At 32.9% G+C, this 279,504-nt stretch overlaps 34 protein-coding genes and 1 long non-coding RNA gene across 63 annotated transcripts in view; 20 read left to right on the top strand and 15 right to left on the bottom strand.

Moving 5' to 3' along the window:
* Window positions 1-1,648: 1,648 nt before the first annotated feature.
* LOC103503784 (uncharacterized) lies at window positions 1,649-11,354 on the top strand. 8 transcript variants are annotated; one of them, XM_051083651.1, is made up of 10 exons: window positions 1,649-1,829; window positions 2,731-2,782; window positions 3,375-3,533; window positions 6,408-7,398; window positions 7,492-7,608; window positions 7,703-7,750; window positions 8,776-8,897; window positions 9,352-9,741; window positions 10,403-10,640; window positions 10,931-11,354. In XM_051083651.1, exons 1-4 carry the CDS (start codon window positions 1,730-1,732, stop codon window positions 6,418-6,420), a joined length of 324 nt encoding a protein of 107 aa, XP_050939608.1. In that variant the 5' UTR covers window positions 1,649-1,729; the 3' UTR covers window positions 6,421-7,398; window positions 7,492-7,608; window positions 7,703-7,750; window positions 8,776-8,897; window positions 9,352-9,741; window positions 10,403-10,640; window positions 10,931-11,354. The 8 variants fall into 8 exon arrangements, with proteins under 8 accessions (XP_050939608.1, XP_050939609.1, XP_050939605.1 ...); XM_051083652.1 differs by lacking the exon at window positions 7,703-7,750; XM_051083648.1 differs by having other exon boundaries at window positions 7,492-7,750.
* On the bottom strand, window positions 3,062-10,546 carry LOC103503785 (potassium channel KAT3). Its single transcript, XM_008468129.3, has 13 exons — window positions 10,362-10,546; window positions 9,453-9,668; window positions 8,740-8,901; window positions 8,539-8,596; window positions 8,119-8,436; window positions 7,508-7,747; window positions 7,203-7,301; window positions 7,079-7,111; window positions 5,807-5,992; window positions 5,580-5,657; window positions 4,956-5,022; window positions 4,183-4,326; window positions 3,062-3,784 (listed from the first exon to the last, which is right to left on the bottom strand). The coding sequence occupies exons 1-13, from the start codon at window positions 10,544-10,546 to the stop codon at window positions 3,681-3,683; spliced, it is 1,890 nt and encodes a 629-aa protein (XP_008466351.2). The 3' UTR covers window positions 3,062-3,680.
* Window positions 11,355-15,535: 4,181 nt separating the features above from the next.
* Window positions 15,536-47,406, bottom strand: LOC103503783 (uncharacterized). 3 transcript variants are annotated; one of them, XM_008468125.3, is made up of 37 exons: window positions 46,228-47,406; window positions 45,882-46,026; window positions 45,467-45,745; window positions 45,185-45,352; window positions 44,869-45,084; window positions 44,485-44,579; window positions 44,095-44,266; window positions 43,374-43,798; window positions 40,858-40,981; window positions 40,247-40,342; window positions 40,036-40,107; window positions 39,019-39,156; window positions 37,694-37,847; window positions 37,233-37,597; window positions 36,316-36,776; window positions 35,886-36,230; window positions 28,534-28,758; window positions 28,103-28,193; window positions 27,906-27,983; window positions 27,485-27,775; window positions 27,178-27,375; window positions 26,510-27,001; window positions 25,616-25,777; window positions 25,116-25,445; window positions 24,951-25,033; window positions 24,693-24,797; window positions 22,811-23,039; window positions 21,399-21,764; window positions 20,809-20,910; window positions 19,810-19,956; window positions 19,218-19,306; window positions 18,531-18,613; window positions 18,315-18,430; window positions 18,149-18,234; window positions 16,885-16,984; window positions 16,118-16,179; window positions 15,536-16,009 (listed from the first exon to the last, which is right to left on the bottom strand). In XM_008468125.3, exons 1-37 carry the CDS (start codon window positions 47,160-47,162, stop codon window positions 15,997-15,999), a joined length of 7,638 nt encoding a protein of 2,545 aa, XP_008466347.2. In that variant the 5' UTR covers window positions 47,163-47,406; the 3' UTR covers window positions 15,536-15,996. The 3 variants fall into 3 exon arrangements, with proteins under 3 accessions (XP_008466347.2, XP_008466348.2, XP_016903544.2); XM_008468126.3 differs by having other exon boundaries at window positions 15,536-16,179; window positions 46,228-47,405; XM_017048055.2 differs by lacking the exon at window positions 46,228-47,406 and having other exon boundaries at window positions 45,815-45,963.
* A 2,905-nt stretch (window positions 47,407-50,311) lies between these two features.
* On the top strand, window positions 50,312-56,444 carry LOC103503782 (DDT domain-containing protein DDR4). Its single transcript, XM_017048024.2, has 12 exons — window positions 50,312-50,414; window positions 50,579-50,778; window positions 50,902-51,012; window positions 51,411-51,497; window positions 51,588-51,625; window positions 51,720-51,801; window positions 52,143-52,249; window positions 52,330-52,489; window positions 52,575-52,667; window positions 52,830-52,953; window positions 53,412-53,454; window positions 55,693-56,444. Exons 2-12 carry the CDS (start codon window positions 50,605-50,607, stop codon window positions 56,153-56,155), a joined length of 1,482 nt encoding a protein of 493 aa, XP_016903513.2. The 5' UTR covers window positions 50,312-50,414; window positions 50,579-50,604; the 3' UTR covers window positions 56,156-56,444.
* A 1,328-nt stretch (window positions 56,445-57,772) lies between these two features.
* Window positions 57,773-61,423, top strand: LOC103503781 (aspartate--tRNA ligase 2, cytoplasmic). The gene is made up of 9 exons (XM_008468123.3): window positions 57,773-58,686; window positions 58,880-58,993; window positions 59,637-59,927; window positions 60,013-60,123; window positions 60,310-60,363; window positions 60,475-60,554; window positions 60,649-60,764; window positions 60,908-61,022; window positions 61,136-61,423. The coding sequence occupies exons 1-9, from the start codon at window positions 58,057-58,059 to the stop codon at window positions 61,260-61,262; spliced, it is 1,638 nt and encodes a 545-aa protein (XP_008466345.1). The 5' UTR covers window positions 57,773-58,056; the 3' UTR covers window positions 61,263-61,423.
* A 1,553-nt stretch (window positions 61,424-62,976) lies between these two features.
* Window positions 62,977-72,890, bottom strand: LOC103503779 (DDB1- and CUL4-associated factor homolog 1). 2 transcript variants are annotated; one of them, XM_008468120.3, is made up of 14 exons: window positions 72,447-72,890; window positions 71,503-71,581; window positions 71,190-71,306; window positions 70,893-71,071; window positions 69,949-70,795; window positions 69,734-69,831; window positions 69,190-69,613; window positions 68,482-69,087; window positions 68,184-68,366; window positions 67,446-68,006; window positions 66,588-66,698; window positions 66,126-66,244; window positions 64,430-66,023; window positions 62,977-63,755 (listed from the first exon to the last, which is right to left on the bottom strand). In XM_008468120.3, exons 1-14 carry the CDS (start codon window positions 72,719-72,721, stop codon window positions 63,057-63,059), a joined length of 5,892 nt encoding a protein of 1,963 aa, XP_008466342.2. In that variant the 5' UTR covers window positions 72,722-72,890; the 3' UTR covers window positions 62,977-63,056. The 2 variants fall into 2 exon arrangements, with proteins under 2 accessions (XP_008466342.2, XP_008466344.2); XM_008468122.2 differs by lacking the exon at window positions 71,503-71,581 and having other exon boundaries at window positions 72,447-72,888.
* Window positions 72,891-77,619: 4,729 nt separating this feature from the next.
* On the top strand, window positions 77,620-80,449 carry LOC103503778 (uncharacterized). Its single transcript, XM_008468119.3, has 4 exons — window positions 77,620-77,895; window positions 78,478-78,591; window positions 79,169-79,383; window positions 80,000-80,449. The coding sequence occupies exons 2-4, from the start codon at window positions 78,502-78,504 to the stop codon at window positions 80,262-80,264; spliced, it is 570 nt and encodes a 189-aa protein (XP_008466341.1). The 5' UTR covers window positions 77,620-77,895; window positions 78,478-78,501; the 3' UTR covers window positions 80,265-80,449.
* A 912-nt stretch (window positions 80,450-81,361) lies between these two features.
* Window positions 81,362-84,682, top strand: LOC103503777 (uncharacterized). Its single transcript, XM_008468118.3, has 4 exons — window positions 81,362-81,504; window positions 82,317-82,435; window positions 83,284-83,498; window positions 84,199-84,682. Exons 2-4 carry the CDS (start codon window positions 82,346-82,348, stop codon window positions 84,461-84,463), a joined length of 570 nt encoding a protein of 189 aa, XP_008466340.1. The 5' UTR covers window positions 81,362-81,504; window positions 82,317-82,345; the 3' UTR covers window positions 84,464-84,682.
* A 1,407-nt stretch (window positions 84,683-86,089) lies between these two features.
* On the top strand, window positions 86,090-94,806 carry LOC103503776 (protein arginine N-methyltransferase 1.5). 4 transcript variants are annotated; one of them, XM_051083641.1, is made up of 23 exons: window positions 86,090-86,336; window positions 87,555-87,672; window positions 87,791-87,900; window positions 88,166-88,255; window positions 88,354-88,419; window positions 88,729-88,808; window positions 88,898-88,973; window positions 89,060-89,146; window positions 89,331-89,391; window positions 89,544-89,635; window positions 89,803-89,838; window positions 89,972-90,040; window positions 90,837-90,905; window positions 91,049-91,102; window positions 91,179-91,253; window positions 91,889-91,981; window positions 92,065-92,168; window positions 92,417-92,465; window positions 92,556-92,642; window positions 93,129-93,234; window positions 93,368-93,455; window positions 93,750-93,843; window positions 94,351-94,806. In XM_051083641.1, exons 1-23 carry the CDS (start codon window positions 86,199-86,201, stop codon window positions 94,432-94,434), a joined length of 1,926 nt encoding a protein of 641 aa, XP_050939598.1. In that variant the 5' UTR covers window positions 86,090-86,198; the 3' UTR covers window positions 94,435-94,806. The 4 variants fall into 4 exon arrangements, with proteins under 4 accessions (XP_050939598.1, XP_008466338.1, XP_050939600.1 ...); XM_008468116.3 differs by having other exon boundaries at window positions 86,091-86,336; window positions 89,331-89,415; XM_051083643.1 differs by lacking the exon at window positions 86,090-86,336 and having other exon boundaries at window positions 87,555-87,668; window positions 88,107-88,255; window positions 89,331-89,415.
* A 1,450-nt stretch (window positions 94,807-96,256) lies between these two features.
* LOC103503773 (uncharacterized) lies at window positions 96,257-105,721 on the bottom strand. 2 transcript variants are annotated; one of them, XM_051083640.1, is made up of 6 exons: window positions 105,576-105,721; window positions 100,478-101,093; window positions 99,736-99,972; window positions 99,282-99,350; window positions 98,177-98,369; window positions 96,257-96,849 (listed from the first exon to the last, which is right to left on the bottom strand). In XM_051083640.1, exons 2-6 carry the CDS (start codon window positions 100,913-100,915, stop codon window positions 96,455-96,457), a joined length of 1,332 nt encoding a protein of 443 aa, XP_050939597.1. In that variant the 5' UTR covers window positions 100,916-101,093; window positions 105,576-105,721; the 3' UTR covers window positions 96,257-96,454. The 2 variants fall into 2 exon arrangements, with proteins under 2 accessions (XP_050939597.1, XP_008466336.2); XM_008468114.3 differs by having other exon boundaries at window positions 100,478-101,017; window positions 105,576-105,719.
* Window positions 105,592-106,570, top strand: LOC103503775 (guanine nucleotide-binding protein subunit gamma 2-like). The gene is made up of 4 exons (XM_008468115.3): window positions 105,592-105,801; window positions 105,888-105,940; window positions 106,075-106,119; window positions 106,223-106,570. Exons 1-4 carry the CDS (start codon window positions 105,592-105,594, stop codon window positions 106,302-106,304), a joined length of 390 nt encoding a protein of 129 aa, XP_008466337.1. The 3' UTR covers window positions 106,305-106,570.
* A 3,430-nt stretch (window positions 106,571-110,000) lies between these two features.
* On the bottom strand, window positions 110,001-114,511 carry LOC103503772 (uncharacterized protein At2g24330). Of its 2 annotated transcripts, XM_008468112.3 has the most exons (6): window positions 114,158-114,511; window positions 113,627-113,894; window positions 113,255-113,399; window positions 111,776-111,885; window positions 110,766-111,192; window positions 110,001-110,591 (listed from the first exon to the last, which is right to left on the bottom strand). In XM_008468112.3, the coding sequence occupies exons 2-6, from the start codon at window positions 113,876-113,878 to the stop codon at window positions 110,320-110,322; spliced, it is 1,206 nt and encodes a 401-aa protein (XP_008466334.2). In that variant the 5' UTR covers window positions 113,879-113,894; window positions 114,158-114,511; the 3' UTR covers window positions 110,001-110,319. The 2 variants fall into 2 exon arrangements, with proteins under 2 accessions (XP_008466334.2, XP_050939596.1); XM_051083639.1 differs by having other exon boundaries at window positions 110,001-111,192; window positions 114,158-114,475.
* Window positions 114,512-119,316: 4,805 nt separating this feature from the next.
* LOC103503771 (cryptochrome DASH, chloroplastic/mitochondrial) lies at window positions 119,317-124,207 on the bottom strand. The gene is made up of 14 exons (XM_008468110.3): window positions 123,763-124,207; window positions 123,253-123,392; window positions 122,934-123,164; window positions 122,704-122,829; window positions 122,535-122,609; window positions 122,242-122,358; window positions 122,124-122,170; window positions 121,854-121,930; window positions 121,679-121,754; window positions 121,496-121,565; window positions 121,170-121,293; window positions 120,562-120,611; window positions 119,729-119,972; window positions 119,317-119,592 (listed from the first exon to the last, which is right to left on the bottom strand). The coding sequence occupies exons 1-13, from the start codon at window positions 124,190-124,192 to the stop codon at window positions 119,760-119,762; spliced, it is 1,776 nt and encodes a 591-aa protein (XP_008466332.2). The 5' UTR covers window positions 124,193-124,207; the 3' UTR covers window positions 119,317-119,592; window positions 119,729-119,759.
* An 899-nt stretch (window positions 124,208-125,106) lies between these two features.
* On the bottom strand, window positions 125,107-128,203 carry LOC103503770 (putative RNA methyltransferase At5g10620). The gene is made up of 7 exons (XM_008468108.3): window positions 128,104-128,203; window positions 127,983-128,014; window positions 127,687-127,829; window positions 127,517-127,583; window positions 127,055-127,132; window positions 126,027-126,172; window positions 125,107-125,638 (listed from the first exon to the last, which is right to left on the bottom strand). Exons 1-7 carry the CDS (start codon window positions 128,144-128,146, stop codon window positions 125,599-125,601), a joined length of 549 nt encoding a protein of 182 aa, XP_008466330.1. The 5' UTR covers window positions 128,147-128,203; the 3' UTR covers window positions 125,107-125,598.
* Window positions 128,204-131,788: 3,585 nt separating this feature from the next.
* On the top strand, window positions 131,789-134,072 carry LOC103503768 (uncharacterized). Of its 3 annotated transcripts, none has more exons than XM_008468106.3 (3): window positions 131,789-131,910; window positions 132,108-132,331; window positions 133,681-134,072. In XM_008468106.3, exons 2-3 carry the CDS (start codon window positions 132,157-132,159, stop codon window positions 133,932-133,934), a joined length of 429 nt encoding a protein of 142 aa, XP_008466328.1. In that variant the 5' UTR covers window positions 131,789-131,910; window positions 132,108-132,156; the 3' UTR covers window positions 133,935-134,072. The 3 variants fall into 3 exon arrangements, 1 of the variants encoding a protein (XP_008466328.1); XR_540880.3 differs by having other exon boundaries at window positions 131,796-131,910; window positions 133,673-134,072; XR_007820212.1 differs by having other exon boundaries at window positions 131,795-132,331; window positions 133,673-134,072.
* Window positions 134,073-135,761: 1,689 nt separating this feature from the next.
* On the top strand, window positions 135,762-137,057 carry LOC103503769 (fasciclin-like arabinogalactan protein 14). The gene has a single exon (XM_008468107.3). It carries the CDS (start codon window positions 136,048-136,050, stop codon window positions 136,882-136,884), a length of 837 nt encoding a protein of 278 aa, XP_008466329.1. The 5' UTR covers window positions 135,762-136,047; the 3' UTR covers window positions 136,885-137,057.
* Window positions 137,058-145,441: 8,384 nt separating this feature from the next.
* Window positions 145,442-146,060, top strand: LOC103503767 (flowering-promoting factor 1-like protein 2). Its single transcript, XM_008468105.3, has one exon. It carries the CDS (start codon window positions 145,642-145,644, stop codon window positions 146,029-146,031), a length of 390 nt encoding a protein of 129 aa, XP_008466327.1. The 5' UTR covers window positions 145,442-145,641; the 3' UTR covers window positions 146,032-146,060.
* Window positions 146,061-152,201: 6,141 nt separating this feature from the next.
* On the bottom strand, window positions 152,202-157,061 carry LOC103503766 (replication protein A 32 kDa subunit A-like). The gene is made up of 10 exons (XM_008468104.3): window positions 156,913-157,061; window positions 156,411-156,521; window positions 155,862-155,959; window positions 155,715-155,756; window positions 155,550-155,627; window positions 154,229-154,307; window positions 153,999-154,103; window positions 153,687-153,766; window positions 152,651-152,719; window positions 152,202-152,552 (listed from the first exon to the last, which is right to left on the bottom strand). Exons 1-10 carry the CDS (start codon window positions 156,985-156,987, stop codon window positions 152,474-152,476), a joined length of 816 nt encoding a protein of 271 aa, XP_008466326.2. The 5' UTR covers window positions 156,988-157,061; the 3' UTR covers window positions 152,202-152,473.
* Window positions 157,062-158,350: 1,289 nt separating this feature from the next.
* LOC103503765 (uncharacterized) lies at window positions 158,351-166,102 on the top strand. 8 transcript variants are annotated; one of them, XM_008468098.3, is made up of 12 exons: window positions 158,357-158,876; window positions 158,990-159,093; window positions 159,432-159,590; window positions 159,928-160,149; window positions 160,469-160,546; window positions 161,771-162,285; window positions 162,402-162,512; window positions 162,872-163,359; window positions 164,876-165,044; window positions 165,236-165,475; window positions 165,574-165,708; window positions 165,785-166,102. In XM_008468098.3, the coding sequence occupies exons 2-12, from the start codon at window positions 158,994-158,996 to the stop codon at window positions 165,914-165,916; spliced, it is 2,349 nt and encodes a 782-aa protein (XP_008466320.2). In that variant the 5' UTR covers window positions 158,357-158,876; window positions 158,990-158,993; the 3' UTR covers window positions 165,917-166,102. The 8 variants fall into 8 exon arrangements, with proteins under 8 accessions (XP_050939595.1, XP_008466320.2, XP_050939593.1 ...); XM_051083636.1 differs by having other exon boundaries at window positions 159,913-160,149; window positions 161,774-162,285; XM_051083635.1 differs by having other exon boundaries at window positions 159,913-160,149.
* Window positions 166,103-167,745: 1,643 nt separating this feature from the next.
* Window positions 167,746-170,761, bottom strand: LOC103503764 (cytoplasmic 60S subunit biogenesis factor REI1 homolog 1). Its single transcript, XM_008468096.3, has 5 exons — window positions 170,472-170,761; window positions 169,269-169,796; window positions 169,015-169,184; window positions 168,693-168,911; window positions 167,746-168,082 (listed from the first exon to the last, which is right to left on the bottom strand). Exons 1-5 carry the CDS (start codon window positions 170,574-170,576, stop codon window positions 167,923-167,925), a joined length of 1,182 nt encoding a protein of 393 aa, XP_008466318.2. The 5' UTR covers window positions 170,577-170,761; the 3' UTR covers window positions 167,746-167,922.
* Window positions 170,762-171,477: 716 nt separating this feature from the next.
* On the top strand, window positions 171,478-174,621 carry LOC103503763 (rust resistance kinase Lr10-like). Its single transcript, XM_008468095.3, has 3 exons — window positions 171,478-172,026; window positions 172,947-173,011; window positions 173,164-174,621. The coding sequence occupies exons 2-3, from the start codon at window positions 172,948-172,950 to the stop codon at window positions 174,456-174,458; spliced, it is 1,359 nt and encodes a 452-aa protein (XP_008466317.2). The 5' UTR covers window positions 171,478-172,026; window position 172,947; the 3' UTR covers window positions 174,459-174,621.
* Window positions 174,622-177,201: 2,580 nt separating this feature from the next.
* On the top strand, window positions 177,202-180,396 carry LOC103503762 (rust resistance kinase Lr10). Its single transcript, XM_008468094.3, has 3 exons — window positions 177,202-177,543; window positions 178,811-178,872; window positions 178,965-180,396. The coding sequence occupies exons 2-3, from the start codon at window positions 178,812-178,814 to the stop codon at window positions 180,215-180,217; spliced, it is 1,314 nt and encodes a 437-aa protein (XP_008466316.2). The 5' UTR covers window positions 177,202-177,543; window position 178,811; the 3' UTR covers window positions 180,218-180,396.
* A 1,121-nt stretch (window positions 180,397-181,517) lies between these two features.
* LOC103503761 (PR5-like receptor kinase) lies at window positions 181,518-183,554 on the top strand. Its single transcript, XM_008468093.3, has 3 exons — window positions 181,518-181,697; window positions 181,787-181,863; window positions 182,083-183,554. Exons 1-3 carry the CDS (start codon window positions 181,672-181,674, stop codon window positions 183,417-183,419), a joined length of 1,440 nt encoding a protein of 479 aa, XP_008466315.2. The 5' UTR covers window positions 181,518-181,671; the 3' UTR covers window positions 183,420-183,554.
* A 4,138-nt stretch (window positions 183,555-187,692) lies between these two features.
* On the top strand, window positions 187,693-189,507 carry LOC103503760 (rust resistance kinase Lr10-like). Its single transcript, XM_008468090.3, has 3 exons — window positions 187,693-187,811; window positions 188,004-188,068; window positions 188,160-189,507. Exons 1-3 carry the CDS (start codon window positions 187,759-187,761, stop codon window positions 189,395-189,397), a joined length of 1,356 nt encoding a protein of 451 aa, XP_008466312.2. The 5' UTR covers window positions 187,693-187,758; the 3' UTR covers window positions 189,398-189,507.
* Window positions 189,508-191,473: 1,966 nt separating this feature from the next.
* LOC103503759 (receptor-like protein 6) lies at window positions 191,474-194,804 on the bottom strand. The gene has a single exon (XM_008468089.3). The coding sequence runs from the start codon at window positions 194,608-194,610 to the stop codon at window positions 191,839-191,841; it is 2,772 nt and encodes a 923-aa protein (XP_008466311.2). The 5' UTR covers window positions 194,611-194,804; the 3' UTR covers window positions 191,474-191,838.
* A 5,730-nt stretch (window positions 194,805-200,534) lies between these two features.
* On the top strand, window positions 200,535-207,283 carry LOC103504017 (protein KAKU4). Its single transcript, XM_017048092.2, has 11 exons — window positions 200,535-200,846; window positions 202,502-202,569; window positions 202,960-203,066; window positions 203,607-203,722; window positions 203,876-204,018; window positions 204,875-205,057; window positions 205,375-205,648; window positions 205,724-205,803; window positions 206,223-206,256; window positions 206,500-206,584; window positions 206,667-207,283. The coding sequence occupies exons 1-11, from the start codon at window positions 200,591-200,593 to the stop codon at window positions 207,022-207,024; spliced, it is 1,704 nt and encodes a 567-aa protein (XP_016903581.2). The 5' UTR covers window positions 200,535-200,590; the 3' UTR covers window positions 207,025-207,283.
* A 1,386-nt stretch (window positions 207,284-208,669) lies between these two features.
* On the top strand, window positions 208,670-214,203 carry LOC103503758 (plasma membrane ATPase 4). Its single transcript, XM_008468087.3, has 16 exons — window positions 208,670-208,776; window positions 209,266-209,385; window positions 209,532-209,768; window positions 209,877-210,638; window positions 210,724-210,846; window positions 210,937-211,041; window positions 211,133-211,277; window positions 211,368-211,529; window positions 211,760-211,998; window positions 212,087-212,119; window positions 212,212-212,293; window positions 212,384-212,544; window positions 212,658-212,831; window positions 212,950-213,132; window positions 213,549-213,733; window positions 213,836-214,203. The coding sequence occupies exons 1-16, from the start codon at window positions 208,726-208,728 to the stop codon at window positions 213,930-213,932; spliced, it is 2,859 nt and encodes a 952-aa protein (XP_008466309.2). The 5' UTR covers window positions 208,670-208,725; the 3' UTR covers window positions 213,933-214,203.
* Window positions 214,204-215,165: 962 nt separating this feature from the next.
* LOC103504016 (peroxidase 45-like) lies at window positions 215,166-216,875 on the bottom strand. Its single transcript, XM_008468439.3, has 4 exons — window positions 216,599-216,875; window positions 216,297-216,494; window positions 215,973-216,138; window positions 215,166-215,883 (listed from the first exon to the last, which is right to left on the bottom strand). The coding sequence occupies exons 1-4, from the start codon at window positions 216,800-216,802 to the stop codon at window positions 215,477-215,479; spliced, it is 975 nt and encodes a 324-aa protein (XP_008466661.3). The 5' UTR covers window positions 216,803-216,875; the 3' UTR covers window positions 215,166-215,476.
* A 9,307-nt stretch (window positions 216,876-226,182) lies between these two features.
* LOC103503757 (uncharacterized) lies at window positions 226,183-228,937 on the top strand. Its single transcript, XM_017048108.2, has 2 exons — window positions 226,183-226,651; window positions 226,943-228,937. Exon 2 carries the CDS (start codon window positions 227,193-227,195, stop codon window positions 228,444-228,446), a length of 1,254 nt encoding a protein of 417 aa, XP_016903597.1. The 5' UTR covers window positions 226,183-226,651; window positions 226,943-227,192; the 3' UTR covers window positions 228,447-228,937.
* A 1,136-nt stretch (window positions 228,938-230,073) lies between these two features.
* Window positions 230,074-230,876, top strand: LOC127149019 (uncharacterized). Its single transcript, XR_007820211.1, has 2 exons — window positions 230,074-230,249; window positions 230,368-230,876. It is a non-coding gene; the product is annotated as an uncharacterized LOC127149019 (long non-coding RNA).
* Window positions 230,877-231,198: 322 nt separating this feature from the next.
* On the bottom strand, window positions 231,199-235,254 carry LOC103503755 (uncharacterized). Its single transcript, XM_017047995.2, has 8 exons — window positions 234,968-235,254; window positions 234,073-234,165; window positions 233,877-233,983; window positions 232,459-233,642; window positions 232,327-232,377; window positions 232,143-232,241; window positions 231,844-232,008; window positions 231,199-231,535 (listed from the first exon to the last, which is right to left on the bottom strand). The coding sequence occupies exons 4-8, from the start codon at window positions 233,611-233,613 to the stop codon at window positions 231,392-231,394; spliced, it is 1,614 nt and encodes a 537-aa protein (XP_016903484.2). The 5' UTR covers window positions 233,614-233,642; window positions 233,877-233,983; window positions 234,073-234,165; window positions 234,968-235,254; the 3' UTR covers window positions 231,199-231,391.
* A 2,981-nt stretch (window positions 235,255-238,235) lies between these two features.
* LOC103503754 (pentatricopeptide repeat-containing protein At5g10690) lies at window positions 238,236-244,848 on the bottom strand. 4 transcript variants are annotated; one of them, XM_008468080.3, is made up of 13 exons: window positions 244,562-244,848; window positions 244,018-244,200; window positions 243,754-243,886; window positions 243,039-243,136; window positions 242,767-242,928; window positions 242,592-242,660; window positions 242,115-242,250; window positions 241,792-242,045; window positions 241,342-241,365; window positions 240,695-240,772; window positions 239,975-240,043; window positions 239,054-239,230; window positions 238,236-238,552 (listed from the first exon to the last, which is right to left on the bottom strand). In XM_008468080.3, the coding sequence occupies exons 1-13, from the start codon at window positions 244,751-244,753 to the stop codon at window positions 238,301-238,303; spliced, it is 1,827 nt and encodes a 608-aa protein (XP_008466302.2). In that variant the 5' UTR covers window positions 244,754-244,848; the 3' UTR covers window positions 238,236-238,300. The 4 variants fall into 4 exon arrangements, with proteins under 4 accessions (XP_008466302.2, XP_008466303.2, XP_008466304.2 ...); XM_008468081.3 differs by having other exon boundaries at window positions 241,792-242,024; window positions 244,562-244,847; XM_008468082.3 differs by lacking the exon at window positions 241,342-241,365 and having other exon boundaries at window positions 244,562-244,847.
* Window positions 244,849-249,342: 4,494 nt separating this feature from the next.
* LOC103503753 (KID-containing protein 1-like) lies at window positions 249,343-250,669 on the bottom strand. The gene is made up of 2 exons (XM_008468079.3): window positions 250,108-250,669; window positions 249,343-249,975 (listed from the first exon to the last, which is right to left on the bottom strand). Exons 1-2 carry the CDS (start codon window positions 250,407-250,409, stop codon window positions 249,591-249,593), a joined length of 687 nt encoding a protein of 228 aa, XP_008466301.2. The 5' UTR covers window positions 250,410-250,669; the 3' UTR covers window positions 249,343-249,590.
* An 8,118-nt stretch (window positions 250,670-258,787) lies between these two features.
* On the bottom strand, window positions 258,788-260,911 carry LOC103503752 (probable WRKY transcription factor 11). The gene is made up of 3 exons (XM_008468078.3): window positions 260,060-260,911; window positions 259,508-259,633; window positions 258,788-259,393 (listed from the first exon to the last, which is right to left on the bottom strand). The coding sequence occupies exons 1-3, from the start codon at window positions 260,803-260,805 to the stop codon at window positions 259,213-259,215; spliced, it is 1,053 nt and encodes a 350-aa protein (XP_008466300.2). The 5' UTR covers window positions 260,806-260,911; the 3' UTR covers window positions 258,788-259,212.
* Window positions 260,912-272,710: 11,799 nt separating this feature from the next.
* The window catches only part of LOC103503751 (trans-Golgi network-localized SYP41-interacting protein 1), an 11,169-nt gene continuing 4,375 nt past the window's right edge, over window positions 272,711-279,504 (top strand). Inside the window, exons 1-4 of one of the 2 annotated variants that reach the window (XM_008468075.3) lie at window positions 272,711-272,937; window positions 273,259-273,393; window positions 273,893-274,481; window positions 274,615-279,504. The exon at window positions 274,615-279,504 is cut by the window's right edge and continues 608 nt beyond it. In XM_008468075.3, the coding sequence (XP_008466297.2) occupies window positions 273,343-273,393; window positions 273,893-274,481; window positions 274,615-279,504 (5,530 nt within the window). In that variant the 5' untranslated portion in view covers window positions 272,711-272,937; window positions 273,259-273,342. Of the gene's footprint in view, window positions 272,938-273,258; window positions 273,394-273,892; window positions 274,482-274,614 lie in introns of those variants that run through there. The other variant, XM_008468077.3, reaches the window with a different exon arrangement.

The raw sequence follows: 279,504 nt of genomic DNA, 5'->3' as shown, positions 1-279,504 counted from the left end.
ACAAGAGGAAGGTATAACAGTTGCAAGAGAAAGAGATAGATGGGGGGCGGGGGGCAGAAGAGTGATCATGGGAGAGAAAGATATGGTTAATCGGGGTTTAGACAACACTTCTATGAAAAGATTATAGCCCAAAATCCAACTCGATCAATACATGAGATAGGTCTAGTTGATCTGACCCAAATTCACCCTTATTTGCACCAATGTAATCTACATGTAGTCAACCTAATAGTTCAATAACATTGTTTCTTTTTTCTCATTTGACAACCTTTCTTTTATAAATGTTTTCTCTTCTAATATGATTGGAGAGAAGATACCATAAAAAAATGATGTCGTACATGTAGGTTGCACCAAGTGTTAATCGCTAGCTTAATATTTTAAGTCGACTTTGTAAATGTGTTAATTAGTCTATTTTATTTTTGAATATTTGAATTTCATGTATATAAACTTTATTAAATATTTTTAAACACATAATTTGTTTAACAAGATGCTCGTGCTAACAAAACATGATAAATGAAAAAAAGAAGTATCATTCACCTTCCTTAATTCTCTAGAAAGAGACAAATCTTCTTCTCATTTTTTTAATTTTCTTAATTTATTTTCATACGAACATTTTCCTTCACCATCTTTCATCGTTTTAACCTTCCAAAACTCTCTCTGTGTCGTTACTATTCATTTCCATCACTACAATTGTTATTAGTAGAGAACACGATTGGATTGATTTTTTTAAACATTTATAAGTGTGAAACATTTAAAAAATCAATCCAAAACGGATCTTAAAACTTAATCATAAGGTTTATAATTCAATAACCTCTTCGTTTTAAGTTCTTTTAGACACAATATTAATAAAATTCAATGATTTATTAAAAACAAATGACCCATAGGATATAAAATTGAAATTTTAAAAATATGGGGGCGTTTGGGGGAAGGGTTGGATTATGGGGGTTAGGGTTATGTAATCCAACCCTCGTTTGGGGGAAGGGTTATGTAACCCTAGTTTTAGCCTCTTAACCCTTCCTCAAACCCTTCTTCAACATTTCTTAACCCTTCTTCAACTTTTCCTTAACTCTTCTTCAACTCTTCCTTAATCTATCATAAACCTACCTATATAACCTTTCTCCTAAACACATCTTATCAAAACATTATCATAACACTTCCTTCGTAACCCTTCCCCCAAACACATTTTATCATAACACTTCCTCCATAACTCTTCCCTCAAACACATCTTATCATAATCTTAGGTTTATCATAACCCTAACCCTCCATAACCTAACCCTTCTCCCAAACGGCCCCTTAAAATTTGTAGGTTATAAATAGTTGTAAACAACATTGTTATAGTTTGGAGTCCATATGTGAAAGCGAGCTTTAACAACTCTAGTTGGTGTCCCGAGCGATTCATTACAATCTCGGTTCACCTAATTCTAGTACTTCATTGATGAAAATAAAAGTATTATTTTTAAATATAGCAAAACGAACTTAAATATTTACAAAATATAACAAAATATGTCTATCTATGATGATCGTAATAGGCTAAAGTATATATCTTGATATTTTGTTATATTTCTAGACAACTTTTATAATTTTTGTCCTTTAAAACGACTTCTTAAAATAAAATTGTATATTTTTTAAACCCATAAAATTGTAATTTAACCGAATATACTTGCGAGTTTACGACCCGCGCAAACGTAACGTAACTGGAACGCTTTCTTCATCTCGTTTCAACATCTCTCCGATGGCAACTTCCGAATCAAAACCAAATGATCAGCTGATTCCTTTGCCGGAACCTGAATCGTTGCCGGAACCTGAATCCCAGCTCTCAGCTCTCATTTTCGGTACGCTTCTCCGCTTCTCTATCCGCTCTCTAATGCACACATTCAAAAGGCACGCAAAGGCGCTAACTACTGCGCTTTCTCGCAATGAAATCTGCCTGCCTGCCTGACATTTCTATAGCGAGGTTGTTAGCTAGATTTTGTCGCACCTACTGTGAAAAATCGGCATTGTTAATCGTTTTCTGCTTATGCTTATATACTTAAAGAAGTAAGAAATGCTATAACATCAAACTCTAGGTAGCTGTTGAAATTTCGTCTCGATTGCATTCTTAAATGTTCGGCGTAGATTTGATTGGAAACACCGATTAGGTTAAGTTTCTTCGCTTCTGAATCTATGAAATCGAGTAGGACGAAATCCGAAATTGATAGAGGTTGTTTGTTTCAGACAAATTTTTGAACAAATCGGCATTGTTAATTAGCTGCAGTTCTTAAAACGAGGAATTTGTATTCTTAAACTTAGGACTCTAATTTCTCCAAATGGTGGTAATTTGTTCTTAACAACAATTGAATCTCAGTATTCATGTTTTTTTTTTATTCTACCTCCATTTATGTGTAATTCATCTTTTATTTGGTTGTCTTTCACTTATCCGTTATTTTTAAGTTGTGTAATTCTAGAAGGAATTTTATTAACCGTCTTGCGAGATGGTTCTACTCGGAGAAAGATTGTTTCTCTGCTAATTTATAGGCTTATAAATCATAGCCGAACACCTACGAAAACTTCAAAGCCTTGAAACAAGCAATATCGGTATTCAAACCTAGCCGTGCTTGCTTCTTTCACAATCATTTTTTCGTTTTTCATTTTCTTCTAAGCATGTTGGTGTTTATCACGCCCTGATCTTTTTGGATCGGTCTGTGCCATTCAATTAGATAACGCTGTTTTTTTTATATTTTTACATGCGCGCAGATATATCACAACAGGCTCAAGGGGCTATGGAGAACATGCTTAGAATGATCAGGTTGGTTAATTATGAACACTAAGTCGATTTTTTTTTATAAAAATAATATTTTAATTATAATTAGAGGGAAATGACCTTAAAGTGATAAGGGGCTAGCGGGGAGAGTGAAATTTTCGACTTGCGAACTTAATGCTTGATAAAATTGATTTGAAAAGCATGAACTCTTCAAAATAAATCATGGAGTTGAAGAAAAGCAAATTGTAAGATGACATGAGGATTGCTTCTATGCCTAAATTTCAAGTTTTCTGCTCTCAATAAATTCGATAAAATAAAAAAAGATTGTTCCAGCGAATGATGACTATTTTACATGCGGAGCCAATTTAAAGATATGTTTATAAAGTACTTATTTTATCTACTCTTTTTTTCTCTTCTTCACAACAGAGGGGATTACCCCAGTTGGCAAATATATACATATACTCTCATAAATTATCTGTTTTTGTCACCACCAACAATCTATATTCTCATTCCTCATCTTCGAGTCATTTTCTGAATCTTCTACTCCTAGTGATTCGAATTAATTCTATAAAACGTAATAATGGTACGTCTACGTCCTCATACTAACCTCAGTCTTCTCGTTTTCAACTGTTTGCAGTGAAATCGATCAAAACGCTGTTGGAATAGTGGAAGACATAGAAAAGTGCAGGGGTTCTGCTCTTGACAGAAAGGGAGTGTTGGAGGAAGAGAAACAACAATTTCAACAAGCTGCTTACACTGTTTTAGACATGCTCAACAACCGAGGAGGGGGAACGCTGTAAGATTTCTCTAAAAATTTCTGCACTTTCTTCCAATACCCTTGTCACTCATCTCTTGTTTTATAATAGTTGAAAACCATAAGTCACCAGTTTAGGCTTTGAAGGAGTAATGGGATACGTAAACCTATCAGATACGGATTTTGTCTTCAAACAAAGAATAAATGATCACCCTCTCTTAAAACATTCAAGTCTTCTACTTTAGAGCCATCAACCATGAGAATTAAGCTCCCTCTCTTGCCAAATCTTTTCTCTGCAACCCATTGTCAAGCAGTTATCTTCCAATTTAAAAGAATGTCATCTATATCGACATTGAAAAGGTACACAAGGAGTATAAAAAGCCAAGCCCTATATATTTTCTTAGAAGTAAATTTCCAAGTTTGATTTGTGCTATCTGATCCATTACTCTATTGCCTAACTTATATTCCAACCATGATAACATGATCATGGTTGAATTTAACTGTCTTCTTTATAAGGCATAAAATAAAAACCAAGTAATTGACTGTGGTTTTTATTTCACCATCTATTTCTCTCATATTAAATCTTATGATTAAGTCAACAAAATTTTGTCCTGTAATTTCTGAAATATTTCCCGGGATTGGTTAGAGTGTATGAGGCAAAATATATTGTACACAAATCTAGTTACAATACCTGCCAACCCAAAAAGTTCTTCAATTGACTCAGGCAGAAGTACCAGTTTTCCCTTACTGTTGCCATCTTTTGTACTTTCATCTGGATGGTGCTCATGAATTATCACCCTGATGCGAACTGTAGGTTTAGATGCTTCTGGTATTCCTATAACAAAATTGTGAGAATTGAGCTATTAAGTTCTAATTTATTGCACAATTCTTAATATGCTTATCCAAGCACAATTCCCCCTAGAAAACTTTTATAAAGTCAGTCATTGCAGATGGTCTCAAGCAACATTTGAAAATACATGATAACCAAGTTACTAGAATAAAACAAACTTGATTAAAATTAGAACATCTAGGAAGTGAGCTTTGTTCTGAGCCAAGTTGATAGCACGAACCACTGACTAAATTGGCCAAATATTTTTTGTTGAAAAAGTTCGATTTTATCTTCTCAGTTAAAGAAAAAGTTGTAAATGATTAACCGGAATTATTGAAAAATATTCAGCATGCTCTGTTTTTAAAGAGGCCAATGGAAATTCTTTTGATAAAACTCAATATAGTTTAATTGAAAAACCAAGTGACGACATATTTCTTGCACACATGACCATTATGTTTTGATGATTCTAGAATGTCCTTGCATGTAGTTACAACTTGCACCAAGATATATCCAGTGAAAAAAAAAAAAAACAAATTCCTAAGAGTTATGATTTATCCACTTTATGCATGTTTTCAAAGCTAAACTTATTAGAAAATGGTATCATAACTGTGAATGTCATTCCACAATTTACGTACCTTCTATTTTTCTATCTCCATGATAATTTGATACTCTCTGATTTTGTGTCTCATTGGGTTCTATTTGCTGCAAAACAACATGTGATGTTCATCGTCTATTTAAGGTTCTGTTTATCATTCTCAAAAGTGAGCCCTTTCTCTGGCAGGATACCATAAGGAACCAGTTTATTAGGTAACAAAATGGCAACTCAAATATATCCAGAATTTAGGGAAAGAAGAGAGAATATTAATGAATGTTTGGCATTGTACTGATAATTTGTTCAAAAACTAATTTGCACATGTATAGATGATACTTTTGGAAGCCTTAGATTTTCAAGGTTGAAAAATCTTAGCTCATGAGGATTTCAATATATTTTTAATAAAGCGAACTTGTATCCATTGGATAGTAGTTAACCTGGGTTAACTTGATCCTCAAAAATCATGATTTTGAGATTCATTTTGCTGTTAATTTTCCAGTATGTAATAAATACCTGCATCCATTCTCAGTAATTTCTCGGGTGTAATTCTCTAAGTTATATTCAAATGACAAGGGTTCTAATGTTTTGCATTGGATTTTCTAACAATCCTACAAGCTAAGTTTGTCCAAGTTGTAATCCACTCTATTGAATAGTAAAAGAAGAGTACCTCAGAATTTAGGTCTTCCAGCAAATCGGAAAAGTAGGGTATTTCATTTTGCTCCTCCTTTTTTAACTCCTTCAAGTGCTGTTAGTGCAGTGCAAAAGTCAGCATAAAAGGGAAAAAAAGGTGCATACAAGACACGAGAGGGTTTATTAGGATTATCTTCAATCACAAAGGCTTCTCACATAAAATTTGTTTATCTTATTAGGATTATCTTCCACCATTTTTCTAACCTGAGTGAAGTTGGAGAAAAGGATTTTTCCATCATCGTTGTTTGGTTGTACCAATTGCTTAAAATGATGATGACTGATCCTGACGACTTGGGAGAGTCTTCTAGTTCTCACTGTAAATGGCTGTGGGATATTCAACATCACAGCAATTTCCCCTGCCATTTTTGGAGATTCCAACTTTGACAAAATCTGAAAATCAATGATGCGAATATAATTATTATAGAAAAAAATGAAAAAAATCAGGTATATTGGATTTTCCTGTCTTTTTCTGGTTGAGGATGGAAAAGATCTCAGTGCATGAGTAATGCAGATGCAGTCACTCTTCCATCTAAATATCACTGTATAGTATCATTATTATTATACAAATTGTCTTACTTCCACTTGATTGTTTGAGAGCTAGCAGATAAATCTATCTTGTTTTGTTTTGAGTGCTTGGAAGACTAGGAAGATCGCTTAGGTTGGAATGGGGTTATTTGCTAATACTAGGATCTCATACCCTTTCCAATCTCCATGCTCGGAAAGACATTATATTATAATATGGATTTTCCCTTCCTGATGTCATTCATAACAGTGTTTTGTACATTTTGTCAATTTCTTATTGCAGGAAATTTTCTTGAGCTCGAAGAATCAACCCGTAAAGATAGTTGGGGGTTATGAATTATGAATGTATGGGATATTATCTTCTGTTGAATGGTGAATACAGTACGTTATTTTTACTTGGTCTATATCAGAACAAATCCTCATGTAATCCCTTCCTGTTGTCTTGCCTTCAGTTCTTGGTTCATTAAAATTCAGGATATGCATGCTTACACTCTGTCTGAATATCCTTCAATTGCCAATCACATTATCACTTCGAAGCAACATAAGTTTTCTTAAACATACTGACAGTCCAATTAGATATTTATTTTAAAAAAGTGGTAGTTTTGTGATTTAGTTTTTAAGGATGGTGATTGCTGAGACAAAGCTCTCTTCCTTCACTCTGGATCTTCTAACTATTTAAGTTCTTTTGCCACCAACCTTATTAGAGTCTGAAATCATTTTCAACTGCTTAGAATGACCTTATTTGAATAGGATAGGTTCTATAGTCTTGTATAACTGTGTCTTTGAGTTCATTTTGACAGCTTTGAATCTTATCTTAAATTTTTTATTGTCTGACTTCACCTCGTCGGAATATGTAATTTGGGCATGAATGGTTAAAATTTGTTGCAGCATACAATGTAATGCATAGAGATAGGCAATAAACTTTGAACTCGAATACGAACTTCTCTATATTACCTGTTCAGTTCCAGTCTTGTACGAGATCACGTCCTGCATTTTCATAAATTTAGTTCAGGTTTGATTCCAAGATAGCATGGAATGCAGAAAGAAAAGAAAAACACAAACAGAAGATATAACATACCACTGCTCCAGACACCAAAATGTAGAAATCTGTTGGTATCTCGTTTTGTATTATAATGTCAACTTTAGGTGGAAAATACTCTGCTTTCATCTCAGAGACCTGCACAAATATATACTAGGCCATCAGGATAACTGAGATAGCTATAAATTCTAATGGCTGGGATATTTTTCAGACATTCTTCCATTAAATAGTGAAGGTAAATGCTCCAAAGTTCTACTTTTTTACTTCATGCCGTATTACTTGGGAGTCTTCTTTAAAACTCTTCTCTGTGAAAATCATCTTTGAACAGGGAAAAAGTTCTTTACCAATTGAACAATAAGGTCTTCAGAGAGCCCCTTGAATAAATATGCATTCTCAACGGTATCACGGAAAAGGTGCTGGGCAATACTGGATCTGATTGCTTTAGGTAAATCCTCCAAGACCTGTTCTTGCTTCAACTCTGCTGTCTTGAACTTGAGTTGCATGTGCGCCAACATTTGATCTTTCAAGCCTTCTGGCAGTCTATTCTTGCTTCCATATCGCAATATCTCATTTATGGAATCCCTCTGGTAAGTGGTAATAAAGTTTGTTATTATACAGTTTAATGCTAAAAGAGATTAGAATGCGAAATGGAACTGATAAATGATTTTGTCTTCTGTGTAATTGTAAGAAAAGAACATCAATAGTAAAAGGAGTCAACCATTGGCTTATTGCTAGTAGCATATTAAAGAAGTACGGAATTCGCTCATATTAAACCTGGCTTCAGCCAGTACATCGAATGACTAATTTAATAGATTCAGTGCTTGCAGATTTAAATTATATTTTCTATTGATACTATGCTCTGTTTTCTGAACCATTGGTTATTACCAAAACTTAGACATATTAGACTGGTTCTATGTTACTGTAGATTGAGTGTGTAGAAAAAATGATAAATTACCATGATGAATGTTCGGATAGCGGCGTGAACGATGAGATTTGTCATGTTTCCTATCAAATAAGATGTGAGGCCAATGTTGCATAGCATGTAGCAGATGCTAAAAATCTTCTCCCCCAGATTAACTGCATGCAAGTCCCCATAACCAACCGTAGTAAGTGTGACAATGGACCAATATATCGAATAGGTGTACCCAAGCCAGATACTTCTACTCTGAAAATCTTCGACTTCAATTCCAATCCATGTATTTTCTGAATCTTTATGATGAACTGCTAACCAATAGTAGAAACAACCAGCCGTATGAACTGCCAACAGTGTAACCTGTAATTGGAAATCAACTCAAAGTTATTATACTTCAATTTAACAGTGGTCAGAGAGTAGAACGTTACAAGTAAGTTTGTTGTGCCAAGAAAGATGTCTTACACAAATTAGTTTGGCGAGTCTTGTATAAAAGTAACTAAAGCGTATGTCTTTCTCCAGCCTGTATTCGAGGCAGTTTGTCAGATTAGTTACAAGATGAGCTTGCCTAGTCCTTTTAATTTGTTTATAGCAGTATGCATTTTTTCTTTTAATTTTTTGTATACCAAATAATTAATTTTATTATAAATTGAAGTACAATGTTACCTTGTGAAAAGTTGACTAACACGCCTTAGTCGCCAGAACCGAAGTAAGTTGAGGAAGCCGAAGGCCTCACTACGATGCATCCTTCCAGTGAAAATTCTGTATATTACCTGAAATGGAAGAGTGGAGGCTACGTCCATGGGGAACCCCAGGCTTGTAAGGTAACTGTAGCAATACAAAATTTCATATTAATCAAATAGCTATTTTATAGTTTCAAAATTTGGCTTCAGTAATTCATTTCACACTGCAAATTGTTTGCAGTAACCACTAACTCAATCATATCGTATAGAACATTTTTTTACCCAGCACAATTTACAACCTATTAAATTCAATTTTTCAAATTCAATATTAAGGAATAAATCTTAGATCTGATCTCCCCCAAACTAAAAAAAACATGTTCAGTTTCACTTCTCTTTTTTGGTCAGAAAAGTAATCATATTATCGTAGTGTCCTCTATTTACGACTTTCTACATGTGTGTAGTTATCGTGTTGTGCTAATTCTCCTTTTTTGTGGTGCTGTCGTGTACATAATGACAAGAAAATTAATAAGTTACCACTAGACGTGACAATTATTGTTCCATTTTTATAACTGACTACTGTTTCCCCTTCCTTCAGCTCTTGAATTCACTTCAATTATCAAAACCACTCGATGAGAGAAGAAACCCCAAAATGAATTCAAACCAAAGCATTACATGGAATTGATGAAATGAACATACCGTAGAGCTATCTTCTTATGATCATCGACGAGGAGATATGTGCCTTTGTCCAAGTAAGCCACGAAGAAGGTCAACACAATATCAACGGCAAAGAATGCATCCACTACCAAATCAACAGGTAAAAGAGACCCAGTTGCCACTTTCTTGAAAGCAAGCTCAAAGGGTGATACCCACGCTGAGTAAACCACTAGTACTACCAGGAAAGTTTGCCACCACCTGCATTCCATCATCATTTAAATTCAAAATGCCCAACCAAAGTGGCCCGCTCATTTTCTCTCTCCAAAAGCAAGTAAGACAAAATTCCTTCCTTTTAGACTAGTTTTTCAAATTTTAATTATTAATATATCAATTTTCTCTCAAAAACACCTCCATAACATACTTCTAATAAACTATAAATCTTTTTTTTATTGCATATGTTCATTTACAACTACTGAAATCATCCTCACATATGACAAGTGAAAAAAAAAAAAAAAAAAGAAACAGTTCCAATACTAAACATCTCAACTCTGGTAGATTTGTATCTTTTCATAATTATGTGTACAAAAAGTTGGAATATCATGAAAGTGTTGGGTTCGTAATATATTAGCGGAACAAGCTAAGAGCTAATAGTATCATGCAATTATCACAATTAAGTTCTACTTGATGTTTAAGGTTTTCTCTATTATTTACTTTTCCGTTCTGTATTTATTTAGCATTATTCTCTCTTTTCATCTCATCAATGAAAAGTTCTATCTCCTGCTAAAAAAGAAGATTAGCTAAATAAGGGGCCGGCCGGGAGTCATTAATATTATCTTAAATTGGGATTTAAGAGAAAAAAAAAATACTGATGGTGTGTAAATTTAAATCCATGTTCTCTCCTATTTATGTAGCGGTATTGAATTGAAAAAGATGATGTTGAATTTAGCTTACCGATATCTTCTGTCATACGGAACTATTACGAACTTGTTCAGGTGTGTGTATCCATCGTTAACAACTGTTCCAAACGCCGGCAAGAGGCTGCTGGAAACCGACGTCAAGTTCTTTATTTCGCCACTTGAGTGCCGCCGGAACAGCAAAGGCATCGGCGACCTTGTTTCGGAGACTGACGTGGGCATTGTGTTTCACAACCTTCTGCAAATTTTATGATCCAGAAAAAAAGAGAGTCGTTTCTCATGCATGCCTCGAAGACTTTTTATACACACAGAAAAGGTAACTTTCACTCATACCCGTGAATTCAACTATATATATATATATATATATATATATATATATAATTAAAGGCAGATGGGGAGGCGGTAATGAGCTTTCCATTGAATTGGTGTTCTTTATGGAATAGATTAAAAAAAGATACGATTTTGTTTTAAAATTTTAGTTTATTTGGTGATACAAGTTGACTTGTATTATTCCATGAATGCATCCCATGCTCAAGAGATTGGCTTATAAAATTCTTAGCCATTAATAAATTTGATTTTTATATCTTATTTTTTTGTGTATTGTAGAGGAAGAGTTGACTCTTAATTTCAGGACTTCAACAGGGGGCAAGAAAAAGGAAGATGTTGGGTTTAGGATCTGGGAAAAATGGCAAATATCTTTTACCATATAATCCTACGGTAACTTTCTTTCTCTCTTCTTTGAATGGATATTATTCAAAATTCAGATTCTCCTATATATCAGAAATACCTTAGATTTACCCTGGGGAAACTGGAAGAAAAAAAGAAAAGGGAGAGAGAGAGAGAAAGAAGCTTACACATAGTAAGGAATGGGGAATCCGAGGTAAGAATATGATACCATTAAATAAAATCATTGTGAATGTGTGGATTTAGTCTTTAGATCTAATCATTTTATTCTTTGTTTTTTTCTATTTTGAATAGAAAAAAGAATGTTAAGGATGGTTTATTAATTGGTATTGGTTGTTTTTGTTTTTCTTTTGTTTTTTCTTTAATAGAAAAATATTTAGAGTTGGTTGAATATGGAAAGAATTTTTACTACTTTATGCTTCGATTTTTGATGCTGTGATCTATTTAGGCATCAGATGTTTTTGTTTTGTTTTCCATTTTTATCTTCTCCAGTGTCTTGCAACTAAGACTACTGACATTTTTGGTTTGGTAATTGCATTTTGGAAGAGCTACCTGGCTGTACCCTTTTTTTTGGGTACGTCTTGTGATTTGTGCTTAATGAGCTGGCTGCATTTTTTTAAAAAAAATATTTCTTCGTAGTTTAAAAGATATGAAAAGTTATCTTTGTGATTTTTGTCAATTTAGTAATTTTTAAAAATTTATATTTTTAATAAAAAATATTTACTGTTCAAACAAAATGAAAAAGTCACAAAATGAAAAAGTCCACAATTTTTTTAAATATTTCGAGTTTTTCTTTTTTTCTTCTCTTCCTTCGAATTCTTTCTTCTCTTTCTCTTCAGCTATTTCTTTTCAATTTTTTTTTCCTTTCTCCCTCGTTTTTTCCAAACTATTATTTGGTTCCATGTTTTTTTATTTTTTTAAAAAGATCGTGTATTAAATATAAAAAATCAAGTTATTTTATTTTTGATATATTTATTGTGGGCCTGTATTTTTTTTTTTGTTTTTGAAATTGTTCTTTAATGCAAATATTTTTGAAAAAACCCTTTTTAAAATTTGATTTCCGTAGGTTATATATTAGTTTAAAAATATATAATGGATGAAATCGGTATTGAAAACTACGGTTGATTGTATATTTTGAAACTAACTACTTTTCACAAAATTATCTTCTTCATGAATCTTTCATCTGTACACCTCATTGAAAGCATATAATTATGTTTTTTACTAAAAGAACAAATAATAATAATAATAATAATCTTCCAGGTTTATTTTACTACATTAAAAAAAATTCTTTTTCTTTCTTTTTAAGTATGACATTTTCAGATTTTTTATAATTTTTTTTGACATTTTTAAATAGTACAATATGAATCAAAATATTTATAGAATATAAGAAATTTCAGATCTATAATATATAATAGACTCTATAATGTGAAATTTTATTATATTTCGTAGATATTTTTATTATATATATATTTACCAGGAGAAAATTAAAACAATAAAAAAAAAAATTAAAAAAGCGTAGGAGATGAAGGAGAAGAAAAGAGGAAAAAGAAGGCTTGAAACATAGCACATAGGAGTGTGTCATGTTGCTGTGTTGTTTTACTTCCGTAATTTGTAAATAAGGTAAAGGTTCTTCACTTACGCGTTTTTTATAATGAATCTTTATATTCTTTTTTTTTTTTTTTTTTTTTTTTTTTTCTATTTCATAATTTAATATCAACCAAAGATTTATTATCCTGTCAAATCAAATAAGGTTAGGGTTTATTAATATTGGTCGTTTTTCCCCCTAAGCACAACTGTGATCGGTTATGATCTAATCATATTGTTGTTTGATGAATTGTTTTTAAATTTAGTTTTATGTCTTGAAATTAGAGTTTTTTCAAAAAAAAAAAAAAAAAAAAAAAAAAAACCGTAACGTGGTGACCCTCTTTTTGTTGAAATTAGAATCCCTTTTGCTTTCTTGAGGAAAAGTTATAAACTATGTTGAAATCTAAATATTTAACGTCAAGATATGCTTTCTTTTATTTCTCTAACTGTTTCAGCAAAATCACAAATCTCGTATTGTGATAGTCCATATATTCAATTATTTGTTGAGCTAAGTTCTCGTCTGTGGTCAATTTTTGTTTCTTTTTCATTTATATTCTCTTTTTATCTTAATTACTACAATTTTTCTTTTTATTATATATTTTTTAATTTTTGCAATTCAACAGTGGATTTAAAAAAAATAAAAAATACAAACTATTTATTTTTAGTGAAAAACTACTAAAAGATAAGAAGGCACCACACTTAATTTTGCGTAAGTATAAATATTTTGTCCATTTTACTATTTTTGACATTTCTTCAATAATTATAAATAATCAATAACTATTGTACAAGAGATTGTCAATCAAACTTCCCACCTCTAATGATGATCTTAATTACCATTAAATTTCGCTTTAACCATTTAAGTTTTTTTAATATAATATTTATAATTATAAAGATGAGATCGAATATTAAAATTGAACTACGTTGCTGCAATGGTAAGCTTAGAAGTGTACTTTACCTTTGTGTAAAAATATTAGAATCTTGGTTGCAATTCTTTGTCCTTTGTTATGTTAAATAAAAAAAATCAAGGTGTCTTTTCAAAAATAGAATAAAAGAAAAAAATCACTAATTGATAATTTATTATATTCCATTTTTGTACGAAATTTAAATATATTATTGATAATTTAAGTTTAAATATTTTGTCAAATTTTCTATTTTTGACAATTTTTCAAAAACTAAAAATAAATCTATAATTAAAATTTGTTCATAGAGAAAATCCAAACCAATCAAGTAAGAATTGGACTTGTACGACTAAAAACAATTAAGTTATTTTCAAGAAAATAGTGATCATAATAATAATAGCAATATAATAGAAATCGTTAAATTGCCTTGGCCCTAAATCTAACAAACCATAGATAATGAGTAGATGGACATTTTCTTTTTATTTTCTTTAATAATAAAAAAACATAACCTTTTTGTTCAATAGTATGGGTGAGAGATTAAATTATTCACCTTTAGATGATAATTGATATCTTATCGGCTATATTCATGAACATACAACTCATTCATTTGTTCAATTAAATGAATAAATCAAGATGGTATTGTGCATAGTACAATTTGTAAAATATGGTTTTTGGGAAAGGTATTGTTTTGACACTTGAAATACAAAATTTTCCCTGTTGGATATTAGAATGTGAATTTAAATTTTTTAATCTCTTAAGAAAATATGATTCTCATAATGAGTTTTAACTTATTGTTAATAACATTTAGACCTGCTTTCACCATGTGCTCATTCAAAGTTTTAAATTTTACAGTGAAATATTACTCAATTTTAGGACATTTATGAAATATTAGTTTTACGGTAAGGCTAACGTTACGAATCTTTCTTTTTATTAATCATGCTCAAATAACAAAGTCTTGTAAGAATATGGTCAGAACTATCATCAACCATGAGTGAATAGTAGACTATTTTTCTTTCATATTTGTTCTATTTTCTTTGAGTAGGATAGGAAACAATAAAAAAAGTATACATGGATAGCGAACTCAAAATTAAAATAAAACTAAATACATCCATATATTTAAAATGCTTGAAAATTAGGTACAAATTCATTTACTGCCAATCAATAATACAAGAAAATTTAGATGGATGCCCCAATGTGGGCGTTTATGACATCCATTAGCAACCATGCTTTTGCAATGTGCAACCCATTTATTTGTTTTTTAAATGCACCCTTTGACATTTACAAGGGAAGACTTCCTTATCTTAGACTTTTAAATTTGGTGATGAGGTGGGAAATTAAATTAAATTAAATACCATTATTATGTTGACATCTAATATGTTAATAAAACGTAAGCTTATTTTTATATATCTTATTATTGATTTGGATAATATTAATAAATGGATACACAAAAGTATGATTTAGTTTTAGAGGGACATTTACTTTGGTTACATCTACAAGTAATATGGTAATACAATATTACGCTTTAGAAAGTGCAAAAATTGAGAGTTTAATGAATTCTTTTAAATACATTTTTTTTAGAAATCAACGTAGAATTATAAACTTGAATGAAAAAACAACAAACTTCACTCAATCCAAAATTAAGAGTGTTCTAACAATTCATTCTTTATCTATTCATATATTTCAATTACAACAAAATTGGACATTTTTTTATTCAACATGTGAATGCAAAGAAATATTTAAACTAAATAGACAGTAAGTGGGCGTAATAATTGATACGAGGATACAATCTTTCACTCTAGACAAGAAGTCCAATTAGCCATAAACTAAATACATAAACACATTTTAACCTAATTTAATTAGATTGATGAATCAAAAGCTGACTTTGGAGTATACAATAAAAATATTTGCAAGTTGCATATACAAGGGATTTTTTTTTATTTAATTAAATTTCAACCAAACGAAATGGTCGGTTGGAGTCGAAATTAAATACAAGAAATAGACATTATGACTTAAGCAAAATGTAGAGCCAACCAATGTTTGAAGATGATGACAAGATAAGAAACGAATTTAATTCTCAAACACATTTCATTTACAAAGTGGATTGCCACATTCCTCTGCCTACTCTTGTCTCTCAAAGCTGTACTAAAAGGAGATTCAATATAACACACACACACACACAAAGACACATATATATATATCCTAAAAGAATTCTATTAACATTACCTACTTAGCTAACAAAAAAATGCTTTTGTTATATCTTCTCATTTATTTATTTAATTCAGGTTCAGCTTTGCGATCTTCTCTCCATACATCTTCCATTGCTGAAACAGAATAGCCTCTCAAGAGCACGAAAAAATGTCCGACAAATAAGATTACATGTACACAAAACATCGGAATAACTGTGAACTGCCAGAATGATTTAACCGGTATTCCCAATTGATTGAGTGAGTCAGCTTTTCTTCAGAATCGCCTCAAGCAGTATTCTAAGGAAAAAGAAGCTCTATCTTACTGGATGGACCTACCAAAGCAATTAATGTTGAACCGAGTAAACGATCGAAGGGAAGTTGCTAGAGACTACTATAAGTTGAAGACCAAAGGGCAAAATATGTTCGATTGAGCTGATTACATGTATTGAGCCAGCCATTGCTTACACATATCGAGCACCGGGAGGGCGTTGGCGTGCAATGCCTGAAAAAATGGGCAGCTCAACTTGAGTTATTGATTCTAAATCAAGCATCAAAAGGCTCAATAGTCTTCACATTGATTAACATCAAAATTAACTTCGTTAGGAAAACAAAAGGCAGGACGTTAATTTCATGTGGGTACAGACATCATTGCTACTAAGCCACATGGTCGATCAATTTACTTTACCATATGTATAAACTGAATCATCTCTCTTTTCCTTTGTCCCAAATCTATCTCATAAACATTACACACATTCAATGCATTTAAAGAACTCATGTTTAAATAATAATAATAATACAATCAAACAAGAATTATTGGGTTAGATGAATTAACCATTTCGAAATCCCATAATACATACACACAGACATATCATTTCATGCTTTATTGACAAGTAGTGTTTGGTTTAAATTTTAACTAGTGGTAAGAGGTGTTAAGAGTTAAGACGAATTACAAGCACTTTTAAAGATTTCCATGGTCGAAACTGGTTTGGGAAATTTTAAGAACAGATAAAAAGACGTACCTTTAGAGCAAGTATTAAACTAATTTTCTTTTGAAAGAGCTTAGATAATAAAAGTTTCTTCAACGTATATGAAGGGTAGGAAGGAAAGTGAGGTAAGAGAACTATGGGTAATCAGATACCTGGCCGAGATTAAACTAAAACTCAGTTCAAATTAGAATTCTATAATAGATGTGATCAAGATGTCTGACCTGATGAGCTACATACTCAACATCAGCAACACTTCCACTTCGAGAAGCAATTTGGAAAGCACTTTTGAGACGACCGCAGACCACACAAGCCAAAACTTTTCTGTATGCACAAGGTGAGTAGCATAAGGAATTGAAGCAATTGTATGGAAATTCAAAATAATACACGGTGAGAAACATAATAACTTCTTCAATGGTTCATATCAACAATCGTTCTTATAATTGAGGAGAATGAATTCTTGTCATCTCTTCTCCCAACATCGATGAACAAAATGAATGCAGGCAATTTAATAAAGTAATAGACAACATTTTATTATAGTGATTCTTGAGCCCTTTGTATGGGAAGAAAGTCTGTTAATATTGCGTGGTAATAGAAGATTGTTGAGTAAATACTTTACGAGCTCAATAAAACTTACACATTCAATTACCATATGACAACTGTACTCCTGCCATCTAGATTTTCATGGGAATCTAAATTACCGAAATGTACAGAGCAACCTCCCTCAAAATTCTGATAGTTGTTCCCTACTCCCACCCAATATACAAAAATGCCACTCTCCTTTCCACTGTCCCTAGTCAAGCTACTTCCTAACATGACCTATTTATAACTTACAGTTTACATGTATGATAAAAAGAACGCTCAGGTGCAAAAGGAATGTCTCTGTCATCTGTGGGTTAATAGGTCAGTCTTTGAAACATAAAGCCCACATTCCAACTCGTTGGTTTGCTTTTTACTTCCTTTGTTTAGCTTGTTATCTTGGTTTAGTTGTATTTGGGTCTGGTCCTTTTTGCTCCTTACTATCTTTTTGTATTTCAACTCATTTTTTCTACTTTGACCTTTAGTCTCACTCATTATATCAGTGACGTGGCTTGTTTCCATTTTTTTTTTAAAAAACATTCTAACGTGCAAAAACAAATCTTGTGCCAGAATCCAACAGAACCATTATTTGGTCAATATGGAATGAAAAAAATTGCAGAATTTGGGATGACAAGGAGAAGCTTTTTGATTTCCCTTTCTCTGATTCTCTGTTCTTACCAACATCCTTAGTGTAAAAACATTTCCCCTTTAACAATTATAGCAAGAGCTTTCTTCTTTCCAATTGAAGGAGTTTTTTGTTTCCGACATCCTTTGGATGGAGTTTTGTCCCCTTTTCTTTTTAATTCCATACTATAAATCAAATTCTCTTACAAACAGAATATAAATCCAAAACGTGGATAAGACAGTTCTTACACGGACACAAATCAGATTGAAGAGCAAAATGATTACCTGTGGCTGCTAGTCAACATATCTATGAGACGGTCTGGCCGCTCCTTGTGTTTGTTAGCATATACATTTATTGCAGCTCCCAAAACCTACCATTCCAAAAACAAGTATGGGTAAAACACACACATTCTCCAATGTTACACAATAGAAAAAAATGAAAATCCCTTACCTGGTCCCAATCACCATCTTCAATGGTGCCTTTGATATTTTTGAAGAACTCTGTCAACTGACCACCTTTCTTCCTCTCCGCAAGCGATGCAGCAACACCAGCATATATATCAACAGCTGGAGGTGGCAGTGGCAAGACAGTGTCAAATACGCTTGAACTGACAATCTTATTAATTAGAAAAGAAAAGTTGCCCAGCCTACACAATGCAATTACTACCTGGAAGACCAAATTGATATATAATCTGGAAGGCCAAATCAAAGTTTTTCTCCACAAGGGTCTCAGCGATCTTACATCTCCTCCTGAAAAACAAAACATCAATTAAATTTCTTCATTTGCTTCTAGTGGGCCATATGACTCCACAAATCATTTAAAAGCATATCGTCATTTTATCTTCTTGAAACACACTTTGCTAGAGTAAAATGATAGTAAAAAGGAACAAGGGTCTCAGCATGGGACTCTAGTCTTAATCTTTCTCTAAATAATATGATTCACACTTTGCAATAAGATCTCATTTTTTATTTAATTATTCATTATTTATTTTTAAAGGAAAAAGGAGCCATCCTTAATTTGGAAACATTACATTTCTGATGTACATGAAAAAATAAAGAGTCAAATAGCCGACCTTCTTCATGACAAGTCATTGAAAAGTAGTTCGAAACATCATATGTACCAAAAGTTAAAAAGCGTTCAGGATGTGATTAACAGGAACTCATGTAAGGTACTTTTAGTAAAAAAATGTGACTCGTTCATCTACTAATTTATACTTTAGGATATTTTTAATTAAAACGATTAAGAAAAAGAACCCTTGAGACATCATCTTCGCTAATAAATCAAATGGTTACTGGCTAACTGCATTTTAGTATGATTGATGAAAATACAATCATCTGATGAAAGTAATAGAACCTGAATGTTTCGGGATCATTTGGATTTCCAAAGAGTGAATGTTTCCATTGCGGTCCATCTGAATCATTGAATGACTTCACAACTTCCACCTAAGAATGTAAAAAATCCACAAGAAGATTTTGAGATTGGTAGTACAAATTACACCTCCACGGCTCCACCGATGACTTGGCACAGAGAACACATGTTATACCGCTGCTAAAACAATCTCCATGTGATTTCAACATTTAACTTCTATTCTAATGATGAAACATCCATCTGTATTAACTTTTATAGGAGACGGACAATTTCCACTTCAATAACAGCCAGATAATCTCATGATTTTTCGCATTAAGTAATAGTGAAAGAACTGTTGCTGATGAAGTTTTGATTTTTCCAGACTTGAACCCAAATATTGAGTGAGAAGTACAGAGTGAAGTTTTCCAATGAATCTTTTTTTTTATTTTAATTGTTAACCACTGACCAAACAAATTATTACATGTTAATTGGAAATTTTTATCAATTCATATTGCCCTAATTCTACACTTCAAATTATGCTTTAGCATTATATGATAAAAGAAAGACAGTAACATCCACTCTGGATGGCAGACATTACTTGGATAGAAATCCTGGCTGAAAACCTGACGAGTCCTTCTTCAGAGAGTTTCTCAGAGGCAGTTTTCACTCTAACTCCCTTTACCATAGGCTTGGTAGAATCTCCACCTTTTTTATGTCGTGCTGAGAGTGCCTCATCAAAGTGCATCTGTAGTTAAATGACAATTGAATAATAAACAAAGTTAGTTTTGGTGGTTTAGTTTCAGATGAATCTATCAAAATTCAAGTCATCAAACTTCTACCACCACCAAACCAGCACAAATACTTTCCATTTCCTATACTATAATAACTATCAATTTCTATACAGTAATTCTTAGTTTTCTTGAGATTTACAAACTTCGAATGCTGAACTTCCAAATAAGCTTTGTCATTCTAACCATCAACAGAACATTTACAGGTCAGTTTTACAGTATGGTTACCATATCTTTGACCGACACGTGTTCGATACTTGGACACTCCGCTAGTTGTTGGACACGTATCGGATACTTGTTACTTGTTAGTATAACAAATGTATTAGACAAGCATAGAACACTCAGCATAGAACACTTATTGAGTAGACTAAAAGGACACATATATGACAATAATAATAACTTTTTGAGTGTGAAATATACCAAATTAGCATATAAATGCACCAACCCATTTGAATTTTTTTATATATATTTTAAAAATGCATATTTTAGCAAACATGTCTTTGCCGTGTAGTGTCCTAGATTTATAGAATGTGGCGTGTCATATCCGTGTCTCACATCCATATCCACACATGTTAACATAGGCAAGATTACTTCAGCACTTGCTGCTGCATTAATATAGTTACATAGTTTACAAACGGAAATCAAATTATGCGTTCTTTCCCAATTTTATTTCGAAGTTGCTAAATATAAAAAGGACCCAAACACAATCAAGAGCCCCCTGACCCAACACCAAACGGGCAAAAAGAAAAAATCCTACAATAGAATAAGGTCAACAAGTACCGTGAGCTGAAATTAAAATTCAGATATACCTTTGCATGTTCTAAATGCTTGACTGCTTCCTCTGGTGAGTAAGAATTCATAAACAACTGTATACAGCAAAGCCCAGCAGCAACATGATCCTGTTTTAATACCTGTAACATAGAGGCAAACAATAAGAAATTTGAATAAAAGATGAAAGGACAAACAAAATGTTAAAAGACAAGCTCACTGATCGATTTATTTCTAGTTTTGTTGTTTTTGATGATGGCTGGTCAGTTTCTCCAAGGCAGAGCCAGATTAGAAAACACATGCAAAACTTATATCAATTTCAATTTTCGGGGCAACAGGTTTATGGTTATGAAGTATGATAACATAAGTCATTCTTCAGTCAACTCTTATCAAGATGGTAACTTCAATGTTCTTTTTGTTCTGCCACTACATGTGTACTATACTAGACAGTCCAGTAACATCAGCACAAAAAAAATTTCAAACTATGTTAGCCCCATTACAGACCGCTAGCTACCTATTTTTATACAACAGATAAGGCAGCACAAAGTAAATGAACAGAAGTATCTTGTTAGCACCACATTGACCAAACCCCTCAAAACTAAAGTCTTGCAGAGAGAAAAAAAAATAGTACCTGAAACACGTATAAATAATTAAAATGTTTGTGCGTTTCACAGAAGTTACAAATACGAGCAAGTGCTGTTGCCATATATTGGTTCATTGATCCATCCTGCAGTTTCGTAGATGATAACTTTGCTGAAATCACCTCCTCAAGAATAGGCATTGCACCATAACCAATACAAAGGTCACACAAATCATCGATGGTCCCATAATCGGTTGCTAATGGATCAGATCTTTGGGGTGAAGATGATGAGGTGACAGCCCCCACACTTGAGGGTTGAGGAGGCACAGGAACAGAATCTAGAGGAAAAAACAGCATGCAGGCTTCTCTGTAGTGTCCATGCCTAAACATAAAGCCGAGCAACATTTGACGTGCATACTGCAAAGAAAGAAAGTAGGTAACAATGATGAGTGACCCTATTGAATCACTGATTCACCCAAAAACTTATGTTTGTGAGTGAAGGTAAATTTAATTATATATCACCAACACTCCCCCTCACTTGTGAACTTGAAATATGTGAAAGACCCAACAAGTGGGAATCAATTGTAACTAAGGAGGAAATAAAATCATAGGGGCTTGAAGACAAGACCTCCTTGGAGTATCTATTCTCATACCATATTAAATCACCAAATGATCCAAAAGCTTAAGCTAATTGGTGAAGGTAAATTTAATTGTATATCACTAACCAGCCCCAACTTATTTCAAATAAATCTAATCGAAAACGATATATCATAAAAAAGTACAAATTTGAAATAAAAATGCAAAGAAGTGGTCATTCAACGAGACATTCTTAGTACAGACGCATTGGATAATCTTGATCATATTCTTTGGAGATGCCTCATGCCATTATTTAGCCAATTTGGGTTCATTTTTTGAAGTTCTTTGGGGTTTCTTTCCCTCATAATGAAGATTGTTGAACAATGATTGAGAAGGTTGGATTGTTCCATCCCTTGAGAGATAAGGACAAGATTCTTTAGCAAGCTTGATATACTGACCAAAAGAGAGCAAATCACAGCCAAAAAGCCCTTAGGAATGAGGGATACCTGAGCCTAATTACGGGAGGATTATAAAAGGAATGCCCCCCAACCATATACAAAAGAATGGAATGCTAATCAATAATCACATTAGGTCGTTCACTGCCAATATTGGAAGCTTTCTGTTCCTTCCAATATTATGCATGATAATTGGTACCGTGAAAACAGATATCCTAATGTCATATTTTTCCTCTTCAAACCATTGTTTAAAAATGAAAAGTCAGGAAGTGCTGACCCCATATAAGCTTATATGTTCCTCCGTATGATATACTCGATGATGGTGGCAGTAACAATTAGAAACAATATCAGGGGAAGAAGCATTGCACACACCAGTCATAGTGTCAAGCATTACAGACAAGCTAAAGCATATATGCAAAAGATTTGGCTTACTTCTTGCATGTAACTAAGACATTCAGTGAACCGAATGCTGTCCAAATTACTACGAGGTCCATCGTCAATCTCTAAACCATGAGGTGAACCATTGCTTGTAGACTCCATAAACCATCGGGATCTTTCTGACCGTGGAAAAGTTGATGGCAGATGTAGAACATTGAGATAAGAATCTGCAGAAAGTGAATCATCTAATATTGTTGGCGCACTTTTAGCCAAATGCTCGTACCTGAAATTTAACTTCTATCAGTTATTTCAATAACACATTTCAGATGTTTATGCTAAAAAAACTCAATTATACATCTATTGCATCAAAGCAACAAAGTCATGTAACCAATACAGGTTCCATTGCAATAATATATAGAATAGCATTGTTTTACATCAAACTCTACATGTGTCAAAACGAACAAGTTCTAGAACAAGAGAGCGTGGGGAAGAAGTGAAAGTGAAGACAGTAAAAATAAATGTACCAAAATTACAAGGAGAACCAAACCGAAGAAAACAAAAAGTAATAGGGGAAGAGGAAAATGGGAAATAAAAATGGAAGACTTGAAGGTTCTTTTTGTTGATCAAAGAAAGGTTTTACCAAAAGGAATCAAATTTCAATAGATCGCACAGCAGTACATCTAAAATCTAATATTGTATTCATAAAAATTCAGCTGAGGATCGTAATGATATCTCATCAACTAGCCTGACATTTTTGGCATCGAAGGAAACACTAATCAGCTACAGGAATCAATGGTCAAAGATGGCTGCCACTTGCACAAGCCACATTGATGTATACCAAATGAGAGAATTTTATCAATGTTTAAAAGTTGTGAATACAAGAAAACAAGTAACCCTATTTATAACTGAAAAGCAAACTAATCCTAAGCCCAATATTATAAAAGAAACTAATCTTAATCCTAATAAACCAAAGCAACTAAGCCTAATCCTAATAAATTAAGGATTCGACCATAACACCCTATTCCTACAACATCACAAATACATGAGAAGAATCGGAAAATACTATGAGTTGTGTGCAAACTGTTACCAATATAGTTGCATTTTTCCATATTTCCTTTCATTGAGTTATCACAAATGATTTTTTAAAACAAAATATAGTTTCAAAAGAAAAATTAAAAACTGTTGGCAGTGAATTCAGTTTGCATATTAATATTGTGGAATTATTCTAATTTGATTCTTCAGCCGTTTAATGTATTCCTCCTCGATGTTGGTCCAACTTCTGTCTTTATTGGATTTCCCTTCATGTGGGTGGTAAGTAAAGCCTTCACACCATGCTGAAATAGTGGAAGACTTTTCGAGCTTCCTCTGGATTCTAAATAATATGGTAAGGCAGCTTCGAGGCAGCCGGTTGCATCTTCTTGCAAGTTGTCAGTTTCAAATTAGTTCTTTATGAGAGAAATTTTTCATTATGCTTTGTATTTAGATTTCTACGGTTATGGTTCTGTTTAGCTTGACCTCTTCTGTTTGGAATTTGTTTTTTAGCTTTTGTTGTAGTTGAAGACTGAATTTTTCTCTTTTCTCTTGCTCTTAGTACAACACTCTTGTACTTTGAGATTAAGACTCTTTTATTAATAACAAATTAAGAGGCTTGTCTCCCTAAAAAAAAAAAAAAAACTAATCACTCTTCTACTAAAATTTTAAATTTTCCAATTCTTTTAAAAGAAATGTAATGTTTCTGGCAGTGTTCCAAACATCCACAACCCCTAGATGCAGAAGAACAGCATCCTGTTTATATTCTATTATAATCTTCTTCTCTTGTTAAAAAAAGAAATTACACTAGAATTGTCATTTATTTTCTTCTCCTAAAATTCTAGCAAAAGGGCCACGAAAGAAAAAGAAGAAGAAAAAGAACATCGTAAGTAAAATATTTTCTTACATTAATCGAACAGTAGCAACCTCCACAGGGGGGCCTCCTTCAATAGTATTGATAATCTCTTGTACAAAAGTCATGGAATCACCCTTGTACAACTGAAAAGCTTGTCTGAGAAGAATTGATGACAGATACAGAAATTAGGTTATTCGAAAACTGCTATGAACCAGATGAAAACAGATGGGGATAATAACTCAGAGAAGTTTTTAGATTACTTCACAATTCACATAACAGTAGGTTCTTTTAAAAGATAGAAGTAAATACTTGAATTTCACACGTGCTTGCACATAGTGCTCCATCCGTATCAAAGCGTGGCCCCATGCATTCCAAACAGGGAAAACATCAATCTGAGAGAAATAAAAATAGAAGTTAATTTTTCACATCATTGCAAAAGGTAATGGCTATGACACTATACCAAATTCATATTACCTTGCACTTTTTGCATGTATATACAGCCATGCTATATCTCTCATCTAGGATCAACCTATCACGGAGACGAGCAGATGACTCCATATCGGCAATATCATCAAGAGATGCCGCAATTCCTGACCCCAAGAGACTTTGAAGTAACTGAGCACGAACTAACCAAGTGTCAGCCTGAGAATGAGCATCAGAAAGCTCATCTGTTGATTGACTACCCAGACTGGAGCTGCCAGCATCTGAAGACGTGTCGTCAAGATCCCTACTTTTTTCAGAATTACTTGATAACTCAGTACCACCTACTAGCTTTCTCAACAAAGATTTAGCATAGAGTAGCCCCTGAACACAGAAAAGATTCTGTTAATTAATCACACCCATTAAATTATGATGTGATTTAAGGAAGAAAAGATCCAAAAATTGCAATTATTTTGAAGAGCTCTACCAAAAGCAAAAAATATGTTTAGAGAGCCACAATATCATAAGATCAACCTATCACAAAAAAAATACACCTGTACAATTGTCTCTGTAGCATGATATGCACGACCAATTATTTCCATTGATGCATTCTCAGGCAACCGCTGAGAGCTCAACACATTCTTCATCTGGCTAATACACAAGTCCATGGCACTTTTGGCGGATGTTAACTCATCAGAACAGAGAGAAAGCAACGCCTACAATTAAAGAATCAAAATATACTGAGATGTGCAGCAGAGGATGCACACAGGGAAATTTCAATTTCTGACACCAAAATTGTCACTGATGAGTTAAATCAGCACTGAAAATACCTAAGGAAAAAGGTCAACAACCGTACAATTCACTGAAGAATGTAAATACCAACGTTCTAATGACTATTTTGAGAAAACATTTTGTCATTGGCCTATTTTTAGTCTAATATTATTAGGTTTCTGCAGTTTTTTGGCTAATTTGACAAGAAATATGTAAAGGCAATTCTTTTTCAAATAAAGCTAAAGATGCTGAAGCTGCTGCTTGGATTCAAGTCGAATATTCTACCTATAGTTCCTTTAAGAATATCAAATGTTTAAATTTTTACTTTGTTTTCTATTGTTTTTGCTCATTCCCATCAAATGAAATTTCCTTCAGCAATCTAGTACCATTTTCAGGATGCATTATGCTCCTAATATTTTTATAGGAAAAATATAAACCTTTATTCATGACCTATTAATTTCAATAAAATATTTGTTTTTAGAGACGCATAAAAAAGTAAAAAGAAAAGAAAAAGGTGCTCCTTAACCACTCCCCCAATACAATCAAACCTCATAAGAAACAGCTTCAGGGTTGTACATGCATGGAAAACAAAGATTCTACCGACCCGATGATATTTGAGCAGTAACTTTTTTCTTCTATTATGAACCCAATTTTCCTTATCAAGCTCTCTGTCATACCTTGAAAAGAGTAAAGTCAGGGGCACTTTCATATCTATGAGATCCACGAATAGCTTCATCCTTTTCTGCATCTCCTGTTAGCATCCACTCCTCAGAAATCGAAACAGATGGTAGTCTTTCTTGACCATCCATGGGAAATGATGATACCCCATCCTCTTGAATTCCAGTCATTGCCTCCCAAGCAACTCTTTCAGATGGTGCGAGCCCAGAACTTTTCCTTTTTCTGTAAAGCTCTTTTGGAGCAGTCTTTTCCCCAGTATTATTTCGAGGAGCCCATGAAAATGCTCTACGAGCCTCTTTCTGAAAATTACTTAGGCTGGTAGTGAAAGATGACCTTGCAGACACTCCTGATCTTGGTTTCGGTTTAGGTCTTGTTCCTGAGATGGATACACGATGTTCTCTAGGTGGAGAGTTGATATTGATAATAATAGCTTTAGTGGCATAAGTAATGATGACATTGTTGTCTCTCAAGAAAGGAAATTCTTTTATAATCTGCACACGAATAGGATTAATCATCAGATTTTATCTCAGAGAAACATAAAAGAGGATATCTTTGAATGATGAATTGGGATGACATCAACTCAGCATTCCACCAGATACATACAATTTACAGCCACTAGAACGTTAGCAAAGAATCAAGAGGTACTAAAAGTCAAGAGTTTTAATACCAAAGAAGCAGATTGCAGTTGCTTCCTCATCAGCAAAACCTCCAGTATCAAATGAGGATGCTCGTGTAATGCTGAACATCTTTGCTGCCATGGCAGTGGCAAAGCAGCCAGCACACGCAGACCTAAGGCCCAGGAGTTAAGTCGAGATACCTCAACTTCAGACAGATTTCCTTCTCTACGCTTCAGGAAAAAGTGAACCTTTGGAGAAAATGGAAAGGAAATTATATTAAAGAAACAAAAATGGAAAAAAATTCGAATCATGAGGTCTAGCCAATCTTTAAATGTTAGATCAGGATACAATTATTACCAGAAGCTGCTTTGAGCGGAGATTGGGTAGTAATTGCATTGCGCCCATAGCCACAGGCAATGCATCATCTGAGTCACGTAGTGAGGAAAGAAAGCGTGAAGCTTCTGCTGGGCCTCCCCCATTGAGCGGGTCAGCAGTCAGAAGCTTCACAAGTTGTCTTCCCTGTAGTTCTCGGCGCAAATCTATAGATAGTCCAGCACTTTCAGCTACCTCTAAAGCAGCAAAAACAGCTCCTTTACCGGCTAATCTAAGAGCCAATCCCTCAGGATCCTCCTTACACTCCACTTCAACCTGATGTCCAAGATAACAGCATAATGGTGAATGAAAAGATTATTACTAGATACTAAATCCTCGAGAAAAAAATGAGTTTAGAACCCTTTCCCACTCAAAATGTAAATTTCTTTAAAAAAATATTTGTGACCTCTTGCCAGCTGCTAAAATGATCGTCAGCACTTAATATATGCCCATACTTCTGCAAAGCTTGTCTGATTTGCATGACCTACATGTTCCATTTGATAAATCCAAAAGCAGAAAGGAATCAGTTTTTTCTATCAGGGAGAGTAATCCACAAATAGCAAGCAACAAAGGCCAAAACAGAGTAAAATTTAAGAGTCGCACTTGATTTCTTAGAGGATCAGATTGAGGCAGGTGGCAGTTGCACATAGTAAGAACATTCAAAGCAGCATCCAGCTCCCACCTATGCATATACCTGGAAAGAAAATTCAGAATTAAAAATAATATTTCCTATCCCAAGACATTTAGAGCACGTCTAAATTTAAAAGGAGGGCTGAATAACATGCTGCACTACCATGAGCAGATTTCTTTTAATTAATATCTTGAAATATCTAATACCCAGAAAGAAGTCAAAAGTTCATGTTCTCATTGGGAAACTATAACAAAGAAAATAAGAATGAAGATATGAAACCATTCTCGTATCTACTTAACTTGAGAAATTTAACAAGCATGCAAGTTAAAGCATCAGATATATAATTCTAGAGATCAGCTACAGAGCATGACAAGAAGAGAACACTTTCTATGACATCACTTACTTAAGGGCTAGTCTAGCCGCTAATTGTTTATCCTTCAACCGTAGACAATACTGCCAGCTAGTACTCCAGACACCAGGATTTCCATGATGCTGAGATTGTCTAAAAATTGAATCTCTCTCTTCCTCACGTTCAATCAGTAGTTTAAGCAACGAATCAGAGGCTCCATTACGTAGAAATCGATCAGAAATAGCAAGAGCATCCATTAATTGGCCATCATCAATTAATCTGTTCTAAAAAAGAAGAAGAAAAACCCCCCACCACGTTGTTAGAATTTTTGTCTGACAAACAAACTTTGATTGTGATAAATAAACAAAAATTTTGTAACAAAATTGAATGATCAGAATAACAACATAAGTAGCATTCAACCAACCATACAACGACTGATTTCATAATTCAGTAAAGTTGAACAGAAAAATTCTTAGAAGCAAATTTCCAGACTAAATAACAAACCAAACGGTGTAAAACCAAAGTCTAATCTTTTGTTTGAATGAAATCTTATCTCTCAATGTGAGAGGAGATGTTTATTTATTGAGGAAAATGTAATACAAGTTAGTTATTTAGTAACTAACTAAGTAGTTGTAACAATTATAACAGTAAACTATAACAGAAAATAGTAAGACAGCAGGTTTAAGCTATTTGGATTACATCATTCCACCCCCTGAGCATCTAACTCTTACTCGAGTTGGGTATGCTATGTAAGCTGGAATCCATCAGGCACATTGTACTTTTTGAGGTCTGCAATGTTGAAAACTGGGCTGATGTTGATCCCTTCAGGCAGCGCAAGCTTGTAGGCATTTGGCTCATATTTAGCTATTATTCTACATGGATCAATCTGTCTATCTTTTAACTTTCCATAGGTTCCAGCCAGGAACCTCTTCTTCTTCAAGTGGGCCATTATAGGTCTCCAATTTGAAAATGGACTTCCCTTCTCTTCTTGTCTTTCTCTTCTTTGTAGGATTCTACAGTCTTAGATGTTCAATGACTTCTGTGCGAAGCTTTTGGATTCTTTCAAAAGTGAATTCGCCTGTAGATCTATTCTTCATGTTGTTAAAAGTGAATTCAGCTTAGACAAGAATGATATCCCATTGCTTAGGATGGGTTCCACTTAGGCATCGAATCAAATTCCCCAATGACCGGTTAGTTACTTCTGTCTGTCCATCTATTTGTGGATGAGCAGTGGTACTAAATTTCGGAGTGGTGTCAAATTTCTTCCATAAAGTCTTCCAAAAATGGCTAAGGAACTTGGTATATCTATTGGAGACTATGGTTTTAGGAATACCGTGTAGCCTTACTATCTCTATAAATAAGAGAGTGGCTATGTAAACCGCATCAGTCGTCTTCTTGCAAGCCAAAAAGTGTGACATCTTGTTGAATCTATCAACAACCACCATAACTAAGTCAAATCCTCTTTGAGTTTTAGGTAGACCTACTACATAATCAATCGATAAGTCTTTGCATATATTTTTTGGAATAGGTAGAGGAGTATAGAGGCCAGCATTCGTTGAAATCCCTTTTGCTCTTTGGCAAATAGCACATCTCTTCATGAGATTGTTGGTGTATCTTCTAACTTGCGGCCAATAGAACCTTTTATTAATAACATGGAAGGTCTTGTCTTGACCAAAGTGCCCTACTAACCCACCCGAGTGTGCTTTTATTAAGACCTCCTTAAGGAAGTATGAGGAATGCATAATTGGTCTCCTTTGAAGAGGAATCCTTCCATCAAGTGATAGTCTCCTTTTCGGATATGGTTAGGCCAATTGCTCCAAATCTCCCCAAAATTTTCATCGTTCTCGTATAGTTTTGGGAGATGGTTGAAGGCTATAATCTCTGCTGAAAGAACAGTCAATAAGGTCCCTTTTCTACTTAGAGCATCGACAACCCTATTTTCTTTCCCGACTTGATGTTTGATTGTAAAATCAAAACGCTGGATATAAGACACCCATCGATCATGCATCCTGTTGATGCTTTTTTGAGCTTATAGATACTTTAAAGAAAAATGGTTAATGAGTAGTATAAACTCCTTAGACAAAAGGTAGTGTTTCCACTGTTTTAAGGCTCTAACAAGAGCATATAGCTCTTGGCCATAAGTGCTCAAGCTTGTCTAGGAGAACTCAATTTTTCACCGAAAAACTCCACTGGATGTCCCCCTTGTGATAGGACCGCCCCAAATCTAGCTCCACTGGCATTACTACTACTTCAAAGGGACTATCAAATTCTGGGAGTTTAAGAACTGGCTGACTGCTAAGCTTCTTTTTAATTAAACCAAAGCTTTGTTGTTGGTTCTTTCCTCCAAGTAAGAGCTCCTTTCTTTAAACAATTAGTCACTAGGGCTGTTATGGAGCTGAAATTTCTGATGAATTTTTTGTAAAATGAAGCCAGCCCCGTGAAGGCTTGGATTTCCTTCTCTAAATTTGGAGTTGGCCAATTTGCCATAGCTTCAACTTTGCTCTCATCTATCCTCACTTGGTTTTCACAGTTAATAAACCCTAGGAATGGAACTTCCCCAGAATGTACACTTTTTCGAGTTAATATACAGTTCATTCTTTTCTAGGGCTTCAAAAACCAGCTTTAGATGCTGTAAATGGTCTTCCTCATTTATGTTGTACACCAAGATATCATCAAAATAGACAACCAGAAACTTGTTAAGGAAAGAAAGAAGCACTTGATGCATTAGTCACATGAAAGTGCATGGTGCATTGAACAAGCCGAAAGGCATTACTAGCCACTCAAATAGCCCCTCGTTTGTCTTAAAAGTCGTTTTCCATTCATCTCCCGACTTTATTTGGATTTGATGGTAGCCACTTTTTAAGTCTACCTGAGAAAAGATAAAGGGCTCCTCCAAGTTGATCAAGTAGATCATTGATTCGAGGGATAAGGAAATGATACTTGATAGTTATCTTGTTGATGGCACGGCTATCAACACACATTCTCTAGCTACCATCTTTCTTTGGAGTCAATAGGGCTGGGATTGCATAAGGGCTGATACTCAGCTGAATATGTCCCTTTTTTAGTAGCTCTTCTACATGTTGATGCAAGATTTCGTACTCCCTTGGACTCATCCTATAGTGAGGAAGGTTAGGAGGGGAAGAGCCTGATGCTTGGAAACTGCCGCAATAATTCTTGCACCTTTGATGGCACATGTTTGGAGCAATTTATGGAAGGATGGCCTGCAACAACAAGGCCTAAGATATCAGATTCTCTATCTTTAATAAACTTTTTACCACTTACAGTGACGAAGAGATGGTTGTTGGGCTTCTTTGAATTCACACCATTTTTCTTTCTAAGAGGCATTAAGACAATCATCTTATTCGTCCACTATAATTCATAGGTATTCCCCCTTCCTCTCTGGACTACTTGGACATCATACTGCCATGACCTTCCAAGCAAGATATAGCAAACATCCGTATCTAATACATCACAAACGATTTGGTCTTTATAACTTCCTCCAATTGACAAAGGCACTGAGCAAATCTCATTTATCTGTGTATCTCCACCTTTCTTGATCCATCCTATTTTGTAAGGATTGGAATGTGGTTCTGTTTTCAGTTTAAGGGCAGTAACTAGCTTCTTAGAAACAAAATTCTCACTGCTGATACTGTCAATAATCATGTTGCATACCTTACTTTGAATAGTGCAACGGGTCTTGAAAAGACTATGCCTTTGTTGGTGGGAGTTGTCATTTTTAGGTGCAATAAGTATACAAGAGAGTCTTTCTCCTTCATCAAGCTCAAGGATCTCTTCATCTTGATCAAAATTTCCTTCTTGCTCCTCAATGAGGTCTTTATCTTCCTCTAGAATGGCTAAGGTCTTCCTTTTAGGGCAAGAGTTGGAGAGGTAGCCAGTTTGTCCACAACGGAAGCATTTACTCAAATTAAGCCTTTGATACACGTTCTCTGTTTATCTCTTGGGAATTGCTTCAGTCTTCTTCCCATTTGGAGTCTTCGTCTTGCTCTTTAGTGGACTGAGTAAGAGAAGAGTTTGTTGCTGTAACCTTGTTGCTATTGGTGATATTCCACGGTCTTCTTCTTGTAGTCTTTCTTGAACTAAGTTCAATAATCTCCTCTACAAATTCTGCATAAGTGATGACACCAAAAAGGGTTAGGAAAGGTTAAAGTTTTACCTTTTCTTTTATATCAAACCTTAATCCTCCAATAAACCGAGCAATGAGGTGTTGTTCATTCTCCACCAGATTCGTTCTAGCCCCTAATCGGTGGAATTCTTCAATATAATCTGCTATAGTTCGAGTTCCTTGCCGGCAATTTTGATATTGGTTGTAAAGGATTTGTTCATAGTTGGGTGGAAGGAACCAAGCTTTCATCAACTTCTTCATTTTCTCACTAGAAGCAATAGGTCTTTTACCATGTCCTCCTATTGACTTCAATTTACTCCCACCAAGCTTAAGCTCCAGCTTTCAACTCCAAAGCAACTAAATGCACCTTCTTTCCCTCAAGAGTGTTCATATAATTAAAAGAAATATCAGCATTCTTCGAGCCAATTTAAGAAAATCTCTATATTTCTTTTACCATCGTAGTCAGGCAAGTCTATTTTCATTTTATGTTCGGTCGGCTCCCTTCTTCTTTCATTAAAACGTGGCCAGAACCTTCTATCTTGATCATATACTAAACTTTCTTGAGGTTCATCATCAGTAGAGCTCCATTCTTGAGGTTCTTGATAGTAATCTTGGATTCTTGGAGGGAGTTCTTGATAATCTTGAATCAGTCTTCTTCTTTCTTGAACTTCAAATCTTCTTTCTTGAAGATTTCGTCCACCTCTTTGAAGTCCAGCCCCTCGAATACCTCGTTGTCCCCATGCTTGAACAAATTCTTGTCGTTCTTCTTGTGCTATTTGAGAAGGACCTAGGTTTCAAGTCGTTTTAGGACTTCTTGAAGTGTTTGCTTGAATTCCCTCCACTGAAGCCTCCAACGACAGCAAACATCGCAAGATGGTTCTTGAGAGAGGACGGAAGTTATATCCGCCTCTTGGTTTTGAGCTGGTTGCTCTGCCGCTACCGGTTGGTTTCTCCGGCAGTCATAGGTCCCGAGAGCTTATGATGCTCTAATACCAATTGGTGTAAAACCAAAGTCTAATCTTTTGTTTGAATGAAATCTTATCTCTCAATGTGAGAGGAGATGTTTATTTATTGAAGGAAATGTAATACAAGTTAGTTATTTAGTAACTAAGTAGTTGTAACAATTATAAAGTAAACTATAACAAAAAATAGTAAGACAGTAGGTTTAAGCTATTTGGATTACATCACCAAACGTGGGTCATATCATGTGCAATTTCTTTTTTAAGAATATTACACCAAATATGGGGTAGAAGAATTTGAACCCACAACCTCCTAGTGAAAGCAACAATTTGAGCTACACCTAGGTTGGCACCATGTATTGTAGTAGGATTAGGAACGGTATCTTGGTCAAATCCTTAATTGATTAGGATTAGGATTAGTTTCCATGATTGATTAGAACTAAGATTAGTTTCCTTGGTTTATTAACATTAGGATTAGAATTAGTTTGTTTTTCCATTCTCTATAAATAGAGTAATTGGCTACATCACCATGTGTCTTTTAGCAGGAACATAGATATTTTGTTCCCTATATGAGGGAAGAGTTTGTCCGATTAGGAGCTAGAAATAATCTCCAGAAACAGATCAACAACAAATTTCCAGATTTGTTAATGGTCTTCGTAATACATGTAAAAAGCGAGGAAAATCTTCAACTAAGAAGCACAAAAAACTGAGAGAGAGAGTCGGAGTCCCCATAAGAATCTAAGAGAAACTGAACCAAAAAAACCATACCACACAAAAAGAAACATCAAATCAAAAAATTGACCTGATTACACCGTGAAAGACCAAAAACTCTGAAAACCCATACGAGTGAAATGAGATCCCTAAGCAAAGGGGAGTTTAAGAATCTATAATGGGAAAAAGAGGGGACAAAAAACCCCAAACAATCCATGAAATGCAAATAGCTCTAATCAAACAAGGTGAACACCATTAAGTTGTAACTCCCGGAGAACTAGAATGAATTACCTGCTGCTGAAGATCGCAAACCTTAACCAACGAGGAGAATTTATTCGAATCAAAGAAGACATTGGTGAATCTACAGAAAAAGGCTCTGAACAATGCCTTCACTTGCAAAAGAACGATCATAGGCTTTTGCAAATATGGCTGATAGCGACTTCTATTTCACTGGTTTCTCCAAAGGAACTTCTACTTCTGCACGGCTCACGCTGACCCATGATTCCTCTTCACCATTTGAAACGAGATAAAACTTCTATACGAGAAGGGGAGTTGAATATCCCTTTAATAAACTAAACATTTGATCCAATGAGAGACAATAGACTGCTTAAAGAACTTGTCGGACCCAAAGACATGCTATTTAGAAGTGACTGATAGAGAAATCAAAAGATGAGTAAAAGACTACTAATGCATCAGAATTTCTCTCTTCGCAATCTAAACCACTGGGAACTTCTTTCTTTCGAGAATAAGACAAAGGGAAGGGTTTCATGAGCCATAGTTTCACTCTGCTAGAACTTGCTGTAGGTTGAAGAGATAATGAATGAATGACTTCTTCTAGAAGCTCTTCTTGAAGTGAAAATTTTTCAATAGGAAAAAATGAGGATCAACTACCTTAGGACCATCGTCACCATCATTAGCCAAATTAAAAGCATCATCTTCCATTACCATTTTTATTTTGCTATATTTTGCAGAGAATTTTCATTCAATCAATGAAAAAGTTTCTTATCCAAAATAATGATGTTGATGATGATGATATTGTAGAAATTTGTGGGGGATATACGAGCACTATTGCATCCCCTCCATTTTTGTCCCAAAACCCTTTACTTTAAGGATTTCTCCAAGTAAACCCAATTCCCAATCTATTCTATCAAAGGCCTCAAGTAAACCCAATTCCCAATCTATTTTATCAAAGGCCTCTTCACATCAAGTTTTACCACGATTCCTTTCCTTTTCTTACAGTCCCATTCCTCAATAAGTTTGTTAGCCACAAGTGATTGACCTATCCAATCTTGGCAAAACTCAAAAGCCAATTGATTTTCTGGGGTAGCACCCTTTTCAACCAATGATAAAACCTAGCAACTACTTTGTACAGCCAAAGAATCAAGTTCAACATGTATTGGGTACATGATATGACACTTATGGTACAAAATCAAAGTAGATCCAATATTTGTTAAACGTGACACTTAATAAGTATACTAAATAGACACATATGGAAGTATAGACTTCCACCAAACACAAAATAATACAGACATCAATCTACTAGCATGTTGAACACATAGATTGCTGACAAAAGGAAAATCAAGATTACTAAGAAAAAGAATGATTTACAATACCGCTCCACAGCTTTCTGATAGGGTTCTTCATTTTCCCAATCAAACGAAAGGAAAGTTGTTGTATCAAGTTCATGAATTTCAGATTTTGCAAAATGGCCCCATCCATCTTGAAATGTTGCATCCTGAACATTTATACCGGGTAAAGGCACCGAAGTTTTACTGCTACTAACAATTTCATCAAACTCTGACTCAGTATCGCTGTCATGCTCAAGAAGTCTCTTCATTGAAGCTCTCGTGTCAGGCTTCAAACCAAAATCATCTGCATCCTGTTTTGCTGTTATAGCAAACTCTGAAACTCGATGAAGATTGGTTTGCAATTGTATCCACCGGTTTAAAGTTGGAAACCTACTTTAATGTTCAAAAAATAATAAACACAAATGGAAAAAAATGAAAGTAAAATTGGAAAGTAAATGATATAAGAAATAATAACCTCTCAGATTGATCAAGAGCAAACTCTAAAAAGAGCCTGTCAGCATCGGGCGCCTGCAGTAAGCCGTCATTTGAGGTGCTTGAGATAGGGTTGCTACCACTGTATAATATACTACTCCCAAAAACGCATGCCAAGATAGCCCTTACTGGAGATATCTTAACCAAATGCTTTACAATATCCAACTGTAAAGGATAAAGAGGAACTCCAGTCATTGCCAATGAACTTCTAGCACCGCTTAACTTTGCCTCCTTCGTTGACGGTGAGAGTAGTCTATTCTCAGAACTACCTTTTGAACCAGATGGAACAACTGGAATACATGCCCATCCGCAACCAGATCGTGGGGGATAAACAGGAGGCACACATGCTGAAATCACTTCATGAACAAAATCTGCACTCATTATTTCAGCAACTTTACCAGCTGCATCAGTGCTTCCTCGATCAAAAACAAGTCGAGTTATAAGCTGCATTGTACAAAGCAAGTACAAGAAAACAATTTTCATCCAAGATCATTAATCTATGCAAAAAATCTGAATCATTAAGCACAAAGCATGCCTTTCATAAGCCTCCTTCGGAATACAATGTATGTTTTCCTCAATGTCATAGCCTTAGAGCTAGTAAAATTTACAATTTGGAAGAATGATAACCTCTAGGATCCTATGTAACTTTCAGCAATTTTGCACCAAGGTTTCAAATAGAAAAGGAACTCTACTTCAAAATAAAGAAAATAATGAAACGTCTGATCCACTAAATTGTGCTATACCAAGTCTTCATTCTTGAACAAAAAAGAACTAGACAAATATGTCTGCCAAGTGATTCTACAATCATTCTGAGAACCATGTCATTCAGTAGCTAACTATAATGATGAAAAGATTGTGCCAAATAAGCATGCAAGAGGAAAGAAGAACAAGGATACTTACATCTTTTGGCCACTCGTACACAAGTGAGAAATAATTGAAATCATGAGTTGTATCAGTTCCATCCACAATGTCACCAACTGCAGCAATATGGAGAATGAATTGTGATAGATATGTTGAGGGCTTGGCACTTAACGGCCCAAATAGCATCTTCCCAGCTTCTTTCACATCATAACCAACTGCTTGCATGCTGCTATCTCCAGCTATAGAACTCAAATGTGTCTGACTTACAGCTCTAAGCCCAAGACCAAGAACCCCATCCTTGTTTAAATTAGTTACCTTCCGGTTTGCAGACTGGTTTTCCCCACTTCTAAGAAAATGGTGTTCTAGTTCATCAGTAACAGCTCTTGCCAAGTTATGAAGCTTACCTTAGGTTTCATAAGACAGGAATAGAGAATGAGATCACGGGTTTAGCTCAGGAAAAAGAAGAAAATTAACAATTTAATCAAAGAAGAAATACATACCACTCAGAAATTGTCGCTTTCCTTGGTGGGCATCTTCAATCATTTGATGTAGCATACCAAGAGCACGTTCCCTTTGCCCTTGACGTTGTGAGTCCTCTGCGGAAGAAATAATATTCTCACCGGACATAATAGACTGAAGGCATGGAGAACTTTCCTAGAAGATATCACAAAGGAGAGCGTATAAGTCTACAAGTGCAATTGTACTATGAAAATTGGAATGGGTAGCAAAAGAAGATAATAGGTATTTGTAAATCTTATCGAGCAATGATTATTCAAAATTTGCGAATATAGCTGTTAGAATTAGTTGGCTTAGCCCATTGGAGAGATTTACCCTAAATATTCTTTCTTTTTTTTATCTCTTTGTACTTTTCTATTTATTCCATCTTGTACCTATTGTATGATTATCATAAAATAATAAAACTAAAAACATCGTAGTTTTTCTCCTGGTTCTTGGTTTCCACGTAAGCCAGTTTCGTGTTTATTGCTTTCAATAATAGCAAAAAAATTAATTTTGATTTTTGCATTTTTTATTATTCTAATTTCACTCTCATTTATGTATCAGCGTGGATATCTGATATACTCTGCATTTGGTATACCAGTCAATTTAAAAACTTAATATTTGGTGTACAAGTCAACCGATATGCCAAATATAAAGTATATCGTTTAAACAACTAATACATCACAACTTTAATCGTGTTACGATGGATGTTGTTTGATTGTGGTGAATATTATATCATTTTTTAACAACAAACGAATCATTTAATTAATAAAATGAGATTGTGGTGAATATTATATCATTTTTTAACAACAAACGAATCATTTCATTAATAAAATGAAAACAGAGACTAATGCTCAAATGATACGAACTCCACAAGGGAGTGAATGAAAGCAGTAAAAGTAATAAATGAAAATTTACAAATGGAAAGATAAATGCATTCCAGTTATGGAATGAATCTTGTTCCCTAATTTCATTTTACCAATGAAATGTAACTCTTTAAAAATAAAATTGGATAAATCTACAATAGAGTAGATAGTAAAATGTTTAGAAAGAGAACATCTAGTAGAAATTTAAGACAAGATGAGCCAAAATGATCTAACCAAGTCAAAAGTTGTCTTTTTAGCATTCATTCCCATTATTTCACTTCAATTGGAGTTTTTATCTCTGACATTAGTCTCTTTCATATGTTAAAAAGTTTTGACTCTTGTCTTAAAGAAGAAGAAAAAGCACATCAACAAGTCAAATTCATGGAACAGAATATAACAGACTTGAGGGAATTGGCAATTTTTCCTACAGAACGCCAAATAAATTATACATAAATAATCACCTGTTCCACAAACTCATGTAAACGCTTGAGAATGCGCCTTGAAACAGAGATGATTCCCACTTCAAGGATCTGATCCCAATAATTGGACCCAGACTTTGGAGGTGCACCTGGATATATCTCAGATAGCATAATTTGAGCCTGCAAAAAATACAAAACAAAAGTAAGTCGTTTAACTGGTAGGGAGAAAAAAAAAACCTTACTTCATGAGAAATTTGAGAGGGAATGAACAAATAAACAAAACCTCTTGGTACATATTCTTCTACTATTCTACAGCTTAGATATTTAAGAAATCCCTTTCAGACATTTGCTTCTCATAGAAAAGGGAGAGAGGATTCACACCAGCAGTTTTTTAACCAAACTCTTTGCACTGCGGTAGTTGGCAGAATTTATTGGAAGTGCCTTTGGCTTGAAGTATCCTTTCCTCACCATCTTTTGTAATTGCTTCTTACTTTTTCTTTTTTTCCTTTTCAATAACGAACGGGAATAAATGTATTAGATAGGATTGCAAAAGGAGAGAGAGAGATCAACCCGAGGGCAGGCCTTCCGAATTAGGGATCCCTAAGCAAAAGGAGGAGGAATCAAATAGAATTCCTCCAATCTAAAGAGAGAGGATGACTTCCCTAGAAGGACAAGTATGCTATAAGATGGAAATCAACTAATATTTAGTGGAAGCATTTTCTCAGTATGAATCAGGAGGACTATCTACGGTTTATTTATGGAGTATAAAGAGGTTTTGAAGGCTATGAACTTATCCACCTAACAGCTCTCTTCCTCAGTTTCTTCTTCCTCTTCTTTTTCTGAAATATTCCTCTGCTTGCTGATAAGTGATCTCTACCTTCATGAATGGGGTTGATTTTTTAATTGGCACCTTAGCTCATTTCTGCCAGCTACCTTCTTTGTCCTCTATTGTTCTTAATAAAATTTCTGTTTTTCCTTTGTGTGTGCGCGCGTGCATGCAGCCAAGTAAACTACATATCAAACTCAATATATTGTGTTTAAAACGAGTAAGAGCAATGCCTGATCAAGAAGCTGCAAGGATATCTTCTTACTTCGTACAGAAGTTGTTGCAATGTCAATACATAGAAGAATCTGGCAAGGAAATCAAATATTAATGAGCTTATTAGTACATTGGGATGACACTGATAATAACTTTGAACCGCCTATCTTTTCTTTTCAATTAAACCAAAAGCCTTGGTGTGAAAAGGGAAAGGACAAAAGAAGCACATACTACAGGCAAGGGACCTAATTGGGAACATAATGAGGAAAAATCAATCTCTTGTACTGCAGAAATCCCATCAGCAGCACGGGACATGACATCTTCCATCTGGGGAAAAAAAGTTAAACATTTTTATATAGCCCAATCAAAAAAATGATAATACCGAATTAAGTGACATAAACGTCAATAAAATAAAAGATGGAATTTCTGTTGCTGGTTTTGGACATCTCCAGAAAATGGTTCAATACTAGTCTCAGTTCAGGTCCATGTTACATTTCTTTGTAGCCGGTTTTAATTTATTTAAAAGCAGCTAAAAGAATTGCTTCTTCAAATGTCTCTTAAATGATGAGGGCCATTCAAATTATAAAATAGAAATACTACAAACATTAAGCATGAAATAAGGTAGTATAAAATAAATGTATAACATATGCAACAGAAAATAAACACCACCCTAATGCACTATGAATAGCACTGGCCTAATAAAAGGAAATACATGAAAGCATGCAGAACAGAACCACATTTGCAGATTGCGGCATAGATTTGGTTAGTCTTTTACTAGCTAAAGCACATTTCTAGTTCAAAATGTAAAAACAGACATTATGCATTGACTAGGAGGTTCATACAGATACTCTTCTGATGGCATTATCAACCCACTCAGCTAGTTCAAGTGTGGCTTTGTCTTCTGCTGATAAAGAAAATCTATGAACTGCCTCCTCTCCTAGATCATATTTTGCTTTCTGCATACATCTGCAAATACAAGTAGTCCACATCTGTCAGAGATCCTTAATTTCTAGGCATCCCAATGGTGGATGAGCAAGAAAAATGGAATATCCTCAAAACAAGTAGAAGCATTCAGTGCGTAACATTATAAACCGTCTACCACTAGCCACATCTAACTTTGAAACTTTTCTTGTTTCTCACATGTGAAAATATTCTATAATGATGAGTTGCTCAAGAAGCCTTTCCACTAAAGAAAATAAAAGGTTCAAGCCACTTTGGCATTTGACCCAATCTTTAGAGGTTTTATTTTCTAATAAGGGACACCGACACACTTAAGGAATCTACTCCTTCCAAGGTCAAACATTCAAATCCTCACCCCCACATTTTTTACTAGAAGAGAGAGAGACAAGGAAATATGTTGAACAGGAAGCCTCCATAATTTCCTCTCAAATCCTCTCGAAAATATATTGAACAGAGAGCTATAGACCATCATAAGTGGCCCTATTGGTCAATAAGATTCGTTTGCTATTCCTGACTTTGAGCTTCAAGAATTCAATAAGCAAATCCTTGCCTTCAACAATGACTAACCATCATGGGTTGGCCTAATAGTAAAAAAGAAAACATGGTCTCAATAACTAATAAGAGGTCATGAGTTCAATCCATGGCGACCACCTAGTAGTGAGAATGATTGTTACAGAAATGTGAAAATTAGTAGGGAACCATGAGAAGGATGCACACCGTTGTGTCAGACTTTTTAGTTTGATCTAGATGTTCCACATCTTTTTGTTTGGATTCTATTGCCCTTTGGTTGGTAGGGAAGCAATGGATGTGGCACCGATTTTGTTTTTGCTCGAGGTGATTGTTTTCAGATAAAGGAGGGAGATTTTAGGGTATAGAGCTCGATCCTTTGAAGGGATTCTCCTGTAACTCGTAGCCTTATTGATCCTTCTTCCATAGGAGAGTTGGTCTTCCCTGCGCTTTGGAGGATTAAAATTCCTAGGAAAATTAAGTTCTTTTCTTGGTAGGCTTTGCATGGAAGGGTTCACACTTTATCACCTTGTGAAGAAGATGGCCTCATTAGTTGGTCTCTTTTGTTGTATTCTCCATCAAAAGGAGGAAAACTTTGATCCCATTCTCTGAAGATGCAAGTTTGCAAGAGGTGTGTGGAGCGAGTTCTTTCAAACTTTCGAGTTTTTTATAGCATGTCACAGGGAGTTTGGTGATTTGATCGGGGAGTTCCTCCTCCGATCACCCTTTTGTGAGAAAGGTCGATCTTTATGGCTATGCCATGTTAGCAAAAACCCAAAAGTTAGAAAGAACTCGCTCAACTCCGCTTTTGCGAACTTGCATTTCTAAAGAATGCAATCAAAGTTTTCCTCCTTCCAATAAAGAATACAACAAAACAGACCTTTCCTTCATGCTATTTAGTGAGATCTTTGGAGAGAGAGGAATAATTGTGTGTTTAGGGGATTTGAATCAAAGTGAGACCCTTGTTAGATTTCATGTTTCCCTCTAGGTTTCGATTTCAAAGAACCTCTGTATCCATCCCGTAGGTTCTCTTTTATATAGTTGGAGTCACTGTTTGTAGTTAGAATTTTTTTTGGGCGGGTTTTTTGTATGTTCATGTATTCTTTCATTTTTACCTCAATGAAAGTTGTGTTCCTTTATTAAAAACTATTTTTTTCCAAGTTCTGTCACCCAATTCTAGCCCCCAGCGCACAAGAAGTTCAGGAATAGCAATTAAATGATACTCCACACCTCTAAGAAAGCATAACTTCGCATAGAAATATAATTCCACGCTTGTTACAAAAAAAAACAGTTATTTAAGTATAAACCATACAATTGGAGGCAGCTGGTAAGAGACACAAACATAGAAAGAAATCTCTACGACCAGTCATGTCAAATCACAGTTTAAAAAATAAACATTCAGAAGTCAGGGAGAGGGAGGGGCTTACTTTGAATAATTTAGGTATGCAAGTTGTCCGGTGCCTAAAGAAGATGAGGAGAGAGAGAAGAATAGCCAGACAACTTTACTTTTTTACCGAAATATGAATCCTACTATTAGACAGTGGTCAAAACAACAGAAATACCAATAATCCAAACAAATGACTATTTCAAAACTCACGGGACCGGTAACTAGTAAATGTGGATTCTTATTACCAATAGCCACCATTCCCACTACTGACAGAATATAGCAGACAAACTAGTGGATGTGGGGTCAGGTCAAGCAACTTTTCAGTTTTCCCCTCAAGAATTAAACAACTGGAAAAAGAAGACAGCACGATTATTACAAAATGAAGAAAAACACGACCAAGCAAGTAAATCAAGTTACTCAATAGGAACCACAGCAAGACAAGTATAGCATAAACAAGAATATTATATCTTGGGAAGTTCGTGAAAAAAGGGATACAGAATTTACAGGTTAAGCAGTTTGGAAGGAGCTGCACGCAGAATAGTCAATGCTTCTTTCCATCTCCACTGCCGTTCAGACAATGGTAGCAGATGCTGCAAGATTGACAATCGCCATTCCCACTCTTCTATGAAACGTGTAGCAATGGAGACTCTCCACTCCAAAGCCTTTCTTCCCCCTATACCAGCGCCATAGTTGGATATCTCATCATCTTGAATCACAGCTGAAGGAAGAGTGCAACGCAATGTATCAAATAGCACTGTTATGAACGATATAACCATTCCATTACTCCCTTCAAATACTGTCAAATCAGGTTGTTCTGACGAATTGGAACAGGGTGATGAAGAAGGTCTCCCAGGTGCATTGCAATGTTTCATATTGAGGGACAGATCATTCATATGCAAAAGTGAGATAATGATGCTCACCATGAGTATCTACAACAACAACAAAAAAAGAAAAAAACCGAAAAAAACATTTATATGAGCACGGTCATTTAACTTCTATGGCCAACCCACAGGTGTTGAATTTAGAAGAATCTATCGTGAGCTAACTAACTATACGTAGTTCGAAAAGAATCAACTCAGATAAATTTCAGTATCTGAGGAATTACTGCAAATTGTACACTTAAATGTACTTAAAATTAGAAATTCAGAACAATATCAATGGTAGACTACCAATACAAATAGCTAATATGCAGTGTGTTGAAAAACGCAAACCATGAGGAAACAACCTTTCGTGCAATATTATCTATCGACTCCAAATGCTTGGAAAGATCGTTCAAATGACAGAATGCAACTTGATGATAATCTCTTTCAGCTGTCACGCCTTTTTCCATTGATCCTAGTGCAAGAACAGCTGATTCTAGGGCATAGCGCATGTGCATAAGTTCAATATCTTGGATCCTACCCAGAAAAAAAAAACAAAAAGCAGTTTGAAACGCAAAGAACATTAGGAAAGAAATATGACTTAATTTTCTCAAATCCAGAACCCTACAGCATCGAACACATACCTTACATGAAGACAAACTACAAAATTATAGCTTTTTTTAAGAAATATGTATGTTCAAAATTAAAAACTTAAGTTTACATCTTGGACCCACAAAGTAACCCCAGTATCCTACCTCCTTTCAGTAGCAATGCTAGAAGAAATTGGCTGCATTTCAATCAGCTCAACCGCATCCTCAAATCTGATGCCTGGAACAACATCAAATAACACCTGCATAAAAGATTCTTTAAACATGTAATGTCACAATCCAAAATAAAATATATAAAAAAAAAACTTCATGAAATGTTTGGTTAAGGTTTAAGAACTTCAAAGAGAAAACACCATTTGCTGCTGACAATTCTAAATTACCAAAAGCCTAATATTGCAGATAACAGATACACCAACTTGAGAAAATCATGCCCTTACTTATGCAATCAAATGAAATAAAGTTGATTTTTAGTCGGACCACAATAGTAAACTTCGGAACTGATATCTCAAGAGTCATGGGAGAAACACTCACCCGAAGAGGACTCTGAACAGATAGCCTTTCTAGTACAAAGTTCTCGACAAAGAGATCTGAATCAGTATCTACTCTGCTACAAACCAAATGCCCTTTTCCAGATTGCAATAATGAGAATTTTGAACTCCATGATCGACCAGAGTTGACACATGCAACAAATGCGGAAAGATCAAGATGGTAACATAAAGTGTCACAAAGATGTTCCACACAAGATATCTGCAAGAAACAGAGCATCATATGTCATCTATGGACATCTTTTATCATCATACATGACCCAGAAAGAGCATTATAAGAGCATTTTCATGTAAAAACTCACATCTTCCAACTGACATTTAACCTCGGAAGATGCATCCTGCAGTACTTCAGGTGGCTTGCTAATCCACAGTAGTTGCATCAACTCCCTCCGTTCTTTTAACTGACCCGACAATAAATCCCAACCCATTGCAGCTACCAAAGGCCGAAGGCGAGGAAACAATAAGAGTACCTAAGAAAGAAAAGTTCCATAAACCAAGTGAGATCCATAGACAATAAACAAAAGAAAGACAATAAAGTGGTGTGCTATTGAATTCCACTAGCAGCAAAACCGAGAGGCACAAACATTGTTGGCTTCTTGAAGTTCTGTCCTCTTCACTGCAGAGAGAGCAGCATCCATTATACATTCCAACACGTGTGATCCAGAAACACGAGCATAATGGTACAAGTCACTTGTGCAAAAAAAGGTTGCCTTTGTTAGGTATGCCGTCTTCTCGTCCACGCTAATTTCAGGCTTTAATTCCATGATATAACTTAGAAAGCGTTGTATTGGAAGTGGAATTTGATTGTTATCAAGCCCTCTGTGTATCTCAATCTCTTCAGCTAGCACCTGATCTTGAATAATCTGTGACAAAAAAACATTTATTCTACCTGTCACCTTAAGTGCATTGTCTAGCTAAAAACATTGCTGTACCATTTAGAGCTTTCCTGGTTGGGAAAGATAAAGGGCTCATATGCAAGTGAGTGCGCGCACAAATTACTTGTATCATTTCTACGATGTGTCGGGAATTTGATGAAAGTGCCGCTTCATATACTGAAAACAATCTTCCTCGCATAACCTCGTAGTCACTTTCAGATGCCTTCTTTTGCGCCAAAATAATCTTCAGGAGGTCTTGGAAAACCTCGCTGTATATGAGTTGAATAAATATGCAGATAAATACCCACAAGCAACAAGAGAAGCATGAGCAAACTATTTACATCAAAGGAAAAACAAAATGAAACAGAGAAAAATCCAAATGAAAATGAAATACCAGAAACCTGCCAATATGGTTTCTGGTCATCTCTTTCACTTTAGAAGTGTTAAGAATCGATCTTGATTCAACATACCGGTATTCGGCTTCGTCTACCCCAGGCTCAACATGAAGAAAACGAATGTGAGAAACTGCACCGTTTACATCCCCATTCTTCAAGCACTCTTTCAACTGGTTCAGATGTGTTTTCTGGACGCATCTTTGAATTGAAGCCAAACACTTGACGTCTTCCTCCTCGTTCAAAGCCGATGTCCCATCGTTGTTACTGCGCACTGTTATTGCCAAACTTGGGCCATAATACTCAGAACTCCCGACCTGTCTCTGTATATTTGAACACAATGCATCAAAAGCATCTGCGTGATCTCCAATTACTCTACTCAAACAAGTTAATTCTTCTTCGTCTACCAACCCGACCGTCGCCGGCCTAGCTTCACTTTGGTTGCCGTCAACTTCAGCAATGGCACCTTCTACCTTCAACCTCTTCACTCCCAATTCCAATACCTTATCCAGAACCTGCACACAATCACCGATTTCCACCGGAACATCCTTCGGCTCTCCCTCTTCAGCACCCAACAAATCACTCCGTTCCTCGACAGTCTCAATTGCGGTCGAAACTTCTTCTTCTTCCCCCTCTTTGTTCACTGTCTCCAATTCGAGCTTCTTCCTCGTACTTCCCACTATACGGTCGATCAAATTCTGGACTAATAACAAGAATTCCGCTCGTAACCGCAGCGTTTCGTGGTCAAAACCCCATATCGACGAAGCATTATCAAACTGAATCAACTCAAGGGTCGTTAAGTACGTTAACAAAGACGGCGACGAACAAGATGGCGACCAAGTGACATTGTCGAACCGCCCAGATTGAGAAACGATCGTCTGCAGTATAGAAAGAGCGAGTTCTGGATTCCTAACTCTAAGAGCAACGATTATGGCACGAAGAGGCTCGAACTGAGCAAGATAGAGATGGTTTGCAGCCAATCGTGAGAGAATTTCAGTTTCTTTGTCTTCCATAGCTTAAGTTCAGCAAAAACCCAGTTGCATAATGTTGAATCCGAGTGGAATTCGTTGAGAGAATTGGCTTGATGAATTGTGAAACATGAAGAGAAAACGGGAGATTGAATTGAATGAATATATATGTTGCGTGAGGAGGAAAATGGCTATGTCTACGGATGTGAAACTGTTTGATTCTCGGGAAAGTGAGGCGGAAGAATGAAGAGAGAAAAAGTTGCATCGGCTAAAATGGCTGTGGAGCAGTGGAAAAGGGTAAAAAGGGCAAAGCAGCGTTGGCTCTGCCATGGTCACCGATTACCTCGGCGCGCTAGTGGCTATGGCGCCTCACGTGGCGCGCTTTTGTTTGTTTTTTTCCGGTAAGAAAAACGTTGCCAAATATAACATAAACCAACCGACCTGCTGCAGTAAAATTTTAGTTTATATCGATAATAAATTTTTATCGATGCACTAATACAACTAAAAGCCTTTAAGTAGGTGTGTGACAATATTTTTAAAGAATTGTAAAATTAGTAAGGTCTATTATTTATATCTATTATATTTTTATCATTAATAGACTGTCGTGGTTTATAAACTAATATTTGTAATATAGTTTATCGAAACTTTTATCGTTAGTAAATTCCAATAAAAATTTAAACTCCAACAAAAATTTTGATGCTTATGCGAGAGTTGGGAGTCTTCTGGCTCACAGATAATTCTTTGAACTTCTCTAGACTTTTACGTACTAGCGGTTGGTCGGGTACATGGACTATACTCGTGAACTCTCATTTTGGTTATATTTAATTAATATTTAATTGAATCAAAATAATTAATTTTATATAATTGTCATAATAAAAACATGTGACATTATTAGAATTGTCATAATTCAATCTAATTGTCATAATAAACACATGTCGGTTTTCAGTTAATCACAAATACAATTATTTTAATAAATGACTTGTTAATTTGTAATTGGTTCCAAAATTTCTTATTAGCAATGACAACATTAATACAAAATATCTTATGAGAATTGATACGAGTTGATATGTTACAATTTATATATACATAGGCTTTTTTTTCTTAAGAAAGCTGTCAAATAAAAGATAAAGTGGATAAAATATTTAATTTGCATAAGTTAAAATAGGGTGCGTTATATTTTTGTATTTATAAATTTGTTGGCTTAAATAGCAAATAATTTGTTGTTTTATTGTTGCTAAAAAAATATTTGTTCTTTAATGATACATTTGTCATGTGAATGGAGATTTTAATTGTTTAATTAAGTCATCTTAAAACATAAATTTAAAAATATAGTTGTGTTTTTATTTCCAAATATGTGTTTCGTATTTTATATTTATAGATCATAAAACTAGTATTGCTTATCATGTAAGATCTACTTGACGATAAGCTATTGTTAATTTTTTTATGAATATAATTACATTTAAAAATTTTGTTCAGGTGCAATTTTAGTTTGTAACATTTGAAAAAAAGTTTGAGTTTAGCTTTAGCCTATACTTTGATAAAACCAATATTATATTTACGATCTGAAAACCCTTGTAAATATTGTTTTTTTTTTTAGTGGTTTTATCAAACCAAATGAAACTATATTTTAGTTATAGACAATAAAGATTGAATTATATTCATTTAAAATCATATGGATCAAATTTGTAATTTAACCTAATTAGTAGTTATTGAATTTCTTACATGGTTCCATATGAGAAACTTGGACGAATATAATCTATGTGTCCAATTGAACTATGAGCTAGAGGTCTTTTGATTTTGTATGGGCTACGACGACCAATACTTCTAAGAACATATATGGAGTGTTACTGAAAAATAAGATTTGTTGAAATATAGCCACATAAACCATGAAACCAAAAAGACACGAGACATTAGATTTAAGAGCATTATTATATAATTTTACACTGCATTACACAGTACATAATATTTTTTAAAAATAAATTGACTTTTCTTATAAAAAAAATTTGAGCTTATAATATGACATATTGTATATACAAGTGTTTTTTTTTTTTTTTTTACAATTAATATAATTTTTCTTTTAAAAGTATAAAATTCAAATTGCGGATACAATGAAAACATAAAATTGTTTTTAGAATTTGCATTATTTGAATCACAAAATTCGAAAATAATTTTTTATAAACAAAATTTCAGATTGTTTATCAAATTCATGCATGTTGAAGTCAATGAAGACAAAAATATAAAATATAATCAAAACTATTTACCAAACACATACGTATATATAATAATGTAACCGTGAACATCTTTAATGGAGAACTCAATTGTGGGGAGGGGATGAAATGGCCGATGGGTAGCAAGGATGGGGACAAGGGGAAGCCATCCCCACTCTATCCTTGGAGACATCACTACAACATGGCCAACCAACTTAACCGTCAACAATCGACTAATCATGATGTCGTTGTAAATTGACCATTGTAATTGTATTTAATTAATATACGAGTATAAGTGACAAGCAATTGTCGTAGACGAGTCACCTTTAAATATGAGTTGTTGTGTTGGCTGTTTTTACCTCTTTCCATCTCCCTCAGTTCATTTTTCTTCCATGAACTTTTCATTATTTTCCACTGCCCACAATTGGTAATGTCTACGCGTTTTTTCCAAATTTCTTCTTCCTCATCTCTCTTCCCCTCTTTTTCTAAAATGTTTGCACCAAAATAACAATAAGTTGACATTTTCATACTAAAGTTTGAAATATTGAAATGTTTGCGTCGATCCTGTTGCTTACGGGTCACCAATTGCAACATGATGCTCGTTGTGTTGTTGGATTTTACATTTTCAATTAAAAAAAACGTGCAATTTGATTTTTATTTGAGTTTTGAATATGATAGTTGGGGTGAATTTTTGCTATTTTTTAAGAAATTGATGTTACATTTTACATTTTATCAAATATATTTGTGTTGACTATTACTTCAATAAAAATAACCATAAAAGTTAGTTAGTTAAAAAAAAAAAGATAAATAAATAAAACATGGACTAATTTGGCAGTTAAACTTAAATTATTTACCAAGCTAAGCTGGCAAAGAGAGGAAGTTAAAAAATAAATAAATCAATATTATTATATTTTTTTACCGCATTGTGTATGCAATAAAGAAAAAAATTTAACCTAAATGGAAACAAGGTGGTAAAATTGGATAAGAAATTGGGACAAGGAAGATCTGGGTGAATTTTTCTGTTCCGCCGTAACTTCGCTGTCAATCATTCCTTCGCCATCACTTCCCGAGAATCAAACAGTTCCCAAAGGTAATTTTTTTTGGCGGGAAAAGTTCATCAAAAGATCAAATTTCTACACATTTCTGGCGGCATTTGATTTCTACATTTTTTTTTTCTTTTGGATCAGTAGAAGTAGAACTTACCAAGTTTCCTTTTTTTTGTTTTTTGTTTTTTTGTTTTGTGTCCGTAAAAAGTTTCTGTTTCTTTGAGAATCACTGTGATGGCTAATGCCCTTCCGTCGTGTCGATCATCACCGGCGGCTACGAAGGCCGACGGCGAGGAAGAGTGGTCGGCGAAAGAAGAGAATGTTGATGATTCAGAGGTAATTTTTGAAGCCGAAGTTTTGAAGTTACGAGATCAATGGGAGTTGGCATCGGTTCTGAACTTCTTGAATGTGAGTTTGTATACTGGATTGAAATTTCATATTTCGTAGGGAGAGAAAGAAAGTGTGGTAGATGTTTGTATTGATGATGGAATGAATATGTTTTTTTGATTTATTTGTTATTTTGACGTGGAGGTTTTCGAGCCGGTGATTGGGAAAAGCTTGAGGATATCGGCGGAAGAGATTGAAAAGGGTTTAATAAAGCCTGAAAGTTCATTAGCTGAACTCCACATTGCACTTTTGAAGGTGGAAGATTTTTTGTTTTTTCCTCTCTACATGCACAGCACTGCTCATCAATTTTAATTACGCAATGACTATTTGTGTGTGTATGTGTTTCTTTGTCTCGTCTCGAGGATGTTTTTATTATCCTGTTGATAATTGATGTCTATAGTTTCATTGTAAATTTGATATGGGGTGTTTTGTAACAATTTTCCTATCTTATTTGTCTTGCTTTTGTTGATCTCACTCTGTATTTGTTTTAAATAGAAGTTTTATTAACACTAATGAAAACAACATTTGTTTAGCTATTATTCAATGCCAAAGTCATCACTTAGAAGTGAAAATCCGTCGCCCGTAGTGCATTAGACAAGGTTTGTGTGAATTATGGAGTCTTTTATTCACTGATCTGCTGTTTATGTTAACAGGGCATACCACCTGTTAGTAAAATGTTAAATGGTTCTAATGCATGGGTGACTGTACTTTGTAAGAAGCTTGCCCCATGGTGGCCTTGGGTAAGTTACTCTTCATACAGACATGCTTGGTTTAGTCTTCCGGTTTCATCTGCGTCAGTAGCATGAGAAAAACTCGTGTATTCATTGCAGGTTGCTGAAGGGGAGATTCCACTGAAGGCTTTTAAAGGGTACACATAGTATTTCCGAACTACTTGAATGACATATCTGTATACTTTTGAAAATTGATTGATTCAATCTTCGTTCCATTTTTCTTGTATACAGAGAGGAGATATCAAACTACAAGAAACTTGATCCTACAAAACGCTTGCTGCTTTTAAAAGCTCTATGTGAAATTCGAGCAGATGTATTGTTTTTTATCTTTCTTCATTTCCGTTGCATACTTCATGACCCTTCATCCTGCTTATTACCACTACACTTCAGACCTTCGAGTAATAAATCTAATTTTATTTGGTCTATGATTCTTATTGAATGAATTTCGGTATGCATTTGGACGGTATGTGAACTATGTTGGATTTGGTTCCCCTGCCCTCTTTTCTTTTCCATTAAAAAATCTCGTTCCATGCATTTTTATGGCCCTTTCGTTTTTGTTTTTCTTTATCTGAAACTTATCATAATAGTTAATATCTCTGCATTATGGTCGTCAACTTGAATAGTTGATTTTATTATTACTATTTTCATTTGCAGCAAGATGATACAATATCATATATTAGCGACTGCTTGAAAGATAAAACTCAAATGTCTTGTTTCCAGAAAGATAGATTTGGAGGAGATGGGAATGGAATCTCTTATTGGTAATTTTAAGTTAGTTGTCTTCATCAAATTTCTGAAGTCTGATGATCTACTGTATTAGTAATTCTAACTGTGATTATAGGTATGATGGGAATCCATTTGTTGGTTATAGACTATACAGGGAAGTTATTAAATGTGATACAAAGACAAAAGGTAAACAGAAGGGAAGTGTGTCCCTTCCAATGTTTAGCACTCGATGGGAAACAATGGCCACAAATCTCGAGGAATTTCACAAAGTTAAAGTATGCCGAAAGTCCCTTTTGGTTTGGATTTGAATTCCGTTAAAGGGCTTAGAAATCATAACGACTTCTTTCCTGTTAATGGCAGGACAACTTTTTGTGCAGCAAATTCACCAGTGAAGTTTCTGTTGGAAGGAAAATTGAATCTGATGCCATTCCCGTTCTTGAGAAACTCCAGAAGGTTTGTTGCCAAATCATTATGTTTTGGGTTTTATTGTTATGCTTTGTATAGACAGACAATTTGCTAGTACTATGTAAAAGTCGTAGATTGATATTCTGATTGGAGATTAACTAGGCGTGTGTTTTCTTTGGTGGATAAAGCTTCTGTTTTTATATGCTGCAGAAGAAGGAGAAGTCCTTGAAACGTAAGCTTAGGGAGGACAAGCTCTTGAATGACTTTAACAAGGCTTGTATGGTCGGAGTTACACGCACTTGTCGCAACCGTACACCCGTGAGCTATACATTTGGTATAGACTAAAGTTCCCTTTACTTGGTTATTAAAACTATCTGCATTTGTAATTTTCAGACGTTTCTAGTATCCAATATTGTCATTTTCACTCTTCCGTCTTAGTTGCTGTAATGGTACAACTAACACACACAAAGGACTAAATGGTTTTTGATGTGGGGCAATTCCTGCTTCATATTTAGTGATTAGAATTAGAATTGGAAGAATGATTTTTTGTTACCCATATACTATGTCATGTGTAGGTCAAGTCGTCATTGACTGAGTTGGCTTTGAATTATACTCTCTAATCTCTCTTAATAATCGAACAACATTTTGGCCTTTGTTGATAGAATTTTCGGAACTGAATTTTTGCTGAAATTTATGTCATATTAGAAATTTGATCCATGTGCATATCTCATTGTTATATTCTTGAATATTGACCACTCCTAATAAAGTGTTGATTTGTGGAATGCTGTGCAGAGGAGTACAATCGAGCAATTGATAATGCCATTAGGCTATCTAGGTAAGCACTTTTCTTCTCTCTCACTCTTGTTTTTCTCATCAATTGAAGAAGAAAACATATTTCTTTTTTTGTAGATTTACTGCCTTTTACATTTCCTTTATGACCTGAGGATGTTCTGATTGATAGAGACGTCCAATTTTAAGTTATTTATTTACAGATGTTCATGCCACCATTAATGGCTTGATGGATTTAACTTTGTTCAAATTTGAGAAGTTTCTTGTAATTTTCTTTTGTGATTGAGATTTTCCATTTTTTTTGTTCATCAATGAAATCCATAGTAGAAGAAACAAGAAGTAAGACACTATTACAGTCGAAAGAAAAATAAAGAAAGAAAAAACACACTTTTTTAGGCGATTCTATAACAATTATTGTGAAGTTTCATAGCCATCTTTTCTGGTATAGCAGTGTAGTTTCGATAGTTTGAAAAAATAGATTCACAATTCCAAATAGCTGTCCATCGCTTTTGTTTGTACGGATGACTAGTACCTACGTTCATCTTAGTTAGTAATGGATGTTGATGACCTAGCCGCGTAAGAAGCTATTGAGAAGGGTTTACTTAACAGATTGCAACTCATTATATAATTAAAGTGCATTTGACATTTAGGACTATATTTCAACTCGATAGTGTTAAATGACCATCAAACTCGTAAGCTTAAATTTTTAAGTTGTTCTAAATTAATATTTTCATCTATACTTTAATACTTTCTTCACTTATGGATTTGAAAATTTGTAGAAGACCTAACTAGTGAAGTTCAACATTAATTAAGAAGAAACTACATTGTATGGGATCCAGCATGGTCTTTAGTATTATGTTAAATCATTACTAAACCCGAAAATTTAATTTTATGGACTGTAGTTAAATTTAATCTTTTTATAATACTTAAAACAACTTTTTTTTTTCCTTTTGGATAGACTAAACTCTGAAACATATGATTTCAAAGAGAAAGGATACTGAGATAATTCAGAATGATACATAGTTGATATCATATGGTATAAAAAACCGATCATATAACCATATTCCTTTCTTTGGGTAGTGGAAGTTGCCATATGTACTTGGCGGCATGGAAAGCCAGTTGTATTTATGCTGAGTTCACTGCTATTGTTGAGCTAGAATATCCATTATAATCCATTAAGTGCAGATACGTATTCTTAAAATAGCGCCGTTGACACTTAGGTCATATTACTCTTAAATTATGCATGCCCACAGGAATACAAATTTGGGTCTCAAGATTTGGATACCATTTTCCATTAATATAGGTGAGTTGTAGTGTTGCATTTTCTGGACATTTGGATGTTGGTTATTGCCTCTCATGTGGGAGGGAGGCTTGTTGCGCAACCGTTTTTTTGTTCATCAATTGCTTTCAACAGTAAGAACAATAGGGACCGATATCAAGCAATATGGTTGTAGGAACTCAATCTTGAAGTTTGTATCTTGGAATTGAAAGACATATTCTGGACAATATCTTTTTGTTCCTTTTAGGAACCACAAACCATTCTATTGTTGCATGAGAAAACCTTAATAGTAAAGATTTGAACCACAAATCTCTTGATTACTGGTATAAAAAGTACATCCACTCGATGATTGAGGACTTCTTCCTCCATCCACTTGTCAAAGAAAAATGGTAAATTTCATGGTTTGTGGAAGTGTGTGCCTTGTCGTGGAATTTTTGGAGGAGAGAAACAACATAGTGTTTAGAGGTGTAGATAGGGACCCTTGTGAGGTTTGATCAAGGTAAGGTTCCAACTTTTTGTAACTATTCCCTGAACAATATCTTAGTTGGAAACCGTTTCTCTAGGGGGCTTTTGTGAGCTTGGTTTTTTGTCTTGTATTCTTTCATTTTTATCCCCAGTAAAAGCAATTGCTTATTTAAAAAAATAGTATCTGCGTTTCAGCCTATAATTTCATAGGGGAGGAGAAAGTTCACTTCAAATTAAAGCAAGAAAAGGTGTAGATTCAATAAATTGGTGGATGCTTTGTTGCTGGAAAGTTCATACATTTTTTTTCCAACCATAAGTTGTTCTAATAGAAAGCACATCTAAATTTCTTCCATAGGATCTTCTTCTCCTTTTTGAACATATTGCCGACGTGGAACATGGTATTTTCTCTTTGCTTACTTTTTCGATTCTGTTGCGTAGATTTTACCTGTAAACTTTTTCTCAGCGTAACACACTGCATTCCGTATTTACATTCAAACTGCACCATAGTCATTCTATTTATACTTCCAAACTGCTGTTCAGGAACGTGAAAAGAACTGATGAAAAAGAGCAAGGGATGCATCACAAGCGCAGTAGAAAAGATGTTTCTACTAGTGGGAATTCTGACACAATGATGAAATCAGAGGATGCCTCTGGAAATAGCGGCAAGAGTAGCAACAATGACAGTGTAAGCAATACGAGCAAAGAAACTGACATTGACAGTGCTGATGATGCCGACAACAAGGATTATGAGGACAAAGACAACGGCGACGATTCAGATTCCGATTATTCCGATGCAGAAGAGAAGAATGAAACACTACATTCAGAACAAGAGACCAATGTCGAGAAGCCCGCAGAATTGTGCAGTAAGAGGCCGGATAGAAGCACGAACCATATGAGTAATAATGAAAATAGAAAGGTGAGTGCCAAAAGTAGGTTGAGACAAAGACCAGTTCTTAACTCTGCCCTTGATGGTGTTGTACCTGATTCAGATGATGAAAATTGATGAAAGACAAGCAGCAAACAAGATACTGCAGCTTAAAGATCATTGTGCCAATCACTAAAACAATTGGGTAATGGCTTTTGATTTATATGCTAACCAATGGAGATATTATTTTTCCTTCAATTTTTGTGTTAATAGGTATTTTGAATTACAATGGTTCATTGGTGATCTGGAAAATTTGTTGTTCCCAATGATCTTATTTAATGTCTTTGGAGATAGGAGGAAGGAATTTGTTCCTCCTAATTCTAAGCAATTTTTGTGAATGATCTAAATATTTGTAGTTTAACATAAATTGTAGTGTTCTCATCTTGGATGATTGATTATTCTTTTTTCTCTTCCCTCTAAATCAGATCTTATGATTCTATTTCTGATCATTTGGTTCTGACCAAATTCACAGCATAAAATGAGTTCTCGTGGGTGATGATGAATTTTAGTTGAGGAATCATTTTCTTAGAAGAAAAAACCAAGAAGTATATGATTTTTTCTTGGTAATTTTAAACATTTTATTTTCATTAAATCGGATCATAAATATAAGTTTGTAATTAAATTAGCAGATTTAATTAATTCATATTTATTTGTTCATCTTTTTAATCAGTCAGGGTTATGTTTGTAAGTTTATTTCAACTATACTTTTAGTTTATAAAATTGTTAGATTTTTATCTGTTTTCAGAGTAATTATGATGGATAGCAATTTTTAAAATAATTATTAAGTAATTATATTTAAAATAATGAAATATATAGCAACATTTTATAAAAAAATTGTAAATATGACAAAATCTATCAGAGTTCTAATAGACTTTTATGATTTATGAGTGATAGACCACATTTTTTACATGATTTTTATGGTTTATCAGTGATAGACTCCTATTATTGATAGATTTTGCTATATTTGCAATTTTTTAAAAATGTTGCTATATATTTCATTATTTTGAATATAATTGCTATATTTGCAACTATCTCTTTTTAAATCATGCAAAGTTTTTGAAGTTAAAAATTATTTTTTAAAAAAAGAATTTGAATAAAAATTTGAACATTATCTTAAGTAAAAAAAATGTTTTGAATAAAGTGGAAGAGAATCAACTTAATTTCAAAAATGAAAAAACTCAAAAAAATAGTCACAATTTAAAAACCTATTAAACATTTCAGATAAAATAGAATTATACTTTGAATGTAGTATATAATGAAAAATCAAAATTAAAAGGACAAATATTGAAGTTTAGGGATTTAATTAAAAGTATAGGGTTAACTAACAAAAATACTTAAAAATAAAAATGTAATATTTTGAAATATGATGATCAAACAAAAAGTAAATTAAAAACGTAAAAGCAAAAGAATAACCTTTTCTAAAAGGAAAAAAACATGAACATAGTCGAGCTGTATCCATCCCATCTACATCTAGTCAACATTATTTACATCACAGAATCACTTATCTTTAAACATTCCTTCTAGTCACTAACGTAAAATGACAAATAAAAATTTACTTCATTGCAAAAATTGATTAAACAATTCGATGGAACATATAATTTATTAAAAAAATAAAAACTAAATCCAACTGAAGTAACCTTAATATATACAATAACTAAACTAAACCCTTGATTCTCTACACTTCTTTCCTTTCAACGGTCACTCCCTCACTCTCGGGCCGCCGTCGCCAACAGTCATCTCCGGATGAATTTCCGGCGCCGGCCCGGATTGGTTCCTCTTATCCTAAACCCTTTACCCAACCGAGCGGTTCGGTTCATATATGACACGAACCGAATGAGCCGAGCCCCATGTTTAGACCATTGTATTCGTCCAGCCCATCTTATCAGTAGCCGCCTTCACTGACCGAGAGACGCCGTTTTCTCTCTTCCATTTTCCTTCAAAACCCTCAATCTCCCTTCTCATTTCCATATACTCCAACCATGTCCGCTTCATCCCAAACTCCGATCGACGAGCCGCTTTCTGCCGGCGATGAATCTTCCAAAGCCGTCAGCAAGAAAGCCGCCAAGAAGGAGGCTGCCAAGCTAGAAAAGCTCCGCCGGCGCCAAGAAGCAGCTGCAGAATCTGCTATTTCGTCTCTCAACGTCGAGGACGATCCGCTTTCCGCTAACTATGGCGATGTACCACTCTCCGATCTCCAATCAAAGGAGGTTAAGAGTATTGAAAACTGGACTCAGGTTGGCTCTTTGACGCCGGAGCTTAAAGACAAGTATGTGATTCTACGGGGTCGTATTCAGACGATTCGTGCTGTTGGGAAGAAGATGGCGTTTTTGGTGGTGAGAGAAAAGGGATTCACCGTGCAATGCGTTTTGTCGGAGCAGCCGGAGCTTGTTAGTCGCCAGATGGTGAAGTATGTTGATGGATTGAGCCGTGAGTCCATCGTTGACGTTGAAGGAGTTGTGTCTGTGCCCAATGTTGCCATTAAAGGTGCTTCCCAACAGGTGGAAATTCAAGTGAGGAAAGTATATTGCATCAGTAAGGCAATGCCGACTTTGCCTATAAATATCGAAGATGCTGCCCGTAGTGAAGCTGAAATTGAGAAGGCCTTGCAGGTATACTTTGTAATCGCTTTCTTTTAATGTGATCTTCGTGATTGTCTAATGTCTGTTGTGAGTTCTATACATGCACACACGCACATGCACACGCACACATATAATCTTGGTTTCACTCTGTAGTGCTTTTTAACCAAAAGCAAAGAGATTTGTGGACCTCCTGTTTAATGTTAATCTCATTTGTTGTCCGCAGGCTGGTGAGCAACTGGTACGTGTTAATCAGGATACGCGTTTGAACTACAGAGTCCTCGATATGCGGACTCCAGCTAATCAAGGGATTTTTCGCATCCAATGTCAAGTTTCAACGGTGAGTTCTCTTTGTTATTTTATATTTTTAAAGGTTCTTTGGTCTAAATCAATGGTTATATTACATGAAATTGGAGTATTCGGGATTTATTCAAAGTTGATTCTGGTAGATATAGCTATCATTGTCGTCCTGCTTGGTTAGGTTCTTGTTGCCTTGTTCATTGGCCATCTGTAGCTTGTAGGAAGAGTCGATTTGTTTTGTGGGGTTGGAGTTCTGGGGAGGATCTTTGGGCTTTGATTATATAATTTATATTAAAATCCTCTTTCTGGATGTATCTTAATAGTTTTGGTTATTATCAGCTTAGCCTTATTACTCTTTTGGATTGGGACCCCTTGTGTAATTGGATGTGAGGGTTTTTTTGTATCTGTGATTGTTTTTTTTTTTTTAATTGTATGCCCTTGTTTATTCTTTCAATATTTTCTATGAAAAGATTTGTTGTCTTTAAAAATCCTTTGGCTGCCATTAATCACTCCTTTTTCTCTCTTTGGTGTGAAAAGGAATTGGAATTCTTTCTTGTAACTCACTGTCGTTGTTGACAATAAGATTGTAAACAAGGAATTTGTAACGTTTAGCTATTTCCCCATGTAGTTTCACTTCTCATGTTAAAAGAAGCACGGTCGTTGATTATATTTTCATCATGCAGATGTTTAGACAATTTCTGTTGGATGAAGACTTTGTTGAAATCCACACTCCAAAATTGATTGGAGGTTCTAGTGAAGGCGGTGCTTCTGTTTTTAGGTTGGATTACAAAGGCCAACCCGCTTGCCTGGCTCAGTCACCTCAGTTACATAAGCAAATGGCGATCTGTGGTGACTTTGGGCGTGTATTTGAGATTGGTCCTGTTTTTAGAGCAGAAGACTCGTACACACACAGACATTTATGTGAATTTACAGGACTTGATGTTGAAATGGAGATCAAGACTCACTATTCTGAGGTAATGCTCTAAGTTGGCTTTTCATTTGTCTTGGGCATAGTTATTTGATATTGGATCCGACTTTTTTTCTTCTGTTTTAGTGCAGGTCATGGACATTGTGGACCGTTTGTTTGTTGCAATGTTTGATAGTTTGAATGAAAGATGTAAGAAAGCGCTTGAAGCAGTTGATAAACAGTATCCCTTTGAACCTTTGAAGGTGAACTTATTTATTGATTGCTTACTTTGTAAATATTTCATACGCTTTGAAGGTGAACTTATTTTTGGTTATGGATTTGTGCCAATAGAAGAGATGTACAAGTACAATGTGGATATATGACTTAGTATGAATAGTTGAATGATTTTCTCTCATTTCCATCTTTGATTCGATTTCATGAATATGCAGTATTTGCGAAAAACTCTACGACTTACATTTGAGGAAGGAATTCAGATGTTGAAGGTTAGTACTTAGTGGTCCCATCTCTTTTTCCCTTGCGAATCATCAAAAGATTCCAAGACCCAAATATCTTGACATTTTTTCCTTCCTTTGTTATTATGATTATCATCATAGGATGCTGGCGTTGAAATTGATCCTCTTGGGGATCTTAATACAGAGGCTGAGAGGAAATTGGGACAACTCGTCTTAGAGAAGTAATTAGGGGTTCTTGCTTATTTAGTTATGAACTTGTTGATTTTGTTCAATTATTATATCTTAAGATTCCTGATGAAATTTTCCTAACTATAGATATGGCACGGAATTCTACATTCTTCACCGCTATCCTTTGGCTGTTAGGCCATTCTACACTATGCCTTGCTACGATAACCCAACTTACAGTAACTCATTTGACGTCTTTATTCGAGGTATGCATTGCATATTACATCACTATAATTGTCTTACCAGTGCTCATTCTTCCTTAAAATTCGGGTTCATATTCATTCTACAGAACAAAATTTGACAATACATCCTTCATGGTAAGTAACTTAGAACATTGTTGTCCATGCAGGGGAAGAAATCATTTCTGGGGCCCAGCGTGTGCATGTGCCAGAATTTCTAGCTGAACGCGCACAAGCATGTGGCATTGACGTAAAAACAATAGAAACATATATTGATTCATTCAGGTAGTTTGCTCTTTGTTTTCTCCTTTACTCAAAGTTGGAATTTAACATGAGTAAGCTAGATCCAATTAGGTTCATCTCCGACATTTTTTATGACATGAATGCTTTCGTTGCAGATATGGTGCCCCTCCGCATGGTGGATTTGGAGTAGGTTTGGAGCGCGTGGTGATGCTGTTTTGCGGTTTGAATAACATTCGCAAAACATCGTTGTTCCCTCGTGATCCACAGAGGATTGCTCCTTAGGCATTTCACAAGTAACACTGCAATTCCAGTTTTTGAAATATACATTTTGTTGCCTTCTTTCTTTCTTTCTCCCTTCATAGGAAAGGAAAACAAACAAATTTCTGATCTACTGATTATTATGGTTTACTGAATAACAATTGTTTGTTTTTCATCGTTGCAAATTCCAAGTTTGTTTTGAACAATCGTTACTTCATGTAGATTTTTATTATAGTTTTTCTTTGTTTGAAATTGATAATTTGACAACTTCTCCAAGTCAAACCTTTGTTCTTTTTGGGTTAAAAATCGAAGAACTCTTCGATAATGATGATATTTTTCTCGTGATGCTTTGATTATGGAGATGAGACAATTTAGAAGAGACGTTAATGATTTCTTCAATCGAGCATTCGTAGGGAAAATGAGTACTTCATGTCTATTTAACGAGCGATTTTTTTAGAACTTTTTCAAATAGCATAATTTGCCAAGAGCTTTAAATCAATTGTTTATACACTAGTCCAATGTGCTAGTAAATTGGACTCATTCATCATTGAGATCGCAAAAGCACTCAGATATATATTCTTGGGGATTGATTTAAGAAAAGAATATTTAAAAGAAAACATATGTTTATTTAATTTTCTTAATAATTATTTAAAATACATTTAGAAAGTTCAAATACTTCCAACTCTTTTCAAAATTAGTTGTTTTTTTAAATCAAATACTTAATGTGTTTTGATTGGTAGGTTTTTGCATCGTTATTTACTCAATATGCAAGCGTACTGATAATAAAAGGTTGAGATTGATGTCAATAGCCCCAAAAGAGAACTTCTATATTGACCTTCATTAATTGAAAAATAAATTATAAATTTAGCTCATATAATTTTTTGTAAAATAATTTAGAATTTAGTTATTCATACCTTCTTCAAAAGTTGAGTTAAATTCGTTTTTATAGATTTAATAAAAACGTGGCATAAATGGTCTCAATTTAAGAAAACTGAAATTAAAAGCCATCTGACATAGTGAACTTCTACTTTAAGACTAGGTGGATACTACTCTGTGTCTGTTAAACACAAATTAGATCTTATTCAAACTAATGTTCAATAAATAACATAATTAAGGGATTAACTATTTAATTGTAATTTAAAACTTTGATTTTTTAAAAAAATTATATTTATAGGTTATTCTCCGCTACTTTGGGTTTCAAATTCAGTTTTTTATTTTTCGAATGAAATTATTTTCCGAAGATTAAAAGTTCGTAGGTAAGGATATATGTAGCCTTTCATTTGGTTCAATTTTAATATATTTTGTCAATGAAAACTAAAGGAACATGACACTTTTTGTGTTATCTAACTACAAACCATGAAAAGATGTCTATTTTTCTATTAAAAGAACTAAAAGAACTAAAAACCTAAACAAACTAAGATGTTCATTTTTATGAACATCTAGACTGTTTCGATTAAGTTTGATTTTTGATTGGACTCCTACATCACACACAGAAACAAACAAAAACAGAACAATTTTTTCCAAAAAAAAATAAACAAATAGAGAGAGAGGGAAACCCCAATCGGTTATGCTCAAGGAAGAACAAAAAAACAAGAAAATAATTAATCAATGAGGGGGAACAAAGCATAAAGGTCAGAGCTACTGGAAACAAAGAGATTGAAATGAGGTAGAAAATTTATCCCTTTTTTTTTCCTTTTTCATTTCTTTTTATCTAACTGAATTGTTAAAAATAAAGATATTTTTGACTAAAAAAGTTACTAAAAATAAAATAAATACATCCAGGTTGACCTGATTGTTTTGATTTATCCCTTCAATGTTCTAAAATCCATATCCGCTATTGACAAAATCCTCGTCGTCCTCACTACTAAAAGACTCCAGCAATTGACTATCATCATCTTCATCATCCTCTTCCGGCATTATGTCCAAAATTCCAGGCCCCCCCTCGAAATCAACATCGTCAATCACAAAATCAACGTCGTCGTCGTCAAGATCGCTCACGCTATCATCATCGTCGTCATTACTCATATCATCCGAATCACTCTCACCATCCCCATCGATATCAGGCCCCAAAATTGGATCTAAACTGTCGTCGTCGTCGTCTTCGTCTTCGTCTTCCTCACTCTCAGCATCGTCAGGATCAGAGTCATCGTCGGTCGGCCTTCTTCGACCAATTTCATAGACCCTTGCTGAAGAAAACATTTCATCTTGATCATCCATTGTGATCAAACCAACGAAGGAATCGGTTTTCTCTGTTGTGAAGTCTAGAACACAACGATCTAGAGGGATAGTAGCAATGTCTGAATAGTTCACTGCATCGATGGTCCGAAATGCAGCGAAGAGCGGATGTTTGACACGACGGGTATGAACAGCTGACATTACATCCTCGAGATTTCTCCTCAAGATTGCATAGATTACATCACCACTCGCGTTGAATGTTATTGCGGTTTGGTCGAGCGAAGGTACGCTGCGGAGAAGCCTAAACTTCCGAAGATCCCAAACCTCGGAATTAATAATAACCTACAACATAGCCAAAGATATCAAGAAGAAGAAAAGGAAAACTTGCATTTATACATGAAAGAGTTATATTAGAATCATGAAAGTAATGGATATCATACAGAGTGCAAAAATAACGCAGCTCAAGCAATTGAGATCTAAATTTTTTATATTTAATTTCTTATCAAAATTGTTTGAACAATAATTATACATTTCGAGTAAGAAAAGAGACTAGGCCAAGATATTTTCATAATTTATAAAAGATATGTTAAGAGAATAATTTTTTTAAAAATAAAATCAGCAAGGAGTAATTTTAAGATTTACTGAAGCGTTGAAACTAAAATCCGACATTTAGAAGTCTAAGGACCAAAAAGGTAGTTGTCAAGTCTTACACAAACATTTGAAAATGAGCGAAGATTCATAGAACACTAGAAACTACTACAAACGCCTTTTGAATCAACAAAAACTCAATTTGAATAATAAGAATATTCACTTTAAAATCAACTTTTTTTTATATAAAATATTAATGATGAATAATTTTTAAAAATCCCAAAATGCGCTCATAAATTGCTAGTTCATTTAAAATGAAAACTGAAGACAACGATTAGGCATAGCTATTCCAATGTTAATGTAAACTAGAGGTAGTCCAGGAAAAAATTAATAGCAAAACCAAAGAAGTGGGAAAGGGTTCAACTTACCTCATTGCCAGCTGGATGAAAACCGCCACCACCATAATCAGTAAACTGATCGAAACGATGAACAGGTCCCGGTCCCCGTCGATCCCATAAAACTCCATTCCAGAGCAACATTGTATCCGAAGGGCTAAAGTGTACATGAGAATAAGCATGCCCTCGACCAGCAGAGCTGACATTGGTGTCCGATAGTTTCAATTCCAGTTGGCAGGTTTGAATATCGTACAAGAGTATTTCTCTTCGAGCAGGCTCGGATGCCATTGCAGCAAAAATGTTCCCAGCATTGCTAAACCTTGCAGCCTTGCATCCTTCGAATGAATGCATGGGTCCACCAGAAATGGATGAAGCATCCCATAACCTTACGTCCAAGGAGCTAGATGAAAGCACAAGCTGAGTGTCGTCGGAAGTAAACGATTCCATTATGGTTAAAGGAGACTGATGGCTGGTGCAACTCTCTAATATGCTGCTGCTATTGGAATCGAAGATCTTGACCTCCCCTGAGTGGCTGCCCACAGCAATTCTCGAGTCCCCGAGGAAAGTAAGACAGGTCAAAAGAGCACTAGCATCATCCCGACAAGTACGCCAGGGCCTAAACCTGCTGTATACAAACTGGCGGTCCCTACGATTTCCATGAACACCACCATATATACTTCTAAATTCACGTGAGCCAAGGCGAGATGTTACATTCCATGGTGCATCAAGGCTTCGTTTTGGTTCAGGACAAACGTGAGGCTGCAAAAGAGACAATGGTGGAAGAGTAGTTATCGGTGTTGGACATTGGCGATGCTGGTGTTTTAGATACTGAACAACAAGAGAGTCCAGAGTTATCCTCTCACTATTGCTGGGTTGTGGGTCATTAAGATTCCCAGGATGCGATGGTGTAACCAAACCAATTTGGGTACTACCTTGGTTGTCATCCAAACAATCCGTCCAGAAACCCCCAGGTGCTGGTCGTCCAAGCTGATCTCTCATGTTAGTGGTGCTTGGGGTAGAAAACCCAACATCTGTAATTAGACTACTCTTGCGAGAGGAAATAGGAGTAGGACAAATAGGAGAACGGAGTCCAGACTCATTAGTGTGAAGTCGTTTCGAGGACAGTATAGTGCCAGTATCCTTCAACTCAGACAACTTCCGCTTCATTGGCAATATAATAGGTGTCTTACATTGAGACTCTGTATCAATGATTGGGGTTGTTTCGTTTGAGGATAAAAGTGCAGCAGATTGTTTCGAAGTACTAGAAACTTTTCTAACTGCCGAGGAAGAAGATTCCTGGGATTTAGGTAGAGACTTTGAATGCGTAAAAGGAGTGAAAACCAAGGGCTTTTTCCTGGGACAAGACATATTAAAATCGCATTTCATACTTGCATCTTCTTCTCGTGAAGACAGCTTAGGTTTATCAGTCAGAAATCCACATGGGGATCGACCACACGGCCACTGCAGTTGGGTTGACGGTGTCTCTAGCTTGGAGACTTGGTATGCAAGAGATGATGGAGCTGCTAAATGAGGCAAAGGTGTCAACTCAGCCTCTTTCAGCAGTGCATAGGCAGCTTTGCTTAATCCAGATGCCAGAAGATGCTCGTGAATTAAGAGAAGAAGTTCCCTAAAGCACGTGAGAAAGCCAAATTAATGAAATGCCAACACAATCACAGTTTTTTTATAACCCACAGCACAAAATCCACATTCCAAGTAAATCAGCAACTACCTGGAATGGTAAGTGATAGGAGTTGCAGCAGCTATGGCAGCTCTTTCTATCCGTCTCAAAGTTGGGGTAGCAGCATCACTAGCTGCCAGAGCACTGGCCCGCCCAGAATTTGTCACAATCTGTCCATTATAGAATGATATAATCAGTTCCTCACTTGGACACAATAAGAAAAACAACTTTTTAAACAAATAAAGAAACAATGATTATTAATTTGGTATGAAACATTCAGCGTATGAAGTTAAGTTGTATGCAAGCCCGATCTCTATTCAAAAGCTATGTTCATTAATATTTAGTCCTATAAATCAAACGCAAACAGAATGCATATAATGCACAACCTCAGTTTTACCTCATCACACAATACACCATAGAATTCAGTATGGAGAAATCCCTCTCAATGAAATGAAAAGTGAAATGAAAATAGAAGTCCAAATACTGGCATAGTGTGAAGATAAAGGTACTTACAGAAATCAGTTCAATTGCAACCTGGGAAAGCTCAGCTTGCCATCTACCTTGCTCATTTCCTGAAATCTGGCTCCCTGAATCTCGAATTAGTTCAGATAATTTTTTCCCCACCTGTAAACCATTGTGATACATCAAAGTTCAAAAAAGTAATACGAGACTTCAAAATATAGAATTGTAGAATTAGTTAAACTATGCACTTGCATAACAAGAAAAGTGAGGCCCAGTATTAACATTATGTATTTATTGAGGTGACAGAAAATGGGAGAATCATTTATTCATAAAACTATCCATATCAGAAAAGAAACTGGATCTAGCAGTCATTATTAAGAGTAAAAATATGTATAAACGAGACTAATAAAATGAAAAGACAATTTGGCAGATAATCTTTGTTGGTAGGCACAAAAATCCATCGATCTAATTTCTTCTTTCCTGCCTTAGCAAAGCCTTGATCTTCTTAACTCCACGGATTTTCTTTGCCCTGTTCTTCCTCCCTATATCTGTTATCTCAAATTTTCTACCTTATTGTTGAGTAAAGTCCCCATTAGCCTGTAGTTTTGGCTCATACTTCTTTGCATTGACAATAGAATCACAACCAAAACTCAAACAAAACCCAGTAAAATTCCCACCACCAAAGTGAAAAAAGAAAAACAATGGCATGTGATCCTTGCATATCATAGATTCTGGCCAACTCTTTGAAATGTTTCAGGGAATATTTTCCTTCGAAATCGAGATGTCAATTCTAATTGAAGTAATTTTTTCGTTGTTCTATCAGATGGGGTCAACTTTTGACTTGGATACTACCATGCAAAGGAAACACAAATATTACTAATAAATGGCTATAAGATGAACAAATTGTACCTGAAGTTTTGTCAATATGTGTGCTATTGTATCGTCTCTAGCTAAGCCAAGCAGGACCCGACATGCAAGAGCTCGGAGACAATCAAGAGCTGCAGGAGGCAGATAGATCCTTGGTTGGAGAAGATGCAAAAGAACCTTTATACCATTGTTAGCACGGACCGACTCCCTGGCTTGACGATAGCCTTGCTCCAATTGTGCAGCAAGACCAGCACAGCCAGCTCCTGCACCCAAAGATATTCGACGATCCCCAACCAATCCTGACGTCGTTGCAACAGGGTTCTGAGAATTATTGCTAGTAGCCTGACCAGTTACTGAAGTATTGCCTCGATCTACAATGCTAGATTCTCCATTGCGTTCTCTCTGATCTCCCTGACCAGTCGAGTAAGCAGCTCGATCTGAGACAATGCGTTCTGCATTTCTATCTCTACTCTCGACAACAGGAGTACTAGAGGTCTGGGAAGATGTAGCTTGCGATCCTTGCATGACCACAGGTGGTTTATTGCTGATTGATGGTGGAGGGCAAACAAGATTGATCAACACATTCAAAGCTGGCTGGATGATCTGCAAAGATTTTTAGGAAGCAATCTAAAACCATTAGATGACCAAGAAATAACCAAACCCCTATCTCAATTAAAGTTCGGTTTCCAGCCTTTGCAATGTAATCTTTTTAAAAGAAAGAAAGAAAAAGAAAAGGAGGAAACAGAAATGAGAGAGAGAGAGAGAGAGACTGGCCATCACCTCTGGGACAACAAAATTACTAGCAATACTTGCTGCATCCAAAATGACAGCTACACCGACACGATTGTTGCTCAATGTGGCATTCACAATCATTTTTCGGCTGTTAGGCACTAACGTTACAATATGAAGAACCCCCAACGCATATTGAAGTAAATCATGCAAGTAACGATCGACAGGAGGGGCCTACAAAGCCAAGACCAAAAAGTTAGGAAAAGTATGGAGAAAGATAAATACGTAAGAAAGGAGAATTTTTTTTAATTTTTTTTAGATAAGAAAGGAAAAATTTAGATGGCAGTACCTGACACAACTCCAACATGGTTATATGCCCATTACAGTTTAAGAACTTCTCAGCAGCAGGCCAACGGGTTCTTACAAATGCAGCACCAAGCTTCCGATCCTTCTGTAAAAGGAGAAGAACAGTATCCATAGCCTCATTGCTAATATCAAGTGGTTTGTATGCTGCCCTTGCACTGGAAGCATTTCGAGCCGCACTTCGACTACTTTTATTAGGACGAATAGATTCCACGAGCAAAAGGAGATGTGCTCTGAAATATTGACGTAAAGCCACACAGGTGTGGTAAGCTATTTGCTTTCTAGAAGATGTAAGTGCTTCAGTAGGTGACCGATCATTCCGCAACGATCCTGAATTAGATAGGCCTAGAGCCCCACCAGAATTCACTCCAGACCTCACAGATGCAGCATCATTCAAAAGCCCAAGTAATTTCTGCAGGCTATCTTGAGCGTCAAATGCATCAAGAACAGCTCTGAACACAAAAGCAGCAGCGAAGAATAAGGCTGCATTCTTAATTGCCTGATCTTGTTGGCACTCAAGAAGCTGGATAGCTAACTCAACCACCTGATAAACAACTTCTGGAGGAAGGGCACAGACCCGTTCCATTATTCCCTGCACAAAGGCAAGTCTTGCAAGTGAGATGAAATAATGGGCACAACATGAAAATTTAATACAGAAACGGATGCAAAAGAGAATGTTTAGCCTCAATACTACCTGCAGGGAACCAATTGTGAATAAACAGGAAGAAAGCCCAAAAAATGTATGAGTAACTCTGGGAACTGCTAGGAGTTTCTGCATGCCACCCCGATCAACAAAAAGTGCTGCAAACTTACGATGAGCAGCCAAAGCACATATTAATTTCATCACATCTGGCAATAGCATTTCAGTATTTGATGACTCGCTTTGCTTGGAACTCCTCTGAAGTAGTGTAAGACATACATCTACACCCTTTTCACGCAATACAGGCCCAAGAACCTCAACATATTCCCCAAGAATCTCAAGACATTGAATACAATATTTTTCTCTCAGTTGCGTGAGGGAGTCAAAACTAGGGATGAAAAAGTCTTCAGTTTGCTCATTCATTTCTTTTCCTGTGGTACCAGGATCGTCTGAACTAACATTTGCATCATTCTGGCTCCTGTACCAATTCATCCGCACAATTTTAGGCCACATAGTGTGAGACATTATAAAAGCGTGGGAAGCAAGAAAGTGCAATGTGTTCCTTTCCATATATCATGTGTAACAAAGAATCACAAACCTGGAAACCTCCACAGCATTGGCAGCATCAATCACAGTAGTCACAGCTTTAGAAGCAGCCAAAAATGCAGCCTCTTCATCATTTGAATTTTTAAATTCCTACATAATAAAGAAGCATATATGTTAGAAGTGAAAGGCAGGAGATTTTAAATTTTCCTGCATTGGCGTGAATAATGGAACTGGAGAGAGAAAGAGATAGATAAATAGAGTATATACCTCAAAAGCAGCACTCTTAACAACCTCAGCTGCAGAATCACCAGCTGCTTTTATGGCTTCTAAAGGCGCACCAACTGCTCTTGCTTCAGCTTCCGCGGCACAAACAGCTTTCTTTACTAGCTCAGAAATATCTTTTGATCCAACTCTGCAATCTTGGAAGCAATCATCAGTAACATCGCGTTCCACAGAAGAAATATCACAATTTGTCCTGCCAGATGTCCTACTAGCATCAGATACTTTTTTAACATCCAGATTTCTAAATGAACTCCTTTCTCTACCACTCCGCCCTCTATTACCAGAAATTGGTGAAGTGAGGGCATGATCAATCTCAAGAGCACCTTCATGTACTCTTCCTTTCCCTCTGGATCTGCTACGGCTCATTTTGCGTCTTGTAGAGTCATCTCTAGCATTGTCATCAATATCACCATGTTTAGTCCTCCCATCTCGATAATCTAAACCATGCCATCTTTCTTCACCTTCTACATCCACCTCATATCCATCAGCCCTAGGTGCCAATCCATCAGGTCCTTCTTCACCAACCCAACATTCTTCTGGTGCAGCCAGCCTACTTAGGCCTCTCTCATTATCCCTATCAAAAACTTGATCATCGTGTGATCTTTCATCTATCGTTCTTGAATCATCTAAATGAGATGTTTCCAAAACTTGTCGTACCCGCACTCGGCTTTCATCTCTAACTTTGACGCCACTAGCACTAGAAGCATTTTTCGCATCTAGTAAATGATTACCATCTTTTTGACTCACATCTCCAAGAACACGAATGCGAAGAAAACGCATAAGTTTTGCAGATAATCTAGCAGTGAAAACATCTTCCACCAATTGACTTCCACTGAGAAAATTAGAAAACAAACACTGACATATTATATCTTGCAAAATGAACGAGTGTATTAACGAGAATAGTGAACAGAGTTGCAGATACGCCATACCCAGCCAAGCATACAGCAAGGAGTCCGGTGGAATATGTCTTTAACATTTCAGAATCTGAAACATCCTTCCCTCCTACTTCAGGTTTCCAGTTGCGATCCTCAGCAGAAGATTTCCCGGCTTCCTCCATCACCCATTTTTTAATGTTTTCCAAAACATCATCCTCAAAAACATGAGGATACTGCAAACATGTAGAGGTATAATCACATTGAGTAAATTCAACAAACGACTAAAAGATAAGATTTTGTGCGTGTGCACATGCAAGTGTATGTCAGTGTGTGTTGTGAGAGAGAGTTTACCGTCCAAGTCAATGAACAACTTAAAAGAAGCCTTGCAGCAGCAGCCTGTATAGAGGATGAGTATCTAGCGTCCGAAAGAAACTTCGAGGAAATCAATTCAAAAAACTCATCGTTCTCCTACAGAGTGGCAGGAAAAGGTCAGAATAAGTAAAGTCAATGAACTAGGAATAACAACATAAACCTATCTTTTATACTCCCCACCAATCAACAAGAAAACCTCAAATATGGATAGAATTGAATGATTGCTCCCAAATCACCTAACAACATAAATAGATAAAAATGAAAAGTTGGATAACTTCAAATTTTTTGTTACCCGGAGCACATTTCCTAGCCTTCCAATACTATGAGATCCACGACCATTACTAGAAGAATGACCATTCTCTGCCATGTATCTGCATTATTGTGTGTGTAATAAAATTCATTTAGAACAGACGATATCATGCAACAGTCATAACATCTGTCGAAAGGATTAAACGATACATACAATCTAATGAGGTATTGCCAGCGATGAAGCCAACTAATGACTAATGAGAACTTAGAACAAAACAATTGCACCCAAAGACTCATCAAAGCGAACAATGGCTTTATACAAGGCCTCCCCATATTAAGTTTAGATTAAATTGATAAGAATGAGAAGAACTACAAACCATACACCATCGATAACACCCTGTCATTATCATCAACTTCTTCAAATTCTGAATTTCAAAATTCCTCCGACTTGTTGAATTAGAAACCAGGAACACTAGCAAACACTGGACTCCACCATTTGAAAATTTTTCCCAGTGATGTGGACCACTCTATTATGTCTTGATCTCCTCAATGCTTCGTTGATCCTTAACTCTCTCTTTCTACTCTAGTGATTAACTCTGGACTCCAGTAGAGAGAGATGGGGGAGAGAAAATCTACCCATGTAGGAGACCGAAGTTCGTCAATATCAACGTAGTAGTATCTATTAAGGCTTAGGGTAGCATAAGTTATGTAGTTATTACGCTACATAGGAACCTTGAGTTTTATATGATAGAAACAGCACTGCCTCATGGCGCGAAACTCCTCTCCCACCCCAAAAATCAACAACACATACACAAACTAAAAGGAAAAACAAACAAACAACCATAACACAACGAAGAAAACATCAAACGTTTCTCTTCCAAAGACCATTCCAATTCAAACTCCACACCATAAAGCGTTAAAACACCATATTCGAACTACCATAACGTTACAAATTCAAAACATATCAAAACAACAATAAACACAAACCTGGATTCTAGAGTCTCAAGAAGTGTCGCAAGGGCATGAAGAAAGGTAGGGTTAGGGTTATCAGACGAAGCAGTAATCCTTTCCATCAACTTATGAGCCCTGGCAATCAACTCATCGTCTTCATTCTTAACCTCCTCTTCATCCTCCTCCCCTCTTCCTTCTTGCGATTGAGTTTCCGCCGTTGCCGGCGGAGCCGGAGAAGGAGATGGAACCATAGGCTCGTCACCCGGACCTTCCGCGTCGTTCGATTGCTCGTCCATTGCCGGTGGTTCCATATTTGAAGATTAGGATCCGTGAACAGAATAAAAAACCCAGAGAAAATCAATCAATCAATCGATGTAGGGTTTATTGTTCATAGAATTGAATTCAGTTCATGTATGAATGTTGTTTGTTTCACATTTGAGTGAGCGAATGGTTTGTTTTTTCCTTTTGAAAGATACGTACAGTGGCTGCGTTTGTTTTGAGCCGCAGTGGGAAAGAAAATGGGAATTGCAAAAATTGCAAAAACAGAACCAAAAGGAAAAGAAGAAAGAAAGGAATTAGCTGTGGCTTTTTTGGTGTATTGTGATGGCGACAAAAAAAAAACTAAAAATGGATTTCGAATGTTCCGGAAAATGATTACCAAAACCCTCGGCCCGTTTTTAAAAGCCCGTTTTTACATTTGGGCCTACAAGTTTAGGCCCAGTAATGTTGTCTTCAGGCCCATTCGTACATCTACGAGAGGGAATTAAATGGAGAAGTTGGGTTTAGTAAAAAAAAAAAAATTGAAGAAAGATATATTTTCCCCCTAATTTTTGGGTTTATTTTCTATCATACATCGTAAAAAAAAAGAGGGATTGCATATGAAAAATGATTGGAAATGATAAAATTGCTGAAAATATTTATAAAATATAGCAAAATTTCAAATTCTATCAATGATATTTATTGGTATCTGTTAATGCATTAGTAGATGCTCGTAGAAATTTATCTATGTATATCTTTGATAAAATTTTGAAGTTTTAATATGTTCTATAAATATGTTAGTTCATTTTTTTTATATTTAAAATTTCTTATATATATATATAACCAATGAATTATTTATCGTTAAGGATATATATTTTTTAGTGAATTGCATTTTCAGTATATGAAGTATTAATTTATTCGATCATAAATCATCACTCGATTAAGATTGTATATGTTTTTTGAATGGAGTCGAGCTATTTATTTAGGTTTGATGTATTTATTCAAGTTGAAAATATATTGGTTCCAAACATTTATTATTGATAACGAATTCAATCCATCCATAAAATACTCGAGTTTGATTAGTTTTAATTGATGGATTAACTTGTTCATACTTGTGATAAAAACTATGATGGTGATTGGCAACTTACAAATCTTGTTGGGGTATTGGACCATATGGACATAGTTCTTTTGAGCTTGGAGGTCAACACACTCGATTCTTAAATTTAGTATAATGGATGTAGGTTACCCCTTAAGATGGAAGAATCAGACTATTTATAGAATCCATCCTCAAACGTTTGTTTAGGACAAGTGTAATACCAACGATATATGTGTTTAGGTGTAGTCCCCGAGGTTTTAGGTTTCTAGCCAATGAACTCGCCTCAATTATTTATCCTTTGGTAGATATCAAACTTAAGCACAAGCACTCGAGACTTTGACTTTTAATATTGGAACGTATACACCCATATATATACTCTCGAGATGTTTTGAATTCGAATAGCCCATGGGCTCACACAATCCTTAATAACAATATATTAAAAAACACGTTGGTTTATTTGTTAATTTTTGACATTGGATGAAGATTCACACAAAAGTTTTATTGTGTACGAGTTTGTAAACTTTGTTTCAAAAGCTGTTGATTAATGTATAAATACACACATATATGAAAGTTCAATCAATATTTAAATTATGTTACAGTGGGGTTAATCGTGTGATCGTAATAAAATGAATGGTTGTAGTTGGAAGCGGTTGCGCTTACAAAATAAATACAACGGTCTTGATTTTCGTGTCATCCTCTTTTCAATCAAATAATGTCAACAAAGCAAAGTTGGCATATCTTAAAGCGGCTTGATTGCCTCGTCTCTATAAAATCCTTCGAGTTAAGTATTTTAAAATTGGGATTTTTCTACATCCATGCATGTTTATGTCGTAACTCGTCTTATGCTTGAAGAAACATCCTACGGGGAAGGGATATGTTCAAACATGGTTTTCGAAGGAAACTTGGGGATGTTAAACTTACACACTTGGACTGTGGCCCTTGGATTCAAAAGGAATGGTTGTCGTACCTCTTTTTACGTTTATTGGTTTCAAAAAAGACATAACACGATGTGCATATGTTTGGAAGGTCGAATGATAAGTTGATCTGTCAATGTTTTTTACAATTTGATGCCCATGACATCCTTCAAAATATTCGTAGAGGCTAGTATGACAATGATACCATATGGAATGTAGATAAAACAAAAATAATATTTAATTTTAAATCAACTTAAGGACAATATTTGTTAAAGGTGTTTGAAAAATGTCTCTTTGCACTTTTTAAAGGTGTTTGAAAAACTTAAGGACAATACTTGTTGCTGAAAAATCAAAGCATTGTTCATAGTAAGGATAATCCGATAAGGAAAGGAAATCACTTCGGTCCTTTGTGTGTTTTGTACTGGACCCAGCAGAAACTTTATCCCACTTTACGTGGAAATGCAATGTTGTGAAGGATGTTTGGTCTTGATTTGTAAATATTACTACAGATTCTATTTGTGATCACAATGCGAATTGACTCAACTATGACTATTGTGTTGGATTATTTGTCGTGTCTTGTCTCAAAAGTTGGGGTTGGTGGTGATCATTGCATGGTAGATATGGGAGACCATAAACATTTTTTTGTCTAATGATTATGACTATCATTGTGTCTATTGATGCACCCCCAACAAGCAATTAATTTTCTTATTTAATGTATGTTAGTAAAAATGTTTGTGGAATTCTCTAAATCATTTTGCTGTCTATCTGATTGGTTGGTTTTCACCTTCGAGAAATCAATGGAAGCTGACACACGTTGCAACTTTAAACTCCAATCGTTGATCTAGCGACCTTGGTTGGGTGCTTCATAACCATTTAAGTCGTGTTCATCTTGTTGTTTGGATGTGGTTTCTATTTTGATCGATGCATCTATGGATTTTACAAATATATATATATATATATATATATATATATATATATATATATATATATATATATTATTTTTATCTTTGAGGCTAAGTCTCTTGCGCATAAATTGGGTGATGTTTCTTTCATCCATGTATGTCGTAGAAATAACTTTATGGCCCGCTCATTAGCTTCCAAGATGTTGGAAAAGCAGGCTTCTGCCTTGCTTGCTTCCTCCTTACTCCAATCAGTTTGGATCGGGTTTTTATTGATACTATCATTTAATTGTTTGGTTACCGTTTGCCTTTGGAAAAACAATCAAATAAATACTATGTATTTGAGCAATAGTAAGTTCTAAAAGCAAACACGTCAAAATAATTAAGGGATGAGAAGGTGAATATCTATGTTTGTAGAATGAAGAAAATATGCAAAATACAAATGACATAAAGAAAAAGGATACTGTATTTATGACATAATCAAAGAAAACACAATAATAAATAAGACCTCCACGAAAAGAAAGATACAAAAGAAAACTCGATAACCACATTGAAGACATGGTCAATATACAATACAAAAACTGTTGCATTTTTTTGAAAGATGTTAAAAATGCAATTGTCCAACACAAAAAAGATTCAAGAAAAAATCATGAGTTTGTGTACGTTAAAAGGGTTTAAAAATCACTAGTTTTTTCTACATTCAAAATGTTATGAAAGTCATAAAAAAGGAAGTTATGCATTTGGTTTTCAATTGTCTTATTAGTTAGAAACACCTTAATGCACATTTATTGTGTTAGCTTTAATTAAATTCCTTTTGTGTATTCTCTAGTTGGAAAGCGAGAAAAATGTACGAGCGACCAAAAGCTTTGAGATAATGTTTATGTAATTGGAGTCGGGAGAGAGGAAATTATTATTTTTCATTTTTGCAAATTTTCACACAATAGATTTCTTTATTGTTTGTGGATTTTCTCCAAGTTTGTGAGTTTTTTCTCGTTTTTATTGTTTTTCTTAACATCTATATTATTTTTATGCTTATTTCTTGCCGTAGAAGTGAGAGGTTTTTTCCAACAAAAACATGATTTTGGTTCAAGTGAAACGTAATTTTTCCAACAATTTAGACGATCTTCCAGTTCTTTTGAAGAAAACCATATAAACCGTTATTATAGTCTAAACTTCTAAGAACAACAAATTGATAGATTGATTAATCAAAATAAAGAGGCTCATTCCCACCCTTATAGTTCAAAATAAGTTGAGCCAACCATTTTGGAAGAGAGATTTACCAATTATAAGACATAGGTTGAGTTAAGCCAGTCAAATTATGAATCGATTTCTTATATTTTTATATATTATTATTATCCGGTGGGAACATTTTTAAATATAAAAAAACGAACTAAAACATTTACTAAACTTGACCAAAAAAATTCTATATTTCATAAAAAAATTATCCATTTTGTCATGTAAATTAATTTGTTATTCTTATTACGAGAGATATTTATTTAAATTTAAGTAAAATGTACTTTTCAAAAAGAAAAATTTGATTTAACTACAATCATACACAAAGGGGACAATTTAGGTACAAATTATCTAGAACTATAATAACCACATATTTATTATAGTAAATATAGTTTAAATATGTTAAATTAGCTACAGTAAACACTATTTCAAAACTCTCTATTTTTTTATGTTCATCGTTTTTTATTATTTGCTACAATATTTACTATTTCTTTATCAAACTAGAATAGTGTACATACCAAACACATACTATTATAACTTTGCATAGGTTGGAAGTATCCTTTTTTTAGGAAGGGAATCATTTGAGCACTCGTATACATATTTAGGATCATGACTCAAAACGGTGCGTTTGGTTGGTAGTTTCTCTCCGTTTTTTCCCCCCTCTTTTCCAGGCAAATGCTTTCGTGGCTATTAAATAGTATAGCTAAGAAATTAACCCCTCATTAAAGCAAATCCTAGCTGGCGCCAACTCAGACTTCCTTTTTTAAAATTTTGCCATTTCATCTCTTAATTATTTTTCCTTTCGAGATTCCCAAAATCGGCATAATTCCTAATTTTAGAAAAGGAAAAGTAAAAAAAGAGAAAACTGTTTAGTTTCAAAATTAAAGATTCTCAGTCCGATTTCCAAGATTAGGCAGATTCCATTATAAACATTGGGACTATAAATTTCCAACCCATTGACTCATCCTCCTCCTTCTCCTTCAGTCTTCACCTGAAATCAAGACCGGGAGAGTGGGAACGGGACCGAAATCCGATTTTTCCTTTTCGTTCTCCTCTTTCTTCCTTTCATTTCTTCAGTTCTTCAGGTTTGCTTCTAATTTCTCTTGAATTTGTTTGTTAAACCTTCTTCGTCACCCTCTGTTTCTGCCAGTTTTGGTTGACGGATTCTGTTTTGCAGTGGAAATTAGAGGAGAATTTCGTGTTTTAGGGTTTTTTTTTTAATTAAAAAAGTTACTTTATGTTTACTGGGATGGAATTGAATTCTTGTTACTGCTGTATTGTTTATTCCGTATTTATGTTGTTTAGAGGACATACAGGAGTAGAAACTCTTGTTTGGATTATTTGATTGTTTGGAACTTTTGTTGTTTGTTTGCTCTCCAAAATTTTTATTGTATTTGCCGTACGGAGCTCTTGGTTTACATGTGCTGTGGTTTGTTTTTCATCAATCTTCATACTATTTCATCATTGATCTTCTTTGGAGTGTTGGAATAGAAGAATATGTGATTTAGAGGGGAAGCAATTCGGGAGGGTGTATGTTTTCCATTTAGTATACTGTTCTTTTGCGTATTTGATCTGCATTATGAATTCTAGGAAAATTGTATCGTGTAAATAAGTGCAATCATACTTTCCCTAGTGTCGGTACTAAAAATTTGTTGTGTTCCCTATAGGTGGTGACATTTATCTGCAGAACAATGGCCGTGTCTGTCAAGCTGATGTCTCTTACTGTCGCAGCTTTGGGTGTAACGTCCTTTATATTTGGAGTCATTGCTGAGAACAAGAAGGTAAAAATTTGCAATCTTCTTAAACATGCATATGATCTTCATAATTGTTTGATTCTTACTGTAGATATTTGTGCATTTGAAACTGTCAACAGCAAGACTGATTGAATTGGCCGTCGTTGAATAGTTTATCTCCTGTTTATTCTAGATCTCTCTCATCTTCCTTGGACCTTGGATTGATTGACTTACTAAATTATTGTACCTTGAAACTTTGAAGTAATATATCAATGCATGTTTAGTATGTGTTCGTTGTATGTTGTATATTGCAATTTCATGGGTACGTTGGTGTTTAATTTTGTATGTAGTTGCCAATCTATATTCAGGAGAATAGTCAAACGCAACATGGTGTCGTGTCACCCTTCAGAATATGGTTTTAGGTTTGGCGATTTAACAGTCCATTGGTTGGAGTAGTCATAAATGCGATAGCTAGTTAGGTTTTACGTGTGAGATTATGACAACTTTCCCCATGCCATGTGAATAGTTTTTTTTTTTCCGTAGAAGTTACATACTCTTGTATCACGATAATTTTTTTTTATTAATAATGGTCACTGACTTTTCTGTTTTCTTAACTTGTGGACAGCCTGCATCTGGAACTCCCATCCCGGGCAAGGGCATCGTTATCTGTCAGTATCCAGGCGACCCAACCGTGGTCCTTGGATATCTTTCCGTTGCATTCCTTCTTGCTTCTTCAGTTGCAGGATACCTGTCTTTGTTCTATCCTTACCAAGGGAAATCCGTTCCTCGAGGTGCCATGTTTAAGAGCAGCAGTTTCTCCGCTTTCTTCAACATTGCCTTGTAAGTTCTCTATCCAAGTCGCTTCCTTTGACTGTCTTAAACTTACGAACTAGTATTTATTTGCATTGTGGATTCAATATTATAGTTTCTTGGAAATTCTTCTCCAACAGTTCTATTTAATTTATCATGTGGTTGATAATCTATATTGCGAAACAAAGATCTCTTGCATGTTTAGTAGCTGAAGAGAAGTATGTTGTTTCCCAACATATTTATTTAATTACTTGGAGTCTAGTTTCCATTTGCATTCCCATAAGTTATGGGACAATGAATGTTCGTGGACATGTTCTCTTTTTCCAAGAGTCATCAAGTTGATTTTATCATTGCGATAACATTCCGCTATATTTATCATCTTCGTCTTCATTCCCATTTTACTTTACGCCGTAACAAGACAAACAAGAAGTAAGAAATCATATATATATTCTCTTGTTTTTACAATTGATGGTATAAAATCAGGAAAAAGAAAATATAAAACGATAACGTTATCGAACAGTCCCCCGAATTTTCATCTCAACCGGCCTTCAAATACGAAGTTTTCTTAGCATAACCTTGTCATCACAACAAGGTCATATGATCTCACTCTTTTCCGAGGGTTTTGATGCACCCTCTCTGTTTGTAGGTTCACAACTGGACTTGCTATAACTTTGCTCGTGTGGCCAACAGTCACCGAGCAACTTCACTTGTCACGCAACGTCCATCACAACACCGAGACAGCTTGCCCAACCGCCAAGACCGGTCTTCTAGGGGGTGGTGCATTTCTATCTCTTGATTCTTCCCTCTTCTGGCTGGTTGCTCTGATGTTGGCTGGAAATGCTCGTGAGGACTACTTTGATGAAATAGCGGAAAAAGGAACCAATTCTGAATCTCTTAAAAGCAGCGCATGAAAAGCTCAATGTTTAATGGAAAGAATAATTCAATTTCAATTTACTTTGGATTTTAACTTGTTATATTAGAGGATTTTTATTTGTGAATATAATATGATATTCATATTCCTGCTTTTGTGGAGTACTAAATCTCCACTAAACCCAATTAATTATCAAATTAATAACATATTAATACTGTATTTTAATTTCTAGCCTTCTATTTTATATGTGTAATTCAAATTTATACTTCACAAACTCCTCTTTTTCTTTCTTAAAGAAAAGTACATGTTTGCACGATTGTGTTCTTAATCATTCAATACTGAATTTGTTGATAGTATTTTAAAATGTAATATTAAATCCTAAATTAATTTTGAGTGGTTCTTATAACTTTTTTTTTTTTTAATCTTTTTACTAATTAAATTTTGGAAAAAAAAAATATTAATTTTTATCCTTGATAAAGTTTTGTCGCTTTCATCTTCATCAAAATTTGACACTAGATTTTTCTATATCTAATTTGGCAGTAGGTGTATTGGGATCTAGAAATATTATGTGATGAACATACAGGAAAACCTCGCTTTGGTTTTGGGACATTTTATGTAATCTGTTTGTATGGTACGGAAATATGGGTATCCGATCCTTATGGATTAATCGGAAGGGTACAAGTCGTAAATCCTACGTGGGGTGTTGAAGGGTTTGATTCTTTTGTTCTGAGCATAATAGCCTCACATCATATTGCAACGGGTACACTTATTGGGCATATTAGCGGGCTTATTCCATCTTAGTGTTTGCCCGCCCCAACGTCTACACATGGGATTAAATTTTTAGAGATAGTTAGAAAAACATTTTTTTTATAACTCAACTATACTAATCTTTTTTTTTTTTTTCCTGCTCCAAACGGATTAGAAAAACACATTTGAAAATTTAGAGATAGTTAGAAAGTAAAACTAAAAAGGACCAAATTGCAGTATATATAAGTAGATGAACGAAGATGATATCTTTTAACTTTATTCAGTAACGTGTCATTTTCCTTATTGACCAACGATTACGCAATTAAAGAGCTGTCCTTTTCATTGTTGACTTGTAACATTCGCTCGTTTAAATAAATAAAAAGTCTTCTCCTTTCGAAAAACTGTTTAAATTTGTCCCTCTATATTTGGATTCCGTTAACGACTATATATAGCCAAGCACCGCACAATTTGACTCCACTCTTCACTTTCGCCTTAATTCCGGGACAAGTTCTTCCTTCAATTCCTCTCTTCAGGTTTCTACGCATTTCCTTTTTCCCCAATTAATTTATCTACGTATTCATTTGATTCTGCTTTGCCCTAGAGGAATCGATGGTATTAGTTTTTGTTTTAGGCTTTGTAAAGTTATTCTATGTTTGTTTGATCGATCCTGATTCATGTGCTGGAGTTGAATGGAGATTTTTACTGTTATACTGTTCTTTTTGTTGCGATGAGTGCGTATGGAGAAGTTTTCATTGGATTTTTCGACTGTTTGATTATGTTTGTTCATGAATTTCGATAACTTTTTGGTAAATTATGTGCATATCGTTGAATTTCTTTTTGGTTTAGCGACAAATTATGTTTTTCTTGGAACTGTGTTATTGGGGATTCGTGTAACAACGATTGGGTTGGAACGCTTTGATGTATTTTTTACACTGTTTATTAAATTCAGGCTTTTAGGAGAATTTTGGTTAAATTATATATATAAAAAGGTTGAATTGTGAATTTGGTCGGAAGGTTTGAATTTAGGCCATGTTTACCCAGTTCAGTTGGATCAATGGTAATTTAAAGAGTGAGGCCTTTATGCATCACATGTATTTTGGCTATTTTTTAAGGAGAATTTCATTTTATTTGCGTGATTCTGCGTTATGAATTTTGAAAATCTACATTTTGTAAAATAAGAAAAAATAAAAAGAAAACTATTAAATTTCTATTTGTTCTTCATTTTTCGATAATAAATCATTGTCATTCTAGTAGTTCTGCCTCCCTTGACAACTTTAACCTATTTGTGGTACAATATTTCATGGTTCGATCATCACTGTAAGATATCATTTCATTCCATGTACAGGTCACCTTGTTACACTTATCTAGAGAACTATGGCTGTTTCTGTTAAGTTGATGTCTCTTCTTGTTGGAACTTTGGGTGTCATATCCTTTGTATTTGGAGTTGTTGCCGAAAACAAGAAGGTAAGCATTTGTTATTTTTATAACCATTTAGTTTTTCGTTTTTTTTTTTTTAAAACTAAGCCTAAAAGCACGATTTCCATCTATTGAATTCTATGTTTTGTTGCCTACATTTTGTAAACCAGAAAAAATAGTTTTAAAAACATGTTTTTGTAATTTGACAAAGAATTCAAATGTTTTCTTAGAAAAATTTGAAAACCGTGATTAAGAAATTGTGTGAATTTCAGATTTTTAAAAAATCAAATTATTGCCAAATGAGGCCTTAACAATTGTTTGATTTTTACAGTAGATATTGATCATCCGAAATTCCTACAGCAAGAATGAAGATATTGATTGAATTGTTGATAAATAGTTTTGTTCTCCCTTTGTCTCATACATACACATTCCATATTCCTTGGGAGTGGCAAAAGTTGCTATCCTAATGATGTATGAATGATCTTTTGCTTCTAAAAATATAGGAGGGCAAGCTAGAGATAAGTTACAAATTCTTTTAGTAATTTATAAAAGTTTTGAAATAATCTTAACTGCCTGATTTGTCTAGAACGACAAATTATGTATTGATCTATCTCGAAAACTTTTAAATTTATTATAGTATGCAAAAGCTTTGCCCTGGTTGATACTTGACAATTATATGTTGTATGTGCGTATGGTTGCAAACTCATGGGTTACTCCTGTTTGATGTTATTTAGTGTGTAGTCTTTCTGTCTCTTTGTGGGAACAGTTATATGAAATCTACGTTGGCTGTGCATGTTGTTGTCAGTGGTATAGCATGTGAAATTACGAAACTTTTTCCATCTTTTTTCATTTATGGTAGCTGACTTCTTTTGTTGTTTTTACTTGGATTTGGACAGCCTGCTTCTGGAACTCCCATCCCAGGCAAAGGCCTTGTAGTCTGCAAATATCAGAGCGACCCGACGGTGGCGTTGGGATTTCTTTCCTTTCTGTTTCTTCTTGCTTCTTCATTTGCAGGATACCTCTCTCTGTTCTATCCTTACGAAGGAAAATCCGTTCCTCGAGGTGCCTTCTTTAAGAGCAGTAGTTTCTCTGCATTCTTCAACATTGCTCTGTAAGTTTTCCTTGCCAAACTCTGTTTATCAACTAATACTTTTTAACTTTGTAGTGTTTATTTGCATTGTAGTTTCAGAACAATTCTGCATTAGCTTTGATGAAATTTTCCTGAAGTATGATTTGAGTAATTTATGCACTTCAAAGCTTTACCTTTTTCAGAATAGTTTCTGGTGGATGGACATATTTCTGAAACAATGTTTATTGTATGCTTTTCTGTTGATAACTTTATGTTATACAATTTAAAGATCTTTTTGTTTTTATTTATTATTTTTAACTCAAAAATAAGAAATTAGGGGCATGCTTGGTAACGTTATTGTTTATCTTTTTTTTTCTTTGCGGTTGGTTTGTTCTTATTATTTTTGTTTTATTGAAAAGAGAATCGACTCGTTTGGTAATCATTTGTAGTTTATTGTTCTCTGAAATTTTGAATTAAAAACGTAGTGTTTATATTTCACATTCATTTTATATGACAACGATCGTAAAGTAAAATAAATATTGTGAACTTAGGCAAATACGAAATGAGAAACATCATATGCTTTTGAATACGAAACAATAAACATGAATGTTGGAAAGAAAACGACCGACTGAAAACCTACTAGTATTCTCAGTTAGCGAACATCTGTTAGCGTACTTAGTACAATCTGAATAACCCGAGTCACTACGTATAACATATTTTGATGCACCTTCTCCCTTTCCAGGTTCACAACTGGATTAGCTATAACCATGCTGGTATGGCCTACCGTGACAGAGCAACTTCACTTGACTCGCAATGTTCATTTCAATCTCAACACAGCGTGCCCGACTGCTAAGACCGGTCTTCTGGGTGGTGGTGCGTTTCTATCTCTTGATTCGTCCCTCTTATGGTTGGTTGCTCTGATGCTTGCTGGCAATGCACGAGAGGACTATTTCGATGAAATAGCGGAAAAAGGAACCAATGTTGAAGCTGTTAAGAGCAGTGCATGAAGTTTCTTTGTTTTGTTTAGTGAGAATATTAAGTCAGTTTCACATCACTGTCGATTTACTTGTTATTAAGTAAGGATTTCTTGCCTTTACGGAAAAAAGGAAGGGAAAAAAGAAGAAGTGAATATGGTACTCTTCTTTGTAATTTATTGTTGAGAGACTCCTTGTGGCTTCATCTAAATCGTCAAATGCATATAGGAAAATTTGTCTTTTATTAGTTAATGGTGCTTTGCAAATTTAGTCCTCTACTTTATCAACTTAATGATTCAAGTTTTACTTTCTTTTCGGAAATTTCAAACTTTTGATTTTTAGATGAATATATAATATTCGGACTAATTAAGCCACGTAAAAGGGAGGAGAAAAACAATTATATCGTTGTTAAAATCAAATGCGTTATTGTTTGATATTATGTGTTAACTGAAAGTGTTTAGGTGTTGTTTGACTTTTTTTTTTTCTGGTTAATGTTGGTATGAAAATTTGGTTAAATAAATTTAACATTACATTCATGGAAAAACATAATCCGAATATATTTTCACAAGTTGTATCAAAACTATTGATGTTGGGGTTGCAAGCTATGCATGAGATGCCAATTGTTTTAAATGGGAGATATTCTTGGTGAAAACAAAAACAATGCCGTGAGGTTTAGTGCTCAAAGTAGATAATACAACATACTGAAGTTGATGTATTTAGAGAGTTGTTGTCTACAACAAGTAGTACCGGAGTCATGTCATGTGACTATATCGATAGAAATCATTGAGTGTTGAATAAAAAAGTTGGAGCTCCAAAAGATGCAATCATTGTGGTATTTATACACGGTTAGACTTTTGGATGAGCTATGCACCCACAGAGTAAATGGAGAGGAACAACTATTTGAGGGGAGGTTCGATGGTCATTTTGTTTTTGTTTTAAATAACGATTGGTCATTTATTCAAATAGATAAATGTTCACAATGCAGTATAAGTTCCATACGAGAGGGTGATAATCAGTATACAACAAACCAACAACTACCTCTAATAATGTGAAATGAGACATTTGGGATGCAAAAAAAAAAAAAAAAAAAAAAGGAGCAACAACTGAAGTCACACTATTGTGAAACTTACCATTGACCAACAAGAGGTTGTTTTTAAGACATATTCGAAATAATCAACCTTTATTGTATGTACATGTGATCTAGTATTCAAACTTCCATTTCTATTTTTCTAATCAACTTGTCGTACTAGCTCAAATCATCAAAATACAATTCCATTATCGTTTGGCACGATAATGAATTGCTCAATTTATTATATAGAAAAATACTTAAATACATCTCAAATATCATTCCACAAAATTTTCTAATTAGAATGTCATATGGTAAATTTTATTTATGTTTTCTTTTAAAATATTTTAATACGAGCGATGGGAACCGATAAATAAAGATGAGTGATACACACGATGCACCCGAGTATTGGTATTACCCTATTATATATACCGATGCGAAAAAAGGATAAAGAATATTGGATCACTTTACATTGAGCAGTCGACATGTCGTTTCATGGGTTCCATGTATATTCAACCAATCAAATCTATTGGGCCTTTTATCACTCAAAACCCTAGCTTTTGTTGTTATTATTTATACGCTCTCACAAGTCTCGATTGAGTCAAACTTCCATTAAAAACCCTACCAAAAACCCTCTTTCTCTCTCTCTTTTCTCTCCCTGTTTCTGCTTCTTCATCCTCAGTACCTCACTGTTCCAAGCCAATGCCGCTCGGAGATAGGGCCGGTGACAAGAGCGAGTCTCGATATTGTGGCGTCGAGACCGAATTTGATGACGACGTGCCTCAGCTTCTTCTCTCGAATCTTTCTTCTGCTGGTTTTGATTTTGTTGTCGCTCCTCTGGTTTGTATTCTTCCATTTTTGTTCTATTTTTATTTCGATTTTTACTGCTGGAAATGACGTTCTTACCTTAACTACATGAGAAATGACGTTCGACGATTGTTTTTTTTTTTTTTTTTCCTTTTCGTGGCTAAGAAGAGTGCTATTTGTTGCTCTGTTTGCTTGAAAGAAACGGAGGACGATCGTTGAATTTCCGTCTTGTTGTTTTACATTTTTTCTTGTCACTCATCTGGTTTGTACTCTTCCATTTTTGTTATGTTTTTATATCGTTTTTTACTGCTGGAAATGATGTTCTTACATTAACTACCTGAGAAGTGATGTTCGACGATTGTTTTTTTTATCTCTTCGTGGCCAAGAAGAGCGCTGTTTGTCTGCTTCCTTGAAAGAGACGGAGAACGATTGTTGAATTTCCGTTTTGTTGTTTTGCATTGTTTATTGTTATTCTGGTGGCTAATTAGCCAGTCACACATCGGCTTAGTAGCTGTTTCTTCTGTGTGAATGGTCAGTAGGCTCACCTAAAGCAACGTTGTTTGACAGTCTTTATAGTGAAGGTAAATCGTGTAGCGTTTCACTTCAAGGCTGTCAAAGTACATGTCTCAAATCATGTTTAATTGTAGGGCTGAATGTATAGCAGTAATCATCTGCTTCAATAATATAAGAAGGATATTATATTTGATACGTTTCATAAGTGGATCACCTATCACCTATATTTGATATGTGTTTGATAACCGATGCCATTTCCTTGATTGTTCTTCTTTACCTCTATTTACTGCTATGACATAGAGGTTGAATTATCATGTAGCTGTGGAACAGTAAAATTTTCTGCATGCCAAACGTTAGGCTGTAGATATTTGGATTTATAGTTTTGTTATATTCATTAGAAAATGATCCATCCATCATTGTAGTTTGCTTGATACTCCTCACCTGTACTTTTGGTGGCCAATTAGCTAGTCACACATCAGCTCGTAGCTGACTTTTTTTGTGTGAATGGTCAGTAAGCTCACCTAAAACAATATTTATTAATGGTCCGTGCAGTGAACACAAACCATGCAGTTTTCACACTTGGGCTGTTAAATACATTTTGATGAGTGGTTTTTAACTAATTGTTGGGATGACTTCTCAAGTATATGGATTGTCAAATATGAAGCGTAGATATGGCTTGCGAGGATATTTAGTTTGCATAATTTCATAAAATAGGTTTTTGGTTAAATGTTGCATCAGATGGATCCATCCTATCGACCGAGTTTGATGCAGAAAGAGAATGGTGGTTCTGCTGTTCTCCCATTTGCTGGATCAGACTTGATTTTAAGCCCAGCTCAGTGGAGCAGCCACGTTGTTGGTATTCTCTTATGAAAAATTATTATTCATTTTCCTGGTTACATTCTGCTCTATTAACCTTATTTCTGCATAGTATAGATATATTCATAATGCTTTATTAATTTATTTTTTTATGTCAGGCAAAATCAGTTCTTGGATTGACTTAGATTCTGAAGATGAGACTCTACGAATTGATTCTGAGACAACTCTAAAGCAAGAGATTGCATGGGCTTCTCATCTCTCTTTGCAGGTGTATATTGTTCTACTCTGGCAGTCCAATTTAATTTCTTACAGAAGAGTTTGCTTCAAAATAAATTTATAGGGGTCACAGTCCTCATACTTCTGTTTTATCTTCATATGCCCAGTAGTGTCTTCGTCATATGCTTTTGTTTCTTTCTTAACTCTATCATCTTTAAAGCATTTAATGTCTGTTAGCTGTCTAATTTCTCAATGCAGGAGGTGCATTAAAAATCATTAAACATCCATCTAAACAGTTAAGAGCTGATTTACTGCAGGCATGCCTTCTTCCAGCACCTAAAGGAACATCATATGCTAATTATGCTCGGTGTGTTCATCAGATTTTACAGGGCCTTAATAATATGCAGGTAATACTCTTATTCTACATTGAACAAACAATACCTTTCTTACTTCTCTATGATTTTACCAAGGTTTTAAAATTGTTCTAATCTATATTTTTCTATAGTTGTGGCTCAGGATACCTCTGGTGAAGGTTGACGATGATTCTACAGATGTGAAGTCTGATCATTTGGTATGAGTGTTTGAATTATGCTTGCATCTTTCCTGGGATGCACTCTTGATGGGAAAGGGATTTGATTTCATACAAGATTAGGTTCTATGCTTGGGGATACGGGGTGGTGTTAAGCACAAACTAGTTTTTCTGCATTTTCTGACAAGTGATTGATTAAAGGGCAAAAATATAAGCGTTTATTTCCATTTTTCCATAAGAAAGTATCAGTGTATTCATGATTTCCTCAGGTGAGGAATTATTTTTTCTTTCATGCTTGTGTGTTTTTGATGTTCACGTAAACATTGCTAATATCTCAATCATTCGTGGCAGGTTGATTCTTGGGATTTGTGGAACTCATTTCGTCTGCTTTGTGAGCACCACAGTCAGTTATCAATTGCAATTGACGTTTTGTAGGTGCTCAAATTTGTGGTGGATTGTTTTGGATACTTGAGTTACTATTTTTCTTATGATGTTGAAATTGGCATTTTCTGACTGTTAGGAGTACGTTGCCTTCACCAAATGCGCTTGGAAGATGGTTTGGGGAGTCTGTCAGAGCGGCCATTTTTAGTACTGATGTAATTATATCGATTATTTTCTCAAGGTTAAACCAATACCTTAGATTTCCTGGATTGTGAAAAAGGCTCTTCATCTATTTTCTCAGTGTTTCTTGACAAATTCACGGGGTTACCCATGCCTGTCAAAGCGGCACCAGAAGTTGATTACTGGACTTTTCAATCATTCGATACAGGTATCTTCTGACTCTTCCATCATTACACTATCTGATTTCATTCCATTTAGTATTCCAAGAGCTTCACTGCACTTTGCTTTTCGTTAGTACCAATATAGCTTTGTAGAAGTATTTTTCTAGTACAGTATTTTTTACATTGGCTGCATAGTTTGTTAGTTAACATTGGTTTGTCTGTCCTCTTCAGGTAGTTTTATCTGGGAAACCATTGCACAACGTTTCAAAGGGATCTGCAGATTTGCCTTCTGGTTTGAACAAAAATTCTTCTGATGGTATACATGTCATTTTGTTCATGCTTTTACTTGCTTTACATTTATCTTTCACCTAGGCGAAGATGAATGCGTGTTGTTGTTCATGGTCCATATGGTCTGATTGTTTTTTTCTTTCTTCTAATGTCTAGGGGCACAATCTCATCCATTGAGGTGCTATTTAGATTATATTGCTTTTCTTTACCAGAGAATGGACCCACTTCCTGAGCAAGAACGAATTGAGGTAGCTTTTACTTGCTGTTCGTCTGTCTCTCTTTCTCTTAGACACAAACGAACATTCTTACTAATTTGTAAATTGGTTGCCCTCAAACAAAATCACATGGTAGTTCAGCTTGTTTTCACCTTCCAATTAGTTTATTTTCTTTGACACCCATTTCTCCCTCATTTCAGCTGGGATACAGAGACTTCTTACAGGCCCCTCTCCAAGTAAGGTTTGCTGGACTTCATAATATGTGCTGAATCACCAATCGTTGCTTGCTCCTGACATTTACAGTTTGTTGTTACATTTAATGTTAATGTTGTGATTAATTTGTTGCAAATCTTTCTGATTTTATTTCAGCCTCTTATGGATAACCTAGAGTCTCAAACGTATGAAACTTTTGAGAAAGATAGAGTCAAGTACATTCAGGTATTGATCTCAACTAATTTCCTTTCTCTTGTAACTAGTTTTTAATTTGTCAGATTGTCTGTTCATAGAATTCATAATTCTTCTATATGCTACTTAATTTCTTGTTTTCCTTTAGGGCATTGCAATCTTGTAATGAGTCATGACATGGCCAAATCAATTTATCTAATCCTTCATTTTATTACTATCATTAATTTTTACTTGTAATGATGATTGATTTTGGGTAATCAAGTTGCTTCATTTCATGGGGCTTTCCGTGAGACTATTTAATGCACATTTTATTCTGCAATTCATGTGAAACAAAGAAAACATCTACTACTTATAAACATGTTTAAATATATGCACAACCGTAGAATGCTTGTAGTTGCCATTATGGGTTGGCTTGCCATTATTGTCTCAACAAAGGGTCAAGAAGCCATGAGTTCAATCTATGGTGGTCACATACTTAGGAATTAATACCCTACGAGTTTCTTAACACCCAAATGTTGTAGTGTTAGGTGGGTTGTCCCTTGAGATAAGTTGAGGTGTGCATTAGTTGACTCAATAACTCATGGATATCAAAAGAAAAAGAAATTGTTGTCAAACCTTGATATGGTGATTGTTGAATTAACATTTTTTAAAATTAAATCTATCTTGAGTTCTAGTATACTATATGTTCATTAAGGTTATAGTTGGTACTTTTACATTTCTTCCCGTGGGTTGAGAATGGAGATGTGGTCAATGGCTAGGATTATAGATGCAGTGTTATTGTTTTTATTACTTTGTATTTTGTCTTAACTCTTTGCCTACATTATCTTAGTACCAACGTGCAATAGTTAAAGCTTTAAAAGACAGGGTGGCAGATGAGAATGCATCTTCAATAACGACAGTGAGTAGCCTCCAGCTTTTCTGTTTTCATAATTTGTAGAAAAGTAGAGTAATTTGATTTGGCCTTATCTTTTGGTTTTTTAATAAGAGTTGAGACTTGAAGGTTACTAATAGCCTTTAATATTTTTTATTTTTTGTGGAAAGGTATTGATGGTTGTAGGTGCAGGACGTGGACCTCTTGTTAGGGCTGCATTGCAGGTTCCTTTCCTCTCTTCGAGAACTAGTTTATCTTTAACTTTCTTGTTTCTTCTTCTAAACTGTGAATAATCTGTAGGCTGGAGAAGAAACGGGTCGCAAACTGAAAGTATATGCAGTGGAGAAAAATCCCAATGCAGTTGTCACTCTTCATGTGAGATTCTACGCTAATTCTGTTCTTTATTAGAGTAAATTGATAGTAAGCTATATGGATCCAGGATCAAATATCGACCTTGTTTTTAATAGAAAAATGCTATGTGTTTGGTGGTTTACAAACAAGCTTGCTCTTAATAAATGTTGGCAGTCTCCCCCCCTCTGGTGGAAGGGTAAACTTAAGCTTTCCGAGCAAAGAACATGTCACTTAATCAGAATCTTGTGGATATCTGCCTTTAATTATGTTTAGCTTATTATATAATATTTCGACCTCTTGGACTCTTGGAAGCTGCCAACTGATCATTCTAGCAAATCCTAATTAGACTTTGAGGAATTACGTCTAGAGTCCAAATACATTTCCCATATGAAGTCTGCTCATCTAGGAGGATATCCACTAGGCGATGGATTTGGCTCCCCTATTGGGTTGCTATCTCTAGGCCCACTGATCTTAAGGATGCTCTATAAAAAATGTTTTCCACCTTTAATTTGTTTCCATTTGATTTATGATGCTCTGGTTTATGATTATCATTATGCTTCATGCGTGCTTGGTTCATGGTTTTCTTTAACATAATCATCTCTCTTGTGGTCATGGGAATATGACTCTGTGTTTGATCTTTTTTTTTTCCTTCCCTTCAGAGTTTGGTGAAAATGGAAGGTTGGGAAAGGATTGTTACCATAATTTCTTGCGACATGCGTTACTGGGATGCTTCAGAGAAGGCTGACATTTTGGTACGTAAGTATCTTTTGTGATCAATCGTTTGTCTCCTGCGCTACACTTGTTAATATCTTCCTCACATCTTCTGTATTTTTAGGTCAGTGAGTTGCTGGGTTCTTTTGGTGACAACGAACTATCTCCCGAGTGTCTTGATGGGGCCCAAAGATTTTTAAAACAGGATGGCATTTCGATACCTTCTTCGTAAGTGATCTTTCTTTGTTTTGGTGTCTTTTCATGAAGGTCTTGAACTTAGTTGGCTACGCATTAATGCTTAAAACATCAGTTCAAGTTCGAACGTTTTCATAATAGCCTTCAGGTTTCTTTCATGGGTGGGTGGCTAATGGGCCATTATAATGAGTTTCACGTTTTAAAATTTAGTTTTCAATATATTTGGATGCTATTTGTGGCACCAACTTTTACTTACAGAGTTGGTTGGTGGAATGTGTCAGGTACACGAGTTTCATCCAGCCAATTACAGCCTCCAAGCTATACAATGATGTATGTGTTACCTTATAGGTTCAGCTGCCACAATTTAAATATAAATAGCGGAGATTATTAATTTTATGGTGATAATGGGTGGTCATGTAGGTTAAGGCACATAAAGATGTGTCCCACTTTGAAACTGCGTATGTTGTCAAACTGCACAATGTGGCAAGACTCTCGCCTCCTCAGCCCGTAAGTGCCTCCCACCCCAAACACTTCGTTTTTTTCCCAATTTGATTAATAGAAAGAGTCGGAACAACTAAATTTGCACGTGTAATGCCGTTGTATTATGTTAATCTGTTAAGCATTATGTGCTTTTATCAATATATATCTTTTAGTATTCAATTCCCAAGTATGATTATTAGGATAAAGTGGTACACAATTTGTATGATGATTTTTAAAAATACTAGTTTTAGTTATTCTACTATCAAATATTCAATATGCGAATATGTTTTTTTTATAATTTATAATGAAGATGCTAATAAATAATAAATGGTTTTTAGAAAATCATCAATAGCTATCGAGACCAAATTTTAGACTTATTGAAAGTACATGGAGTACGGGGATTGAAATTGTACAAGTCTTGAAGTATGGACCAAAATGATATTTATAGCATGTTTTATTAAAATGGTATGCTAGTTTGTGAAGCTCATGCTATTTACTCTTATTATTGTGTAGGTTTTTACCTTCACTCACCCCAATTGGACACCTGATGGAAGCAATCAGCGATATAAGAAGCTTGCTTTTGAGATACCTAACGATACCGGTGCTGCCTTAGTTCATGGTATGTTGCAGCTATATACTCTTTGTATTCTTCATTTAAAAAACAAATTTCATCATGGTAGTTTTTTGCTCATAGAGCCCCTTTCTTTTTTTTTATTTTCTGCTGATGTTTTTTTTGTCCTCTACTTGTTAAGGCTTTGCTGGTTATTTTGATGCGACGTTGTACGGTGACGTACATCTAGGCATCGAACCATCAACCGCAACACCAAATATGTTCAGTTGGTATGTGATCAATACTTATTTTTGATTCCATTTATTATGTTATTTTAGTCATTCTTAGTTTACATATATTTTTAGGGCCTATTTCGGTGAAAATCAAATTTCTCTGGGACATTCGCTTAATCCGTGCAAACCAATTTTGTTTTGATGATATTAAAACTAATATTAGATAAACTTTGAGTTACTTAGGACTGTTTTTGACTTGCTTCTAAATATTAAGGAAGTCATCACTCTCAAACATACATTATTATCCTCCGACTAAGCTTTTAATAAAATCTTGAATTATCGTATATTCAGGTTTGCTATATTTTTCCCGTTGAGAACGCCAATATGTGTCCGACCTGGTTCTCCGGTAGAAGTACATTTTTGGCGTTGTTGTAGTCCTCATAAGGTGAGTTCATTCATTTTCATTTCATGCCTCAATCTTATATTTTAGATAAACTAAAACAATATCTATTTTTAGCCCCATAAATTTTTAAATTTAGTGTCTTTCTATCTAATCAGATTGCACCTCTAACCTTTAATTTTAATGATCTGTCCCTCCAAATATTGTAATTCTTTTTTTTTTTTTATATATGCATTAATATGAAAAATCAAACAACAATTTGGAAACAAATGGCATTAGAGCTAATTGTTTTGTCGGAAGTGAAATCACGTTCTTACCCAACAAAACTCAATTGAAATTTTGTGAAACCCTTACTTTATTGAAAATTTTGAGTTAATGAAAGGGTTTTTTTTTTTTTTTTTTTTAAAAAAATTAATGATGCATTAGGCGAAGATTGATTTAAAAAAATTTCAACAGTTTAGTCAATGTGATGAAATGGAACCAAATTAATTTTTTTGTTGTCAAATTTCGTAGGCAAATATTTAATATAATTGGTTTGTAATGTACATACAGGTTTGGTACGAGTGGTGTGTAACATCTCCATCCCAATCTCCGCTACATAACTGTAACGGTCGTTCGTATTGGGTCGGCCTATAAAGAAACAGGAGAAAAGGCACCTCAAGGAAGAATTCAATGGTACGTGGCGTAGTGTTTGGTAATTTCTTCTCTCGAATTATACAATTCTATATGAACTGAACGCTTTGCTTTGCTTGGCCACAACTTCAAAATTGTAGGAATGTCATACATAGTTTTATTGTAGAATTAGTCTCGTATCCCGAATCTGTTGTAATTCACTGCCCTTTATAAGTCGAATTAGTTTAAGTTTTAGATTCTTTTATACCACCACCTACCTTCTACTTGGCTTTTCCACATCAATGTTCTTCGAATCGTACTATATTGAGGTAATTCGTTTTTGTTAGATGTACACTTTCTTGAAGATGTTCATATGAATTTGTCTGTTTTGGTGTATTATCTTTTCAAGGATTCTAACAATAACAGTCTCCTTCCTTAGAGTTAATCGTAGAAGAAGACGTTTGAACATGAATGACATTATTACGGTCATTGCCAGTACCCTTGCTATCTACTTCAACTTTTATTTCTATTATTTTTAGGGTTTTCTTCTTTTAAATATAATAAACGGATAGAAATTTACACATTGCATAGAACAATTTGAAAACAAAATAGTTCATAGGCCTATGGTGCAATATATTGAAATTATTTACATGATAAATAGACTACACGCACAATCGTGTAGAATGATCATGAAAATTTCGATTAAAGGAATTTTATCTTTATTTTACTCTATCAGTCTTAATGACATGAGTGAAAAGGATCCATCTTAATTTTATCTGATCTTTAACAAACGTTGTCTCAAAATATCCCACTGAGGTGACATGAGATTAATAAATTATAAAAGATATAAATTAAAATATTCCACATTAAGGAAATATATGTTCCATGATTTTTAACTTTTCTTAATTTGTTACACTGATTAAACATTTTTTTGATTTTGTTACATTTACCTAAATTAATTTATTTTTATATGTTGAATTAAAATTAGAAAAATTATAAAAATCAGAAACATTATAAAAATCGACCAAACATACAAATTCATAAAAAAATCAATGTAATAATTTTTCTATAATAAAGAAAATAATCCTTAAGATAATAAGAAAATTGCCGTTTGACAAAGAATAAGTTTTTTGTTTAGTAATTATTTTTGACATATAAATCCTTTGTATTTTTATTATTATCGAAAAGACACCTAATAATGACCCATTAAGGCAGAGTATAAAAAGAATTTTGCTTTCCGTGTTACTAAGAATTGAAAAATAGCTCTGAAATAAAATCTTATTAATTCGGTTGGTGTGGAATGGACAGGTTTCTATGATTACAAAACAATTCTTGTCTTTGCTGAAAAGTATTTTTATGTAAAATCTTTTCACACTTTCCCTAAAGTGAGAAAAAAAAAAAAAAAAACAACACCAAGAATACATTATTTACAATGTTAGTTTACTTTTAGTTTTTCAATTTTAATTTAATATGCAAAATATTGTTTTAAGTTTCTAGGTTTCTATTTTCTTCAAAAAAAAAAAAAAAAAAAAAAGAAAAAGAAAAAGTTAAAAGTATACTTGGATGACTATTAAACTTTTATTTTCTTTAACCTATAGAATGATTTGTAATGCTCTTGAAAAATTAGAATATCAAAGTTGAAAAACTTTATTCAACTTTTTTGGTACTTTTTTTTTTCAAAACTTGCTTTAGATTTGATGTTAAAAATCAATTAATTAGATTAATCTTTGATCAAACTATTCCTAAGGATAGTCTTAAGATCGAGAGTGACCATCATAGATTCTAGATTTGATCTAAGCAGTTTCCTTTTTTTAGTACTTGGGAATATTTCAAAAGGACCTCTAACTTACATCTAACAAAGTAGGTGCTTATCATTATAATCCTCTTCTAACATTGTTAGATAAATAAACAATTTTCTAAAGAACTGGTAAATAAAAATCCAAAAAAGATGGAGAAAAAGCTACAAATGAGAAAGAGTCTTTGGTATGTAGAAGTACTAACCTTCATATAGCAAAGAAGTCAGAATGCCAATTGGTTTTTTCCATCAGCAAAGAACAATATTCTTCTGAATTACTCTGAGCTTAGCACTCCTAGAACGTCGATTCAACCTCTCTTCCTCCTCCGATGGAGTTATAGGCCTTTTCGTGAGGACTCTGCCTTTGGAACCCTTGACAGTTTGCTTAATCCATTCTTCATTTTCTTCGATAACCTTTGCGACTTCATCTCCTTCTGTTTTGGGGTTAATGATGTCTAGAAATGTTTGCTTCACAACCCTATCCTCCAAACTGTGGAAGGAGATTACAGCAAGTCGACCGCCGGGAGCAAGGCAATCAAAACAGGTATACAGGGAGTTTTGTAATACATTGAGTTCATCATTAACAGCAATCCTAAGAGCTTGGAATACCCTGGTCGCTGTCTTTATCCACCCTTGTCTTCCTCCTGTTTCCATTATATATATATATTTCACACCCCATATTATTACTCAATATCAACTTAAAAATTACGTATTTTTTAACTTCTTTACACGTTGTCTTCCGGTAATTTAGCCTCGGTTGGTTTTTTTTTTTTGCCTTTTCATTTGACTTGATGGTTGTGAGGGTGAAAGCACAACCACTACACTACAACCATACTTTGGTTAAAGTAAAATATTATTTAATATATATTGTAATACGACACTTCAAAATTAATATTAAAATACAAAAACCAATCATGTGAGGAATCCGTTGGACCTACGTAAGCGCACTGGTGGTTTTTATGTTATGATTATATAAATTCAAAGCCTCATTTTGAAAAGTAAAAATCCCGTTTCGTAACTTTTTGGTATTTCAATTGTTAGTTTGTAAAAGTTTAGCCTAGAAAATACCATTTCCAACCCTACATTTGTTTTTACAAATGTTTTAGAAAATCACGCCAGAGCTTTCAAAACTAAAAAAACAATAAATAATAAAAGTTGTTTTTGAAAGTTTGTCTTATACCTAAGAAACATGCACGTCATCGAAAGAAAATGAAGAAAGAGATATCATTTTCAAAAAATATAAAACCAAATGATTAGAATAAAAAAATAAGAAACATGCACATCATCATAAGAAAAACTTGTTTCTGTTTCTTTTTTTTTTTTTTTTAAATTAGGCCAAAAAGTTTTAAAAGTTTACGTAAAAAATGTGAAACACAATGAACTAAATGACTACCGAGTAGAGGTTGAAGGATGCTTAGTCAATTAAATTGTAGGGAAGCAATTTCGATAAGTAAATAACATCATATATTTAGCAAGAAAAAAGAAACTAAAAAGTCCAACTTCATTTGATAACAATTTTACTTTTTGTTTTCAATTTCAGAAGTTTATGGTTGTTTCATCCCTATGACTGTCATCAAAATATCAAAGAAACACATGGATTACTACACATATTCTAAAAGCAAAAAAACTTTTCTTTTTTATTTAAAAAATTTGGCCTTGTTTTTGAAAATATTAATAGAAATTGGGTAACAAAATGTATAAACTTATAACTGAGAAAGTGTTTAGCAGCAAAATTTACAAAAACAAAAAATTAAAAGAACAAATAGATATTAAAAAACAAGGCCTGACGTTGATGTGATATATGAAATAACAAAAAGACAGGGTAAAAAGAAAGTGGCTATAATTGATAGGAGAGACAATCATAATGATATCGCAGGGAACATAATAAACAAAGATGAATGTGGTTCAGATCATAGGCAAAAGAAAATGATAAATAAAAATAAAGATTAATGAAATGGGGGAGTAGGTTACCTTTAAATCCTGGAGTAGATTTGCGGATAAGATCAAGTAATTGAGTGGTGGAATGCAATCCACCCTGTGATCGAGCTTTTACGATTTTATTCTGAAGAGAATACCAATTGCTTTCTTCTCCATAATCCCGCAAGATACGACCCACTTCTATTTCCGGCCAATTGTTCAATATGTCCTCTGCTTTTAGACTTGCCTGCCATAAACCTGTTTCAATCAGTAAGGAACCCACATAATTAAATAATTAACCCATAAAATTTATTTCTGCCTTAAATTCTTATGTATCTTTCAACTCGGCGAAGAAATTAAAATAATCCTAAAATATTAACTTTTACCGAAATTGATTAAAAATGTTCCAAAATTTTATAGTGAAAAACTGAACTTGAGATTTGTTGAAAGTTCATGGACTAATATGAAACAATTCTCGAAGTACTGGACCAAAATTATATTCTAACCGTCGACATAGGTTTCTTTTTCCTTTTTTCACTTATGGCTTTTCCCCTTTCTTTTCGAGGATGGGTGGTGGCCTAGTGAGGACTGCAGAGAAATGTACGTTTCATTCAGCTATAAAGAGAACAGAGGACAGTATTCAAAAGGAAGTCGGTAATCTGCAGTCCGTCCAGCAGACAGTTATAGAAATATTCTTTGGTATCTTATCCAACAAAAGAAAAGAGAAAACAAAGAAAAAAGAGACATTCAATGGGAAATCAATCTATCAAAGAAAAAGAAGTTTTAATTCAGTATGCGTGTTCCCATAATCAAGGGTGAACAAAAAGCGCATGGACTATTACAAAGGAAAATGGAAGTGAATAGGTCGCAGATACTTCAGTTAAGTAAGAGTTCATCAAGGGTAAACAATGGAATAGTTAGAAACAGATTCAGACCTTATTTGGGAGAGTTGAGTTGGGTGGGTAAAGAAAAACCAACTTCCCGTTTGGTTCACCAATAATTAAAGAGGTTTATTACCTTGTTATTCATATCAACTCACATTTCTCACTTTGTTATCCGTGTCAACTCCCTCAATTACTTACTTATAATCATTACCAACTCAACTCAACTCAACTCTTTGTTTTTATTGCTAACCAAACACCCCTAAAGTAGTTTATACCTGAGGATCCATTCGCATATCAAGAGGTCCATCACCAAGGACTCTAAATCCTCTTTCAGGGTCGTCCACCTAAGCAACCGGGAAAAAGGTTACATTGTATATGAGAAAATAAACAACATAACTGATAGCATCGATATACTCTATGAGATGAAAAATAGAAACATAGCTTTGTTAAATGGACCATACCACTCATCACAGTGGACCCCAACAGTAATAATAAATAATAGCACTTTAGTATTTCTCTATGTTTTCAAAGATGTCAAATACTACTAACTAGTACACTATTAGTAGAAATTTTATGTTCTTTTCCTGATCAGTGTGCAGAACATTTATAGTGTATTGTTATGTTTTTGCCATATATTCCATTAGCACCTTAAATGGAAGAGCATACAAGTTTACTCTCTACTACGCTGAGTTGAGTGTTTTGAATATTAATGGATTTCCTTTCACAAACCTGCATGGATGACATTCCCAAATCCATCAAAATTCCATCAACTCCAGGATCTAACGGTTTCTCATCTGAATCAGCCAGTAGTGATTTCAAATATTTAAAGTTCTTCAGAACTATATATGCTTTCAAATCAGAATCCTCACTGAAGAAATCACTTATCCGATCTTGAGCCTTGTCAAGAGCAATTGGATCAACATCCATTCCCATGTAAAAATTTAACTCTGGATGCGCTTGAATTATCTGTTTTCCAGGACATGAGATCAGAACTGGGCATCATGAAAAAAGAAAACGAATACAGCCACATAAAGAAGCAGTTATCAACACCACATCTTCATGCAACAACATCAACTGAAAGACACAGGATGAAAGATCGAAAGTTACTCCACAATTCTGTTTACGAAGCAAGAGTAGAGAAAGAAGCACTTAGATAAGATCAATCGCTTGAATAAAGCCACGTATAGCTTTAGATAGAATACAATACACAACTCAATATCCAAATCAGCACATAATATTCTGCTCATTGATTAAACATTTGGATTAAAGATTGAGTGAGCATTTATTACGGCTACACTTATACACGAACAATAATATATTTCAGAAAAATTGACGAGCAGGCACAGAACTACTTCAAGAAACACAATCATCAAACACATTCGAATAATAATTGCTATCAAGGAAAATGCACCTAATCAATCATTTGCGATGAACAAAACAAGAAGAAAAACATGTACAGATAGAGACTAACCGCTGAGGAATGTCCACCGGCACCGACGGTACAATCTACAAAGGAGCGTAGCGGCCTTCCGGATGAACTAGAGAATACGTCCAATACTTCCGCAAGCATCACCGGAATGTGAGCAGCTGTGTCGCCAATCGGGATAGCGTTCTCATCAAACTCCTTAGTGGACCGAGTCCTCCTTTTCTCCTTCACCAAAGCTAACTTCGAAGATAAAGAAGCAGACTCCGACGATTTCGAAACCAAGGTACTCGCCTTGAGATTCTTCGATTTCTTATGCTTCTCCTTCTTTGTCTTGTTCTTAACACCAGAAGCAGTAGAAATGGAGCAGAACCGGAAAATTCTCGGCGGCGGAGTAGTACATGTGAAGAACAAATGGTGAAAATGGAGAGATTGCGACGAAGAAGAAAACAAGGAGAACTTCGCGATTGATGATCTAAATGCCATTTCCTACAGCTCCGATTACATCAGATGAAGAGAGAATGAGATCGTTGAAGCTGGAAAGCGATGAAATCTTGAAGTTCGAATGGGAGAGTTCTTCGGCATAGTCTGAAAATGGAGGGAAATGGGGAATTTCACATTTCCGAGCCCTAATTGCCCGCTTGATAATAACTCTTATCCTCATCTTATACCCGCCAACATTAAAAAAAAAAAAAAAAAAAAATCAAACAATTTTCAAATATAACAAAAATTTATTTTTATTTAAGGAGATCGTGATAGACTAAATAGATATTAGATAAAGAAAGTACGTCGATATTAAAGACAATCAAACAACAAAAGAAGTAAAAAATAACTATCACCTAAAATGTTACTCCCTCGCTGAAAAAAGAGTTTTTGCTTTGGAGTCGACGACTCGAGAAGAAATAAACCACGAAAAGCATACAATAATAATACCCTTCACACCCACTCCTTGTTTGAAAAACATATATAGTATACATCTATGAGTCCATCAAAGTTTAGCTCAGATAAAAAGTATAGAACTATTTTTTTTATTTCTATACTTTTTGCTTTAGTTTTTATACTTTGGTTCATTTTAGCACTTAATTTTTCAAGAGTGACAATTAGTTCTCCGAAAATAAAAATGAGTTGATCATAAAAGAATGTTTTGAAGTATGTAAACCAAAGTAGAATAAAGTAACAAAAAGTATAGGAATCGAAAATAACCAAATCTAAAAGTATAAGATCGAAGATTGGGAGTAATATAATTTTTTCAAAAAGAATGAAACGTAATTACAAGACCTTGTGCATTTCAATACTCCCACGATTCTTAGTAATAATGATTACATTACACCTCTCCAAACAATCCCTAGATATTTTTTCATTGCGATAGAGGTAGTTTTTAGGTAGTAAAAACTAAAAAGTATAGTAACTAAAATGATAATGTAATCCAACACTTTTTAACCAAATACTTAAATTCTAAACCTTATACACAAATATTCCAATAGACAAATCTTACACTTTTTTAGTAAGTTGTGCAAAAAATAGCATGACAATGAAATATACATCGTAATCAATTGAAATATACATAAAATAAATTTTTAGAAAACAAAAGTACTTGTGTTCTAAAGTAAAAGTAATCTGTCAGCTAAAGCAATACTCAACTGACATAAAACTTGATATTTAAATAGACTTATTTTTTCCATCAAAGTTGAGGCTCTGTGGATCCTACCCCACCTATTTAGGCAATGCGAAGAATGGAGGGGAAACGAAAGGAAGAAAATTCTATACGAACAAAACGAGGATGGGTACAAGAAATGCATTTTCCATCACAAGTTTGAACCAATTTTACTCATTTATATATGAATAATAAAACAAGCTAACAAGAAATTTAATTTTTATTCAATGAATGATAGATAAGGACTTAACCACTCAAACGAGGATTGATTTTTGTAAACATTTCATAAAAAGAAAAGGATTAAAATTCTATTTTGATTCCTAAAGTTTTAAAAGTGTTTGTTTTTATATATAAACTTTTGAACAAAAAAAGAATTTCTGTCAATGATTATGCAAAAAAAATCTGATTAATTTATTATATAAATCTTTTATACCAATACAAAAACATAATCAACGTGAAAATAAACACAAATTTAAATTTAACTGTTCTTTTTTTATTCAAAAACTTAAATCTCTCGCATCCTCTCGCCTCCCCACTCTTTATTTATTTTTTCATATTGGAATATTAAAACAAATCAAAATAACAACATTGAGTAGATAAAGAAAAATAAAATAAATCTAATATATCGATGTTTACATCTATGGCAAAGTAAAATAAACTAGAAAAAAACTAATTACAACACATCTAAAAAAAATTATACGTGGATGAATTGCATTTAGCATATGAGTTGGGTTGAGAAAATGGTTACAGTCAAAATCTTGAAGTCGAAGGTGATTTTTTGAGTTTTTTTTTTCTAATAAAACACCAAATCACCGCTTTAACTAAAAATTAAAATTTGAGTAATTATCTTATTTCGCAGTCCAATCGTCGAAATAAGTTAATAAAATCTTAATGACATAAGACTAAAATAGACTCAATTTAGAAAACCCAGAAAATAGAACAAGATAAAAAGTTTAATAGTTTTACACGACAATTCAATCCCCGTAGAATCTTTGTCCCAATTCCCACGAAATCAAACGAAAAAATTGATTGAAAATGGAATAAAGATGGAAAAAGGCATACACATCAAACTCCCATGAACATCACACAAATTGCCAAAAAAACGAAGGAAAATAGAGTTAGTTTGTGAGTAAGATATTAATTAAACAATAATGAAGAGGTGGACTTGGCGGCTTTGATGGGGTTTCAAACTTTCAAGCTTTGACCTCTTCGATTCAAAACCATTCTCTCTCTATTCTTCCCTAAGTTTCATCCTTATATTATATTCATCTTCCCAAATAACACTATTAAAATACATCTATACTTTTATTAATAATCTTCTATTTTCATCTCTAAATTTGTCATAACCTTCTTTTAGCCCTTGAATTTTGTTTTTAATTTTTTAGAAATGTTTGTTTTAGTTGATATAAAGTTTTTATTTTGATGTCTATTAAGATTTTGTTAGCTCTTTAATAAAACGACGAGATAACTTGTATTTTTTGATAGCTAGTAACGATAGAGTTTATATTTTAAATAAGGTGGCAAAGCGGGAGAATTTAAAAAACATTTTTACTTCGAGTTTTTGGTAGTTAAAGTATTTTGATGTGTCGATTGTTGGCACTTTACTTCACCTTTATCTACTCAATACGTATAGAGACCAATCATTGAAAGATATAACGTTCCATACATTTGTGTTGAATAGTTAACATAACTTTAATTATGAGAGACTAAAATAAATACTTCTTTAGAAATTAAACTTAGAAACCAAATAGAATAAGATTCAAAGTTCTACTTCACAAATCACTTTTTAACTTTTTTTTTTTTTTTCTCCCTTTCATTTCCTTTCCATTTCCTTCCTATAACCTAAATTTTATGCTTAGTTCCATGTATTTAATCTAAGGTTTCAAAATGTTTAAGTTTTATTATTTTTTAATGTAAAAAATTGGATTAGAATATTTAGTAAAAAAAATATTTAAAATGTAAGATTTGAAACATAAACATCAAATTGAAATAAAACTCAAATATTCATACCAAAATCCTAACCTTTTGAAAAATTAAACTAAAAGTTTAAGACTAAAATGGTAATGTTTTCAGACTTGAAAGCTAAATAAAAACTTATAGTATTAAAACTTATAATGAATAGTCCATATGACTACTTAAAGGAGTATCTTGTCAAACCATGCGAACTATTTGTGAGGTTTTATAAAATGATAACATCTCGATTCTAACTTTTTCCAAACTATAACCGTTAAACTTAAGGTAATTGCATTTAGCATCATTTTTAAGTACAATAATTGAGTGTATAACAATATTTGTAAAGAATTGCAAACATAACAAAATATATCCAAGATATACTTTATCACTCATACCTACACGATCTCACTTTTTTTGTACCGGGTACGACAATTAGGAGTTACTCCCATCAATAATACGGTATATCATAAATGGACTTCTAAAGTTAAGTTTAATTTTTTGCTTTATTACAATCTTTTTCTCTTCCATTATATTGTATCTACAAATATTTTAAGTCATAATTGTTATTTTGCAACTATTTCAATTTTTTTATAATTAAACTAGGATTGTAAACGGGTTGGTTGGGTTGGCAACTCGAAGAGCCCGAATTAAGTTTTTAACTCAACCCAACACCGTAAAATATGAGTTGGGTTAGGTTATCGGGTTGTATTACTATTTTTTTTTCGTTTCTAATTTCAAATGTTTCTAAAGTTCAAAATTGTTCCTTCAAAATTATTGTACCTTCCAAGTTTTGAACATCCATATAAATAAATAAATAAATATATATATATATATATATATATATATATATATAATATTAATTTGGGTTGACCTGAACTTTTCAAACCCTCCAACTCGAAAATTATTAAAATTTTCAACCCAATCCAACCTACATTTTAAACTAACCCAACAAAATCTATATAATATGGGTAGGTAATTCAGGTTGTCGGACTATTTGGATTATTCTTACTCCGTAGATTGAACCAAAAACTTGGGTAAACCAAAAAACCTAAAGAACAAAAAAAAAGGTATTTTTTTATTAATTATTTGTTAATTATTATTATTTTGTATGTTCTGATCTTTTGGTCTACTTTTTCACAGAGTTTTGACTATCCACTTTATTCCTTTTCATCACAATCTCATCTCTTGCCTTTTTCCTTCAATTATTCCAAATACATCAACAAGAAAAAAAAGATTTTATTTTTATTTCTCTCTTTCTTTGTTTGTTTTTAAATAATAATAATTATATAAAAAAAAAAACCACCTTGCCCTCATCATTTGTTTCCAGCTTTCTTTGGTCCATTTCTTCTCCTTTTTGAATGTTTTAAAAATCTCCTCACCTTCCCTCCCCCACCCCTCCTAAAGAAATCCCTTTTTATTTCTTCTCTTCTTCATCTCAATTTCCCCATTTTCTCTCTGTTCTTCCCTTTAATTCCCAAAATTTCTTCATCAATTTCCCATAGAAAAGGAAGAAAAAGAACATTCAATTTGATTTCTTACCTCTAACTCTCCAACAATGGCTGATGAACTCCACCAATCACACCCACCGTCCTCTCCCTCGCCGTCGCCGTCACCGCCGCCGCCTCGACAGTCACCGAAAGAAGAACAAGAAGAAGTCAATCCAGAAATCAAATCCAAGTCTCGATGTAAGAACAACACCTTCTTTGGCAGACATAGAATCACAGCAGCCATAAACAGACTCCAAAACGAAATCAATATCATCAAAGTAAATCGCTATTTCATGGATTTTACCTTAATCGCTTTGCCATTTCCTTCGTTTTTTTCGTGATAAATCGTTATGAAATGATGCAGGAAGAATTGCAACAGCTCGAGAATATTGGTGAATCTTCTACCGTCTGCGCAGGGTAAGTAAAGAAGATTAATCAAATTCATTAGGGTTTCAAAAAATTTCTAATTCGTTTAGAAATAAATTAGAATCAATCGTCTTCTCCATTTCTTTAGGGCTTTAATTTTCTTTCTTTACCTATTTTCCGTACAGATTCATCTCCAGCGTTGAATCGATTCCAGATCCTTTGCTTCCAGAGTAAGAACATCATATCGCCATTAACATTAGTTCTCGATCTTATCTTAGAATATAACTGAAAATATCTAGTACTAATCGAGGAAGAATGTTCGAAAACATACAGAACAATCGGTCCGACGGATGTGAACTGGGACCAGTGGTTCCGAGGAGCTCATGGCAGTCGAAATCACAGACGGTGGATCTGATTCCGGTGAAAGAGGGAGATCCAGTTTTGCAATTCGCGGTTGATTTATAGGGTTTTGACATCATCTTCTTTTTTTCTGTTGTTGATCGATTGCCGCCATAACTACAATGTCGAGAAGGAGAAGAAGAAGAAGAAGGAAAAGTCTCTTCAACTTGGGGAATTGAAACGACGACGTCGCAATCGGATCGTGTGTAAAAGTTTTTATTTTTTCTTTTCTTTTGGATTAATACAATTTTTTTCTCCGAATTTAACTTTACCGTTCACTTAGTGTTTTTTTTTTTTTTTTTTTTCTTTTTGTTATTATTATTAAATGTTAAAAACATTTTTCGTTCCTTAAACTTTCCTTAAAATAATAATTAAACCAAAATAATTTTCCTAATAATAATAATTTAGTCACCTTTTAACTTATAACTATAATGATTCAGTTTTTTGTTATATTTAACTTTATGACAACAATTTACACAGAACCATTTGCATTTTCATGGAAAGAACAAGATTTAAAAGTTTATATATTTTTAGTTTTCAAATCTTGGTTTTAAAAAAATAAAATTTGGAGGTAGAGGTCATTTTGAAGATTTTTTTTTTTTTTTTGGATGGAAACTAACTTATTACTAATTTAAAAGAATTTATATCTATCAACATTAAATCTTAGACGGTAAGTTCAATAAAAAAATTAGGGAATAAAAGTGTTTTTTTTTTCATTAAATTACTAAAAGTTGAGTTAAAATATTATGATTTTTTTTTTAAATAATGGTGCATGCTAAAATTAAAAGAAAAGGAAGTGATATGCTTTATTAATATGAATAATGTGAACTAAACTAATTAGCCATCCGTTTTGGTTTAAATGTAAAATTTAAGGAAAGGATGTTGTCAAGAGATGATTCATAGTTGTAACTTTTTCCACTTCTAATATAATCCACAAACTTTATCTTCAACTTTTACTTTTGTCCCTTAATTATTTTATAGACACAATACAAAAGTGTTTGATAAGCCTATAAATTTTAAATTTTAATATAATCTAAAATAATTCTTTTAGAAAAATAATTTTTATATTTGAAACCTACTAGAAAGAGAGGGACTATATAGATCATACAAAAATGCCAGACTCAAAGGCCGCGAAAATGCAATGAGATGTTCGAAAATAGTTGAGGTTAGTTGAATGGGAGGATCGCTATGTTGGTAAATTTACCAAAGACAAAAATGAATTATTCGATATATATATATATATGCCAAGAAAATATCGACTAAATTGATCACGGGAATATGAATTACAGTACCGATTATCCAAAGAGGAATCCTTCCAGTAGTTTAAGCCATTTGTCTCACTTCCCTTCTCATGTCATCAAGTGGTCGTACTAGAAACAGAAGTAGGCATATATAATTATGAGATGATATCCATTCGTATGGGATAAGATAATTCTTACTATTATTTAGTATTTGTTTTATTTAATCGAAGAAATAATTGAAAAATAAAACATCAAGTACAGAAATAAATTAAGTAATTGATCAGAAAATAGCAAATAAACAGTAGGAAAAAGAAAAAGAGAAACAAATGACATCGAAAAGTATACTAGTGTTTGCCCCAAATTTGGTACTACAGTATTTTACAATTACAGGTTCTAGTGCGATTGAGATTGTCAACAACCAATCTCGTGCTACAAATCTCTCTTTTTTAATAGCCAAATACGAATTATTTGAATCTAAGAAATACAACTCAGTAACTTGAAATAAACAACAAAAGAAACCCTAAACCCAATTCCTCGTTGTCATTTCTCTCGAGACCCTTGGGGTTTTTGCACAATTTTGACCTCATACTATATGCTTCCTTTTGTCGGAGATGTTGAAAGTCCCATATTGGAAAAACCAAGAGAACTCATACTCCATATAATATACACGGACTACCCTCTTATTGTTAATTGGTTTTGAGATGAAGTCTCATTCGATCAATCACCTTTGATATAAAATTCTACTACCTAATCTTTTCTTTTCTTTGTTTTTCGAAAAATGCCTTCAAAATTAAACAATTATATTTTGGCTTATGGGTCAAGAAAAAGAAATGTGGTTTTGGATCTTTGACTCCAATTTTCTAACATATTATTCACAGACATAAAATTTTAGGTACCAAATTTGAAAAAAAAAAAAAAAGAAAAGAAGAAAAAAAAAATCTAATTTGATTTGTTTCTGAAGTGTGAAACCAATAGGAAGATAAAGACAGCTGAATGTGTTTTATTTGCTCCACTAAAGTCCACGTAGGTAGACAATTAAAAGATGTAAAAGATAAATATCTTATCTCTTCCCTTCTTATCCATAGTTTCTTTCTACTTTATATTTATTTATAAAAATAATATGTTTTTTTTTTCTAAATAAAAATGAGACATTTTTAAAAATTGTCAATATACTCTAAAACTTTTTGTTATATTTTCTAAATATATTTAGTTGTTTGTGATATACAATAATTTCTTTAAAAATTATCAAGAAATTATTGATTTTAAAATAAATACAATAAAAACAAAGACCATCTCTTCATCAAATAAAATATAGAAAAATAAAAGTCAAACATACATACATACATACATATATATATATATATATATATATATATATATATATATATATATATATATATAGCATTAATGGACAAATTGAAATTGTCTGCATCAACGTGAGAGAGAGTTTACATGTTTGGTGAGGTTGTTAAAGAATTTGAAAAAGATTAAACAAAAAGAGATATTACTAGAATGTAAAATGACTGTTTGGTAATTACTTGACTATGGAGCAATTTTTCTTGTCTTCTACTTAAAAAGAGGGAATATAAAGCATTTTTATGGATTTTCTTGATAGGAGAATCCGAACCACAAACTTAATAGTAAGTAACTCACTCGTAAGCTATGTTCAATTTAACAATAGTTTTATTAAATTGGACGAGAAGAGACGTAACTCATAGCTTTTGGTATTATAACGAGGAAGGAACAAATCAAAGCTTTTCGGTAGGAGAGAAAAATGTGAAAGGTGAAACAAAGAAAATTGAGGAAAAAAAAAAGAAAAAGTTCACATAAAGCCCAAATAAATAAAATATTAATAAAAGTTGCAATGTCATGAATGACGTTTATACCATACCGTTGGTACGCCATTTTTCTTTAGGTTAGAAATCACTTTTTAATCTAACTTTCTATGATAATTTAGTTCTTAAACTTTGATTCGTAACGATTTAGCCATTTTGTAACGATTTAGTTTTTAAACTGTATCATGTGAATTTCAAAATTTGTAACTATTTAGTCATTGTGGAAGAAATTAGTGTGAAATTTTAATGAGCTTTCTCGCATAAATGAACCAACCAACTAATATTAAAAAAATACAAAGTCTACATCATAAAATGAAACATTTATTGATTTTTTAAAACAGTTAAATTAACGAAAACGACATTACTTGAAATATCAACGATACACTCTAAAAGTAACTTAATTTACATAACCAAGAAATGGAAACTTATTTTCAATGACAAAACTATCGAAATTATTTACAAATATAGCAAAATGTCCAAACTATCAACGATCATATTTGTAAATAATTTTTTTCCTTACAAATATGATATTTGTAAATATTTCGATTCATTTTCTTAAATAAGAAGAAAAACAAAGACACGACCTCAAAATAAAATAAAATATAAAAAGAAAGAAAAAGAAAAAGAATGACAAGAGAAGTAAAATCTTTTAGACACTTCCATTAAAAAGTCAAAGCTCAAAAAGTTTTACATGTTTACAACAAAATCCATGTAATCTATGTATACATCAATCAACTCTCTAAGAAAAGGAAAAAAGTAAAAATATAAAATGAACAAAGGAAGGAAATGTTACTCACCTTAACAGTGCCAGCTTTTACAAGACCAAGCAAGAAGAAGCAAAACTATGAAAACAATTTGTTGCTCGATAAACGCCCACGATATGAACACAAGGGAGATACTATAACAAGCCAAGCCCAAGGCAATGATCAAATTTGAGTTCCGTGGTGTATTATAATTATGTCGTTTCGGCTGTGTGTACCTTTTCTTCTTCGCTAACTAAGTTTGCAGATTCCGTTTGTTCGATGGCCTCCTGAATCTCAGAAATTGTCTCTGCGTCGACGTTGCTGGTGAGTATTATCGGGTCACTAGTGCTTCTTGGTTTTATAGAACCAGCAGTTGGACTGCCATGGCCAGAAATTTGTTCCTCTGATTGGTTGGACCGATTTAGGGCATGACAATGTGGGCAGTAGTAGGTAATGAATGGGAAATCTTCCTTCTTGACAAGTCCTACAAAGGATAAAAAAGAGATGAAGTTATAGTAGTCCTTGTGGATTTTATTCGACTCGAAAACGGAAGTGCATGTATTTTCACGTTTATAGATGCATAAAGAGATACAGACTCCTTCTGCTTGTGTATTGAAGAAAAGAGTGTGGTGTAAAGGGTAGAGTAGGATTGACTCACCATTGTGCATATGGCAGTTGCCACAGATGAGTGCATAAGATTGTGTTGGATCTTCTCCAACGAGCAGTGCAGCAATTCGAGCTAGCCATCCTCCATCATTTACAGCGGGTCCTTGGGGATTGTAATGACCGACAACCAACTGATTATGCTCAGAAGCATTAGGAGCATCGGATACTGCAGGACGACATGCATCTTCATCAATATGATGCAATGAAGCACTACCTGTACTGCTGGAACGGGTGTGACCTTGTTTTCTGTTTCGAAGCCCACCACCGGCTTGCACAAGTTCAACATCATTGCTCTTCCCTGATGGAACATTAGGGTTGGACTCATCGCCCAAACGAACCTTTAAGCCAGAATCTGCTCCCATCTTGGAAGCCAATACAGTTGCAGCAGCCGCCTTTGCAGCAGGGTCGGGATCATATCTCTGTCAAAGGAAAAGGGGTAAAAAACTAATATAAAAGGATCCTCAAGAAGGTCTAGGGGATTTGAAGAAAAAGAAAGGCTGCACAACTTTAGCTATAGATTGTTCGATCCAGTTGGAAAAATAAACCTCAGCAGAAAAGCCATAGAGAAACAAATGTGAAAAGAAACCGCAGGTTAATCATGAACCTCATAAGACAATCTTATATCATCAAGTGAGAAGAAGGTTTCCGGAGCTTAGTAGACTTCAGAAAAAAAATTGCATTTGCTATCCACAATTATATCAAAGAAGTTGCGTGTTGTGTAGTTTCCAGTCAGTTTACATCAATGTTAACTTGCCTCCATTTTGTCTTAATATGAAGATCCAATTTAAAGAACGGGTAACTTCCTACATGCTTGGTTATTTTAAAAATGAGAAATGGAGCTTCAAAAGACTGCAATGGAGGCGCTAAGAAGGTTAAAACCAATATGGGTCCCGATAGAGAAAAGGGATCTGGTATGGCAAGGAAAATTACAGATTATAGAATATACCACGCTAAGAAACTCAAGAAAGACGATGGAAAAATATATTGAAAAAACAGAGTTACCTGGATGAGCTGCTGGGTAATGTAATAATTTGTTTTCTCCTTAAGTTCATCAATTTTAGCTTGCCTCTCAGCTCGCAGCCTTTCAAGGGTTTTTTGGTCCTTCCTATCACCTATTAAGTTGCCAGTAAGTTATAGATTCAATATTGCGAAAACATAACACTAAGTTCCAATGTGCCAACAGAAGATTTAACATAAAGTCTTTGAACAAATAACTAAAATCCAGGGCAAAAAAGAATTCAAAAATCAAAATGGCTTTCAGTCAAAACTCAAAAGATACAAGCCACTGCAAAGTCACTAGGATACTACTGCAGAATAACAACCATCCTTGTCTGCCAAAGTACAAAATTTGTATTACATGTCTACAGATATGCAGCGAACAAGGAATTAGAGAAATGGAAATAGAAATAGAAAGAAGTAGCACTACTAGAATCTGTATAGGCTTTAAGTGCATTCGTTCCACAATGTCCGTTGTCAGAAACCAGACGATGGATACAATTGATCCTACAGTGTAACAGAAAACCTATAAACGCTATGTAGTACTGAGGTCATCAGTATAATGCCAGCTAATTTTTGGCAACAAGATTCTTAAGAAGCGAGCAAGACTTTTCTAGAGACATTAATCACTATAAAATAAGATGACAAAAATAAGAAAATACACAGGCTATTTAAAACCAGACAATTTGATAGTCTACAAATTCTGTCAGCCATCAGGTGGACTAAGTAAATGCAAGAACATTCAGGTTTCAAAGTGAAGTTAGTCAATTATGATTCAACATATAACATATTCTCTGCAACAATTCAATTGTTTATATATCATCACATTGGCAAAACGTGTAAACAAAAAGAAAGATTCCTACGAAGGTGATCTTTCTAGGCACCTCCACCCTGGGAAACTGAATAAAAATGACAAACTGATTGACAATTTACCATTGATGTTGTTATCTCACACTAGGAAAAATTTCTGTTAAAACCAAGATAAAAATTGAAACCACCTCTTGTGATACTCAAAGTTCGTCACGAGAAGTTGGAACATCAAAAGCAGATTTAACATACACTGTACTCACCCTTCATCAGTATAATATTTTTTGGACATGTCTTAACCCTCTAACTTCAGAAAAAATTCTTAGAAAACTTGTAATTTAGGTCAAAATCATCTAACCAGCATTTTCTTAGATATAGTACTATTCTTATTCCAGCTTTGCACTTTTGAGCTTCATCTTAAGTTCATGCCACGGCATCATGTGCCAACAGCAAGTAAACTCCTTTAATTTAGACACATTTTTTTTCACCAGTTTCAGCACTTGATTACATGTGTGGTTAGGTTAATCATTAATACAATCAATAATTAACAAGAAAGAGAATCAACAGAGACAACAAATAAAGAGTAAAGCACAAAATAAATCAAGGGGAAAAATAAACTCCATGGAGTTAATATAATGTGAATAAAAGAAAATCACAGACAGTCAAGTAGATACTTACACATTCTTGTGAAGCTAAGAAATGTCGTATAAGCCAGAGTCGATAATGCAGGCAAAAGAAACATGGGTAAAACTCTGAAAGCTCTCATCTTCCAGTTCAAATCTACAGTTCTTGTAGTTATGATAGCATAACAAACTGCAACAATCTGAAAATTAAGAAATTATAGTAAATCATTAAAAAAAAAAATCCTCAGGACAGCGACACATCTAATTTCAATCCACAGATGAATTCAATCAATCAAAGGTATTTCCATTCCAAAAACTTTAGACAATTCAGTCACATTGACGTAAACCTAACATAGTCAATTTGAACAGTAACCCCACGCTACAAAACATACTATTGTGATAAATACAACCAGACAAATAAAATCACCTCAAAAACGACAGAGAATATAATAAGATTTCTAGCCATTCGTCGCCAGGTTAGGGATCTACGCTTCAACCTAGCAAGAACAGCTGCTTCTTCCTTAGAAATATGCTGAAGCCTCTTCTCAAAATCATCACCGCGTACACGGAAGATACTATTCCAAAGCCGCGAGAAAATCCCCCGGGATTTCTTCTTCCCGCCAACATCCGCAACAGCATCCTTCTTCTCACCTTCTCCAGCAGCTTTTTCCTCAGCCATATTACCCCGAATACACCTACAAAAACCACATGTCGTTAACATAAACACACGAGAATCCAAATCCATAAACAATTACAAAACAGAACAAACACCAATTCGCCAGTGAATTCAAGTAATCAATCAAGTGATTTTCACCCAAAAAAAAAAAAACAAACAAACCGATTGATTAACAAGCATCAGTTCCTAAAACAAAGTAAATACCGGAAGCGAAACATCCGGCAAACAGTAAAAAAAAAAAAAAAAAAGTAAGAAGGAGAAAGCAGTAGATCTAGAACATACCTGAAAATTGTTCGATCCGGATAGAATATGTTGTAATGAAAAATTCCACCAATCTTTCTCCTCTCCGGATCAAAGAGAGAAAGAGAGAATGAACAAGAAATGGAAATCAGAGACCGTGGTGGAGACGTAAAGCTGCGAGAAAATCAATCAAAGAGAGAGATAGATAGAGAGAGAGAGAGAGAGAGAGAGAGAAGAACTGTATTGTTCGCGTAGTGAACGTGTTGAAGGAAATTTGTGAGAATAACAAAAAAATCAATAAGAAAAGACTCGAAGAAAATTGAGGGTTCTTCATCTTCACCGTTTTATTTATTTCCCTAAGTTTCGTAATTTCATTTCTTCTTTTGCTTTAAATTTAATCTCTATCTCTTCTATTATTCCAATATTGCTTTTGCATTTGTATCATTGTACGTCTCTATTTGGAAGGATCAAAAGTGTGACCTATCCTCTTCTATTAACGAGTTTTTTAGTTAATTTATACACACTACGACTAATTTAATGAAATAACTTATATGATTGTTGAAATTTGTTGGAAATTGATTTCGATCTATTAAGATCGAAATGTTGCAGGAAATTAATTTCGATTGCTTGATGTATGTATGTGTTATCGATCAGTAGGTTTCATCTTTGGTATCTCTCTTATCTATATGAAGAAGAATTCAAAATTATGAGATTTCGATGTCTAAGTTATATTGATAAAGGTTAAAAGTTAAAATCTTTTAAATAATGTTTTTTTGTTGGTATTTAAATTACAAGAAAGTGAACATTGTTAAATTTTAAATAAAAGAATGTTGAATTACTTTCAAAAAAAAAATCAAAGAAAAGGGAATTATAAAATATGTAGTTGATCAAAATGGGTACATTATTGTTTTACCTAAATTAATGCAAAATCTAATAATTTTATAAAATTTATAATAAGAAAAAAGTTTCTTGAAATTTAAAACCTAATCATGCAATTAAATTCCCATTTCTAAAAAGAATTCCTAAATCAATTGTTTATATTACCAAAAATATAATTTTATAAAATTTATAGTTCGTTAGAAATAGTATATAACAATCGGTCAACTCTATATAACTGAATAAAAAATACAGCTTAGCTCAATCGATATCAATATATGTGAACCGACAGATTCATGGTTCAAATTCTTCCGACCTTATTTAATTTTAAGAAATTGATATATAGTTCAACTCATAAATATATTGATTTTTAAAATATTTAAATGTTGTTTTGAACCTTTCTTTTAATTGTACTTTTAGTTTTTGTTTATTAATTTATTTTGGTATTTGCATTTTCAAAACGTTCATTTTGATTATTGTAGGTTTAAGAAGTGATGAGTTTGGCCTCTTCATTTTTATTTAAATAATTCTTTTTTGAAAATTGAATATTTGAATTTTCATACTCTCGCTCGTTGTCGGAGAAAAACAGTCATTTTTCATTAGTTTAAGTTCAAATTCTCGTATGAATTGAAAAGGGTAAAAATCTATTAAATATACTTGAAAATTAATTATAAACTTAAACCTCGTCTATTAACTTCATAAATATAACAAAATCTTACTATATATCTTTGTGATAGACCACGATATATACTATTTGTTTTTCTAATTTTATAGCCGTTAGTGATGGAAAGTAAATTTTTACGATAAATATAAATATTTTTAACTGCATTGTTATTTAAAATAATTTTTTTAAAAAAAGTATTCAAAGTTAAAATTGGGAGTCTTAACTTTATTATAATTTGATAAAATGTTGAAGACATAGGAAAATGAGAAGAATAGAGAAATTACAAAATGGACTTTCCACGTGGAGTACTCTATGATGATTCCCACGTCCCTTCCGTTCCCACTTATGTTTCCTATATATAATATATACATACATATACTTATACGTACATATATACATATATACATACATATATGAATTTTAAGGCCATTGAAAAAGATATAATACGCTAAAAACTCATTTTTATTTAAGAAAAATTGTCAAAAATAAAATAATTGACAAAGTATTTATCATCGTAGAAAATCGAGTGTAATGAATTTTGTCTTTTAGTAGGATTTTTTTTCTTCCGTAGAATAAGTATTCTCAAAAGTGTATATATATATACATATATATATATATATATATATATATATCATATATAAACATGAATAGTTGTATATGTTATAAAACGTTATATTAATTGAGCTATATACACAATAATATTGATTAATAGAATGAAAACTAAAATTGAAGTATGATATTAATATCATTTTCTTTGGTTAGGTTTAGAAGTTCAAAACTTGGTAGTAGATTCATCATTGTGATCTCATTACATATTTGATTGTCGTTTGATGTTGATGAGATAGATGGTAAGTTTATGAATATAACATCGAACAAAAATTAGGTGCAATTTTAGGATGCACTATCTTATGTGTTCTCCGTTTCTCCACCACACAAAATTAAAATTAAAAGTTACTTTAAAAGAAAAAAAAAACTATGGGTTAGATTTTCATTCGTTGTAGCTTGTAGGGTTGCACCAAAGTTTTTTCCCACTATATCAAGTCAATATCATGTAGTTGAGGATGTTCTAAACCTATTCTTGAAAACCGAGAGACTAAAAATGATCGATTTAAAATATTGGAGACCAAATATACACATTCTTAAAAACTTAGGGACTAAAAGGATAATATTTGTTTTCCTTTTAAATGTAATTAGAAATTAAAAAGAAATTGTCAACTTAAAACTAAAACATATCAACAATTTAAGATATATATCTTCAAAATCAATTAATAAGTAGGGTTTGATGTTCAAATCTATAGCATTGAAGTCTATGTCTAAGGCTAAGGGAGGGAGAACCCACTAACCAACCATGTTATCAAATCAAACAATTAAACCTATTTCCATATCTAAAAAGATTATAAACCTCCATCTAATTATCCCACCATTAATTAGTTGCTATATATGTGTGAGTATATATATTTGATCTCAACCCATAAATAAAAGTATTGAATTACAATTTTATTTTTACTATATATGGATATAGAAATTGAACATATGATCTAAAATGTATAGTACAAATTTAAGTAAATTAATCTACCTTCTATATATTAAATCATGATTACCATATGTTGATGATAAAGATCAGACGAACTCACTTGACTTTCACTTACCACCAACAGTAAATTTATAATTTAATAAAAAGTTACAGGACAAAAGAATTAAAAAAAACCACCCTCAAATCTTAGCACAAAGATCAGAGCAAGAAGTACTTTTGGGGAGAAGACGAATTTAGTTTTGTTGGATCAAAGAAGAGTTTAGTTTTGTTGGATCGTCATGCTCTATTTATAACGAAGTCGAGAAGTCTTGCTTATCTATTTAAAATTTGGAATCAACTTTCTTTACCACACCCAACAATTGGCTTAGACTACGCATGTGATGTTCTAGAATAGAGGATCGATTTATATCAACCACTCTTGTGAGATTATTGGTCGAAGAGGGCTTTTGGCTATTAAAACCTCATTGACCTAGACCGAAGCAAGTCAATTAGGTTTTGACCTAACGATCTTCTTCTTTCCATTTGTTAGGAACCCTCTAAAGTCCATTTGAGAATTAGGCAACTCTCATTTATCTTTATCTTTTACCTAATCAAAATTATAGATAGTTTATCTCACGATGAATAACATTTCACACAATCTCATTCTTAACATATCCTACTATAGAATTTACCTAAAGTCTTTTGAAATACAAAACGGTCCATCATTTTTTATTTTCTTCTTCATTTTTCTAGAACTAAGTTAAAAAGTTGTTATCTATATAAACTTTTAAAGCCGTTTTTTTCATTGGTCACCTAAGGAAAGAAGTTTTTAGAAAGTGGAAGAAACCACTTTTGAAGTCTCTCTCACCGACGACAACTAACAAACCCTTTCTTCCTATATGATAGTCTCCTATCATTTCTTTAATGAAATTTAAAGTTGCATCCAAATAGAACGAACTAAATTATGTTTCGAACTCTTGTTTCACACGCTAAAATCAATATAAGCAATTGATCATAAAATAATAAACAATAAAGAGTAGAGAAATAAAATATTGACTCCGAAAATTATACTAGTTCGCCCAAATTCTAGAGACTACCACGTTCGGTCTTGTAGATATTGAAAAGAAACCCTCGAACACGTTTACAAACACTCTCTCTCTAAATAGCTCAAAAAAAATTATTCGAATTCAAATGCTACGACTCGATAAAACATTTATTTTTTCTCGTTACGACTTAAATGAATCGGGTTAACTAAAATTTGGGTTCGGAGTTTTGTGCTCCACAATTCCTAACAAATAATTCAAATACACACAATTGATTGTATCCTATGGACTAAACCTAGCTTAATAGTAAATATATCACTTCTTAATGTTTCTATGATAAATACTGAAATAGAAAAGCAAAAGTTACATACAAAGCAAGAAAAGAAAAACTAATACAAACCATTTGTTAAAAGTTAGTGCTAACTTAGGTGGTAAGTAATAGTTAATTTAGTCCTTTTTAACTAAAATATACTACAAAGAAAAAAAATAATAATCTGAATCCAAATTTTAAGAGTCGGGTTTGAGACCCATTCAGTGATTTGGGTAGCCAACCTATTGGTCCATATTTTTTTCAAACTCAATATCCAACTCATATACACTGAGTTTGTATTTTATTTTCAATGTATGTAATATTCAATTGAAGTGATTGATACCAAATGCAATATTTTCTCGTTTCCAACTTTTGTTCTCTTCCTTTGTTGTTTATTTTGTTACACACCCATAAAGTATAACAAAATAAAGTTGATAATTTTAGGCTTGTATGTTGAGATGTCCACTTTATATGTTTTACTTGTAACAAAACTATTTTTTTTTTCAGGTATAATAATAAGAATTATAAAGGTGAAGTCTACAAATATATCAAAGTCTTTGAAAGTATCAATTTTGATGGATATTTGTCGAAAAATTATATAAATAAAAAATAAAAAGTAAAATTTAAGTAAGAAATATCTCGTGTTTTTTTTTTTAATTTTAAATAGGAAAAAAAGTTTGTAATAAAATATCGTGCAATTATTTATATTATTGCTTATTTTTATTTGTTCCATTTCTCGTGTCAATGTTAAATCCGTAAAAATATGAAAATTTAATGAAAATTGAAGACGGATAATAATAGTAAACAATAGTGACTTTCCTTTTCTTTTTTGAAATACAAAGGATCATTCGAAAGAAAAAACAACACTCCTACCACCAATTGTGGAGGATTCTCTAATCATGTTTTTATTCCAACTATTCCTTCTCGAGTGAACGGTTAGCTAACGAGCAACGGTCAAACCCGAAATGAAACCTTGCTTGGCTCCGCTTGTTTCGAAGCTCATTAACATATAATTTGTTTGGAAATTCATCCTTTGCCTTGAAGAAGTTTCTAAAGGATCAAAGAATCAACCTAAGATAAAAGGATAAAGAAAACATTAAAGCTTTTTCCTCGGGATTACTTTTGTGTTTATAATTTTTGGTCAAGAAAAGATATAATGGTGAGTGTTGAATTATGATTATACCTTACTTTCCTAAAATAGCATTACCTTTTATTTGATTATTCTTTGAGAATAGGTGTTATCTTCTGAAGTCCTTTGCTTGTTTCCCACCAAAGGTTTTTCTTCTTGCAAAATCTTGGCTTTGGGGCCTTCCAGCATCCCCAAACTTTAAAGGTACAACTTGTTCAAAGTACAACATTTTTCCTGGGAAGTGCCTCTTGTCCTTGGGTAGCATTCGTAGCTGTGGTAACCAATACGCCACGTATTCACCCTCGGGATCGTATGTTTGTGCCTGTAAAAGATATTATTGTCATATACGAGATATTGAAAGGGACAAGAAACATCAGAACCCGGTGATGTGCATGTTTGTAATGAGCACTAGAGAGTGAAGTTGTAAAATTCTAAAGCCAATAAAGCATAAAAGTTCATGTTTTTTTAGTCGTGAGATCCATAAATTTCTTGGACAAAACAAAACGTGGAGTTCACGACTCCCTTAATCCAATTTCAACTCCGTGTACCAAATCTCCTTTATTAAGCAAGCACTCAAAAAGTCATTCCAAATTTGCTCGTAAACTTGATAGTTGCTTCAGACAATTTTACTCAATACTATTTACTCTAAACCCGCATCTTGAAATTTTAGGTAAAATATTAGGGTTGTAATTACTCAAGTTCCTGCTTCTTAGTGTTTCTGTATCGTAACTCGATTGGATCACTTTTCAAAGAGACTACATGCAGAAATCATGGACGACTCGTTCTTTGATCCTTTTCTACTCGACGCAAACTGTTAATGACATACGATCCAGTGAATAAGAATATGTTCGTTGAAGAAGTTAATAGATCCATCTTGTCTAGCACCTTGAATCGGTAAAATCTGTACTTACTTGCTTGGGGATACTGAAGTAACGATCTTCTCTTGGGTCGTTCCCAACTCCTACAAATAGAGACGACAGAACTTTAACATTTAACAGTTTTTTATTTTTTTATTTGAAAAAACGAGTGATATTTGTTGCAAAAAGGATGAAATATGACATTCATGGCATATGTGGAATGTAAACATTCAATAAACATTCAATTTAAGTTATGTACAACGTAAATGCAGACGTTCAAGATTTGGTAAATGGACTACAAGGAACTAAAATCTAGAAAATGAAATTCCCAGAATCATATCCTCAACAACGTGGTTATATAAAATTATGTAACAAAAGTTCTTGACGCTTCAAATGATGTATAAATGATTGAAATGCATTTTTCAGATGAAATATGTCATGGGAGAAGGAGAAATAAAGTACACGAAAAAGATTCAATGAAGAATTCTAAAAATGCTTTCGTTTCAAACCTGTACATAAAGGGTGTGGGAATATATATATTTCTCTTAGTTAGTTATTGAGACAACGATCACTTTATTTTACCACTAACCAACATATAATGGTTTACAAAGTGTGGAAATTTAAGCTCAAAGTTTTCATATCTTGAAAGGAAATTGAATTACCAGCTCCATATGTCCAATTTCCATAATTGGAGCAAGGATCATAATCGAGAAGACATGTCTCAAACCATTCAGCTCCCATACGCCAGTCAATACCCATATCTCGAACAAGAAACGAACATACTATCTGTAGAAAGAGCAGATCATCGGTAGTTACTCAACTTTGATGCGTGCTTTAACAAGTGTTAATTTAGCACGTTCACAATTGATGTAATTTGGCAGTCCAAGAACATGTTCTTTAAGAGGAGCTAATTTTCTTGCAAGGATTTCATATTCATTATCTAGCATAATATTTGAACACTGTAGAAATTATGAACTCAAAAAAATACCTGCCGTCCTCGATTTGACATGAACCCAGTTGTTGATAATTCTTTCATATTTGCATCTATTAGGGGGTACCTGGAGGCTCAGAATACTTCAGTACATCAAACTTCTAATAACATGTGAAAGCATTATTTACACTCTTGGGACTTGAAAGAAACAAGATGAGACAAGTGAGAGAAATAAAATACCCTGTGCGTCCATCTCTCCAGGATTCAAACAAATTTTTGTCTTGGCTCCATTTCGACTCCACTTTTCTTGGGCCACCTGTGAAAAAAAACTGGCATAAGTTGGAATATGCACCAAAAAAGATGGTAGAAAGACACAAGAACGTGACGAAAACTAAAAAATTATGACAACCCTTACCAAGATGAAAAAGAGAATTGCCATATTTGACTGAAAGAAACCTAAAGTAATCCCTCCATATCAATTCAAACAAAACCCTGAAATGGCAGATGTAGATTAACCAAGGGTAAGAGATTTCCTTCCTATAAAAATTTTGAGAAGGGAAGATGTGACATAGTTTGCCTCGTTCTAAGTTTTAATTTAAAACAGTAGACAATTGTAGTAGCCATTGGCTATTCCTTATTATAATGAGATAAATAGGATGATATATGCATGGGTAATAGTGAATACCAGTAAGTAGATTGATTTGCTTCCCTTTTCCTCTCATACCTCCTTACCTAAGAGAATAATTCAAGCCTTCAGATAAGCAAAACACAACGTCATTAAAGGAAAATGAAATAGAACCGACCTCTTCGTGAATGAGACGAGGTGAAATGCTTCCTGATGCAAGCCATGGAGAGAATTTTGTAGAGTAGTCAGGTCCTAACATCCCATTCCTCGTTTCCTTATAAATTCGTAGTAAATCCTAAAACGCAAGGGAGAAACAAAGAGAATACTTCAGCAAACATCAACAATGTAAGTGAAATTGCATAGAAACCATAATTAAGAGAATCAGAAGGGACGCAAATGGATAAACGAATCATTAAGTTAATAAGCTAATGGCTAAACTGTTCATACTTTAATTTAAAATACAATTTTCACCTTCTTCCAGAAATACTCATAAATTCTGGAGAGAGCTGCGCTCTCACCCCCAATAAACCTCATGCCCTTAACAACCTGGAAAAAAAAATGGAATCAACAGTCCTTTCACAAAGAGCAGATCATTTGGTTATGTATCTTCTCATAACACTATTCCAAAGCATAAACTTACACTAGGAGGTTGAAGCCCAAGCTTATCAAGTGAGGGAACAGACCCCCAATCATCGATGCTTGGTGGAGGCCCAAGAAGAGCTGGAAGTCGAATGCAATCTCGAATTTCACATTTTGCTTCAACAGACTACAATTTGGTGGTCCATCAAATGAAAAACACATTGTGAGAAACACATTTAACAATGCAAGAGGACGTAACAAACCTAAAACTATAAATAAAATATACTGTACTCTACGAAACTGCGTGTAGACATCAGGCAAACTGTTGGTGTCAAATGGAAGGTCATCTATGTGATACATGGTGGTTCCCCAAACAAGTTGGAAAGTAGGGCTTCTAGCAGCACTTGACTTGGCAGAGGCAGACTTCTCTGAGGTTGGTGATAGCACCACAGTTTTGAGACCTTTGCTCACCATTTTTTCGACATATAGTTCCTCACTACAAGTTTCCATTTGAGCATAAACCTGATCAAATCAATAGATAGAATTTAGCCAACGACCAAATTAGAGCAGTGCTTTAAACATACAAGGAATGGTATCGAAGTTACTCAACTGTGTGGGCACCAAGAGCTTTTGCAAGAGAAGGGAGAATTTCTTCAGGCTTCCCATGTTGAATAAGCAAGTTAAGGCCTCGTTTAGTTAAATTTCTTTTCAAGTCAGCCAAGCATTCAACAATAAATTGAGCTCTCAATGCTGCCAGAAAGGTAGGAAATTATATAACCCTCGAACATTTTCTCAACTCAAAGTCAACCAAAAATTCCAAAACGCCAAGATCTTAATCTGAACCATCGATTCAACTAACAGCCTTACATTTCAAATTTTGAATCACTACATAGCCATGAATTTTTTCCAAACTCCACTCAGTAATTTTGAATTAAAGATGAGAAGAAGTAGTCCTAATTCGACGGCAACGAACAAACCTTTAATAATACCCGCCATTATACTCAACTACTCGTGAACAGAGTAACTTCATGATAAAAAAAAAACAACAAGAAACTATCTAATTTAGAAACAAATTACACGATCACCAGTGACTCTGTAAAGAAAAAATTTAGAAACAAACCTCCAGTTTTAGGAAATCCGAAGTAGCAGGTAGAACCAAAAAGTCTAGGATCAACGCAATACACTGGCAACACAGCCTCGGACGAAATCCAGGCCTTATACAGGGCTTCATTATCCAGTACACGGAGGTCATTTCTGAACCAAACAATGGCTACTCCTTTTCCTCTCTTAAACCCTGAAGAAGACGAATACCGCCGGAACATTTGTTCCACAACGCTATCCATTTCCTCCGGTTCTAGCCCCGGAACTTGACATGTCGACAACGACAGCGATCTAGAATCGAGCTTCGAGCTAGAATTCATGACAAAGATTCGACGGCTAGCTGATTTCACAGAGATTTGGATCGCCGGTTTCAAAGAAGAACAATTTGGGAGTGTTTTCAGCAATGGAAGAAGAGACGAAAATGAGATTTGGAGAGTGCTGTAGTTCATTGTCTTCAATTTCTTTTTTCTAATTTTATTTTTCCTTTTGTAGAGATTTAAGAGCTTACATAATGACACGTGGACTAAAAATGTTTGGTGACGTGGCCCTATAATAGCCAATAGAAAGACTTATTTTGATACGGTGGATTTAGGTCCACGTGACTTCCGCGCTTAATAAAACGCGCGTAATTTTAAAACGACCGTTTTATTCGTCTATACGACGCCGTTTTGGGGGTCCTCTACAGGGGACCGGACCCTGAATTAGTAAACCGATATAATCCCTAAAAAGGAATTTTAGTTGCAAATAAAGTTTCGTAGACTAATTCACATAATTTCTTTCCATTTCGACGATTTTCGAAGGAAAAGAGTTATGGAAAATAGCAATTATATTATCGAACCAATTTAAATCATAAATTTTTTGAGTCGTAAAGTTTTTAGAACTTACATCAAATTTAAACACTAAACGGATGATTATATCACTTTAAACTTATAATTATAACAATCTAAACGTTCTATTATGTTTTATTTAGATACGTTTGTAAAAGTTTAGAGTTTAAATTTATACATTTACGAATGAAATTTTAGAGTTAAAATTATGAAAATTCAATATTAAATTTAAACCGATAAGATCCTTAAAGTTTAATGTTTAAATTGATATCATTGTTAATTTAAAGCTTAAATTGATACAATCTCAAAATTTAGAATATAAATTGATATATACACAACAATACGGTATGCTTGATGAAGGTAATATTTCTTTTTATTACGATTGGTTTTGACAATGTGCAGAGCTTCTGATTTTAAAATCCTTAGTACAAGCTCTATGATGATTAAATTATGCTCATTCGTGTCTTTTTTAGCAACAAAATTGAAGTTCCTGGAAATAGAAAATCAAAGCTAAATGTGATATAGAAAAGCCAACAAAAACAAATTAAATATACATTGCCAAATACACAAATATCATGGATTCTCGCAATGTTCATTACAACATCATGGTAAACTACCCTAAACGAGTCTCCTATCTCCCCCCATAAGAAAAGAGAAGAAATCAAGCGTAATGATGCCGAAAATAGTTAATCTCCACCTCGAGGCTCCATTCGTCATGAATCCAAGAGCAAATATGGTACACAACAATGGTTGAGACATCTATTAATTTCTTTAAGATGAGGTTAAAATTTTTGACCCATTAGAACTTACAGTTGCTGAGTAGATGAAGAATTTATATTCATAAACGAAAGATCGGGAGGGAAATGCTTTGGCCAAAATAAGCGACAAACTTTCCTACAATAATGGCAATAAGAGATAATTTTGACACAAACTTAAACTTTTCCTTCTATTGTGAAGATGAAATAGACAGCTAAAGATGTAACATATCAAGGCAAAATACCGGTAAGCTGGCATTTGAACTGCTGCTGCTAATGATGGTACTTCTGACCTTTTAGAATAGTCCATGACCTAAAATTAATACAAATGCATTGAGAACAAGTATGTTCACTTCAAAATGCAAGATGGTGCAGAGTGAGTAGGGTGTTTAGTGTTGGATTTTGAAGTAAATGTGTGAAAGAAAGTGGCGGTTTGATTTAAAAAGTTTCAAAATGGCTGCTTAAGTTATAAATTTAATGTCCGGATATGAAATTTCAAAACATTTTGCAGCCATAAGCTATGAGGTTTGAGTAGATTCTAGGTGCCAGGCAAGACCGAGAGAGATTTTGGCCGTAGTGAACAAAAACAGGAAGTTTCAAGGGATAATACAATTGTACGTCCAGCATCTTAAGTTCATTATCTTCAACACATCAGTTCCACCCATGAGGCACTATTGACTAGAAGAAAAAAGAAATGTTACCTGTAAAGTTGTTCCATAAGCACAAGTAGTGCAATTTGATGATTTAATACCATGGAGGAAAGCTTGATTGATAAGTTAGCTCGTTCTCGCAGTTTTTGTCCATGGCCATACGGTCCACCAATGCAAAATGATAATCTTGAAGCACCCTGCAGAGAATAAGAAACATAAGATTAGAAGACAGTACCTTATCTAACAACATCTAAAAAATGCCATGTCCATTCTCAACATACCCCGATAGCTCTATTAAAGTTGTTTCCAGAAACAATCGGAGCACGGTGACAACTGAAAACCTCTATGAGGCTAAGAAAATTTAAAATAATCCCCCATATTGTTCTACTTCTAGCCATCTGTCATCATATAGAATTAGAAAGAGAGAGACTGTCACATGCTAAGATCTAGACTAATATGGAAATTGGAACATGTGGGCTTGTTAATTTGAGAATAATCAAAACTTTCAATTTCCAGACTGAACTCCTTGACACTAACTTTTAAAATTTGAAGTATCATGACTACTGTCAAAAGTAGAGATTAAGGGTGTGTTTAGGTAAGTAGAGATTAAGGGTGTGTTTAGGGTGAGGTTTTAAGGGAAAAAGAATTAGGAAATAGGGCCAAATATGCGATTATGATAAATGGGGATTAGGGTTATCCTAATCCCTAAATAAACCTATCTTATCCTCTCTTTTACTTTCTTAAACTCTACACTACCCTATCCAACTAACCCAATCCAAATTCTATTATTATTTTTTAAATTATTACAATCATAACTTTTCCCCCAAACATATATTATTATAACACTACTATCATAATCCCTCCTCCAAACACATACTATCATAACACTACCTTTTATATTCTTTCCCCCAAACACATATTACCATAACACTACCAATAATAACTTTTCCCCCAAACACATATTATCATAACACTTGGATTATAATCCTTTTTCCCTCATAACTCTTTCCTTCCCCCAAACGCACCCTAACAGATAATAACGAAGCAACTAATTCATTTGAATTGAAAATGCTACGCACTGTATTGCCTGCATCTGCCACCAACTCAGCCATCTGCTCGGAGGATATCTCTTTCCCATTCTCATCCAGCATCACAACCTGCAAGGTGCATATGCATAATGGAGATAGTAAGCAGTAATAGCAGCACTAAAAAGCATTCTAGAGATCATTTTGATCTGACACACAAGCATATCGTACTCCTATTGAGATTGGACATCCAAATCCCTCAACCCACATCGGTCGTATTGTATATAAAAATATATATTGCAACCTATATTTCTTTCCCAGAAAAAAGCACTACGACTCATTTTTTCTGAAGTAAAAGAGTTCAAGAGTACAATCTTCTTTTACGTTTTTAGTAGACAAAAGAAATATGTAACTAATTCGGAAAGAGAGAGTTGTAAACTAGTTTTTGGTAAACGAGCGCAGCCAGAAAAACAAATTATGTAATGATCCGACGAAAAAGAATGTTAAGAGATAAACCCAGTCGTCAGACTTGAGAAGATTCACGACAGCCACGTCTTCATCATCAATTTGAGCTTTCGGATCCCTAAATTCAAGTACCAATATGCAGAATGAAAGTATTCAATTAAGCTTAACATCATTCAGCAAAACAAAATTTACAAACTAACATCAACCCTAAAATCCCATACCGCGCATTCCTCGGATTTGAGCGCAGTTGAACATCTTCAACATGACAGTAGTTCTTGAGCTTATCAATATACTCATCAACAAGAAGCTGTACGCCACGAGACCTCTTCTTCCCCACAGTTAAAACACGTATTGGCACCGCTCTCTGTCATTGTCCGTAAAACCACTTTCAGATTAAAATCCAGCCATTCGAATCCCCAATCAAACTCCAATATAAGATTAATTAACAAACAGGAATTGCAAAAAACGAATGGAGAATCACAAAAACAAAACAGCGGAGAAACGAGAAATGTAGTACCACAGATTGACCTGTGTATTTGCAGCGTCCACCTGAAAACTCGAAATCGAAGAAACGTTAGAAATGGGCGGTTAGAATATGGAAGAACAAAACCTAAGTCGAATTGTAGAAGAAGAAACACCTGAAGGAGAAGCAGAAAGGGCAGTGGAGAGAGCGGTAATCATTTATTAGATAAGAATTTCTGAAGTCGACGACATGTCGGTTCGCATTAAGGTTTAAAATGTGAAGTCAAAAACATGTCATAAGTCTAAATATCAAATGAAAATATAGTGTTTTTTGAAAATATCGAAAAAAAATAGAGTAGTTCGAGAAAAAAGGATAAAAATAGGGTAGTTCGACAAAATTGCCAGTCAAAGCTACACCTTTACACTTGTTAGATGCAGTAGGTCGTGTATCGGGTACTCGACTCCAGTTAGATTTTTGCCCGAGGTCGTGTGTCCGGTCCACGATTTAATGAAGTCCAATACACGACTTTGCTATTCTATTTTTTACATTTGTTTTCCGCCTACCCTAGTACTGACATTAGTTTTTAAAAACACATTATTAAAAAAAGTTAGTTTTTTAGATTTTGATTGAAATATTCTGGTTCAATTCACGTTATGTTTTTTTTTAAAAAAAAAGGAAATTTTTTAGGTGAATTGGTGTTTCAATATTTTTTTTTATATTTTAAACACTACAAACTGTCAACAAACATTTTTGTAAGGAAAATAATTCATTGAGGAATACATTATTTGCTGATATGTATTGAGCATAAAATGTCGATAGAGGTTATCCTTGTCGCGATTAACATTCAATTCGAGTAGTATTCATATACAAAATTTTCATCTCGACTTACAATTAATGAGAGAATAGTAGTAGCTTTCATACTAAAATTTGGTCGCTTTATTCTTTAATTTTCTCTTGTCTTGATGGATGATTATCTTTTTAATTGTTCTTTAGTAAAAAACTATGTGAACCCGATGTGATCAAATATGCATCTCACAATCATATATACTATGTTAAAATCCTAAAAAAAATAATCTAACACAAGATTAGTAAACCTTAAAGTTCCTCATCTTTGATCACATAGACCAAAAACATTGTTATCAATTTAGATTCATAGAACACACAATTTTCTAAGAACCATTGAAACTTTTTTTAGTTTTCCTCAACAGTACTTTTTTTTAATGATTATCATGCAGCATATTCAAGCGACGACCTTGAAATTTATCCTCAAATTCACACATTTTAGCCAGTGAGTAAAGATTTAAACTCGATAACTTATGTATTTATTATACATATTGATCATTAACAGTAAGGGAAAAATGATAAAAGGATAGGTAGATGAGATGGTGAGAGAGATTAGGAGAACTCAAACATAAAAGAAATACACACACCTTTCTTTCTCCACAGTGAGATTCACCAAAGAATTAACTTCATTATTTAGGAACGTTCAAAATTTGGTGGAGGTTTCTGCAATTTAGATGCATAGAAATGCAGCAAATTCATTTTTCACCTCCCCAAAAAAAATACCTCTCGGATCATGAAAATATTAGGGCACAATTACCACTTACAATTGTTAAAATTGGTAGGTAGGAGGGAACGACGAAGCACCAGACGGAGGAGGACGGCGGCGGTGCAAGATCACGGCGGACAGCCATTTCGCGAAGGCTTTTGGAGAGGTCGATGGAGATTCCGATGGTTTTAGAGATACTCAAATTATGAGGTTAATTAAAGATACTAATATATATATATATATATATATATATTCAAATCCTTTCGAGAAATCAATTATTGTAAGTGTCATTGTATCTTAGTCTAATTAATTAATTTGTAGTATCCAATTTTCTACTTTGTCTTTTTTAATTGAATTGAATGTCTATTTTGAATCAAAAAATAATAAATATATGATCATTAAAATAATGTATAAATATATTTAATATTAAATCTAGTGATTAACTTCTCAAAAAAAAAAAAAAGTGATCGTGATATTTAAATAAAAAAATATGTCTTACAGAAAAAATGGGACATGCTATTAAAATTTTTTTTGCAAAAATAGGGAAAAAAAAAAGAATCATGATATGGACACTACATTCTCTAAATTGCAAAAATAGTAAATTTAAAAACGGATCATATAGTCCTTTGATAGCCGTCTGATATCATTAATTACTTGTTATATTTTCCATATTCGCAATATACAAAAAAAAAAAAAAGTGCTATGAACTGTTTTTTACTAATTTTTTGTCATCTGATATAATTTTCCAAGAAATAATACTAATTATACAAACTAATCACTAAATTTATTGATTTAGAGTTTAGAAAAGTTTCGATACCAAAAATAAAATTAAATAAAGTTCATTGATTCAGATGATTTTAATGTTATGGTGAATCTCAAAACTATACCCACATATATATATATATAAAAATTAATTACAAATAGAACCAAATTAAAGTTGAGAGAATAATTGAGATAGAAAAGAGAGATTTGATTTATTGAGAGAGAAATATATTGAAAATGTATAAATAATTTGTGATGATTTTATTTGATTTGAGACATAATTAATTAGTGTGAGGAATTACAACCTTTGTTTTTCTTTTTATTATTATTATTTTTGCACACCCAAATCTTCTTCAAATGATTTTCTCCTTCTTCTTTCCATTTCAATTGATGATTTTTTGTGTAACACTTCAAAATAATTTTTTTTTTATTAGTTTATCAAAGACTTTTTATTAGACACTTCAAATTATTAATTTTTTCATAGAGATACATAGGCAGATAAGTTCTTTTAAAAAAAGTTAGTGCATATGATATATTACTTGTAATTTTCTTTTTAAAATTTAAAAAAAAAACTCAAAATCTATTTACACTTCATATAATAAATACTGCAAGAAAAGGGGATCTCCCGAAACTTCTAAAATCAACAATTAATCAAACAAACCTCAAAATATTCTACGCATTTTATCACTTCAAAACAATATGACAAGGTGGGCGACGAGGGACACTCTCTGGTTCTTCTTCTCTTTCATTCATAAAGAACAAATTCAGACGCTTAAGGGTCGGAATGTCCAATATCTCCCGACATGTACATAAGGCGTATTGGGAGATGCATTATTTATGGTTCTTCTTCTCTTTCGTTCATAAAGAACAAATCCATACGCTTCCAGATAAGCGTCGGAGTGTCCAATATCTCCCGACGTGTACCTAAAGTGCATTGGGAGATGCATTATTTCTGCCAACAACGTCGGGAGATGTCTATATCTCCTAACTTCTCCCAATGTAATGAACTGCTTGTAGTGAAAACCGCTAAAAATAAAAAATACATTATACTGTTTAAATATTTTGTCAAAAGTTATATTTTTAACTATTTTTCATTTATTTTCAAGTAATTAATTTGTTTTTTTGAGATTGATAAACATTTCACTAAAATTTTCATAATTCAATTAGAAAACAAGCGGTAAACAAACTTCACACGCAATAGAAATCATAAAGCTTAGATAAGTTTGTTTGAAATGAGTACTTTTTTATTTGTTCATTATTTCATATGCTAAAGGATGGATTATGAAATAAGGAAAAAAAAACATAACAAATATTATGTCTATATTTATTTGATTACGATAATATCATATTATAAAAAAAACATACCAAATATTATGCCTATATTTATTTGGTTACGATAATTAATATCACATTTTGTTGTGACCTTTGCTATTTTCTTATCAAATTAAAATAATATAAGAAAACATGAATAAATCAAAAGTCAAAGGATTACAAGACATTCCGATATTGAAGGAATACGACGTCGTATTAGCAGCAGTGTAGGTAATAATGAATAACGCTCACTCGCTCCGGCGTCCAGAAAGTTCCAAAGATTCTTATAAACACGGCCGTTTCCGAAGAAAAATAGAGCTCTGAAAGTTTCGAGAGCCTTCGCTCAAACCATTTCGTAAGGTAAATGAAGATCCAATCCAAGTACTTAGAACTATTTAATTTTTTTCTTCAGCTGCAACTGTGTTTGATTGTTTGCATTAACGGTACCCGAATCTGAATTCAACATTGCGATGTGATCATTTTCTGTTTCTCGATCGATTTCGTATCGTCAATTCAATGCTGTAAAAATCAACTCCGATTTTATTTTGGCGTTGTAGATAAATATCTGCTGTTCGTCTGATTTTCATCTCTTCGTAACTGGAAAAGATGTCGGAGTACGATAATGTGGTGGTGGAGAAATTGAGGCTGAAGGGGAAGGCCGCCTTAGGTGTAAAAGGAGATGGAATTAGAAAGAAGAAGAAGCAGAAGCAGAAGCAGAAGCAGAAGAAGCGAATTGACGGATTTTCTCAACTTGTGAGAGAAGACGACCATGATCTGTCAGGTTAGTTGATTTCTTTTGAATTTGTTGTGTTTTGAACTGTGATGATGATGGTACTTTGTTAAAAATTTGATGAAAATCTGCTGAGTTATATCATTATATGAGACGGAGTTGTTAATTTGTTAGAAGAAGTTGTTATTAGATCTTTGATTTAGGAGACTGCGTTCAAAATTACCTCTATCGTTTATCTCATTTGGTTTGACTACATTTGAAAAAGTTGTTATCAAATCTTCCTTTCTACCCGTGAAAAAAAAAATCCATCAGCATAGTTTGAATAGTTGCAAATATAGCCATTAGTATCAATATTTTAAAAAATTTGCAAACGTACGAAGTCTACACTTCTACCATGTTGTGCTCTGTTTTGTAACCTCTTATGCAAATCAAAGTGTTTTGAATCGTTTGGAGGTAAAAGGGGTTGTTTAGTCCTAGTAGTTGTGATTATATATCGATAGTCATCATGGTTTTTACTCGTCTTATCTAAGTCCTTCATTAAATCAATGACCTTTTTCTAGTCACCAGAATGGTTGCGCTCCATCTTCTATTTGAAGATGTAGAAAATAAATCTACAAGTGATTGTTCTTGACAATCCAAACAATCAAACATTCTTTTGTTTTCCGTCCTGTTATGTTGTATAGTTAGACCATACAAGTAATCTTACCTCTTTGTGATGCATGACTTTCTAAGGGTGTGGAGTAGGAGTAGAGAAGTATAGAGTTATTGTTGTTGCACTTCGGTCTTCAAACACAAAACTCGTCCAGATCCGACCATCAGTGATTAAGAAAACAAAGCAGCAAATAAACGGCAACAGAACAGATGAATAAAAGAACTGAAACTGCAAAATAAAAACTATATTAGTAGATGGTTGAGTAGCGGAACTCGTTTGCAGCTAACAGAATAATGCCTCGGGAAACTTTTAAAAAAATGAGAAGATTGTTTTTCTTTGGGTGCCTTGAAGGTCCAAATCCATTGGTCAACCAATAGTTATATGAAGAAGCTTTCACATTCTAAATTTATTGATATTGGAATGCTTTGGAGAGTGAAGTAATATATTTTTCTTTTTACAATTTTTTCATCCAATAATCTCCACTTGAAAATTTTTTACTATCAATTATGAACTCCACTATTTGTTTAGTGCAAGAAATTAGTGGATCCCACTCTCGAGTTATGAAAGGTTTTAGGGTTCAAAACTTCCTAGACTTCATAACTCTTCATTCCTTGCTATTACACTTCTTGTCTCCTAAGTGCTCCAAAATGTAAATTATAAGTGTACCTTTAGTTTTGTCTTTCTGTTCAATGTGTCCATCTTAGTTTCTATAATCTTATTGGTATATTTGTCTTTTGGAGATTGTTAGGAAGGAACATTACTTCATTGGTTGATTGTTCAAAAGAAAAGGTACGTGATACCCATGGCGGCGGTGGCAAAGGTTTATATGAGGATATGTTAACAGCGGCCGAGAGGCGATATCTTCAACAATGGGAGAAGATTGATCTTCAAAGAATGTCCAAGATGGCCAGCAAATCTCACCGTGATCGAATTCAAGAATTCAATCAACGTTTGGCAAATTTGAGTGAGCACCATGACATACCTAAAGTTGGGCCTGGCTAACTCAATCAAGTTGTTATTGTTGTGTTATATTATTATTATTTTGATCTTTTCACCAATTGTTTCAATTATATTCATGTGAAATATGAAACAAAAATTAGACATTTAAAAAAAAAAAAAACGTTCTAACTTTATCTGAAATATGATATCCTAACTTCACTCTCACTCACTCTCTCTTTCTCCGTAGTGGTTGAAAATACAAACGTTTTGTTTCTTTTAAGCTTTTATCATTTGTTACAAAATACTCTTATTATATACTTTTAAAAATACCCATTAACATTAACCTTGCTTCAAAAATGCTCCTTGAATTAAGTCTTTATAATTTGAAGAAAAAAAGACAATTATAAATATATTAATCAGATTCGAAGCATTAACACATATAGGATTATTTTTTAAATAAAAATTGCAAACATATCAAAATTTGCTAAAGCTTAACAATAATAAAGTTCAATCACTAATTAAATAGATTATATTGTAAATATTAGTCGATAGATTATACTAGTCTAACGGATCATAAACATAGTATATGTTATATTTGTAATTTGTAAGTTTTTAAAAATGTAACTATACATTTTATTATTATCTCTAAAAGTGCTACTCATTATAACTACCAAAAAGGTTTAATATTTGTTTTGATTTTTTTTAGTTAGGCTCCTACATCTAAACTAGATCGAATAATGTGGCCATCGAGAACCTAGAATGACATGTGATCTAAATTTTTGTTATGGGAAATGTCACACAATTTCATGGCTCAATATCTTTCTAAAATTCTAAAGAATTTCTACTCCAAATATATTTTGAAACATTTACGAGAGTAATATTATAAATTTTAAAAATCAATTACATAGTATTCAGTTATATATTAATATATCACCAATAAGAAAATAATTCAACTTTAGAAATTCGAGTGTACTAGTAAGTAGTACTAAAAAAATGTTTACAATATCGTCTTTATACTCATATTTTGAATTTTGTTCACTTTTAATCTATGTACAACTAAATTAATTTTTTAAACTTTTCATAAATCTTAAATTTAGTCCATAAAAACAAAAGAATGTTATAGTAAAAGGCAAAATTACTAAAAATAAGTCAAATTAAAATACATATTAGTGTTTATGGGTGATATCTTTAAAAATTAATAGAAGTTTATTAGTATCTATCAAATTTGTTATATTTTTAAATATATTCGAGAGTTTTATTATTTATATTGTTTATTTTTAATTATACTAATAAGTAAATAAATAGAAAAAATCAAACTAGCAAACCACCGCTAATCATTAAATTCAAGTTCTCTTGAATCTCACAAATAGGGGTGAAGATGGTTCGATTCGGTTTGGTTGGTTAATTGAATCAAACCGAACCATATTTAGGTTGTCCAATTCGATTTTGATAATTTTAAAACATTTTGAAAATAATTCGGTTCAATTCGATTTTAAATTTGGTTTCACTTTTTTTTTTTAAATATATAAATATGAAAAAATATATAGTAGATAAAAATGGTTCGGTTTGGTTTCAAGTTTTTTTAATCGGGCCAAACTGAATTTTTTGGTTTAATGAAGTATTCGATTCAGTTTTAAGAAACTGTTCGGTCATTGCTGTTTGAGTGGCCTCCTCTACCCCCCAAAGAGTAAAATCCAACATAACTTTGAATATATATATATATAACATAGCATTTAATCATAATAAGAACACAATAAGAACAATGCAACAATGCAATTCTTCTAAATGATTATTGCAAAATTTAATTCAATTTAGTTTTGTTAAAGCTAAACTGAACAAAGAAACAGAATTGGAGCCATAAAATGCTTTCATATTATCACGGAATTCCACACAATCTCCTAATCTTCATCCTCATCATCAAATTCCCAACAAATCTAATTCAAAACTTTCCCGGAAAAGAAAATTTCATTCAGAATTTTACTCTTAGCCAAACAAAATTCCATTATTCAATCATTTTTCTTCCCCTTTAGTCTTCCTATAAATCCCCTTTCCCCATCTCCGTTGTAATTCAACAACCTCACCGGTTTCGGATTTGGATTGGCAATCGCATTGAAAGGGAAAAAAAGAAATAAAAAAATTTAGAGAAATAAATACCTGAATTAATTCTCCAATAACAATGGATTCCAGAGCCATTTCCGCCGCCTTACTCTTCAATTTCCTCCTCTTCTCTGCCGCCTCCGCCTTCAATATCACTAAGCTCTTGAGCCAGTTCCCCGATTTCACCAATTTCAACGATTTACTCACTCAAACAAAACTTGCAGATGATATTAACAATAGAAAAACCATTACAATTCTTGCCGTCGACAATGGCGCTATTTCTGGCATCTCCGGCAAGCCATTGGACGTCATGAAGAGGATCTTGAGTGTTCATGTTATTCTTGATTATTACGATGTTCAGAAGTTAGGTAAATTGTCGAGCGATAACACTACGGTTCTCACAACATTGTATCAAACAAGCGGTGCGGCTACAAATCAACAAGGTTTCCTTAAGGTTACCTTGATTAACGAAGGCGAAGTTGCGTTTGAATCTGCTGTGAAAGGAGCAACAGCCGATTCAAAATTGGTTAAATCCGTTGCTTCTCAACCGTACAACATCTCTGTTCTTCAGATCACATCTCCAATTCAAGTTCCTGGAATCGATGCAAAGCCAACAAACTCCACTACCGCACCACCACCATCGAAATCGTCTTCTCCCGCTGGATCACCTAAAGAAGCACCGGTTCCTTCCGCTGAGACTCCGGTTGCGAAATCACCAAAGGCTGCGAAATCACCAAAATCTGATGCACCAGTGAGTTCCCCACCAAAGCCCGAGGCAGATTCACCAGATGCAGCGGGCGGCGACGCTGATGCTTCGGCACCAGGACCTAGCGATAGTTCGCCGTCGTCTGGGGGTAGGTTGATGGGAGGTGCGGCGGTTGTTGTGGCGGTGGTATCGTCGTTTCTGGCCATGTGAGCTCTAAAAGCTAATGCGGTTTTAAGGTTGTGCTTTGAAGATTGAAAAAAAAAGATTGTGAATTATGTTTACAAGGCTCGATCAATGCCTTTCGCATTTTGCACCACAACGAGCGAAAAAGAAACAATTCATTGTTTTTCCAATGAAATATATATACATGAGTTTGTTCTAAATATTATTCTCTCTCTTTTACTGCTTATAAATAATAAATTAAAAACTAAAACTAAACATAGTTTGCAAAATTAATTTACCTATCATCATCGATAGAATATGAAATTGTTAGCAAAATTAATGATTTTACTTTTGTTTTTACTTGAAATATTTAGTACAATTGGAGGTAACTGAGAATTTTTTTTATAAATTTGTTATCATCTTGTCTAGTTCATGTGAAACGTTGATCGTATTCTCAACAAAAGTGACTCGTTCGTGAACCAAATTGAAGAACTATTGTATATTTAGAGAGCTTCGTTTCGTTGCAATTGCTCTTAATGAAGACTTTCTTTTTTCTAGGGCATTGAAATCTTATTCTGGCTACGAGGTTTTGTTGAGACTATTTATGACCTTTGTCGTATATTTCTTATGTTTTTTTTTTGTTAGTTTCTCGAAAGTACTTTATTCACGAATGGACATTTAATATTTGAAAGCACTTACAATACAAATAAGAATTTGTAGGAGGAAAATTGCTACGATTAATGCAAAAAGTACTATTTATAAGATATAGCAAAATGTTCCAATTAATTATGAATGAATTTTTCTATATTTTGTTATTGGTGAAAATGCTCTGTTTAAATTTAAGTCTTGAATTTAAAATTATTATAAAGATTTTCTTTTGAAACATTATGAAGAATTCTTATAATTTGTGTATTATTTGCCGAATTGGAATATACATACGAGGGGTTAAATGGGCTTCCAAAGGCCCACAAAACTTTCCAGCACGACCAAGCCCAATTTCTCGCCCCCTTTTCCCCTCTCTTGGCCCATAACTATTTTCTATATTCCTTTTCATTAATTAAAATTAAAAAGTAAAAAAATTAAATCATTGTTAACCCTAATTTTGGCAAGCTAGCTTTATAAAATTACAAAATTAATTTTTGCTTTTCTTTGAATCCTATCAAATATTCTTTTGTATAATAGATATAAAATATAGTTTTGGAACGATTTCTTGAAGGAATGAATATGACCTAAGGTATAAATATGTTCTCGAAACTTAATAATTCTTTAATGTACTGTTCATATCTAACCTCGTCGATATAAAAACATAATGCATGTTTGAGTTAAAATATTATAATGAAAATTTAAGAAAATATCATTCTAAATTTAGTAAAGTACGGTGTTTTTTAGTACAATTATTGTGGGGTGAAAAATCGAACTCTTGATCTTAAATAAAAAAAGTGCATGTTGTTTACTGTTAACCTAAGATGTGATCAAATACATGTCAGCATTCATATTCGTTTCATTTCTAATCACGTTTATGTGAATTTTCACACATGTTTTTCTTAAACCATGAAAATATTTTGGACACAAATATATGATTACCTATATGTTATATATTTAACAAATTGCTTCCTAAATACACCAATATATATATATATAATAAATGCCCACATCACTTTCCACATAAATTTAGTTGGAAATCCATATTGGATAATGTTAAACTTTTATATGACCCAATAGTGGATAATGTTAACAAAACACATTTTTTAGAATGTGAAAAGAAGAAAAGAATAACAAATGAAGAAAAGGCAAAGGGAATAGCTTTGGCACCACAAAGGAGAAAACTAAAAAAGAAGAAGAAAAAAAAAAACCATGTGGGGTTAAATTAGTTTTCATATATATATATATATATATTGATAGATAGATAAATAGATATAATTTGAATAGAAATGAAGTTTTGATATTGATGGATATAATGAATAGATTTGAATGGTCAATATCATAGGGATTCCATGGGATACATAAAAGAGGAACAAAGTAGAAACAAGAAGACCAAACTCCCTCATGGGCATTGGAATTTTGGATGTGTAAAGCTATACAATCAAAATATACTCATTTCTCCCATTTCTAAATACACCCATTCCTCTAAAGTTATTCTTCTAAAATTTTCATATTATATATATATATATATATATATATATATATATATATTATGTTGATATCTATCCAAAACTTTTGGATATATTGAGAAGAAGAAGGCGATCGCAAATATTTAAGTTCACTTTTTCTGTTTTTGAAAGTTAAGTTTTTTTTCTCTTGTAAATGAGGATTCAAACCACGAATTTCGTGATTATTAATGCACTAATATGCCAAGCACTTGATTCGAAAGGAAATTAATAAGTTGTTTTAAAAAAAAAAAAGTATTTTGCGTTTAGAAATTAACAAAGATTTCAGGTGAATAAAAAAAAGTGAAAACCTAGAGTATAGATGGTGTAATATGATTGAGTTGTGTGTTATTTGTATATAATATTATTATTTTTCATCAATAGTTTACATGTCGAGTTGTTTTAGACTCTCGAGCTATATATGCTAGGGGAGTACTCTTCACTTAACTCAATCACAACCTTAGAGAGCAATTTTATGAACTATTATGTATTGTTTGGAGAGCTGAAATGTAATAAAAATTATTAAGAAACAAAGAAGTATTGGATAGCGTGAAAAATCGAAGATGAAACATGAAAGCAATGAAAAAGAGAGTGGGACTGTAATCTATTGGAAAGTCACAAACACTTTCTTTTAATATAATATCATTTATATTATTTCAATGGTTTAGAAGAACGTGCTCTCATTTTATATTCTTTCAATGATATACATTAAAATGAAGAAAAAAAAAAAAGAGGAAGATAAATTATATTAGTACTAAATTAAATTTAATCTTTTACACCTTTTGAATTTATGTTTATTATTTATAACCTCTAAATTTTCTACTCTTCCACTTTAGTTTTGTACTACACGACCTCCACAATCTTAAATTAATCAAGAGGTTATTTATAACCTATGTTTATGTTCGATTTTATACGAATCTGGTTCAAATATCTTTAGTGTTTGATTCTATATCATGTTTGTTTGATTTGAGAGAGCAGATCGTACACGTAGATGATTCTTGAAGTCAAAGTCTTGAAAGGATGTTTGGTATCATTAAATAACTTCTATATATCTCTTAAAAAGTGTTTTAGCTTCAAGTGCTTAAGGAGTTGAAAATGATATATTAAACGGAAAGCGCCATAAACAAGCACTGTAAGAACAAGATGCTAACAACATGTAAACCAATCAAGACACGTAAAAGCTGGTAACCCAGTTCGACGAAATCTACGTACATTTGAGCGCCAGTACTGTTTCCAAGAAAGATACCATTAACTAATATTAAAAAGTCAAACTATTACACGGAGCATCTACAATACAGCTACTACATAGATCAAATTAGTTTGAGACAAAACAACTATAAAGAGATAAACAACACTACTAGAATTTTGGCCTTTGCCGACAATTTTTTCTGGCAACGTAAAAAAAACGATGAACAAATGTATGATGCGCCGACGAAAATATAGACATGGACAAAAAACTTATGGATTGTGTGGACACATCATCGTTTTTACCAAAGAAAATTGAGACGAAAGAAGCAACGAAAAAAGGAATAAGTTCCCGTGCTTCCATTTCCATTCAAAATGAACACTATTCAAACGTTAAAGGAAAAAAGAAAACTTTAGTCATAGAATCTTGAGAGAATATTTTCTTTTGAAATTAAACACAAAATTGAAAAGAAAAATGATGAAGACCTAAGTTTTTTTTTTTTTTCCTCTTTATAGAAAAAGGAATAATATATATATATAAAGAAAAATAGAGTTTGAGATTGACAAATTAAAGAAAGATGTAATAGTGAGATTGTGGGGTAGAGGTTCCCTTCAAGTTATACCCTTAAAATTAATATGAATAATAATGTGTGCATGCATGCTGCTAGGGACCATTGGCCCATGTGATACCATGTGGGTAACATCTCACTTCCTATCTTCAATATCTCACATTTTCTCTTATATAATATTACAATATATGTATATATATCCCTAAATCAAATTCCAAATCTATATAGATATACCTATAGATAATGCAAAAATATGAGATATGATCACATCTTCATATCCAATATAAATCTTAACTAAAAGTATTCAATTAGTAGATAAAATTGAAAGTCATCAACTTAAATATAGTTCAATCGAATAAAATGTATTTTACCTGTAATAATTACTATCATTATCAATAATAAAAAAATAGGTACGTTTGTAATATTTTTTATAGGATAGAAGTTATAGTAAATTAAGAGTATTCAATAGTGATTTCAAAATCGTTAAAAATACACATTCTTTTTATCATTTTGAAAACACGCTTTTAAATATTTCAAAGTGAATTTTTGAATAATTGTATTTATCATTTTGAAAATACGCTTTTAAATTAATTTCGAAATAATTAAATATGAACATGCACGTTTGAAGTGATTCTAAAATGTTTAAAACTACCTTTTTGTCATTTTGAATTATCAACTTTGAGCGATTAAATATATGTTTCAAACCAATTAAAATCAAAACAAAAATACTTTTAAAAATTTTAAAATCCTCCGAACAATTTCTTTTTTCAAGTTGAGTTATATTCATGTATAATAATAATAATAATAATATCAACAACAGCAATAATATAATAATAAAACGATAGACTTCTATTACTGTCTATCAATACCACTGACAGAAGCATATCGGTGTCTATCAATGTTTCTTATTGATAGAATCTGAAATTTTGCTATATGTTGTAATATTTGCTATTTTTTACAATTCCTTTAATAATAATCATATTGTTGTTGGATGGTAAAAAGTATTTAGATAGGATATATATATATATATATATATATATATATATATATATATATATATATATATATATATATATATATATGCTACAATAATTTCTTATGATTTGCATTCATTCATTTGACACGCCATTAAATAATTTATTAAATATCTAACGTGGACGTGGACGATTCTTAGTAGTTACTTAATGTGTGTGTATATAGACACTACACACATGCATGGGGGAATGAAATGACTAAGAAATATAATTAGGGTTGGTAGTTTTGGTGGCATTGAAAAGCAATTAGTTAGTTGAGAAGAACCAATCATAAGAAATATGATTATTTATTTATTTATTTATTTATTGATTTGATATATAAGAAATATATGATTAATTAGTTAAAGCCTTTCTTGTCTGCCCCTTTTCCCCTTTAACAAATTATATATATATATATATATATATATATATTCCCAAACCAATTTCATACATGCTTAAACATGCATTTTAATTTGTCTACATTTTTTGGAAAAATAAAATTATATTACAAATAGTTAAATCTTGTACTGCTTTTTTATGTACTTATTTGACAATCAATTAATTATTCATATGTTTTCTTTTTCTTTTTTTCTTTTTTTCTTAACTACTATTTTTTATGTTGTACGTGTAAGTTTACTTTTTACGGATTTTTAAATATTTACAAAATATAATAAAATGAAACAAAATTTATTATACTTTATTTTTTTATTTTTTATGGAAAGTATAAATATTTTGTCAAATATTCTATTTTTAATAATTTTTCTAAAAAAAACGACATTGCTGAACAAAAAATTGGAATTCTCGTGTCAACATAAAAGATATAAAATAGACAAAGAGATAATTATCTAAATTCTTTTCAAGTTTGAAGCGAGAAAATGACAACTTCGAATCTCTAATGCATTTTGAACAAATATATACTATTATAATTAGTTAAGTTGTAGGTTTTTTAGTTTTATTTAACAATTCGTATGGTGGAAAATTTTAGATTTCTACATCGAAAATCGATTGAACGAGTATTACGTCAATTGAGATATGCTCATTTTGGCAAGTTATTGTTGTTAGTTAGTTAGTTAATAACCTTATAAATTTTTCAATATAATGATCTTAAATAGGGGTATGAGTATGATAGACCGAAAAACCTAGCCGACCGACCAAACCGAAGTCAGCCAATTTGAAAACAAGAGAGAGATTCGATCAGGGTTGGTTTCGAAAAGTTTCAAATCGAGAATTTTTAAAAAAGCGTTTTTAATTAAGTGTTAAATCGACCCGACTGACCCTCTTACTCATCGATGTCGAGGTCGGTTTGACACTTTATTAAATCGACTAACTTACTCCGACCAACCGATGATTATCCCTAATTTTAAATATGAAAATTCGTATATTCATATTTATCTTATTAAATTCTAATTATATTTAACAAAAGTCTCATATATTGAAATGAAAATTTACACATTATGTTGGGATATGATAGGCACACACCTATATATACTTTTTAGACAATGAGACATCCAAACAAAGGTAGTTTTCTTTTGTTTCAATCTTGTTCCCCAATTTTCCTATATATATATATGAAAACTATATTTATTTATTTATTGTGATAGAAAATATATGTTTTTTTTTTTGGTGGATTAAATAATTGGGATTTATTAGTGTAGGATGAAAGAGACAAATATCCAATATTTCTTCAACCATGAGAGACATCCAAACAAATTTCGTGTTTTTCTTTTGTTTAAACATTATATTTTCATCGAATAATTTTTTTTATATTTTCAACCTTGATTTTTCTAAAAAAAATAAATATGTAAATAAATTTTTTAATGCAAGGTTTTTCCTATCTTACAATTTTACCTTTATGTTTAGTCTTTCACTTTGACGTTTTTTTTAAAAAAATTAATTATTCTATTTTCAGTTTTATTGTTTTCTTTTAATTTCTTAATTATTTTTCTCGGGTAATTTTTTTTCTCGTCGCTTTTATAGAAAGTTTTGATCTCGACATATAGTCCCCTTAAAATATACTTTGACCTTCACAAATAATCTAATAAAGAAAACAAAGCATAAAGACAAAGAAAAAAAAAAGCAAAATACTTTTTACAAGAAACTATATAATTGGATTTAAAAAAAAAAACGGTCAAGTTAAATATAACTCGATTTTATTAAATTTATGATCAAAGTTCAAAATCTAAATTAAACAATATATAAATTTAGTCACCTAAACTTTCGAATTTATATATGGGTTAATAGATCATAAAATATCTCAAAACATTTTAAACCGTCAATATCTTAGGTCTAATAGATATTCTTAAATTTCATAAATTGCAACCAAATAGTGAAATCAAATTTTTTTTCAATTAATTTCATTCGAATATATATCGATATAAAATGTTAATGCAAAAAAAGAAAAAGAAAAAGAGTTGATGAGGGTAGGGAGAAATGGATATGAATAGTGGATAATAATAAAAGAAACGAAAGGATATATATACACATTTTTAAAGATTTTGAAAAAGAAAGAAACCCAATGATGAGAAAAAGGGGATGAAAAAAAAAAGAAGAGAAAGGGGAATTTGTCACTTTCATTCACATTACCCACCAACATCTTCGCAACCTTAGACTCACTCCCTTCACGTGGGCAGCTCGTGATCCCCTTTTTCTTCTTCTTCTTCTTCTTTTTTTTTCTTTTTTTTCTTCTTCTTTTTTTCCATTTTGGGACCAAATTCCTTTTTTTTTTTTTTCTTTTCAAATCCTATATATATATATATATATATATATATATATATATATATATATTGGTTATTTCATTTTTAAATTTTTGGTTGGTTAGTTAATAGTTTTCCAATATTTTCACTTTAAAATAATTTAGTGAAATTTTAATTGAATAATATCAACTTCAAATATTTCACTAACTAAAAGGGTCAAAGCAAATATATGCTTCAAACTAACCTACCATACTTAATTTGTTTGGATTAAATCAATTATCTAATTATGTTTCTTATGTTTTTGTTTTATTTTAGGGGTGTAAGAGTAATTCCATGAGTAATTCGACGAACTGAAAAATTCGATTAAGCCCAACCCAACTCGAATTAATGATTATATATTATTAGTTTATTATTATTATTAATTTAGTAAATGAAAAAAATAAGTAGTTTACAGATTCACGCCTCATCCTCACTTCATTCAACATTAGTCCTCACTAATCACCCTCTCTCACTCTCGTCTTGGTCTCTCATCTTCAATGACTTCGACGATGTTATTCACCATCTCCTTCTCAACATTTGAATGTTAGTGATTATTTATTAGGAATGACAAAAAAAAAAAAAAAAAAAAATCAACCCGATACCTCAACCCTATTTTAAGTGTTTGGGTTGGGTTGAGAATATTATTCAGATTATTAGTGTTTCCCATCCAATCCATTTACATCCTTAATTTATAAAGACTAGAATAATTTAATTTAAGAACGTTATCTTTTTAGGTTAAAGTTGGATAATATTTTTGTAAAAAAGAAATATTTTAATTAAATAAATAAAGTCAAAATCATGAAAAAAAAAAAACAAAAAACAAAATTCTTCATCCAAATTGAAGAAAAAAGAACATTCAAATTCAAATAACCTAATTTAAAAATTTTAAAAAAGAAAAAAAAGAACATCTAAATAAGCAAGAGAGAAAAAAAGGGTCCCACGATCCCAATCTCAAAGATTCCAAGTCCACCCTCTCCATTTGGAATCCAAATCCCCTCATCTCCTCTCTCTCTCTCTGTTTTCCTCTCCCTATAAATAAACTCCCAAATCAAATCCAAACACAAACAAACCCATTCCAATCAACAAATATATCCAAACAAACCCAAGAAAAACAATATCCAAATTATTCAAAAAAAAAACTAACCGTTGGATTACGAAAATGTCAGGCGTTTGGGTGTTCCGATCCAACGGCGTTATGCGTCTCGTCGAAAACTCTCAAGCCGGCGACGATTACTCCTCCGACGGTCACCACCAGCATCACCACCACCACCACCACCACCACGGCGGCGGTGGTGGCGGCGGAAGAAAGAAGGTTCTGGTTCATCTTCCATCGGGACAACCGGTTTGTTCCTACGGGTTTCTTCAGAAGATTCTAGAAGGTTTGGGATGGGAACGATATTACGAAGGAGACCCCGATTTCTTCCAATTTCATAAACGATCATCCATTGATCTCATTTCTCTCCCAATGGATTTCTCCAAATTTAATTCCATTTATATGTACGATCTCGTCGTCAAAAACCCTAACGTCTTTCACGTTAGAGAACCCTAAGTTTTTAATTAATTAATTTTTTCTTTTCATTTTTCCCTTTGTGAAATATTAATTAATTATAATAATGAATATTTGTATCAGTCTCTCCAATTTTCTGTTCATAAGAATGCAAAAAAAAAAAAAAAAGAGTTATATTTAATAAATTTTTCTTAATCTTTATTATTATTATTATTATTTGTGGATGATATAATATTTTAAATAGATTTATGTGATTCTTCAAAAAAAAAAAAAGCAAAAATAGCCTTTTGATTATCTAATTTGGACTTTTCACGTTGACATTCCTACTTATTTTAAAATAATAATAATAATAAATAAATAAATAAAAGAATAAATTGCAAAATTTGTCCCCAAACTAACAATCAATAATGGAGAAAATGAATGTTTTTGTAGTGTTTAAACGGTTAGCATATGACACAAATTAGAGATAGTTTTATGATATAATATATTTTATTTTGAATTACTTTGATGATTTAAGAATTTAAAAAAGGAATTAATTGAGATTTGTGTAAATTAAAGTTATTTTTTTAGAGTTAAATTTAATTGAGAAGGATAACTTTGAAAAGAAAAAAGAAAAGAAATTGACTGCGTTTTTAATTTGCAATGAAAGAGTGGAATTTTGTGTTGTGTTCTTAGGAATGAAAATGAATTGAGAAAATTATGCGTTTTTTGTTTTATTATTTTGGGGGAATTGATGTGATTTTGAGGGTTTTGTTTGGATGTGATTTATGGTTTGACAAATGGAGTTTTCGGTTTTATTACGTGTACTCCCCCATGCCTATGTGCACCTAATTTTCACGGACACCAATATTCCTATTTCTCTCTTTCTTTCTTTTTTCTCTTTTTTTAGTTATATATATATATATATATATATATATATATATATATATTACGATAATATTTGTTGTTAAAAAGATTTTGAAATATGTGTTTGAAGCAAAGAGTTGGGTCAACGGGATTGGTCGTATGAGTATTTTTTTATATGCGAGTGTTTTATTTAACTTATATATACTAATCTTACCAATAAATTATTTAGTAGCTTGACAACATTAGGATGTCAAGAATATTAATAAAAAACCAATTATTAGATAGGTGATCACCATAGAAATTGGATTAGATCTTTAGTTTTAAAGTAGTGTAATAAAATTTATTTTTAGTTAAATTTGATATGATTATCTTTTTTTCGATATGAAATGTTTAATCTATATCCACTACAAGAGAGAGGGGGACTCCCGACACACAAAAACGTCGGAAGAAGTTAAGAAAACGTCGGGATACCTTTTCCCAACGTCCTTTCCTGTGTCTAGACGAACGTCGGAAGAAACGCATCAGAAGGTGAATTACCGACGCATGACCAACACGGCGTCGGGAATACCTCTCCCGACATCTCTTACCCTGACGTTTTTCATTGCGTCGGTCGGGAATACCCTCTTCGACATCCTTGTAATGATTTTACTAAATATATATAAATGAATAAAACTTATATTTATATTTGAAATGGTACATCTTAATGGAAACTTAAAAAAAACAAAAAAAAAAGACTATTTACACATTATTTTACATAAAAACGTAAATATTTTATCGATTTAGTGTATTTAAATGATGTATTAATAATTATAATAAATAGCATTAATTAACTGTTAGGTTGGCCCAGTAACTAAATAACTAACCAAAATGTAAAAAAATAATTTGAAGAATAGATGTAACATAATTAACCACCTTGTATATATATATAAAGCTCCTTGTGGTACCATCCTATGTTATTAATTTTTTACCCATATAACTTAATTTGATTGTTAAATAGAATTTGCAATTTTTACTAAAATAACTTTAGAATTAATAATTTTTAAAAGCAAGTTTTTGAATATAATAAGGTTTCTTGTACTAATTGAAAAAAAAAAATAAAAGAAAAAGATTAAATGTGTAAGTCAAAATAAGGATTATTGTCCGATTAACATATACATATATAGAAAAAAAGTTACATATTGACTATACTTTCACGGCAATTTCTTCCGATGCACAAAAACGTCGACAGTTATATGAAAAAGTGTTGGGAAAGGATCTCCCGACGCATAAAAATGACCGTTGGGATCGGAGTCGCAAAAAATTTGTCGAGAGAGGATCTCCCGACACCATCTATACGACGTCGACAATTGTATATACATTCCAAACGTTGTCCATACTACGTCGGAGATCCTCTATTTTATTGAAAAAGTATATATCTTTCATTTAATAATGGAAGGTATATATTCTGTCCAGCAAAGGCGACGACAAGTGAAAAAAATTGGCGACGGTGATAAGTAGAACAACACACTAACAGGCATTTGACAATAAAAAAACACACACAATAACAATCACAAACTTAAAAATATTTCTAATTCAAAAAACAAAGTAAAAAAAAATTGGTAATTAATAATATGTCAATGTTTGAGTTGGTAAAATTTAAATGTTTCTCACAGTGATCAAACTAACTCCCCCTCTTCAATGTTTCCAAGGGCTACAGTACGTGTTTGACGACCAATTACGATTATTATCTTCGCTCATCCAACTTCGGGATTTGAAACCATCTTTAGCGATTAACTACGCAATGATAACCATCTAATCTTGATGACCTGACAAATACGTATTCACCTCTATGATCAACTTTTCAACAACAACCACGCCTCTTGTGACCGACACCAAACATTCACCTCAAGCGACTAACTCCAACCATTGAAATCTAAATTTGATTTATTAGTTTGTTATATTTAATAGTCATCTTTTTGTAGTAATTTGACCTCCAGCGATAGTCATCCTTACGTGCATACTTATGACAAACACATTCAAAACATCATTGTACTACTTAACAATCCTCACTATAATCTAGGAATAAGCATTGTTTGTGTTACTTGATAACTCGGCTATATCTTCACGAATCTTTATAAACAATCTTTTTGATATGCATGAAATCGTCTTATTTGTTAACTATGTTTGCATTTTTTTTAACATTTAAATAGAACCTTAGTAGCAATAATTGGATCAAATATATAGCTCAACTAAACTCAATTATATATGCATTTTAAATATAGACAATTATTATTAATCGAGCTCAACTCGACATTTCAAGCACATATTATTATTATTAATTCGACACAATTTAACTATGTGAATCATTTATAACACTTAGTAGATCTTTTAATAGATCTTCGATAAACACAATTGTCATCTATACATCTTTTTGTTTTACTATCTACTTCTTACCGTCGTTTTTGTAATTTTAAATAGGATACATATTAAGATAAAAAGAAAATAAAATTACATCCATAATCATGGCCATATTTATTGATGTTGGTTACATTTGGTATTAACATTTCAAGAATTTAATACTTTGATCACACGACTAAATAAAAAGAAAAAAAAAAGGGCAAAAATGCTTTTAGAAATAATTAGTTACTTAATTAGGTTATTTTCATGTAAAGCAGAATATACCAAAATATTAATAAAATATTACAATCTTTTTATAATGAATCATGATGCGCTAAGATAAATATGTACATAGTCTATATTTGATCTACTGTGGTATATTTTGGATGGATCGTAATATTTTACTATATTTGTAGATATTTTGAAAATTTTTGTCCTTTTAAATAATCCCTCTACTTTAAATTTGTTTTTTTTTTCTCACTCATTTATTTATGACATATATGGAAGTGATTCTAAAATAATTAAAATTATTTTTTAAAATTTTTAAATAACGTCTTTTTAAATAGGAGAACTGTTATAGGTATCACAAAACTTCTAACGGGAGTTGGATGCATTTTGCTATATTTTGTAAATAGGTTTAATAATTTGCTACTATTGAAAATAATAACTCTTTTAAATAATATAAAATTTTTTTTAATAGGATCAAATTAGTAATATTTGAGTTAATTTTAAATATATTTTAAAAATGCCTTTTGAAGTAATTTTGTACGAAAAAAGAATAATAATTTTAAGGAATTTTTTAAAAATTAAAAAGAAAAAAAGACAAATGGTTTACCTTTCATAAAATAAAAAAAAATAACTAAAATATAAAAATTCATTATTATTTTATTTTTATTTTACAAAGTATTGAAAATTTTGTCTTGTTTTCTATTTTCAATATTTCTCTTATTTTAACCCATAATATTATTTATGATGAGATGTGTCCAAGAAGGAGAGGGAAGAAAAAGTGATGTTGAGGTGTGAGGTCCCGTCAAGGAAGGGGGGGGGGGCACGGGGGTTTCACGTGAGGGGCCAAGTTTTCCTTCTGCCACGTGGAACATTGCCCTTTCATGAATTTTTATTACTTATGGATTGGACCAAGAGGGAACACCACGTGATAGAATATTAATCCTACTTAGCCGGTGGAATTCTAATTTAGAAGAATAATACTTCCGAAAATAATAACAAAGACTATAATAATTATATAAATAATAAAATTTATTGGTCACGTACTTTTATTGTTGATAGATTACTGTTAGTGATGTAAGCTTCTATAGTTGATAGATTTTTATAAAATTTGTTATATTTAAAATATATATATGTGTGTGTATGTGTGTTAATGTTTTGAATCTAATAGTTGGACTTGTAATTTTCTCTTCAAAGAAATTGTTGGTTTAAGATGTGTTTGTATTGATTTTGAAAATAATTCATTTTAGAAAAAGTTGAAGTATTTGACAACTACTTGAAATAGTTTTTGAAGCACTTTTAAAGTGTGTTTTAAACCGTTCTTTTTTTTTTTTTTTTTTTTTTTGTTATCATAATAGTTTAAATAAAAATAAATACTTTTAACAATAGTTTAAATAAGAATAAATACTTTTAATAAAAAAATTTACTAAGTTAATTCAAATGTCCTCTATTTTATATTTTTAACTTTTGTTCTATTTTAATTTTTTACAATTTCCCCAACTTTTTATTTTTTATTTTTAAATTTTTGAAAATAAAAAAAATAACAAAATATTAAAACTATTTACAAAAATATATCAAAATCCATCTAATTGTTTAAAAAATTTACTATATTTTATAAATAATTTTATTTTCTTTTTCTATTCCTAATGATCTTTTTTTTTTTTCAAAATCTACTGTCTAGAACTAAAAATTGTAGTACAAAATCATTGGGTGTGAGTGGGTTGGTCAAAAGAAAAAAGGAAAAATGAGTTTGAGTGGGGAACATAGACATGCAATGTACAAACACTTTGGTTCACATGTTATTTTTTTCCATTTCGATTAACATTGAAAAGTTTTTAGGATTTAGTCGTAGACTAAACAAGCCCTACATCTTTTATTTATACGCACACGCGTGCACACACACATATATAGACACACACAAATAGATATATATATATTAATATATATTGAGAGTTTGTATGGTTTGAATTGAGATCAAAATGAAAATTGGTGTAACCGAAATAAGATTTTATTGATGGATGAATACTAATCGTAGATGAATTGTTCTTTAACATGTTTACTTAGTATTATGGATATGTCACATTTTATTGTTATTGTTATCATTACCGATGTGGTTATTATTATTTGTTCTTAACACTTGCAGTAATGATCATGGTAGCAATAAACATGGCAAATTCATAATTTTTTATATTGTCACAATAACAATATAACGGTAAATATAGTCCGGATGATGTTGATTGAACAAGTTTGGTTTTCCTTAATCATATTACAAAATTCGATTACAAATATTAAGGTAGACTCTGCATCTCATTACAACGACAAAAAGTAATCATCTAAACTCCTAGAAAATACATATAATTAATTTAATAGTTAAAGATTAAAAAAAAACAAAAACTTGTTTTCTTAAACTCTTCTCAATTATAATGCTGCATTTTTTTTTATTTGAAGGAAAACCACCCAATAATTCTTCCTAAAATTACCCTTTGTTATGTTTACCCAAGAAAAGAAAAGAAAAAGGGACCAACAAGTCAAAAAAAGACAGTAGCTTTTCAACCTAATAATTTAGTGAAATTATTTTAAACTAACAAAACATATTAAAGTGATAGCTTTAGCAAAACAATTAAAATTTCTTTCCACCTTCAGCTCCATTTAATAATCATTCGATTTTTAGTTTTTTTTTTTTTTTTTAATTTAAGGCTATTATATAGAAAAACGATGCAAATCATACAAAGAAAATTTAATCTTTTTTTTAGAATAATGAAAAATAATCAACAACTAATATTTTATTATACAAAACAACTATCACCAAAGTTAAAAGTTAAAATTGGTGTATCGTTTGGGATATGATTGGTGCTTAAGGCTTAATCTAATAATATTAGAATTAGGAGAAAGAAGCTTCAAAATACATATACACATGTAACAAGCAAGTAAAAGAGAGATGCTTAAATTTAAGCAAAGCAGTATATGTCTGTCTAAACCACACCTATCGCATAGCAATGCAACCAAAAAAAAGAAACTAATAAAGTCATGATTAGTTCTATGCAGCAGACTTGAAATGAAACTCATCTATGGTGGAATATATCAAACCTTCATCTTCAAGAGACCTTATGGAATCCCTAAACCAAAACCAAAAGAAAACAAAAAAGTAAATATAAGTTAATTCACACATTAACCCCAACCCAAGGGAGTTGGAAGGAGGTAGGGGGAGACATACAGTATTTTCTCCATTGGAATTTTCAGTTGTTGGGAAAGTTCATCTCTGTGTATCCCTCTTTCTTTTGCACTGAAAAGAAAAAAGAAAATTAATAGAACAATTTTTTAACTCTCTTGATCATTATACTAAATTATAATTAATTGTCAAATAAATAAAATAACTTCACTAGAGATAAACAAAATAATAAGTAGGTACGTAGTTAAAACCCTTAAGTTCGGGTGCTCTAAGATATTCAAATTTAACCGTTACACATTCGATAAATCTCAAACGTTATCTCAAAGTTTAGTCTCGTTTACTCTATTTAATTAACAAACTTCGATGAAAACTAACATCAAATTTGAATAATTTTAGAAGATATTGATAGTGCAAAAACTAAATACATTTAAAAAGTAAAAGAATTAAAATAACTTCATAAACCAAAACCATATCATAACCTATATTTATCTAAAAAAAACATATATTTTTTAGTACGTAGCAAAACAAAGGATAAGTCATTAAATGCAACTTAAATTGCATATAATCTTTGTTCTATACTTTTTTTTTGTATCCACAAGTGTTCAGGACAGTTTATGGCATCTCCACATTACATGGGACAGTTCTACTGAATTCATTGTCCTATACTTGGGCAACAATAAATCTCAAGGACAATACCAAATTACTAATCTACAATAATTAGTTGGATTTTTTTTAGTGGCCCACATGAAAATTGAAACGTGTAACCTGAAGTCATATCTTGTCCCCCCTTATTATTAAGCCAAGGGTCAACTCAGTGTGGGTGTCTATTGAACCAATAATCAGAAGTGACCTGACTAACAGTCAACCACCGACCTAACGTCTTGTTTTCTACTCACAGAAGTTAACAAGTACCACGAATGACTCAAAATCACATCTGATGGTAGTGCTCAATTATTTAAATGTAAAAACACCTAGTGTCCAGCAAGCTTAAGTCAGTTTCATATAGGAAAATGCACAGTAATTAGCCAACAAACAAAACAATCTGCAAAGGAAAATCGAACTTTAGTTTGGGGCAACTTACACGCTGGAGGGCAGCTGCAGATAGTCGAGAACCAATTCATCACAGCTCTTTTTAACATCAACAGTGTGCTGCTCAGATGGCTGCAAAAAGAAATTAGATTTGAATTCCAATCAAGTAACCCCACGCATCTCTACATAGTATGATATTGTTTGTTTTAGATGTAACTTACGTTACTTTACTTTTGGCTTCACTCGAAAGACATCATACCAATGAAGATATTATTCCTCACTTACATATTCTAAATCTTCTATTTATAGTCATGTGATATTTTTGTCACATTCTCAATAATTATCATGGTTAATTAAGACTTACTATTGCTGAAGATGTTGTATGATATCCACTCGAGCCATTCTGCACTGGAGTCTTCACAATTGAATCTGCGGTTTGGAGCTGTGTTGATCCATCGCCTTTGAGATTCTAGCAGTTTAAGACAAATGAATTGAGAATTATGATATTCATTAATAATTAATTTCGTCGACCAAATAAAAAATAAAGTTACAAGTTAGAAGCATAACTACCAAGCCAGCTCCAGGAACCAGTACCTGTAACTTGGAATTCCGCAAGTGGTCATGTATGCATTCAAGAAAGTGGAAGGTAATTTCATCAAAGTTTGTAACAGGCCTGGCAAAGCATAACCAAATTCAATGATCGTGTCAGTTGGTCAAATATACAATAGGGCCAGAATATTTGGCATTAGACGGTTTCCAATACCCAAATAATTACTTGATATTGGTCACTGCCTAGTGACCAAGCTTGGAAAAAAAAATCAATCCTTTGGACTGTAGTTTCATGCAGAAATTTTAGGCAATTAAGGATTAACAAAGAGACTATATAGCATTAACAAGATATTAGTTTTCCAGAGGTTTGCTTGTTCGTATTTTACTAATTAGGGAAATCCAGAAAGGAAATCAGTTACTGTAGATTTTAAGGGAGAACAGAACACTTCTTAAACCAACACTGGCGAAAATTTGATAAATCCCATATGTAAATGTCATCATTCAAAGTCATGTAATCTAGAAATAGTTTAACTATTTAACCACTGATAATTGATTTTAAGTCGAGGATTAATATGGAATTGATCAAATTCCACTACTGTGTCAAAATTAACAAATGACACGTCTCAAAGTGCCCATGCACCGGCAACGTAAGAAGTTAATACTATTCTCAAAATTTCTTAAATTCGCTGAGAAAGAAGTTTAAGAATTTAAAATATTAACTTTCGAAGCACATAATATTTCTCTGCAACTGACACTTCCCCGAGACCTTCAACAAAGTAAAGATCATAATGTAAACATTTCAAAAAACAAATTTTCTTGTCCTGATATGCTTAGTTTGAAAGTTTAGGAGCACTATGATTAGAAACGAATACAACGGTCACCTTCACTTGTTTGTAAAATGTGAATCAAACCGGTCTTTCGGCACCAACACTACCTATTTCTTCTATTGGACCTTAATTCCATCGTACCAATAGCAAGTACCTCTCTCTGTGACAATCAAACAGAACTCAAGGACACTGAAGAACAGATCCTGGTTGTTCTACTTACAAATCCAGTAGACTATATTTACCGCAATAGATCTTAGAACTGAGAATTGGCCCAATAGAACGGAGTCAATCCTATTCAAGAAGGTTGTAGTTGTATATTTGCTGGTTTTACCACAACAATGTATTAGAACGTATATGGCATCTTTCCAGAACGGTGCTTAGCTAACATTGACCTACTACAACTCACTTGATGTGTAAATCCTAAAATTTCAACATGCAATAAAACACCTAGCAGGATGATAACCTTATATGTAAAACATTTAACTTCAAAAGAGATCCCGAAGGCATGTACTAGATTGAGGAGAATCATAATACCATACCTAACGGAGAATGCAAATATTTGCTTGTTGCTTTGGAACATTTTCAAATGCCCATTCACCCGAACGTACATTCCATCTCTGTGCCATGAAAAATCAAACTATATGAGAATCAAGACCACTAAAGTATTTTTCATCACAAGAGAACCAAACTAGATAAGAACTTACTGTATTTCCTCCATTTGCTTGGTGTCAAAAGTGTCGTTTACCCTGAATAAAATTTGACACACATTCTTCAGTAAAATGGAACAGATACAAGGCTAGAATGAAGATTTGGTTAAAAGTTTTAGGAAGATTGCAACTGCAACAGTATACCATCTTTTGCAACCAATTGTTCCTGTTCCATCGTCTACAGTGAATGTGATGTCCGTATTCCTTTCAGCTTTCTCAGAGACCTTTCCAACGATTGTAACCTTTTCCCAATAACTAAAATGTCAGTACTTGTAACAAAAGAGAATTTACAAGTACAGAACGAGACACTCGAACTTAAAAACTTGAAAGAAATACACGGGCTGATGATCAGATCTGGAGGAGCCAATCATGAATCTGTTCATCAACATGGCCTTTTGGGAAAAGTTATATATTGATTTTACATGTTTACTATAGAAATTTCTGCGATTTGACAACTGTTTGTTTCAATCAACATTTATATGATGTAGAAAACTGAAATTCACAACCTTCCCTGTGCATTGCAGAATTCAACACTCTGCTAACGTAATGTCCATGCTTCTTAAGGTTAAAGGGTTAAAGAATCTAAGAATAACTAAACCACCCAAAGAGATTAACATAATACCCTCAACATCGTTTTCCTGTCGTCGTTTTAAAATAATACATAGCAGTTGGAGAGAAGACAAGGAAATATACGTTTGTTATATCGACGTCGTTGATTACAAAGTTGGCCTTCTCTTCGCCAGAATGTGAAGCTTCACTGATCTGTTTCACAGTTACCGGAACCAAGCCCGGAGATTCTCGACTCTGCACGGAATAATTAAAAAGATATGAAGAAAGGGGGAACGGAAGAAAATGTAACAAACACCCGACAGTTACCATTTTATTCACGATTTTCTCTCAAGATTTATCCAATGTCACGAATTAGGCAAACAAAAATTGGTTTACACCAAAAAATAACAGCATATAAAATGATTCGAACCCCATTTCTTGAAATTTCAACACCGTTCCGATCATCGTTCCGGCGAACTGAAAACAATTTAGGTTTGCGCTTTCAGTTTTGCTGTCACTGGATTCTAGCTACCCAACAACTTTATAAGAAGTATCGGTTCCTTGAAACCCAATTCTACTCATTAATTTAAAAAACATCTCTCAATCAAGCAGAAACTTAGAAGTTGAAGCAGCGACAGCAACTTACCTTCGCTGAAGAGGAGTCATTGGTCTGAGAAGAGGTAAATCCGCTGCCGGAATCAAACTGGGTGCTGGAGAACATACTTAAAAATCCTGTGAGTAATAACGCGATGAACAATTAACAATGGAGAAATGGAAGAGAATTACGGAGCAAATATGAACATATGGAAGTAGAAGCTTTTCGTTTTCCCGCCATTGATGCTCTAATTTCCCGCGAAAACTTGTTAGCTGCAAAGCCCACAGCCCAATATCTCGTTCACTTTCCGTTCGTGTAAACTTATGGGCTGGGCCTCTTTCAATAGTCCATCAAAAGTTTTAAGTTCGGTTTACATCTTAAAAAAATCGGGTTTGGTCAAACCGACTCGAATTTTTAATATAATTAAAAATATATAATAACTTACAAATTATGTAATTACATAATTGTTTTGAAGTTTACGGTTTGTTGTATTTTGATATTTAACATTTTAGTTTTATGAAATTTTAGTTATTAACATTTGTTATAGATAGATTTAAGTATTTTAAGTTAACCAAAAGATATTTAAATAAAAAACGAAATAAATAAATAATAATACGATAAGTTGATCATTTGGGTTGCCAATTTAACTAATAAAAAAAAAAGTCAAGTCTCGTATTTCTGCCTTTGCAATTGGGACAAGGCACACACACAAGATATAGGATAGCCTAATTCTGACACTCAGAGCATGATCAGATCTTGTTACTTCCCTAAGACACAGATAAAGACTTTAAATGAGTATAAAGATTCGACCTTACCTTTTGTCTTCCCCTTCTCCCGAGAAAATGAACTTCTTTTTGAATTCCACTGATTGTTGTAGGCTAGTCCCTCCTGAAAGACAGTCTCCTCATGAAAGCAACACCGCTATGCTTTTCACTTATGACTGAAGCTAGGCAAATAGATAGACTCCTTCCCTGAACTCCCCGCACTAGGTCGATTTGCATGCATTGATCATGTGCCAATACTCCAAGGATGAATAAGATCCTCATACTTGAAACTTTTAAAATTTTGAACAATTTTGTTATTTAAAAAAGTTAAAATTTAAAAATTCAACGGTAATAACAAAGGTATTGTTGGAACGATATAATATTTATTTGATTTAGTTAAAAATTATCGTAAGTGAATGTTTACAATGTGATATTTTGTTTGATTTTTTGATATCAACAAATACAGTGTATTTATATATGTACAATTGTCTTCCGTGGAGGGGTAAATTCGAACTTAAAAAAATAAGAAAATGATTCTATCAATTTACTATTTTTTTTTCCCATCCATAAAATTGATATTTTCAGGTTTTCCCTTTTTACTTGAATTCGACACCATTATTACACAATGCCCATGGGTTCCATTGGCCCATCACGAGGCCCACTAACTCATCGAAATGGGCTTAGCTCACTAACAAAATAGACAATCGGAGCTTTACCTCTAAGCAATATTTGCCTTTAACTTTCCGCATCGGAAGTAAAAGAGTAGAGAGCTTTAGAAGAAGACGAACCTGAAATTCTGAAGCTCGACCTCATAGACGTACCCATACTCGAAGCTTCTCCGATTGCTTGTCGTTTCCGATAAACCCTAATTCCAGGGTGTTACCTTCTTTTTTTCTTTTTTTCTGATTGTTTTTCAAGAATGTCGGGGAGTGGAAACACGCGATTCCTTTTCCGTTGTATCTAATTTCGTCGGAAGAACAGATTCTACAGATTTCACAAGGTAAAGTCGGAAGCATTCCCGATTCGGCTGGTTACAACTTATTGGTACGCGGTTCAGCTTCGGCGAGGTGAAGAATGGGGGAGTGTATATGCAGCTTATGATTAGAGTTGGAAAGTGAGTTTCATACATTTGGTTGATTGCTTGAAGTTGCTAAGGCGGTGATTATTGTCTGATTCGCAATCGGGAGAAGATTTTTTTTTTTATGATGAAGTAGTCAATATTATCAATTCAGAACGAATCGTGTAATCAAGGTAGTCTAGATTTTGTCCCATGTTGAAATTTCAGGATTGGATTGAATGATTAAGGGAAAATAAAAAAAAACTTTCGGTAGCTCTGACATTTATCTATCTTCCTTTCTTGCTAGAACAATGCCTCGCAAGGTGAGCCACGGGTTAGATTACGATGATGATTACGACGACTACGACGACTACGATTATTATGATAACGATTTCGACGTAGAAGAAAAAGGCAAGAAAGTTCTCTCTCTGATAACATTTAAATTCGTTATCTTCCATAATTTCTCGAACTGTACCTCGAATTTAGATATTTGAAGTAATAATATAGACTAAATTACCTGTGGAGCATTGCCACCATGTAATCACTTAAAAGGGAAGGTGGAAAGATGATTGGCGGGTACTTATTTGGTTAATCAGTTTAAACTATTGCCCAGATATTTGCACGGGCTATAGCATGCATAGCGAGCAATTAATTTGGTGTAGACCGGTGCTGGTTCTGTTTTGAATCATCTGTTTCTATGACGGTTTTCTGTTGCTTTTCTTACCAAATATTTGGGTTTTGTTTACTAGGAAAAATACCTGTTACTAAGGAAGAACCCAAGGGGCATAAGCTTTGGCGATGCTCGATTTGCACTTACGACAACGAAGACAGTTTTTCTGCCTGTGATATATGTGGGGTTCTGCGCATCCCTTTGGACAACAACATAAATACTAAAGATGATAGAACAGGTACTTAATCACATCCTTTTAACACGATTTTGTTCACTGATTAGAGGAAAAGAAGTGCTGTATTAACATATTTCATTGCTTTAGTTATGGAGTGTTTTGTGGCTGTTTCACTCGTGGTCTCTCGTCTTTCATTATTGTCCTTTATTTTGTTTTCTTTCCATTCAGTATTACACTGGTCGTAAGTTAGATTTATCGCATTAGGTAAAGGAGTCAGCATTTGGTTTAATGAAGCTCCAAGAGAACTTCACTGTTTTTCTAAAATTTTCTTTTTTGGATGGTTTAAAACTTCCCTTGTCTAGCTCATTCCTCTTTCATAGATTAGATCTCTTTCATGCAGTTGAGAACATCTGCAAAGACTCTGGAGTATCCAAAATGGCCAAGTCTCTCTTTGCATCGTTGCCAAATCAGATACCCAAAAGGGCTGTAAAATTTCAAGAGCAGGATGATAAAATTGTGGAGAAAAGAGAAGAGAACATCCACAAGATTGGAAATATCCAGGGCCATTTGCATGAATTCCATAACGCTTTAAGTACCTGTAGTCATTTCCGTACTAATATAGGTTTGCACTTACCAATTTTCTCAGAAGACGTGGATCCACAAAATTAGAGCAAGTTATTTTCTGGTCTGCTTCCTCAGTACCTAGAGCCAGAATGACATTGTTAATATCTTCTATTAAGCAACAATGAAATCTAAAACAATACTTTTGCACCACCGAGATATCCATAAATGATTGCAACTTACTTTTGAATTTTGATCTACAAATAATCAGTCTAAGATATCTTCAAATAATTTATCAAAGATTATCTTTTATTTGCTAAATACATCTTGAGTTCATGATGGAATTAGATTTCTAACCTCACTCATGTGGAATGATACAGTCCCTTTCAAGTTTGATATTCCATCTCCAGATGATGTGGTTTCTAATGGATTGCGTTCCTCCAAAGTTGGTTTAAAAGGTATATTTTTTGGTGGCTGAAGATTTCGTTGTTGCTTTAGTATCAGTTGAGAAGCAAAAATTTAATTTGCTATTTAACCGAGAGGAAGCAATAAAACATGGACCTACACATTTAGAAACTTTGATGTTTGTGCCTGGCTGAAAGCATCTCATTGATACGGGAACCTAGTTACTCTGTAGAAATCAAGGATAGCTAGAATCTATTGGGTTTAAGGTTAAAGTTATTACTTCAAAGTATCTTTTTCTCAATGTCCAGGCTCCTAAGAATTGGGTGTCAGGGAAGTGAGTGATAGTTTTAGACCCATGTGTGCACTGCACGGGGTGGGGGTGTATTTTCTGTGGTTCTTTTATGTAGTAAATCAATGCCTATTATTGTGTTTAAAAGATTCGATCCTTTACTGTAAAGCTAGTTATAAGGTCCTCTTCCTGCAGTAGTCTTCTTGAATGACTAGGACAAATTTACCTCAGTGTTTGAAGATGGTATTAGTTAGCTTGTCTTCTGTCGTTATCTTATTTTGGAGCTACTAGATGCTATCTCCAAAGCAATTCTTATTATGGTCTCTTAAATGATCAATTACTCCCTTTTGCCTTTCAAGTTTGGTATGCGCTGATGTCTTTCTGGATTCTTTATTTTCAACTTCAATGTCGGTTCATTCATTTACAAGTTTCTAAACTCTGAAGACATCTAAAGCCCTCCATCAGAATGATGGTTTGTTACATTTTATGGCTTTTGGCACCAAATTAAAAATAATTACTATTACTCTAGAATGATGAATCTAAATTATTTATTGTTTAACTTACTATGGAGATGATGGAACCAAAGTAGCATTTAGTAGCATTTTGGAAAGTACAAGAATTACTGTAGAATGTTGACATTTTTTCTTTATGTTTGTTAGCTTTGTTTCATCTCCATTGCTTAATTATCACAATATACTTATAGTCTGATATCCAATGTACCACAAAATTTTACATCATTTGTTACTCATTGATATTAGGATTACGGTGGTAACATTAGGCTCCAAAACGTGTCATCTAGTGGTTGGTTTTGACTGTCAACTTGAACTTAGTTTTAGTTAGAAGGATGAATTTTTATGTTCCAATGTTTCTATTTCCATGGTTGGATATTCAGTCTTCTTGAGTCTCAATTAAGTAATACATATCTTTGTATTTCTACTCCTTGCCATCTGAATGATGTTTGCCTTTTTGTTGATTCACCATTTTATAGCAGTCAGCCACAACGACTTCAACTCTTTAATATTATCTTCAGACACCACTAAGATATCTGCAAACAGTGCTGCATTGACTTCAAAAAGTGCACATAGCGTGTCTTCTTCATTGCAAATGAGTAAATCAGGCAATATAGGAGATAAACAGTTGAGTACCAAAAGTTCAGTCAACTCAGGGACCTCAATTGGAAAAAATACAATAGTTGTTGAAGAACAGAATGCATCAATTAGTGTACCAAAAAATTTACAATCACGTGATAACCGGTCATCAAGCACTTCCACATCAAAGTCAGCAGGCAAATTTGACAGCATGGAGAGCAGCAACCCTTCTGTGGAGTGGGAGAAGTCCCAAAATCTTGCTGGTGGTTTGAACAACATGGTCCTAAATGTTAAATCTGCCTATGCGAATTATATTAGTGGAATGGGAAAAACATCAAATCCGCAGTATAAGCCTGATAAGTGGATGCTACCTGATAAAGCTGTAGATACGCTGACTCAGCTGAATCTTGCCATCGTAAGTCTTTGTATAACCATGAACAGTCTCATGAATTATTCTGAGGCTTCTTTTTAAGGTCCTTGTATCAATTTATAGAAAGGTATGTGAGTAATATTTTATTCAACATTTTGCAGGTTGGTCATGTTGATTCTGGAAAATCTACACTCTCAGGAAGATTGCTGCACCTATTGGGACGTGTATCCCAAAAGGAAATGCACAAATATGAAAAAGACGCAAAATCAATAGTAAAAACTTTTTTGTGCATTTTTCATTCACCTTTTTTTGTAAGACCACCAAGATAGATATAATATTCATCTCCATGTCTATATAGCATCTCCTTAATCATACACATCAGCTACATACGAGTAAAATTATTGTAACAAGCTACATAATCTAATAGCATATCAAGTACAGCTACAAACTTCTATCTGAAACTTCATACAATATGTACAAATTGTTGTGCTGTCATTCTTCAGTTTTCTAGATATCGTCATCAAGGACAGTTCCAATTCGGTGAAAAAAAGAGAATCTATGAATCCTACAAACTTACGCATTTTTCATTCATGTTGTACTTAATTACTGACAATTTATATTTTTTTCTCAGGGCAAGGGTTCCTTTGCTTATGCCTGGGCACTGGACGAGAGTGCAGAGGAAAGAGAGAGAGGAATTACAATGACTGTTGGTGTTGCTTTCTTTGATTCTAAAAGATATCATGTTGTTGTGCTTGATTCTCCTGGCCATAAAGATTTTGTTCCAAACTTGATATCTGGGGCCACACAAGCTGATGCTGCAGTTCTTGTTATCGATGCATCTGTTGGCGCATTTGAGGCCGGTATGGACAGTTCAAAGGGGCAAACAAGGGAACATGTGCAATTAATCAGGAGCTTTGGTGTAGATCAGATTATTGTTGCAGTTAACAAAATGGATGTGGTGGAGTATTCCAAAGATCGCTATGAATTTATTAAGCTGCAACTGGGAACCTTCATTCGTTCATGTGGTTATAAAGATTCATCATTGTCTTGGATTCCATTGAGTGCCATGGCAAATCAGAATCTGGTGACTGCCCCTTCTGATGTACATTTTCTATCCTGGTGAGTGTCAGACGCATTCCTTTCAGACGCATTCCTTCCTTTCAGACATTTGAAGCAAGATTTATTGAATGAGGAATATGAATATGATGTTTTATCATTTATGCACCATGCTTTTCTTGAAAGACGTTTCTTCCATGTCCTTTTGGTATGAATAAATTGGGTAGCCTTTTCTTACTCCCTTCAATCTGCCCTGGTGGAATATTATTTCTTGCACTATGTTAGACTCTAGGTGCTTAAAACATATACGTGCTGGGGTAAAAAGGGAAAAGAGGATGAGAAACGGTAAGATTAAGCATTGCATCTACGGACTGGTAAGGGAATGTTTTATGGGAGGGAAAGTGACATGGACCATTTTTGTCTAAGAATTGGCTCACGCTCAAGTGGAGGAGAACCAGCTTTCTCCAGGCGATTCGTAGTGTCTTCTTGCCTTTTCGTTAATCTCTTATTGCTGTTCTTGTTTGAGACTCTCTGTTTGTAATCATTGTTTACATCAACATATTGCATTTCTTGGTGTTGTGTTTGGCCTTTTTCCTGCACGGATTTGGTTTGTTTATGTTTATTGTGCAGGAACTTGTTAGGATTGGGGAACCTAACACATTATTTTCGGTTTTTTTAGGCTATCTTGTAATTGGAGAAGAAAAGAAATATTACAGCACATAAGTTGCTAAGAAGGCACGAGCGTAGAAAGAGTGATGAGGTTAAGGTAGTGATCAAGGGGTGTCTGGGAAGAACTACTAGTCCAAGTTGTTGGACTGTATATGGATATATGATGTTGCCTAAACATCTAAGGCTGCAATTACATAGTTAAAAGTAGGGGGATTAGAGCTCTTATCTTTTCCACACGTTACTCCCTCTAGAAAAGAAATAACATGATCTCATCTTTGTTCCATAATGGCGGTAAAGTCCTCAAATTTGAGACTAAAGGCAATGTAATTAAATTTTTTCAGATAGCTCTTGCGGCACTTGATACCCAGTCTGTTTCAAAATCTTCAGTGATTCTATCAAGTATCAACTTTAGTTAGAGTTGGTGGCTTGAAAGCTTTACCTTTTGGTAAGAGGAAATCCTCAAGGCAGTGAAGGAGATTGGTAGTTTGAAATCTCGTCCCCTACCCCCTAATAACATATAATAGTGGGGGTGCTTTCTATAAGAAGGTTGAAACTTCTTAAAATATGGCTTGCCGAAGGTGTTTTGACTGTTAATCGGTCATTAATGTTATTTCTATAGTCAAATTAAAAGAAGAAAAAGGAGGGAAGACAAAAAACTCGGTTAGGTTTTGGGTGTAAACTATGCCTGTTTGATAGAGAGATTTTGCCAAAAGAATGTCGTGAGACCCAACCCTATTGTAGTTGTATTACTTGGAAATGGTGTTTTGTTGTATTTGTAATCACTGCTCTCGCTATTCACTACTATTGACAAATACTTGGTTGGTCAGTTTGTTGGTTCGAATCTGCATCTGTACTTGTTCTGTTGTCTTTGCTTGCTCCATTGATTTCACAAGCAGTAATATGTATGCAGGTATCGTGGACCTAATCTTTTGGAGATGATTGATTCTCTTCAACCACCCACTCGAGAATTCTCTAAGCCACTGCTTATGCCGATATGCGACGTTGTTAGATCACTCTCACTAGGACAAGTGTCTGCCTGTGGCAAATTGGAAGCTGGAGCTCTCCAGTCTGGATCTAAGGTACATGCTGCTGCTTCTAAGCTGAGTTTATATCGTTTCGTTTCTGGAGACTACAAATTTAAAAAATGAAAAATTTCCAATTGTTACTTTCAAGATCTAAAGTTGGCCCCTCCCATGTTATTTCATGATTAACATTTTTGAACCTTCTAAAGTTAAAATGTCATGTTTGTCTGTTTCTTGGTGTTCTGTAGGTTCTAATCATGCCATCTGGAGATAAAGCAACCGTGCGCACTTTAGAACGCAATTCTCAGGCTTGCAAAATCGCAAGAGCGGGGGACAACGTGACTGTTACTCTACAAGGAGTTGAAGCAAGTAGCGTGACGTCTGGGGGTGTCCTATGCCATCCTGATTTCCCCGTTGCTGTTGCAAAACATTTGGAATTAAAGATTCTCACCTTGGAATATGCAACACCTATATTAATAGGATCTCAGGTGCGCATTCCGCCTGCACCATTCGATTTTTTTTCGATCCTGATTTATCTGTCCCTTTCCCGTATTATGGTATTAATCCCATTTCTCAAAATGCACAGTTGGAAATTCATATACACCATGTGAAGGAGGCTGCTAGAGTTGCAAGAATAGTGTCATTGCTCGATTCAAAGACGGGGAAGGTCACGAAGAAGGCACCACGTTGTCTGAGTGCTAAACAAAGCGCAGTGCTTGAGGTGAAGACAAACTTTACAAAACACATCCTATTTCAATCAATCTTCAGGTTCATAATTCTATTTTCTTTCTCATTAGGTCGTTTTACAAAGCCCCGTTTGTGTCGAAGCATTCTCAACTAGTCGAGCACTTGGTCGGGTATTTCTAAGAGCGATGGGAAGAACCATAGCCGTCGGCATTGTGACCCAACTAATCGGAGGCTCCCAATAATGTCCCACAACACAAACATCGTAGGTTGTATTTGAAGTGAAAACAAAATCGTTGACATAATTTTGGATAAGAGCTTTATTTATTTAGAGTGGATTTGGAGTAGTGGAAATTAGAGGCTTTGAATACATGTAATTTCCAAGGGAATATCGGTTATATGTATATCAAATTTATTGATTCTTTTCCTGATGTGTTTTAGAATTTATTTTCCAAAATAGCGTTTTTAAGCATTTCTAAAATGTTTTAGATTGTAAAGTGTAGTTATTGTATCAACTTTGTAATCAACTAATTCATATTTTCTTGACTAAGATGGACAGCTACAAGCAAATGAGTTCTAGTTTGAAAGTAAATAGAAAAAATAATTGAAAAATATAACAAATCATACATAGATAGAACATAACAAAAATGATTAGATTTCTTTATATTTGTAATTTTTTTGTAAATGTTCTTATACACTCAATTATTATATAGATTTGGAGACTTTTCTTTAATCCTATTTTAGAGTATTGTTCTTCAGTGTAACTAAAAAGTTAATCTAAAAACTTTCAAAGTTTTGAAGATGATAATCTGAATCTGAGACGATATCCAATTTTATACTACCTAGGAATGTAAGAATAATCTAAGCAATCGAACAATCCCGACTATGGGTTGGAGTGTTGAAAAATTTAAATCAACCCAACTCAACCCGAGTTAATATAATATATTATATTTCGTTATTGTTTATTTGTTTAATAAAAATTAAACAATCTTGAGTTACAAGAATTTTTTTTTTTCTTTGCATAACTTGATGTAAAATATATTCGATTTACGGTTGATAATTTTCATTTACAAACATTAAAATTTAGAAATAAAAAAAAAATATAATCCGACAACCCAACCCATATTTTACGGGTTGGGTTGGATTGGAAACTTAATTCGGTTTGGTAAACCAACCAATTCGAAAATATAGGTTGAGAACGTCTCACAATCCAATCCAACCCATTTACACCTTGATACTAACAATTAATTCTTGAAATTCAAATTTACCAAAATTTGTTAAATAACATAAAATTAAAATTTTAAAACTTAAAATGATTAGTTTTATGTATTTAGACATTTTTTTAACTTGAGGACGGAGTATACTTTAGATTCCAAAATTAAAAAAACTTCACTTGTAAAGTTACTTTCTCTTATCAACTTTATATAAAATTTTTGAAAATCTAAATCGAACATGATATATCCATATCCAATGCGACAAACTCAAGTTAAATCGTTTAACCAATAAAAACAAAGCTACGTTATCATAGTGATAGTTGTCTAAGACGTGTTGTCTGTGATTGTATATTAATCCCATTCCAACATTTAAAACTTGTACAAGTCATAAACAATTGCACATCGATGTTGCAAGAATGCTTATAGCATATTAAGTGTGATAAGAATAATCATCATAACTTCATATATGAAATTGTATGCTATTTGATTGTTGATATCCCCTAATTGCTTTCTAACCTATATAATCACTCTCAAACATTCAATCGTAAACTTTTTTCATTAAAAAAAACTTAGCCCACAATATCGATGCACAAAAAATAAATAAATTTTGAATTTATTAAAAAAAGATTCGCATAAAGAAGCTCTATCATCCGACATTTTCATGTCACTTTTAAATATAACAAAATGAATTAAAACATTTTACAAACAGAAATAGTAGTCTATAACAAAATGAATTAAAACATTTTACAAACAGAAATAGTAGTCTATAGTATGATATTTTGTTATATTTTAAAATATTTTTTAGAAGTTTTTTATTTAGAATAATTTTCCTTTAAAAGAGAGAGAGAGAGAGTAGCATGTCAACCATATAAATATAATTATAATTTATCATCAACTAAACAGATAAACAAAACTTTGTAGTGTTTTAAGAGAATACAGGCAGGAAACGTACATCAAACTTAAAATGCACCTTGTTAGAATCGATTGTTCGTTCTTCAATCACAAGCCATTTAAATTTTAAAAGACAAATACCAATTCTAATGTGGAACATTCTTAGGCAAGTTTCGGATTACGTTGTTCTTCAATCCGATTTTGGTGCGCATTGCTTCCAACCCGGTTCGATTCATTTCTTTCATCACCTTCATCCTGATCATCTTTTCTCTTGATTGGACCGTTGCCAATCCCATACTCCTGTACCTGCCAAATCAAAATGATAAATTTCTTGTCAAAGTTTCGTTCAATCCACATAATAACATATTGCTTTGATTTCGAGCTCAGAACAAAAAAGAGTTCCTCAAGTGATTGAGAAATCATTTTCACTTCACCCGCTGTTATTGGAATGGGGAAAACACCTTTACGTCTTTAGCGAGATTTAACATACCTATCCATAGTTTTTAAGGATTTTTGTGATTGCCCTTGTTGATTTTCTTTTTGTAGTTAGAATCACTTTTGCTTTTTTAAGGAACACTCTTAAAACATGCTTTTAATCACTCAAAACAAATTTTTATTATATGCAAATTACGTATTTTTAGTACAACAATTGGGATGAAGGTTATGCCAATTACTGTTAGAGCCACTTAGGCATGAAGATTGCATTCAGAAGTGTAAAATTAAACAATAGATTAATCTTGAGTGATTAAAAGTGTATCAAAAAGATATTTTAGATGACAAAAGTAAATTTAACCAATATCAAAATCACTTACGAACATACACTTCGATCCTCTTAGTTTTCTCCATGAAAGTTGGTTTTAAAACAAATGTAATTTACATTAGCTACAGGACCTCATGGTAAAAGATCAGAACATACCTTGCTGCCAATACAGCAGTAATGGCTGCATCATTTGCAGGAGATGGTCGTGGTTTTTGGCGATAATAACGTAGAAATTGTCTGGAACCAAGTGTTTTAGTCGATTGCCGTTCGCCGCTTCCTTGAACTAAGATGAGCTCTGCTCCACCACTACCAAATTCGACAGTATTGTCTTGAGCACCTGATGGTACGAGCTGGTTGCCACCTCCATCCACATAACTATATGATAAATACCATAGAAAATGAAGAAGAAACTCACTCAGGAACTGAGTTTATTTCAAGATATGAGAAATAAAAATTCTAAAAACATGAGGATAAGCACCTGCTGCTGTAATCGTAAAATTCCTCCAATTCTACTTCTTCATTCTCGTCTTCATCACCATAATGCACTTTGCAATGGCTTTTTGCTTCCATATGCTTCCTAACAGCTTCCAAGCTGCTAAAAGGAAGACAATTATCATTGCAGTACAGACACCTGAAATCCCTCATCACCTGGAAATGAAAAATAGAAGTAAATCAACTTCTGATTTCATTGAGCACAAAGTTAAAAGAAAAGAGGGTATCTCATTTTAACACCTTCAGGCCGACATATGTAAGGAAGCCTTTTGGATCCTTCAAATATTCAATGTCAGGAATAAAGAATCCATGTTTCTTGTGCATGTGGACCATGCAACTCTCAATGGTATCATGCTCTAGATCACACATGAAGCAGCATGATGGATCCAAGTCCACCTCAATGGCATCGATATCTTCATCCTCATCCTCATTTCCATCAACCATGTCTTCATCAGGATCAACTTCTTCCCACTCATCCTCACTCTCTTCCTCCTCACTTTGTTGGGGTGCCTTGTTGGAAATTCGCTGGGGAAGGGGCTTAATTATTGGCTTTTCGACTTCTTGATCATGTGCTCCTTGCGAAGCTCGAATGATATGACTCCTAGACTTAAGGTGCTGGGCATGTGCCTGGGCACTCCTATAAGCTTTGCTACAAAGACCACAAGAGTATAACATTGCGGTCTCTCTTGATTTGGCATTCTCTTGTGCAGCTGCAGCAGATTGTCTAGCTAAAAACAATGCCTCTGTTACTCCAGGAACATTAGCAACCTGATTTATTCACAATATAATTAGATAAATGATATAAGATGTATTTTCAAAGAGACACGTCCAAGACATTATACTAAAGCAAGGTCAATTGTGAATAAAATTATTATCTCACGGAATGTGTATGCCTTATATGTATCTTCATCAAGATGAAATCTAATGAACCTTAGAATAATACTCCTTAACCAACTCCAAGAGTCTCAAGAGAAATCAATAAACAAAATTATCAATGGGTACCTACGACTAAATTACAAGAAGAAAAGAAAAGGAACATTTGGATTTATTGGACATCCGGAAAGATGATATCTTCCATACTTACATGTATAATGCTTTAGAACAATTATTTGAGCTGAACTTCATTTAAAAAAAACAAAAACAAAAACGTACTGATCAAAATTCTGTATACGCATACCCCCAAAGCGCAACATATCACATATTCACACCAAGATTTTCAACAAAGAAGACAAATACCCTGAATCCAGAGTATTGGGCAACGATACTCCAGAAGCCAAAACCAACAAGCAAACAGAAAGAAACAAAAAACTAGCAAGGGGAAAAAATAAAAGATTTCATATCAGTAACAAACGACATCAACCTACTGCGGCAATAGAAAACCTAAGGGATTGGCTTCAATTATCAGCATAACACAAACATTACATATAGAGATAGAAAGAGGACCTTGCGCTTAAGGTTATATCGATGCCACTCGGATTTGTAGTGAAGCTTTTGCTCATCGACGTCTAGAAATTCTTTGTTACAGGCATTACAGGTTAGACCCGGCATCTTCTTATGTTCTTCCTAATCACTGACGCTAAATTCTGATTCGAACTTCAATCAATATATATGAAACGATACGAAGAGGGAGAGAAAAATGAAGCGATATGGCGGTTTGAGGAGAAATATATATGAAGAAGAGAGGGCAGAGAAGAAAAGGAACTCGGCGCCGACTGCCGATGGGACGTGAGTCGTGACTCTAAACAGACGCATGCTCTATCGTCACCAATTATGGGCCTTCATTTGGGCCGTTATTTGTGACAATGGACCTCTCTTTGAGCAATGCAGCCTTCATTGGCCCGTAATTTACCCTTCTCACCTTCCCTCGTTTAAAATTTTATAAACATTGGTTTATAAATATCCAAAACGATGGTGTAGACTATAGTAAACGATTGTGCATAAAGAATTAAACAATTGCGTATACATTATTATCTATTATTCTATAGTTTTCATTTTATTACACGATCGTAGACGACTGTACAAACGATAATATCAATCGCTTGCACTTACATTTGTTTTTTAAGTTGAATTTGAGCAAATACAAAATCGAACCTTCACTTTTAGATATTCTAAGAGAGACGATTGGAGAAAAGTTTTCCAATGGATAATATAGAATGAGAATTAATGTCTGATAGAGACTTTCCTTGTCCTATTATTTATACAAGTTCATTCAATACTTATATATAAATGTTGATAGAAAATAAATGTTTTCGTAGAATATAGACGAAAATGCATTTAAGAAATTGACCGAAAAGAAAACATAAAGTTCATTTGAACGTAAAGGAATAAGAACGTAAACTCCAAATGAGAAAATGATAGAAAAGTTTTCTCATTTTTGGTTACTTTATCATATTTTGGTCGTACACTAACTTAGAGTATTATTCATTTGTCATTAGCAAATTAGGGATCCGAAACGAAACCTTTGCGCCAAATAAGGAAAAGGAAGTTAGATTACTTGCATTGCAAGTTGTGCATTGGTGACCCAAAAACAGCCATGGCGGGTTCTCTCGGCGGCTCCATGAAGATGAAATTTGCAATCGGATCAAGCTCGGGAAGATGGAGAATTCTTCGCTGGCATCTGAATAGACCAAATTTCGATCGAACTATTCAGATTTTGAAGTTTCAGTAATCGATTTGTTTATCGAGTATATCAATCATTCAATTTAATCTGTCGCTGTCTTGAATTCGAATTGAGATATATTTATAAATTATGATCTCTGGGAACTGTCGATGAGAAAGCCGAAATGTCGATTCATACAGGAATTTACCTCGGAATCAGCAATTAGCGACAGGATAAGAAAGGGCAAGGGGATGGATATTCTTCTTCGGAATTTCATCCCTCTTTTTTGTCCGATATCTTCCTTTCATAAGATTGGAAGAAAGAAAAAAAAGGCCAAAGTAGAAGAAACATGGGAGGGATGAACCAGATTTGACTTTCATATGATTTTGATCCTACAAAGTACGTGCTAACTCTCTGTTTCTTTTTCAGAAGTAGCTCTCTGAAATCTGTCTGGATTAGATAGCTTCAATTATAATTGTTTTGAGCTTCATAATTTTTGATCAATTTCGTTGTCACTTTCGATAATGTTATGTCCAGTTAGTGGTTCATTCATATAGAAATTTAAGCAAATCGTTTATATTTATTTTCTATTTAGTTTATGGTTCCTGTCTGAAGGAATGTTGAAGAGGAAAGACAGATTTTAACAAAATTTAGGGGGAGAGAACCAATTCTTTTAAAATATTCAGATATACCTGCTTACACTCTGATCTTTGTGTGACCTTACAACATTTGACTACTCATATGAAGTTAATTAGTTAGTTATTGAGACTATTGTTTAATAACGCAGTATAGGTCGATAGAAACTCCTCATACAGTTTCAGTTTCATACTGAATTAAAACTATACTAAATGATAAATATGATGAAAGAAGTGAAATCCAGTAAAATATTGTCCTACAAAACAAAGAACAATGAAATGAATTGGGATTGGTTTCATTGTTGTTTTTGTAGAAAAAGTTAGGGGTATTGATTTGAAGTATACATATACAGAGGGACTTAAGAAATCATATCAATATGTTGTAGGGGAATGCACAAAAGCTCTAGTGAGTTAAAAAGACAAACAGGAAGATAATTTGAAACCAGTTGAGATAGAGAGAGATTCAAAGATAGATTGATGTTTTGCATTTCAGTTAGCATTATTAAGCTTACTTACTTTTACTCCTAGAAGTATTTATGTTATGCTTACTGATCTTTGATCAAACAAACATGAACCAAATGAATTGAGCATGTTGTTTGATAATTCTTGTCTTATTCTGCTTTGTAGTTAGTTTTATAGTTGTCATTTAACTCTTTCTTTGAAATATCAATTTGCGTCCCTCAGAATGTCTAGAGGCTTCTCTCCACCAAATTACTATGCCGACCGGAGATCGGAAACAAGAGCAATTTGTGAGTATCTAATCCTTGTTGTTTGTGGTAAAATATGAAAGAGTATCCTCTGAATTCTTGTTTGATACACTTTTTATCAAAATTCATTGATATGGATTAGGCTTTTTTGTATATCTCACCATTTCAATATAAAAAAACATTGGGGCTTGCAGATGTAGTTTTGACCTTGGTGCTTTTTTCTGTGGTTGCTGCAATTGGTTGCTGCTTTTCTAAAAAAGTGAGACAAAATTGTCTAACAGAGCTGGAAAATGCACTTGTTCCTCCATCTCCACCAAAGTTTGCTTCTGCACCAAATTTGGCACATCAACCAATGCACAATAATGTAATTCAAGTTTGGGAAATTGATGCACCAACAATGGAAAATTTCATTCAAGAACTGGCAAAAGAAAAGCCAATAAGGTTCACTGCTCAGCAACTATATATTTTCACAAGCAATTATTCAACAATACTTGGGGCTGGAGGATTCAGTACAGTCTACAAAGGTGAGTTCCCAAATGGGGTTAAGATTGCTGTGAAGGTTCTAAATAGAAACTCAGATAAACAAGCTGAGCAGCAATTTATGGCTGAGGTAGGAACAATTGGCAAAACTTATCATAGACATTTGGTTAGGCTTTATGGTTTTTGTTATGATAAATATATGAGTGCATTAGTATTTGAGTATATGGAAAATGGATCTTTGGATAAATATTTGTTTGGCAAAAATCAAGATGTTGATTGGGGGAAATTACATGATGTAGCCATTGGGACCGCTAAAGGTCTTGCTTACTTGCATGAGGAATGCCAACAGAGAATCATTCATTATGATATAAAGCCAGCTAACATTTTGTTGGATGCAAATTTCTCTCCCAAAGTTGGTGATTTTGGACTTGCCAAGCTTTGCAACAGGGATAGAACACATATATCTCTCACTGGCTATCGAGGCACCCCCGGATACTCGGCTCCGGAGTTTTTTCTGAACAATTATCCCATAACGCACAAGTGTGATGTATATAGCTTTGGAATGCTATTGTTCGAAATTGTTGGTAGAAAAAAGAATGCCACCATTACTCCTTCCGGGAACCTTGATTGGTTTCCTCGACACGTGTGGGATAAGTACAAAAAGCGCGAGGTAGAAGAAATTAGTCAGGTATGTGGTATTGAAGAGAAAGAAAAAGAGAGTGTGAGTAGAATGTGCAAGGTGGCTTTGTGGTGCATTCAAGACTCCCCCGACGAACGGCCGCCAATGAGTGCAGTGGTGAAGATGCTAGAGGGAGGAGTAGAAATAATGGCGCCACCAAATCCATTTAAATTTTCAAATCCAACGCCGTTAGGGAACATCGAACCGAATTTGTTACAAAGTAGTAGTAGTTCGAATTATTCGACATCGAGTGAAGAAATACATTCTTCTTGGTACAAGAAAGCTACTCCAATTATGAAGAAGTATGAAATACAGATAGGTAGTTCATAATTTAGAAGTGAGTTAGAAGTTGAAAGATTTGTGTTGAGGGTTTTAATTTATAATCTTTGTATCCCCTTTCCTTTTTATCCTTTGAAATAGGAAGTTATCAATGGATTGATTTATAGAGACATTTTGATAATTCACTTATAATCTAATTGTTGGATTTATTTTATTTTATTTTGTTGAAAGATAACCATACATGCCTTAGTACGTATTTGAATTGATTTTTTAAGTGTTTAAATCTTTAGAAAAATCATTACAAACGGGTCTTAATTTGGTGGACAAAATCTCATTTCATACTTTCCACTTTTATGTAATTACTTTAAAGATTGTCAAATTGTTTTCTTTTGAGGCAAATTAACTTTTTAGTCTCCGAACTTTGAAGAATATCTGCATTTGATCAGAGTTTCAAACCTACTTTTTTGGTCCTAACTCTCTCTCTCTTGTTTTTATCCTTGAGATTTCGAAATATATTTCTTTTTAGTCCAAAGTTGTTAAGAATATGTTAAAAATATCTCTAAACTGTTTTCTATAACTCAATTTTCGAAATCTCTATCTTCTTATGAGTAAAAGATAGTGTAATGGAATTGGCTTTGTTTCAGCATCACTACTATATAGTTATATGAAATTTTGAATTAGAAAAATATGCTTAAAAAATAATTTTAATGATAGGTATTTTCTAAAACAATATTTTTATAATTTAAAATCGTAAAAATTAGTACAAAGATTTTTTAAGCCTATTTTTAAATTAAGAAATTTAGGGACTAAAAATTTTTTATTTTAAACATCGAGAAAAAACAAATTTATTCTAAAATCTTCTAAAATTTAAAAGATATGTTACAAATTAAATACGTGTATTCTTCAAACCCTCAAAATTAAAAAATGTAAATTTTCCATGTTCCTTTTCTGTGCAATAATATATATCATGACACAGGTAAACAGAGCGATCTATAGCAATTTATCACAGATAAACTGAGATATTTTACTACATTTGTAAATATCTCAAGCACTTTTATCATTTAAAATAATTTTCTAAATAAATATCGAAATAATGACAAAAACCATTATCAACATATTTTAAATAGACATTTTCAAAATCGAGGAGTTAAAATAATAGTATGTGTTACACATCCATTCATATTTATGCATCAAACTCTAATCACGTAAAAAAAAAGAAGCAAATATTAATAGATATTGTCATAAGACAAAAAAAAAAAAAAAAAATGAAAATGAAAAATTTTAACTTAAAATATCATCTCATAGTTGGTTCAATTTGTTCATTCTACGTTACTTTATCATATTTTTACTAAATCTTAAATTTAAGAAAAATTACCTTAAGTGAAAAAAACTTCTCCAAATATTTACAAATATGGCAAAAACATTTACAAATACAACAAAAATATTTATAAATATAACAAAATATCACAACTTATCTATATGTATCTTGATTTATATAATAATTTATCAGAATCCATAAAAAAATAAGTTTTACTATATTTAAAAATAATTCTAAATTTAATCTCTCGAAATTAACTTTTACGATAATAATATGAAGAAATTGTCAAAAATGGCAAATTTGATCAAATATTTACAAATTATAGCAAAATTTCATATTCTATTAATAATAAATATTGATAAACACTGATATGCTTCTTTGACATTGATAAACAATGATAAAAGTCCAAAATTATGTATTTTAATTTATTTTGCTATTTTTAAAAATGTCTCTCGTAATATATTACCTAAATGACTAAAAAGTAAACACAGTTGTATAGTAAGTTGGGGTTAAAATAGTATTTTAACTTTAGATTTTATTTGAGAAAAAACTTGGAATTAGGTTTCAATTGAATTTCGCGGGAATTTATTAAGTCCAACGGTTAAGTGAGGCTTCTCTACTCTGTTCAAATTTTGCCATGGCGGGTCCTCACCTTACCGGCCCCATGTTGATGAAATTTGGCACTGGAAGAAGCTGGGAAAGAAGGAAAGAAATCACACCACAAACATATTACATTGACTCCACCGGTCAGCTCTGAAATTGATGTTTTTGGATCGTCGGTGATTATATTAGGGTTTTGTTTCTTCATCGTTTACATAATACATTGGTTTGACTGTTCTTGTTCATTTTACCTTTCGCTGTCTGGGATGGCCCAAATCATTGAATGAAATACGAAATTATTGGTGAGAAAGTCAAATTTTAAGTTTCTTAGGAATTGATTGTTGAAAAATTCATGTTAAAGTGGAGATTTTTCTTGCTAGAATACCAAAACCTAACAAATCAACAACAAAATGTTGATTAGTAAAATAAGGTTTTAGACAGCCTGTCGTTTGGGTCGAGACGCATATGAGAAGATGTACCCCTATGTGTAGGGATTGTTTTTTCTTTCTTTTTTTTTTCCTTTCAAATTTTGATATCCATGAGTGTCCACGTACCTCGACTAATTTCACGGGGCAACTCGCCTGACTCTATGATATTTGGTTGTCAAGAAAACTCCTAGAAAATTAATTTCTAGGGAGGTGGGCACCATGAATTGAACATGTCTCTTTTTTACCACTAGGACAATCCACGATGGCTCTATGTGCAGGGAGTATTTCGACACTTCACTCTTTGGATAGAACTCCCTAAAAGAAAGCTTGTGTATAGCTAAGTTACGAATTTCTGTTAGACTTGTATGCTCACGAAAGACCCTTTTGCAATTGAATGTTTCAAAACAAGTGGAATAAGGTCATTGCAAAAACTGTGTTCCATATGGTATGATTGAAAAGAAGTAACCTAACCTCATTCTGCAAGTAACTTAAAATTTTAGTTTAAAGAGGGAAGAGGAGCCCGACTCCTTTTCACCCATTTATTCGATAACGATGTGAAGAAACAAAATATGTCAATTACCCAACATTAATGACTGGGACAACCAAGGGCCATGGCAATGGTTCTTCTTCGAAGTTTCATCTCTATTTCATTTATTTATCTAAGAAAAACTTTATTGAATAGATGGTGATGGAAAGGGGAAAAGGTCAAAGAAGAGGAACATGGGACTACGGGAGGAAAAAAAGTGCTGTGGATGAACCGGATGTAGCATTCTTCTGATTTTCCTATCAAGTAAGTGTAATTCTATATCTCATTGAATCTCTCTTGATCGAAAACTGCGATTAAAAAAAATAACATCTTTAGGCTACGTGACAGGATTAGTTTGATTTCACTATAATGACTTTGTTTTTCTTGACAAATTTTGATATGATTAGTTGGTACTTGTGTATGATGCTCAGTTGATCAACCTTCAAAATGAGAAGTAAGCAAATCAGTGATGAGTTGTGAGTAGAATGGAATTTTGATCTTTTAAGTAGTTGGGGAGAGAGTATTGAAGTTGAATGGCTAGAACTACTTGGGGAGGCTAAATTGGTTATTATAGTTAGAGGTTGTTATAGTTTATAGATTATGATAATTTATGTTTAGGGTGTAAATTATTTAAATATGGGTAGGAAATAGTAAACACTTTAACAAATAGAGAAAGAGAGAATGAGTATGAAATATTAAAAAGTTGTAGCAAAAAGAGAATTGAAATAGTAACACTAACTAGGTTATAATAGTTGAAAAAACCAACTATTACAACTTGAGCCCCAAACATGAAACATGAAGTAAATTATAATTGTCCACTCTATCAACTTCATGTTGGTGGCCTAAACACCCCTTGAAGATCAAAGTTCCATTATAGGTAGGTTGAAGGGGTGAATGTGTTAGAACTTTTGTTTGGAATATAAAAAAAATTATCTAATAGGTTAGAGGAATCAGGTTCTTGTATGCATATTTTGGAGAGTAGTCCTGCAAAAGTAGAAGGCTCTTAAGAGCTTGGAAGTTTTACATTTCTTTTCTTAAATGAATCGATAACATTTATCTATTGTTTTTCTTCTTTAATTTCTGGCTCCTATCAGGTAGGTATGTTGAAAGGGACCAACAAACATTAGAAGAATTAGTGGGAGAGATCTAATCATTTCAATTTTCAAAATCTAAAAAATTCATGTTCACTGTGCTCCAAAATTAATTTACATTTCTTTTTAAATAGTAATACAATATCTTATTATTATTATAATTCAACTTTCTGAATCCTGGTTCGTATCATCGTTGTTGTAGTTTTTTTAAAAATAATTCTGCCTTTTAAGCTCCTGGGCTATACAAAAATGAAGATAGTGATTATAGCAATATGTTGTAGGAGAATACATGAAAACTTCAATAATCTTTCAACAGACAGATAGAAAAACAGATTGATTTATGTTGAGATAGCGAGAGATTTAAATATAGGTTGATGTTTTGTTGTTAAATGCCATCATGTTGTTAACTCTTGATCACACTATCAACTTGTTTCCCTCAGAATGTCATCAGTGTTTTCTCCACCGAGTGACAATGGCGAAAATAATGCTGGAACAGCAATATGTGAGTACCTTATCACTGTCTGTATGAAAAACATGAAACATTATTGACACAAGTTAAACTTCTCTTTATCTCACAAAAACATTGACTTGCAGATATACTTTTGAGCTTTGTGATTTTTGCTGTCATTGGAGCAATATCTTGCTGCTTTGCTAGGAAAGTGAGGCAGGGTATTGTAAGAGAGTTGCAAAATGTAGTTGCTTCAGCTCCACCAACTTCGACACATTCAGTCCCAAATGTAGTTCAGATTTGGGAAATCGATCAACCAACAATGGAGAAGTTCATCCGAGAAATGGCGAAAGAAAGGCCTGTAAGGTTCACTCCTCAACAACTGTATTGTTTCACGAGCAATTATTCCACACCACTTGGGTCAGGAGGATTTGGTTCGGTCTACAAAGGTCAGTTTCCAAATGGGGTGAATATTGCTGTGAAGGTTCTGAAGAGGAACTCAGATAGACAGGCAGAGGAACAATTTATGGCTGAGGTAGGAACAATTGGAAGAACTTATCATATAAACTTGGTTAGGCTTTATGGTTTTTGTTATGATCAATATATGGGTGCATTAGTATTTGAGTATATGGAAAATGGATCTTTGGATAAATATTTGTTTGGCAAAAATCAAGATATTGATTGGAGAAAGTTACATGATGTAGCCATTGGGACTGCTAAAGCTCTTGCTTACTTGCATGAGGAATGCCAACAGAGAATCATTCATTATGATATAAAGCCAGCTAACATTTTGTTGGATGCAAATTTCTCTCCCAAAGTTGGTGATTTTGGACTTGCCAAGCTTTGCAACAGGGATAGTACTCACATGTCTCTCACTGGTTATCGAGGCACACCGGGATATTCAGCTCCAGAGTTCTTGTTCTATAATTATCCGATAACGCACAAATGCGATGTGTATAGCTTCGGAATGGTTTTGTTTGAGATTGTTGGAAGAAAAAGAAATGCTGGAGTTACAGATTCCGGGAACCCTGATTGGTTGCCGCAACATGTTTGGGATAATTATGGAAAGGGTAAACTAGAAGAGTTTACTCGAATGTGTGGCATTGAAGAGGACAATAAAGAGAGAGCAAACAGAATGTGTGAGGTTGCTTTGTGGTGCGTTCAAGACTCTCCGGACGACCGACCACCAATGAGTGCAGTGGTGAGGATGCTTGAAGGAGGTGTAGAAATAATGCCACCACCAAAGCCATTTCTTTACTTGGATGCAACTGCAAAAAGAAATGTGCAACAAACTAGTAATAGTTCAGATTATTCAACTTCCAATGAAGAAAGTGGTTCAGTATGGTACAAGGACACTCCAATAATGAAGAAGTACGAAATACAGATAGCTAGTTCTTGATTTTTGGAAAAAAAAAAAAATAATTATGGTCTTAGGCTTAAACATGTTTTTTTTTTCCCTTTCTTTAAAGCTTAAAAAATGCAGTGTAATCCATTAGAAATGAAATTAAAACAGTTAGAGTCCGTTTGGATTATCTATGAAAAAAATATTTTTTATAAAATGAGTTTAAAATCAAAATATTTACATGTGTAGTTTGATCTCTCTACGAATGTTTATATGCAAAATTGTGTTTGGTTTGTCCTATACTAATAATGTTTATATTTAGGTCAAATTACTATAAGAAACTATTAAACATTATGAACTAACTTCACAAAGAAATACACACATCTTAAATCTTTTTTTCATAAATATATTTTATAAAATTAATCGTACGTTATCTTGAAATTATTAATTTTTTTAGTTATTTGAAACTAAACATTAATTTTATTATTTTTTTTGTATTGATTTTTTTTAGACAATTCAATTCTAGAAGCACAAACATCTTGAAATGTAAGTACATAACCATAACAATAACAAAAATTAATTGATTTCCAACAACAAAATATAAATAAGATAAATAACTTTTCTGAAACAATATAATATCAACTAAACAAAGATATGTGCAATTTGATCATGCTCTTCACTCATCTTTATTCGAACAGAACGATCATGTTCTTCATTGACGTCCTCATGATTTCTTTCACAGATATTACGACGAAATAGATTTGATTGAGAGAGAAACATTTACAAATCCCTATATTTAGATGTATATGAACACACATTGAAAAAATATTCAAAATATTTAAGAAAAAGAACGACGGAGAAAAAAAAAGATAGTAAAAAGAAATAGAAAAAAATAAAGAAAAATAAATAAATAATTGAAAGGAATTCCCCATTAAACACAAAAAAAAAAAAAACATTTATACTAAAATTTGGTTAAATATGTTTTCTCTAAAATGATTTATTTCATATTCTCATTTTTCTAACCATTATTTCAAATAAATGTCAAACACTTCAATTTATAGCTTAAAATGAATTATTTTAAAAATTAAAAATTTTAAAAATCAATCCAAACACACCCTTAATGTTACGAATATCATATTAAAACTTAGTTTAGGAAATTACCCACTTTTTCTTGTACATAACATGCAAATGTTTGATCTTGAGATTGAGACAAAAACTATAACATTTGAGGTATGCTTACTATAACAAGGTTGTTTGTTTATATATTAAAGTTTAATGAATTTAAAATAGACGTTGACTTGACTTTCATACAAAATCATAACAATTTTGTGGCTGAATCATTTAAGGTTGCCCAATCGAAGAAGTCAACCATGGAAATTTCAAGGTTACTTCCGGTTCTTCCTAACTCATTCAAGAACCACACTCTTCATGAATCCGATCATCTCCTTTCCTTTTTCAGTACATCTCCATTTCAGTCACTTTCAGTTAAGTGCATTCAGAGGCCTTGAGAAATGATCGAAATCGCTCTGTTATGCCAGTAAGTATCTTCGCGCTCTATGTCGAATGGTAATCGTACATCTGAGTTATCGATTTCAGTTTTTTTTTTTTTTTTTTGGGTAATTTCAGATCCTCAATCTCTCAGTTCCCTCCAAATCCGCCCGGTTTCGGCGACGACAATCCAGTAAAGTCGATTACTATTTTATGTAAGCATATAGTACTATCTCTAATCTCGTTGAAGCCGAGAGGTTTCTTATTCTGTTCTGAAAATCAAAGAAGCACTTTGGTTCTATATTTTTTATTACTTGTTAGAAAAGACTACTTGCATCAGTTTGTAAATCGGTATGAAGTGTGAGACTGCAACCATTCCAATTTCTCCAAAATTTCCAACACTTTTGATTGAATTAGCTGTTATTGACTTTCAGGGGTGGTGGGTTCAGTGGTTTCCTTGGTGGTTTTTGTTGTGATTGCTATATGTGCTCTTAAGTTTGCCAAAAGCGCTGCCCCAGGTGTTGTAAGAGAATTGAGGAACATAACTGCACCTCCTGTGGTTATAGCTGCTCCTCCTGTAACTGTGCCTTATAGAACCGCACCTCCTAGAACTGCTTCTCCTTCACCTGAACTTAGCATGGCTTCTGCAGCTATTTGGCGAGTCGATGCACCAACAATGGAGAAATTCTTCCGCAAGATTGCCGAAGAAAAACCAGTCAGATTCACTGCTGACCAACTTTATACCTTCACAAGCAACTACTCGACTCGGCTTGGATCTGGAGGTTTTGGTGAGGTTTACAAAGGGAAGTTCCCAAATGGGGTGAATGTTGCTGTGAAGGTTTTGAAGAGAGGCTCAGATAAAAGAGCTGAAGAGCAATTCATGGCTGAGGTAGGATCAATTTGTAGGACTTATCACATTAATTTGGTGAGGCTGTATGGTTTTTGCTATGACCATTTCATGAGTGCACTTGTTTTTGAATACTTAGAAAATGGATCTTTGGACAAGTACTTGTTTGGAAAAAGAAAAGAAATTGAATGGAGAAAATTGCATGATATAGCAATTGGAACAGCCAAAGGTCTTGCTTATCTTCATGAGGAATGTCAACAGAGAATCATTCACTATGATATTAAGCCTGCCAACATTCTTCTAGATGCAAACTTCTTCCCCAAAGTTGGTGATTTTGGGCTTGCCAAGCTCTGCAATCGGGACAGCACGCACATCTCGTTCAGCGGCTATCGAGGCACTCCCGGTTACTCCGCGCCTGAATTTCTGTTGGTTAACTATCCATTAACGCACAAGTGCGACGTGTATAGCTTTGGAATGGTGTTGTTTGAGATCATCGGAAGAAAGAGCAATGCTGGCGCAACCGTTTCTGGGAATCCTGATTGGTTCCCACAACATGTGTGGGATGCTTATGAAAACGGTAAGTTGGAAGAGTTGATTGTTGGTTGTGGCATTGGAGAGGAAGATAGGGAGATGGCGAGCCGAGCATGTGAGGTGGCTCTTTGGTGCGTTCAGGACTCCCCCGACGGGCGTCCACCGATGAGTGTAGTGGTGAGGATGTTGGAGGGAGGAGTCGAGATAATGCCACCGGCAAAACCATTTCAATATTTGAACCCCATAAGAATGGGGAACAGTTCAACGAGTTCTTCACAACAAACAAGCAGTACTACTTCAAACTCTTCAACAAGCAGAGATAGTAATTCTCAATGGTACAGGAAGACTACAACAATCATGAGAAAATACGAAATACAAATGGCTAGCTCTTGATTTTTGGTAAACAAACTTGTATAATCTTCTCGAAAAGTCTTCTATCTGTCTACAAATTTGTTATCGTTACTCATATTTCGATTTGAAATCATGATTTAAATGAGATGAATTCTTTAAGTTTGTAAGCATTTAAAAGACAATCCAAACATACCTCTCTTCAAGTTTTTTTTCTTTTTTTCCAAATATAGAGACTATAATGACAATAGACCGTATTCATTCAAGCATTTTCCTAAATTTAAGGATAGCCGTTGAAAAATTAAGGATCAAAGTCATATCGTGAAATTTAAGGGAATTTCAAAAGATAAAGATATACATATGTACTAGTTGAAGTTCGGCCGACTTTGCTATATGCCATGCATATAAAAGAATTGAACTTTATAAAGTTAATTCAAATAGGTCTTAAAAAAATTTAAAAAGTGGAACCGAAAACAATTAGACGCGTTTTTAGTAATGAATTAGAAAAAAGTTTAGCTGTACAATCTTTTACTTAAACGTTTCAATCACACTACATAATCAATATTATCTTTGCAATTATTCTTAATAACAAAAGTCAAAAGTCAAGACTTTATTTTAAATCTATTAGCTAGGGACTTAGGCCCTAAGTGTCATATGTGGAATATGTCATTTTTTTTTCGAATCGATTATAATATAAATGTGAAAATTCCTCGATATTAAAAAATAATAATAATAAAATTAAATTAAATTAAAAAAAAACTACAGTGTAGTTGAGACGATAACGAATAAAAATTAGAGAAATTTTTATAAATATAATAAAATATTTACGACGCGGATAAGAAAATGAAAAAACTGACCGAGTTGACAATTTTTTAAATATTTCAAGTTTGCTATTCTCTTTTACCGTCTTTCTTCTCCTCTTTCTTTTCTATTTTTTTCTTTTCATCGTTTTTCTTTTTTTTTTTCAAAATATTCAAATCTATACTACCAAAAATCTTAAAAAATCTAAACAATCTTGAAAATATCCTTCCAAATCTAAATGATGGTGCAGTCAAATAACTTTCTAAATCCAAACGAAAAAAAATCTTTTAGTTTTGGCTAAACAATCAAATGACTATTATATTTTGCTGCTTATATTATATTTTTAAAAGATCCCTAAAAATTATACTAAATAAAAAAATTATATTAATTTTTGGGTCATTCTAAAAAATAGTAAAATATTTAAAATATTTACAAATATAGTAAAATTTATCTCTTATTTTATTAAAATGACTATTATGTCCTTGTGGTCGGTTATCATTTGCATATATTACTTAGATTTAATTAGTAATTACTACTAAAACACAAATGTTTCAAAATGTTTCTTAGATTTTAAAATTAAGGTTTCTTTTAACTATTTCCTTTTGTAATCATTAGTGGAGACTGCTGAAACAACTTAGGCCATGTTTACCGACCATAATGTAATCGTAAAAAAATTATATTGATAGATCAATTGTAATGAATTTTAATTATAAATATAATTAAATTGCTTTTGATTGCATTTACTTAAAATTATAAATTTTTGGGAAGATTTACTTTTATGTTACTTGTAATTAAGGTTCAAGCAATAACAAAAACAATAAATATGACAAGATTGATAAATTTTGAGCGGCAAAAGTAACAATAAAAATGTCAAGATTGATAAATTTTCAATGGCAAAAGTAACAATAATAATTAACCATAACAGTAACGATAACGATAAAACCTAATTTTCAGGCGCAACATATTGAGATCAATCGGATTGGATTATTTCATTACAAATTTAGATACGTGTCTTATGCGTCAATACAAATGCATAACCCAAGTAAATAACACCAAAAGTAATCAAACGAGATCCTTTTTTATTTCTATTGATCTATTAAGTTTTTAGTGAGTAAACGTGATTTTGTTACATATGTATCAGGTACAAATGCATAACATATGCATAGTTGCTTTTTGTTCTTGCTCTCGAGAGTACAAAATATGTAAATGTTTTTCAGTCCGACGAGGAACAAGAGGAAGGACCAGCGAGCAGAGGAAGGAACAATACTAAATGGGAGCTCTTCACACGCGGCCGATGCCATTTTTCGAGAGTTTTTTTAAACCTTGAGAGCCATTTTTCATAGGGCCCATCTGTACAAATTTCCCTTGTTTCTTGTCTTTATCCAAATACACTTCTAGCTCTTGCATACATCCAAACTTATACAACTCACCATTTGATGAACTTTTTTTTTAATAGTATACAGTTGCGATAGGTCTGGTGGTTTTCTTGGTAGTTCTTGCAAGTATTTGCTTTACTGCTCGTAAATTTGCAAGAAAAGTGTGCAACAAAAATGCACCTTCCCCCTCCACCTTACGTGGCTTCTGAAATTCTATTGGAAGCTGATGCCTCAACAATGGAGAACCAGTGAGATTCACTTCTCAGCATGCAACTTTGTGACTTATTACAAAACAACTACTCCACAAAGTTTGATTATGGAGGTTTTGGTGAGGTTTTCAAAGGGGGAGTTGCCTAATGGGTTAAACATTGTAGTCAAGCTTTTGAATGATATCATAAACTTACACAAAAAGCTGAATGAAGTAGAGAAGCAATTCGTGGTTGAGGTTGGATCAATTTCTAGAATTTATCATATAAATTTGGTTAGGCTTTATGGATTTTGTTATGAACATTGCTCTTCATCCAACATCATTGCACTTGTCATTGAATACATGCAAAATGGATCCTTGGATAAGTGTTTGTTTGATAGAAAACAGCAAGACATTGAGCGGAGAAAGTTGCATGCATGATATAGCGATCGGGACTGCTCGAGGTCTCGCTTACCTGCATGTAGGCCTGCTAACATTTTCCTAGATGCTAACTTGTGTCCTAAAGTTGGTAATTTTAAGGATACGAAGATGGACCCAATGAGCCATAATATGCCTATAACAAATGGCTATAGGAGGGGCAGTCCAGGATACTCGGGACTGAAGTTTACATCGACTAACTTTCCGATAACACACAAGTTTGATGTCTATAGTTTTGGAAGGGTGTTATTTTAGATGATTGGAAGAAAGAATAATATGAGACCGATTTCCAGAGTAATCGTTTGTTTCCGGAGACTATATGGAATGCATGTAGAAAGGGTGAATTGATAGAGTAAGTTGTTGGTTATGGCATAGTTGGTGAAAAAGAAGATAGCTAAATTCGGGTAGAGCTCAATACAAGTTTGCAACAAACCAACAATACTAGTACTGGTTTGGATTTTTCGACAAGTACGTTCGAGACCAATTCTCAATGGTACAGGGAGATTACTTCAACTAGCTCTTGATTTGATTCTCATAAAACTTGTGTATATTACTATTGTTGCTTGAAAAAAAAGGTACCTGTGGAGAGTGTGTTTGTGTGTATGTGTTTTCTTTCCATTTTGGTGTCTGTAAAAAGGTGTTTTTGTTGATGTTATGTTCAAATCTCATTTGGACACATTTTTATGTTATCCATTTAAGAAAGAAATAAAATGAAAAGAAAAAGAAATTAACTAACGAACAAAATTTTACGACCCATTGAGCCAAAAGTTTATTTTATTATTCCATTATGGTGTTCGAACCAACTTATATGCCGCTCAACTAATCTTATAAGACAACTGATCTGACTTTACAACATTTGGGTTTCAAGTAAACTCGTAGAAAATTAATTAGGGTAGCCATCGTTCAATTTTTATTAAATGATGATATTCACCTATAACTTCCATAGTTTATATTTGATGAATCGGTCAAAGTCTATGAATAACAGCAAATGTGCAACTACTTGTTGACTTATAATTACATTATATGAACGGTAGTTTTGATACATCACTTGTATACTTTATATACTTTATGTTAGGTATATTAGTCAACTTAATTATATACTTTATATCCTTCAAATTCTTTTTATTTTCCTCTTTTCTCTCTTCTTTGATCTCCTCTGAGCAACTTTGGCTACGCTGCATTCCTTCTTGATCTTCACTATAACCAACTTCGATGAAAGACGGTTGGAAATGGTTGTCCCACGTGGATAGAAGTTGATATATATTCTCAAAGATTCAAAAGAGATATCAAATTAAGTTAGTGGTAATAGTATAATCCTTCACCACAAGCATGCCACCGCTGTCCGAGCGGGCTTGGGTAACCGTGTTTGCACGAAAAAGGTATGTATTTAGTCAAGTCTTGTGTAGTAGCCTCCAATCTTTAATTTAGGCATGGCCTAGAAAAGTCAAACTTAGAATAATATTATTCGACGCCTTCCTATTTCTGTCATCAATTACTTCAAATTTCAGAACATATCTTTCATGGAAATCCAAATACTCCAACCCCTCTCTTCTTATCATTTTGTCCTCCAAACTCTCTCCAAATGCCTTCAATGGCGGCCGCAGGGTTCATCGGAATACCAATCCTACTTTCCCAGTAACACCACTTTCTATCTCATAATCTTAATTTCGATCTTTTTCAAATCTCCCAACAACATGATTAATTTAAAATTATTTATGGGATTTCAAATCACGTAAAGTTTTTTCTTTTCGGTTTTCTTGCGTCGAATGGGAGGGTTTATGTTTTTGATTTTATGTAAAACCCTAATTAATCAAAATTTTCTCTCAGATTCTCCACTTCATCGGCGCAGGGAGGCGGCGGCGGAAATCCAACGTCAATCGTTGTCGCCTTCTGTAAGTGTTGATGATCTCTCTAATTTAGTCTTAACATTTAGAAGCTAAGAAATCTAACTTAAACCTAAATTTTGAACAATTTGGCATGTAGCCGTTGTTGGTTCTGTGGTTGGATTGCTCACTCTCATCGCGATTGCTATTTTCTCTTACAAATTTGCCAAAAAACTTGTACCGGATGTCGTAAGAAAATGGAGAAACACATCCACTCCGGCACCGGCAGAGATTAGGGGAGTTGATGCACCGAAAATGGAGATAATCCTCCGAGGAATCGCTGAAGAAAGTCCGATTAGATTCACTGCTCAGCAACTCAATGCCTTCACTAACAATTACTCAACACGGCTAGGTTCTGGCGGTTTCGGCGATGTTTACAAAGGCCAGTTCCCAAACGGATTGAAGATCGCAGTGAAAGTTCTCAAGAAAAACTCCAACAAAAAGGCCGAAAATCAATTCATGGCGGAAATCGAAACAATCGGAAGAACTCGCCATCGAAATCTTCTTAGGCTGTACGGATTCTGTTACGATGAATCCATGAGCGCGCTGGTTTTGGAGTTCATGGAGAACGGATCGCTCGACAGATTCTTGTACGGGAAAATCAAGAACGAACTCGATTGGGAGAAATTGCTTGAAATCGCGATCGGAACCGGTAGAGGAATCGCTTATCTGCACGAAGAATGCGAGAGGAAAATCATCCATTACGATATCAAACCTGGGAATATTCTATTAGATGAAAATTTCTCACCGAAAATTGGCGATTTCGGACTTGCAAATCTCTGCAACAAAGACAATACGCATGATTCTCTCACAGAGTATAGAGGAACGCCGGGATATTCGGCGCCGGAGCTTTTGCGATTCAATTTTCCGGTGACTTACAAGTGCGATGTGTACAGTTTTGGAATGGTATTGTTTGAGATGGTGGGAAGGAGAAAAAACGCCGCCGTCAGTCCGTTGGGGAGCATCGATTGGTTTCCGATTCAGGTATGGGAGAGGTTTGAGAAGGGGGAATTAGTGAATATGAGCAGCGACTACGATGTTGAAGAAGATGGAGAGAGGAAAATGAGGGTTGAGAGAATGTGTGCGGTGGCTCTTTGGTGCGTACAGGATTCGCCGGAGGATCGGCCGCCGATGAGTGCGGTGGTGAGAATGTTGGAGGGAAGCGTTGAGATAATGCCGCCGCCGAAGCCGTTTCAGTATATGTTTCCGATTTTGACGGATAGCAGCGCCGTCACCGTTGCCATGGATTCCGAGCAAATGAGCTTTGGTTCAACTTCGAGCAATTCGAACAGTAAAGGAACTCTTCCAATTTGGTATAAGGCTGCGTCGAGAACATGAAAAAGTTAAATCATTTTATTTTATTTTTGGTTAAATTATATAAAGAAAATGACATTAGAAAATAACCACAGTAAGTTTTGAATGTAAATCACGAAGGTAGAATTTTGTGAGATTTTATTTTTTACTTTTAATTTTTTAAGTAAAAATTGGAGTATTTTGAACTTTTTCATTTTTAAATTTAGGGGTATTTTTAAAATAAAACATTTAACGGTTTTGTTCAAAGCCGACTATAAGATTATTTTTGAACTCCTTTTGAGAGTCCAAGGATATTTTCAGAAATTTTGAAAATGTATGATATTTTTTACACAAATTTCAAATTTCATAGACATGTTTTATATTTTTTAAATAACTTGTGAAAAATAATGTGAGATAATCAATTAAACATTCGGTTAATATAATAGTCGATGTTGCCTACGTCTGGGGAGCTGCGCACAGCGATGAGTAATTTTATTAAGAGATTTTAGTCAATATACATCGATACTTTGTTCAACTATATGACTATATAACACGTGTCTCAACTTCAGGCTCCCCGGAATGCATGAGTAAAGGCCATGATCAAATTACAAATTATAAAACTTAGAAACCTAAGAAAAAGAAAGACTTAAAAAGGTTAGAAATTTTCTCCTAAAGCCAAAATAAAGCTTAAAGTTTCTACTAAAATCATAGTTGCGGTGGATTGCAAAACAGAAAGGAAGGAAGAAAAAAAACAGAAAAACTTTGCAAAACAAAGAAAATAGTAGAAGAAAGTATTTACTATTTAAGGTTAAAGTGATAATTTTACATGATGATGACATAAGCAAAATGACAATTTTCATTAATTTTAAAAAATAAACGTTTTTCTAAAACTAAAGATCATTTCAAACTTTTCATATACTCATTTGTCAACTTCTCAAAAGTCTTTTGACACACCAAAAAAATCCTATTTTTTTCAATTTGTCGATTGGTTGAACTTTCGAAACTTCCATAAATAGATGGCTGGGGCTCAATGCTTTAGTCTTTTTCTTCTTCCCAATGTCTAGAGGTTCGAGCTCGATGGATCCATGGCTCCCGACTAACCATGTTAGCCACCTCGCTAATCTCTCACCCCCACAACCCACCAAAATTTTATAAAATAACCCAAAATCTATCCCCCATTCCTTCCTAAAAACTTACCCACAAGTATTAGATACTTTCTTCTTATTTGTTTACGACGCTTCTCTTGCTCTTCCTCTTCAATAACAACAACAAAACGAAAATTCAAACTCATTTAAGACTAAAGATACTTTATCATTTTGTTTACTTTATAAGTATGCTTGAAAAGAACACAAAAAATCTTACGAAAATAAGTGGATCTTTTAGTTAAAACGTCATTCTATCGACAAAGATATGGTAAAAACAATTTTTTCGTTTGCATAAAAAAAAAGAAAAACACGTGATCGTTGACAAAAACCTATGCGGTCTCTTAATTAGTATTTACTGGGAGATCTTTTAGTAATATTTGGAAGATTGTTTATAAAATGTTGCTAAAGGGTGGGAATTACTAAAGTATAAAATTGATGAGAAGCAAACATCTAAGGATTGAACTTGACTCACTCATCAAGGATGATGGGTAAAGATTCTTTGGACAAACACTTTTGGAAGAATACTAAAGCCGTAAAGTCATGAACAACTTTGTTCTCTTCTCGAAAACATGATAAATAATGTCTTTAATAAGATTCATAATCAGATGTTAAACCCTCCATAGTAGCCTCTGCTTCTATTGAGGTTGGTTCCCCCTTTCTACTCAACAACATTCTTCCCGGCATGATCACGAACAATCCGCTCAAGCTCTCCTATGACATTCTTAGGAGTCCAAAACACATTAACATCAGGCTTCCAATGAGTAGGGAACCATTGTGAATGGGAAGATTGAGTTTAAATTCTAAAGCAGAATTGGCAGGATTATACTGAATTGATCAAAAAAGGTGAATGGGTTTTAGTAACATTAGTCATTTTCAAAACCCAGAAGTCTTCTTATGGAAAACTAAGCTGTTAGATGGTGGGAATTACTGTTCATTAACAGCCTAAAATCAATGGGGTATTGGAGGATAACAATCATCATTAACAGCATTCAAAGCTCAACTATACGAATAATATTAACACCCTCGAAGTCTTCCGAACTAGAAGATAAAGAAAAATACTAAAAGAACTCGAAAAGCCGATGGCGTAACAAGCTACACAATGAGACTCACTATATACACAATTGCTTTCTACAATGAGACTCTAAGTTGATCTTCATCAACTGCATTCTTTACTTGGATAAAGTTCGAAGGGAGTTGTTAATCAAACTCACCACCTCTCAAGATGTTATTGAATCGTAAATCCTCTATGTAATAAATATATATATATAGTAGGCTGTACATGTGTAATAAACAAGTCCCCTATGTTATTGTTTGTATTACATCAAGAATGCTATATTTCCTTCATCTTGAGTCCTCCCAGCTTTTGAGCATTTGAATTTTGAAGGTCTTTGCAAACCAATCTTGTTTCCTTGCAAGTATGAAGTTTCCACCAATCATTCCAACCAACATTCCACATCCATATCCAATCAACACTGTCTTCCATCCAATGTGAAAAGATCCTTCATCTTCACCCTCATCAGAGTCTGATGAAGGTGGCTTCAAATCTCCACATTTCTTTGACAATGGATCTCCGCATAACCCCACATTCCCGATGTACGAACTGTTGTCAACGTTGTTAAATTGGTTCCCTAGTGGTATTGGACCAGAGAGGTTGTTGTAAGAGACATTAAATATTGCGAGGAAGTTAAGCTGTGAGAGTTGTTGAGGTATCTGTCCTGAGAGTTGGTTGTGTGAAAGGTCCAAAGATTCAAGTCGAGCCATATTTTTCATCGATGGTGGGATGGGGCCAGTAAGCATGTTATGGGAAAGGTTGAGAGATTGAAGTCCTTGTAGATTCTCGACAACATTTGATATTTCACCTTCAAATTTATTGCTCGAGAGATCAATACTTGTAAAAACCTCTTGGATTCTTGAGTAGTCTCTTTGATTACCTTTGATGGTTATTGTAGTGGAATAGAAAAATTCAAGAGCCCAAACATAGTCGAATGAGAAGGTTACAAATGTGTTTCGATATGTTGATGCTGTTGTGTTGAAAGTCTCCATTCCTTTTGAATTTGTTATATACCTCAAAGGGAGATTACCTGAAAAGTTGTTGTAGGAGAAATCGACGATTCGCAACATTGGGAACTCAGTATTGGTCTCAGGCTCTTCAATTTTCCCATGAAAGTGATTCGACCGAAGTATTAGAAGTCTTAACATGGGAAGAGTTCCAATCCAATAGGGAAAACCATCAGTAAACTGATTGTCACTCAAGTCGATGATCTCCAGAATCTTGCAATTGGCTAACGATCTTGGAACTTGACCTTCCAACTGATTCTGACTGAAATCAAGGAACCTTAATTTGCTCCCTATTCTGAAGCTATCAGGAACAGTTCCATGAAGCAAGTTCTGTCTAAAATTCATAATATCCAAAGAACTGAAATTGCCAATACAATGTGGAAGCACACCACTCATTAGATTGCTTGACAAATCAAGAGCTACAAGTGAACTTAGTTTACATATGGCTGGTAGAATTGGAAGTGATTCTCTTAACTTGTTATTAGAGAGATCCAAGACATAGAGATTAACCCAAGGAAGAGCATCTCGAGGTTCTTCTACGCCTGTTAGCGCATTGTGACTCAAGTTCAAAACCTTCAAACTTTCTCTACTCATGCTCCACATCCATTTGGGTATTTGGCCTTGAATATTGTTCTGTCCAAGTTCTAATACCTCTAACTCATTCTGATTCTCAAGAAATGTTGGAATGTGAGTTAAATTGCAGGATCCAAGTCCTAAAAGATTGAACTTTGGAAGAGTTACATTTTGGCTACCAACTTGATCGTCAATAACCGCTAAATCATTGGCAGTTAGGTGAAGTTCGGTAAGGTTCTCGAGTTTCAAAAACATGCTCAACTCCACAGTCCCATTCAAGTAATTATACTGAAGATAAAGATGCTTCAGATTGGTAAGTTGAGATAAAGATTTTGGGATTGAACCAGTCAACTTGTTTCCATACAGATGAAGATCAGTTAACATTGCAAAATTTCCAATCCAAGATGGAATCTCACCCGTTAATTCATTTTCACCCAAAAGTAGCTGTTCAATGTTAGTCAAATTTCCAAGAGAAGGCATAAGAGTACCACCCAACCTAATCCCAGAAAGACCCAAGAAAACAAGCTTTTTCTGCTTACCAACCCAAGACAAAGTTGCATCACTAAACTCATTATAGCTAAGAAACACACGATTCATCTCGGTTAAGCGTTCGAGAGATGAAGGAATTCGACCACTAAAGTTGTTTAAATGAAGTTCCAACTCCTGTAGTCCAGTAATATTACCGAGTGAATCAGGAACTGTCCCAGAAAAACTACAATTTCCCAACTTCAAAGAAGTCAAGGACTTAAGATTTTCAATGGAAGAAGGTATTTCACCATGAAATGAACTTTGTTCAACCCATATCCTCTGAAGAGAACTATTAAAGTTAAACTCAGGGAAAGTACCAGAGAGATTTGGATTGTAAGGAATTATAAGAAGTTGCAAATTTGGTAAGTGAAAGATTTTCTGAGGAAAATTTCCATTCAACTCACAATCTCCTAAGCTAAGAGACATCAAAGAAGACATATTTGCAAGAAAATCAGGAACAGCAGAAGATATATTAACCCGACTAAAACGAAGATTTTCTAACTTAGACAACCTTGAAATTGCTGATGGGATTGGTCCAAAAAACCTAGAATTACCAAGATCCAGCTGCCTCAAATCAGAAAGTTGCCCAATACCTGAAGGGATTGGAGAGAGATTGAAGTTGTTGTCAGCAAGAATAAGTGTTTGAAGATGAACTAGTCTAAAGAGGCTGTTGTTAGAGTCAATAGAACCATAAAGACAGCCGCCGGCAAGGTTAAGTCCGATAACATTTCCGGTCTGGTTGCTGCACTCGACGCCATCCCATGAACAGCAATCATCTGTTTCACCCCAAGAAGCAACCATTGGAGGTGAGCCTGAGCAAGATGGATCAGAAACGAAGGTGTTCTTGAACTGTAACAGAGCAGATCTGTCTGAAGTTTGACATTTAGCTGCTGATGAGGAGTGGATGAAGAACAGCAAGAACACTAGAGCGAAAAATGATAAGTTCATTTTCATGGTGGTAATGGTAATGGTAATGAATATCTTTTATGGGTTTAGAGAAAGTTCTGAAATTTTTGGGGTTATGTGAATGCAAGTTGGATTTTTTATGAATGGATATTCAAAGGGTATGTGTGGAATACTGTGGATTGATTTCTATGGTTTGAAAGTTGATGTCAATGAAGTTTTTTCTCATTCAAATTTTCTCAGCTTTGTACAAATGAAGTGGGAAAACAAATACTGTATTGGTCAATTTCATGTTTTTTCTTGACCAATATCAATTATTTATGTTTGGATTGTATCACGATGTTTGAATGGTTTACTTCGATTCAAACTCGCTTTTCTACCTAAACACATGCTGAATCAATCGAATTATATCAGTTGATCAACTTGATTTTTTGGTGTGTCATGATCATCCTTAGTCTAAAGTAAAAATATCAAGTAGTATTTAAACCAATTGTTTATAATTACGGTATTTTCCAAATTAAAAAAGAAAAAATAAATTATTTGTTAGCTTTTATACTTTATTACCTAAAGACTTCTAACTCAAGGAAAAAAAAATTAAAATAAAAGCTTGAATTATTATAATTAATAAACTATTGATCGATAACTTTTGAAGTTTAAAAAATGTTATACATTCCTTTTGCGATATAAATATTAAAAAGTATTTTTATTTAAGTAATTTTCTGAGAATTTCAATTCTTGTGATTAAGTTCTAAGGCTTCGTTTGAAGTTTATGTCTCTTAAAATAATTATCGATAACTCTGCTTTTAAAAAAAATTGACTGTGTATTTGTAAATTCAAACTAAATTGAACTAGATATTTACACTTTCACTTAAAATTGAAGTTAGTTAGTTATATATATAATTTTTATAATTTAAACTACAAACTACATTTTACCAAAAAAAAAAGAAAAAAAGAAAGTATAAATTACATTAGGATACATTATTAAATATCTACCATTATATTGACAACATATATTAATAGCAAATAACAAAAATATTAATAAATAAATTACAAACAGATTGATTGATGTTTGTTTTGTACTATTGGTTTAGTTCCTAATTTATAAATGATATATAGTAAATAAATGAGAATGGAAAACAATTGGCTTTGAGGACCATTTGGTGGTCTTATCGTTTTGTTATTTGAAAATATCTATCGATCGACTTTTCTTCACAATTTTACTACAAACTGATCGGCTAAAATTATATATAAATGGTAAAGTTAAAGGGCAAAGAGGAGGATCGGGTTATGGTAACCCAATCCTTATTCGGAAAAGGTTATTATAACCCTAGTTTTATCCCCTCAATCATTTCTTAATTCATTTTATCATAATATATCTAACATATATATAACATTACCTATTTAACTCTTCCCCTAAACACATCTTATCATAACATTTCTTTCATAATTCTTCCTCCAAACGCATCTTATCATAATCTTAGGTTTATCAGAACTCTGACTCCTCATAACCTAACTATTCCTCCAAACGGTCCCAAAGGGTTTTTTGGATAAATGGAAAAAAAATTTAAGATTACAAAATGGTAAAAGATATCATCACTTAAGTTAAAACGTCGAATATTCAAATTTGAAGTTATCATAAAAAAAAAAAAAATTAAGTGCACCATATTCCTCTCTTGAATTTGCTTGGTTGGAATCTCATAATTGATACACGCTATAACAAGTATGATGTATCAATTACGGACAAAAATGCAATATACTTGTTATATGACTATACCATAGACAATTTGAAAAGTATAAAAGAAGATGTTATGTGTTGCCACGTATTTTTATCAAAAATCTTTTTGACAAAAATAAAAAAGACCCATCCATTAATTTCCCTAAATCATAGGATTAATTAGAGTCATAAAGTTAAATTGAGATGTAAATTTTTGTAAGTCAATTTGGATCTCATGAGAAGTTTTTGGTCTAAGATGAAAGTCGCAAAAGGAGTTAAAAATAGTGGGGAGATGCAATGAAGAGTAGGCGAAGAAAATGGGTCACTCGCCCCATCTAGTCTACCTTCACGTTGAGACCAACTTCTCTCTTCCTCTTTTATATATATATATATATATATATATAATATGATTGAAGGGAAGACCAATCGATTGGTCTTTCTGAATAGATTAATTGACGTAACTGAATTTCTTGTTTTGTTATCTACATTTTATTAATGTTTTCAAAAACCAAGTTAAGTTTTGATAACTAAAAAAATAGTTTTTATGTTTGACTAAGAATCGAACACTTATACTTAAAACAATATAGATAATTGTATTGAGAGTTATACGTCTGAAAAAATCAAGAGACCTCACACTCTTTATAATATATATATATATATATATAAAGATATTTCTCTCATAATTAAGAAAAATAATATAATTAAGAAAAATAATATACTTACGGTGTATTTGATTTAATTTTTAAAATGTTAAATTAATTTTTACAATAAGTCAATTTGAAAATAAATTAAAGTATTTGACGATTATCTTATTTCAAAGTATGTATTAAAAAATTGTTTAAATAAAAATGATTTATATATAGAGAGAGAGGTTGTTCAAAAATACAATAAATCGGTAAAGTATTTACACTTTATAGAACAATTTAAAAAATAGAAGAAAACTCACATGTCCACAATTGGAATTAAATACAAAAAATACTGTGTTAATACGCGATTAATTGGTCACATGGGCACGTGAGTAATCTTCTTCTAAATGATCGTGCAGTTCTTTTTAAACAATGAAAAAATGGCTTCAAATTTATCACTAATGATCGTGTTAAACTATGGTAAGTAGTCGTTTAGATCATATCAACACGATTGTATAGTTCTTTTTAAACGCTGGAAAAATGACTTCAAATTTAAATGATCATGTTAACAATGGTAATCGATGGCTTATATCATGTCAAAATGATATTTAAATTATCTTAATATTTTTGAATATGAGAAAGATAAAATAGGTTTCAAACAACCTTATCGAAAACGATGAATATGAAATATGAGATTTAAATATAAAAATAAAAGAAAAGAAAATCTAAAAGAGAAAATGAATAAATCTCAAAAAGAAAAAAAAAAATTGACGGATCGTCTGTAATATTCAAAGACAAATCTGAAGATTATAAAAACATTGTATCGACTTCATGGACTTCTGCTTTTTCTACTACACATGTATAAATATTTTTTGTTTCGTTCCATTTATGAAAATTAACACACACACATATATATATATATATAAACAATTTAAACACACTCTTCATTATTAATCATTAAAAAACAAACAAATTAGTTATTAAACCCAAGATCATTATTACACCATAGAACCAAAGCAAAATATGTATATTCTATCACTCCTTCCTACATGTTAGCTTTTATACTTTTACTACCTAAAGACTTCTAAGTCCACTTTAAGTCAAGAAAAAATAAATAAATAATAAAAAAAGTTGAAATAAAATCTTGAATTGTTATAATTAATAAACCATTGATTAATAACTTTTGAAAAGGTTTTAAAGATGCTTTTATTTAAGAATTTCGATCCTTATGATTAACTTTTAATTTTCGTTTGAGATCGAGGTAACTTTTAAAATAATTATTTTTTTAAAAAATTAACTCTTATATGAATCAAAATTAGTGTTTAGCGAATTCAAACTAAATTGAATTAAATATTATTTAATTATTTATAAAAAAATTCATTTAAAATTGAAGTTATTTAGTTATATATATATATATATATATATATATATATATATATATATATATATAATTTTTATAATTTAAATCCCAAACTACATCTTACCAAAAGCAAAATAGTATTATGATACATTAGGAAATATCTACCATATTAATTAATAGCAAATAACAAGAATATTAATAAATAGATTTTAATAAAAATTACAACAAATTCCTAAATAATTAAAAAAAATTACATGACAATATATCAATGGCAAGTAAACAAAAAAAAAAAAAAAAGGAAAACAATTAAAACATTTGTGCTTTAAGTCAATAAAGATTTTAAATGACAAAGATATCAATCAAAAATAAATTTTAAAAAAATTGTAGTGGAGATTGCTTTTAAGTCATCCAATTTGAGATAATTCTAAATAAATAACAATACAAATATATTTAACATAAAATTGTAAGTCATATGGGAAGAAACTATCACCCAATAACAATTTGGATGAAAAAAAATGAGAGAAATGAAAAAGAAAATAACTATCGAATAAAAAGAAGATGATTGAAAAAAAAAAAAAAGTAAAAACAAGTAAAAAAAAAAACGATCTTAAATTTGTATAACCTAATTTCGTACGAAATAAGAATAAAATAAATATGGAACCTAAAATAAAAAGCTACAATCATGTGTTAGAACTTGCATTACCAAACATGTAAAACGGTTGCAGCGTCTACACAACCTTAAATTGATACTCCAATTGGCTAAGACAAGAATATACTTTTAATATGGAACGAGTCATGCTCATGTAGACTTATGATATCATGTTGGCACATTTTAGATAATTTGTAACATACAAAAAGTTAGTTGTATACTTCAATTGAAGAAAAATTTGTATTATCAACATCAACTTTATATATTTATAATTTGTTTGATGGCTCAATACTTCTTGAGAATTAAATGTTTGATTAGTTTTAATCCTAATGATGAAGATCTGCTAAAAAACAGACAAAATTCACTATACTTGATTTTTTCACGAAGCGTAAATATTTTATCAATTTTTTATTTTTGACCATTTCCTTTTAAAATATATATATACACACTATTGTACGCTTCAAATTCATAATGCCCATTCAATTCTAACTTCCTAAAACTAACCCTTAAATGCATAATATTTAAAGAAAGAACGATAGAAAAAGAAAAAAAAAAACTGTTTTCTAGTTGAGAGCTTCAAAGTATAACTATGTTCGTAAACTATCTCGTGTTGTTTGTTTTTGTTTTTCATTAAATTAAGTCGATTTTATCTGTATGTTTTATGATGACTTGCATGTATCTTAAAATAATGAATGAATTCTCAACCAAATTTTAAAAAGAAAAACAATTTTTTTTAAAAAAAAAACTCTTTTTTTCATCGAACAAAACAATTTTTTAAAAGTTATTTTTGTAGTTTTCAAAATTTAGTGTTTTTTAAATAGATAGCAAAAGAAGTAGTGTCTATAAGCTTTATTTAAAAAAAAACAAAAAACTAAATAGTTACCGAACGTGACTTTAATTTTAGTAAAATGTGTTTAAACGAGATGTGTGCATTTTATAATAAGTAAAAAGTCGTATGATTATAAAATATATGAAGATGGATCAAACTAAAAATAAAAAAGTTTTAGTGTAGGATTATAACAATTTTTATAGTTAAGGGGTGGGTTCGATAATAAATTTATAAAGTATGCTAATTTAACACAATATCGAACCAATAAACTTGGATAACTTGTTAAAACTCGCTAATGAAGTATGATAAATAGTTGAAAATACACATTACGTATGTAAAATTAAATTCCCAAACTTACAATAATTATAGAGATTAGACCTTCGATGACGAAAATCGAACCCTAAGACTTATACATTTCTATAATCATATAAGTTTGAAGATCTAACTTTAGCACGAGTATAAGTTCGAGGACTCAAATTTTATAATTAAAAGTTTTGGGGTGGTTTTTGCAAATATTTTAATTCATTGTGCAGAAATTATTGCAAAAACGGCGAACGTTAAGCCCTCTTTTGCAATTATTACCGTTTAAGGAATCTATCAATAAAAGAGAAATGGAACTCGGTTGAATGTTTGGAAAAAAAAGTCAAATTCAGAAACTAATTTACTATACAGCCCCTAAAAGTAGAGTGAAAAACACAATTCAAGGAAGGTTATTATCGTCATTTAGACACTAGAAAACGTCAATTTTCAATTACTTTCCTAAAGTGGGCTATTTCTCCTTCCATAACTGGAAAAATCCTCTTCTCGCCTGAGCGAGCAAAAACTATCTTCTTCATCTTCACTGTGAACTTCCATGGCGTCTTTCCCGGCATATGGCGAAGCCGCTGGGTCAAGATCCGGCGGGAAAATTGTTCGAGCTAGGCGAGTTCAAAGTAGGAAGACTCCTTATGAGCGTCCTGGACCTTCGAATTTGGGCCCTGGAGGAAACCCTAGTTGGATCTCTAAGTTCATTTTCTCGCCTACTCGTACCATTGCTACCGGCGCTGGAAAATTGCTCTCTTCTGTCTTCGTTTCTGATTCCTCGTCATCCTCTTCGGAGAGTGATTCAGGTTGGTTTAACTTTGAGCTGAATTTTGGTGTTTGTTTTTTGAAATTACGCGGATGGAGTAGTTGTTGTACTTAGGGTTAGTAATGGTTAAAATGTTTGTGGTTGTTTGATGTGCGGCGAAATGTAAGGTTATTTTGAGGAAACGAGAAGTTGTAGGAGTTCTGAACTTTGTGCTAGCTAAAGAAGAGTCAATGTAGTTCGAACTTTTGAAAGTGAATTTGAAATGGAGGTAGTATAGTACTTGAAAAGAAGTAAGCAACACTTTGTGAACTTAATGGTGTTTGCTGTTTAGTATGCGTAGTAAGCTGATTAGGATGCTTAATTAGCTGATTTCTTTAGTTAATTTAGTTGGTTTAAATTTATCGTATGCTTGTAACGTAATGAATCTACATTTTAAAATTAACTTAAGAATGCAATTTCTAGTTTTTGGACTTTCGGTTACAGATTCAAACTGCACAAGCATTTCTAGACTAATTCTGAGCTCCTGGCTTATATTTCAAGGTTGTATCGTTATCGTATGTCAATTTAAGTTTGATCTATTTTAGAACATGAAACAGTATTTCCGTTCTTTTAGAGAAAAGTTACAATAAATGATCTATACTCTCTTATGGGAGCTTATTAGAATACACACCAATTAGAATCAATTACAGCAAAAGTATAATTACAAAAGGCCTCAGGAAATAGTTTCCTGTTTCAAAGAAAGGAAAAGAAAAAGACCTAAACGCCTGAGGAAATATTGTGAAGACTGAAGTGCAACGAAACTTTCCAGTGCCTTGGCAATTGTAAGAGTTGGTGAATTCAATTAGGGCTTCCTTCAGGGCCCAAATTTGAAAGTCCAAGACACTCTTAGGAGTCTTTAACTCCTAGCTTGCTTGGTTCCATCCATTTTTCCATGGGATTGCTGCTGCCCATGGTGTTTAGGCGTGTAGGAGCGAACACCATTGACCTTTTCAATTAGATATTTAGCACTGAGGATCTCAAATCACTTTACAACATTGAACATCGACGATTATCGCCTTAGAAAATTATTGTATCATTCTTGTTTCCCTTTTTTCAAAAAAAAGGAAGATAATAGTATCATCATTGACGTAAAAGTGAATTGCATGAACCTGCTTATTTGCACTCTCTGACTGATCATTCTACCAAGAATGCCTTTGACAATGACAAAGAAGAAGGAGGAAGCTAGTTGCCTTATCTTAGACTCCTTGATGCCACTACTATTTCCTTTTGTTTTCCATCCAAAAATGTTGAAAATTTAGTTAGTGAAATGCATCCCTGATCCCCATCTGCATTAGTCATCTAGGTCCTGTTTTATTTTTTCAACAATATCATTTATCAGATCATTGATGCATGTCTGTTTAGTGCATGCAGAAAATATGTGATTTGATTTGCAAATGGAAATTTGATTTAAAACTTATATCAAGGCAATGCTATGTCAATTCATGTATATATACACACAGTTGTGTGTTAGATCAATGGACTAAGTTGATGACTAATAATACATCTTTTATGTTGGATGTTTCATTCATATGGTTTCTTTTAGTTCCTTCTACATCTTTCATTCTCTTTTCGCATTTATTACTCATTTGAGTGTCAAGTTCTCAGCCTTTAGTTCTGATGATGTGGCTCAAGATTTATTGTATCTTATTTTAACAGAGGATGACGATGAGGACGATGTTCGTGATGAACGTCATGTCTTTCAGGGAGCTGAAGGAGGGAAGAAGGTAAACAATCTATGAGTTAAATCATGTGCTTGTTTAGGTGCTTGTCTCACTATTGCTCAATGTAAGAAATATCTCAATATATTTATAGCAGACCTGCTATCAAGTTTGATATGTGGCTGAGTGCTGCAGTATAATGTTTCTCAATTCCTTCTATATTGAAGGAAAGAGTTTTCTTGATTAAATGATGCAGCATTGTAGTGGACCTAACGGTTTTAGGGTTAGCTAGTGCTATGCTGGACTGTGGATCAAAGATATATTCTTAGGTCAACATGGTAGTTATATGAATAAAATATATGTGAAAAAGTCGAAGTGTAAGACAACAGATTGTTTGGTATTTTATTTATAGACTACTACGGCATTGTGTCTGATTGTCAACTTTTATGTTGGAAGAATGGGACATCAGAGATGGTCAGCTTATTTAGGAAGGACTTTCCACCAGAGAAAAAAGATAGCAAGCATCTAATTGAACAGCTACTGATGCAGGAGACCTTCTCTAGGTACGGCATTGATTTTGTAAGAAGTTCTGTGTGAACTTGTTCATTGTTTCATGCCTTAATTCTATATTTTTCACTATAACCAAACCATTGTGTTGGTATTGGTTTAACCTTATAAATTGATCTAGACATTTCTTACGTAATTCTCTATCAATTAACTGGAAAAAAAAGCAATCTTCATTTTGTTTCCTGTGCTTAACAATGCTCTCTTGGTTTTTCTAGCTTGCTTGTACTTTTATCTTGATCAAGGATATGGTTTCAGACTTTCAGTTTATTTAGACTTTCTGCTCATGCTCAAGGATATGGTTTCAGACTTTCAGTTTATTTAGACTTTCTGCTCATGCTCAAATAAGTTGTTCTTCCTGTTCAAACTGAAGTTCTATATGTTCAATGGTGATGGTTTCATGGTTAAATAGTTTAGTTCATGAATGGCAAATGACAAAAAAATGAGCTTAGTTTTTTGAATTACCACTTAGATGAGAGCCTTCAATTATTTGTTCTAGTGGGTTCTGGTCCATATCATTCTCACTTTTATTCAAGCAGGGCAGAGCGTGACAAGTTAGTTCAGATAATTGAATCAAGGGTTGTAGAACGTCAAACCTTTGAAGGCCATGCTGCAGAGAGGCTGACTGAGATATCAAACAGAAATGTTGATAGTGGTACTGACCCTCCAATTTTCTGTAAACTAGAATTTTAATTTTGTGCAAACATTGACTTCTGTTAACATTTAGAAAAACAAAAAAGTTTGTGAGTTTTCTTAGTAAGAAATTCAAACTTTATTACCAGATTTAGACTTGTACAAATTGATACAGATGGTGGCAGGCCTGCAGTCTGCAGCTCAGCAATTCTTGAGGCAAAAAAATGGTTGAATGAAAAACGATTAGGACTGGGGTCTACTTCGACATTAAAATTGGATGATGGACCATGCACCTTGAATTCCACGATGTTGCCTATGGTTGGTGATTCTTTCTCTTGTTGTTCTTGAATGGCATATGAATAATCACGGAATAGATTCAACTTTTATTTACCTTACAGTTGACTATTCCTCTTAGTTCAAATGTCATGGACTCCTTTTCTGCAAAGGATTTATCTGTATACATGACATATCCCATTTTCTGTAAATTTGATCATTTCTTGCTAGTTCTTTTTTTCTGATGTCATTTAAATCCATGATTCTATTCTTCTTTTTCCCTTTCAACACCGTTTCTCCCAAGACTTTCTCCCAAGTGAATTTCCACATGGACATTAGATTTTCTTTTTGCTGATTGAGCTAAATTTCAGCTGATTTCTTCAACCAATTTTAAGCCATTAGGTTAGACTGATGTAAAAATAAAAAGAACTAGTGAAGAAAACATATACGTGTCCTGGCACTTCGTGGTTATCAAATTTCTCTAGGAATGAGAATAGAGTGAAGAAAGTTTGTAATCGCACCTTTGTCCTTGGCCCATCCACATTGCACAATTTTTTTTTTAAACTTGTGTATAATAATATCATTCTACCAATTACTTTTTGTGGGATCAGATGGTTTATTTAGCTACTACTTGGTATAAGCTGAACATTTCATTTTTCTTTTTTTGAAACAAAGTGAACATTTCTTTATGTAACTATGATTTAGCTCGTATCTTTGCTAAATTGATAATTGGAATTCTTTTTGATACCTTCCTAACTAGGGCTGTAATTTCCTTCCATGTGTATGTTTCTCCTCTTTCAAGTATCCATTGCTTGCTAATGTTAAACAACAATGACAATTGTTGATATTTGTTTCTATATATTGATTTCTTCTTAGAATATTGAAGTATATGCTGGTGCAGGTTAACAACGAAGAGATGGGTTCACCTGTAGATGTAGCCAAATCATACATGCAGGCACGCCCTCCATGGGCCTCTCCGTCCACGAATAATTTTGAGTTCAAGTCTCCCTCACCATTAGGGTTACAGCTTTTCAAAGAAGAAACATCATATTCAATTAGTGGAAATCCACTGTCTTCATCTAGGGTAACATTTTATACACTAAACTTCACTCATGATGCTTTCCCCCATCATTTCTCCCATGTTACAATTTTTTTTAAAGTATGACTGTCTTTCGACCACATGAAGCTCAATTCATATATATATTTTTTAGTTTCTAAAAAATGATATAATAAATATAGCACCATGAGGGCTGACCGTCGTTGACTGGTAGGTAGATTGTGGTTTTTGGTTTTCCTCTCTTTTTCATGTCCCTATCATGTGTGGATACTTGTAAGGACATGAATATATATATTTCTAGTACAACACAACCCGTCATTCTGTTTGTTGACATTGGAGTGCAGATTAAAAGGGAATCTCCTACCAGTGGATCATGGAACATCCAGGAGGAACTACGACGTGTGCGTTCCAAAGCAACTGAAGAAATGCTAAGATCTCCATCTTCCAAATTTGATTGGTCTTCACTTGCCACAGGCTCAGACTACAAAACAAATTTAAGTTCTACACGTTTCAACCATCTGAAAATTCCTAGTGGAGATAAAATACAACATGCTGTGAAGCCAATAGATAAATCAATGTATTGGTCCGCAGACAATACCGTTACTCATAACTTATCGGGTACACATTTCTGGAGTGCAATCTATTTGTAGTTTGGAATTCCATAAACATTGTTAACCTCATTTGCACTCACAGAGTCAAAGACTGCAGAAGATGTGTCAGAAAATGAAGCTTGCCAACTCGGTACAACAAGCATTGTTCTACAACAGGATAAGGTAACATACTCCCAGAAGGGCTTTGCTAGGCCTCCTGCTGTGAACGTATATTCTAGGAGGGGTAAAATGGAAAATTGCTTATCTGACCGTTAACTTTTGTACTTGCTATGTATGAGTGGCGACGTGAGTTTGAGAGTAACTTTTTGGACAGGTTCTCGAGTGTAGGGAAGGGAAGTGACCAGCCCTCTTAAATTGGCTGGCCTTTTTGTGAGGCAATATGACCCTTTTCGATATTGATATTCATAAATAAGACTAGATATCTATCATTCTTGTCCATCTTCTCTCTCGATTTGCTATCTCAAGAAGTATTTAGTGTCTGTTCTATGAAACTTTTTTTTTTTGTTAATAACTCATTTTGGTGAATTTGTATCGATCTTACTTGATATTTGATACAGTTCAATTATTCCCTTCCCTTGCAGGATTTGGAAACCAATCCTACCACTCAGATGAAAGGTATGTATAGTTCTTTCTTAACATATTACATTACTCTTTTATACACAAACACACACACACACACACACATATATAGGATTAAGCAGTAGTTTCTACCGGATTTATGATTTATCATAGTGCTAACAAAAGATTTTGAAATCAATGATTATCAAAAATAAAATGTTCATTATCTTTGGAACAAAAATTGAAAAAAAAAAAAAGAATATGCATCAATTGGTGAACTGTATGTTACTTTCTTTGCAGTATCAAATTCAAGTTTAGATGAGAGAGAATGCTCTACAATGCACGAAGATGCGGGGCTGGCCAACGGTTTTCCTCCACTACCTAGGTACCCCAGTGCCTCGTCTCCCCCGACCTCTCCATCCAGATAAATACTGTGCAATAGCTGAGTTTCTTTTCTTGCATTGCAGTTCTTCGGGGGAGCTTGGTGTAGAACAGAACCATTTTAACAATATAGTTGAAGAAAACAATTCATCAGGTCATGATCACATGGCGAAAGACCAGCCTGTGGAGGAGCGATGCGAACTTTTAAGTGAAGTGTCCATGGAGGTTCCAGATATGAATGAAACCGATACTGATAAAATTGTATCGGACGGAAATGATGCTAGTAAAGTTGTATCGGAAGACAACAGTAGCTGTAAAATCTCCAAAGAAAACGGCGGTGGTAATGTTAAGAGTGTGGAGAAGCCAAGTTCAGAAAGCGGGGTCGCAGTGGGGAAGACTGGGAGCGGAACGGCATATCTGCGACGGGGAAGACGGAGAAACTGAGGTGGGGGGTAACGAGAATATAGTTTGTGTTGAATTTTTGTTTTGAAGCAAACATTGAACATAAAACTTTTGACCATTAGCTCCTCAAGCAAGGCGGTTGTATCATGAGTAGTTTGTATGGATTTGTATAGAGCTAGATCATAGAATCAGCTTGAATAAGCAGCAGCAGCAACAACAACAACAAAAAAGAAGCTTTGTGTATTTAAGTTGTGGAGAAATTCTATGTTATAAGTGGCTAAATTCTAGGTTTTTGTATCCATTTTAATTCTTAATACTCAAATATCACTCATGTATAATTCATGAATATAATACTAGAATCAAATGGGTACTAATATGCAAATGGCAATTAGGTTTTGTACGTGGGTGATTGTGAATGGCTAAAACAACTCTTTATCTTCGAACTTTTAGTTGCAAAAAGGAAAATTATTGTAAAGTTGCAAAAAGGAATATTATTGTAAATGATAAGGTCGTGGAAAATATTTACTAATAAAGTTTCATATTTTTATTGGATTTTCAAACTGATATAAAGTAACCATTCAATTTATTTATATTTGACAAATAATATAATTCAATTTTATATATATTTGTATTTTTTTGAATTGCTATTAATAATACCTCTCTATTATCGAGAATAAGTTTGTTTGTAAAGCTCTCTTTTGTATAGGTTAGCTTTTTATTTGTCGGTAATAAAATAAACAAATGATATTTTTAAATATAAAAAAATGAACCAAAATATTTATAAAAATAACAAAATATCATAATTTATCTACAATGGATCACGATAGATCAAGATATACTACGATTTGTGTGATTGTGTATCTGGATCACGATACACATATATATACATATATGATAGTTTATCTTTATCTATCGTGATCGCTCTATCTATTATATTTATAAATACTGTTAGATGTTTCGATATTTAAAAAACTATTCAATAATCTATCTCTTTTATCATTTTGGTTTTGTAAATATTTTAGTTCATTCTGTTTATATTTGAAAAAGCTTCAAGAAAAAGCTAAAAAAAAAAAGTAGGTTTCAAGGATAACATATGGGCAAAATGTAAAGAATGTATTATGTTTATAGCTAAAAGTGCAACCAAAAAGTAGAATTAGAAAAACCAAAATCAATCCAAATTCTTAGTATAAAGAAGAAAATGTTGCTTTTTTTTAAAAAAAGAAAAAAAACAACAAGCCCATGTAATTTAAATTCTTCTTAAATAATACAAATATTAGATTAATAACAATTTTTTCAAAAATAAAACAATACACGAAAATATTTACATAAAATATAACAATTTTTTTAAAAAAATTGAAATAGAATAATTTTAAAAAGAAAAAAAAAATCCCCAGACCCACTTTGAAATAACAAAAATATTCCGCTATTAATCGACACGTAAAAATACTCGCACTATCAATAATATATCTGTTTTGTTATATATGTGTGTGTATGTATATATATGTAAATTAGAAGGGTGTGAAATTAGTGCCACGTGGCAGTCGTTAACAGAGTGGAATTGAATAATAAATCTTCACATTTTCCATATACTTTTTTTTCTTTTGGATTACTAATCTGAAAATACTCTTTTGACTATAAATACAAAATTCCACTACGTTTATTCTCATGCGTGTTCCGTTCAGTCGTTCACTCACTTCGTTCTTCTCATTCTTGCTCTTGCTCTTACTCTTACTAACGTACCAAATGGCCAACCCCATAACTCTCCAACAGCTTCGTAATGAGTCCGTTGATCTTGTAAGTCTTTTTGATTCCTATTTCGATTGATCGTTATCGTTTTGTATGGTTTTGCATGGCGTTTTAGATTTGCTAAAAACTTTTTTTTTTATTATTATTATTGTTCTTTCGTTTGATTTTTGTGTTGAATTTAATGTATGAACCGATGAATCAATCTCTGAGGTTGTACTGCATATGTGGCGGATTGATGGATTGAAAAAAATGAATAATGTGAGGATTTGTGTTTGTTAAATGTGATGGAGATTTGGAATCTGTGGTGTACTTTAATTGTTTTGTTGAAGGAATTATGGTGATTGATAAGTGATAACTGTGAGAAGAATATAGAGTTTTTTTTTTTTTTTTTTCTGTTTTTATTTGATTTTTGCAAAACGAGGCCCTTTTTATAGTTTGATGTTTGAGTTGATTGCTAAAAGTTTGTTGATATTTGTATCTTCTTCAATTTCATTATTTGGATGTTGTATGTATTAATTATGATTTTTCCTTTTGTAGGAACATAGTCCAATTGATGATGTGTTTGAGAAACTCAAATGCACAAAAGAAGGTCTTACTTCAGAGGAAGGGGCTAGTCGGCTTCAAGTTTTTGGACCTAACAAGCTTGAAGAGAAGAAGGTTTCAGCTATTTGATTATTTTGTTTTTTGTTTTTTGTTTTTTTTTTTTTTTTTGTTTTTTTTTTTTTGTTTTTTTTGGTTTGTATAAGGAGAAATTACTAGTTATGAATATAGCTTTATACTGTTCTTTTCATATGTGGAAACAGGAAAGCAAAATTCTGAAATTTATGGGATTTATGTGGAATCCCCTGTCATGGGTTATGGAAATAGCCGCTATCATGGCTATTGTTTTGGCTAATGGCGGTGGAAGGCCTCCAGACTGGCAGGACTTTGTGGGAGTCATTGCGCTGCTTTTCATCAATTCAACTATCTCTTTTATTGAAGAAAACAATGCAGGAAATGCAGCTGCAGCCCTTATGGCTGGTCTTGCTCCCAAAACCAAGGTTCAAAACATACTCAATGTTATCATTATTAATATTGTTATTATTTTATAGAATACTGAAGTTCTAAAGATCATCATTTCTTATTTATTTTCGTTATTGTGGAACTAGGTTCTTAGGGACGGCCGGTGGTGTGAGCAAGATGCTTCCATTCTCGTTCCTGGAGACATAATCAGTATCAAATTAGGAGACATAATCCCTGCTGATGCTCGTCTTCTCCAGGGAGACCCTTTGAAAATTGACCAATCTGCTCTAACCGGCGAGTCCCTTCCTGTTACCAAAAATCCTTCAGACGAAGTTTTCTCCGGATCAACTTGTAAGCAGGGAGAAATTGAAGCAGTAGTGATTGCGACTGGTGTGCATACCTTTTTTGGTAAAGCTGCTCATTTAGTGGACAACACCAATCAAGTTGGGCATTTCCAAAAAGTTCTCACTGCCATTGGAAATTTTTGTATTTGCTCCATCGCCATAGGAATTATTATCGAGATTGTTGTCATGTATCCTATTCAACATCGTGCTTATAGGGATGGTATTGACAATTTGTTGGTGCTTTTGATCGGAGGAATTCCTATTGCTATGCCAACGGTTTTGTCTGTCACCATGGCCATTGGTTCCCACCGACTTTCCAAACAAGGTGCAATTACCAAGCGTATGACCGCTATTGAGGAGATGGCCGGCATGGATGTCCTCTGCAGTGACAAGACGGGAACATTAACTTTGAATAAACTCACTGTTGACCAAACCTTGACGGAAGTATTTATCGCGGGTATGGATAAAGAACATGTCATCCTTCTTGCAGCAAGGGCTTCTAGAACAGAAAATCAGGATGCCATTGATGCTGCTATTGTTGGGATGTTGGCAGATCCAAAAGATGTATAGTTTTAGTCCATAACTTTTATTTCTTTCTTATCTCTAATTGAGAAAATTTCTTATCATTATCTTACATGATATTATGCAGGCACGAGCTGGTATTAGAGAGGTTCATTTTTTTCCTTTCAACCCTGTAGATAAGAGAACTGCTCTTACTTATATTGATTCTAGTGATAATTGGCATCGAGTTAGCAAAGGTGCTCCAGAGCAGGTAAAGTTGTTTGTCTTTGTATTCTTGACTGGTGCAAATTTTCTTTATAATGATATTTTTATGTTTCTCACTACTCCTTCTTTAGCACAGATCTTAAATCTTTGCAATTCCAGCGAAGCCATTAGGAAAACAGTTCACGGAGTGATTGATAGGTTTGCTGAATGTGGACTACGATCACTGGGTGTTGCTAGACAGGTGATCAAATGTTAACCTTCACGCATGTTATGAAATGATCAAAATTGTAAACTCTGTTCTTGAAGCTCATTGTTTAACGTATGATTCACAGGAAGTACCGGAGAAAACCAAAGAAAGTCCAGGAGAACCATGGCAACTTGTTGGTCTATTAGCTCTGTTTGATCCTCCAAGGCATGATAGTGCTGAAACCATCCGAAGGGCTCTGAACCTTGGAGTAAATGTCAAGATGATTACTGGTATGCAAAAAGAAAATTTCACCTTATGACTTCTTTGTTATATACAAATAGTTCTTTCTACTAAGCTTTTGAATGACTTTCTAATTATAGGTGACCAACTGGCCATTGCCAAGGAAACTGGTCGGAGACTTGGTATGGGATCAAATATGTATCCGTCATCTGCATTACTTTCTCAAGAAAGGGGTTCAGCAGATTCCCTTCCTGTGGATGAGTTGATTGAAACAGCTGATGGGTTTGCCGGTGTATTTCCAGGTGGGTTTTGCAACTTCCTTTTCCTTAAATAGCATGCATTGCTAGGGTATAAGAAATAATTGTTTTGTGAATTATTGAAGATCCTCGTGTATATTTTACATTTCTCCCTTCATTTAATTATTGAAGATCCTCATGCTTATGTAATTCCATGTGTTTGGTTAGCTATAAAGTTTTCCTATAGAAAATGCATTGTCACACATTGCTTTGCTAAGCTTATTTGCATGTGGCAGAACACAAATATGAAATAGTGAGAAGGTTACAAGAGAAAAAACATATTTGTGGAATGACTGGAGATGGCGTAAATGATGCTCCTGCACTAAAAAAGGCAGATATTGGAATTGCTGTTGCTGATGCAACGGATGCAGCCAGAAGCGCTTCCGACATCGTCCTCACTGAACCTGGATTGAGTGTCATCATTAGTGCAGTACTGACCAGCAGGGCTATTTTCCAAAGGATGAAGAATTATACGGTTAGGTTCTTTTTTATGTTGGTTTTCAATTTTTTACCATGCAATTAGATTTACTTAGTTATTTACAATCAATTTTTTTCCTTTTTAGATTTATGCTGTTTCCATCACCATTCGTATAGTGGTAAGTAAAATCAAAATAGAAAATATATTAAATACTATTATACAGTATATTATGTGGATTGGAGAATAATGTTTCTTTCATTGACATTGTAGTTTGGTTTTTTGTTGATTGCTTTGATTTGGAAGTTTGATTTCGCTCCATTCATGGTTTTAATTATAGCTATTTTAAACGATGGTTAGGCTCTACCAGAAATGTTGGCCCATGCACTTATCTTCTTTATCATTTTAACGTATCCAGAATTAAGTTTTTTATATTGTACTCTAGGAACAATCATGACTATTTCAAAGGATCGGGTTAAACCTTCTCCTCTTCCAGACAATTGGAAGTTGAAGGAAATTTTCGCTACTGGCATCGTGTTAGGAGGATACTTGGCCTTGATGACAGTGTTGTTCTTTTGGATCATGAAAGATACTGATTTTTTCACGGTATAAACGTATAATCTTTTACATTTTATTGATGAAATTAGAAAACTATTCAACTTCTTGTGACTTGTATTTGTTCTAGTCATTCATGGTTGCTTTCCAATTCCCTTTTGCAGAGCGTATTCTGTGTACCATCTCTAAGGAACAACAACCCGAAAATGATGGCAGCATTGTATCTACAAGTTAGTATCGTGAGCCAGGCCCTTATTTTCGTCACACGGTCTCGAAGTTGGTCCTTTGTCGAACGTCCTGGATTTTTGTTAGTGTTGGCTTTCATAATGGCCCAGCTGGTAAGTACTTCGTTTTTGTTATAAAAAGAAAAGCCCTCTTCTTAGCCTTTTTCCTTAGCTCATCCATCTAATTAAACAAGGATTAATAAGAATTTGTTTTTTTTGTACATTATGGTAGATTGCAACTGTAATAGCAGTGTATGCAAAGTGGAGTTTTGCAAGGATACATGGCGCCGGCTGGGGGTGGGCTGCTGTCATTTGGCTATATAGTTTGATAACTTATATCCCTCTTGATATTCTCAAATTTACCATTCGCTATGCTCTCAGTGGAAGGGCTTGGAACAACCTTTTGCAAAATAAGGTACTTCCTTGGTGCTTCCCTTTTCCTTTTTCTTTAGTTTTATATATTATACCACTTTGGTCCTATACTTTTGAGGCTTTGGTTCATTTTGGTGCCTATACTTTTAAAACATTCATTTTTGTCTCTATACTTTCAACTTTGATTTATTTTGGTCCCTATGAGAAAACGAGTAAGCAAGAAGATCGAGAATCTAGAGAAATATGAGATATTCATTCTTGCCATAATGAAAATGAACACTTTGAAAGCTAAAATGAATGAAAGTTGGAGGTATGGGACCAAAATAACCAAAACAAAAGACACGGGGACAAAGTAGTATTTAAACTTTTTTCCCCTTGTAATCATGAAAGAATGACATTATTTGTAACCTGTCGAACCCATTTGAAGTCAACTCACTTTTTTCTTTTTCCTCATGATAGACTGCTTTTACGACAAAGAAAGATTATGGCAAAGAAGAGAGAGAAGCACAATGGGCTACCTCACAAAGAACTATTCATGGTCTTCAACCACCTCAAACCAGCAACATTGTTTCTGATAGAATCGGTTGTGGCAGCGAGCTTTCCGAAATAGCTGAGCAAGCCAAGCGACGAGCTGAAATTGCCAGGTAATTCAATTACTCTTCCTTCAAAGATTTCCAAGTACACTAGACTTCTCCGTGGATACTTCACTGTAAAGAGTTATCATTTTTGTTTTCGTTTTCGTTTAGGATTCGTGAATTGCACACTCTGAAAGGTCGGGTCGAGTCGGTAGTGAAGCTGAAAGGTCTAGACATTGATACTATTAATCAACATTATACAGTCTAACAACCAGCAAGCAAGCTAGCAACAAACCCAAAGTTTCTAATACTTTCCTCAATGAGTTTTCTCCTATTTTTGTCAGAGAAACTCAATTTTTTCTTTTTTCCCCCATTTTTCCTCAGTTAGATTAATGTTTCCTTAGTGACCAATATTAGCCATTATTTTTTTCATTCTAACTAATTATTTTTTCTCTGTACATATCATGAGTACACCATCTTCCAATTCTTTCTTCTAATAAATAATAATAATGTTGTCAGCAACATTCTTTCTTTTTGAATAATTGGTTTTTTTCCCTTTTAAATATTTTTCAGTTCACTTTATTATTGAATGGCTAAGCACTAATAATTATGGTCATTGGTTGAGTTTTGTCCCTTTCTTACTTGTGCCATTCTTCATTTCAGTTCCTTTTTCTTTGTCTTTTAATTAAACTACCTTATCTACTCCATGTGATTTTGCCACTTGTTCCTTCCTTTTTTCTTTTAAAGCCGCCTTTTCTTTTTAAATTCAAGTTTTGAACTATGATCAAGTATTCTTTTCTTTTCTTTTCTTTTCTTTTTTTTCAAAAGTTGCATTTTTACTCTTCTGACTTTGTATACAAATTTTGAAATTTTAACAATTTGTTTTAAAAGTATACTTATTTTTTCAAAATGTGTAATATTACTCTTTGATCTTTCTTCGTTAAAGTGTCGATCTTTCATAAACGTTTTACAACTTTGGCTTTTCGTGTTTAAAAGTATCATATGACTCTTTCAACTTTTGTAATATTACTCATCTCTTTAGAATTTTAGATGAAAATTGGGGCTTGAAATGACGCGGTGGCAAAGTTTGGAGGTATTTTTATAGTGTGGACAATATGTGAGATGAAGGAATCGAATTTCTAGAGAATTGAAAGCATAAGAGATGATATAGAAATTTTAATTAGAAATATAACATTGAATTGAATATTTAAACTATTAGAATAGTTACTTAAGGGGGGAAAAAGTGATAGAATAAAACTCTTTTCTTGTTCCTTTTTAATACAGTTTATATCATTAAGACATAGGAGTTGTCTGCTTCTAAGGCAAAGCAATTATGGTTCTCTGTTGATAGTGATAGCTCTTCTTTTTTGAACTTCATTGAGAAAAACAATTGTAAGAAAGATCCCTTTAATATCTAAGCCATAATACTTTCCAATGTCCCTCACCTTGTCCAAACAAGAGAAAAGGAAAAAGGTATTAAACCGGTTCGCAAAACGAAAAAACAGAACAAATTCTTTTTGTTACAATCTATTGATGGAGATTTTGTACGAATGACCTAATACCAACGGTGTTAATACAGAATGACTCAATTTTGAAAACAAAATGAAAGCCGACCTTCATCGCAAAACAGTGATAGCCTTAACACAATGAAAGGAACATCCATAATGCGCTAGTGGTCTGTGACATCAGCAAAAGATTAGTTTTTCATTCGTTCTTTAGGATTTGATCATTTTGCATCAATGCCTACACAAATGGGTTATCCGTACATTGTACAAATTTATTGTTGACCGTTACAAGAAAGGTGATTTTCTTTTAGTTCACTGATGCACAATCGATTCTGATCTCTCCTTGGTTTTTTGTTTTGACTCCAACTCTCCCAAGCTTTGTCATTGCAACTACAAAAGCTTGCTCAAAAGCTGTATTGTTGGAAGCAAATAAGTTGACTGTTTTTCTTGATCTTGGATCTGTGAACAGCACTTGGTCTGACGTGAACAATCCTTTTCCCATCTGCAGATTCTTAAAGTACATGTTGTCGAATGTGAACGACGACATTAAGTCCATGTCGACCGCAATTCTCTGGTCGACATTTCTTGGGCATTCCCTCTTGAGCTCGTCGGCGTACGTTGGATTAAACGTCGGGTCTATTCTGTTTTTGCTGTGGAAACTGTATAGCCTTTTGGAGAAGTGCTTGCAATGTGAGAATCCGATTGTATGTGCACCTAAAAAGAAAAACGACAATACAAATTCATCAAAACTAGAATCCAATTGTATTTTACCTTTTCCAAAATTCTTCAAAGCTCTCTCTTACCTGAGAGAGCAATCATGTCTGTTTGAGTTAGACCATGTTTAGCAAACATAGCATTGAGTTGATTTAATCCAAAATCAGGCTTAGGAAGATGATGTCGAACACTCTTTCTTGTCGAGATTCGCCCGTCTCGTCTTCCTAACTCCACGGCATATGACGGTCCTCCCGTCTGCAAGATAACAACAACTCCCTAAATCCAACTACTGAATGAACAATTCATGATTCTACATGGACAAACACACCAAGCAACATAACTAAAAGAAAAGCTTTTTGCTCTATAGAACTGGCTTGTGACACCAAGTGGTTCGAGATTCAGAAGTTGCTTACCAAAGCTACAACATCTCTAGTAGCCAAAGCCAAAATGTCAGCACAAGAAACCTTATTCTTACATCCTGGGACGCTATCAACGGCAGCCTTAGCTTTGATCACGGTGTCGAAACCGTCTCCAGCGAGTGAAAGATTCTCTGCATTATCTTTCTCAGAAGTATGGTTATTTGTTTGAATCAACACAGAAGCATCACAACCCTGTCTCAAAAAGAAAAACAAACAAAAAGAAAGAACATCCTCAAATCCATCAAAATCTAAAAGAATTCTCATAAAAGAAACAAGAAAGAGGAATTTAGGAATACCCTAACAAAACAATCATGAAAGAAGAGCCTTAGAGTGGCAGGGGCAGTGACAAAAGTTTGTTCAAATTTCTGTTTCACTGCAGCTCTAACAATGGACTCAACATTTGGACATGAGTTTTGATAAAAATTGAGGTGAAGTTGAGCAAAACAGCAAATTGAATGAAGAAGAAGAAGAAGAAGAAAAAGAAAGATTTGGATCTTCATTTTGATGTGAACTGTTTCAAAAAAAATTGTAATGATTGGTTTATGGTTATATAATTTGAGAGAAAGAGGCAAAACAGAGGTCCCCTTTGGCTACTTCTCCTTTCCACAAATGTGAAAAAAAGAAAACAAAAATTAATCAGTTAACTTTTTAACTTTACCTTTTTTTAATACAACTTTAACCTGTCATTTTTTTAAGATTAATATTTGAATTACCATTACATACATTTGATATGTTAGTTGAATTATGTTGATTACGATAGGTTTTCGAAGTTTCACGAAGAGAAATAGTTGTTTAAGTTTTCCCTTTTGTTTTTATTTGATATTCCATGTGGGCGACCCTTTTACTTTTATGCCTATTTAGTGTCTTTTTGAGTTGTCATTTAAATGTATAGTTTAGCCTTCAATTAATTTACTCTACCTATTCTCTCTTGGGGAAAAATGTATCAAAAGTGGATATGATCAAATTGAAAAAAAAAAGGAATATGATATATATATATATATATATATATATAAAAGGCTTTCTCTCCATTGTAGAGCTAGTAATTTTGATAAAATTGGGAAGAAAAAAAAGCACTTCCTCTCTATTTAGGGTTTGTTAATTTTATGAAATTTGAAAAAGAATAAATAAAGGGAAAAAAACCCCTCCAAAATGACTATAAAATGGAATCTCTCTCTCAAAATTAGGGAGATAGTGGTTAATGGCAAAAAAAAAAAAAATTATAATTGTACACTCAAACTTTTAATCGGATAAATTGAACCCTCAAACTTATATAAATGTTAAAACTAGACGTAATTGTAGAAATCGAGTGTTCAAAAGATAAAACTAAGGGTAATTGCAATAATGTGTAGTACTTTTAGGACTAATAACGAAGTGTATATCAATATATGTTTCAAGAACTTCAACCGTAGTAAAATGTATAAATGATAAATTTTATCACTAATTGAAACCTACAGGTAATTGACTCTATCACTAACAAACTCTTATTAGCAATATAATCGATCACTAATAGACTTTAAGAGTTTAATCTAAATTTTACTACGTTAGTAAATTCTTTTGCATTGTCGTATATCTCCTAAGATTGTTATATTTACGATTATCCCAAGAAAATCTGTTACTATTGTCATAATTGTTTATAAATTTGACGCTCCAATATCACACTTGAACAAGTTTGTGAGTTCAGTTCTGTTCGTACAATCGAAAGTTTGAGAGTACGTATAAATGGAAAAACTAAGATTGTATTTATAAATAGTTATATAAATTAAAAGTACACCGACCACATTAAAATCATATGTGTTTGCCAATGTGGTTTGTTCATTTTTAGATCTTGTGTGTGCATTGCATGTGAGTAAAAAAGCATCTTTTAATGTCACTTTTCATACTCTATTAGGTGATTTTTTTTTTCTTTTTTGCTTTAGCTAATTAAAAGCACTTAGAATGGGGACAGCTCCAAAGTGAAATAGTTCCTAATAAAAGTAATTTAAGTAAATGAAAAACTTTGGTGGACCATTTTCAAAATAAACCCTTTTTGTTTATAAAAGACAAAAAGAAAAAGAATCAATTAACAATAAATAATAATATTATTGTGAGAAAAAAAAACATATATATATATATATATAAACCCCATTGTATTGTGATGGAAGTGCTCTCTTAATTAAAATTAATTATAATTTCATCCATATTATTCCACTAAACGAGTCATGGTACAATGGTCATTTTATCGATTCATAAAGTTAGTGGACTAACATTTTATATATCAATTTACGAAGTGGCAAATTTGTTAGCTAGTTGTTCGTATAGATTATGCTTGATAGGAATAAAGTATATACTCTCGATTAAAAGGATAGAAATTAGGGTGTGACATCATGTCTATTATTTAACTAAAATATATATAAGTTCATCGTATTCTAGGGTTAGTGAAGCTAGTTAAACACGATATTTTGACATTTGACAAAAATACGTATCATCGTATTCTAGATTACTATAAGATGGCTCTTTTGTTAGCTTCTAAGTATTTTTTTTTCTTAGAATGTGTTTCTGAGATTAAAAAAAAAATCAAAATTGATAATTTTCAAGTAAGAAAAGATAATAATGTTATGCTTTTTTTATCCTTTTTGAAAAACGAAAGTTAACAAACTAATAGTATCAACTAATTAAATTTAAATTTTAAATACGTGTCAAAAAGTGTTCTTATCCTTCCTTCAATATACAAAATATTTTATGATTTAAAAATAAAGTAATTTAAATAGATCGAAAAGAATGATATACTTAAATATTTTTACATAAATTGAATTAAATTAGAAAGAAAAATACGCATCACCCCTTCGTCCATCTAACCAATTTATCTATAAAATGTCGTAATTATTTATTTGATGAGAGTGACGAGAGAGAATATACACAAAGATAGATGCATCTTGAAATGCACTTAAGTATCTTATCCAATTAAAAGAAAATTATTACGGTGGGGTATACTTATACCACACCTTAACAAATAGTTTTGTTTGTAAGACCGAGACTCACACTATCTTCTTTGTACACTATAATTTTGGTCCTTCATTAAGCCGACACAATCCTTCTAAATAAATAAACTTTATGGAAAAAAGAAAGAAGGTTGAGTACTAGTAGGATGTCAAGGTTTGAGTTTGACATGATTGAAGGTGAAAAAGGAAAAAGAAAAAGGTGTTGAAGAGAAAAAAGGGAAAAATGTCACACTTAGTTAATTATGTCAAACGTTTAATTAATGATAATGAAATGTAAATTCCATTGCGGATGAATGAAAGGTACGTGGGATCCACAACATCTTTTTTACCGACGTTTTAGTATTTACTCATTCCATCTCGAACCATAACCATATGTAAATAATATTGATATTAATAATTTTTATTAGTATTAGTCATCAATACCAATAGAGATATTCGATAATATCATCTAATTAAATAAAGTAGCGATAGATTTTGTTTGAAAAGTATTGTTATCTTAAGAAGGTTTATGGGCTTTTCTTCGTTATATATATTTCTAAATTGGAATTTGAATTTTTTTTGTTTATTTTTAAAAATTGTGCACTTTTTTAATTTTAATTTTGAGTGCACACTTTTTAAAATATAAAAATTTGAATTAAGTAAATAAACATGGAGATGTGTTTCAATTCATATAACATATTATTTAATTAACCATGTTTTAATTAATTAGAGATATAAAAAGTTTCAATTCATATAACATATTGTTTAATTAACCATATTTTAATTAATTAGAGATATAAAAAGTCCATTCCTTTAGTTATATCTATTCCATTATGTTTTTCCTTAAAAAAAAATTGTATCAGTTAATAGTAAATATAATCAAAGAAATGAATTTTTACGATTGAGACCTGTTATAATTGATACATTAAATTCATTACAATTATCGACAATATTGATTAAAAATTAGCAAACATGGCCTGAATTTATGTTGGTTAATGTCATTTACTCCAATTCATTATCTGTCATTGTCAAAACACATTAAGAATATGCATATTATTCTCATTATACTCTCTTGTGATTTTAGTAGTATAAGATTAAGATTATCTATTCGATAGTATTTTCGTACGCTGGATCCCTTCCTCCTCCTTCACTAACACTTGCACTAGCACTGTCTCTTGCGTTCACTCACACTTCTTCTCAGTCTCTCATGCACTAAGAACTCTTCACTCTTTCACTTTCTCACTTTGCGAGTTGCGCTTGCATTACTTTTCACTCTTTCTCTCATCCTAGTTCGGGTCACTCCCTAATTCTCACTCGCGCTCACAAATCCTTTCACTCGTCGTTGTTTTTCTAAACCTCCAATTAATTGTCTATGAAGGATAGTATGGATCTTTAATATATTGTCCGTACGTTCTGATTATAACAGAGGGAAATCCTTCCTCAAGTAGTTTTAATGAAATTATATAATTCTCATTCCACTACTTTATTCGTTTTCGTTGAAGTGTTACGTAATTTAAGCAAATTTTGCGCTTTGTATGTTTATTTCCGTTCATTTTTTTAGTTCAACTATCAATTTTTAGAATGATAGAAGATGGTGTAGCACTATAAGAATTTTTGTTTCTTTTAGTTTCTCTTGCAAAAATGACGACAAGTTTTACGTTAAACCTACTTTAGGTGTTCCATTGTTATTCAGGTCAACTTAATGGGCCTGTATTTGGGCATCTATTGTGTCCAAAATGGGCTCAAATTTTACAACCCAAACTTTTCAGTTTGATCATCCGAGGCCCAGCATCTTATAATTGGGCCCATTTGTCCAGCTTTCGAATGGGCCCAATTAAAACGGCCTTTCCAATTTAGGCCCAGCCGGTGGGGAGTCGAACGAGGAACTTCAACTTCAACTTTGGAGGGGTAACTTTAAATTAAAATCACGTGCAAATCATGTTTGTTAATACCATTCAACCGTTTTTCCAAAAGAAAAAAATAAACAATTTGACCAATTAAAATTTTCTTAGATTTAATTTTAAAAACAAGAGTTTCTTTTTTAATTTAATTTTGAACCCTTAAAAATTCTCCGTATTCAAAACCTTAAAAAAAAAAAAAGCTTATTGTCAAAGAAAAATTGATCGCGGAGAAAGATTTTTTTTTTTTATTGCCAACAGTAAAACATACGAATTCCTTTTGCTTAGACGGCTACCTCATATACTTTATAAAGATGTCGATGAGGTGGGTGGGAGGAAATCGGGAAGCTTTTCCATCCCCGCCTACATTTCAATCAACATCCTTATCAAATTCTTTGCAAGGGGAGTTAACCCAGGATCAGGTTCTCGCTCCCATCTTAGTGTAGTCAACATAACAAATTTCTCCAAATTCTTCGTCCAATCAGAGATTCTCTTCTTTTTTCTTTTTTATTTCAAAGAGAGCCCTGTGGGATAAATAGACATCTCTAATTGTTCATGCGTCATCACTTACATGTACACATACTACCAAAAATACAATTCAGAAGATGAAGGCCGAAGAATAAAGTCCTAACGATAAATATTACTTGTTAACAAAGAGAGAAAAACACCAAGGGAAACTATAATGTTCAACGCTTGCTAAACAAGGTTTGATTCTTCAAAATTACCACGTTGTTAGTAGAAATTAGGCAGACAAGCCCTTATTTTCATCACTACGTTTTTCGAAATTATGCTAAATTCAAATGTAAACTTTATAAACACAATTTCAAATATTTTTTAAAAAAATCAAAATATAGTAACAAAGACATAAGTGATAATCTTAAAATTTTATATTTGCGTTTTGAAATTTAGTTTTAATAAACAAAAGTTATTAAAATGTAAGAAACCACTGTTTGTTATTCAAATTGCTTCCATAGAAAGGCTAAAACAAGAAAAAAAGAAACTAAGTTACCAAAAAATGGCCACTAGAGAGGACAGTTAATATGGTTGAGAAGCAGAGCTTAATTAATAAAACATACTTCCCTTTAATACATATTTTTTTTATTGATAAAAAAAAAAACTTTATTGTCATTTTTTTTATTGTTATATCTAAAACAGTCTATAGAATCAAAGCAACTTTAATAAAATTAATAATTTCTTTTCCAAAATATTTGGTTCATTAATTGGTGTTTAAAACACCTTTTTGGGTAGATAAAATAAGTTAAATCTATGTTTTTAAATTGATTTATAATAAAAACATATTAAATAACCTATTGTTTATCTTTTTATTACAAGAAATTGGTTGTAACTACAATTTTTCACAACGTTCGTAAGCTTGTTGTCGATGTGAAAGGTAAATCAACATTTCCAATATATTATAAAAAAATTATAAAACATAAAAGATAAGCAACAAAATGTCTTTAATAATAACATAAATCATAAGAAGTTTATTTGCTAACTTTAAATTTACTTTTATTTATTTTTAATTATTTATCCACTAAGAATATACTTAAATTTATGGTTAATTTTTATAAATATATAAGAAAACATCGAAATATTTACGGTTCGTATAACAAAATCAAAATGTCTACGAAGTGAATAATTTTTTTTCATAAATTCTATATTTGTCCTTGATATTGCGGACACTTCGTCACTTCTCTTTCTTCTTTTTCTTTGCGATTTATTCATCTTCTCTTCCAGATTTCTTCAATTCTTCTTCTATTTTTTTTTTCATATTTTTATTCAACTTCTTTTTCTTTCTTTCTTTTTTTTTTCTCATTTTCTCTTTTTTTTTTTTTCTTACGGCTTCTCCTCCAGAATATCAAAGATCGTTTAAATATCACTTTGATATGATATAAATGATTGCTAACCTAGTCAACATGATCATTTAGCATGGTCAATACGGTCATTTAAATTTGAAGCCATTTTTCATTCGTTTATATTTGAAGCATTGTTTCCGTCGTTAAGAAGAACTACACACTCGTGTTGGATACACGAGCACATATCATGATTGTTTAGAAGAAGAATTACACGCGCATATGGTCGATTAATCGCTTGTTGACTAAGACATTTTTTTGATATTTTTCATTGTGGACCTGTAGCTTTCTTTAGTTTTCAAAAATGTCCTATACAATTTAAATATTTGCCAATTTATTATATTTAAAAGAAAAAACCCTAAATTTACACTAGGCAGATAATTATTTTTACTATAATAAATTTGGTTAGGTTATTAAGTTTGATTATTATTCATCGTGATGAACCCTCATTATCAATAATACATTTATTATTTTTTTAAAACAAATATAATATTCAAGAATATGTTTTTTTTATGTATATAATTTAACCTTAAAACATGATCCAAATTAGTTTTTGGTGTAAGTAAGAAATGGACTATTCCAACATTTTTTTTAGTTTCATATTTATTACTTTTTTTAAATAAAAAATTTCATATTTATTATTACTTTGACAAATAGTTTATAGATAATTAATTGGAGAGGACTTGTTTATTTTATAAATAAGAAATAGAGGAATTGCATAAGACAAAGAAAAAATTATTTCCATAATTGGAAATCTTTTATAACACAAAGTTAGTTATTAGAAGATATATGGAGGCTCTTAGTTATTGAATTGTTTAATAGGTTTTTAAAATGTGAATTTTCCAAAATACCAAAATATGAAAATTATTTATAAAATAAAGCAAAATTCTTCGTAGTCTTTTTAATTTTTTTAATTATATTTTATAAATGATTTCAAATATTTTGTTATTCATAACCAACTTTTTTTAAAATCTTAATTTGGATTAAATAGTTTATGATTTATTCTATGCTTTCTTAGAATTTATGTTCAAGAATTAGTAATACAAATTAGAAGATTAAACATATATTTAACACGTATATTTAAGTTTAAGAGGTACCTCTATTTAACATTTTTCCAACATTCAAAGAGCTAGAAACAAAAAAAAAAACAAAAAAAAGTTGATTAGTGTTTGAAACTTCATGAAATTTAGTCATTGTACGTCCAGTTTCATAATAATTTATTCTATGAACTCAGATACGTACATTAACAAATTTGTTATTGTACATAATGCTGGTGGATTTTAGACCACTGTGCAATCAACAAAAAGCAAATGAAAAGGAGAACAAGATCAAAAGAAAGATGGGTCTGGACACCCTCGACTTTGTCGAGGCAAAGCTCGTAAATAGTGGCTTAGGATTAATGAGTCTAGCATAAGCTTATTCAGGAATGGTTGAAACCCTAAAAGCATTAGGTAAGAATGTTAGGATGGTCGACCTCGATCCAAGAAAAATATAGAAACATACAACCCGATCGATAATCTTTGTCATTTAAGAAATAGAAGGAACAAAATATATAAATAAGACAGATAATAATGTAAATGGATATGTAAGTTTTATACCTAATACCAAATACTCTTTATTCCTTCAAACTTGCTAACTTAAGCATTGAGTGACGGACGCTTACACGTGTCCAATTTTATCTTTGTAGAAGGAGCTATTTTCCTTTAAAATACAAATCGATCATTATTGCCTCCTATAGATTATGTACGTTAAAAGTTATAACAATGTAGCCACCCAAAAACTAATTACCATATATCGTACGAAGAATAAATGCTTACACATTAAATTTTAGATACTTAATTTTGATGAACTTTTTTTTATAATATAGATTTTTTAGTGTCGGGAATATTCAAGCCATGGATCTCTAGGTTACTAATACAAATTAAATGTCAACTAAATTATGCTCACCTTTAACTTTTATGATATATATTGTATATTAAGACTTATCGCAAAAACCACAAAATACGATAATATTTGCAATTACAATCTTAAACTTTCAATTGCAAAATTTTATCACGCAAAATTATATCATTACGTGAGAAAAAATTTATTTGTAGAAAATTATAACAATTGTATAAACTTAAGGTTTATTTTTTTATCGTTTGAGGGTTTAATTTTCTTATCACTTAAAACGTTCAATTTTCAACTTTTATTATTTAAGGGTCAAGTTAAACTCAATTTTTACCGTTCAAATTTTAAATGTGTAATCGTAAATACAACATATTTCACTATCATTTTCACAATTTGCCCTATATATTAAGTATATAAATATATACACTCATACTCCATGGTATTTCTTGCAATTTTTCGAATATATTAAATGCGTGTGAGATTTAAAATGTTGATGCGAACATAAATATTAATATCTAATTGTTAGACGTATTTAAATAATACGTATGTGTGGGCTATGTATATAAATTAATAATTTATCACATTAAATGGGTAGAAACCTATTCCTAGATTGATTAAGATTTAATGGAGATCCTAATTGAACAGTATATAAAGAACCTTAAGCCTATGGTTCCAATATACCAAAACAATAAACACTCACCTTTTCTTCTGTCCCATCAATAGAAAGATCCACTAAGGGCATTCAGGGTTTTGAGTGAGGAAGACAATAGCCATCATTAATTACTTGGAGATGAAAGATGTATGCAACTTATTATTGACAACGAAATCTTGCATGTAACTTATTCTTGACAATTTGGTATAAATGATCTTGGATTAATCAATATTATATAAATTTAAAGTATTTATTCTAACACTCAATTTTACAAAAAAAAAATTGATAAGATCGATAAAATGTCAATTTAAATGGATATTTCTAAAAAAATTATTAAAAAGAACATTATACAAATTTTAAAGTAGTTAAGATGTTTATTATTTATCATGTCTAAATTAGTAACATTTTGTTGCTTATTCATTTATATTTCATCCATTTTTCTACCATACAATTAAAATACGGATTCTCATGTTAATATCAAACTCATGAAAACGTAATCACGATAAATCTAAAAAGAAAAATTAATACAATGTGTGTGAATATATATATATATATATATTGTAAGAAAGGAGAAGGAAAAAAAAAAAGCCAAGAAGGGTTGGGTGGGGGAGAGGATTGGGACCCAATCACTGAACTTTGGTTTTTTTTTTTTTTTTTTGGGTTGCAATTCTTCTCTTCCAAAACTAAAACGAAGTTTAAGTTTTTCTTTTCCTTTTTTTTTTTTTTTTCCTTTTCCCCTTTGTTTCCTTCAGGTCAGACCTTCTTCATAATCATATTCATACATACACACAAAAACGAACATACATACATACATACAATCTTCTTCTTCTTCTTCTTCTTCTTCTTCTTCTTCTTCTTCTTCCATTTACATAACTTCATTCTTCTTCTTCTTCTTCTTCTTCTTCTTCTTCTTCAATTAATCCCCCTTTTGTTTTCCAACTTTCCTCATCATCCACTTTACTGGTCTTCCCATCATTTTTACTTCCAATTTCCTACTTCCAACTTCAACCCACATCCCCAATTCCCTTTTACGAACAAGGGTTTCTTCTATTTCTTACTCTCCTTCTGCAATTCGCGTCCTTTGCCTTTCTTCTTCCAGGTAAGTGGGTTTCATTTTTTTTGTGTTTTTGTGTTTTTTTTTTCAATTTCAAGTTAGGGCTTTGATTTTTCGCGATGATCAATACAACTTTCTTTCCTCGATTTTTCTTTTTTTCTCTTTTTTTTCTTTCTGGGGTTTAGTGATTTTAGCTTCTTTGATCTCTAGGGTTTTGGTTTTTGCGACTATAGATCTGGGTTTGTGTTTTATTGCTTGTTGCCTTTGTTTTTTTTTTATTGAGGAGTCCTTACCCAATTAAATGTTACTTAGTCATTGCTTGAATTATGATTTCAGGCTGCTGTAAAACCCCCACTTTTTTGCTTGGTGCGCGTATGATGTATATTTGTGTGTATATATAATATATTTATATATATATTCCTTCAAATGGTGCGGCGTTTTAGACTTGATTTGTTCTGAATGACGTGGAAGTATAAATTCTGGGGGATTTTTGTATTGGTACAATACCACAATTCAGCTTCAATTTTAGTGACTGGGGTTTGGAGCTACAGTTTATAGTGTATGAAACGAACCGGCCTCTGGAGAAATGCAACCTCAGCACAGCTCCAGAATTGATTTAGGTGACTTGAAAGCTCAGATAGTTAAAAAACTTGGAAATGATAAGTCCAAGCGGTACTTCTTCTTCTTGAGCAGATTCTTGGGTCAGAAGATGAGCAAGGTTGAATTTGATAAGGTGTGCGTTCGTGTGCTTGGAAGGGAGAATATTCAGCTCCACAATCAATTGATAAGGTCAATTTTGAAGAATGCTTGTGTAGCCAAGACCCCACCACCAATAAATGCTTCAGGACATGCACAATCTGTGTTACACGCTTCCAACTCTCCTTGCAGGGAAGATGGCCCTGAACAAACTGGATCTGCCTTTCCAAATCAGAATCAGAGTAAACCAATTTGGCCAAATGGAGTTCTTCCAGTATCCCCACGGAAGGGTAGATCTGTCTTACGTGGAAAGTTTAGGGATAGGCCAAGTCCGCTTGGTCCAAATGGAAAAATCACATGTCTTTCGTATCAATCAACTGGCTCTGAAGATAGCAGCAGCAAAGTCATTACAGAGAATGGTAATGTAACCTTGTGTGACTATCAGAGACCAGTACAGTATCTCCAATCAGTAGCTGAGCTACCTGAAAATGACATAGATGGAGCAGTTCAAAGGCCATCAGAAAAACCAAGGATACATCCAACAGAAGCAGCTATTCTTGAAGAAGGAGAGGAGGTGGAACAGTCGGATCCCTTAAGATTCCTGAGAGGTCCTCTACTTCCACCTCTTGGTATTCCATTTTGTTCAGCTAGCGTAGGTGGGGCACGCAAGGCCTTGCCAGTCAGCAGTAGTGGCAGTAGTGATTTTCTGAGTTGTTATGACAGTATTGGATTGTCTGATTCAGAGACGGTGAGAAAACGCATGGAGCAAATTGCATCTGCACAAGGACTTGAAGGCGTTTCTATGGAATGTCCTAACATATTGAATAATACTTTGGATGTGTACCTGAAGCAATTGATAAAGTCTTGCCTTGAGTTAGTGAGAGCAAGGTCTACATTTGAACATTCAGGGCACCCTATCCAGAAGCAACAAAATCAAGGGAAGGTCTTAAATGGCATGTGGCCTACTAACCACCTACGTGTACAGAACAACAATGGGCGATCCGAAGTTTTGCAGGAAAAGAGTTTAGAATGCTCGGTGTCATTGCTTGATTTCAAAGTTGCTATGGAGCTCAATCCAAAGCAGCTTGGGGAAGACTGGCCTTTGCTGTTGGAGAAAATTTCTATGCGCGCCTTTGAGGAATAAGCAGTTTGCAAAGGTTTTATTTATTATTCTACAGCCATTCAAGGCTGGTCGTTCTGATCGTTGGGGGTTTAAAATTTACCTGGGATATCATCCCGTTCTTACCTTCTTGCTGGGGTATACTTGATCGCTCCCATTTGGTTCAGGCTCCAAGTTTCCATCCTAAAATATTGTGACTTTATTGCCTGCTCCATTGAGGAAGTTGAATTAACCGACTAAGAAAGAGGGAGCTTTCAGCCAGAATGCCCATAAAAGGTTGTTCTGTTGCATTTTTAGCATTCTTCTTCACCCCATTTGCCACTACCATGTAACTTAGCTTTTCGTGTAACTTATTTTTGAGAGAATCAAAAAAGTTTTGCAGGGATACTGTCATTTAGTTTGGTGAAAGATGAATCACCTGGGTGAGAGCTTCAGGTGCTCTGTATGTATCTTTAGAATCTGAGAATTTATTGGAATTTCAATATTAATAACAAATTAACATCCATTTCAACGCACGTTGTGGTTTTTCCCCTGTTCATCTCTATGATTAATCAATATATAATCATTTTGGTCTTGTCTTCAAACTGAAATTAATTATTCTTAATCCCACCTTCACGATGTGAATAATGCCAGCTATAAATGTTAATGTGTATGTGTCGGAAGTTCAAGTCTCAGGAGCAGCACAGCCTGACTTCAAAGTGAATGCAACCAGATATCTTGCGTGCTACTGAACAAATCAATGTTCTACAAGTGCCATGGCCAATTGGATGCAGATAATTCTTCTTAAAGGTTAACGGCATGATTGAAGTTTGAAGTAGACAAGAGTCAGAAGGCCATAATAACTCAAAAGGTACCTGCTCGCTTTTTGAAATAGAAAATTTTTCTTTCCTGCTCAGATAATCTACACTTCTACGTGCTGGTGCTTGGGTTTTGTAAGATGTGATTTGAGTCTTGATTGAAAAATATATTTGCATTTAAAGTACTATTAAGCATTGTACTGATCGTGGAAAGTTTGACCTGGTGTTGGGTATCTGTTATTTTATCACGAGTGCCTTGCCATCATCAGATTATTGATTTGGTTTTCTTCTGATAGGTTTACCGATTTCTTCTTATGGTATTGCTTGGCTTGTCAGTAAAATGTTTTCTTCATTTTTAGCTGAATATGTAGAGTCGTATTATATGAACTTCAGAATCTGTAATGTACAAGGGAAGGAATTTCAGAAGCAATCAAGGTGAAGTGGCTAAGTGCATATCAATATGACTAATATCTTTCCTTCCTTACGTATCATGTCAAAAGCTGTATTTTGACTCTCACCATTGAAGAATTTTTTTTTCCTTTTGGGAGATGTAAAGTTTGTTTAGGGAAATAAATTAACTAGGGATACCTGCAGAATACGACTTCTGTCTATACTTTTGATAGTACACTATTCATATGATTTTGATTAAGAAATAAGAAATCCTTAAATCTTTCTTGGGCTTGGGAACACATGAACATATTAAGTCAGAATTTCTACTATACTGCTGAATGATCCATGATTCGGTATAATCTGTTGAAAACTTGGTTATCCTGAACTTCGAAATTATCAAACTGCAGTCTTTGTCCTTGCTGTTCATACCAACTGTGGCATGCTTGTTTTAAAGGTATGCAGAATTCTTTGAAAATTTTGATATTGACCAACAATACTATCCTTGTTGTGCTTTATCCTGTTTCTTAATTCCCATTTATATGTGATGTTCGCTTGTGATTTTCAGGATGATCATGTTGCTTTTTGCAGCAAATTCTGGTTTCATTTTACTCACTCAGCTATGTCTAAACTTTCTGTTCGTGTAAGTCGATTGCTGATGTTAATGTGCCTTGTTTTGTTTGTGGGCTGGAGAAAGCTTTTTCGATTGTTTGATAGCTGAACAAACCTAATGTTTATATTGACCTGTATGCACTCTTTAGTTTCAGACTTTGATTCCTCAATGAGATATTCAAATGAGGTAGAAGCCACACTACTAAAGCACTTAAAAGAAAAAAAAGAACACTTCTCAGGATTCGATAACTGTGAGGTAGATGATCAAACCATCAACCTTTGGAATGATAATTGATATCTATATTTACCTAGCTATGCACGTTGTAAAATATTATCTCGGATATTAATGTGCTTCTAGTTGTATAGGCTTTGTACATGCCCCAAGTGTTCTATTTCTGTAACCATGTGTAAATCAATGCCCGTATAGGAGATGGAGACCATTCCGTTCGTTATCCAAAATGTGCATAGTTTGGGAGATAGTATTGTATTGAATTGGATTGGCAGGAGACCCTATGTAACGAGCTTGTTCTGATGGGTTCACTTTTTTTCTACAATTTGGTTTATGGACCTTTGTCTATTGTTATCATTGCAATGATTTTGTTGTCTATTCAGCATTTTCAATTTTCAGAAGTTGAAGGCACCCTTTTTTTTAAGGAAATTTTATTAAACCTCTCGGGCTTTAGTTGAAGTCACCTTTTATAATTTTAAAAGTTAATGGTTTAATCCTCCATTTCCATCGTGGTTGAACTCTAGCTCATTTCTATGCTAAAATTTTAGTTTATGTGCTCTTCTTTGCTCAACTATGTGTGCAATTGTGTCTTATAATTATTTGACAAAGATTTAAATTTTAATTTCACCCGTCGAAAACTTATGATGAACTCAATAGAGATTAGATATCAACATAAAAAATAAAATCAATTTTCAATAAATTAATCGACTGCATTAATTGAACTAATTCACACAAATGACAAAATCATAGATTTCCAATCAACTTATGAACAATTTTCATTCAAATAAATAAAGAGTAGAGGTCAAGTGCTTGAGTCTCTTGGTGAATGAAGAGATTAAAATAGATGTAATTTGTACAAAAGAAACATAAAATTCCATAGACAGTGAATCTTAAATCTCTATAAAGTGGAACTATTAGACGATGAAATTTAATTTGGTTTTATATCATCTGAAAGGGTGAGAAGCTGTTGCTGATGATTTACAAATGGGGCACCAGTTCTTCAACCTCAACCATTGTTGAATGCATGCTACATGATGCTTGTGCTCACATCGCAGTCTCCCAACTTCATCTCCACTCACATATTCTTCCTGCAAAAAAGCATTTTTTTGGACAAAAAGATTTAAATTTTCACTCGCATACCAAATAAAAACTACTAATTGTTCAAGTGAAGATCAAAGAAAACAGAGAACAGAGCTATAATTTTGAATTTGTTGGCCCTTGAAATTTGAATTTGCATGCATGTTGCCTATTTTATTCTCAAACCCAAAAGGAAATTTGATTCAGTTTTTCAAGTCGTTTTCACATTTGCTCTCTATCAATCTACACACTAAATCAGTCTCCCTGGTGTTAAAATCGATCAAATGAGTAGAAGTAAAGAAAGGAGCTAAAAAGGAACCTGACAAATACAGCATTTGACATCACTCAAATCTCCAATAGGATCCATCGCTGTTCCTCCTTCAGCTTTGGACTGATGGATGCTTCTATTAAGGCATTTTGTCAGTGCTTCTTCAGACAGTGCTGTGCTTACGGTCCCCATTTTCTCTTCTAAATCTAAAAGTTGCTGTTTAAAAACAGAAGAAAGAAGAGAGGTGAAGACTACTGCAGAGGAGTATTCGGCAAAACCGTTATATATGAAATGTGCTGATTGCAGAAGTAATCCAATTGACTTTTTACTTTCAAAAAGTAAGTGCTAACCTCATATGTCAGGTTATCAATGTCAAGTCTCATGTCTCTGTGCCGATCATAGATGTTCAGGCTATTGAGGAACACACTCGTCTCAAGAAGTATGGCTTGCTGCAGGACAAAATGAAGAGATTGTCAGCATGATTGATTCTCAGTTAGTTAGAAGTATGAAAGGAGGAAGCAAAAGACTACACACCTCATAAGTTAGGTCCTCCTCTTGTTCAATTCTCTCCAACGCCAATAGTACCTGTGAATTGTATAATAATTAAGTGACAACTCTCTCTCGAAATCACAAAAATGAGATGCATAGTCTAAAGAAGTCGAATACCTCAGCAATTTCATCGTCATTGTGGCCTCTAAAACGGCTTGCATTTGTTGAAGTGCTTGAAAGATCAACTTCTGCAGAAGTAGCTTGTCTAATGTCATGTAGCCTTTGACTATAGCCTTCTGATTTTGTGGAAGTAGTGTGCTGCCTGGAGTGTGATTCTGAAGGTAACTGAAGTGAAGTAGAAGCATTTGAGGAACCGGAGACATTAATCTGAGGCATCCATGAAGTCGTGGCTAGAGAATCCTGCAGCGACAAATTGTCACTTATCCCTTGGTAAGAATGCCTTCCCCCACTACATACACTCGTCAAACTTCGAGTCCCGTGTGATGAAAGAATATTTTTCCTGTGAAACACGTTTCGACCTGGTATTTGATCAGAAATAGAGATACCATGCCGGTAGATACACTTTTGTCCTCGGGAAGTTCCACTCGCCTTCTTTCCTCTAGAACTGGAACTGTTCTCACCATCAAATGGTATCTTCTTCGTTACATTCTTTCTTCTCACAAGGTCTGGTTCCAGTAAAGAATTATTTGATGGAATTACTTCAGATACAGAATCACTTGTGAGGTTTCTCGAACTGTAGGAACTGGAACTACCGTTTGATTTCTGGCAAAGACTTCTAGGCCTCATTGATGCATGAGGATCTTCATTGTCCACTTCATAACTTTGAATGGAGATTCTCTTAGATACATTGCCAAAGTCCGTACTGCAGCTTCCCCTTTCCATCAACATGGCATTAGTGAGCACTGGACTTTCAGATTTTGCATGAAGCCCTGTATGGAACAATCCATGAGGTGAGATCAATTCCAGCTCTTCTAACTCATCGTGAATGCTATCACTTTCAGATGAATCTATTTCAAGCTTAGATGGTAGCTTTCCAAATGGATCTGGAAAAGATTTCCTGAGATTTTGGATTCCAGAGGAACTTCCAAGACCTTCTTTACCACTTGAGCTGCGGAATGGTCTTTTTGAGCTGAATTTACTCGAACAACCAACTTGTGCGCCACTACTGGAGCATATCCTGCCAGTGCAGCCAGGTCGGTTACTGTATTGATTACTTTGATCCCTGTCCTTCATGTTATCCCTCAAAACTACACCAGGTCCCTTCCTAGAAACAATTCCGACATGAACTCTTTTGCTAGAATACCCATCCATCAGAAACTCTTTGCAGTCTATAAACCAATCTGCACCAATTATGGAGCATACAATAAGTGGAAAAACTTACAATTAGACCAATAGTTCATCATTCGAGTCCGTACCAAATTCCTAGCACAAGACTTAGGATATCAAAATACATGGACTATGAAAAAGATACTAGACTACAGCGAAGATACCGAATGTAGAGATAAGAGAAAAAAGCACCCCATGAAAGACACAAATTCATATCCAAAAAACTTTATGAAGTAGATGGAGAATACCTGAAATATATTTAGCGCTGAACAACAACTATTAATCTCAACTTGGAAATCTGCTAAGCTATAGCCTTGATTACAAGAAGTACTTTTGCTTTTGCACTTGATCAAATCTGCACCCATGTTTACATTAATATATTAGAATCCTTCTGTTCAATCGTGTTTTTACTCTCTGACTCAAGGAAAAGAAGGTAATGATTACCCAAGGTAAGTTTCACTTGTACAGTTTTGAAGAAGCTTTTCTCTGTCTTCCTTATTTCCTTTTCCTTTTTCTGTTCAATGATATCTACTTGACCTACAGCAACATTTACATGATTATGAGTTGAACTTTTTTGATGTTAAACAATCAGAAACAAGATGGACAAGATAGAGTAGTAAGGTCCAAAAACAAGCTAAATACATATATGATCATATGATTAATTGAACCTGAAAAAATCAAGATATTAATAGGTCCTACTGTGCTTGTGTCACAATCTAGATCTGCAGGCTTCGAGAATTATTGAGTAAACAGGAACGATGAGCAAATTAACAGCTAAAACATTCAATATAAAATGAATATTGGAGGATACTCATAAGATTAACAATTACAATACTAAAAAGAGAAGGAAAACAAGGGATGAAACCCCATAATCAGATAGAAAATCACAGAAACCCCTACAAACAATAACGCAGAAAAGGAACAGAATATCTGATCTTCAAGGAACATTTCTGGAAAAAAAAATACCATTAAAAGAATAGAGCAAAAGAACCCAAAGGGCATATGCAATAATAATTCATCCTCATAGAAAGTGGATCTCAATGTATTTTTTTGATCGATAGCTTTCTACAAAATGTTCCTATTTCGAAGCTAGAGACATGAACAGCAATCTGGTAACAATGCATCACAATCAACTCAAATGGAAGCGTAGGAAAAGTTAAACTGAACAAACCAAACAAAAGAAAATTGCCAAAATCCAAATAGAAGGCAGAAAAAAAAATGTTCGGATAAGAGAATCCATCATAAAGACACTAAAAAAGATAAAAAAAAAAAAAAAAAAAACTTCATAAAAGTCGAAAAGCTTTAGAAACCGAAAGAAGTGGAAAAGAATGGTAATTACCGAACTTCAATTCTAACACATATTAAGTGGAAATTATGGAGAAAAAGAAGAAGGAATGATGAAGTTTTTGAAGGCGATTTTCTTAAGTTTGTCGTAGGAACAAGAATGGCGGTGAAAGAGAAAGGAAATCAAGATAGTGAGAGATTCTTTTCTTAGAAGCCGAACTGAAGACTCTCAACAATGGTGCCGTTGTGCAGCAGGAAGAACAAAGAAGAAGGAATGGCGGCTTCGGCGATATGGGCCGTTGGATTCGAGTGTTTCTGATGGACGGCTGAGGAACGTTGTAAAGTTTCAACCGATCATTTCATTATAAACGATTTCACTACGGTGTCAGTGGCAGCTGAATTATTGTATTCTAAGAAAATTCAAAGAGATGTACCGAATTGGGAATTAAAAAAATTGTTATAAATAAATAAAACTATTTTTTTATAAAAAAGAAATATATACTTTGTAAATAGTTTCGATTTTAAAAAAAAAAACGTTCTTTAAAATATTTTTTATTCATTTTAGAAGTTTTAGAAATGAAAATAATATTATGTTAGATTATAAGAAAAATTGTTAGAGAGAACGATAAAAACAATGCACTTTTTAATAATAAAAAAGTATTATTGTACCAATTAAACTCAAAGAAGCAAAAGTAACATTCTACTAATCATAGAAGCATTTTTAAACTATCCTTTTCTAAATCTACATGTATTAATGCAACTTTTGAAATTTAATGATTTTCGGTTTGGATTCATTTATAAACAATAAGAGTGTGTTTTAAGTTGTTTTACAAGTTAACTAATATGTTTGAAAACAAAATATTAACGATACAATTATTTTTCTAAAATTATTTTTAAAAGTTCAAAGTATTTTTGAAATTTTGTAAAAAAAACATACGAATATTTTTATATAATTCAGCCAAATATAAAAAATGCTCTTTACTTCTTTTATTAGCACCAAGGGCAAGAAGCGTCATTTTGACCCTTCTTTAATGGGCCCTCAACGGCCCATTTAGTGAGTGGTCTAGTTTGGTGAGCGACTATGGCTATCGCAGTAGTGGGCCCGGTATCGCTTTCCATGTGGGCCCATATTTCTTTTCACTTCTCATAAAATTATTTCATTCTTACTAATTAAAAATTATATTCCGAAATACACAAATTCTAATAAAAAAAAGTATATCTTTTATATAAAAACAGTTATTTTTTTTTTACTATATTCACGTAATGGAAGCTTGGATTTCATTTTTTTAGAAATGGAAGATTGGAATTTTAAAGAACATATATCGATAAAGAAAGAAGATTGTAAATGGAAAAACAGTCGAAAATATTTACAATATATAACAAAATTTCATTTTCTATCGTAAATAGATGTATTAATTGATACTATGTTTGATAGACATGGATAAACCCATAATTTTTTATCATTGATACAGACTGAATTTTTGTTATACATTCTAAATATTTTAGCTCAATTTACCATGTTTGAAAATGTCCCTACTATAAACTATATACTATCGCGTCAACTTACGTCAATCCAGGGAGAAAATAGCTAATTATACTGTGTTGTTTTTCCATTTCAACGCATTTATAATAGTAATAAATTATTTTGTGGAGTAGTAATGGTCTGATTAAGCATGATTTATATTACCTAATATTTGGAGAGGGAAAGGTTTAGGTTAGGAGAGGAAATGTTTACAATAAAATTTTCAAAACACAATAATCTTCGGCCACTGTCTTTGAGGAATGAGATGTCCAAGTCCAATAAATAATCTCTCATTTTTCTCACCTAATCTCCTTTCATTCTCTCATATCTTAAGATTTTAAACAGTTTTTTGTTCAATTCATATATTTCACACAAGAGATGTCTGTTACACGGTTTATGGTTGGTTGTTTTGCTCTTAAATACAAGTTCTTGATGAAGTTTTTTCTTTGAAATTTGTGTAAAAAAATGTTGCAGATTAGTAGGGATATGTAAGGACTGGTTAGGATGCCCCATTAAATATGAAAGCTTCAGTTGGTGGGACAACTAACATTATTTATTGGCTGTGAATAATGTGGCCTGCAAGTGGACCTAAAACTGCCAAAGCAAATGGTAAGGCTAAATGGAAACCAATTTTAGACCAAAAGAAGGTGAAGAAAAAAGGCCACCGATTCAAAGACAAGAGATGACATAAGGCTTAATTCTTAGACAAAAAAGAAGTATGGGACGGAATGAGAATTGTTATTATTTTCGTTTGATAGAAGATGTCTATATGATAAGATAAGTAGCAACATCCTGTAAAGGAGAAACCGTCAAACTGAGAGAAGGTTTATCCAAATTTGATAGACTATTAAGATGAAAGTTAAAAAAATATAGCTCCAGAATATCTAAGTTGGGAAAAATGGAGGTTGAAACATGTCGAAATGAATATTCAATTTAGAAAAAAAATGGATGAGTACACGCACAAGGAGATGGAAGTCGAAACATGTCGAAATGAATATTCCATTTTTTTTTAAAAAAAATGGATGGGTACAGGCACAAGGGAGACTTTAATTGATCTAACCAACGATAAAAGAAATTGAAATTTCGCAACATAGTGCTTTTGATTGAAAGAAAAAGGCAGCAATTGCAACTCCAGCGACCAAATTTATCACGCAACTTAGTCGATCATTTCCTTATTTCTTTTTAAGGCTCCATTTTGAATCTTCGATGTCCATCCCTATGATATTTATAGGGTTATCATCAAAATAACTTTGATTTGGATCTTACGACTAACTTATTGAGTAAACGATCTAAGATGACATCTAAAAAGCATGGACATGGATATGAGACACGGACAAGACACCGACACACCATTTTTAAAAAATCTAATAAGACATGACACGACAAAGACACATTTATTTAAACAGTTGGTTTTAAAGAATATATATCATCTTTATAGTAAAAAATCTTAGTAAATGCATTGATGCAAATATATGTTTAAAAGACTTAGCTTGATGTATTCTAAACTCAAAAGTTATTATCATATATGTATCTTTTTAGTCTACTTAACAAGTGATCTATGTATGTCCAATGCATTTACTGCACTAACAAGTGTTCGATAAGTGTCCACCAAGTGTCGGTTCGATAAGTGTCCACCAAGTGTCGGAGTGTTCAAGTGTCCGACACGGACACGCTAGCCAAAGTAAAGTGTATGTGCTTCTTAGGATAACGTAATAGCAATTTGAAACATTTTAAGGGTAAGAAAATGAATAGACACAATGCTCAAAAAGTATAATGAAAATACCACACAGAAATCGGGAGATGCATGAAAACATTTGCTGTAAAGCTAATAATCTATTATAAGAAATGGAGGGCCGTTTTCATCTATTACGTCTTACGTGGAACGTTTGGCCGATGCGGCATTGGAATGGGAGACATAAAGCCATACAATTGCTCAATAGTAAAAACACCAAGAGCCCTCAAACTCGAGCCATAATACATACTAAACTTGCTATGTCTTACAACAACAACCATTTTGTACCTCTTTTGCAGAATTAGATTTGCAACATGTCCAATCAATGCTGTAGTTGTTACACCAGGAGGAGGACTTCTCATCATCTTCCAAAGGGGAGCATCCAACTGCACCATGAACAAATATTTACTTCTATACATCCACAACACAACCATTCGGTTAAATGATATGGTATAAAACTTTGCCTTCCAATTTATCGAAATCTAACAATAACAAAAATAGCCCGTGGTTGAAATAACTAGAAGGTTGCACAAGCCCGTCAAAGCTTGTGCTTAATCATCATGGAAGATTTTGTTAAAAGAAGCTAAATTTTTTCACGAACTTTAACAATTTGTAGGAAATTTCTGAGTGAAAAACAGGATGTTAATTCTTGAAAGACCGACCATGATCCTCCTTGAGGAGCTTGTCTTATTCAATTAAGCATTCGTTGAAATTACAAATGTGGTAGAATAAGATATTATTTTTAAAAAATTGAGTATATTTCTGCCATTTTGATATATAATATGGTTCAAAAGGATTAAAGTTCACCGAAGAAATACCATCTGTAGTTAAAGAGAAGATTCTATCTCTGTGGTGTAATTTGTAATGGAAAAAAGATTCTAACTAACCTCAGTACAGTCTTCTCGGTGAAGTAGTCCAATGCATCTACCCCAGTCGTCTATGATAGGCACAACTGATTTGTCGAAGAAACGCATAACCACTTCCTTCAACAGTAAGCTTCCATTTAATGGCTGAACGGCTTTAAATGGCATCATGACACTCTCAATTGGTGCACCCAGATTTACCTGCAATGAGTATGTACGATTAAACTAAAGAGAAGACTTACATATGATCAAATAATTAACTAAAATGTATGGTAATGGCAGATATTTAAGACTCGAGAATTAGAAAGCTGAGTTTATTCATCAATAAGGGTAATTCCCAAGGGAAGAATTAAAAAGCCTCCCCTTCTCTCTCAATACATACTAGCTCAAGAAATAAGCAAAAAGATATCCACCCCCAGCCCTACACTCAAAATTAACTCAGGCCCTCACGTAAGCAACCATAACAATTCGTTAATCCCAATTCTCTCTCTTCAACTTCCTCCTCCTATACACATTTAATCGGGGGGTCTATTACACACCCACTAACAGTTAAAGAAGAAATGACTAAATGCTTCTGCTAAGAATTTACGGTATCCACAGTTAAAGCATGCAAACTTCTTCACAAGCACTAACACATTAATCGAACCCAAAGGTACTAAATGTGAAACATAAAGATCCATGAGATAACCCTAGTAATTCAAGTTACTATGATCCTCTCTCTTTAAGTTCTTTCAAGCCTAAACCATCAACACCACCGATGCATACCTCTTACCCTTTTATACCCACTCTGTTTATAACATACCACCATAACTTCTCCAACTAGTTCCTAATGGCCCTAAATACTCTAATAATGTTCCTCAATTATCCTAATAGCATTCCTAGCACATACATAACATCTTTAAGACGTAAAATAACCGGACACATGTAAACAGAGAAAATTCAAACCCGAGGAAATATGCAAGGACTAAAGAAAGATTTGGTGAGTCCCAGCAATGCTTCAATACGCAGAGCAACCTGGATCAGCAAAAATATAAATATTAGAAATCACCTTAATTGAATAAAGAAAAGTGCGACAAGCCATGGGAAAATAATCCAGTTTCATAAAAGACACCACGGTTCAAGGCTTCAAATGCAGAGAACGGAAAGAGGTTAGAGCATTTCAACTTTCAAGCATTGGACGGCTCAAAAGAAAATTTTCTCATGGTCATAGACGCTTTAGAAGTTCTAGAAGTATATGATGGCATTATAAATTCTTCTGGATTATAGGGCAGCATATAATTATCTTCAAATCAAGACCTATCAAGCAGCTAAAGTGCCGAGGAGATTTTAGTTGTGTATAAATAGATTTCAAAGAACTAGAAAACTAAAAGAAACCTAGCCAGCTTTGCTTTATGAGAGACGTGTATAAATCATCCTATGCCAGGCCCATAGTAAGCCTTAGGATTCCTTTGAAGCATATCACCAACGAAACATGAAAAAATGGACCCATTATGAAGTTTATGATAATTATTTACACAGGTTTAAATAAAATAAGATCAACTTTGATCCCGGAGAGCAAGAAATAGTGAATTGAGAAAATATCCTCCATTCACAACGCAAGTAGAGGCTCCAAAGTGGCAAAATGCTTAACCTAACAATTAAGGATGGTAGGATATATCTACTTACACTGCCACCTCGACTAGTCCATGAGATTCCCTTCCATTTCTTAATAATTGTTGAAAGTTTCTCTATTGCCACGTCAATCTGTAAATGACATATATCACAAAGTCCATGAAATGTCTTAAAGAAAAGAATTTTTTTATGAGAAACAGACAGTCATAGTTTCATTGATAATGTGAAATTCTTAGAGAAAAAAAAAATGAAAGAAGATTAACCAAATCTGAAAGTTGGAAGATTCTAAAATTAAAATGATTTCATCAAGATTGTAAAGTTGCAGTTCACTTGCAGTTCACCTTCAAATCACTTTAACAACTCTAATCGTTCATGATTCTGCTTACCATAGGAAATAGAACCTTCATTGAAAGAAACCTTTCAGAAGCGACAACATATAATATCCTCCCAACCAAGGCAAGTCCAAGGGGGCCAACAAAAATAAAATAACTCAATCGGATTGGAAGCAAAGAACCATTGGGTTAAATAATAAAAATAACAGTTAGTAACAGAAACCCACAACAAAGAACTAATTAGCTCCAACATGTTCTCACCAGAGCATTTCATATAATCCCACCTGTATGCTTAAAAAGATGGCGATGCAATATTTTGTACAGTAGACTTCAAAAATGTGTATGATCTTCCTTAAAATACTAACTTACAATTAGTCTCCCGCTCTTCTTTAACTGCACATAAAACGCCAATTTGGAGAAATGGCATGAAGAAAACCCTTTTTAGGATCAAATATGTACTGCGCATACACCAACAACCAAAAAACACTTCATGAACAGAAGATTTTTGCTTCCAGATGGCTTTTGACAACTTGCCACTTAAAATCTTGCCAAATGCGTAAAGTAAAATATTTTTTTTTTCTTTACCAATCAGACCCTCATTGTGGTAAAAACTATAATAAATTAGATAAACTACCACTGTATTAGCTAATTCACTTATATAACAATCAACAGTCCGTCTCTATCTAGTATCTACTCGGGGTGTACATGCTGTTGTCTACAATATAAAGGAAGCAAACTTGTAGCACCAAAAGGAGAAAAGGAACAACAAGGCATGTGTTGTTCAAAAACATTTAAATCTCAGAAGAAAATGGGTAGTACCTGATTGTCATTTAAAGCTGCCTCCATGAGAAGATGATCGGCCTCTTCCTGATATCCAAGAGAAATAGTTCCAGAGGAGTCCAGCCACATGCGTCTATGCAAACATTTGACCATCCTATAATCTCCTCTACTAGAAAAGACTCTCATAAGAGTGAGATAGAGATGTGGCTTCGGCCGTAACTCCAAATTCCATCCAGAAAGCTTCAATAATTCCCCAAATAAAGAAAGAGCACCTGCTACCAGGGACAAATTACCTAATCAGTAGTCAGTACAATTCAATCCCAAAATTTCCTACCACTTACTAGTAATGTAGTCACTCATACCATTAATAGAGCCACAGTTAACCAAAGCATCAATCATTGCGGTGTATGCAGTTCGATCAATCGATAAACCATGACAAGACTTCATTTCCAGCACAATTTTGTGAACAAGATGGACATCTTTCAGAATCCCAAAACTCTATAAAAATTATAACAGTAATTAATGAATGGAAAGTTCATGTCAGAAAAGTGAATCAAGATGCACTAGCTCGTAGTTCTAGTTATCCAAAGGAGCTACAACCTAGAGACCCTCGAGAAAAATTAGAACATGCAAGAATTATTGTGGGTCAGACCAGAATGAGGGGTGGGGGAGTAAATACTTCCCCATTGCCATATGTAATTAAGTTGGAGGCAGATTTTGCATGGTTTGTGAACAATGGCTGCAGCAATTCTTCTCAGAGCCACCAATCCGAAGCATATGTAACTTGTAGAAACTAAATTGTCTTCATGATAAGCAAAGCAGGTGAAAAGTTCACTGACCTTAAGTAAAGTAGTATAAGTCACAACATCAGGAAAAACATCTTCCTGATCATACTTATCAGCTCGTTCCTGAAAAGAATGATATTATGAGTAACAAAATATAAACACCGGTTGATTTCTCAACCAATTAATAAAAATATTTGGAGGCTCTAAACTGGCCTTTCAAGCTTGCGACCTTCATTTCCTCAAAGAAATGCATTGCCGCGTCCAGTTTGTTGATCTTCACACAAGCAGATATTAATGTATTATACGTGAGCCTATCAGGTTTCAACTCCAGATTTAGCATCTCATTGTACATGGCCAAAGCAGCTTGAGGAACACTTGAGCTTATGTACCCCTGAAAATCCAAGAGAAGAGGATTACTGAGCAACATAATCCAAATGCAGGCTTCTCCAATTGCTCACCAGGTCAGAATATTTTCCTGCAGAAATAGAACTGTGTGCACACCTTCATCAATAAGTTGTAAACCGATATTGAGAGATTGCCTCCTTCACGAAGTAAGTATCCATATCGTGCTATTAGACCATTGGCACGGCGCATGTCTCCTGCACTACAAAAATCAACATGATAGCATAAGTGCAACATTTTAAAAAATAAAACTAATAAGACCATTGGCACAAATTTTAAAAGAAAAAGGAACTTAATGCATAGTATTCATTCAAAAACATGCATACTTAACTATTTTTTAGGAGGTTCAAGGCACAAATTTTAAAAGAAAATCAAATGTTTCATTTTAAGCCGTTTAAATATGAATAACTGACATAGATAGATACATGATCACGTCTGACAACCATGTTAAGTTGCACCATCCATTCCATGCTGATTTTAGTTGTTACATATTTCCATTAAAATGTTGAAAGTTTATCATAGTAACAAGCATATACCTAAACTGTTACACAGAGAAAAGTATAATGCTCAGCACCATCAATTAAGGTGGGAGTGTTGAATTTTTAATGATAGTGAGTGACTTGCAGCAGTAAATGTAATACAGTAAATATAAATATTTGCACCTGAAAGTATTATAATCTCAACTAAAGTACAATAAGTTGACCATAAACTAACTTCCTAAACACTTGAGACGTTATTCTGATCCTTGAAGCTTAGATAAAGACGGTAAGGATACATAAAAGTGCTTAATAAGTGACCTCTCATAGGAACTGACCTGCTTCGATTAAAGCATTTAGAAGACCATATATAAGTGGTGCTGACAATGTTGGACCTCCGATAGCAGTCCCTTCTTCCACAGATTCAAGTAATTGAAATGCTTCATCAATCTTGCGAGCTTCGCCCAAACCCTGGCAAAGAAAAGATGAAGACGTGACTGGAACAAGAACTAATCATGACTCTCCGACATAAACTGTCACTATTACGGACTTCACACAATTAGCAATCTAAAACTCGGAATAGTTTAACTATAACAAAGTACCTTTAATAGAGTGCCATAACTGACATTGTCAAGGCCACAACTATCTGGTTTAGACATTTCATTAAAAGTCCTCAGAGCTAAATCGATATCACCACAGTGAACACAAGCTTCCAAGACCGCATTCATAACAATTGTATTCAGCTTTCCATAACGTCTCTTGGCAATCTCAATTTCCTCAAATACCTGAGAAAGTAAATGATGAAAACTGACCTAATTTCCGAGAAGGATATAGTTCGATGCAAACCGTCACTTATAGTACAACCAATAATTTCTAACGTCGAAAATACTATACCACACTAATCCATTACGTGAGACTATAATTTTAATCAATAAGAATCCATGAAATACCGACGCTTAAATGAAGATGACAACGAAAACTATCAAATTAGCCTTTATCCGGAAGAGGCATGAGAGTAGAATTTCGTATACAACGACAAGCAATGACCAAAGATTGGAGTCCTCAGTCTTTCTTCTCATGATCTCAATGTTGAACAGTTGAAATGAGTGTAAAACAAAGTAAGTAAAGAACAGAAACAAGTAAAACCTGGTGGAGCTGCTTTCGACGGGTGAGTCTGACGACACGAGAGGTTAACCGCTTGAGATTAGGACTCCGAGGAGAGTCTCTCGGACGCCGGGAGGTGGCCGTGCGAGAAGGAAGCGAACAAGAAAATACGTTCGTTGAGTTGGATGTATATAAAGCCAAGTGACGAGAGGAGAATGAGGCGATGGGTAGCATCTTCTCCGGTGGTTGTGAGTGCCGATAAGATACCGAGAGAAATTAATCATCTTCCATGGAGCGAAGGAGAGAGTGATGAGTGAAGAACGACGGGATGTAAAATTGGCGGTAAATGAACGGTGTCGTTTGGTTGGGCACTGGGCCTGGCTCGTTTTAAGCCAATTCTGTGGGTTTATACACAGCCCAGCCCAATCAGAATACGTACAACATAGACATAACGATGGAAATAGCAAAATCGTAGATCACAACTAGAAAATTGGAAAAAGACAGAGAAAATAAGAAAATTTGCAAAATCGCCACTTCCCCTATTTTTTAATTATATTAAACCTGAATTTATCCTTCCTATAGGATAATTCATAGATTACCGATATAGTGTATATGAATGGATTCAAGATAAGTCAGGATATCTCAAATTTCACAAAAACGTTGTATTGATCTTCAAATTTAATAAATCCAAACTAAATCTACTATCCTAGACTGATGCAATCTCCCCGTATCAAATATTTTTACAAATAGGAAAGAGTTAGAATAATCGTGGTTGGAGAACCTAATTTTCAATTATAATGTACTTATGGTTTAGGAATAATTGTATTTGACATCTGAGTTTTTTACTAGAGTAGGGACATTTAAAACATTTTTGTAGCATTCTTTTTTTCATTTTTTACAATTTTGCTATAATTTAAATTAATTTTTGTAATCAGTAAAAAATAAACCTATAAATTAACTATTTTTCTGGTCAACCCTAAAACATAATAATAATTAGGGCAAAATACATTCTTTGGTTTTGGAGGTTTAAAGTTAAGGTATATTTAGTCCATAAAGTTTCAAAAAATACACTTTAGTCCCCAAACTTTTGAAAATGGTTATAAATAATCCCTCAAATAAATTTGACCGTTAGTTGACTAACGAAAAAACGACGTGGCGTGTCGAAACTTAGAGAATGAGGTGGATATCTTTTGTACTTAAACCAATATTATATTTTAGATTGTTTGAAATATTTTCTCTCTTCATGCTAAAAGAATACATTCTCTCTCTACATCCTCTTCTCCAACCTTTTCCATGTGAATTTATCATCCTCCCTTCTCCTTCCCTTTGATTTTCTCCTTTGGTCTATTGTGGCCGGCAATTCTCAGATCTATTCATAAAAATCTCGACTCCAAAAATGTTGCAGCTCGTGGATTGGATTTAAAGTCAAATTGCTAAGCTTTCATGTGTGGAAGATTCAAAAGAAGAAACAAAATAGAAGAAATTGAGAGTGAAAATAGATATGGAAGAAGAAGAAGAAGAAGAAGATGAGGTTTGGAAGGAATTTTGGAATTAAGCTGCCATTTTCGTAAACCCAGTTTTGCTTCCTTCATGTGTCTATTCTATGGAAGAATGTTCAACCTTTTCTTCCAACGATTCCTCAAATCCTTCTATCCAATAATATTTATACATGCGTCAAGTATAACTAATGTCCACATCCGTACATAACGGTCTAGTACGCATTCCATTAAGTTAAAGTTAATCCAGGGACCATTTAGAAATATTTAGCAAACGTCGGGAACCAAAGTGAGCAAAAATGTATTTTACCCTCATAATCATAATCTATTTGAAATAATAATATTATACCTTTTTTTCTTTTTGAGTTATAGATAACGTGTGATGTTGAGATATTTATCGTCCGACCATTTGGTACAATTTTCTTTATCTTCTTTCTCATGGTTGATTAGGATTGAAATTTTATTCTCTATTTTGTTATATTCTCTTTCCGTTTCATTGAATGTCTATTACATTGATTCGGGTAGAGTATAGGCTCTTCAAAGTATAATAATATTCACATAGTTAACACTTTGGCCCCCTTCGATGTTTGAGCCTCGCCCTCTCCACATTTGTTATATTTCATACGTTAGAGCAAATGACCTTTATTGACTTACGGACACCAAGTTGGAGAACAACTCAATAAGAATAATGAAGTTTTGATCCCCTCGTAAAAAAAAGCTTAAAGTATCTTCAAAGTAGAATCGATAACTCTAACAAAATCGAACGTTTGGAAATAAAAGAGAAAAGGAAAAACGTCCTTAATTGAATTATAAGCAAACCATATAAAATAACCCCACATAAGTTTTCGAATAAGTAAATAAATAATTTACGAAAACAACTTCTATGACATTTTCCATGACAACCACGAAACCGTCGAAAACATCACCCTTCAACAAACATCCAATCAATAACAATAATAATAACGTACTTTGAAGTTTGTTCAATACTTATCAATTAATTACTCTTCTTTTTTTAATGTACAAATTTAGTTTTTTTTTTAACCTAAAAATGGGAAATTAGTTAGTCCCTCATGTACATAGTGTTGTTTATTGATCATCATTGTTGTTGTTATTAATATTATTAATAAATTTTATTGAAAGAATCGAAAATAAAGTGACATTCAAAAGCAAATAAAATGAAACAAAACTCAAAGAACAAGAATTGAAATAGTAGGTTTCGATTTTGTGTATTATTTAGAGATGTCCAATTTTCTCACGAAAATGGGGCAGCAATTCCTCAATTAGGTAAAAATGAGGTAAAGAGTGGCAAAAAATCATGTGTGAGTTAAACGGGGACGGGGACGGGGACGATGAACGTATTCCTGCCTCTTTCTCGTCCCGATTAGTATTTATTTATTTATTTATTTAGTATAACTATTACATTATTTATATTTAAAATATGATTGTTTATTGTTTTACCACCAATATATTAAAATTGAATATTTATATTTAAATTATATACATAAATAATCTCATTTATATTTATTCGACTGTAATTTAAAAAAAAAATCATTACTTTTTAAGGCCAAATATCCTTTTAAAAAAAACAATATATAGCAATTATTTAATTAAAAATTGATCACATTAGTTATTTAAATTCGTTAGGCTTTTTTAAAAAATAAGTTAAGGAGTGAAAATTTCTCGCGAATAACTCAAACTCGTAAATTCTCCATGAGGATGGAGAATGAAATGGGAAGTAAGGACGAGCTTGAGGAATGACATCCTAGATCCGTTCTATAGACATCTATAGCAGTTTTACGTGAGATTCAAATATCAAAATTATTGGTTAGAAGTTTTTATTTTTTACTATACTTAAAAAGTTTCATTTCAAAAGTTTAAATAAATATGTGCATATACATACATACATACATATATATACACACACACACATGTATAATGTATACAATAAACTAAGGGAAGAAGGTTTGAAATTTTGTATTGGACCATTAGAAGAGACTAGAGTCAATGGGGGACAGGATTTATACCCAACATTATTAAAAAATTTGATTTCTTAGTGTATTTTGTTTTTTATTTTTTTTATTTTTTATTATTTTTTATTTCATATGAAACACACAATTTACAAAAAAAAAAAAGGTTAAAGAATTTGTTACTTTTAAAAAATGATTATATTTCAAACAAATTTGAGATAGATACTTTATTCTCGATATTTAGATTAATCACATTATTAATTAATATGTATAATTATAGATAGAGAAATGGTTGAGTATTTATTACACAAAAAATCTATAAAACATTACTAAAAAAACCAATGTTTAAAAAAATTGATATTTAAAGAGAACCTTCATTGTTTAAAATGTTATTTTGTTGTGTATATATTGTTTGAATGTTCAGAACAAAATTAAACCTTGAAAATTCATAAATTCAAATTTCTAAATAATAAATCACTCAATTTTGCTCTAAAATAAAGACTATAATAATCATCTTTTGTTACGTTAACTACTATTTTAGAATCTACGATATCAAGATTATTGACCGATATGACCGTTTCTTAATAGATAACAATATTATTATAGTACTTGGTTACAGATTATTATAGTCTAAACTACACGAATATATAAAATAAATTAGTATTTTAATCTTGAATTCAATTATTGTAAATTTATAAGTCTTTTTATCAAATTATTTCTTAGAAATAAAAATAACCATAAAATTTTGAATTTTAGTTTTGTCTTTGACCGTTAAGTTTTTTTTCTTTTAGGTCTTCGAACTAGTTAATTTGACTAACGAAAAAATGAAAAATATCGTCAATCTAAGCTAGAGAGAGAGATAGAAGTATGTATGTCGAGTTTATTTGATATATATAGAACAAAAATAGTTAATAATAACAATTGGGAAAAAATATTAAAAAGAAGAATGAGAAAGTGATTTTTTTTAAAACGTTATTATAATTAAACAAAAACCTCATCTTGAATAACTTAAATAATGGTTTTTCATGTCATTTTTATTTATAAAATTTTTTTAAAATAAAGAACAATTATATTTTAAAAAATTTTATAAAGCATTTGTATAATTTGTTATATATACTCAGATTGTTTTAATTAATCGATGCCGATGAAGCATGGTTCATCGAAGGTTGGCCGACGACGATCAATCAGCAGAGGTAGTATTTGAAAGTTGGTTTACGAGTTGAAAATATTAACAATGTGAATTGTTTTAAATTCTAATCCTAATTTCCAATTAAAACTAAACATGACTGCGTAGAGCGATTATAATTCACCTACTCTTAACCCGAAAGAGATTGCATAAATTCCACCCTAAGTTGCCATCTCCATCAAACATTCATATCATAAACCAGCAATATAATACAATACATATACATATCTAATTAGATAATCATATAGAACCTATATTGTTAATTTATCTACATGGACTCATTAAACATAAAAAATAAAATAAAATTGAAAAAAGAAAAAAATAAATTTTTTTGGTTGCCTTCCTTTTTTGTTCAGATAAACAAAGCTTTAAAAAGTGAAGAACAAAGAGGGCTTGAAGATTTTTCATTTTCATTTTCATTTTCATTGTTGTTGTTCACATTCTTGCAGATCAAAACAGCTTTTGAATTTGAAGCCATTAACGAGTTTCCCATCATGGAATCTTTGCCCTAGGTTTCGTCTTCTTCCTCCTTTACCTTCATCTTCTTCATCGGATTCCTCACCGGAGTCTTTACCATCTTCTTCTTGTTTTTGTTCATCATTTTCGTTCAGAGCTAACAAAGGCATCGATTTAGGGTTTGGCCAGTTGTAGAACGAAGCTTTCTTTCTTGACCATTTCGACGCCATTAAAATCCGTCTTCTCTTGTTGAAAGGGTTCTCTGGCTTCTCTAAATCTTTCACTTGAATCACCTCTGATAGATTCGCAAACGACTTCGATTTCCCTGAGAAATGGCTCGATAATCCCCTTCTGAAAGTTCATTACATTCAAGAGTTGGAAATCGCTAATTCGCGTCGAAATTAGATGGTTAATAGAACATTTTTCAAGTTCAATTTGCTAAATTCACCTTCGATTTTAAGAATTAAGGATAGAGAAACTCACTTAATCGGAAGAGCTTTTTCCAGAGACTCTAATCCGCACAATCCTCCTTCCTTTGGCTTGCTCTGCACCTCATCACCACCTCCATCGTCATCGGAATCGCCGTCAGGTACTCCAATCGACGACGAACTCTCCGACGAATTTTCCCCAATCGAGCTACCAGATCCAGAGCGGAGAAAACCCGACCGGGCTAGGTTCTGAGCCTCGGCGGCGGAAGGATTCTCCGACGGAAGAGATACGCCGGAGAAGGCCGAGGGCGGCGGAACCTCGATGCTGAAGGTTGGAGGACCGAGCAAAACTTCCATCAGTTAGTTAGCGGTGGAGATCGATTCCGTCCCACTAGTGAGATGGGGCGGACTTCCCACCTTCCTCCGCTGTGGTTCAACCCACCGGTGACGCCCAAGGATTAGGGTTGATTGTCATAAACCGGCGGCGGTTGGGGTGATTGGCACTGACTTTTCGGGTAGAGAGAGAGAGAGAAAGAGAGAGTAGGGGATAAGGGGGGTCTCGATGAACTTTACAGAGAAAGGGATATTTTAAGAGTTTTGAGGAAGAATTTAGTTTGGAATTTGTTTTTTTGTTTCTTTTTTCCTTTTAATTAAACTAAATATAGACCAAAAATAAAATAAAATTCAATATTAAAATTATAATTCTAATACTCACTTAGACCAATTTTCACTCAGATATAATATTATCTACTTATCACATACTTACACCTATTTCCAATAATTTTCCTCGAAACAAACTAACATCGAATTTTCTTTTACTAATAATTATCTTAACATCATTTTCGACAAAGCATGATAGTATAGGTTAGTGTATCAGTCGTTTATAGATGTTTAGTAGTATCTATTACTATTTACCTTCGACCGATTATGAAATTTTCTCTAAAAAATATACCTATAAATCTTAAATGAACTAAAATGTAATTAACTTTGAAAATAATATAAAAAGGAAAAACAAAAAAAAAAGATAAAGCATTGAAACATATAAATGGATAGGAACGAGCAGACATTTTGCACCCACAAACATAACAAATTAATGCAACCTTAAAAAAAGCAAAAGAGAAAAAAAAGAAAAAGAAAAACTGAAGGTGAGTGTTTGGGAGGTGGGATAGTGGACTCCACATGCGGTTTATTAGATATCCACGGTTTTGACACGTTAACGATTTCAACTATTTTTTTTTTTTTTGTCTTTATCCCATTTTTCTCTCTTCCGGAAATTATGATATTTGTATGAAACTGTTTTTGGGGTTTTTGCTTTCGGTTGAATTATGACTTTAATGGTCTCATTTACACAATTTAAAATGGTTTAAATACATTTTTAAGACCATTTTTAATTCAAATAAGTTTCTAGTTGAACATCAAAATAAGTAATGTATGAGAGTGAGATTTTAATTAGACAAATAAACAATTATTTAGAATGATCGTAAAAATATAATTCACATAGATTAAAATTAGTATTTTGTTGAAGTCAAAATACCATTCGACTTTATCTTTGCAAAAGAAAAAACATGTAGGTGTTTGTTACCACATTTCTTAAATGATTGTGTTGTTACGGATCCATCAATTAAGAATATAATCATCTAACTTGTTGGGTTTAGTAGTGTGTTCAATGTTTGACTATAGTCGATATCGACCTTGGTCAAACTCCACCTCACCCATTTTGGCTCAAGACTATGGTTTGGGTTGAGAATGGGTGAGACATGTTCTTCTAAGCACGTAGATTTGGATTTTAATACAAAAAAAAATAAATAAATAAATAAACTCTTAATTTGTTACTTCTATTCTTATAATTCATTAATTTTACTCTTCATTTAAAATATTACTTATTTTTGTGTGTTGTATAGTGTTAAAATACTATTTAATTAGTGATATTATCGACGTAAATGACCATTGAAAACTCAAAACATTAGTTAAATGTTTTTGTTTAAATTTTTAAAATTTTTCATAGTTGTTAAATTTCGAAAACGTTGCTAAGAAATATGAACTAAAATTAATTATAAAAAAATAACTAAAGAGGACATCGAAATTGAGATACTCATATAATTAAAAAAAGTATCAAACTAGTTCTTCATTGACTATGATATTATTTTCCTCTCATTATATAAGAAAGACGCAATCAAAATATAATATTTGACATAAAAGTTGCATTTGCAATGAGTTTAAATATGTTATGGTTTATTAATAATGGTCGAGACATTAAATAATAAGATAATACTTTAATAATCAAGTGGTTTTTGTTTGTTTTTTTATATATCTTTTCCGAGGTTGTAATAGCATCATTGACCTTTCATAGACTTTCCAAAGCTACTAAACAGATATTAAACGAACATATTGCAACTTAAAATGATAGTATAATTTAAAACAAAATTTCGATTAAAATATCGTTACACTGTTCAAATTAGTATCCCTATTCACAAGTAAAACGTACCGCATTTAGTAAAATATTCAAATAATCAAAATTCTTAAATTTTAGATAAACTTATCTTATACACTATAGTTATAAGGTTATAAGATATAGTAAATAATAATACTTGTTGAAGGAATGATAAAGTAGGATAAGGTTAGGTAGGCATATTTATTAGTAACTTAATAAAAAACCAAAGGCATATTTATTGGTATATACCAATAATTAATGTGTTCATTTTATTTTAAAACTTTGACATTACATACATACATACATACATACATACATACATACATATTAGATCTAATATGTTTGGGTTTTAAGGATCTTTTGAGAATATCTAAAGAATAATATTGTTTATTATTTTCCTTATTGAGAATGTTGAGATTGCAAATGGGGATGAAAGTATAGTTATTGGGGAGGCAGTTTGATTTTGGCTTTTTTCTATGACCCATAAATAAATTAATGATTTAAAATAAAATTTAAAAGGTCCTAAACTAAAATTGATTAAAATATGATTTCTCAAACATTTTCAAATATAACAAATATAGATTATTTACAAAATATAGAAAAATAAGTTAAATTCAATTTTCTATAACTTATTCATTTATTATTATTATTATTTTCTATAGATAAAAGTTTCTCTAAAAGATTTTGGTAAAGAAAAAAAGTAAGGTAAAATCATTACTTCAAATTCAAGCAAAATAATAACAATGATAATAATAATAATAATAAGTGTATTTCGTTTCGTAACTCGATAGGAATTAAACGTTATACTTGGAAATTTGTTAAGAATTTATTGAGAAAATTGACACAAAAGAAAGAGACAATCGCTTGAAATAACTTACGGCCGATGAATATTCTCGAAGAGATCGACACTATTTTACTCGCAAAATACTCATTCACTCTCATTCATTCTTTCTTTCTTTCTCTCTTTGCTTATTTGTCTACTTAGCTTCACAAATGAAGACACAACTTCTATTTATAGGTGTAAGATCTTTGGAACCCAAGCAAACCGATCTCTTCAGAATTTCTCGACCTAATTAAATAAAATCTAGGATACTTCTATATTTTTTTTTCTTTTAAGATATTTATTTACATCATTCACCGTAATTCTAGAGAATTCTAACATACATACATACATACATGCATACATACATACATATACATACACACACACACGTACTTTTAGATACTTAAATAACCTCCTAAAATAGTCAGTATTGTCTTCTACTTGAACATATTTTTCGTGTTAGTTAATTTTGTTTACTAATTCATCCATTAATATGAATAAAAATTTGGCAACTCGTTAATTAATCAAATGAAATTCAAGCTTCGATATATTGATTGTTATATAATTCTTCAAAACCTCTCAAATTTTAACCATTTTTCTTTTCAAAAAACAAGGGATTTTTTAAAAAATAATAACAATAAAAGATTATTCACACACCATAGAAAAACAATCAATAAAAACAAAAAAATTATATGATTTTTCTAAAATAAAAATAATTGGTAAAGTACAAAACTACTAAAAGACAAAATTTATTATACTGAAAATATTTATCTATTTTTGACAATTTTTTAAACAAAAGTTTATTGTACTAAGTTTTTCTACAAATGATAAATATTTTGTTAAGTTTAGTTATTTTCGACCGTTTTCTCAAATAAAATAATTACTATTATTTGATTGAGCATTTGTATTAGACAAATAAATTTATTTATTTTTTCTATTATTTTCTATTAAATAAATGAAAATTTTAGATTTTAAAAAAAAAATCGACTTGGAATAATAAGGGAAAGAAAGAGGGACAGAAAAGTCAAATGTTGGAAGATGTGAATAAAAGAAAATCCAATAGAAAACAAAAAGAAATCATCGAATTTTCCTGTTTTCGTCAACTTGAACATTATTTATTTAGTAAACTAAAATTAAAAAAAATTACATAATTATTTTAAGGAAATGAATTTTGCAAAATTCCCATTTGATTTAAACTATATAAAGTTTACTTTCTTTTCATTTGTCCAAATCCAACCTATCATAATTTCTTTTCTTGTGTTTAATTTAATGTCTTTAAAATATTATTATCATTATAATCACTCATTATATATTATTAAATTGGGAAATTGACAAAAAATAATAATAATAAATCCATATATTTACAAAATATTACAAAAAAAAAATATAACAAAATATGTTTCTCCACTAAAAGGATAAGTAATTTATAATAATATCATTTTTATCGTATAATTGACGAAATTATATAATTAGTGTATTCCTTGTAGATTATTTATTTCATATAGTAAACTAAAACTACAAGTAGATCAAAATATTTACAAAAGTTTTTAATTTTGTGTAGATAAGTAGGAGATGAAATTAATTTTAACATATATGTTTACTTTATAACGATGTATAGATCTTTTGGAAGATAGAGAAACCACACATAAACGTCTTCGACCCCATCTCGTCCCGATATTAATTTTCTTTCATTTAAGAGATTCCACGTTTGATAATTTCAAGCCACAACACACAAGAATTTTGGTGGAGATGTGTACAATAACAAAAGTATGTGAGAAGTGTTGAAATTATTACGGTCAACAAGTACATATTTTCAAACGTGGTATTTCTAAAATACGTACCTTTTTTGTTCCCACTAATTGTTTAGCTCGATTTATTTTTAGGTTTAGGAAAATATCAAACATTCTATCATGTTAAGTTTAGGGTTTAATTCGATACACTTGTGAAAATTTGATGTCTAAATTGATACAATTATTAATTCATGGTGTAAATTGATATTTGTCGTAATACCTTTTATTGATTAAACGAGAAGTAGTAGTTTTACTAATGCGTCGAGGGATTCTATATTTATTGTAATGTATGGTCTTTTGAGAAGAAACAACTAGAAAATTCTAAATGATATGCAATTTAGATCCATTATATTAAAGTAATCATAAAAATTTCAATTATAGAAAATTTCTTTCTTGTTTAGGAACATAAGATTTTTCAACAAAATGAAATGTGTTATGTCTTTTATTACAATACGAAATATTAAAATGACATATGACAAAATTTTAATTGGAATCTCTAGTGATTTGATCATTTGCACTTATTCGAAATAAATATAATTTCTTATCAAGAAATAATCAAGCTTACACGAAGAAAGTGTCAATAAATATTTTAAGATAGTACGATTCAACTTATCAGTAACGTGTGACTTAAAATAACGATGTGAAAGTGAGATTAACTCAACAATATTTATGTCGTGATCTTTCTCTTAAGAAGTAGTCAGTTTTGTAAAAGGGATAGGAGAAAAATGTTGGACAAAAAGTTTTCTTAAGTATACCTAACTACGTTGGATTTAAATGTATCTCGTTTTTTTTATTAAAGTAACAGATTAACATTTAGGTGAACTATCTTAACGTTGTCACACTCGCACCAAAGAATTGAGCGAGGAAGAGAAGGAACACAAAGCTCACAAAATGAGAGACCACATCTTTATTAATTTAGTTGTTGTTAATCTAATCCGAAGCTCAAGATTATGTTTCAAAACTTGGTCGAGATAATTTTTTTTTTTTTTTTTGTACTCCACATTATGAGATTGATGTAAACAAAATACTACGACTTGAGGTAGATTTACGATCATTTGAATCTTAGGTTCAATTGGTATGAAAATCGATTGTACCCTGCAAGTACGAAATAATCTCTTGGCAACTTTGAATAGGATCCAACAACATTATTAGCACGATCATGTAACTCACAAGTGTTTTGAGGTTAAGACATGAAAAATCCACGTAAGAGTTCTTCGAGTAACTTCAATACCAAGGAAAAAAATTGTAAATTTCTCATATCTCTCGTAGAACAAAACTCATACTCATATTATAAATTAATTAATCATTCGTACGAATAACATATAAGTCGATAACAATTTTGTCATTCACATAAATTAAAACATAGATATGCATGCATATTCATGAAAAGATTCGGAAATAATAATTAGAGAAATATGTAAAGAGAAAAATTGTTTTTATTTTACCATTTGCGAAACAGAGGAATAGGTAGAACCTTTGACTTCGAGAATTATAGTATAGCTATGTCAGATGATTTATACTCATTTCGACATCAACAAAAAATTTAGAAAAATTATCTTTTTTAATTCACAAGTTTTGATGAATATATGTGTTAGCTCTTTGAGTCTTAAGAATAAATCGGTTTGGACAAAGTTCTAGAAATACATTTTGTTTGATTTTTTTAATAATAATTATATAATATTTAAAATTAGAAACAAATAGATTTAGAGATAACATAATTTTTAGATTTACTTTTCTAATTAAGAAAAGTCAAATAATTATTTATATAAAAGTATAAATTTATTCGGGAGTCCTTTTAAATTTATTTTTAAAAATTCAATGATTACAAAATTTTGAACATTTTAAAGATTCAATTACTAAAAAAAAAAGTACATTTTAAAAATTCGGAGAACAAATGAGTCGATTCTCATAAATTTGAGGACTAAAATATAAACTTTTTAAAACTTAGGGATCAAATGAAAAAATTTTCAAAATTCAAAAGTGAGTAAACTTTCCAAAAAATAAAAATAAATAAATAAACAAATGAGAATCAAAGGTTTAAAATTATCCTATTTAAACTATTTGATCATGGTTATCATTAGTGTCTTTTATAGCTTTTATTCCCTTTTTTTTTTCTTTTTAACACTAAAATCTAATGTATTAAAATCGAGTTATAATAGTTTGTATTTAAGGCGTAGATTATTTTAGTTCAAGAAGGAAATAATAAACAATATAACAAATAATACAAAAAACGGTGAATGTCAAATAGAGATTTTAGAGGTGCTTATTATAATCTTACACGATTCTCGCCTCAAATAGCCACTTAATAATTTGACAATAGTCTCATGTGTCAATTTAAGAGTAGAAAAGTAAAGATAATAATAGTTGAACGTAGATTAACTTATTTTAGACGATAGTGCAATATGTCTGTTTATGGTTACTCAATCGGTAAAATTCTATTTTAAAAAACAATTTTTGATATCACTTTTCCATCTTCAACATAATGACTACTTTCTTGACGTAACTAAATTGTCGTAAAATGTTTTCGAAAAAGAAAAATAAAGAGAGAACTTTATTTGCCAATGGGATTGTATATTCATTTTATGATAGTAAGATTAGGTGGTTGATTCAATATAATTCAAAATAGAAATGGATTAGAGAAAGGGCCTACCTAACTTTGAGGTGTAAAGCAAAGAATAGTGGTATGGTTTGACTTTAACAATCAAAGCATAAATAATGGACATTAATCTATCATATATCACTATTTTTAATTTACAAACCTTATCAATTACTATTTGCTTTAAATAAACTATGAGAATAGCAAAGGCAAGAAAAGATGTATGGATTATCCAATTTTTAATACTAATTATGATAAATTATCTTAAATGATAAAATTACTTAAAATATTTATCAATATCTATTTACAGTGTTTCGCAATTAACTATTATTTGTGTATATCATTTTGGTGTATTTGGAAGCAATTCCTAGTTTTGTTATAGTTGTGTATTTAGTTCGAACTCTCGTCGATATTATGTCGATTCGTTGTTTGTAATTGTGCGCCTATTATTTTAATTTCTTTTATGTTTTTTTAAAGAAAACTTGAAATGGGAATTAATAGGTGCACAATTACAAACTACTACGAATGTTTATATATTTTATTTTAAAAAGTGCAAAAAAATATTTTATTTAAAAATGTAAAAAAAAATTAAAAAGAAAACATTAAAATCAACTTAAATCAGCAAAAGGATTTAAAGTTTTATTTAACTTCGATTTAAACATTTACTTAAATTTTGTTAACAAAATTAGGAGATTGGATATTTCATTTTTGGTCCCTCAAAGGAAGAGATTTGATTAGGCGATTTGTGTGGTGTTGGGTATATCCTTTTATTCAAACACTTCGGTTGATTAAATGAAAAGCCCCATTCTACCCTTCTCTTCTACTTTTATTTGACTTTTTTTTTTTTCTTTCTTTTTATTCCAAAACTAGAGAGAGAAAATTAAATAAAAAAAACAAAACATATTCCAAACTCCACAATTCATTTTTTTTTCCACCAAGGAAAAGACAATTTAAAGTAAAGAAAGAAAAAACATTGAATATATGCCTAAATTTACGTCTTTAAATTGAAGGAAAAAAGTCAATTTGGGAATAAGTGAAATAAAGTATTCCATCAAGTAGTATGACTTTTTCTCAGGTCTCGAAAACAAAAAGATATCATTGAAAAAATTTTACTTTATAATAATTAATCCTCCAAAAACAAAAGAGAAAAAGAAAAAGAAAAAGAAAAAGAAAAGTAAAATCCCTCCTTATTGAATTGGCCCTATATACCAATTTATGAAATTGATTGATTGACAACCTCTCCCACCGCTAACTCACCACCATTTTCCCAATTCCCATTTTCACCCCCTTAATTTTATTTAATATCCAAAAAGTTAAATAAAAAGAAACTATTTTCCTTTTTCTTTTTTTAATTTCGAATTTCTTCGTCTTTTCTTTTTTTAATGTACAATCATCAGAAGAGATAAAACAAAGTCAAAATTCAAATTTTTTTTCTTTTTCTTTCTCTTTCTCTTTCTCATTCATCTCCACAAATTAAATCCACTTTTTTTTTTCTTATTATTATTATTATTATTCTAGCGTCAAGTTGACTCAAAAACTAAAGCTACTCCAGCCGCCGCGGCCATATTTTCCGGTAACGAGCTTTGTGTATGGCGGTGTTCCCCTTCGTACGTTACAATCAACATCGCCGGATCGTTCGGATCTCTCTCCACGTGTTTCCTCGCCGGACATCCCCTCATTGTGCTACACTTATAATACCCCCTGAAATTCAATTTCACAAAGCAATCCTTCAGTCAAATCGGTAAAAAAAAAAAAAAAAATACAATAAATCAACGCCATGTTTTTATTTTTTTTCTTTTCAATTTCTATACTCACCGCGGGTATGGAGATCCTTTGATCGGCTTCTGACCGTACTTCCTCCATGAGTACTCGTCCGGTGGAATATCGGCAATTTTTGAACTAATAGCCGGGACTCGGATCGTCTTCTTCATCCGATTTTTTCTGTAGGAAAAAAAAAGGACGGCGGTCAATTATTTATTGAAATTCGGAAAGTTAGATGGAGATGGTGGGGCCAATCATGTGAAGAAAGTCAGCGGTCAACAATTAAGGCACTAAGAACGAGACAAAATTACTTTAATGCCAAGTTGAATTTTTTTTTTTCTTTTCTTTTTTTTTTAGGTTTTCAAAATTATTAATTTTGAAATTACTAAACCACCCCACCTAATCGTGTCAGTGTCACGCGTGTTGTGCCCACTATCTCGCTAACTGTTCCCCAATTACAACTTCGAACGAGTCAACTCGTTCTCCATCAACAAGGTTTCTTCGTTAAGAAAATGTTAGGGTTACTGGTTCTTCAAAAATATATCAATCCCTACAAATATTCGGTGTTTTCGTTAAAATTGAAGAATGTGAAATTAGATTCGTTACCTTCTCTTCGAGCAATGGCACTTCCCGGAAATTGATGTTGAACCGGAGAATTTTCCGGATAAGTCTTCGGAATGATCGTGTTCGTGACACCTCTTCTTGTAAGGTGCGACCGAGAGCGGTGGCTTACCACCGGAAGCAGTCGGTGCTGGTGCTAAAAAGATAGACGTTCCTAATTTTCCGTTGGATACACTTCCATCTCCGGTTATAGCAGAGGACATGAACGATGAGCTCGAAGACACACTGAAGGTCTCTTTGGAAAATTCCAAATCGGTTCCCTTAGGGTTGGAGTTCAAAATATTCGGTCTAGTGAAATCGAGAGTCATACTCTGAGGATGAGGTAGAAAGTTCGCGGCCGCAGCGACGACTTTCGTCTGTGGCTGAGCGATAGTAGCCGGAGCGGTGAACGGCGGAGCAGGAACATTCGGCGGTGAAGTAAACGGAGTAGGAGTGAGAGTCATGGCCTGGTTTTGAGAGAGATGAGCAGATGAACCGGAAGACGATGAGGAAGTCGAAGAAATCGGACCTCGGCGGAATCTGGCGTGACCGGTTCGATTGAGGAGAGAAATAACTTTCTTAAACTTGGAAACGGTTGCATCGGTTAGGTCAGAACAATCGACATGGCTTGAAGATTGCTTGTGAGAAAGAAGACGAATCAAATGCTCCATACTCTTCAAACCTTGCGACGCTGCCTCTTGTATAGCGATTTGATCATCCATCTTCGGAAAACTCATCAGATCGACCGCCATAGTTAAGAAGAAAACTCGAAACGGAGACGAAAGATCTGAACTACAAGAAGAAGATCATTGAATGAAGAAGAGAAGAGAATGATGAGTAATCAGAGAAAGTAAGACGAAGGTTGAAAGGCAGGGGATGATTTAATGGCGTTGGAGGTGACCGGATGACCGGGTAAGCAGGTTGGGAGTCAAAGTAGATTCGTGATCCAACGGTGGAGATTGGTTCAAAGACGTACACAGTGGGGCATATTGGGAAGAGGGAAAGGAAAAAAAGAGAGACAAAACGACGACGTACGTTGCCCAGTATTTTGTATACGATATTATCTAAAATTATCGTTTCGTTGCGAGAGAGTGGAGATATTTAAAAACTGAACAAAACGACGAAGAATTCTGTGTTTTGATGAAGAAAGCTGACCAAAAGTGGGGATCACGTGGTGCTGTTTTATTATTCTTGTAATTTAACCTCCAAATGTTGACTAAACTTTATTATAATATATATTGTTTCAAATTTATTTTCCATTATAAACTTTTTTTCTTCCTTTTTCTACATATTTATTTTGATTGCCAAATTTCTAAAAAAATATATTATCTTATTCTTACGAATAAAGAGATAATTATTCTTTTTTTATCAACTCAATATTCATCCTAATCATCTTCTATAATTTCATTATCCTCACATCAATCATCAATTACCCACTTTGAAGTGGTGTTGCCTCGAGTAAGTGGTAATTGACATGTAACGTTAGAGTTTAATTTAGTTTATAAATTCAAGATTGTTGTACTAAAAAAAATTTAGTTATATATTTTGTAAAAGTAGGTCGAATTACAATTTTTAATTAGTTCCTATAGTTTGAAGAAGTATAGAGGATGATTTGAAGGTTGATCAACGAGAATCAATAAAATGTTGAAAAACGTGAGTAATTGAAGACACGAAATGAAAACAATATCGCAAAACTTGAAAACGGTGAAAATTGTTAAATTTAAAACTATTGAAACAGAAGGATTTTTATATTACAAATTGAACGAACAAAAATTAATACAAACAGAATTTGATTTTTAAACTCACAATTGTTGCACTGAAAAAGTTATTAATGGTTATATATGTTGCAAAAGTTTGTCAAATTACAATTTTGATTCCTATAGTTTGAATAAAATATACAAAAACATATTTTGAGTGTTGGAATATAATCAGAATACTGTTAATCAATAAAATATTGAAAAGCGTGAGTAATTGAAAACGAAACGAAACATGAAAACAACAAAAAATGGTTAAATTGAAAATCGTTGGAAAGGAATAATTTTTATATTACAAATTGAACTAAAAAAAAATCTAACATAAATGTGAATTTTGATAGCATTCAATCACAACCTCATTCTATTACGAGTCACCAAACACTCTCATATTATCTAACGATTTAACGTTTCAATTTGATACTTACATATCGATATAATCTCATAAATAATTTTTAGGAATTAATAAAAATTAAAATATATATATATATGAAAATTAAAAGTGGCGGTCAGACAAAATAAAATTTCAAGAAAAAACACTAAAATAAAACAAATCAAAGTTGTAAGAAATTCATTCATGGAAATGGAAAATGAGAAGCAAACTTTATTATAAAAAGAGATATTATTTTCGGTAGATCGAAATATGTAACGCCTTTTTTATTTAGAAAAACAAGAATTAAACAACAACAAAAGAAATAATAATAATAATAATAATAATAATAATCGGGTAGAATGAAGCAGAACCGTGGAAATAATTGGAGATGATCGGACGGTGGAAATTGAGCAAAAGAGTTGACGACGACTTTTTGCATTACGTTCATTTAATAATTGGGTTGAACATTTGAAATTTTGTGCCACGTGTTGAATGCATTAAAAGAGTATGGAAATTAGCTGGTGCCAATTAAATAAAAATATTTTCTTTTTTTTTTTGTTTTTGTTTTTGTTTTTGTTTTTGTTTTGTTTTTCTATTTAATAATTAATTATTATGTGGTGCAGTGCAACTTTTAATAAAGTAAGAGATAATTGTTTTTAAACAAATAATTAATAATGATTAAATAAATAAAGTAAGCGATAACTTTCTCGAAACCTTTTGACCTAATTGAGGGATTAGGACTAATCATGAGAATATTAATTAAGTATTATCAACTTGCTTAATAACTTGAAATTAAATAGCTTAAAATAATAATAAGTAAGATTGGAATGGTTGAATGAATATTTAAAATAAAACTAATATTCAATTTTTAATCGAGTCAATTGTCATTAATAATTTACTTTTTAAGTCATTAATTTATGTAATTAATTGTTAAGCTTCCGACTTTTAAACTTAGTGGGAATGGAGGCTTTTTTCTTCTTAATTTTTAAATTATGTGTTCGTAACTTTATAGTTAATGTTATATAGTTTGTCTTGTTTTTTGGTCAAATTTTATTAAATTCAAACCATGGTTTTATCTACTTCAAAATTCAAACTTGTCTACTCCTCTCTCTATGTGTGTGTTTATTTATTTATTGTTAAAAATCAACAACGTAAGGATCGACATACGTATATACATGATTCACTAACAGTGTCTATAACGGTCAATATGATTTTCGTATTAGGTCGTTTGTAACGTCGTGTATATATATATATATTCATTTTCCTAAAATGATTTTAAAGAATTGACGAAAGTTTTGAAGGTGTAAACATTAAAGTTTGTTTAATATTTTTATTAAAAAAAAAAACAAAAACAAAAAAATTGATGAACCCCAATATTAAAACTCGAGCCAAACGAGAAGTAGTAAGTTTGTTTTCTTTATTTAAAACTCTTGTCGAACAATAAACATCTAAGTGAATCGGGCTTCGTTAATTAAAAAAATAATCTAGCATGAAACGAAGTAAATTGGTGTTTAGTAAATTTAAGCTTGAAACTTGAAAGCAGGTATCAATGTTTGGTAAATAAATATTATTAAATTGTATTATTCTAGTTAATTGTAAAAGCTAAAATAATCGTCATATTACTTCACTTTTGATTCTTTTTATACCTTATAATTTTAAATAACAGTTTAAAATCACATGTTTTGTTTGCTAAATTAATTTATAAGTATTAAAAGAAGTAGTTTTTAAAAATAAATCTTAATTTTTAAATAAAGAAAATAAATTAAAATTAATTTAAAATTGTACACGATGAGTTCGAGATAATCCAAAATTAATTTTAAACATACTAAAGTCAACGTGATATTAAAAGTAATTTTAACCGATTTAATCACTATTAATAACATGTTATTAATCACTTTTATTCCTCCTATGACCCTTAAACATTGTAAAATATATGTTCATGTGTTAAACTTACTCAATGATATTAGCAAATAAATGGTAAAGGAATAATAACAATATATTTTCAAGTGGGTTTGAAAAGAAGAAAAGAAACAAAAATAAAGAAAGAAAAAGGTATTAAAATGGTTTATAGTCAAATCAAAGGGCCAAAAAAGCAAAGCAAAAATTGGTCCAAATAAATCATAATTAAATTAAACACCATATAAACATGCCCTCCACCACTTTTATTATTGCTCTTTATATCTTCATTTCCCTAATTTTCAACATTTCCACATGGTTGACTTATCCACAACACATTCAAGAAAAATAAAATCAAACCCAAAAAAAATATATATATATATATATAAAATCAATATGTGTTATTAATGGAAAAAACAAACTAAAAGATTACGAATTATAAATTGAAAAAATACATTACGTGAATCCGACCATAGTCTCACATCGGTTAGATCTAAGATATATAAATGAGGACAACTATCTTAATTAGAATGAAGCTTTTGAGATGATACAAAAAGCAAAGTCATGAGAGTATATGCCCAAAGTGAACAATATCATGGAATGATTATTTGAGAGGAGGATCGTAAACAGTGTTTTTTTAACAATCATATATTATCAACGAATCGTGTGAAGTAAAAGTGATCAAGCGTGATTTTTTATTTTTCTATTAGTCTCGTTGATTATAATTATTTAAATTAATTATTATAATTTGTGGTGTTTTAATTGTTTAAGAAAAGGAAAAAGGAGGACCGGGTCAATGGGTGTGGGAGTCGGGGTTTGAGTGGGTCAGAGATCGTCAAACGAGCGTGGGGTTTGGGGGCAAAAGCAAAACCAAGAAAATAGAGTGATGATTGCTTCTAGAAAGGGAAGAAACTAATGTTTTAAAATATTGAACAATTCCATTGCTTTGACATAACAATTTTTTATATGATTTTTTTATAAAGTGTGAGATATTATATTTTTGAAATTTTATTTAATTATGGTTATTTTTCTGTTTTCTTAATTTTGCAAATCTCTAGATAAAACAATTATTTTACTTTTAAAAGTTGTTTGAATTTAAACAAAAATTGTCAAAAATATAAACAAAATGTTTTTAAAAAAAACTAAAGTGTAATTGATTTTTTTAGTGAGTTTGTTATAATTTGTCAAAAAAAATTATATTTTTGAAAAAACTCCAAATTTAAATATGTTAATTTTAATATATGTGTTTGGATATGTAAAGTAGGGAATATATTAATCTTGTTTTTAAATAATTGTTGGATTAAATGCAAAATATCAATGGTTTAATTATTTAATTTATTTAATAAGTTAAAAACTAAACCTTTACTTTTATATTAAATATTTATTGATCCTAATTAAATTAGTCTATTTCATTACTAAAGATAATCAAACTAGTACAAAGTAAATTTTTTTTTTTGCTAAAAAAAAATTTACAGGATGAAATATCCAATTTTTTAATATAGAGATAGAAAAACATTATGTCAATTACAAATGAGCTAAATTCTTTCGACAATACAAATTAATTAGGAAGCAAACACGAATTAACATTGAATGTCTACTTCAAATCTCATGGAAAAATTTACGAAACAAATGTGGCTCTGCATGAATACTACGATACATTATAGATTAATTGGACCAATCTTTATATCAGCTTTCACTTTGATAAGTTTTTTCCCTCTAATTCTCTATTAGATATTAGTTTTTTTTTTTTGTTTTTTTTTATTATAAAAATGGTCGATGAGATGCAATTCGATATACACGTAGATATTGCCATTTTATAAAAAGAAAATACATAGGTTCGCTCTTGAAATTGATGTTTTGAAGTGTTTACGATGCAAAACAGTGGTAGAGGTAAATATCAATTTATACCTGTGAACTCTAGAGTTGTATCAATTAAAACTCTATATTAATAATTGTATCAATTTAAACTTTGAAATCTCCTAAGTGTATTAGTTTAAATCGAGCTCGATTGTGTCTTGTTTGGACACACTTATATAATTTTACGGTTTAGATTGATATACTTATGAAAGTAACAGTTTAAATAATACATGTGATAAAGTTCACGATTTGAATTGATAAAATTATTAGTTTATGATTTAAATTAATACAATCTCAAAAGTTCGGAGGTATAGATTGATATATTTGCTCTAAAAATCACATATATATCACATTATCTGTACTAAATTATTAACTTTTAAGATTTTACTATCATGCATCCAATCAGGTAATTATGAGAAAAACAAATCGTAGATTATTTTTAAATATTTAACTTTTCAAGAACTGAATTGTTGAAACGTTTAATCATGATCATTATGGTCTATAAACGTTTCAATAAAAGATGCGTTGGTCAATAATGTTGCATGAACTATTACTTTGGTTGTCATCATTTACTTTCTTATCATAGTTTGGTAAACGTTGTAACAGTCTTTCAAAAGCAAACGCATGCCGATTACACGTGAATTTAAACACTTGTCAACATAAAGTAGTAATTGTTAATGTAAATAAACAAAATGCAACGTCTCGACGTGTTAAATAATTACTTATAACAAATTACCAATAATGAGTGCTACAACCGTTTGCATGCCGAATGTTAAATTACAAGATTAGTCATCGAATTATCAAAATTGTCTGTTTGGTCCATAAATATTTTAAGTAATTAAGAACGAACAATTATATTTATGACGCGTTTAAAATTGGTAAGAACCAATTGAAATTAAACCCTATATATATATATATATATATATATATATATATATATATATATATATATATTTTTTTTTTATTTGTATCACTTATATTTCCATATTTTGAACGGTTGGTTTTTAATAAATGGTTTCTTTTAGTATACATCTAAGGATTAGGAAATTCGAACCTCTCACCTTTAAGATAGAATGTAAATGCCCCCCACCCACATTGCCTTCAAGCGTGTGAATGTAAGATTAAACTAACCATTTTCGTCCGGATTCTTTTATTCTTTTTTTTTCTTTCTTTTTTTCAATCGAGTATCTTTTTAAATCATTTTTGCTAAAATTGATTAATTAATAACAAAAAAAAATGTATTCAACAAAATATATGACATTTAAACGGTTAATAAAATATTTACGAGTCGGTCAATTTTGGCTTTTTGTAGTCACTCAACTGACATATGTATGTATTTGTGAAGAGGTTTCGAGTTCATATATTTCCACTCAGTAATCATTATAATGCCTTTAATTTTTTTAAAAAACTTTTTAGTATGATTTTTTTCAAAAATAGAAAAATTAACGAACCATTTACTTTATAGAAGAATAAAGCTACTAGAATACAAAATTTATTGTCAAATGTTCACTTTTTTATTATTATTTATTTATTAGAAAATATGTACTTTTGAATACTTGAAATTTTGCCGATGAAGATAAATGAATTACATGTTGTTGTTTTAGTCTATGAATTTTTTTAAAAAACTTTGGTTATTGTTGTTGAAATTTTGTTAACATTTTAATGAACTTATCACGTGGTTTCTATATTTGGATGAACAGACTTTACTTCATCATATTAATTAGATTGATCAATTGTGAAAATATTTATTTGCAATTTAACAGAGTTTTTTTTTTTTGTATACATTGTTCTTAATTGTATTCTTTTTAGTTTTATTTCACCTTATTGTCATGGATGTTAATACCAATATGCGAGTTCTCTTTCATTTATTAATTATACCTAATGCTCTTGTGATTTGCATCACGTTTCCAATTCTTAAAAAAAAAAAAATAAAGGGTGTAGTAGCCTAGGAAGAGGCGAGAGAGTTTAGTTTTAGGGAAGTTTCGATTCATTTGATTAAACGTGTTGACTACATTCCCATGTTATCGTAAAAGATTTATAGAATAAGGGCAGATGTGTAAATGAGTTGGGTTGGGAGACATTCTCAATCCAACCCATATTTTCGGGTTGGTTGGGTTGCCAACCTAAATAATCCAAATTAAGTTTTCAACTCAATTCAACCCGTAAAATATAGATTGGATTGAGTTGAGTTGTGTTGTCGAGTTTATTATTATTATTATGATTCTAAATTTTAATGTTTGTAAACAGAAATCATCAACGATATGTTTTGTATTAAGTTAAGCAAAATAAAGAAACTTTCGAAACTCAAAATTGTTTAACTTTTATTAAATAAATTAATAATAATGAAATATAATATATATTTATTTATTATATTAATTCGGATCGAGTTAGGTGGATTCTAATTTTTCAACCCTCCAACCTGCAACCAAATCAAACCCTTATAATATGGTTTGGTAGTTCGGATTGTCGGATTACTCTAACTATTCTTACACCCTAAAATAAGATAAATCTGTAAAAAAAATAATAAATAATAAATTATTTTAGTTTTTTTTTTTAATTTAAAAATCATCTAAACAAAACCTCTAAAGCATAAAATCTATTATTTTTGTATGAATGGTAAATATTTTAATTATGTCATTTTTTTTTTCTTTTACAATTTCTCTAAAATACTTGACTTCATCGTCATTATTATTATTATTATTTAAGCGGAGTGAGGTGACCAACTTTGATACGGAAGTGGATTTGATTCCTTTTTTCTTTAAATAATAATAATAATAATAAAAAGAGAAAAAATAAAAAAATAAAAAAAAACTTGTTTTTAAATTTAGTTTTTCAAATATTTGTTTATTTATTTATTTATTTCCGATAAGGATATATTGAATAAACAAAGGAGGAATGTAATCTGCCGAATCTGGGTGCTATCTTCTTCTTCTTTTATTATTATTATTATTAAAAATAAAATCATTCAATTTCTTCTTTTTTCTTTTTCTTTATGTTTTAAGAAAATAGAAATTAATTTGATTTCTCTCCACTCGTGGCCGTAGATTCTCTTTAATTATAAGTCTTCCCTACCTTCCCCTCTCGTTTCTATCAATTTCACATCTTAGTATTAATTATTCTTTATACTTTCACAAAATGTTGGACTCTCGATTAATTAAATTTTGAATTCTTCATGCCAACTAAGGTTGGAAGAAAAGAAAAAAACACATGTATATTTTATTTCCTAAGTCAATATTGATTTATTTTGAAAAATATAAATAAAAATAAGGATTATATTAATAATATAATTTTTTTTTAGGTTTCTAAGTGATATTTATGAAATTTTAATGCGTCTTATAAATATCTTGATTTTATTTAAATTTGTTGAATTAGTTTAAAATTTTTCGGTCTTGGTATGTTTTATTACCGAATTTGTTGTATGGGTTTGAAAAGAAGGAGAGATAATAAAAGTATAGATTTTTAATAAAATCTTACTATTTCGTATCTCGTGAAATTTGTAGTGATTTTGGACCAAATTTTGTTGAATTAGGATAGATGAGTAAATGTTTCTTTTACGTTTTTAGTTTTTGAAAAATAACAACAATAATAAAGTTAAAATCCTATTTTGGTCCATATATTTTTTAAGAGCGTTGGTTTTTGTCCTTGAAGTTTTGAGAGAGAAAAAACTCATTTTGCGTTTATGTTTGAATTATTAGGTTTTATATTCATCACATTAATTAAACTGGTAAATAACAACAAAATATATTGTTAATTTATTATATTAAATAAAAATAGTCAAATAAATCCAAACTAAAAGTTGATTGGTCATCCCCTTTCCGACTCTCCACATACCTACTCGGCATCTACGACAAAGTGAAATAAATTATATAAACATAATAATTAGAACACTGTGTATAAAATAAACTCTACGGATTTGCTGATAAATATTATCTCATTCAAGTACCTCGAATTTTGCCTTTTTGTAACATAATTTTTGAAACGGGGGTTTTAAGATTGAAATTGATTTTGAAAATACCAAGGAATCTTGACTTTTTACATGTTAAATATGATTTCCCTTTAACAAAACAATAAGCGTCAAACCATATAAATTTCAATTGTGAAATAAAATGCAGTCATTTTCTTTTCTTTTTCTAGTGATCATTTTCAAAGTAGTTTTATGATCAACAATCTGTCCATCCACAAAATAACAGAACAAGACTTATTCGTACTACACATTAAATACATGTTGCATATACATAAATTTTGGTATTAGATACTGGACAAACGACTTATAAAACAAATGAAACAATTTTTTATATTTCATTAGTAGCACGTAAACTCCTATATATCTCAAGTCATAGATCACAGTTTCACATCGTATTTGTTGGGCTTCCAGCAAATTATTAATGGTAAGTACCAAATTGACTTATTTTCATAGCTAGGAGACTACAATGTAATAAAGTAAATACTAAGGACCAAATCCATTCTTAAGCCATAAATTTCGTCCTAACGTAACAACTATGTCAAAAAAAATATTAACAAATACAAAAAATTGATTTTTTTTTCTCTTTTTGTAGACGTAGCAAACGATTCATTCATTCATGTGAGTATTAATAATAAATCAGAATCTGTTAGTGTTGACTTTATTATATATATATAGTTTTTTTAAATCGATTTTGTATAGTTGATTATTGTGCACGAGAATAATGTCCATTGCCCATTGCAATTATCCAAAACTTTAAAAGGCATGCGTGCACGTGATCTCGAGGTGGGGTCGATGGCAATTGGGCGGCCGGCCACTTGAAGCAGAGTCCAGAATGTCAAGCCCATCGCAAAATCAAGCACCCACTTGGGCCTTTAAACGCCGAATCGTTAATCCGTGGGCCTGTCCGCTGAGTTCAGTGGGTCTGGCCCAATAAACAACATGTATAGTTTGGGCCTATTAAATCCAGTTCTCCCCATTTACCTGGTTGGCAATTTTAAGCTTTAGAGAGAGAGAAAAAATAGGAAATTGGGTCAAATCGTGTTTAGCATGACAATTATGATAAATGGAGATTAGGGTTATCCTAATTCTTGAATACACCTTTCTTATCTTCTCTTTTAGTTTCTTACATCCCTGCATTACTCTATCCAACTAACCAAATCCAAGATTTATTATTACTTTTTAAATTATTACAATCATAATTTTTCCCTTAAACACGAATTATTATAACACTATTATCATAATCTCTCCCCCAAACACATACTATCGTAACACTACTTTTTATATTTTTTTTCCCTCAAACACGTATAGTTTATGAGTGATTGATTGATATTTAAAATTATAATGAGACTTTATAAACTTTACTATATTTACAATTTTTTAAAATATTTTGTTATATATTTGATTATTTTGAATCTAATTGCTATATTTACGACTATCACTTTGCTATTACATAAAAAAAAAAAAAAAAAATTACATGTTTAATCCATGTATTTCAAAATGTTATATTTTTTCTTATGGCATTTGAGTTTTATTCAATTTAGTTTGGAGGTTTCAATATTCAGTATCTTTTACTTTATTTTTTTTACCGATTAATTACTTATCTTATATAGAATTAACATTTTTAAATATTGCATTTTCTACTGGTTAATAAATGAAGAGTATGAAATTAGGTGTGACATTGTGCATTCACATGAAGATCATGTAACCCTATAATTGACAAATTATAACACTCGCCCACCAACATGCATACACCAGCTTGATTTTTAGCTTGTTAGCTAGCTAGTTACCATGCATGCCCTTCAACCAAAATATTAAAAGTTCAAATATCCTCAACACACGCCAAGCTAAAAAGTACATCAAACAAATATACACTTCTTACCATTTGAGAAATCAATACCTTATCTCAATACTAACATGACTGTCGAGCTTAAATAAATAGTCTTCTAGCTTCTTACTGCCAGATGCATGCGACGATGTAGTTGAAAAGGTCAAAATGTCCGAATTGAATGACCGTAAACAAGGTAAACAACCTCAAAAATTTGAAAAACACTTGAATTCTAGAGATTTAAATCATTATATGTAAACGTGTGACTCGATGATAATCGAAATGAATAGTCAAATTAGAGGTTAAAATTTACAGATTTCCAAACCCACTGTATTAAAAATGTCATACATTTATGTAGGAAAAAGATTTGCAAATTGTGAAAACCACCCTAACACTATAATGGTAGTTGCAACCACACCCTTAAACTTTCAAAATTAAAAGTTGAGCTCTCAAAGTTATCAAAATTTTAAAAGCGAACCCTCGAACTCACACAAATCATGTAAAAGGTATTGATTATATAAGTTTAGAGTATTAAATTTTTTTAATCATTCGTGGAAAGGGTGATAAGAGTAGGCAGAGACGATTTTTCAATCAAATCGCCATTGATTCAACTATATTCAGTTTAGTAAACGTTCGAACCAAACTCGATCGTAAGGAGTAAAAGCAAACCAACACATGCTGACCAACTTCGGTTAGGTTTTTCAGTCTATCATGCTCGTCTCTAATTTGTGGATTCAATTTTTACGATTATCATAAATTTAAGTGTCAAATTTTAATGCTTATAGAAGTTAATTGTTATTATTAAAAGTTTGAAGGTGTAATTGTAACTATTTTTATCAATTTTGTAATTTGAAAAAAAAAAATAAAGAAGAAAAACTACACGTGTTTGATATTCACCAAATAAACCGGGTTCGCACCGACGGTCGAGGCCGGTTCCTCAGGACTTACAAAACTGCAAATCGGCATCGTATAGAACAAGAACACAGACCAACACATTTCTTTCCATTTCTTTCGTTTCCTTTTTTTTTTTCATTACAATTTATTTGGTTCATCGACTCTACGTTTCACCAACGAAAAGCGAAGGAGCTTGCGTGAGATCTGGGAAGCAAACAAGCGAAGCATTACAAAGAGGAGAGTGAAACGGAGGCGAAGATTTTTTTGTTCTCAATCCAAATCCATCTCCAACTTCTGCTATTGATCTTGGCGATTCCAATCGAGGTTTGTTCTTTCTCTCCTTCAAATCGTTCCCTCTTATTTCTTTTCTTGTTTTTTTTTTCCTCCTTCCATGGCTTCAATCCAAAGTAATTGGTGTGGGTTCTTGTTTTGATTAATGTAGAAGTGCGATTCTTGGAAGAGTTTAGGATTGGTTTAGGAGGAGTTCGTTATTTGCGTTTTGGATTGAAGCCGTGATATGATAGTTAGGATTTGAAACTAGTTTGTTTTTTTCTTTATTTTATTATTGGTGAAGATGAATGCGGCGTTTAAGAACTGTGATATGTATATTAATTTTTGTTTTCATGTGAAATATTGTTTTTGTAGAGTTTTGGTGCATTGGAAAAGATGAATGATTCACTTGTGATTACGGTTTAAGTAAGTGTGGGGGCAAAAAACGGAGTGGATCGGATGGACAAGAACAAGAACCGTTCCGATCTGCTCGCCGCAGGCAGGAAGAAGGTAAATTTGCGTTCCTTTTATTTTTATTTTAAAATAAATGTTAAGTGTCTCATTTAGTGAGTTGAATGGGAAAATGTAAAAGTATTACATTATTGTAGCCGATAGTTCCATAAAAGTGAAATTCGTTATGCTCATTTCATAGGGTGTAATGTTGACCGAGTTGGATAACAAAATTTTGCTGTTTTCTCTATTTTTTAATTTTTACCCTCTTATTTTCCTTTTTTGGGCTTCCAGTGACTCCCAGTTGGTAGATTTCTTTATGCTAATTTCATAGGGTTAATATTAAGTTTGGGTATTAGTTTCTAATACAACGATGAAGAACATAGTCAGAAAAAGTGGGTTTTTTTCTTGAACTTTATTTTTATTGGTTTGTCAGAGATTTATCTGAACTTGGAAAGGACCTTTGTCTCAAGAATGGTTTTCTATTCACCATTCACTCCCATTTGGCCGTACAAGCTGAAATTTATGATTTTCCCCCTTTATTTTCTGTATTTATCAGCTCCAGCAATTCCGTAAGAAGAAGGATAGTAAAGGCAGTGGTAGCCAAGGAAGTTCATCAAGAAATACTAGTAAATTGGAACAGCAAGATGCAGATGTAGACATTGTCACTGGTGCTGCTAAATCCACATCTGGGAGGTTTTCCAGTGACGGAGTACTTGCATCCAGTGTTGATGGCAATCCACATATTGTAGATTCTTCGGCATCATCTTCTACAGAACATTCCTTGGCAGCAGAGACTGATGATCATTCCACAGTTTCTGTTAAGCAAGAGATGGATTTAGCGGAAACTTCAGCCATTGACCAGGGAGAGACTTCGATGCAGGAAGTGGGGTATAGGGAGGAATTTGAACACCCAATCCAAAATGCTGAGGCCATTGGATTTGTATCATCTGGACCTTCCCTTCCTACTGATATTGAAGAGAACGACAACCCTACTTCTAATTTGTCTTTCCCCGAATCATCTTCCCAAATTTCTTCTGCTTCTGTGGAGCAGCAAGGAAGAATAGTTGAAGTATGGGGTGGATGTAGGGAAGAAGAGCTGTTGGTTTCACCGTCTACGTCTTTGTTGCAAGCAAGGGAAGATGTAGGTTGTCCTCTTGTTCTTTGGTACTTATTTGCTAATGTATTTTACCGATGGATTGTCTAGATAAACTGTGTGGTCAAGGAAACCTAGTGCAAGTCCTTTATAATTAAATATATTCTTACGTTTTTGATTGATAGGCATGGGAGATGCACTGATGCAATCTGGTCAAGTCCATGAAACAGAGCTTGCAGGAGACAAGCTGCTAGACACTGGTGGCACAAGTGAGTCTGCAGCAGAGACTACTTTTAAAGAAACACGCTGTGATAAAGAAGAGGATATTGCAGCAGAAGTGGCATCTGTATCTGTTGCTGTAACCGAATCAAACAGTTATTCAATTTCTAGTCCGGGAGAGAATTTAGGCATGGATAATAGTTCAAGTAGTAGTAGAGATGACTGGAAAGATGAAAGACAAGTTCATGCAGAAGATACAATACATTCAAGCAGGTCTCAAGTAGAATCTATACCAGAAGATGATTTTGCAGATCAGTCTGAGGGCCATGGAAAGGCTTCACAAACAAGCGTGAAAGTTTCTGATGTGAGAGATGCCAATACTATCTCCCTTAATGAACATATGACTGCAACTTCAGATGCACAGTCAGGGACTTTTTCTTCATTTGGACAAGATTGTAATTTTTTTGATTTACTGGAAAGAATGAAAGAAGAGTTGATAGTATCAAGTTTCTCCAAAGAAATCTTTAACATGCAAATTACTGAACAGAATGAACTACAAATGGAGCTTGATAACCATCGTTCTAAATCAACCAAAGATGTGGCTCTGCTCAATACCTCCCTCAATGAAGTTGTTGAGAGAAATCAGAGCCTCGTCGATGAACTTTCACATTGCAGATCTGAACTTGAAGATGTTTCAATTGCGAAGGAGAAGTTCAGAGATCAGCTGCTAACTGCAGAGGCAGAGATAGAAAAGCTTTCTTCTAAAACAAGTGAGACAGAGAATAGCTTGGAAAAGTTACATGGAGATATGTTCAGATTGGCAAAAGAGTTGGATGACTGCAAGCATTTGGTGACAGTGTTAGAAGGGGAGAAGGAAAGATTAAATGGTATTATCACCTTTGAAAATGAAAATAAAAGAAAATTAGCCGAGGAAAAGGAGTTGTATAGCGATGAGAATGAAAAGATTTTATCAGAGTTAAGTAGCTTAAAGAGTTTGAATGTGGCTCTTGAGGCTGAAAATTCTAAATTAATGGGGAGTTTGTCATCAGTAGCAGAGGAAAAAACAAAGCTTGAAGAAGAAAGAGAGCAGTTGTTTCAGGTGAATGGGACTCTGTCAGCTGAACTTGCCAATTGTAAAGACTTGGTTGCTACTCAACAAGAGGAAAATATGAACTTAACCAAGAACCTTGCACTGGTAACAGAAGATAGGACGAAGGTAGATGAAGATAAGAATCGTTTGTTTCATGAAAATGAGACAATGGCGTCTGAGCTGCTTGTTCTTGAAGAGAGACTGTCAACCGAACATGAGAAACGTGTGAAATTTGAGGGTGACCTTAAAGATGCTTTGGCACAGCTTGACCAACTCATTGAAGAAAATGTATTTCTCAGCAACGGTCTTAATATACATAAATTTAAACTTGAAGAACTTTGTGGTGAAATAATTTCTCTTCAAACGAGATCTACAGAAGATGAGGATCAGGCTGAAAATGCAGACTGTGATCGGTATCATGGAAATAATTTCCAAGAAAATGTTTCTTCCCAGATCAGTTTCAAGAAATGTTTACCTGATACTTCTTCTGTTCTTGCTGGTGGGAAACCCTTCATGGTAAGTGAACAGGAAATCTTTGATGATTCTCTTGGGTTTGTAACCTTGGGTCAACACTTGGAGGAAGCAGCTCTCATGTTACAGAGACTTGAGAAGGAAATCACAGGGTTGCAGTCCAATTCTGCCTCTAGCAGGTCAGGTAGTAAAGCGGCTGCCCCTGCTGTTTCTAAACTAATTCAAGCCTTTGAGTCACATGTAAATGTTGAAGAACATGAGGTGGAGGCTGAAATCCAGCCGCCTTATGATCCATATAAGTTATCAATTGAACTTGTGGAAAATTTGAGAGTGTTGCTTCGTCAAGTGGTTGTGGACAGCAAGAATGCCAGTGTGTTGCTCAAGGGAGAGCGCGATCATCAGAATGTTGCTATATCAACATCGAATGAATTCAAGGAAAAATTTGAAGCTTTGGAGAACGACAGCAACAATTTGGTGATGGCCAACATTGAGCACAGGGTTTTATTTGAATGCCTCAAACATCATGTGAACGATGCTGGTGATAAGATCTATGAACTTGAGATTCTTAACAAGTCTTTAAAGCAACAAGCCACGCACCAAAAGAATTTTAATAGGGAGCTTGCTGAAAGGTTACGTGGATATGAATCAACACTTACTGAGTTAGAGTATCAGTTATGCGATCTTCCTCAAAGCTCAAATGAGATGGTTTCTTTGGTATGTAATCAGTTAGACAATTTGCAGGAGGGAGCAATTGAAAGGGCGATGACACTTGAGAAGGACTGGCACTCTTTTTTATTGGAGCTTGCTGAAACAATTGTTAAGCTTGATGAATCATTAGGGAAATCTGATACTTCAGCCATCAAATTTTGCACTAGTGACCGATTGCTTAGCTGCATTTCAGCCTCTGTTGTAGATGCAGTCAAAACGATTGATGATCTGAGAGAGAGACTTCAAACTACTGCTTCCAATAGCGAAGCATGTAGGATGTTATATGAAGAAATAACTGAAAAATATGATAGTTTGTTTAGAAGGAATGAATTCACCGTTGATATGCTTCATAAGTTATATGGTGAATTGCATAAACTTCATATTGCTTCTTGTGGATCTGTCAGTGGAAGTGACATGAACATGCAAATCAAGATGGATGATCCCTTAGATTACAGCAACTTTGTGGCCTTAATCAAGTCGCTGGAGGATTGTATTACTGAGAAACTGCAACTTCAGTCTGTAAACGATAAACTTCGCTTAGACTTGGAACATACGAGTGTAGAATTTGTTGAGTTCAGGGAGAGATGCCTTGATTCCATTGGCATTGAAAAATTGATTAAAGATGTTCAAAGTGTGTTATCACTAGAAGACACTGAGAAGTTTCATGCTGAAATACCCGCTATTCATTTGGAGTCTATGGTATCATTGCTTTTACAAAAATACAGGGAGTCTGAGTTGCAATTAAGCTTATCTAGAGAAGAGTCTGAATCCATAATGATGAAATTGACCGGACAGCAGGAAAGTGTGAATGACTTGAGCACCTTGATTCTTGATCATGAATGTGAAATTGTTCTTCTAAAAGAAAGCTTGAGCCAGGCACAGGAAGCTGTAATGGCTTCTCGATCTGAACTAAAGGATAAAGTTAACGAACTGGAACAAGCAGAGCAGCGAGTGTCTGCAATCAGAGAGAAGCTAAGCATAGCTGTTGCCAAGGGAAAAAGTTTGATTGTACAACGGGATAATTTGAAGCAGTTACTGGCACAGACTTCTAGTGAACTGGAGAGGTGCTTGCAGGAGTTACAGATGAAAGACACCAGGCTTAACGAGACTGAAACGAAACTTAAAACCTATTCAGAAGCAGGAGAGCGTGTTGAAGCACTGGAATCCGAGCTTTCGTACATTCGGAATTCTGCCACTGCACTAAGAGAATCATTCCTTCTTAAAGATTCAGTTCTTCAGAGGATAGAGGAGATCCTTGATGAACTAGATTTGCCAGAGAATTTTCATTCAAGAGACATAATTGATAAGATTGATTGGTTAGCAAAGTCAAGTACGGGTGAGAATTTAGTCCATACGGACTGGGATCAAAGGAGTTCAGTTGCAGGAGGCTCAGGCTCTGATGCTAATTTTGTCATTACAGATGCCTGGAAAGATGAAGTGCAGCTGGATGCAAATGTTGGGGATGATTTGAGAAGAAAATATGAGGAGCTCCAAACAAAGTTTTACGGGCTTGCTGAACAAAATGAAATGCTTGAACAGTCATTAATGGAAAGGAATGTTATAGTGCAAAGATGGGAAGAGCTTCTAGAAAAGATCGACATTCCTTCACACTTGCGGTCCATGGAGCCAGAAGATAAAATTGAATGGTTGCACAGATCCCTTTCGGAGGCTTGCCATGATAGGGATTCTCTCCTTCAGAGGGTCAATTACTTAGAGAACTATTGTGAGTCATTAACTGCAGATCTGGATGATTCACAGAAGAAAATTTCTCACATTGAGGCAGAGCTCCAGTCAGTCTTGCTTGAGAGAGAGAAGCTTTCTGAAAAGTTGGAAATAATCTATCATCATAATGACCATCTATTATTTGGAACTTTTGAGAAAGAAATTGAGAACACAGTGCTATTAAATGAATTAAGCAATATGCAGGATAATTTAATTTCTACTGAGCATAACATAGTGAAATTGGAGGCTTTGGTAAGTAATGCATTGCGAGAGGAAGACATGAATGATTTGGTTCCTGGTAGCTGCAGAATTGGATTTCTTGAATTGATGGTGATGAAGCTAATTCAAAATTATTCAGCATCTTCTTCGGGGAACGCTGTGCCTGGGAGTGCCATGAATGGAGCTGATACTGAAGAAATGCTCGCCAGAAGCACAGATGAGCAAGTTGCTTGGCAAAATGATATAAATGTTCTCAAGAAAGATCTAGAGGACGCAATGCATCAATTGATGGCTGTGACAAAGGAGAGAGATCAATATATGGAGATGCATGAATCTTTAATTGTCAAGGTTGAAAGTTTAGATAAAAAGAAGGATGAGTTGGAGGAACTGCTTAATCTAGAGGAGCAGAAGTCAACGTCTGTAAGAGAGAAACTAAATGTTGCTGTCCGGAAGGGAAAGTCTTTGGTTCAACAACGAGACACTCTGAAACAAACCATTGAAGAGATGACCACTGAGTTGGAACGACTGAGATCTGAGATGAAGTCTCAGGAAAATACTCTCGCCAGTTATGAGCAGAAGTTTAGGGATTTCTCTGTTTACCCAGGACAGGTGGAGGCCCTGGAATCCGAGAATCTGTCTTTGAAGA

Source organism: Cucumis melo, chromosome 4 (genome assembly GCF_025177605.1).
Source record: "Cucumis melo cultivar AY chromosome 4, USDA_Cmelo_AY_1.0, whole genome shotgun sequence".
Classification (NCBI taxonomy): domain Eukaryota; kingdom Viridiplantae; phylum Streptophyta; class Magnoliopsida; order Cucurbitales; family Cucurbitaceae; genus Cucumis; species Cucumis melo.
This window is presented reverse-complemented; position numbering and strand designations above follow the sequence as displayed.

Excerpts from the sequence above, each read along its gene's own strand:
- LOC103503784 (XM_051083652.1), top strand. The coding sequence starts at position 1,730 with ATGGCAACTTCCGAATCAAAACCAAATGATCAGCTGATTCCTTTGCCG. Across the intron at positions 1,830-2,730 it reads GCTCTCAGCTCTCATTTTCG|ATATATCACAACAGGCTCAA; the intron begins GTACGCTTCTCC and ends ACATGCGCGCAG. Across the intron at positions 2,783-3,374 it reads AACATGCTTAGAATGATCAG|TGAAATCGATCAAAACGCTG; the intron begins GTTGGTTAATTA and ends AACTGTTTGCAG.
- LOC103503785 (XM_008468129.3), bottom strand. The coding sequence starts at position 10,546 with ATGCCCACGTCAGTCTCCGAAACAAGGTCGCCGATGCCTTTGCTGTTC. Across the intron at positions 7,112-7,202 it reads TTTTGGTGTCTGGAGCAGTG|GACGTGATCTCGTACAAGAC; the intron begins GTATGTTATATC and ends ATGAAAATGCAG. Across the intron at positions 4,327-4,955 it reads TGGAGATAGAAAAATAGAAG|GAATACCAGAAGCATCTAAA; the intron begins GTACGTAAATTG and ends ATTTTGTTATAG.
- LOC103503783 (XM_008468125.3), bottom strand. The coding sequence starts at position 47,162 with ATGGAAGACAAAGAAACTGAAATTCTCTCACGATTGGCTGCAAACCAT. Across the intron at positions 40,982-43,373 it reads CCTTCCAAACTGCTTAACCT|ATGTATGCAGAAAGCAAAAT; the intron begins GTAAATTCTGTA and ends TTGTATTTGCAG. Across the intron at positions 27,002-27,177 it reads AACTGCAATCTGCTTCTTTG|ATTATAAAAGAATTTCCTTT; the intron begins GTATTAAAACTC and ends ATTCGTGTGCAG.
- LOC103503782 (XM_017048024.2), top strand. The coding sequence starts at position 50,605 with ATGGCTAATGCCCTTCCGTCGTGTCGATCATCACCGGCGGCTACGAAG. Across the intron at positions 52,954-53,411 it reads ACCCGTGAGCTATACATTTG|AGGAGTACAATCGAGCAATT; the intron begins GTATAGACTAAA and ends AATGCTGTGCAG. Across the intron at positions 53,455-55,692 it reads AATGCCATTAGGCTATCTAG|GAACGTGAAAAGAACTGATG; the intron begins GTAAGCACTTTT and ends ACTGCTGTTCAG.
- LOC103503781 (XM_008468123.3), top strand. The coding sequence starts at position 58,057 with ATGTCCGCTTCATCCCAAACTCCGATCGACGAGCCGCTTTCTGCCGGC. Across the intron at positions 58,994-59,636 it reads TCCAATGTCAAGTTTCAACG|ATGTTTAGACAATTTCTGTT; the intron begins GTGAGTTCTCTT and ends TTCATCATGCAG. Across the intron at positions 61,023-61,135 it reads ACATATATTGATTCATTCAG|ATATGGTGCCCCTCCGCATG; the intron begins GTAGTTTGCTCT and ends CTTTCGTTGCAG.
- LOC103503779 (XM_008468120.3), bottom strand. The coding sequence starts at position 72,721 with ATGGAACCACCGGCAATGGACGAGCAATCGAACGACGCGGAAGGTCCG. Across the intron at positions 66,245-66,587 it reads TTGCAATTGAACTGATTTCT|ATTGTGACAAATTCTGGGCG; the intron begins GTAAGTACCTTT and ends TATAATGGACAG. Across the intron at positions 66,024-66,125 it reads CCTATCACTTACCATTCCAG|GGAACTTCTTCTCTTAATTC; the intron begins GTAGTTGCTGAT and ends CACGTGCTTTAG.
- LOC103503778 (XM_008468119.3), top strand. The coding sequence starts at position 78,502 with ATGGCCGTGTCTGTCAAGCTGATGTCTCTTACTGTCGCAGCTTTGGGT. Across the intron at positions 78,592-79,168 it reads TCATTGCTGAGAACAAGAAG|CCTGCATCTGGAACTCCCAT; the intron begins GTAAAAATTTGC and ends ACTTGTGGACAG. Across the intron at positions 79,384-79,999 it reads GCTTTCTTCAACATTGCCTT|GTTCACAACTGGACTTGCTA; the intron begins GTAAGTTCTCTA and ends CTCTGTTTGTAG.
- LOC103503777 (XM_008468118.3), top strand. The coding sequence starts at position 82,346 with ATGGCTGTTTCTGTTAAGTTGATGTCTCTTCTTGTTGGAACTTTGGGT. Across the intron at positions 82,436-83,283 it reads TTGTTGCCGAAAACAAGAAG|CCTGCTTCTGGAACTCCCAT; the intron begins GTAAGCATTTGT and ends GGATTTGGACAG. Across the intron at positions 83,499-84,198 it reads GCATTCTTCAACATTGCTCT|GTTCACAACTGGATTAGCTA; the intron begins GTAAGTTTTCCT and ends CTCCCTTTCCAG.
- LOC103503776 (XM_008468116.3), top strand. The coding sequence starts at position 86,199 with ATGCCGCTCGGAGATAGGGCCGGTGACAAGAGCGAGTCTCGATATTGT. Across the intron at positions 91,982-92,064 it reads CAGAGAAGGCTGACATTTTG|GTCAGTGAGTTGCTGGGTTC; the intron begins GTACGTAAGTAT and ends CTGTATTTTTAG. Across the intron at positions 92,169-92,416 it reads GGCATTTCGATACCTTCTTC|GTACACGAGTTTCATCCAGC; the intron begins GTAAGTGATCTT and ends GGAATGTGTCAG.
- LOC103503773 (XM_051083640.1), bottom strand. The coding sequence starts at position 100,915 with ATGGCATTTAGATCATCAATCGCGAAGTTCTCCTTGTTTTCTTCTTCG. Across the intron at positions 99,973-100,477 it reads CCGGTGGACATTCCTCAGCG|ATAATTCAAGCGCATCCAGA; the intron begins GTTAGTCTCTAT and ends CCTGGAAAACAG. Across the intron at positions 96,850-98,176 it reads ATCTACTCCAGGATTTAAAG|GAGGAAGACAAGGGTGGATA; the intron begins GTAACCTACTCC and ends TAATGGAAACAG.
- LOC103503775 (XM_008468115.3), top strand. The coding sequence starts at position 105,592 with ATGGCTGATGAACTCCACCAATCACACCCACCGTCCTCTCCCTCGCCG. Across the intron at positions 105,802-105,887 it reads ACGAAATCAATATCATCAAA|GAAGAATTGCAACAGCTCGA; the intron begins GTAAATCGCTAT and ends GAAATGATGCAG. Across the intron at positions 105,941-106,074 it reads TCTTCTACCGTCTGCGCAGG|ATTCATCTCCAGCGTTGAAT; the intron begins GTAAGTAAAGAA and ends TTTTCCGTACAG.
- LOC103503772 (XM_051083639.1), bottom strand. The coding sequence starts at position 113,878 with ATGGCTGAGGAAAAAGCTGCTGGAGAAGGTGAGAAGAAGGATGCTGTT. Across the intron at positions 113,400-113,626 it reads TATTCTCTGTCGTTTTTGAG|ATTGTTGCAGTTTGTTATGC; the intron begins GTGATTTTATTT and ends CTTAATTTTCAG. Across the intron at positions 111,886-113,254 it reads TCTTAGCTTCACAAGAATGT|GTGATAGGAAGGACCAAAAA; the intron begins GTAAGTATCTAC and ends GCAACTTAATAG.
- LOC103503771 (XM_008468110.3), bottom strand. The coding sequence starts at position 124,192 with ATGAACTACAGCACTCTCCAAATCTCATTTTCGTCTCTTCTTCCATTG. Across the intron at positions 123,165-123,252 it reads AAGCTCTTGGTGCCCACACA|GTTTATGCTCAAATGGAAAC; the intron begins GTTGAGTAACTT and ends TGATTTGATCAG. Across the intron at positions 121,755-121,853 it reads CAATTCTCTTTTTCATCTTG|GTGGCCCAAGAAAAGTGGAG; the intron begins GTAAGGGTTGTC and ends TTTTTTTCACAG.
- LOC103503770 (XM_008468108.3), bottom strand. The coding sequence starts at position 128,146 with ATGATTACCGCTCTCTCCACTGCCCTTTCTGCTTCTCCTTCAG. Across the intron at positions 128,015-128,103 it reads CCTTTCTGCTTCTCCTTCAG|GTGGACGCTGCAAATACACA; the intron begins GTGTTTCTTCTT and ends TCGAGTTTTCAG. Across the intron at positions 126,173-127,054 it reads TGGCAGATGCAGGCAATACA|GGTGCTTCAAGATTATCATT; the intron begins GTGCGTAGCATT and ends TATTCTCTGCAG.
- LOC103503768 (XM_008468106.3), top strand. The coding sequence starts at position 132,157 with ATGTCGGAGTACGATAATGTGGTGGTGGAGAAATTGAGGCTGAAGGGG. Across the intron at positions 132,332-133,680 it reads AGACGACCATGATCTGTCAG|GAAGGAACATTACTTCATTG; the intron begins GTTAGTTGATTT and ends GGAGATTGTTAG.
- LOC103503769 (XM_008468107.3), top strand. The coding sequence starts at position 136,048 with ATGGATTCCAGAGCCATTTCCGCCGCCTTACTCTTCAATTTCCTCCTC.
- LOC103503767 (XM_008468105.3), top strand. The coding sequence starts at position 145,642 with ATGTCAGGCGTTTGGGTGTTCCGATCCAACGGCGTTATGCGTCTCGTC.
- LOC103503766 (XM_008468104.3), bottom strand. The coding sequence starts at position 156,987 with ATGTTCTCCAGCACCCAGTTTGATTCCGGCAGCGGATTTACCTCTTCT. Across the intron at positions 156,522-156,912 it reads ATGACTCCTCTTCAGCGAAG|AGTCGAGAATCTCCGGGCTT; the intron begins GTAAGTTGCTGT and ends TATTCCGTGCAG. Across the intron at positions 154,104-154,228 it reads TGCGGAATTCCAAGTTACAG|AATCTCAAAGGCGATGGATC; the intron begins GTACTGGTTCCT and ends TTAAACTGCTAG.
- LOC103503765 (XM_051083635.1), top strand. The coding sequence starts at position 158,994 with ATGCCTCGCAAGGTGAGCCACGGGTTAGATTACGATGATGATTACGAC. Across the intron at positions 163,360-164,875 it reads GATGTACATTTTCTATCCTG|GTATCGTGGACCTAATCTTT; the intron begins GTGAGTGTCAGA and ends ATATGTATGCAG. Across the intron at positions 165,476-165,573 it reads CTATATTAATAGGATCTCAG|TTGGAAATTCATATACACCA; the intron begins GTGCGCATTCCG and ends CAAAATGCACAG.
- LOC103503764 (XM_008468096.3), bottom strand. The coding sequence starts at position 170,576 with ATGCCGGGTCTAACCTGTAATGCCTGTAACAAAGAATTTCTAGACGTC. Across the intron at positions 169,185-169,268 it reads TTACATATGTCGGCCTGAAG|GTGATGAGGGATTTCAGGTG; the intron begins GTGTTAAAATGA and ends TTTCATTTCCAG. Across the intron at positions 168,912-169,014 it reads TTTTACGATTACAGCAGCAG|TTATGTGGATGGAGGTGGCA; the intron begins GTGCTTATCCTC and ends TTTATCATATAG.
- LOC103503763 (XM_008468095.3), top strand. The coding sequence starts at position 172,948 with ATGTCTAGAGGCTTCTCTCCACCAAATTACTATGCCGACCGGAGATCG. Across the intron at positions 173,012-173,163 it reads ATCGGAAACAAGAGCAATTT|ATGTAGTTTTGACCTTGGTG; the intron begins GTGAGTATCTAA and ends TGGGGCTTGCAG.
- LOC103503762 (XM_008468094.3), top strand. The coding sequence starts at position 178,812 with ATGTCATCAGTGTTTTCTCCACCGAGTGACAATGGCGAAAATAATGCT. Across the intron at positions 178,873-178,964 it reads TAATGCTGGAACAGCAATAT|ATATACTTTTGAGCTTTGTG; the intron begins GTGAGTACCTTA and ends ATTGACTTGCAG.
- LOC103503761 (XM_008468093.3), top strand. The coding sequence starts at position 181,672 with ATGATCGAAATCGCTCTGTTATGCCA. Across the intron at positions 181,698-181,786 it reads GAAATCGCTCTGTTATGCCA|ATCCTCAATCTCTCAGTTCC; the intron begins GTAAGTATCTTC and ends GGGTAATTTCAG. Across the intron at positions 181,864-182,082 it reads AAAGTCGATTACTATTTTAT|GGGTGGTGGGTTCAGTGGTT; the intron begins GTAAGCATATAG and ends ATTGACTTTCAG.
- LOC103503760 (XM_008468090.3), top strand. The coding sequence starts at position 187,759 with ATGCCTTCAATGGCGGCCGCAGGGTTCATCGGAATACCAATCCTACTT. Across the intron at positions 187,812-188,003 it reads ATACCAATCCTACTTTCCCA|ATTCTCCACTTCATCGGCGC; the intron begins GTAACACCACTT and ends ATTTTCTCTCAG. Across the intron at positions 188,069-188,159 it reads GTCAATCGTTGTCGCCTTCT|CCGTTGTTGGTTCTGTGGTT; the intron begins GTAAGTGTTGAT and ends TTTGGCATGTAG.
- LOC103503759 (XM_008468089.3), bottom strand. The coding sequence starts at position 194,610 with ATGAAAATGAACTTATCATTTTTCGCTCTAGTGTTCTTGCTGTTCTTC.
- LOC103504017 (XM_017048092.2), top strand. The coding sequence starts at position 200,591 with ATGGCGTCTTTCCCGGCATATGGCGAAGCCGCTGGGTCAAGATCCGGC. Across the intron at positions 200,847-202,501 it reads CTCTTCGGAGAGTGATTCAG|AGGATGACGATGAGGACGAT; the intron begins GTTGGTTTAACT and ends TTATTTTAACAG. Across the intron at positions 205,649-205,723 it reads CGTTACTCATAACTTATCGG|AGTCAAAGACTGCAGAAGAT; the intron begins GTACACATTTCT and ends TTGCACTCACAG.
- LOC103503758 (XM_008468087.3), top strand. The coding sequence starts at position 208,726 with ATGGCCAACCCCATAACTCTCCAACAGCTTCGTAATGAGTCCGTTGAT. Across the intron at positions 209,769-209,876 it reads GTCTTGCTCCCAAAACCAAG|GTTCTTAGGGACGGCCGGTG; the intron begins GTTCAAAACATA and ends TTGTGGAACTAG. Across the intron at positions 210,639-210,723 it reads TGTTGGCAGATCCAAAAGAT|GCACGAGCTGGTATTAGAGA; the intron begins GTATAGTTTTAG and ends GATATTATGCAG.
- LOC103504016 (XM_008468439.3), bottom strand. The coding sequence starts at position 216,802 with ATGAAGATCCAAATCTTTCTTTTTCTTCTTCTTCTTCTTCTTCATTCA. Across the intron at positions 216,495-216,598 it reads TTCATGATTGTTTTGTTAGG|GGTTGTGATGCTTCTGTGTT; the intron begins GTATTCCTAAAT and ends TTTTTGAGACAG. Across the intron at positions 216,139-216,296 it reads CTAGAGATGTTGTAGCTTTG|ACGGGAGGACCGTCATATGC; the intron begins GTAAGCAACTTC and ends GTTATCTTGCAG.
- LOC103503757 (XM_017048108.2), top strand. The coding sequence starts at position 227,193 with ATGCAACCTCAGCACAGCTCCAGAATTGATTTAGGTGACTTGAAAGCT.
- LOC103503755 (XM_017047995.2), bottom strand. The coding sequence starts at position 233,613 with ATGGATGGGTATTCTAGCAAAAGAGTTCATGTCGGAATTGTTTCTAGG. Across the intron at positions 232,242-232,326 it reads AGGAGGACCTAACTTATGAG|CAAGCCATACTTCTTGAGAC; the intron begins GTGTGTAGTCTT and ends TTTGTCCTGCAG. Across the intron at positions 231,536-231,843 it reads TCAAATGCTGTATTTGTCAG|GAAGAATATGTGAGTGGAGA; the intron begins GTTCCTTTTTAG and ends GCTTTTTTGCAG.
- LOC103503754 (XM_008468080.3), bottom strand. The coding sequence starts at position 244,753 with ATGCTACCCATCGCCTCATTCTCCTCTCGTCACTTGGCTTTATATACA. Across the intron at positions 242,661-242,766 it reads ATTTCTTTGAGGAAATGAAG|GAACGAGCTGATAAGTATGA; the intron begins GTCGCAAGCTTG and ends CATTCTTTTCAG. Across the intron at positions 242,251-242,591 it reads CTTATACTACTTTACTTAAG|AGTTTTGGGATTCTGAAAGA; the intron begins GTCAGTGAACTT and ends TAATTTTTATAG.
- LOC103503753 (XM_008468079.3), bottom strand. The coding sequence starts at position 250,409 with ATGGAAGTTTTGCTCGGTCCTCCAACCTTCAGCATCGAGGTTCCGCCG. Across the intron at positions 249,976-250,107 it reads GAAAAAGCTCTTCCGATTAA|AAGGGGATTATCGAGCCATT; the intron begins GTGAGTTTCTCT and ends ATGAACTTTCAG.
- LOC103503752 (XM_008468078.3), bottom strand. The coding sequence starts at position 260,805 with ATGGCGGTCGATCTGATGAGTTTTCCGAAGATGGATGATCAAATCGCT. Across the intron at positions 259,634-260,059 it reads TGCCATTGCTCGAAGAGAAG|AAAAAATCGGATGAAGAAGA; the intron begins GTAACGAATCTA and ends TTTTTCCTACAG. Across the intron at positions 259,394-259,507 it reads AAAGGATCTCCATACCCGCG|GGGGTATTATAAGTGTAGCA; the intron begins GTGAGTATAGAA and ends ATTGAATTTCAG.